Source organism: Pagrus pagrus (genome assembly GCF_965226575.1).
Source record: "Pagrus pagrus genome assembly, chromosome: 22".
NCBI classification, from domain to species: Eukaryota; Metazoa; Chordata; class Actinopteri; order Spariformes; family Sparidae; genus Pagrus; species Pagrus pagrus.
In genome coordinates, this window is record NC_140204.1 from 11931852 (window position 1) to 12197075 (window position 265224).

The 265224-nt window shown below is 42.2% G+C and overlaps 10 protein-coding genes and 1 long non-coding RNA gene across 14 annotated transcripts; 6 read left to right on the top strand and 5 right to left on the bottom strand.

Annotated features, from left to right (window-relative positions):
- The first annotated feature begins 31476 nt into the window (after positions 1-31476).
- LOC311252119 lies at positions 31477-72998 on the top strand. The gene is made up of 3 exons (XR_014621492.1): positions 31477-31674; positions 68953-69046; positions 72912-72998. It is a non-coding gene; the product is annotated as an uncharacterized lncRNA (long non-coding RNA).
- stim2b (stromal interaction molecule 2b) lies at positions 64920-110529 on the bottom strand. Of its 3 annotated transcripts, none has more exons than XM_084344972.1 (13): positions 110225-110529; positions 109410-109570; positions 88201-88331; positions 76597-76708; positions 74850-74961; positions 73170-73285; positions 72901-73078; positions 72627-72804; positions 72127-72288; positions 70882-70982; positions 68983-69221; positions 68703-68892; positions 64920-67599 (listed from the first exon to the last, which is right to left on the bottom strand). In XM_084344972.1, exons 1-13 carry the CDS (start codon positions 110299-110301, stop codon positions 66963-66965), a joined length of 2394 nt encoding a protein of 797 aa, XP_084201098.1. In that variant the 5' UTR covers positions 110302-110529; the 3' UTR covers positions 64920-66962. The 3 variants fall into 3 exon arrangements, with proteins under 3 accessions (XP_084201098.1, XP_084201097.1, XP_084201099.1); XM_084344971.1 differs by having other exon boundaries at positions 68649-68892; XM_084344973.1 differs by having other exon boundaries at positions 68649-68892; positions 109718-110529.
- A 3632-nt stretch (positions 110530-114161) lies between these two features.
- On the bottom strand, positions 114162-129973 carry tbc1d19 (TBC1 domain family, member 19). Of its 2 annotated transcripts, XM_084343935.1 has the most exons (21): positions 129758-129972; positions 129529-129601; positions 129361-129406; positions 127221-127296; positions 126978-127052; positions 126595-126658; positions 125692-125738; positions 125488-125598; positions 125241-125313; positions 124248-124286; positions 121891-122003; positions 120546-120620; positions 120018-120080; positions 118350-118434; positions 118119-118163; positions 117682-117714; positions 117431-117540; positions 117242-117333; positions 116558-116673; positions 116369-116439; positions 114162-115403 (listed from the first exon to the last, which is right to left on the bottom strand). In XM_084343935.1, the coding sequence occupies exons 1-21, from the start codon at positions 129923-129925 to the stop codon at positions 115329-115331; spliced, it is 1650 nt and encodes a 549-aa protein (XP_084200061.1). In that variant the 5' UTR covers positions 129926-129972; the 3' UTR covers positions 114162-115328. The 2 variants fall into 2 exon arrangements, with proteins under 2 accessions (XP_084200061.1, XP_084200060.1); XM_084343934.1 differs by having other exon boundaries at positions 117431-117714; positions 129758-129973.
- A 2186-nt stretch (positions 129974-132159) lies between these two features.
- cckar (cholecystokinin A receptor) lies at positions 132160-138592 on the top strand (the record flags this gene model as incomplete). The annotated part of the gene is made up of 5 exons (XM_084343936.1): positions 132160-132289; positions 132777-133028; positions 136626-136887; positions 137312-137439; positions 138012-138592. The coding sequence occupies 5 exons, from the start codon at positions 132160-132162 to the stop codon at positions 138590-138592; spliced, it is 1353 nt and encodes a 450-aa protein (XP_084200062.1).
- A 4173-nt stretch (positions 138593-142765) lies between these two features.
- Positions 142766-194475, bottom strand: rbpjb (recombination signal binding protein for immunoglobulin kappa J region b). Its single transcript, XM_084344721.1, has 11 exons — positions 194246-194475; positions 161433-161471; positions 153603-153698; positions 150940-151105; positions 150465-150639; positions 149514-149651; positions 149128-149240; positions 148537-148677; positions 148122-148277; positions 147931-148034; positions 142766-147072 (listed from the first exon to the last, which is right to left on the bottom strand). Exons 1-11 carry the CDS (start codon positions 194263-194265, stop codon positions 146748-146750), a joined length of 1473 nt encoding a protein of 490 aa, XP_084200847.1. The 5' UTR covers positions 194266-194475; the 3' UTR covers positions 142766-146747.
- A 27249-nt stretch (positions 194476-221724) lies between these two features.
- On the bottom strand, positions 221725-223294 carry smim20 (small integral membrane protein 20). Its single transcript, XM_084344969.1, has 3 exons — positions 223154-223294; positions 222364-222420; positions 221725-221857 (listed from the first exon to the last, which is right to left on the bottom strand). Exons 1-3 carry the CDS (start codon positions 223260-223262, stop codon positions 221814-221816), a joined length of 210 nt encoding a protein of 69 aa, XP_084201095.1. The 5' UTR covers positions 223263-223294; the 3' UTR covers positions 221725-221813.
- A 111-nt stretch (positions 223295-223405) lies between these two features.
- Positions 223406-229340, top strand: man2b2 (mannosidase, alpha, class 2B, member 2). Its single transcript, XM_084344966.1, has 19 exons — positions 223406-223637; positions 223781-223927; positions 224021-224126; positions 224212-224384; positions 224511-224626; positions 224773-224950; positions 225076-225274; positions 225364-225554; positions 225715-225886; positions 226498-226634; positions 226758-227035; positions 227230-227421; positions 227495-227738; positions 227827-227937; positions 228022-228214; positions 228368-228514; positions 228630-228742; positions 228870-228987; positions 229073-229340. Exons 1-19 carry the CDS (start codon positions 223479-223481, stop codon positions 229168-229170), a joined length of 3072 nt encoding a protein of 1023 aa, XP_084201092.1. The 5' UTR covers positions 223406-223478; the 3' UTR covers positions 229171-229340.
- A 1052-nt stretch (positions 229341-230392) lies between these two features.
- On the top strand, positions 230393-233667 carry LOC311252114 (uncharacterized protein). The gene is made up of 8 exons (XM_084344967.1): positions 230393-230620; positions 230932-231003; positions 231075-231146; positions 231330-231529; positions 232133-232196; positions 232280-232445; positions 232693-232890; positions 233112-233667. The coding sequence occupies exons 1-8, from the start codon at positions 230612-230614 to the stop codon at positions 233234-233236; spliced, it is 906 nt and encodes a 301-aa protein (XP_084201093.1). The 5' UTR covers positions 230393-230611; the 3' UTR covers positions 233237-233667.
- Positions 233668-233796: 129 nt separating this feature from the next.
- LOC311252115 (uncharacterized protein) lies at positions 233797-238791 on the bottom strand. Its single transcript, XM_084344968.1, has 3 exons — positions 238487-238791; positions 235941-236675; positions 233797-235462 (listed from the first exon to the last, which is right to left on the bottom strand). The coding sequence occupies exons 1-3, from the start codon at positions 238500-238502 to the stop codon at positions 235377-235379; spliced, it is 837 nt and encodes a 278-aa protein (XP_084201094.1). The 5' UTR covers positions 238503-238791; the 3' UTR covers positions 233797-235376.
- Positions 238792-253162: 14371 nt separating this feature from the next.
- Positions 253163-258850, top strand: sat2a.1 (spermidine/spermine N1-acetyltransferase family member 2a, tandem duplicate 1). The gene is made up of 6 exons (XM_084345011.1): positions 253163-253377; positions 253677-253728; positions 254110-254193; positions 256163-256264; positions 256410-256450; positions 256577-258850. Exons 1-6 carry the CDS (start codon positions 253315-253317, stop codon positions 256742-256744), a joined length of 510 nt encoding a protein of 169 aa, XP_084201137.1. The 5' UTR covers positions 253163-253314; the 3' UTR covers positions 256745-258850.
- A 1199-nt stretch (positions 258851-260049) lies between these two features.
- LOC311251267 (thialysine N-epsilon-acetyltransferase-like) lies at positions 260050-262056 on the top strand (the record flags this gene model as incomplete). Its single annotated transcript, XM_084343644.1, has 6 exons — positions 260050-260112; positions 260209-260260; positions 260680-260763; positions 261463-261564; positions 261694-261734; positions 261862-262056. 6 exons carry the CDS (start codon positions 260050-260052, stop codon positions 262054-262056), a joined length of 537 nt encoding a protein of 178 aa, XP_084199770.1.
- Between the last annotated feature and the right edge of the window lie 3168 nt (positions 262057-265224).

The window sequence follows — 265224 nt, forward strand, 5'->3', positions numbered from 1 at the left end:
AGGGGAAGCTTTTTAGGTTTGTTTGTTTCTTTTTTGTCAAGCCCGGAGTGCTTGTTCCGACTGTTAACAGTGCACCACATGACAAGTGAGATGTCGGTGGCATGTGAAAACGCTGCTGAAACGGTCGTCCGTTCAATTCGCACCAACTGTCCTCAGAGGCAACCTGACTCCTCAACAATGCACTGGCAAAAAATTGTTAAACAGCAGAAATATAGTTTGGTTTAGTCGAGAGGCAACAGCGGAAATGAATAAAAACCCATGGCGATGCATGGTTAAGAATGGCAGCATTAGACAACAATTGGAAGCAGGTATACAGCAAACAGGTTTACAGCATGTTAGGGGTCCTGTGGTGCTGTACGACAAACATGCATGTTTCAATCTTTGTGTGGATCGATACACTAAATCATAAAAGTTTCTCAGCTGAGCAGCACAGCAGCACCAAAGACGCCAATTGAACATGTTCGTCGAACATTGAAAAGACACCCACGAGGAGCCAGAATGAAAGTTTTCTGTGACAGCTATTTAAATGTCTTTTTAACATTCACTTATGGTGTTCAAGTGACATCCTTACACTGTTCAAATGGAAAGCTTTTAAAGGCGTCATTTCAGACATCTTTTCGACGCCGAACACAGACGACCAAAGGATGGTGCCTTTCAATTCGAAGTGAAAGTTTTTATGGACTCACTTCAAACGTCAAAACCTCCCTTTTGACAGTAAGAGCACGTTAAGTGTCAGTAACAGAGGGATTCTGTGTAGACGCACGACTTTGATAAGTACAGTAGGTCAAAGTTAAACCAAAAGGTTTGTCTGTAATCAGCGATGGATGTTTACAACGGACATTTGGGGTCATTTCACTGTTCACCTTCGTTTTTCTTTGCAAATAAATGTGGCAAACCTGTTTGAAACCTGTCAGATTGAATCAGCTCTCTTGCCCCATCAAATGTCTTTTCAGCAATGTCACTATGTCTCAACATTGTACTCGCAGCGCAGTTAAGTCTGTGAGTACAGTGTTGTTGAATCATGGCCAAAACTACAAAAAATACCAACAACGTGTGCTTTACCATCATTATTGGACACTGACGCTGTCGGGACACAGGTGCGTAAACTCACTCTGGAATGCAATATTGCGATTAAATAACGGCTACCAACAAAATAAAAGACATGATCAAAATGTATTCATATTGCAGTGCTTCAATTTCTGTTTCCCTGGAAATGGGGTCCGACTAATAACTGGAAAACTATAAGCCATGTCAGCAGACTCCTATATGTAATGAGACCTAGTTTACAACTCCAGCAAGTAGGCCGACCCCTTGTAACAACCTCGCAACAGAGACGATTGCTAGTCCCCGTTGAGCCAGCTAGCCTACTTAAGCTAACGTTACTGGTCTCTAGAGATTGCAGGATTTCCCAAACTGAGTAAACACCACACAGATAAACACAAAACTGCTTAGCTAGCTCAATGCTGTTGTAACTAAAATATCCGCTGTGGGTAAAAGAAACAAAACAAATTTAGCTACTTTCGTTCGCAAATTTGACGTAATTTTAAGCTAGTAGAACCATGTCATGGAAATTTTCTACCTCCCTCAACTTTGTGGAAGAACAACATCCTACTAAATCTCTTCCACAAGTTGCATTAAACCATAATTATCCTTTAACTCTTCATCCGTGCTCATAATGTAACCTGAAAAAGGCACACAAGGTGAAGCCGTAGACGAGTCTAGCACCAGCTTTTGTTTCCATGATTCAAGTAGAACCTCGCACTGTACTCCTACACGCCAGGGGCAACTCATAAAGTGCTTTAAAATAATAAAGACATTTAAAGTGGCTATTAAAGTCAATGTCGCTTCAGATTAACACATGCGCCTCCGTGTGTGTGTGTGCGCGCACATTAGAAGGAGATATGACGCTTCATTTATTAAACACACGGCTACACCGTCAGCTGAGGCGGTGATTAAAAGCGTCTGCCGGGTGGAGTTACATGCACACGCAAAAACAACAGAACAGCCTTTTAATTTAGGAGAAAATTTGCATGTTCGCTCGTCTGGATTTTGTGTTCATCCCTTCATTACTTGCTTTCGGTCTTGATAAACTGGATTAGGATGTAATTGAATGGACTTAAAGTAAAGGACAGAGATGCAGGAAGTGCGGGAATAGCGCACCAGGCAAAGACTTTCTATGCCACACACGTAACGTGATGGCAGCCCAAACAGAGAGGTGGTAAAGTTAGACACAAATGCTGCACCAAGTTCAAGTTCCCTTTTCACTTCCTCTCGTCTTTTTGTCACACACTTTTACTCATATTCCTTCTATCTCCTCCTCATGCCCTCATACTCCCTATTTCAGGCTCCTCCTGATATATGGATCTATTTTGTTTACTAGAATCTGTCAAACAAATGCGCCGCTTCCCTCCACAAATCATCGCGCTCACGTCACGGAGCGACACGCAGGGTGGAGATAAACACGGCTCCATCTTTTGACACGTATATGATGCACATACATACAAATTTACAGGCGCGAGCGTGTAGCCCCACGTGAAAATGCGGGAAGGGGGAATTGTATCGATCATGTAACTCGGCTCAGAGAGACAGACAGCGACGGTGATTGTGCATTTGTTTCTGCGCAGATGTGACAACGGCGACAATGGGAGTCCACATCTGGCTGGCAGTTACACACTCCCACAGATGCAAAGTAACAAGAGAGGGGGAGAGAATGAGGGAGGGCAATAAAAAAAAGAGTGGTACCAAAGAAAAGAGGGCAGATGGATGCGTAGTGGGTGAGTGTTGATTACTTTTCCATATGTCGGTTTTGTCTGATTTCCTTTGACAAGAAACTGCTTTAAGTGGATTTCAGGATGACAGGTCTTGTGAGTGAAGGATAAAATGAGAAAAGAAGAGACTTTGACAAAAGATTATGCACATATAAATGGTGAAAGCCGTTTGGAAGTAGCTAAAGCACTCAGAGAGAGTGAGAGGGAATAAATCCAGTGGTTTGACAAAGTGCGTTTTAGATGCTATCGGTAGCATTTTTACACATCAATGGCATGTCAGTGCCACTATTGTCAGATATGTCTACTTGAGGACAATTTACATAAATAGACAAGCTTGTTTTATTATTTATTTTTATTGGTGTCTTAGTATATCAAAGACATTATATGGAACATAAATTTACATTTGCATTAGCCAAAATGTTCCCAACAATGAAATGCGTCATTTTAATGAAGGTAACTGTTTAATTTCATCAACTGTTAATAGCTTCATATCCCCTTGTCTCCCTCTAGTTGCTGTAACTAGTGGAGAAACAGCAAAGACGTTGCGTCAGGGGGTGAGGAAGGAAGTCGGCAAACTAGCTAGCAAGTAACGTTAATAAAACTTTAATATATTACCTCGTCCTTGAACATAATTTCCGCCAGAGTAACGTCAGACTGTGGCAGGGGTGGTGGTTTAACAGCTAAGACAACAACTCCCATGGTCCCGCGCTGCTCAAACATTTGTAGTTTTTTGTTATTGTTTTTATTGAGAGACCCCTATTCCTGTAGAATTTCTGATTTTGACACCCCCGAAGGGAAACTGTATGTTTATTTATTTATTTTGAAGAGCGACAAAGTTAATTTTTCTGTTTTTCTGAGGAATCTTCGATCTATTTGTGGCCTCCGGCTGATTTGATCTGCAACTGAAAGATAGCAATAACCTGCTTTTGTTAAAGCTGCTCTACTCAGTTAATATATTTCATATCATGCTCACTTTTCAGGTCCGTACTTTTGGGTGTGTACTTGAAATAAATGCTTAAATGTTCAAAAAACACACCATCTTTCAAATACTGTCCATCGCTGCAGCACCTCTATTCACCCTCTCTGAATGCTCCATTTTAGTGCCCATCTCTTTAAGCCCAGTCTGCTCTGATTGGTCAGCTCTCACAGGCCTGAGAAGGAACTTTCCGCAACAACTCCGTCAGTGTTTGGGCAACCATTGCCGAGCCAGGGCGTAGCTAAGGGTGGTGACTGTGTAGTTGTGACATCACAACCTTTCTCAAGGAGTGGTTTCTAGCATTTTAGCGTCTTTCAGCTAGTTTTTTTGTGGTTCAATGCTCTTTTCAGCAAAAAAATAACTGTGCACCACAGCCAAACTAGCCAGATATTCCCCTAAGAGTTGGAGGAGACCAAAACAAAGCTAAAAGGAGTGCACACATGGACACAAACACATCTCCTAATGAACGTTAACAATGTTTGCTAGCATTTTTATCGCACCCAACCATAATTTCAGACACACATGGATGCATTTTGCTCTATCTTGAAAGCCTGAAAAGTTATAAATTTGAGCTTTAACCAAACAGTCTTTGCTGTAATGTGTTAACAGATTCTGTCTGTCTGGAAAATGTTAAAATATAAATACCCGAGTGCTGCAGCTGCCTACTCATGGCACTAACAGTGTGGGCACCACAGCTCTCCGCCTCACATGCCGCGTGGCTGCAGCCAGTAAATGGGCCCTCACTGTGCCTGTGCTCGTTGTGTGCCCAATTTGACAAAAAAGCCCAATCAAACCCCTGCCCCTCTCTTCCAAAGGTCACAAGCACTTTAATGGGAAGCCCCTATGCAGCCAGCGGTGGGGAGATGAGGGGAAAGTAAATTCCAGCGAGACGGCTTCCTGCCTCTCCGTCTGCTGTACAAGCTGTATTCAGAAGCTTCTCGGGAGGCTATAACGATCTAGAAATCAAGCCTGGCACATGAGTCACACCACCAGCCGAACCCCCGCCCATGCCCTCTTTTTTTTTTTTCTTTTAAGCAAACTAAAGTGTTTTACTTTTCATCTCAGCCAACATTAGGGAATAAAAAACAAAAGGAAACTGAGATGAGAGGATGTGTAAGTAAGGCACAGAGGGGGGTCTGAGGTAGATTTTGAGAAAGGTGGGAGGGTATTTTGCATTATTAGGTGTGGCACTGACAAACGAGTACCCCTCTGCCTGCTTCTCCGCAGTGCTGACGTTATAGTGTATATGTGTAGGTGGATGTCTGGGTGCTGGCTGCATATATTTGTGCTGTAAGTTTGCATGAGATCAAAACCGCACCTGCTTCTGTTGTACATGTATGGAAGCCCATTTGTGCCACAAAAAAAATATTGACGAAGTGTAATGAAAGAAATATTCCAATGGAAAGTCATACACGTGAGATTGAAAAGTCGTAGTTAAGCACTCTTATCTCAAAATTGTCTTTTTACCTCATTTTTATCGTTTTATCTAAAGATTTTGACTTTTCAATCATAATTATGAGTTTTAATCTCATAATAATGAGTTTTATATCATTATTTGGACTGTTTATCTCCATATTTTAGGAAATTAAATAAAATTATTCCATAATTGACTTTTCAATTTAATATTTTTGACTTTTTATCTCGTAATTTGGACTTTTCAATCATAATCATGACGTTTTATCTCGTTGTTTTGACTTTTTATCTCATACGTTGGCCTTTTATCTCATTATGACTTTTTAATCCCATGATTATTACTTTTGATCTCATAATATTGACTTTTATCTCACAATTATGACTTTTACTCTTTCTCATTATCTCATCTCATCTCAAAAGATTTTATAACTTTAACTGGCAGAACTGGGCCTCCATATATGATGTATTTTTAGATTATTCAACGATAGAGATGATCTGAAATGCACCAAGTTGTCTTAGATCAGATTTATCAGACAGATACTTAAGAAAACAAAAGACGGGATTAAGTAACAATCCAAGTTTTTTAAAGACTAAAACTATTAAACTGTTGAGGTTTGATCACATAAATATGGCTACGGACGCCAGCAGACTCTAACTTTTGTAGTTATCCATGCATGTCTTCCTAGTTTTCACACAACGTTCTTGCGGGAATTGCACAGATCCCACGTTGCATCATCATCGCACTGTGTACTGTACATCTTACAAGTGCACGCACTCCCTGCTGCTGCTGCTGCTGTGTGAGACTGTAGTTAGAGATCTTTTCGATGCAGCCGTCATGCTGATTGATCCGCTTCCTGCAGGCGGCGGTCCAATTCAGCTTGATGGGAAAGAATTCATCAGCAGGAACCTAATTACGGCAAGTACTTCTTTATTTACTCGTGCAGCCGATCCCCTCGTGTTCGCTTGTACTTTTTAAGGTTATTTGTCTCTAATATTTGTTAAACATATTCGTGGCTCTCTGTCATTAACTCGGGCTAATTGCAGCCCATTAGCTTCACAGGAGACTTTATTTGGGAAAATTAGGGAGGCGAAAGAAAAAGAAGAAACTTGCTCAGCATCGTCCCCCAAAATCCAACAGTAACATAACGTTATCTAGAAAAATTAGTGTCGCAAACATTTTCAGTCACTCCGGTGCTCATTAACGATCGGAGAGAAGCCTCAACCTGAGCATTGATTTGCGCGTTGAGCCGAGCGTAACAATTACTTTACAGTAGATTCGAGCCCGATCAAAGTAGCTTTCGGAGTCAGTTCTGCCTTCTCCTGTGAACACATCTGTGTGTTCATAAATCAGGAATGTGTTTTATTACAACGACCAGACAAAGTTGTGTGCGCCTCTGAGCCGAGCATGTGTTCTGTTTGTGTTGCTGTGTTGCCCGCCTGTGTCTGCACAAGTGTTAAATACACCGACTACATCAGCAGACCATTTTCTGCCTCTGTATCTCCCAGTAACCCTCCCCACCCTCCTGTCAGAAGATTGGACCGCACAAGCCTCACCCACAGCTCTCGCCTAGTGTCACTCGTTAGCTCTTCCTCCCCTCCTTCTTCCCCCCTCTCTCTGTCTTCCTCTCTTGTTTGTTGTGTCCCTGTCCCTCTCCTCTTCTTCCCCTCTCTCTTTTCCAATAAGAACAATAGGTTATGGAACGCATTTTCCTGCGGCATTACTCACAGGCACCAGCCGCCACATGCCATTAGGCTCAGCTGAGAGAGAGAGGGGCGTTAGACGGCGGCGGCGGCGGCCGCACATAGCATGTCTGCCATCTAGTGGCGAGGAGGCAGAACTGAAAGCACAGAGAGACATGGAGGGAGGATATTGGTGTTCATGAGCTCGGTTCTAGATGGCAAATATCCATCCAATTTGTTGAAGAATACATATGTGTATGTTTTTTTTTCCTTCTTTTTTGAGATGGGTGTGATTGGATCTGGCCGAGATTCGTGCTGTCGTCAAGTCAGTTCCCATTTAGAAACATGGCAGTGCAACACAGTCTGTCTTATTACCATTTATTTGGATACATTCTTTAATATGGTGAAGATCCAATAAGCCAGTCAGCAGTATCTTCTAATGCTGCTTGCCTGTTTCTCCCTAAATTAAAGGTGCACTATGCAGTTTTAGGGGAGACATTTAAATCAAAGGAGAAAGATCTTTATTGACAAACTCTATTTCATGACTGAAGTGACTGAATAAAACAAACTGACCTTAAAGGACAACACAGTCTCATACTGTTTTACTTTTTACTGTTTTACTCTTACTGTTTATATGTGGTGGACCCTGCCACTTTCCTAGCTTCACACAGTGTTCTGGGGACCTTATTTTCCTCTGAGAACAGCCTGTTTATTCAGTTATAAGTTTGTTTTATGTTCTCATCTATATTGTAACTATTACAATTCTGAATTTGAATCCATTCTCCGAAACTACATAGTAACTACTAACTGCTGCTAACTGTAGCTGCTTTTAGCTTGTTAGCTCAGGCAGCCATGCAGCTAGCAGTCCAAACCGCGAGCTCGGATTGGTATTTTGAATTCTTAGCTGCTAGTTTTAGTAGATATCGACAACACAATACATAGACATCTTTAATAAAACATAAAAACTTTTGTTTCTGTTGATAATTCCTGTGAATTTGTTTAATGAGGTTTAATTTATGTTTTAACCTAAAACTCTTACATATTGCAGCTTTAAAACAGCCAGTTGTGTAGGCAGTTCCTGTTTGTTGATTATGGTCAATAAATGTCATTAAGTGTGACTATTATGATAAATATTAAAAATAGCAAAAGAGGAGAGACAGATTTATTGTTGAATAGTGGAATTAATTATCCATCTGCTGCATATAAACAGCAGACACCTTATGATGATTATGTCAGTATTTTATTTATAAAATCTGCCCACCATCACACAGGTCAGGCTTCAAACTGGGATGATATAGTCGAAAGCCACCTGTACACCTGTGCTTGATTGACACACAGAATGAATGACATGTACTTTGTGCCCTCAGAGAGAAAATTAAACAGCTACTGAACTTAGTTCCTCTGTTTAAAAGAAACACTGCAAAAGTTTCCCTCTTGGATCGTACTATGGTAGATGGAACATAATAAAGTGCTCTGAATAGAGAAAACATGATGCAGTACCATATAGGCTGCCTTATAGGGGTCACCATAAACGCATCATGACTTTCTTCGCACTGGTGCCCCACCACATGCAGCTAGTGTCCTTTTAATGCTTTTTTCCTCCTGCTCCTGCCCTTCAGACGGCCATCACTGACTTAAACACCCTAAATGCACTGCTTACAGCCAGAGGAGGGAGAGTACTTGCCCAAAACAAGACCCCAAGAGGTGCAGCCAATATGACATAATGGCCAAACCATGGAAATGTAGCGTCACCTGTAGCACGCCGAACGTCACACCCCCTCAGAATTACTCCTTTCATCAGAATTACCGTCCATCGGGTCTTTTAACATTTGCAAAATCTCAAAGAGCCTCACAATAAAAATCTTCTTATCCATATTCAAGTTAGTGGACGGCTTGACCAGAAGTTTAGCTAGCCCAGCTGACACAAGTCGTGTCAGCTCAGGCACCGCCAAGATGGCTACCGCTGCATCGAGCTTCATTTGTAGCAGACCACGTCCGTGTTTTAAGCAGCCTGTGGTTAGGGTCCTACAGTAGATGGATCATCAGTTCCACTTCCATTGATTCCTCCCCTAACAAATCTTTACGAGTGCTCGTGTGGCTGAAATGTTTAAATTCTGTCTCATAGCAACACAGGACCACATCTTATGAGCACCGAACACCAGGGGAGGGGGTGTGGGGGGGCCTTACACTTAAAAATGTGATCTGAGGTTCAGAACGGGAGGGTTGACGCCGATCCTCTTCCGCCGCTGCTTTCAAATCACAACAATTAGTGTTTCTGCGTGTGTTAAATCAAAGACAAAGAGCTGGATGGGGAGCGAACGAGACAGGAATAAATGGGGTTAATGTCAGGAGATAATGAAATAAGCAGCACAGCACCCCTTAGAGGAGGAGGAGGGTGAGGAGGAGGGTGAGGAGGAGAGGGGTGATGGTGGTGGTTGCAGACTCCTCAACCCCGTTTTCTCGTTAATCTGATGGGGAGAGCAATCCAGGAGTGAGCAGCAGCAGGCGGCCGACAGACAGCGGGTGAGCTCTCTCTATCTCCCTCCTGTTTGGCTCCCATATCTCTTTCCCCCTCTCCTCTCTCCACTCGCTTCTTCCTCTTCCTCCCTTTTCTTTCCATCTCCCGCCGTCTCCTCTGATAAATCTCTCACCCACCGCTTTTCGCCTCCTCTGTCTCTCCCCATCTCTCTTCCCCTTTCTCCCGTCTCCATCTATCGCCGTTATCTCCCCTCCCTCCCTTTTGTTTCATCTACCCTTCCTCCCTTTCCCTTTCCCTTCCCATTTGACATCCTCGCTCACTTCCTCCCTTTCCCTCTCTTCCTCGCTCAGTCTCCGCCTGCGGGACTGCTCAGTAGATTAAGTTCAGCGGTGGCGGCAGTGTTGCTGAATCAGCCGTATTCTTTCAAATGACCCAAATCCTCGCCGTGGAGAAACCTCATACGCACACTGATTGCATTTTTCTCCCTCCGTCTGTCTCTCATTGCGCACAGACGTACACAAATACACACTTCTTATTGATCTCTGAGAGTTAGCCTCTTCTCCCCCTTTTTTTTTTGGACGACCCTCATTCTGTTTCTAAGCCTCCTGTGTGTGTGTGTGTGTGTGTGTGTGTGTGTGTGTGTGTGTGTGTGTGTGTTTGCTCGCTCTACAGTAGCTATATCAATATCGGTAGCGAACCTGCAGGCTTATTTCAAGACTATTTTTCCTCAGCCTCTACAATCTTCTTTGTTTTCTCCTGATCACAGTCGAGCCGGGCTGGCGTGCTCGTGCAGATAAGGCCGTATTTCTCCCTCTTCAGCCGCAGTGTCAAAGCGGCTTGATAGAGAACGTCTTCACAGTCGCGTCTACAAATGAGTTTTGAAGACCGCGCGTCGAGTGTCAGTCGCAAATTGACGCCCCGACTGCATACATTTGCGCTTCTCTTTGATACGCCCCATATTTTGCTTTTGTTCTGTCAGAAACATGGCACTTTTATTGGCAAGGCTTGAAAGGAGACAACAAACTAAATCAGAATTTGCATACGTTATTCCCATGACGTTCGACAGCCCGACGCAGAATGTGGGAACGAGTAAGTTTTGCAGAAAAGTTGGCGAAGAGACGGGGTGTCATCGACAAACTCTGATGATGAATGAGCTGGATTGTCTCGGCCCTGTTTAAGTTTTATCGCCGTCAAATAATCCAGTCAAAGGCTTGATGTTTCTTCCTTCGCCGGATCTGAAAAAGTTTGTTTGTACCATGTGCTTCTATGTGTGTCCCCTCGTATACCGCCATTACGTTTGAGTCAAAGAGCCAAGCATCCAATTTTCTGAAAAATAAATACCCATCGATCTTTGAAGAAATAAGAAAGGTCATTAATCAACACTTGTGAAGGAGTTTCCAGGATCCTCAGAGACTCTTCTAACCACCTGGATTCAAAAAATCATCTGTTTGCTGCACCGTTAAAAGATTTTTTTAGCTTGTCGCACAAGTTGCACCTCTGCAAACAAAGACAATATCCAAGAATGACATCTCTCCTCATCAGATCTATTGGTATTGATCTTTCTTTTCAGTCAAACTAATGTGTTAATATTTAGTGTGCCTTTTACAAAACAACAGGAGCATGTGTGATTTCTTTCTACCTGGATAATGAAATACAGCTACAACTTAACGAACTGGTTGGAAATCTTTTTTAATATCGACACGCTTACAATACTTTTATCTAGATGGAGTCTGGAAATACTTAAAGTGCAGCTGTAAGTGTGATTTAACAACCATCTGTGTCGGGCTGTCAAGATATCACACGGAAAAACTTCCAATAGTGATTTTACTCTGCAGTGGCGGACTCGGGATGTTTGAGGGTGAGGGGCGAAAAAGTTTAAAAAGGGCACCAGCTGTATGTGGTGGGCCACCAGCACACAGAAAGTCGTGATATAATGAAAGTGAAGAGGGGGCCCGAACAGCAGTTACATACTGTGCTAGTAGCGAGCTAGGTGGTTGTTTTTCGTTTTCTTTGGTGGGTGGCAACCAGCGTTAAAGGTGCATTACCACCACCGACTACGACAAAGCAAGAATGGAAAAAGAAACGGAAATTATTTAAAAGATGCTGGTTTATTTATACAATGCTGTCGACAGAATGTGAAGAAACAACAGTTTTGACGTTAGGATGTCCACTGAAGTTAGCATGCTAACCAGCTAGCCCCTTTCGCAGTCCAAAGCTCCCATGCTAGCGTTGTCAGCACCTACAGTCACACAGTGCTCCGAGATCAGAGTCCGGACCGCTAACTCCACTGCTACCTGAGCTAACTAGCTAATGGCAGCTACTGTTAGCGGCATTTAGCGGTAACTCTGGTGAAATGGGGTCCTTTATTCTGAGTATGAATTACACATTAGACCTTTAACATTATATCACAGTTAGACAATTTTGATGTATCCCAACACCACTACTCCTGAGTTTGTGGATACAAACCAGGGCTAGCCTTAAGCCGAAAAACCTGAAAATAGGATTTATGTGTCATAACAGGAAGTTCTCTGTCCACACTAGAGGACAGAGAACAACTTTAATTGTCATTTGATTTTTCTTTTTCTGTTATAAGACAACTTCTAAAGTGTAACGCTCTACCTGTTAACCAAGACAAACAGGGGGACAAGACTCTCAGTCAAATTGCTATATTATGCTCCCCAAATTAGTTTGACAAGGTAAACAGATGGCAAAAGATTTAGCCAGTTTACAGGAGACATCACCTGAAAAAAAGCACTGTTCCCACACCACACCAATTATCGTCTGGCTGAACAAAGCACTTAAGCCACACTTCCTCGAGTGGTTCCCGACTGTGACAGACCAACATCTGTGGCACTTAAGGATGTTTTCACACGTCGGCCAATTACATGTGTCTGAACTGCACGCCGCGTCCATACCGATGTCTATAAATGTGCAATCATCTGTTTGACTCTTCGCTCCACGCCGGCGTGACATTTAAGACCTCATGCTAAAAAACACTCAACAAAAGTTGTGAAAGTTGTAACCGTTGTGTGACGGTCAAGTAATTTGATGTGGGCTGTATGAAACCAGAAGAAAAACATAGATGCTACGCAAAATGATGCTTTATTTTAAACCTGCTGCTAGTCTTTATATATATGTATACAGAGTCTATTCAGCTCTATATTGTATCTTTAACCGGCCGGGGCGGGGTCCACCACTCCCCGCCACTACCAGAGTGCCTACTAAAGCATGAGAGCCTCACAGAAAAATGTTTCCCTGTTTACTCTTCCCTCTCTTTACAGCGTTTCAGAGCTGTGTCACATTAATGTCGATGCGAACCGAACATCTGCTGCTTCGTATTAAAGCCGGTCAACTGGTGAAACACAGGGTGGCGTTTATTGTGAAGCAGCCGCGAGAGACACGGCGTGTTTATCATCAAGGTGAGCGCCGACTGCAATCACTCATCAGAAAATGTGCACACGAAACAAGACGACTGTTATTTTCTGCAATTATTGTGGACTAATTCCTTTTTTTAAATTTCTTGAGGCGCATTGTAAACGCCAGCTGCTCCTCTGTTGTATTTCTGACGTAGCAGCCGCGCAAGGAGGGTTTGTACTCGACTAAACTCGCTGTCATCACATCATTGACTACAACTTTAAAGCAAGATTATGTAGAAATTGGCATTTTGAGTGCAACACCACTGTCGTAAATACAAATCCCAGGTCTGTCACAGTGTTATGTGTTGAAGTAAACATGTATGTAACGCTGTGATCCCACCCGCTCACTGAAGTTATGGTGAAGAAACAAGTGATGGGGGGCGGAGTGGCTGAGACACCATTCACCCTGTTACAAGACACTGTGACATTATTATTTTAACCCATCAAACCCATCAAAAAAACAGTTTTCTCTGGAAGTTTGTCTCTCTGAATATCCGATCTTTTGGTAATAGACTACATGAAGGCTCACCATTTCTCCTTTTGAAACTTTGCATCCAAAAATAGACAACGTCTCTGCCATCATTTTAAAAAATAGTCAAAACACAAGTTTAAAGTGGTGAAAAATACTGATACATTGCATCTGCCCTCGCACATTCAGAGTGGACACGCTTAGAAACTAGCTTATGAGAAGAAAAAAACATACTCGGTTTGGAAAAGCTTGAATGCCATGCAGGGCGCTGGTGAAAAAGAGCATGAGCGACTGGCATGTATTCACACTGTTTGAAAAAAAAAGAGAGCACACACACGTTATACTGAGATTTTAGAGTGAACCACGGCGCGGGAGTTGGAATTCAATTCAGAGGAGAACATGGACAAGGTTACACATTACAGCAGGGCGGTGGAGAGCGGCGCTGTTGCACGTCCGACCCTCCACAACAGCCACTTGTCCTTCCCTTGGACGAGACGCCAAATCACCACCTGCTCGCTCCCTCTCAGCCTCTTTGGTCTGGAGAATGTCGGCTAAACGTACGTTATTATTTAATATATATATATTATTTACACATATATTTAATATTGGACTTGTCGCTCGCTCGGCCGGCCGGCCCAGCATGGCGCTCGCTCTCGGGCCAACTTGACGCGAGGCTGCTGTTTGATCGCGGAGCCTCGTGCTCCATGGATGCTCACAGCGGGCACGTTTGCAATAAAAAACAAGCAGCGTATGCTCAAATGCACATGCCGATACGCAAGCACACGGGTGTCCCAGCTCTCGTTCGATTCAGGGTCTTTTATCGGCATTTTTTGATTGGCCGGAGGGGTTCCCTGTACATGCTTCATGGACACTTGAAAGGGTTTGTCTTAAGTTTCAGATCTTAAACTTCCCCCGCAGTCCTTTCAGCTCCATTTTTATTTTCTCCGTTGTTGTTGTCAGCTTGTAACGATTCAGATAGAGGGTTTTTTTTTTTTCTCCCCTCGCCACATAAATGTTGTTTTTTCCCTCCTGTGTGATATACTATCTTGGATATTACCAAGTGTGTAGGTGTTAAATCGGAGAGGGGGCATAAAAGAGAGCGCGACAATGAGGAGGGAAAGAAAAAGGCGAGAGTGTGAAAGTGGCGCGCAAAGGGGGGTGCGTGAAGCTGGGGGTGAAGAAAAAAAGAAAAAAAAACCCAGAAGAGGCTTCATCGGCTGTCCTCGAATTCAATCAGGCAAACACAGGAGGAGCATTCGGAGGCTTTTTGATCAATTAATCTAGCAGATGGCACGGGCGGCAATCAGGAGGGATAATGCTGAGTGAGTGAGAGGGAGAGACGCAGGTGGAAGGTGTGAAAGTTCCCCCCTTTTATGTGAACGCTTTGAAACGCAAACAGACACGCTTCTTGTTCTTATGGCACATGTATGCCGTTTGCCGGGCCTTTCATGAGAAGCGGAGCGGCAGATTGCCGAAGGAGAAGGCAGCTGAGGAGCTTAGCTGGTGGCCACAGTCAGGGCGCCAGCATCCAGCGCTAATCAAAGGGAGAACGACGGTAAATCCCATCCCTCTCCGGAGGCTACCTGCTGTGTGCGATGTAGATTTTTAGATGTTAAATATGCCGGCTTTATATTAACAACTCAGTGGACTAAAGAGGCCCTTGAAGCGGAGAATAGAGAGGCGACGCAGGCAATGAGAGATGTGCCTTCAGCGTGTAGGGAGCAGCTTTAACACGCACCCCTCTCGTTCGTCTTTCAACACACCTCAGCCGAAGCGCGGAACCGATCGGGGTCAGGCCCGACTGCGAGTTTACCTTAATTTACACCCCGTGCATAAGCAGAGACAAAAATCAAAACAAAAACAAAGGCAAAAGAGGCGCTGCCGGGATCTGGATTAACCACAGGCTGTTTTATCTCCGAAATAAATTGCCTTGTAGACAAAAAGAACTAATTCGCAGGGTTAGAAAAACAAGAGGGAAGTCGACGAGGAGCCTTCGCACTACGCGTCAGCTCTCTCTCCCGCCGACGCAGCGTCTCTAATCGATGAATATTGAGTGGCCCCCGCCACCAGCATTTTAAAGGGAGGGAGCAACCCACCATCGTTCATATCTCATATTGATATTTTCGTGCCCTATTTTCTCTCTCTACTCTTCCTTCCTTCATGCTCCTGAAGCCGCAGTCAGCGGCGTCAAAAGTTTCTCCAGCTCTTATAGCTGTCTTGTAACTTCGCAGCCGTAATGACTGCAGGTGTTTTGTTCAGTTGATTCTTCTTCTCTCTCTTTTTTTTCTTTTATTTTGTTTTTGTACCCTCGCTTTGCTTTTTTTTTTCTTCTTCTTTCTTCCCGGTAATGAAAAGGTTGCACAGGACCATGTTCCTCGCTGTTATTTGCCTTGCCTGCATTCCTCTCTCCACGTGTTTGACATTCACAGCTCGCCGGCGCAACAAGCCCGGAGCGCGGCGGCGAGGGCCTGTTTCTGAAGGGGGAGTAGAAGAGAAAAACAGTAAGGTGTGTGCTCGCTGCAATTACGGCGGCGCACGTTTGACACACATGGGCGTGTTTTAAAACACACACGCACGCACGCGCGCAACCCGCCGAGCTGAACCAGATAGAGCATGTACCATTGGTTAATAGCCCAATTTATTCAGAGAATATTACTTATTAATTTGCATAATGATTCAGATGATTCAGACATTTGTTAGAGGCGGAGTAGCGTGATTGATGGAAATTTAATTATGACACCTCTTAGTTATTAAACGGTAATCAGGCTAAGCCACTTATCTTTAATACTTACCTTTAGCACACGAGGGCTGGAGGAAATTAATGGCAGTCACCGGCCTCAAACTCAAATCGTTTTCTTCCTTGTAACCTTATCACGCCTTCGACACAATGCTTCAAATTTGGCATGAGGCTTAATCAAGGTGAGGCTGCTTCATGCATTTTTCAGCACATTGCATTTGTGTATTTTGCGAGCTGCAGCTTTTCAGACGTGTCTATCCGGTGTAAGAAAATGCTAATGGAGGCACGGAGAGAAGATCCCGAGCACCACTGTACTCTTTAACCTATTGTACTGTGTCGAGGAGTGTACTTCTGACAGAATCTGTTTAAAACGGAGACTCACTGTTGTGTTCTCTGGCTTGTTTAAGAGGAGGAGTAGACTCCCACCAAAACATAAATTGCTTTGACAATCACAGTTGAGCCGGGGAGGCATTTATCTGCCTGTGTGCAGCTAAAACATGCTGCTTGTGATACGGATACCGCATCAGGACTTCAAAATGTAAGCAACCGGAGATAAAATGGCACAGTCTCAAAAGATGCAGCGGCGGCGGCTTTGAGCACTGAACTGAAAGTAATTATGCAGTAAAACGGTTGAAAATGTCACATATCTCCCTGTTTACATTCTTTCAGGGAGTTGTTGTGAATGAGCTGTCATTCGCCGGGGCTGAAAAAAGCAGCAGTGTTGAAGCACAATGGGGTGAGGCAGACCTTTTCTGCAGCAGAATAAGTCGTGCTGAGAGCTTTCTGTTTTCCGGTGACACGAAGGTCTTACTGTGCATTAACTCCGCTGAACTCAACTTTTCCCATTGTTTTCCTAATTCTCCCCCCTTTGGCTTGTTTGCCACTTTTTCTAAGGGGTTGTGCAGAAGCCACTGAGCAGGATTTTCCCCTTTAAAGTAACATAAACACGTCCTGAATTCTCAATTTAATGGCCCCGTGTCTCACGGCGTTGCGCAGCAGCAGGGTCGATAGTCGGAGAGAGGGGCGGTGGACGATATACGCACTTAACTGAGCAGCGGTAACTTAGTTAGTAGCTTTTTAAATCTTCTGATGAGGCATCATGATCGTAAGGGAGCCTTTTCTGCTGTCGCACACACTCTAAATGTACTCAGTCAAATCAATGACCATCACAGCTGTTGGTCAGCAAAAGTCTTAAAGGAGACCCATCATCTGCCCACCCACTAAAAACCCTGCCCCTGACACGCCTCGTCAGTAGCCCCGCCTTAAGTCCCGTGACTTTGTGACATCACACTGCATCAACATGTCACGCGTTTGCATAATTTAATGCCCCGCGGCTAGTTTGACATGTAAGATTTGATTTAGCTGCTCTGTTGTTGTTAGCGTCGCTAGCTCAGGCATGTGTGAGCTGACCAATCACAGGAGGGGCCTACTTAAAGAGACAGGAGGGTCTCAGACGGCTCTGCAGCACTGGACAGTATGAGAAAACTTTTTTGGTTTTTTTCAGCATTAAAGCAAGAAAACCTATTCTAGCAGTAACCCAAATTAAAATGATGAACCTGGAAATTAGCACCATACATCTCCTTTAATATCTTTTCCTCTGGAGAATCCCAGTATTTTTTGTCACAAGGAGTTTTCAGTTTCGCTGCTTGAACACCAGTGCTTGAAGGTACTCCTGGTACTTCTTAAATTTACACTTTGGCGTACCCACCTCAAACAGGCATGTATTGCGAGACTCAACTCTTGTCTGTGCAGGAGACCAGAGGCAAAGGCCTTTTTGAATCTGCGAATGTTTGAAGTTTAGCTTCTCTCCTGGATCACTGTTTGTACTTTCAGACATCTGCTTTATTTCACTGTTTCACTGTATTCTTTTTCAGCTGCATCTGACTCATAAGTTACATTTCCTGCTTTGGCTGATTCATAATAAAAGCTTTTAAATGCCAAAATAACTGGACTTTTATTATTAAGAACGGATGAAATGAAACGTATTTTTCACTGAGCTAGTGGAGCTTTGTCGGCGGGCGATTCTACGATAATACTGCAGGGAGGAAGAGTATTTACAGCCACTCCTTTGACCACTACTCAACGCAAGCAGTCAAGGACAGATCTTCAAGGTAAGGCCTCGATGGGAGATGCCTGTCTCTGAAGTTTCACCAGCACGATGGAGGTGAATGGAGTTTAGTTTGTGGTGCAGCATTTTCAATATGACATTCAGAAAACTTTCAAGAAACAGGGCTTTTATTACAATCCACTTCCTCTCAGTGTCTGCAGTTTCCACTGGAACCACTTTCTCCTGAAGAACTAGTCCCTATGAGAACCGTCCACTGTAAATGCCACCGTAGCCTCGTTGGACACGGCTCCCCCGAATCACAAATCCTGATTTAACCCCCGCAGGTAGCCATAGTAACAGTACGTCTGCCTAATGATATGTTACCGGTTGACTTGTCACTTGAAATGGACCTAACCTTGGATTAAACTGACAGCTTTACAGCATCTTTTGTTTTGACTGTGCTAAGTGGCAACCCCGTCTCTGTCAAATTGCAGTTATATACTGCCGCAGCAATTATAAAACAAACATAATGAGGAACAGTTTATAATTAATGCATCTGCAAAGTCAAAGGCAAATTATCTCGGTGAACGTACCTGCTGAGCATTTACTGAGAAGGATTTGTTTACTGTCTTTACTTTCTACTTTCACTGACAGTGCTTTGGTAGCCTGAACCCGGCCACACACCGGAGACTAACTCTGCTTTCTGGGGTCAAGGTCCTGTGCCGCGTACACCCACCATCCACCCTGACCTCCTCACTTCGACCTTTGAGCAAGGCAAAACTTCACAGACTGGGAAAAAAAAGTCTGACAGTGAACAGAAGACATTCACTGCATTACTTAAAAATATACAAAAGTTATCACCAGAATGTGAAGAAATAACTGTTTTATGAGGTTTATGTAGTACGTTGCAGTGATAGCTACTCGAGTTAGCTTGCTAACCAGCTAGCCTCGGCCCACCCCAGGTTCAAAACTCACAGTGTAAACACCAACACTTCCCCAGCACTCTGAGTTCCCAGTTTGGCCCACTAACTGCACAGCTAATTGAGCTAACTCGCTAAGGGCAGCGGTTGGTGGTTACCCTGGTGATATTCTGCCCCTGTATTTGTTCTGAGGATGAATGTAACAGGTGGCCACTTCTTGCATATTGCACCTTTAAGTGACTCTTCATTAGGAAACAATAATTAAGATTATAAAATGTTGTTCACCCATGAGGACACCTGAGCATGCAGAAGGTAAGAGGACGCTTTCAAAGTCATGAGGCTGACTCGGAAGTTAGCATCGCCCTGGTTCCCCCAACAAAAAGCCTTTTGGATTTTTCAACTGGATTTTGGAGTATTTGCGGAAAATTAGCACTTGCGGCAAACACAAATGTATTAAACTTACACGTTTTACACGAAAATACTTAATTTCAGGCAATTAAGTGAAAAAAAACGTAATGAAGTTAAAACGAGGGAACCAGAAGAGCAAAAATGCGAACGGGTTTCCAGGTTTTAGGACTCATGCTGTGTTTTATAAGAAAACATGCGTGGTTAAGATAAAGATAAAGATGTCATGAAAAAGAGAGAGAGCTTGCAGGTGTGGAAATAGCACCTGGAGCATCTGTGTCTACTGTCTGTACAATTGCGTCAGGGCCTAAAAAAGATAAGCAGAGCACCACACACACACACACACACACACACACACACACACAACTGCGTGCTCAGAACAAATACATTCAGCCACATGCACACTGGTACAGACAGCAGACACATGGTAACCAGGCAGCAGCCCTGAACAGGCTCCCAATAGTAGGTTTCTACATTAATGCTGTCTGAGCTGAGGTAGAGGAAGAAACTGTGTAACTCCCCTGCCAGGAAGTGGAAAAAATAGATAAATTGTGAGTTTGGATTTTAAGGCTTCCACAGAATTTGCTTGCCTAATCACAGGAGGGAGCGTCGACTCCAGCGACGGAGAGCTCAGCTGGAAAACACTCTGCTCCCTGCTGATTTTTTCTCGTGTCGCTCAGCTAAGCAGCAGACATCAATCGGAGGGCACGTGAGGATACAAAGAGAACAATGAGGTCGGATAATGTTTTGGTGTAAGCCCATTTAATGAGTTCTGTGTCAACAGAACCGCTTTTAAGTCATATGTCGCTTGCATTGGGAGCTTCAGCCTCTGGTATGCAAAGGTTGGGTTTTTGCAACAGTGTAAAGAGTCGTTACATTTTTAATGTGGCGGGGAAATGAGAGCATGAGCTAACGTAAGTGTAAGAATTTTAACTGAGACGTTCAAACAGTATATCTTCGACACAAGTTGTTGTGTTTTAAAGGCCAACACATAGTATTTGTTTTTCTTTTTATTAAAGTTTTATTGGCTGAAACTTAAATGACTATTATCTTGATTATTGCTATTCTGGTCATGCTAACATACCACCTCCATGTATGAATGGGTATATTTTGTATACTTTCTACCACTTGGGTCAAGGTCCAACGGAAAGTAAACACAGAAATTAGCCCTGTGGATTAGCTTGTGTAGCTAACTCCACGGGATGTATCTTCAGGGAAAGTTGCCAGCTAACCAAACTGTTAGCAAGCTAATCCAAGGAGCAAATGAATGTTTTTCCTTTTTTAAAGAATTTTGAAATTATTTATGTAAACCTTGAAACTACATTAACAGATTTTTACGGCCACTTGGGGGCAACAGAAACATGCTAGCACAACACAAGGTACAATTAGCTTTTGGCAAATCTGTTCATTCTCACAAAAGTTGCTCCCAGAAGAAAAAGAGCGACATTAGCATTGACTTGGAGTTGTGTTTGTTTTCACCTGAAGAATGTGTCCAATACTCACCCGCCCTTTTGCTTCATTTCCTGAGGGAAATATCTTGCTCGTTAGCCGCTAAATGCGCCAATATGTTCACCAGCTAGTTGCTAACTTTGTCTGTCTGCCATTTGATGCTGGCGGGTTTATAGAGGGTTTTGTTTTTAAAAAAAACAAAGTTTTACAGAAAATAAACCAATGACTGACAAGAGTGAAGAAGTAAGGTAAGTACGTTGACAATCCAAAGAAAAAGAGCTGAAAGATGCTATAAGCTCCATTAAGCTAAGTTGAACTGCAGATGAAGTGATTATTTTCTTTGGGATCATCGTTGCAAGTATTTTCATTCACACAGTCTATGTGTCAATATAAAATATTGATTAAAGCCACTTTAAGTTTATCTGGAAAGCTTGAGGAGACTTGCTGTCCCTGACCTGATGTACTGTATGTTGTTGTGCCTGAGTCTGCGTTCCTGTCTGCCATCTGTTTTTGCCTGTTTTGCCTTCATTTTCTGATCTCCGTTGCAAATATTCTTAAAGCACAACTTTCTTTATTTTTTTATTTCCGTCATTCTCTTTGCCTCTCCCTTTGTTAGAGCCTGTTTTCTCTCCTCAGACACCCAAAAAGTGCCTCCCAGGGACTAATTTTCACTGTGCTTATTTACACCACGCCTTGTTTCCCTGCTCTCTGACAGCAGCTGTTCAGAGTAAACATCGACATGTCAGCTACCCCACTATTTCGCCCTACGTTTCTCAGCTGTAATTATATGTATCAGTTTCTGGACAGAGAAATAACTACACAGCACTCCCCACTCCTCAGAAAATTGTGACAGTGCTCCCTCCTTCCCGGAGTGAGGAGTCTACCGGGGTTGTGGAAGTAGCGCACTGCTGATTTATGTATGGGGAGGATATCTGCTGTGTAAGTGACAGGCCTCAGATGTGTCAGCAGTCCCACGAGTGGACAGGATGTGTGTGTATAGGCAAAATGTGAATACGATTGTGTTGCAATCTGTTTGTATGTGATGTGTCAGGGTCAGGATAGAAATGATCAGTTTGGATCTCCTATGTTGCATTTTTGTGACCTTGATCTCCATTTTAACCCCCATTCATTTGCGCTACTACTAATACTATGCTAGTTTGGGATCCCCACCATGGTCACCGTCTTAGTTTACTGTGTTAGCATCCTCAGGGATTCGTTTATTGGGAACAATGAATTTCTGGACCAAATTTTAATAGATGGGGACTGTCCATAGACTATATTGAAATGGCGGCCATTTTCCTTTGACGTCATGCTCAGGGTGGGAAGCTCAAATGTCGCTCCAAGTTGCAAGTCATATAAATAAATCTGACATATCATTATCATCTCACTTTTTCCCAGTGGATCAGCAACTGAAGTGACAATCCCGAAAGGACATCGGGCCATGTTATAAAGGTAAACCCATTAGCTAACGTTAGCGTTCCACCCTCTCCTAGCTAACATCGCTGTTTGTTTACATTAAGCGCTTTTACTTTCAGGCCTAAATAAATGTTGTCCAAGATGTGAGTTGATATTTAATTGTTACTTTTCCCCCCATTTCTATTCCGATCAAACGGTGGTGTTAGGTCGGGAGTAGTCGAATGCGTACGTCATCTAACAGAAGCTAATGGGATATCAAATACGTTGTCCTACTTTATGGCCAGGTGTCTCTCCGGAGTTGCACTATTCTTTGTCTTATGAGCTGCTGATCAGTCAAAACATGGTGAAATGATCATTTGTCAGATTCTTCGTCCTTCGTTTATGTGACAATGGTCAGGCGACCTTTGAAATAACAGGCGAATGGGACAAATGGGCATCCGTTCCGATGTGACACTTTTCAGATGACAGTAGTTTTGGAATAAACAGCTGTCAAAGCAAATAAGGTAATCACAAGTAATGTCCGGATATGGGGGGAAAACTTCTCTACGTACATCAGGAACAGAAAAAACTTTTTATTTTCTCCTCAGTCAGTGAGCCTAAAATAACAGCTGGTGCAATGTGCAGCCTCTGATATGAAAACAATCAATTTGGCTACAATGAAATAACAAATAAAAGGGAAGTTTGAACAAAAGCAAATTTACTGTGATAGATTATGCAGCTCAGGAAATTTAAAAGCTGCGGTAGTAGCAGCATGAAACAGCATCAAACTGTTTCTTCTGAAGGGAAGAAAACAAGCCCTGATTTCTCCAACTATGCTGACGGCATGAAGAAAAACTAAAAACCATGACAGCTTGCAAAAGCATCAATATTATCCTTGTTATCCTTTAGTGGCAGTGGGAAGTGATTGACACAACCCGACAGCAGAGCGACCTTCAGTTTGACAGACTGGAATGTGAAACCACGCTAGTTTGTCTGGTGGCGACTCTCATATGAAGCCCACTAGAATACATCACGCATTGTCATCACCTTCACCTGCCACCGCTGTGCGTCGCAAAACCCATACATGCACAGTATATACAGCGCGCGCGCTAAACCGAGCTCATTTCATGGCAGAGCAGAGGCCCATCTGTGTGGCACAGCCGGCTGCTGCTGAGGTGAACAGCGACAGGATGGATGGCAGTGTGAGGGGCCGTAACGGTCGCATTGTGCTCCATTGAAGGAGGAATTGATTATGTTCACTTGGATAGCTGCATGGCGTCTCGCTCGAGCGGCGGTAGACGTCTGATGGAGCCGTGTGATAGGGATGAGCTGGCACTGAGGAGGATTGTAAAGGGAGGGGTGCACGGGGTGCTGGAGGGACAGATGGGTGCAGATTGATAGATATGATAGATGAAATCTTTCTTGTGTTTTTCAGGTCAAGTACTTTTGGGTATTTGCATCACTTTTTTTTTCACGTCGATACCATTTTGCAAATCGTTACGGCAAATTAGTTCCTGTCCACAGATGCACGGGTATTTTTTAAAGCATAGCTTTTTCTATGTGTTTTGGCCTTTAGTACACAAGTAAATGTTTTTTTAGGTGCGATATGTAAGACGTTTAGTTTAAAACATTCACAAGTGGATTCAAATTAGAACAGTTCTGAAGTTGCGTCAAAGACTTCTACGTATAACGTTGCAGAGAAGAGTCACATGTCCTGTAAAATGAAATAACAGTAAAGGCTGTAGTATATAATCTCCTTCCTTTTTACATGGGTATGCACATTTTCAGATAGTTTCTGAAACGGGGGCAACAACTTTTGTTCTTTGACCTGACCCATAGCAAGCCATTTTGACAGCGCTAACGTTTGAGAGAATGTACAGCAGGAGGGTCCAAAGTGGAGGAAGTTACTTTTTATTTTGCCTGTTTCCACAAAGTATAAACTCCTTCAAAAGGGGAATTTGGTTTGAGACAGGACTCTATGGAACGAATATAAAAATGTGGCTATTTTCAATACACTTCATCCAGTAGCAGCAAGCATACTCGTTAGCTTGAAGCGCTTCCTTCAAAAAAAACCCACCAAACTTACAGCTGTAGAGGAGCATTTGAGACCGATATAAAGATATTACAGTCAAAGGTAACTTGTGATTCAGATACCACAGTCGGAGGATGGTGGTTGTGTGAAGTAAAATGTGCGAGCGAACAGCAAAGCTAGATCCGTGTCGAATTAAAAAAAAAACACCACGAGCTACCGGCACAGCCTCAACATTTTCTTGGCACGAGTTCTACAAGTCTCTGGTTCTGTACTGGAGGAAGTTCTGCCAAATACATTCCCCCAGTTAGTTCTTTCATGATGGATGAATCTCACACAGGTGTTCGATGAGGGGTTGAGATCTGGTGAATGTGAAGGCCGAGGCATGTGATTCATGTCTTTTCATCCCAATCAGTCATCCCCTCTGCTCCGTTTGAAAGATATGGTTGTTGTTTTTTTTGTTCTCTTATTGAGGTTTTTCTTTTTACTTCGTCTCCTGTCCTCAGTCTGCCTTTTTATTTATTGACATCTTGTAATTAGCTCTCAACATTGCGTTTCTGCGATGTTAGCGGCGGAGTCGTCCAATCCCGCACACAGTATTTATGAGCGTATCTTTATTAATGCGGTGTGAATACACTGTTGTGGTAAATGTAATGAGATTGATCACTGCTGTGGCATTTTATTAACCTTATGTAGAGAAAGAAACAATAAATGCAATGTTTTGTTCCTGCTGAGCCACTCTGGAAACATTCTTGATTAATTTTGTACATTATCTAAAAGGTTGAACTAATAGATGATGGCTTTTTGGTGTAGGTTCATGTAAAATAAAAGAAATATCTATCAAGAAAATGAATTTCAAGAATGTAAGTTTGTCTTTTTTTAAAGTCAGCTTCATATTTTCTCGAGGAACACACCCACAGTCGGTGCACATAGTTTTTTAATTCAGTCCGTCTGGTGCCACAGGTTTCAGCGGCGCAGCTCCTTGACGTGAACGTTCTATTTGTTCGATTATTTTCAATATGCACTTTCCCTTGTATAATATTCAGCGTGTTCTCCAGTCACTTTACTTTTTTGCTTCAGCGCATCGACCCATTTCTCCCGACAGGGATCATTAAAGTTTCATCTAATCTTAATAAATTGTTACTCCTAATAGAAAGATGAGGATTACGGATGGAAAAATGGAGCAACTACTCACAAAACGTCTGCAGAGAATCCTTGAACTGAAGTGAAGCACCTCCCCTGTCTACAGGCTGTGCATAGTGAATGGAGAATGGATTTCCATCTCTGACTTTATCCTTTTTACTGTCTGCTTTTGTGCCATTTGATTGAAGGTAGCATAGTTTCGGGGGCTGAAAGAAAGAGACAGCTGCCGCTGTGTCACACAGACTTCTCTACTCCCACTGCGTTCGCAGAGCGAAGGAAGAGTTTTAATAAACATACTGGGAGCAATGAAGAAGGTGCAGCTCTCATTTCTTTTTTCCTTTAACATTGGTTCTTTTATCCAATTGCAGGCGCCCCCTTTCACCTCAACATGTCTTTTACCACTAAATAAAATACAATTACTCTGACACAAAAAAACACAATATCACTTCAAACATGTGGATGTTTCGTCACTTTCTATTTTTACCAGCTTCTGCACAAACTATAAGAGAATCGAACTTAGACTTGATTGTAATTTTCAAGCGGCACCGTACCTGTCGATCGACAAGGCCGCACTTTGGTGTGAGAACACCGTTACATGTGTGGGTGTCTGACAGGAGGAGAGACATGGTGAGACAGACGTACTGTAGCCTTTTAGTGTGACCAGAGCAGCAGGGCTGAGCGCGAGGCTTAGGCGAAGACAAAGAGGGTCAGTGTGCGTGACAAAAAGCAACGGAGCAGAGCCTGTCTGCTGACAACGGAGGAGATAGCAGACAGACACCTGCGGGATCATCACCTCCCTTCATGGTACTTGTGTGTGCGTGTGTGTGTGTGGGGGATTTCAAACATGTCTCCTGCAATGCACAAAATGCTAGTCAGGTCATTGCAAATTGCCCCTAGCTGAGCATTTATCATATACAAGCCCCTGTGGTCCTGCAAAATGCTACAGAGCAGTCTCAAAGTCATGTGTTAACTTGTGCAATTTATCACATGGAAAGCAACAACTGAAGGAGGAGGAAACAATGTCAGTCGGGGAGTACCTGGCGTTTTGTCTGACTTTTTAACTTCATTTATACCTGGTAAAGAAATGTGATCTTTCTGATGAGAAATTAAGCTAACTTGACCTGTTGAAACAGAGGAGTTAAAGGTAAAGACGATGGTATATGCTGATGGAGCAGATGTACCAGATCTGCTTATTTGGATTTTGAAATACAATAAAGTTAAGTTTTACCCCCACCCTTTGTTTTTGAGTGCCCCAATGCCCCTCAGAACACAGTAATGAGGGGAAAAAGGTTGAACCCTCCCCCTTTGAGATGGGACAACCTCACACCTCATCAGTCGTAGTCGATGGCGTTTGCGTTAGCAGACAGGATGGGAAGTTTCCAATATGTCATCTTCAGCGGTGGTGTTTTAACGCCATTAAAAAAAGGACGCTCGCAATTTATTCACGACTTCACGTCATCAATCAAATCGTCAAGTAAAAGGATGAACGCTGCTTCATTACCTGGCCACTATCGGTGCTTTATAGGCTAACATTAGCAACCCATGCTTCTACCCTGCCAGTCGACACTGATATTAGAGGATTGGTACTAAGTGCAGCAACTTAGGAGAGGACTGCAACATCGAAATACATCAAATTGTGGGACATTCTTGCACAACTTCGCAATAACAATGTGCCGTAGCTAGATAGCTAGTTAGCGATTGTTTTACACTTGTTCACATAGCCCTCGGTCTGGGCTTATGTGGACTGGGTGTGTTGCCCTTTCATACTCGAAAGAAGTAGGGGCCAGCATATCACCAGGGTAACCACTAACTGCTGCCAACTTTAGCTGTTATTACCTAGTTAGCTCAGTTAGCCGTGCAGCTAGCAGTCCAAACTGGGAGTTCAAAGCAGCAGGGAACCAGTGTTGTCCTGCTAACACAGGAGCTTTGGAGCGATACAGGCTGGGGCTAGCTGGTTAGCATGCTAACTTCAGTAGATATCTCTGCAACAAAAAAAAACAAAACAGACATGACGTCAAACTGATATTCCCTGACTTTCTACTGAAATTTAATGTTATTTTTAAAAATCTTTTCAACTAAAATTCTAACGTATTGCTCCTTTAAGTAAGCATAAGCTCACACAGAGTACATCTCAGTCTTTTTAAAAAATGCCTTTTTCAGTCAATGCTAACAACAAATATACACTGCATACTGTATGTGTGAATGTACTATATGCGAAAGCATCTTCGGGATTTAAAGTCAAACAAGACGAGAAAGTAATAACTTCAGGAACATCCTGTGCAGCTGCCTCCCCCTTATTGTCACTGTAATGTAAAGAATCGGCACAATCTCAAGAAGGGAAGTTAAATAAGGCTTTTGATTTAATTTCATGACCGGTGTCTATAGCAACAGGCATCGTTAGCTACCCCGGAAAAGTACAGTAGGAACTATACACTAAACTTTATGGAGTGAAGAAATTCAGCCATTCTAGGCAAATGTATTTGTATGGATTTAGTGCTGCTTCACTAATTTGGTGCATGTTAATTGGCTGATTACAAATGCAGCGTGTGTCGTCCAATCGCATTGCTTAATATCCACACAGCACGGTACAGTGCGTGGTTACACAAACAGGATCTCTGTGTCTTTGACCACATTAATCGAAGCACATGAAGCTGAAAGCCACATGTGTAAGCACCGTTGTCTGCCGACTGTATGTCTCTCTCTCGCTCCACGCACACACAAGCCCTGTTTTCAGCCGAACCAGAGAGAGAAACTGAGCCCTCCTGAGTAAATTCTGGGTGTCAGGTGCTGGCTGGGTGCAATAAATCCAGCCAGGCCGGCATGGGTGGGAGGAGAGGGGAGCCGGCGAGGTAATTTGTGGCCAAAAAAAATGGGGCATTTTTTTCCTAGCCGCTCATAAACTAAGACGCCCAAGCCTGGCACACTAATCCATGGACGAGCGAACTCTCCCCTTCACCAGCCGAAGGGTTGACAACGCCTTCGATCATGTGTAAACCATTGCAAAGGGAAGCGCCGTCATTTATTTCCCATGATCCCGTGGGAGGCTGGTGGAAGAAGGGAGGGCAAAGATGTGAAGGCAGGATCACACAGAATATTATGACCTCCTTCTCTCACCTCTCGGTCTCTCGTCTCTCTTCTGTTTTTTGAAAGGTGGACGGGAGCGCACGCCGTTTTATGTGTGTGTGCGCACATGTGTGAGACAGAGAGGAAGAAGAAGAAGAAGAAGAGCTTTGATTACGGGCAGTGTGTGTGAGAGATAGTGGCAGGGAGAAAGATTGTGTGGGAGGGATGTCAGTTGGAACCGGCAGAGAAAGTGAGTTTTTTTCTCATGAATCTTTAACACGTTCGCACACAACAAAGTATTTAATTTTACAGCAGCACAAATGAGGACCCCCGCCACCACCACCACCTCCATCGGAACTAGAGACACCCTCATCCCCTGGCTCTTGAGTGTGTGTGCTGTAAGAAGCAAGCACACACGCGGCAGCACATATTTATGTATGCAGGTTGCACTTGTGTTTGCACCCGTGTTTAACGCTGCGAATACAAACACACACATCCTGTGCAGAGGTTCTTTGTATGTAGACGTATGCACCTCTTCGGTCAGTGTTATTACCACCTAATGGCTTGCTGGCTGTGGATTTATAGTCATGTGCTACTCTGTCTGTGCAGCCCGTCCCTTCATGGATCAATGCATTAAAGCCCGCTGCTTTGAATACCAAACAAGGCTTTGGCTTGCACCTCCAGCGCCGCTGTGCTGAGCAGATTGCACGTGGTCACTCTCCTCGCCGCACAGCAATCGCCTCCCACAGAAATGCCTTTTTTCCCCCCACCCGGAGCCGGCCGAGAACCACTGTGGTGCTATTTAATAGCAGCCCCAGCCGTCCTCTCCTGGCGCAGCACGCAGCCTGCAGAGGCTCGCTCGGTAAGCAGCGCTCCCCGCGCTCCCACATGCAAAATTTATGACTGCAGCGAAACACAAAAGAAGAGCGGGATCCAGTTCTGTCTCGCAGAGCAGATATAGGTTTTCAAATCCCTTACTCCTGTACCCCAAGACATTGTTCGGCTGTGTGACAGTGGCAGAAGGAGTGAGGGGAGAGGAAGAGAGGAAAAGATTAAAGTGTTCCTGTCGAGCACGTGTCTATTTTCATCCTGCTCTACAGAGTATAAGAGTTTCTTTCTTATTACAGTTAGAAGAGGGAGCACACTCCCGAGCACAACTGGGCCGTCTCTCGTCTTGCCGTGTACCCCAGAGAAGGCCCTCACAACGTACCTACGCTGGGTACAGGTGGAGGCGGGGCCCGTTTCTCTGGAGCCATGAAAGTGGCGTACTCTGCTAGAGTTGACTATCTGAGGAGACAGTGATTCAGACTCAAGGTTGGAGAAGAATGTTGAATAAATATTACTGGCTGCCTTATTTTGCTACTGCGTAGGCCATCATCAGGCCTTACAGCGCATATTCCGGTTGCTGATAACACAAAGGCAAGAGCAAGGACGATCACACAAAACACACAAGTCCAAATGTTGCTAAAGACTAAATCAAATCGTCTACAGGCATATTGCACCTCTAAGTGGTTTCTTTCCTTGTGTGGTTTGTATAAAGTGCGTCTTACCTCCTATCATTATTTAGCAGGCTGAGCACAACTGATGTCATCATTTACATTCAATCTATGAAAGAAGACAACAGTTTAATGATGATAACATTGTACAGAGTAAGCAGTAACCCATACAGGCTACTTCTTTGACGCCTGTGGAGTAAATCCCCAGACTCCCTTTAAAAATTGCTAAATTTTGTGAGTTGTGGAGTTAGGAGAAACTTTGTCGACTTTGTGAAACGCTGTCTACAACACATACTTAACCATATGGGCCTACTTATTAATTTGGCGAACATTATGCATGAAAATATTATTTTCCTTTGTGTAAAAAATACTGTATCCATTCGTTACACTGACGTACGTGTTTGTTTGCCTATAGAGAGTGACAAGTGGTCACTGGAGAGGCACGTTGAAGCCAGGTGTGAATGTGTACAGCCTGATAGAAACCCTTACGAGGACATGTTCTACCAACAAGGAGCTGATCAGTGAACATTTGTGTTTCGACGAAATAAAAACCAACACAGACCCGTCCATTCCGGATAAGCATCGGCAATCCCACATGTGCTTTAAAGATCCTACATTTCAATAAAGGTCAGTGCAAATTTGACTAATAAAAATGTATTGTATATTCTACACGTCAGTCATTGAATTGCAGCTATAAAAAGCACTGAACCAAACAATAACTGCTGACATTAAATCATAGGCCACAGCCTCCTGAAAAACATGGCAGATGGTAAATAAAGTCTGAAGGCTTTTCTAAAATAACAGGCTGCTTGGAGCGCCATCACACACACAGCTTTATGTTGTGTAGACCACCGAATTTAGGGTCCGTCATTACATGCTTGACCTCCGCTGCGCCTCTTCACTTCCTTCAACACTCCTCTGCTCATTAATCTGTATTCCCAAATGCCATTTGGTCTTCCCCCCGTATGGCCGCGCACATAAAGAAGTGATACGACAGACAACGTGGGTGGATGAGCTGGTAATAGCTTGCCAGAGCTTGCGGTGTCTTATGTTTGCCACTGCTGTCGCACAATTGATTGGTCTTAATGATATTTTCAAAGGCAAGACGCTGAGAGGAAACAAAGTTGAAGAAACAAACCTGTCCATAGTCCTGATGGACCCACCTGCGATTGTAGAGTATCTATCAGGAAATCTAAAGCAGATGTTTTGTCCAACAGCTGTCAAAAAGAAAGCCCTGATTCACTGTTGATTTGCCCTTTATTGACTGGTCAGATTGCAGATCACTAGCCCTTGTCAAACCTAACATTTAAAACCTGTGCAGGAATTGGGAGTCTAATTATCTTCTGTATTTTCCCTTCTTTGCATACGTAACCAAGGTTAACACAGCCTTAAACCAAAGCCATGTTAAACAGAAGAGGGTTAAAAACAGAAACTAATCATTAAACATAATGCCAGATATAATATGACCTTCATTAATGACATCAGGTAAAAAGACATGACATTAAATGTCATTTTATTGGCTTACACTGTTGATTGAGGTTATTTTAATTTGTGCACTGCTCCTTTAGTGAGTGCGGCAGTAACCAGCCAATCAGCGCCACGCACTGGTGAGCGAGGGGAAGTAGAGAGAGTAAACAGTGGAGACAGCGAGAAGTGGACACCAACTGAAGCTAAATAACAGTAAAGAAGACAGTTTGGGAGTAAATGTTTACTTTATCCGACTTTTCGGAGATTTTTGTTCTCATCTACAGCACATTTTTTCGCTGGATACTGCGTGGACGAGGATTTGGTGAGTGTAAAACTTTATTTTTCTAGGTATCAATTAGCATGCTATCTCCTAGCTGTTTTAAGCCCAATGTGCGGTCTAATTCGCCGCTAGCTAAGCTAAAGTAGCTTGAATACGTTTCATGTTGTGTCATTTGTGGTTTTCTGTCTGTGAACCGCGTTGTGAAGCTACATGCAGCATGCGGGGTCAAGTTTAGTTTGCTAATGACGTGGGGCGAACGCCGCCGCCATTTTAGCTGCGGCTCAATTAACCTGTATGTCAGTGCTAGTTCTCCCCAAGCACTTCAGTGTGTTGCCTGATATGTGATATGTTTAGTTGGGAAGATTAGCTTGGTATTTACTAGACTTGTGTATCAAACTCCTTTGTCTTTGACTACTTTTAAGGATATCGACCGAATTATGTCGGTACTACCAAGTAGGATTCACATTGAATCTATCGGTGCCACATTTCAGGAAGATGTGTAGCAGTATTTTTCTTTTTTACAGATTTATATGCAGTACAGCAAGATGCTACCAAAATGAAAATTAGAATGACTGACATATGTGCATTGTTACTGGAAATATGACTCTATGACATATATGACATATGATGATATATTGTCTTTAGAAGTGAATGATTTAACTGGTTAGAACTGAAATTACTTTCTTTGTTATTACAGAGAGATTTAAGTACCTGAAAAAGGTACTGTTGGGTCCCGGTATCTGAACCAGTATTGGTTCAAATGTGAACGGTACCCGACCCCTGTTGTTACACACTCGGTGCTGGAAATTAAAGATGGCAGGCTGACCTTAGGAGAAATCGACTGGGATAGACGTCTGCGTCACTGAGACTACCATGGATAAGGCCAGGACGCAGTAGGACTAAACCTTCAGTATTTTGCTGCAACTTGCATTAGCGCTCATTTGAACATATAAGGACTCAAGACATGTCGATAATTATCACGATATACAGTTTATTTACAATAATAATGTTTAATTGACAGAGTATTTTCTTTAGGACAGAACCCAAAACAAACCAGAAGGTTAATTATGGTTTATAAAATACAATTATATATGATCAGAATGAATAGGTGACAAACATTAAACAGAACCAACCAAACAAATGGCTTTATGTTAAACACTGGATAAACAAAATGATAAATATGTACAACAAATTGCTTGTTTCAAATGTGCCTCAAACATTTTAGAGGTAGTATACTGAACTGAACATTGATTAAAGAAAATAAAAAAGTAAAGTTGAGGATGATTATGCTGCTGTATTCTTTGAATATTGCACATTCTTGAGCTTGCAGGTAGTTGTTCAGTTCAGCTTTAATGCTTCCTGTTCTCTAAGACCTGATGTGGTTCGGACGTGCGACCAGACCACATATCAGCTGTGACTTCTCTGAGCTGCTCCTCCAACTTTACCCTACACTCTGCGTAGAGCTGATTTTTCAACCATGCTTATAGGCATCATTGATTAGCGATACAGTACGTAATTGCGCTGGTTCTGTCGTTGTGTCGCTTCGGTTTCTGCTCATATGCGGTAATGTCTGAAAGAGCAGTGGCAACTGTTGGTTGTCGAACTGAAGTTTGACTAGTAGCAGCAGTGGGGCTGGGCTGTTGACTACTTGAGGGGAGGCTGACACTAACATGATAGCGCTAACTCATGCTTTCGGAGTCCTGTTTGGGACGGTACCTTTTGAGACGATGGAAGAGGTTGGTGGTGTTTCCAGTTCTGCTGAGGACTGGTCACCGACACATTTTGCACCTAATGGTGGTCTGTCCTTTATCAGACGTCAGTGGTATGACCTTTCTTTGGTACAATTTCTTTGTCTTTCGCAGTTTCCTTGCACTTGCTTTCGCTAGCCGTACAGCTCATTGTCTTGTGTTGGCTGGACACACAGGTGGTCACCGTCATTCTGAGTTGTTGTGAGTGGGAGGGGCCGGAAACATGTATCAACCACATGCATTTGTTTCTCTGCTGTGCGTTTGGCTGTTGATGTAGTGTTTTCTAGGTAAAGGAAAACGGACTCAAAAATAACTATCGAAAATAAATGTCATAAATTTATCATCGTTATCATGGAGAATTTTATCATGAAAATGATCGAGAAAATAACCAATGTGAAGTAGAACTAAACTCCAACTCGAACTAATATAACTCAAGTCACTATATATTACATAAACAAGCCAGCAGTTCAAAACTTACCTCTGATCGTGGTCTGTTACATTAGGGTCTAGTTATAAACTGACTCTGGTCCTAGCTATCTGTAAATATCTACAGCGCTACACATACACTTGTCTTGTTTAGATCTAAAAATTGCACAATGAATACAAGCACCGTTGTCTACCTACCCAACATGCCCATAACTGAAGAGCCTAGACCTACATGTTGTGAAGTAGATGCCAGGATGTTCTTGTTTCTCCCTAAGGATTGTGAGCTGGTAGACACCCAAGTTACATGAAAGCCTCAGATACAAAGTCAGTGGTGATGTAAGCCACTGTGGGTGGTAGGCCTCCTGTGGCGTTGGCCAGCCTGGACTTCTATTCACGTTGGAGGTTCAGGTTTTATATTTGGGGTAAAAAGGTGGATGGTAAGGTTTCCAACTGTTACACAGTTAAGATAAAAAATTAATTATCATTACTCTCCGCTTTGGCTCTCCTTGCATCTCTTTGGCAGCTTTAGCTATAGCAGCTCTATACTGTAGTTTGCTCTGATGGTTGGTCAGTCAGTCCACAAATACTTCCCGACTCTTTGGCGCCCATGGTATTTGCACAAGGGGGCTAAAATTGGGCATGGAGGTCAAGTGTGTGTTTGTGTGTGTGAACGTGCAAGATTATTCAAACAAGATGGCTTCAGAGGCAAAAATGTACACAAAAATTGTATTTTTTAATAATTTCAATTTTATTTTACAAACTGAGGTAGAAACGAGCTGATGGGGGAATATTTAACCGGTAGAGGTACCAGACGCTGGTTTTCAGAAGACTTGGCTCATCCTTGTTGTTGATTATATGGATGATTAATCAGGCACAGTGATGGCTCTAAAACTGAACGTCAAACTACAGCTGATCTGACAGAAACCATTTCTGTGTCAAAATGCCCCACCGCATACAGTTGGTGCCCCTTTTTTCCCACCTCTGCTCCTCAGAGATCCTGAGCCTGCCATTGGCATAACAAGTAGCATGAATGCATTGTTCAGCAAATGTTGACACGTCTATTTATCATATAAAAAAAGCATACTGAATTTGACCTATGTATAGAGATTTAAATAAGGTGTCATACACTTTACAAGTACACAAATGTGCAGAGTCTGAAAACAAGTCTACAAGTGCAACTTTTGTTTCACCAGACTGTTTATATGACATGGATATTTGTGGTTCTGGTTATTTGTATGGACCTGTATTATTATAAAGACGTCTCAAAGGGGGATGATAAAATATTAATGCCACTGATATTTACATTCTCTTTATTGGATATTCTACTGTTTACAAGTAAGGTGTATATGAAAGCAGCACAGATATTAATCCACAGGGCTGTAATTTTATATGCTCCAAACCCCAGCTCTCCATTATTACATGCTTGAACACACACCTTAAAAAAAATAAAAAATACGAAGGCCTTGCCCTTTCTCCAAAGTTTTACCCAAAATCTATTAATTATTGCCGTCTGTGACATTCCCTTTTCTATTTTAATGTATCCAAAAAATATCTTCATAGTTTCTGGCAGGCTTCCTAAAATGCCCATTAATCTTAATTCCGGAGTTATCCGAGTCTCGCTTTCCTCTCAGAGTGATAGTTCGTATTTCCACTGGCGGGGAAAATAGCTTTTTAAGATTGCCATGATGTGGCAACAAATCACATTCTGACATCACTGAAAAGGGGTCAAAATCAATCAGCCGCCCGGTGGCCTTTGACATTCAATAAACGTCACGGGGTATTTATATGCATCCCCGAATGCTAGCTAAAATAACAGGCCACAGATGACAAAATATGATAACAATTAGACAGGCCGCAGCGTGGGGGGCCCTCACATCTGCATGGATCACTGGCTGCATCACAGCCATGGTGGAAAATAGAAAGAGCGCAGGGAGGGAGGGAGAGAACGAAGAGGGGGCAAGACAGAGAGAGGAATCATCACGTTAATATGGTCATTTACCAGAAAGCATCGCTCAGCCCACACAAACCCAAATGCCACCATCTAAATCCAGCCTTAATTAGGCCTGCGCTGAATGGAGAGGACAGGAGGCTGAGGGGACTAACAATATCAGTTGTTTACAATAACATCAACCGCCTTGTTATGGCGAATGTGTGACAGGGTGATAAGGTCACACATGGGACTCCATTATAGCAAAGTAGATGCAGCTTTATCTGGTAAAATTGATCCCACCACCCTTTCAGCCCGTCTGAATTACACATTTTCCGCAGACGGAAGCTTAAAGGTGTTCCAGCAAACCTTATGTAAAATCCAGCATCAATACTTGCATCAGTTTCACGTTTCTTATTGGAAAATGGCTTCATATAAGTGTGTAAATATGACAGGAAATCTCACAGGCTAAAGGTGGGAGAAGCATAAAAATATAATAGCCTCCACTGAGGTATGGCGCATTATTCATGATATATGCCATGTCACAGTGAGTGGAGATTAAAAGAGCTGAACAACTAGTGTGCTGTATATGTGTTGGTAGCAGATAATGGCTAGTGTCCAGTATGTTTGACTGCATTCATATTCAGCCCTTCCACAGGTGCAGAAATAACAACCCCACAGCTCTCTTAATGGGCAGTCTCAGCACACTCTCCCCCTCCCTTTGATTGATTGTTTTAATTTAAAAATAACCAGACTTATCTATTTATTTTTGGTTTATTTATTTCACTAAAAGGGCTCCTATCGGTCGCTGCCAGGTCGCGCAATTCCAATTTCCAGAGTCGCTTCCCACCAAAAATGCAGAAGGAGTCTAATAATGGCCTTTCGCTCTATCAGCCTCTCCCCTCCCTCTCCTGACAGTCTTTCTTTACCTTTGGCTCCGGCAGTCAGTCAGTCATTGTATTCTTCAGAGCGAGGAGATAGGTCAAATAGACAGACGTTTGGCATTTCATGTGAAGAAATGTGTCCAAAGATTAAGTTGGCCATTCAGCTGTCTATATTTGGGTGGAGAAACATATTCAGCCTTACAAATCCAGGGTAACAAGTCGGTGCTTATGAGACTTTCAGCCTATAATGTATACAAACTCCGAATTTTACATTAAAGCTGTTCACATCAATGTTTTCCATATTAACACCATATCAAATAACTGCTTGTGAAAAGTTTCCCGTAGTGAACTCACAGAGAACTAACTCTGCAGTTCCTCTCCTTTTATAAATTGCGTTAGCATGTTTTAGCTAATTGTTTTCTTGCAGAAAATTACCATCTGAGTCAGCCTCAACGCTCTTAAGGCATCATTATCAGACACAGCAGGTGGCTGTTTTTAGCAAATATGAAAAACTCTCTTGATAAACAGGAGTTGGGGTAGACAACAACATAGCTAAAAGGAAAGAGAGAATAGGAGTTGCAGAAACTCTAAATATTGTACTTTGTGTCTGCTAGATGAATAGATAAATTGTTAGCCACATCAAATGGCAAAAGAGTTGGCAACTAGTTTGCGAACAGAAGCTATTTAGCAGCTAGGTCCATACGGTATAGATCATATTTCATGGTCTGTTGCTGGAAACAAAACAGCTAAAATGAGAATGAATATTTGACTGACATTCATCAGGTGGCAAGAAATTTAACTCTAAATGTGGCTAATGTTGCTGTGTATCTGTTTGTTGTGCAAGTAAGTCTTTGCGCAATATCAATTTAAAAGGGAATTCTATGTCAGTTTTATGTCCTAGGTAAAAAAGATTCAGGCCATTCAAATGTACAAGACAGATACCAAAATGACCAGACAGACGCACGATATCAGAGACACTGAAATCCAAGTAAATATCCAGAAAAATCCTGGGAAAAGACTCCCAGTAGTTCCCTAGAAATTTCCCAGAAGAACAATTCCATAAAATACCAGAACAGGCCTAAAAAAAATCCTGAAGTAGTCCCAGAAAAATCGATAAAAAATTATCTGATAATTCCTACAAATATTTTGGAGAGAAAAAAAAATTATTAACCAGCCAATTAGAGTCTTGCCTATTATTTCAGCAACATGCACATGATTATTTGACTTTGTGGTTTATAACGGACAGTTAAACTCTCACACAGTCCTCTTAATCCCTGCAACACCAGCACGCCACTAGAAAGCATGCCACTAGAAATTGGGACTGTCCCAAAACCTTTTACTTAAAATCTTACCTCCAAGTGAACAATATTTTTTACTTTGAACACAGGCATACGTGTGCAATCGGATGTAGTCCTACCCATGACATTTAAATCCATTTCATAGCACATACTTCCATCCAACGTTCAGCAGTGTTACATGCTGTATACTGTGTGTGGAAAGTTGTATTTCTTCTGATTTTTTTTTCCTGCCCTGCAATTATTACCACCCAGCCAGCTAAATAGTCTTGGGGACCTTACGGAATGTAATTTCCAAGAGACGCCCCAAGAGTCTGGCTAGGTTGTGGGAATTGGTAAACACACAAAACGAACTGAGTCCCCAAGGCCCTGCAGTGCCTAAGAGAAAGGGTAAGTAAGTGTGGATAACACTGCTATCAAACAATGAGACAGCACAGCCGGCCAGCCAGAAAGGGACTTAAAGTCATTACAGCTCTGGGCCCACATTTTGGGTTATACTTGTCTACTTATCGCCGAGAAAATTTCACGTTCACTGTTAACTGAGATCTTGCAGTATATTAGGTGCATGTCTTTGAAAAGGGTAGAGCTTGTATTAGATTGTGATGTTGTTTAGTGAGGCGGCAGAGTGAAATGAAAAACAAGGTTTGGATTTAATTTCAGAACACACAGCACACTTCCAGTAACGCTGCGATTCTTTATTCAATCTACATCCATTTATCTCTTTAATAACAGATGCAGATGAAGGGGAGAAGATTAAAGGGCATTACAGAAATAAATCTTAAAAGGAGGGCTGTTTAAGCCATGAGCCAACTGCAAGAAGGGTCTTTGAGTCAATATTAGAAAGGTGATCTTATGTTGTGTATACTGTGTGTATGTTTCCGCTTGCCAAACGATTTTCAATTTCCTCCTGGTTCAAAGATCACAAAATAAGATTTGAAACCAATTTACAGTTTCCACTTGTTTAAAAAATAGGTCAGAAGCAGCACTGTGTGAGCCAAATGACAGAAATCCGAAATCATTTATTAATGCAGAAATATACAGTATAGGCTAATTGGCAACTTTACAGACTTGTGTGATGCTTGCATTAATTTAATGCTAATTAGTGATGACAAAACTTAAATCTTACAAGAATCTAAAAAATATTTTGTACCCTACACATCACAGCTGCAAATTTTAGTATTACAAGGTTGACTGATATTATATGTAACACATTATTGGATTTAAAAAAAACTAATTATTATTTTAACTTCTGATAACATAATATAATCATGTTGTACAGATATAATCAAAGTCTCAAGGGACAATTCTTGAATTGGTCAAAATTACGCTTTTGTTACTTTGGTAGAAGCTACTGAACAGAGCAGTTTGATAAATTGTCAGTGGCTGAAGTTAACCAGTGAGATACTGTCAGAGAATCAGAATGCGTCACAGCGCACTTGCTCTTTAGTTGCTCTTTAAGAAACCTCTTCTTATACGACCGATTGAGAGGATGTTTGAGGGGACAGCGGCCCTCCCGTCCTGTCAGCCACGCCCACATGTGTCGTGATTTATCATTAGACGATCTGATCTGTACTGTTTAAAGATTATCACGGCTTTAAAGCTCACAGATGATGAACAGAGAAGCGGGAGACAAAAGGGGAGGAAGAGACACGAAAGGTCACTAAATGGATTTTTTTTCTATAAGGTAATCAGTATATGAAATGTGCATTCTTCAGTCTTTTGATGATACCCTTGAAATGTCAGTCATATACAGTCCTCACTGCCATTCAGCATTGATTTGTTTGTTCGTTTAGTGATGCATTTTATTCCAGGAAACTTTTACATTTACAGAAAATCATGGCTTTAAAGTAAAATGTGTAATGATGATGGTGGGGGAAATTATTAAAGAAGAGAGAGGGAAAGCTATTTTAGATCTGACATTAATCCATTTTCAACTCATGGTTTTAACCTTAATTGTAACAGAAAAGTGTCATTTTTTAGGGAGGCAGTGAGATGTGTCACCCCCAATTATTTCATATAAATCATTTGTCCCCCTTAATTAACTCCATCAAGCACTTGTGACAGTCTCACCCCTCCCCCTATCAGAGCAGATGAGAGAGAGACTAAGAGAGGTTATGAAATTGTTTTGGACACTCGTCAATTCACGCAGGGAATATTTTTTCTCGGCAGAGTAGCTCCAATGAAAATGAGGTCTGTGGGTGATCCCCTGCATATTGTTTCTGGAAAGTGAGAGAAAGAGACTTTTTCAATCGTTTGAGCACCAGTTCCATTCAAGCAGGAGTCTCAAAATGTCATAAATTATAGTATGCATAGGTGGTGTTCAGGTATTTGTTCAGCCCTGAGTAGTGTCTGCTGGTACTCCTTTCTGGCTGCATAGGGCCCCAACAGCCTCCACCAGCAAAGTAGAGCCAGATGCAGATGTATGTAGCATGAGAGGTGAAACCACGGGAAAAGAAGTCTTGTTTATGTTGTTATACTTACACTTATTAGTACAGTGTTATAATTACCTTGTTTACTGTTTTGTATGCATGGCATTTTTAGTGGCTGCTCTCACATGTGAATTTTGGCAGCTCATCAGAGTTAGAGGACTCTGTTTACAGAGATTTTAGTGAGTAAATCAACCTGAAACTATAAAAGTGAGGAGAACAGAATTAGGATTTTGAAAAGTGACGGTGACATGGGTCCCTCGTGTGCATATGCTAATAGTACACAGACAATGAACAAATTCAGCTGCGAGTCAGGGCCCTTGGGCTTCAACCCATGCAGACAAGCCCATGCATTTATTTCATGTGCGACCATTACTTTAAAGTTACAGTTTTAACTTGAAGGAAGTGCTGGCGCTCCCTAAATTAGATCCCTGTGGCCATGTGTTTGGAATGAGCAAGGCAATGAGACGAGCGAACAGAGGGCAAGATGATAAAAAAAATAAATAACAGAAGTCAGCATTTCCCACTCATGTTTTTGTCTCAACATTTAATAAGAACTTTGTCTGGAGGCCCACCAATAGCTGAAAGGTCATATGCTTGACCCTCTCTTCCTCCCCGGAAACATGATCCTAATTACACTGTGTAGAAATCGCTGATTGAATTGTTTGGAGTCAAGCATCCCACACAATGTGTTCCAAATAAACTCTGAAGTAGGTCACCTTAGCAAGGTTTGCCCCGTATAGACACTATATACTGTTATAAAAAGTCCAATTGTTCCTCTGAGTTTTTAAAAATGATACCTAATTGGAGAAAATAAGATTTGAAAGACATCATTCAGTATCTCATCAGAAGAGCTTCAGCCACAAAGCGGTTGAAATCTTTTGTTTTTATTTTCTAGTTGTTCTGCCTTTCAAACATTTAAATGGAACGCAGTTAGGCTTGTAATCTCAGTTAGTTTAAAGCAGTTATTTCCCCCAATAAAAGTATGAAATAATGAACAGTGCAATGCTGGAAATATTAAAGGAATAGTTCAACATGTGAGTATTTATTTAGAGCTTCCAGCCGGTTAGTTTTCTTTAACATAAAGATGGTAAACATGGACAAACAACTACCCTGGCTCGGTCCAAATATCTGCACCACTAGAGTTCACTGATTAATATGTTATATCTCGTTTGGTCAGTTCAGACAAAGAAGTGTGAAGACTCTGTTCATGTTTTTGCTGGGGGTTATGTTCTGGACTAATTCTCAGTCGGGACTAGTAACTTCCTCAAGTCTTCACCGCCAAACAATTGCGAAGGACACAACGACAATGATGCTGTTGTAAAATTATCATGTTTACACTTCGTGAAATGAGCACTTGCAGCACTTGCAGAAATGACAATGTCTACATCGTCATTTCTGCAAGTGCTGGCCTAAACTGAACCCCAGTCGTTGACATGCCGTCTTGGAGTGCGGTCACTGGCTTGCCACTTCGCCTGTAACTCTACCACCATCCCTCCACCTCCAGACATGATTGTCAGACCATAAACATTTGATGTAGATGCAATATGAAACATACAACTGTGAATGTATCTGTGTTTTGCAGAAACGTCAACTGCTATTTTACCCTGGCAACTGGGCTGCCTGTACTAGATGGTAGCCTGGCATCACTAGACTAATTTGGTAATGCATATTAGTCTGGTTCCTCTCAATTTATTTTCACTTTCCAAGGGGCATTATTAACGGATGCAGACCAAAATGACTCTGGACACAGTTTGATAGACCTATAACCAATGAGAGCAATGAAACGTGTGACGTAGAGCTGAGTGACAGATGCAAGTAGGGGCAACTCCTTGCCATTTTTTTCCTTGCCTAGTTTAACAGTTTGATTGGAGTTTCAAGAGCCTGGACAGACCTGCACACCAGACAGACCTCCAACCAATCAGAGCAGCAAAACAAGTGTGAATCAGTCTAAGCTGGAGGGGCCCAGACGTTTCTGCCAGAGCAAATAAAATGTGCACTCAGCAGATTCGTCTGGTTCCCAGACTAAATAGATGGTGTTTCTGCTCAGCAGTTGGGTGTCTTTAGCTGAATCTTGTGTTGAGTGCACCTCAGTGTGTCCTTGTTCTTGTAAAGGTGCGCACCAGTGTCGCTAACAAATGCCAACAGGCTGCTACCAATGTTCTTCAAAATAAAACACGACAACAAAATATCTTGAAGGTCCTCTTAAGGGGTCTCTTTAGAGAAACACAGTATGATCACTCACTAATGTCCTCAGGTTTCCATCCAGAATTCTGCCTGATAAATGTCAACCACTCCTCGCTGGAAAGCAGCATTGTTCCAGGTTAAATGCTCCTCTATCCATCTCGCTGTGTCTCTCCTTGCACCTCAGAATGATACATGTATCTCTTGTACTTGCATTGTCATCGTCACATCCTCCCTTTCCTCACATTCTCATGGACAAACTTTGTTTTTTCACTGCTGCTGCCATCCCTCTTTGTCACCAGACCCCCCCCCCCCATGCTCTTTCTTTATCTCTGTTTCTTTCTCATTGTTCTTAATCTTTTCATTGCTCTCCATCTGCTGCTGAGTCCATCTTTTTCTCATGCTGCTTGGTTCTTCCACTTAGTTGCATTCATGTTTTACCCATTTATTTCTCTGAGTGTTTCTCCTCCAGTCTGTGTTTTCTTCTACTTCTGCTTGATATTGATGTTCATTCTGGCAACCGCAGTATTTAGAGCTATTGGATATTAGCTCAGTCAGCTCAGTTACACAGTGGCTTGTTTCTAGCTTGATTTACAAAACACACTAGTCACACTCTGGCATTTTGCTGTCACGCTGTATATCATGCATATGGTAATGTCTTATCTCGACTAATTTTGCTGTGGTGTACTGAAAACAGCCCTATGCTTTGTATTTTATGCTAACAGAGTTATAGGTGTTTTATTGAATGCACAATTTTACTTGATGCAGAATGTTAAACATGCTGACTTACTGGATCAAGTTTCTTCTGAGTTAAATCTGGGACCAAAGTCCTTCTTATACTAGTGACAATCCTTATGTGTCAGGTTTTGTTTTTCCTGTCTTTGTCTTTTCCCCGCCTTTTTTCCTGTTTACCTGTATGTCATTTGTTAACTATCCCCAGTGTATTAAAGTCTGTGTTTTCCCTCGCTCTTTGTCAGCTTGTCTGCATTGTCACATCTGTCCCCAGTCCTCTTGTGTTCCTTGTGTTTTACTTGTGTTGCTGCCAGTTTGTAGCCAAGATTCAAGTGTGATTTGTTGACATATTACTTGCGTTTCGTTTTCGTGCCTAAACCTACCCAAAAAGCAACCATTTGTCAGTGTTGATATCATTACAAACATTATAATATAATAATAGTCAGCAAACTAGTGATGCTAGTGATGCTTGCTAGTTTCAAGTCGGTATTCCTGAGATCCAGTCTAAATGTGTCCCAGTGAATCCACTTGAGAACGTTCAGAATGTTCACTTTGTATTGTCAGCATGCTAGCACACTGACATTAGCATGTAGCTCAAAAGTCAGCTTCACAGAGCCGCTAGCATGGCTGTAGATTGTTGTTGCTGTCTTTAAATCTATTTAGCATTGCTTAAAAAAGTTAACGTCTTAATTTAGAAGGCTTTTTTTCAAATTCTTTTTGTGGGAAAGTAAAGAGTCTGCTGCAACAGAATCAACCTGATTCAATCAAGTTTGTAGGTGGCCCAGTTTAGCCTCTGTCATCCATCTTTGCCATTGGTAACTGTGAGAATATGACATTGATGAGCCATAATCTAAAACAGTGGACAGTTTATACTCTCCTTTCACCTCTAAACACCGCTCGGTAACTAATCTCTGTGTTTCAGTATAGATGACAGAAGTTTTTCACGGCCATACCTCTTGGAAAGCACTTTTCAAAGAAGTATGAGGGTGCAATACATCATTTTGTGTCCTGATCTATGTAATTTGTCTCGACCTGTCTTGTACCATTAGATGGCTATTGTACCCTGCTACAACCTGGATTCTGTGTGTTGTGTCATTTTCTCGATCTTGTCCTCATAAGAGCCTTCTTTAGCAATTACTTTGTGATTACTAACATGACATTATTAACATACCTGATGTAGTGTATAAAACATCGAAACTAGATTATTTGTTGTAACAAATTCTGATTTTACAGCTGAAATGATACCTTCGAATGAAACATTAGTGCTGTGCTTGGTGGAACTCACAAAAAGTAATTGAGTGAAGAGTAGTCTGCTTTCGGCTGACCATTTCAGTCAGCATTCTCCTCATCTTCCGCTATCGCCACATCGCCTTTTTCAAAATGCTGGTCTCCACAGGTAACATTAACAATCTATGCGCTACCTATACACTGCAAATACCCTAACTCTGCATTAACGAATAAATAAATAAACAAGCTGGCAGCGCTTACCTTTTTATTTTGCAGAGATTAAAAGAGATTGCCTAGGTTTGCCAGAATAACACTTTTTTACACTGTTTTCCCACCAAGAACAGATCCAGTCATCACTTTAAACCTGTTTTGTCTCAAGTTAACATCCCCTCCATCAATTTCACCTAATTATCATTACATTATGTTGATGTTCTTGGAAAACAGCCTTTGTTGTCTCCTGTTGCCATCTGGTGCATAGACATTACTTGAGTTCTGTCTTTTCTTGACAAATGATTCTAGACAGATCTACTGTATGCTAACTTTTATTAGTCGTCCTTTATAACTGAACCTTTGTCATCCTTTGTTGATCTGTTACTGTACATCTTTGTTATCAAACCAAACAAACCTTTCAGATGGAGCAGAGAGGAGGTTTTCTGACTCTGCATAAAATCCACAACTTACTTTTGCAAAGTAGTGTTTAGTAAGTGTTGTGTTTTTTGTCATCCCAATTTTTGGTTTCAGGATCAAAATACAACATTCAAACTTGAGTTAAAAGTGTGGTAATTTCATAATCTGGCATGGATAAACAGAAAAAGATCCAGTTATGTGACGTCTTAGTATAGCAAGATGTATCCAGACAGAAAAACGTCATGTTAAAATTGCAGTAATTGATATTTTGGACCACTTTTGGGACCACCAGTGCTTTCCCCTCTTCTCCTGGGAACCTAAGGGGGTGTGATACAAACATGGTCGCCTTCAGTCAAACAGACAAAATAATGGAAGATATTTATATAAATACATACATGGGTGGTGTGTTTGTGTGGAGATACTATAGGGACCAATATGAGTCATCTCTGCTCTCTTGACCTCTTTGTTCTTGTGTCTTTCCTGTTACGTTTTCTTGTTATTAACCTGCTGTTAATATGAAGACAGTCTGACCTCAGAACCTCTTGTTCCCTGGTTTTCAACCTGTATAATTTACACTGTTTCTGCTAAAATTTTGAAACAGGCTGTTAACTCTAAAAAGGTCATTTGACATTTACAATGGCTTTCATTAATATCTGTCTTTTTTGGATCCCTCTTCATCTTTTTTCTCATCATTCATTCAAACCTTCTTCCTGTCTTCACTCTTATACCCAAAAAGTTTTTTTTTCTTTTTCTTCAAATAATACTCTTAGACACACTGCTACTCAACCATGTCACCTCTTATTTTTTGTCTCGTCTTGCACATTTCCTTTTTGTCCCTTTTTTTTGTCCTCCTCTTTCTCTGTCTCCACTGAAGGATACATAAATGGACCATGGAACAGGTGTAGTTTTGACAGGACTAATAAGGCAGATATTCTACCTCGAACTGGGTCCTTTGCTGCATTAAACCCTTTAAAAATCTACAATTGTTAGGTGGCTTTAGAGTGCCATACCCTCTCAGTCAGAACAGGGCCTCCATCAAAAAAGCCTGCCATTTTGGCAACCAGCTCTGCTTATTTCAAAGAATCTGCCAAACTGGCTGTAGAGGCGAATGTAAGTGTTGAATATTTAATAGATAACAACTTTTAACTCTGCACTTTCCACATTTAAGCCATTGTATAAACTACAATATGCTGCTGAGGGGAATTTGCAATGGAGGTAAGAGAGTGAGTAAGAGAGCATGTTGTGGTGGACAGAGAGGCTGCAGACAGCTTTGCAAAAGGGATGGCTGGTTATTGCAAAGCCATGTCCACACAGAATAGGAGGACACAAAGCAACAATGTAAGGCATGTTTAGTCAGGACATTTATTGGGAAGTGGCATTTTAGATCGGAAAACCAGTATAAATAAACAGAGTGAAGAAAGATCCAGTTGTCTGAAGTTGTGAGTTTCAAATAGTCTTTGATATCAAGTGATCCAAGTTATGAAGATGCTGTCTTCATGGCATTGCGATACTTGTCTTTTATCAAACCTTAACTTAACTAACTAAAGTAACTTAAGTTACGAACGTACCTACATTTTGTACGTAACTTCAGTTACATATTGTACATGCCGTTACTTACATAACTCACTGTTGAATTTCGCTCTCAAATTGCACACAAAACGTGACACGAAACACGAAACATCTGATGATACAACAGACGGCGAGGAAGGAGGAAGTCAGCGAACATCATTTAACGTAAATAGAGTAAAACTTTAATACATTAACTCATCCATGAACATTGAGTGCCTGAGTCAGGTCATTAGCATTGGTGGTTGTTGAATAATGAGGCATATTCTGTATCCCCTTTTTACATACCTTGCCATAAGTGTAGACATTTCATGGCATTGGTTGTAATGTCGAAGGTACCAAACACACCTATGATTGTCATCTAAAAAGGAAGAATAAATACATATATCCAGTTTAGGCAGGACACAAATGGTATGTGTTGCAGTTTACAAAGACCAAACTGCTTCCATCAAGCAGATTTTCATCTTAATACTCTTTAATCCTAATACTGGTTTCATTGGTTCTTTTGTTTTGTTTTTTCCCCCAATACAGCTAAGTGAATACTGCTGATCAAATTGGCGATGTGAAGCACAGGAAGAAGCAGGATGTAGAAATCCTCAGTGGGTCGATACACAAGCCCCTAAATTACCTCAATGGTGCTCACTTTTGAAATTGAATAGGCTTCCTGAATGATTTAAGGGCTTGCTTTATGGGAATAATGGAGAGTAAGTGCGGTAACACAGTGCAAGCAGGGTAACAAGCTCAAAACAATAAACACAGATGCAGAAAAACATAATAGCAGAACTTATAAATAGATGCCCATGCAAAGGCCATGTGAATAGACACACAAGGGCTGAATGCATCATGTGGTAAAGCACATGTACTAAATCTTATGAATGGAGGTTCATGCACATATGAATAATGTTGAGTCTTTGTATTTGCATTCATTTCAGGTTCATATTGGCATTGTAGCATGCTATCACTGCACTGCACACATGCCTCCATCTTCTGCTCTACTACAGTTGTATGTGGGACTGTAGGGTAGACATTTCCTTCTGGAGGCCTTTCGAGGTAATGTATATCATTACCTCGCAAAGTGACCCATATTAGTGTTTTTTAATCCATTGCCCTTTATTGTCAGGATGACATCAAAATTGGTAAGTTACAAAATGATCATTGTTAGCACCCCTTATTTGATCCATCCACTCCAACTTCCTTAAGAGCTTTCATACTTTGAAAATATTTGTCTTGTAAAATTAAACATAGATTGTTTTGGGGCATTGATATAATGACTAATAATGTAATTTTGCTTGTGTGGATAGTCTCTAATGATCTAAAGTTGAATGACTCTGATGCCAATCTTGAGGAAGCAATTTGGACCTATAATGAGAACTTGAGGTGGGGCCCGTTCATTCTTATGAAAACCAAAAAGATCAACGTCTGGGCATTAAATTACACAAGCCATCTGTAATCCGATTTAGCATGCTAACGGAAATGGGTATGAAATTATTTCATCATGTGGCTATTCTAAACATTCCAAGTGTTATCAGGCAGACTAATTCAAACTTTGATGGTGAAACAAGTAATTTTGTCTGGGTTGCAAGGATCAAAAAATGTGTCCACTGCTTAACAGCTACATCTTTCACAATGTGACATTATGGGGAAAGTGTTTGTGGCTTTGGGAAGCAATACAGAATAGTGCTTAAATGCTAGCAAGGCTATCAAGATGTATTCAGAGAGTAAAATGACTTTAGATAATGTTTTTGACCAGCTAAGGGCGGTGTAACAAGTTGTAAACCACAATATTGAAATCAAAGCCCCAGGAAGAGCGTCAGGCTTATTAACGTATTTAGTCAACATGGAGCAACATTAGCATTGTTTTTGAGTCGTATTTATGCTCATCTGGCAAATGGAAGTCCAATATTCACTCTTCTTTTGGCTCTGTTTAGGTCTCCACCACCTCCTTAGACAAATATATGTCTCTTTAGCTGCTTAATTCTTAATTCTGCTTAATTACATACAGGTGGTGTGTGTGTGAAGTGCTTCAGGCAATATAAGGCAGCTCTGCTCTCTTAACCTCTGTTCTTGTGTCTTTCCTTTTTCATTTTCTTACCATTAACCTGCTGTTAATATAAAGAAGGTCTGACCTTAGACCTCTTGTTCCCTGCTTTTCACTTTCTATAATTTACACAGTTTCAGGCCAAAGTTTTGAATGGGCTCTTAACTGAAAAAGGTGATTTGACATTTGCAATTTAATGTCTCTTTTTCAGAAGACTTCTTCATCTTGTTTCGCATCACTCATTCACACCTTCTTCCCGTCTTCATTGTTATACCAAAGAAGTCACAGTCAAGGTTTTTTCTTTTCTTCCTTTAATATTACCTATACTTTTCAGAAATGATGCTGCTCATCCACATCGGCCCTTAATTTTTTTTTTTCTCCTTCGGCACCGTCTCTTTTTGTCTGTCAAACCGCTGTCTTCCTTTTCTGATTTTCTGTCCTGCTCTCATTCTCCGTCTCCACTGAAGGGTACAGAATGGAGCAGCTGTATTTTCGACAGGACTAATAGGGCTGATATTCTACCTCGAACAAGGGCAGACGCTGCATTACACCTACACTGATCTACAGTTGCTGTGCAAGTCAAGACATTGACACTGAATTGTGCAAGTCTTTCATGTATAACTTCTGTTTCAGTGAAGATTAGCATTCACTACACATACCATTTGGTGGCTGCTTTTATCACCTCTTGGTGCTATGTGTGCATAAAGTTTTATCACGCTCGGCCACGGAGGGAATCAAACCACTAACCGTGCTAGTGTTACTGTCACGCTTTACCAGCTGAGCCATACAGAAAGCTTTCTTCTCGCATGGGATTATTCAAAAATATTCAGCAGCATAGGGCCCAATGCTACCACAAATTCCTCGACTGCCTTGCTAGTTCATGAGTTCATAAAAAGTAGAGCACTTTCCCCATTTTTCACACAGCCTTCAAGTGTGGTGCAGTCTTTTGGTGCAACCAGCGCCCAGTCACAGCGCAGTCAAAGGAAATGCTAAACAAGATGATTGGTCAGGAGTGGAGCGTTTTCAGCAGGACATTTTTCACTTCACAGACTACAGCAGGAAGTTCTGATTTGAACGAGCAGAGATAATTTTCAGGTGTGCACCGTGAAAAATACATGTGTGTACTTGCATGTGCACACAGACACACTCAAATACGAAGATGAGTGTAACCCTGAATAGTGAACACAGACTTTGTAAGAGCCGTAGTAAGAGTAAGGGTGAAGTCTGCGTTCATACCACGATTAAAATATGTTATCATCATTATTCAAGGTCTTTGAAAGGGGTACTCCACCAGTTTTGTACCACAGCTGGTGAAAATCACAGTATTTCTGTATCTCTGGAGGGAACTGTAACGCCACTTCCTGTAAGTCCCAAGCTTAAAGGATAAGCCAAAAATGTAAATGTTGTCATTATCTTCTCACCCCCATGCCGATAAAAAGTCAGGTGAAGTTTTTCGTAGTCGACAAAACATTTCAGGAGCTTCACATAAAAAACAGCATTGCTGCATTCTCCTAAACAAATGAAGTAGATTGGGACTTGTTTTAAATGTAACAAAACAACCAACAAATTAATAAAATGGCTCCATACAGCTCGTGCGGCATAATCCAAGATCCAGAATCATCAGAATAAGATTTACACCTTTGATGCGTGGTCAAGCTTGTGTGCCCAGTTCAGACACAGTGCATGCTAAAGCTTTTAGCTTAGTAGCTACATTGAAGATCAGCAAAGTTCAGCTCAAAAGGGTATAAATAAAGTCTTTTCAAATCAAGTTGAGATCCCAGTGCTTCTTCCAACAATATACAAGCATTATAGAACAATTTTAAAACAATTCCCCCATCTACTTCAGTTGTTTAGGAAAATGCTGCAACACTCTTTTGCTGTGAAGCTCCAGAAATGTTTTGTGGACTACGAAACTTCATTGGATTTTCCATCATTATGGGGGTGAGTAGATGATGACACAATTTTAATTTTGCGGTGAACTTATTCTTTAAGCTTGGGACTAACAGGAAGCCTTTGTTACAAGGTGGATGTGTGAAATGTATAAAATGTATTTTCTCGGCCGTTTCTTACTACGAATAATGGGATCCTGACACAACCACACTATTTTCTGTATGTGCTCCTTTTAGTTTGAAGTTGGCAGAGCTCATGTAATGTCACTTACATCTGTGCACCAATCAAGATTCAGCAAAATTTGAATACGAATCTGGTGACATTTGGCTGGATTTTCTGGGTATTGTCAATTGAAGCTGATCAGATCACCTTCACAGAGTTGAGATGAAATTAGTTTTTGAGTGTTAAACTCTTAACAAATAACTTTTTAATTTAGATTGTTGCGTATTCAGCATGGGCTAGCTAAGAAATAACATTTGAAGTTTTCAGGGGGTTTAAAAGAAGTGAGCATGCAGGAGGCAGTGGAAAATAAAATACACTATTTATTGTGTTACATTTGGGGAATTATAGGATCCAGAGTTGATTAAAACACTTGGGTTCCCCACTTCCTATACTAAATTGCTGAGGTTCTGCTTAAACTTTGCTTGATGACACAATAAATGTGCATGTGATGGTACAGTATGCTTTTGCTGCACCCAACACTGCCCTCAATTTTCTACAGCACATACATTATTCTATAAATGTTCTGTTTGTGTACTGTTTAAATGTAAATCCGTCTTAAATAATCAGTCAGAGCTTGTTTGTTTACTCCCTGTAGCACCTTGGCACTAACGGTCACCTAATCACTGGGATGATTTGATTTGTGCCAAACGTCTGTCTTCACTTGATTTGATGCTGTTGTCTTAATCAGGAAGACCAGGTTGGCAACATCATAGGTGCTGATTATGAAGACTATGTATAGCATGCAAGTGCTGCTTTATTTTGTTTTTAAGAAGCATATTTGAGAAAGTAGTTGCACCAAAAGGATGATTTTCAAAGTTTATGTCCAAATGTAGAAAACCTCACTGCTACAGAGGTGAACGCACATTCACATTTTGACTTTTTGACACTTGTCAGACTTGAGTTTTTACGAGGCAATGTGGAAGAAATGAAATTTTAACGATTCCCCCGGGGAGAAAAATTTGGGACGAGGGCAATTTTCCAAGCTGCACGCATGAATCCAACACTGTTTTCTGCTCCTCCTGACCTCAAAATAAATACAACACAAAAATGTTCACCTTTTTTCTCCGTCCATCCCTCCCGCTCTCTCTCTTTCTCTCTCATTCATATTCTCTCTCTCGGATACAGACACACACACATAAGTGGTGTGGATATGGTAGTCAGACATGCCAGCTCTGTTAATAATGTAGAGAGTGGAGCAGATTCAGTGTTATCTGAGACTGAAAGCCTGCACAGGGCAAGTCTGCCATCTACTGAGAGAGAGAGAGGAGAGTTTCAACACTGTATACACTTTATGTTGATACAGATATTCATCTTTATCTCGCTTGGTGTGATCTAAAGTCATTATCTACAGTGTTTCAAGTGAACAGTGTTTTTTTTTTGCTAGCTTACTGTCAAGTAAAGCTAGATATTTTGATCTGTAGAGTAGGTAGTTTTATGTGTCAGCATGTCTTGATGAGTAAGCATGAAAACCAAATCTGTCTTACCTTCCTCTTGACACTGAAGAAAACAACAGGGCTGTTTCTGTGTGAATATTTATGGTTCGTCAAAATCATAGTTGAATCACTCAATGTTACGTTTCCCCCTTTGCTACTGCGGTTTAAAGTAATTTCTCGAAGAAATGATGTGGTTTTGGCTCATGTTGACAATTTTTTCTGGGCATTTCCTGGTGAAATTCTGCTAACAGAAAACTAATCAGCTCTACTAGTTGATCAGCCTACAGTCATCATGGCTTATTTGAGTTTGCAAGATTATGAAAGATGATGTTTGATTGAATTGATTATTTACATACATTTTCAAGTAAATGTGAAACAGTTGTGTCTCAACATACGAGCATACAGGGGGAAAATATATTTAAATGTCTGAATGCTGTGTAGCATTAGCATAGTTTTAACTACTTTATATGTTCACTATTTATACATACTACTTGTAGGATTTTGTAGGTATATGTATCATACTTGCACCTTGTGGTATCAACATGGAGAGCTAACAATGATATTGTCTGAGAATTAATTTCTAACATTGGCCTATCGACCCGATCACTGTGACGTCATGCTAACAACGACAGCACTTTCAGATAGACAAGGTGACATTGCAGATATATTTGAAACTGGCATACTTTTATTATTTCTGTTGTCCTTTTCAGCTGTAACTGTAATCTGACGTGTCTGTGGTACTAGCCTACTCTGTTATCTGAAGTTATTGTAAACAAATATTGAGATTGTTTTTTCTGGAAATATGAGCATTGTGCTACCACCTCTGTGAGGCGATATATTGCTTTAAGCCAAATTGTATCGTCCGGCTTGCTCATTTCAACTGAGCAGGCAGGCTTCATAATACTAATATTTCCCAAGATTGCCATTTCAGTTTGCCATAGCCTACAAGCATGCTAACATTTGGTAATTAGCAATAAAACTCAAAGTGCAGCTAGCCCGATCAGTTTGTCAATTGTTAAGTCACTGGGTCACCACAATTATTACAATTAATCCTCAGAGGAACATACTGTTGGCTTAATAGTTGTTCCAGATTTCATAGTAATCCATTCAACAGTTAATTCTCTGGGGACCAGACAAGACTTCCAACTAACATGGCCGGCTGACCGACTGACAGAGCCATATGGTGTTGAGGAGTCTTAAATTTTAACTTCACAGAGACTCAATAATTAAGGACTCTATTACAATGATAAAATACCAAGACTTCAAAAATCATTAATTTGAAACTCAGTGGTTTGGGCCTTACCAGCACTTTGATCATAGAAATTCGTGTTTGATGTGTACCTTTCTTCATCTAACATGCTGTGTTTCATCTGTTATCTTCCTTATCATCCTGTCTTATCTCTATAATATCCAATAGAGCCTAATAACTTTAAAAATTATTGCAGTTTACTGTCAGTTTCTGAAGATTTTAGAAGGATGGGGATGAGACATTATTCCACTATTATGTTTTTTCTTCAACAGTAGCAGCGGTCTCACCACCTACATATACAGTAGCACAGCACTGACAAATTTGCCGGACAGAGAATGAAAAATCAGTTTGAATAATTCTGCGTGGGTGTCCTTTTTAAATTTCTGGGCCCAGAGCTGTTCATTCCACTGATTGATTACTTTAAGAAAAAGCAAATCCCATTTCAATTACTAATTTTACCCACGGCAGCTTCGATTATACTTAAATATGTATGAATGTCACATACGCAGTCACTAATCACAGCAAGCCTGCAAGTGAAACTGTGGATTAAGAAAGAATGTATATGTTGTATAACTCCCACGCAGCCTTCTTAATCCCTACATATCCAATTTTTGCACAATTGGAGGGATTTGCGCAAGTTGTACATGACAGATGAGATGAAATCGAAGATCAACTTTCGTGTTCTTTCTTTCTCACCTTCTTTATTTCTCGCACCCAGCATGTTATTCATCAAAAACTGATCAAAAGTCAATCTCCATCATGTCCGTGTATGATGCACATACCTGTGTATCTTCGCGTTGGTGCAGTTATCTTCCCTCGCAGCCAACGCTGAAGATATACAGTAGGAGCTTCATCTTTTCTGTCTCATCCTGCGCAGGGGTTCCTGCACTGTGTCACCACCGAGCTCAAAGGGGGAATCTGTGACTTGATAAGTCCGGGTAACATCAAGGAGAGGCGATGTTTTATTCATCTGCACAAAGCTCCTGAATTCACTCAAATCAAATTCGCCCGCCTTTGTTTGAGAGATCAAGCTTGAGGTTTGACACATATAGAAATGATTGGATTTCTTAGACTTATAAAAGAAGGAGGAGGGAGGGAGAAAGTTATGAGTTCGGCAGAGGACAGGATGATGGTTTTAGGGCAGTTTAATGAGAACAGATACACTTTTAAATAATGTACGAAGGAGTTCAGTAGCTGAGCATGTTTGTTTTCTGTCCTGCAAATTTGTGATTTCTTTCAAAAATGTCCATAACACAAAATCTTGGATGAAATCTTTTATTCTTCTCTGTCTCGCTTTTGGGTTTTCACTCTCTCACACAATCCGCTTCAGCGCCGTCTTTTGATAAGTCAGCCGCTCTCACATTCGGGTGACCTTGGCACCCTGCTGATTCACTTGTTTTGTTTGCGATTCTTTCATCCTGTGTATTTCTCTCTCATGCCTCTATCCTTTCAGATTCTTCCATCCCTCCTCTCTCTCCACTCTGATCTCCTGCTGTCAAAGAAATTCAAATAGTTTTCTGAGCAGCGCACGCGGAGGTCAGATGTGACTTGCAAAAATTTAGGGTTTGTTTTTATTCCCAGATTGGACAATGCAGTAATTGCCAGGAAGGTCCCGTCACACGATAAGTGCTCAATAAACCTGAGCCGAGCCCTGCAGGAATTCAAAATGATTAGGAGTGAGTTTTTATTAAACACGTTTTGGGTTTTTATCTCATCTCCTCAAATTTTCATTTTTTGTACTTTCTTTTGTTCTCGTTTTATCTTCCGTCTTGTTTCACTGTGTTTCATCAACTAAAGTAAATTAAACTGAACCCCCTTAGACTCACTTCACGTATCACAGCACCGACTTGGAGTGTCAGCCAGGCTCATAATGTGATCCAGGTCACTGCGGCAATGTCAGAGTTACAGCGTTGTCGAGGTCTGAACTCCGAGCCGTACAACCCCTGTCACAACCGGTTATTGGAATAAAGTGCCTGATACTATAGCTACAGCACAGTAAGTAAAAACATTGACTTCTTTTTGGAAGGTTATACATAATCCTTTTTTTTTTTTTTTTTAAATGAGAGCTGACACAAAAATTGGAAGATAAATTTCAACCTACCATTTTGTTTTGCAGTTGATGCAGGGAAATTATTTGGCATTAACATGTTTGAACAGCAGAATCACAAATTCTTGACTCGGCTAAAATAAAATAACCTATTTTAATACCGTTTTTAAACACAGCTGTTTGTATGATGCATAGTGATAAGGTATTGTATCTGCTTAGTAGATAGGAAGTTTAATATGACCATGGGGAAACAAAATAAACTTCATACACCTAGGTTACATGTAAACCTACAGCTAACTTTGGTTTGGTTCCTTGGTTATGATCATTTTGTTGAGCAAGCTAAAGTTTTTAACATGATAACAATAAGGCAACCGCAAGATATAGTTGTTCATTGGGAGCAAAATATCATACGTTATAAGCCAGTTGTTCTGCTGCTGTCTGGCTATCTGTTGCACTACTACTAGACTACAGAACAGCTTTCTTTCCTCAGCCTGTGAGACTGTCTAATTCGTCCTCAGCGCTCCACCATCAAGACAGTTTTAATTTTCAGTCCCAGGGACAGGCAGTGGTCACATTTGCTTGTGTAGATCATGTAGTGGCATCAGTATTAAAGGTGCACTATGTAGTTTTGGGAAAGAAATTTTAATCGGAAAAGAAAAATCTTCATTGACAAGTTTTACTTTGTTTATATGTGGAGGACCCTGCCACTTTTCTAGCTTCAGACAGTGTTCTGGGAACCTTATTTTCCTCAGAGAACAGCTTGTTTATTCAGTTATGGAAAGATATTTATCAAATGATACGAATCATATTATCTTATTAATATTGTAAGTATAACCTTTCAGAGTTTGAATGTCTTTACCAAAACTACATAATGCACCTTTTAAATCGAGACTCTTTCATGACTCTTTCACTATTTTTTGTGAGTGAATTCCTGATTTATACATTTTCTAGGACTGATAGTCAGTATTTTGAAAGAAGACAAAGGATATGGCAGACTGCTGCAAGATAATGCCATTAGTTCCCTGAAAAAAATTTGCAGTTCAATATTCTCACCCTCCAGCAGATTTTACACATAAGATTAACTTATTCTTCAAAGAACAAAGTGAACACGAATCCCACACGATGGGAAAATAAATAGATACATAGAAAAAATGAAAAAGAAAAAATAGATATCTAAATAAAACATGAAAGAAAATTAAAACGTATTAACAGATATCCAGGCAGTGAAATGTTATAAAACACAGCTTTTTTGAAGACTCACATATGAGCCCTTCGAGGGACTTCAGTCCAGATAAGTCCATGGAGGTTTCTCTGCAAAGTTTGTGCAGCCTCTACTCCAAAGTAATTTAAGAAGGGATCTTAGATTTCATACAACACTGAAGGTTTGTCTTTGAGCCAGGAGAGTCCTATTATACTTTGTAAGCAGAGTGAGAGTCTGAGAGATCCACCGAAGTTCAATACACTTTCTACAGTAGCATCAAATAAAAGAACATGGAGCTGTTTTAACGCATGTGCGGTTGGAGATTCAGTGCAGAATGTAATACAAGAATACAAGACAGAGGTTTTTACCAAACCACTGGCAGGATTAAACTTTTTTTATTTATTTTTTTGCACCCGCATTCCCTTAATTCAGCTTCTCAGTGTAGCTGTAGTCATTTTTAATGAACGCACGAAACAGTGCTGGTATGTAGTAAAATGCCTGGAAGAGGTCAACAGATTTTCTTGTCTTTAAACCCAAACACCCTGCGTATATAAAGGTGGATACTTGTGCTGTTTATACACCTACACAGCAATGTGCTGTAATTACAGATGGAGGAAGAGAGCAGAAAGAAAGGATTATTATTTAGTGCTTCTGTCTTCTGAGCAGTTCGTGATTGTACATCATTATGTAAAATACATCTCCGGGCCCCTCATTAGCTGAACATTAACTCAGTGTGCAGCCAATGTTGCTGTAAAGTTGCATGTAATGTAGGTGATCTAAAAAGTATCTAATCTTGCCCTGTTATTACACTGACTGTAAATACCCAGAGTGTAAGTGGGAATGAAGAATGAAAGTCACTTGAGGCTGCAGACTGTACTGAGTGGAGGAGTCCTTGTTAATCAAGTGAGTGCCCGAGTCAGTCAGTCAGTCAGTCAGTCAGTCAGTCAGTGTCGCGTCACATCTGTTCGACCTCAGCGTGCCTCGGCTCTAACTAACTGCCTGGACTTTATCACATCTCCTGACACAGTGTTGACGATCACAACGAGGTAATTGCCTCAGTGAAGATGCCGACACCTATTAAATTACCCAGACTCCCTCGCAAGAAGATGATTTTTGATATTTGGTTGAGGCCCACTTTGTAGCCGCGGTGTCACTCAAAGAACTCGACTGTAACTATCAAACATAATTTTAGTTGACAGGCAAAAACATGACAATTAGGACTCAGCTTTTTGTGAATCATCAGTGTAAACAGGCTGGATGTGAGCGGGAGGACAGAGGAGGAAACGGCTCAAAGGCAGGAAGCATCCTCATATTGTCTTCTTACAGACCTAAACAACATACAAAAGCACAAAGGTTGTTAAGTGTGCTTATATTTCTAATTCCAACTCGTTTTAATGCTTTGTATGCCTTATACTCAGATTTTCACAGGTACCATGTGTAGGATTTAGGAAAGAGTCATTGTGTTTTTGTTACCTTAAAATGAGTCTTATATCTAAAGAGGCAGAGCGGGTCATCTTCCACAGAAGACATGTTCCTACAGTGGCCCAGACTGGATAAACCAAACACTGGCTCTAGAGAAGGCTTTTTGCAGTTTTTCATATTTTTATCAGCCAACGTAGAGGAGACTGAGATGAGGGGTGTTGAGTTGGTTGCAATCTGCAAACACACTGCACAATGCTGCTGAATCCTACACACCGGACCTTTTAGTCAAAGCAACAACACCAAGTATTACAATCAAAAGTAAAAGTACTCCAAATGATGTAATGACTCCTTCAGAGTGGTAAATTATGGAGTCTTTAAGAAAGAGAGAAATATGGTATTTTTTCTTTTATTATATGCCCACACATTAAGAAATCAATACGAATACTTTAAGGAATTGAGGGGCTCCCACTCTAGTTTTTGCAGGGAACTTTATCCCAAAATTGTACTTGAGTGCTGGAATAAATGTGCTTTAAAACCTACCTTGCCTTTCTATGTGCAGGTCACAAGTCTATGATGGGGCTGACACATACTTTAGTAGACAGACAACCATTAAAACTCACATTCACAGAAGGAATGAGAAGATGTGTCAGTGTAACATAAAAAAATATCTTCTTACTAAATAAAAAAGCACTCATAAAAATGAGATTCTTTTTCAGCAGTACACTGTGTAGTAAAAGTGAAAACCTCAGAACCTTTGTGACTATTATAAGTACATGAAGTTTGGTTGGTATCATGCACATGTAGATACTTTTTACCTGCAGCAGTGGGAAAAATGAGCCAATGGTTGACATTGCAGAAGGAAGTAGGAAGAAGGAAGTCTCGTGCTCTTGACAGCACAGGTTGTAAACATTAATGGCAGCGTCCTCGGCTGAGCTCTGTTAGCTATTCTCTCGTCAATGAGTAGATGCCCACTTTATTCTGGGTGATGTAGTTTGGTAGAAAGAAATAAGCTCTTTCATGACACCGCTCACAACATGGCGTGAAAATTATCTAGAGAAACCAGGTCATGATTTCTGGAAAGAAAGTTTTTTAAATGTATTTTCTTTTTCTTGTAGTACCACAAGCTGATCGCCATCTAGTTCCATTATATTCAAGAGTTGGCAGACATCTCTGCAGCTGATCTGTCCAGAACTTTGCAAATCCACACAAAACAACCTAGATGGATTAATAGCACTACAGGTTAGAGGAAAAATACACATTTTTGAATTTGGGGTGAACTGTCCCTTTTAATATGTGTAACAGTATGTTGCTCAGCCCAGTATTTTAAATCAAATATGAAACTCACCAGTGTTACGTCTTAAAAGATTTGTATCCAGCTGCTGTGATATCTTTTGCCCCAATCTTCAAATATTTCATCTTATTGCAGGCACATCGGGGATTCACCACTCTATATTAATTAAACATTGGAATCCCCCAGTGGCTCCTCAGTAGATGCTTCGTTATATTTTCTAGACATGTATAGCTCGACAGGCAGAGCACGATGGGTCAGGAATTTAATTCACATTAAATATGAACGGACTCATGATCCTGAAAATGTGTTTTGGATAAAACTGTCCAACCTTTGTCCTTACAGGCACTTCAGGAACTTGAACACTGCATTAATATAGACAGTTTAGAGTTTAAACCGTGAGTCAGGCGGTAAATCGGAAATAGTGATCCTGCGTGATGCTACGTGTTTGTGTCAGCTGGAAGGTGCGTAGGACTGAAGCTCTGATTGCCGCTGTGATCACCTATCCAAATGTGATTAAGCTCTGTTTAATCACACCAAATAAATCAGAGCGCCATCATTCAAGTCAAAAGATGTTTCAGACGACTCCGGTCCTGACAAACATTTTTATGATTTGTTCATTTATATTAATGAGGTCTTTGATCTATTTCAGCTGCTTCAGGGCAGACAAATTAAACTCATAATTGCTTAATAAAAAGATGTGTGCAGTGCTTAAGTGTAGTGATTATTATTTTTAGAACCTTTGCTAAAAAATGAGAATGAATTCAGGGATGAATATTTTTTCACAAGTTCCCACTTCTGTGTGTTTGAACAAAATGTGCTTCTTATTGAAAGGTGTGTGTGTGTGTGTGTGTGTGTGTGTGTGTGCGTGCGTGCGCTGCCCCAATGAAGAATCTCATTTGATCATTTAATCACTTTTGTAGCACACCGTAAAGCCACGACTATCTTTGTGGTACTTTTGTGGAAACCGGCACTGTAAGACTGAAATACTCTCGCTCTTTTGATTTGTCTTGCTCTTTTTTTTTTCTTTCTCCCGGTGACCTTTTCAAAGACATATTTCTCTCAGCTTTAATCTCCCAAGTATAAGTAGTAATGGTGCTTGATCTTCTATGCATTATTTAGTCACAATCCTGTCCCATATAAGCAGGATTCTGGTGATTTATAGGTCATTAAAACTGGGCTAAATTTGGTAGGTTTTTTAAAGTTGGGACCAGCTACACACTGAAATGTCATCTACTGTTAATGCCGTTACGTAACAAAGACATCTAAAAATCATTCACCTTTCAACCAATTTCAGCGAAGTTTTATGATGTACAATTCACCAAAGCCGTGCCCACTGCAATGCTTTTATTGTTTCTTAAGGGCATTTTTTGACATAGGCCTACAGTGTAATCACCTAATAAAATTAATGGTTAGCATGTTAGCAAAAAATTACCTATTTAGGCCTACACATCCAGCACATTCAGAGAAACATTATATAATTAATTTGTTAGTCATGTTTTGGTCACCTGAGGACCTGACCTTTTAGCTTTGTTTTTGGTCTGCACCAGCTCGATAGGGAAATATGTGGCTCCACCAGCTACTCGCTAACTTTATCTGTCGTTTGTGCTGTAGTAGTTCAGTAGCAGTCGTGTTTTTGGTCTCTGGATGAGTCCAATAACCACGATTCTTTTAACTCTTTCACCTTCCTTTTAGCGTGACCACTTGCTGAGTGAAATGAGTGACTCTCTTGCGGCTAAATGCTACACCAGCTAGTCACTATAATATTATCTGTCATTTGGTGCTGGACAAGTAGTGTACGGTGGGTTTATCGGACCTTTTTGCAGAAAACAGCTGCATGCTGCGGCCAATAACAATGCTAACAAAACAGTGAGAATTAACAAAAACAGAAAAGATGTTGGCCATAAAACCAAAACAATTAGCAGAATGATGCTAAAATGCTGCAAAAGCCATTCATATAAGTCATGTTTTACTTTATTTTTTAAGATATTTACTAGTGTAGCTTTAAGTTACAATCCTGGTTTTATACAAAACATGAGACAGCATGTTGCTTTGGTTGAACCTCTTCAATCAAGCCTTAAAGATGTGCTCTGATGCCTCTCATTGTTCAAACCCAAACTCTCTCTCGGGTAAAGCCTGCACTCTGTAAACCTCTATTTTGGCTCGGCTCTCGCAGACGCGGGAACAGCACGCTCCCGACTGAAATGGCTTCATTATACTGTACCACAAACTGGCTGCAAGTCTATCTGGCAGAGTTTTGGAGCAGAAACACTCATTTGCACCGAGCACGTCTGGTGCCAAAGCTGACTTTGTCCGTCCCAGTCTGGGTAAACATGGCAGCTGTCAACATGGACTAGCCCAGGCTGTTTGGGAACCCAGCTCTCTGCTGCAGTTTATTGTAATGGTTGTGAATGAGAACATCTGCATCTGCATTCCAGCTGTTTTCCTCGTTATGAATCAGTTATTATTATTTTTATTTGCGTCATTCTTTTGGTATAATTATGTTTCTAAAAAGGTCTTTCCTCCTTTATTTAGCGCTGCCCTTTCATACCTCATTCCTGCACTGCTTCCCTTTTAAAAACATTCCACCTTTCCTTTTTTTTTTGCACATGAAAAAGGTAGACGGCAAGCCCCAGTAGGTCACAGTGCATTAACCACACTAATAAACCCATTACATTGCAGTGGAATGGGATCCAAACGAGAGAGGGAGAGGCTGCTGGGTGATGGGGATAAAGGAAGGAGAGAGGCTGAGTTTGGCAGAGAGGAAAGAGTGGTATACTGAAGAGGGAGAGATGAAGCTCAGTGGCAGGTTGGGTAAAAGCCTCACTGATGCACACTCACTTTACGTATATGTGCGCCTTTAAGCCCCTGTGTCTATTCATTACCTCTTCTACTGGCATTCATTAAGAGGAGGATCTGCCATCTTCTGCCAGAGCGTTGCATCACTCTCCGCTCCTACGCCGCTCCTCTTTCTGAGCATTAGCGTCATTGTGGGGCCAATTACAACACTGCAGCGCGATTCAGGGCCATAAATATCCACAACGTGTCCCCAACCTGCAGTGCTCCTGTGAGGAAAGAGAGGAAGCAGATAAGAGGAGGAGAATATGGGACAAAAGGAGCAGCTGAATGTGTTTTTTTAAATGTACTGCTCCAGAATCAGATCACAGTGAGCGTGTTTGTTGCAGAGTGGATAGTTGTGGCTGTCAAAGCAATTTATGATTTAGTATCCGTTCTGTAACACAAGTAAGGAAGGAATTCACACTGAGTCATGCACCACTTTAAATGAAAGCGCTATTGGTTACGGTCCAGGATAGTGATTAATTGATGAATTGATTAAAATGCAGATTAGCAGATACAATGTCAAGGATTATGGTCTGTTAACATTATTATCCATGTCCATATCATAGAATCATTGTCAAATGTATGTGGACACCCAATCATTATACCAATATCTGTTGCGGTTTTGTAGGTGTTTTTAATAGTATATTAGAGTTTGCAACTTCCTGGAAAAATTATTATAAATGATGATGACTCATGCTGCACTCGGGGGTGTATATTCATTTTTCACCCAATAAATGATTTGTTTATTTTATAAGGCTGCCATTGGATGTGATATTATTGATTGCTGGTCAAAACCCCAACTTTATAACTTGTACAAGAGCACAACTTTACTTTGGTTGAAACTGGGTCATGTTTTATGGAGAATATTTGCTGCTTTTCCCTCTGCTGCCCTCGGTCTGCTCTGCCTTGAGCAGCTCTGGACAGATAGCTTTACTGGTTGCCAAAGTAACTGCTAACAAACCTACTGATAACCAGCAACTTCTCAATGGATGAGAATGAGATGAGAACGATGACAGAGGACAGTTGCAGTACCATGGTGATTTACTAGGCAGATACCGGTAGCTGTGTTGCTGAAATAAGCGCTAACTGCTGCTAAATGTAGTTAGCTGCCATTAGCTTGGCGATAGTATCGGAGATGCGAACACGTAAACTATGCCGAAGCAAATAGCACTCTTAGCCGTTTCATTCATTCATTGCCATGATTTGCATTTATCATTATATAGTTTATTATACTATGTAGGTTGGCATTGTTGGTGTATGTTCATTAACTAACAATCACTTCTGGATTTGGTTCTTTCACGTTTCTCGGGCATTGTGCACCTTCGTGGTAAGGTGTTACAAAAATGCTCATAATACACTAAATTGCACTCTTTGGGTGTCGATTGGAAGATTTTCAATGGCGATTTATTTAATACTGTTCAGAATTGGAGGATTTGTTCGCAATATGCTGGATTTAGTTATCAGGAGGGCTCTGAATATACTTTACTAGATGGAAAAAACAAGTCTGCTTCTGGTCTGTCAGTCTTCACCGAACACCCACAGACACTCTGTATGTTTCTCTGTAAGGGAGTGGCTCATATGGCTGGCTACCTCTGATGCTCTGCTGACACCATGTGGCCGTCACGATAACTGCACCTCAGAGGGGGCCGATAAGGCGGGTCGGTGTGAAAGGCTGGGATTTGTTGCTGTGTACAGTAGTGCCCAAACAACACATTCATCACCAGTAGACGTCCCCGCTCCTCTCCTAGTGTGCTGAATTGATGAACCATCAACACAAGTTTCATCACATTCACTTTATATTGATAAAGCAATCATGCATGCTTCTCTTCTCTGTATCACGGTTTCCTCACTCTCAAGACAAATGGGGTGTCAGAATGATACTTTTCCCCACACTTCTGCGCTCTGCTGTGAGGAGGATGTGGATTCAAACGAAGGGTCGGGGCTGTTGTTTAGAGGGAAATAGATCAGAGTCTGAGATCCTCCTACAGTAGAGGAAACGTGAATTATTTACTGCAAATATCCCCAAATTTCAGGGTTATCTTGAGATTTCTTTGTTTAATTAATCTGTAGAAATTGATCGAGGTATAGATGACAAATGTAGTACTTAAATATTACATTTGATTAACAATTAAGAGATTATTAGCTGTTTATTGATTTCCTGTTTGTTTTAATTGAGTGTACATTTATAATTATCTCTTGGTTTGGTGTTGTACAAAAAAGGCAATTTGAAAACATTTTCTTAGTCTGTGATGGGATTCTCAGTCATGTCTTCATAGATATATAGATGAATTAATTATAAAAAATAATAGTTCCGGCTTTAAGTATGTCCTGATTTTTAAAAGGTGCCTTGTAAAAACCTTGTAAAAAAAAAAGACAACATAAAATTGTCGCTGCAGAGGCCGTTATTAAAGAACTCCTGTATAGAAAAGACATAATAAAACTGTAGGTTAGGCTGATAACTACCCCTCATGACAAATCTCAGCTTGGTGCCCCTTTTAACATGAGTAAAAAAGTCTGTCCTTAATTAATAATAATGTTTAAAACAATCTTTTTCCAAATATATTAAAAACAGTAGACTAGAATGAAACACTGCAGCAAACATGACTCTGAAACATACGAGGCCTCCATTTTTTTATTAATTCTTCTACAGTATACAAATATTCACACACAAAATGTTCTCAAAAAACCCCTAATGTCTCGTAAACATTCATTTTCTCCTCATCTTTCAGTTCTGTCTTCTATTTCCTTCATTGTGTGCTGTATTGCCACAACCTTCCAAATATATATATATATATTTCCTGTAAAAACAGAGGCCGCTGGATCCTCACGTCATCGTGTCGTCCTGTCACCTGCTCACAACTCGTTCACGGCGTCGACTCCCCTCCTGACATTTTCATCGCGTCGCCCTTGTCACGGTCGTCACATGACCCGTCAGGTTTAAATTGCAGCAGTGACAGCCAGGTCCAGGATGAAGGGAGGAAGGCAGAAAATCACAGTGTGAAGCAGGAGCTCTTGACATCAGTGCGCTCGGTGCAGGCCCAGAGGTGAGGAACAGGACCGTATTGCATGGGTCGGCTTCGAGCTTTAGTGTGGGTGGGGGTGATGGGTGGAGGGGCAGGTCTAGGTGTAGCGCACAGATCTGGATCAAATAGTTCCTATTTTACTGGACAGATAATCCTTAGTGTTTGTCTTTAAAAAGCCTGGAAACAAAGATGGTAGAGGCCACACCGTCACTTCCTGGCACTCCAACCACAAAAAGAAATATTTGTACAGACAATTTGACCAACATCTGGTATTGACACCAAATTTTACAGGGTTGAGAGGGTATTTAAGACAAAAAATGTAAATGGTATGTTGTCATGGCTACAAGACACAGTTAATCAAGTAATGAGGGACAGCAAGGTTACAGGGGAAATGACTGGTGTGGGGTAAATCTGCATATTCAATAAACTTTCTTCAGTAAAGATCAGTTCATAGGAACCCCCACCAATATAAATCTATTTAAAAACATCTATAAGAACATAATAATGTGAAAACAAAGTATATATATATTTATTTATTTATTTATATATATCGAGACATCCATAAGTAGCAGCATTGAAGATGGATCATATAATTTTGGCTCTGGCATTATGTGCTGCATCTCCACTGCCACTGCCCATGCATCGTTCTCATCTCTATAACTTTATTCAATATGTACTCCGCAAGCAGCGGCTCTTTCCCAAAATACCAGGAAAGCAGTAGTGCAACAAACTTTTAGCAGGTTTTTTTGTTTGTTTGTTTTTTTTCCAACGGGAAATTAATCAAGTACACGAGTTTAGGACTCAAAGACAAGATGCAATCCATAATTCGAAGGCGGAGAAGAAGTTCAGAAACTTTGAGGAGAAATTGTCAAAATGATGTTTTAAGAAAGCCGTGATCTTCATGTGCTGCAGCCACTACTTAAAGTGATTTAAAGGGACAGTTAACCCCAAAATCAGAAACACTTTTTTCCTCTTTCCAGAGGTGCCATTTTTCAATCAAGATCGTTTTGGTGCGAGTTGCAGAGTTTTGGAGATATCGGCTGTAGAGATGTTTCTACAGCCCGATATCTCCAAAACACTGCAACTCGCACCAAAACAATCTAGATGATTATATAGCACTACAGATGAGAGGAAGAATATGTATTTTTGATTTTAGGGTGAACTGCCCTTTTTTAAATATTTTTAGCAGGGACAGCAAACATCATTCTGCACGTTGTGTGCTTTTTAATTACATTTATGGACTGCACCTTTAGACCCTTTACACATAGTGGCTTTTTGGTTCAAACCAAAACAAATAGAAGACAGTGAACAGGTCATGAGCTCAGGCTGTCTGGATGACAACTCTCACGACCTTTGACCTTTCTTTGACTTTTCCTTGACCTTTGCAGGCTCCCCCTGTGAGGCTATGAGTGACCTAAATAAAAAGGCATTATTGAAAAATAAGGCTACCAGTCTGAGGCGTTTAAAGGCACCCAGACTGAGCTACATTCCATCTTCGACAACAAAAAGAAGAACACAAGAGAGAAAATGAAATGTTTTAGCTTACAGTGATGTCCATCTTTTTAGTATTACAGCTAAAACTTTAGATTTGATTTCTCTCTCCGTCTTTCTCACACTATCTCACTCTGCGAGTTTTATTTTTTCTTCTTAAATAAGCTTTTGATTTTAGAGGAGGAGCGCTTGATTTTCTCTCCATTGTCGCTGGAGTCCTGGGAGGAGGTGCTCTGGAGCTTGTATTCCCTTCCCACGCTCCGGCCCTCCGAGTCCAGGGAGGTAAGAGACGGGTAGCGCCCCACGTTGGGCAGCATGCTGGCGGGCAGCTGGCCGAAGCTGTAGGACTTCTCCAGGATGCCGTTGTACATGCCCTTGCCCGTCTGGGTGGTGACGCTCCCCTGTGAGAAGGTCATGCTTTGGGACTCTGGTATGATGCGGGTGAGGTCTGGCGAGCCTCTGTGTGCGAACGGGTGGTGCTCCAAGGCGGGAGAGGGCGAGGTGGAGGGTGGGCCAGAGGGGGTGGTGGCCGGAGTGGGAGGCAGGGGGGGAGGCGTGGAGTCCCTGAGACTGCTGCTGCTGCTGCTGCTGGTGTGGGTGGTGGAGGTGGCGGGGGTGGAGGCCTGAAGCTCCGCGCTCTGGCTGAACAGCAGCAGCTCCTCTCGGGAGATCTTGCGGTATGGGGTGTCCGAGCCCGGCGTGCAGGGGTTGTGCAGCGACTTGCGGCCCATGGAGGAGTTCAGAGAGTCTGTGTCGGAGCCGCACTCCTGAACCGGGTCCCTGAGAGAGGAGAGCAGAGCAGACGGTCACAACTCACGAACGCTCTGAAACTATTTGATCAGTTTTGAAAATGTTGCTAATTTTCAACTACAAAATGTCTGTCATGATGTGTATTTTGGACATGTACTTCATAAAAACTAAAGAACGGGAACCTTTAAAAAACTCTGTTCATAAATATTTAATATAAGGTTGTGTCACAATTTTAATTCTGAATCTAAAATCATTTGAAATTAGAATTTCAATTTAATTAACAAAAAATCAAAAGCAGGATCGACAATTGTCCTTTTGTTTTTTTCTCTCCATTTTGTCTACCAGGATGTATTGTTATCAGACAATTTAAATGTAGGTTTATATTTAGGTTATACTTTTTCAAGAGAATTTTCATCAAATTTAGATTTTGGATGAATCATTGTTCTTATATTGGCATTGCAGGCAAATATATGCGGCCCTGTGCAGAGGTAGGAGTTATGTAGAAATATGGTTATTGGAGTGAGTGTTAGGTTAATCTACATTTTGCCTACAGTTAAGTCCAAGTATAAACTAAACAGACTAGTATAAGGTATTGAATTTGAGACTCTCTCAGACCCTTTAATGACCCCCTGTATGCTCTTATACTTAGTGGGAGCTTGGGGGTGACATACACACTCCTCAGGGGGCAGTAGGTAGCGGGTGGGAGTTAGTGTCAATAGAGGCCCAAAAGCAAAACCATAAATCTGGCCATGTGTGAATTACTTTTTTCACCAACCAGATTCTGTGACAATTGTAATTCTTAGCTGATATTGATCGCTATTACCTATGATTTGTTTTTTTTATTGAAAATGATAACTGCTCCAAGAATAGCATGAATCCAAAGGTTTTCTTATTTCATCAGAATGTAAATTTCTACTTAAATATTCTTGCTGTTTTGTAGTTACTGGCCACCATTTGTCATGAATTTCACATGAATGTGACCTTGCTACATTGTGTCATGTTGAGCTTCACGTACGTACTAGATGGCACCGTTAAACCCCCAAGCTCAAAGCATCAGTGTGAATGTCTGAATAAAACACCTGTGAGTCCAAACTGTAAAACCATTCCGCGGCGTTCCGGCCACCGCTACATACCCCCTCCTATCCGAGCTGAACATGATATGTTCGTCGTCTGCCTCGGGGCGATAGGAGAGGGAAGAGCTGGCCATGGACAGCAGGTCGGGGTCCGGGGACATCAGCGAGGACTGTGGGGAGCTCAGCAGGCTACGGCGGGAACGACACAGACTGCTGCTGCGGGTCAGTGGGGGCCGGATCAGCGTGCCCGCTGGAGGACGACACAATATCAGAAATTATATCACAACATATTTCTTTCATGTCATTTCAGGTCACCAAGATCCTCTGGTGTTTTACTCACTTGTGAACTGTGGAATGATGGGAGGCGTGTCCTCGTCCAGGTCGTCCACTCCTCCTGCGATGGGGTAGGGAGGCACCGATACTCGCGGCATCACCACCCAGCTGTGGTCTGAGTAGAGGCTGGCCGTCAGGCTCGGCAGCCCCGAGTTATTGACCACGGGGAAGTTGCAAAGCTTCTCGATCTGCTGCCAGCGGTGCAGACGCTCCCTCAGGCACGCCGTTACCTCTGACAGGGCTTTCCTTAAAAAAAAAATCACAGGTAACATTAGATTCTGTTTCTCATTTAATTCATCAGCATTTGGACAGTTTTGGCACACAGGCTGGTTGTATTAGGATACAAGACTTCTGCCTATTGAAGTTAAGTGGAATATTTAACTTCAATGTGTTTTTTGGCTTTTAAACGCAGAAATTCATCATCTGAGTGGCAGCTCCTTGATTATACAAGCCTCACAATGTTGAAAATAAATATATATAAACGGAATAAAACGAAACCAAGGAAATGTAAAAGCATTATCTGCAAGAACTCGATATTGTAGAATCAGATAGTGTCACTGAGAGTTTCATCCCTGAACAAACAGAACTAAAGTCATTGTTAGTGTACAATGGCACCAAAACCTTCCAGCATTTAATCTTCAAGCAGATAGTGAATCAATACCCTTCAAAAGTTTGGAAAAGCTTGATTTGTTACATTCAGATGGCTGAGAGGACAACTCTATTTATTTGATTGGACTTTCGTGCTTTGTATTTGGAGAAGAAAACATTGTGCAACAGTTCAGCCGGACTGACAAGTCAAGAGCAGAAAGAGAGAAAGAAGCATCTGAGCAGCAGCTGAATAAGAGTAGAAGAAATCTAAGTCACTGGTAAAATAAATTGAAAACTTTTCAGCAGGAACAGATCCTTCTCCCATCGCTCAAAAGCTCCTATGGTAGCTGTAAACACCAACACTCCCCTAGTTGGCTAGCTGCACGGCTTAGTAAGTTAACAAGCTATGAGTAGCCACCATATACATAGACGCTTCACTGAGCGGGTACGAATATATTTGGAAAACAGATAGGTACCAAAAATAACGCAAGTAACGTTCTCTGATGATTATAAACGTTAACTACTCCTTATATCTAGTATATTTTCTAATGTTTATGAGTGTTAACAGCTACCAGTGTATGTAACGCTGTTACTGTGATGATATTGAATCTGTGTCTATAATAACCAGATCCTGACATGTAAATGTGACATCTGGGGGAATAAAAAGCACTGATGTTCATATTTAACTGATTTCGGTGAATCGTTTTTATATCCAGTGATTTTAACTACTAATAATAACAATCATTTGGACAAAAAAATTATAGGGTAGAAAATGTATACTAAACATATAAGGAGTAGTTAACGTTTATAATCATCAGAGAACGTTACATACGTTTTTTTTGGTACCTATCTGTTTCTCAAATATATTCGTACGTGTGTGACTGGGTAAATGAGAGGCATTAACTTATAGCACTTTGTAGAAGGGCGCTTTATAAAGTTCACTCCATTGACTTGTATTAGTTCACAGGGCAGATCTGCCACATGGTGGCGACATCGACGTACGATTCAGCGCTCAGTGAGGCGTCTATGGTAGCCACAGTCATGGATGTATAACCAGAATACATCAATTATATATTGCACCTTTTAAAGAAAAACAATGAAATTGATAACATGCCATCAGAACATGATCTGCTGGTCAATATTGACCAATGACCTTTCTTGCTACACTTAGTATCAATAAGCACCATGATTGGTTAACAATACAGCAAATCAATATCTATGGCTAATGAAATGCACACATCTAAGACAACAAATTCTCTTGTAGTCACATTTGCCTCTTGAGCTGCTGTAAAGTGTGCGAGTGTGCTCTTTTCCTTACTTTGCTTCTAGTATCTTGTGGTCCACCTCATCCAGCGATGAGCTGTGGGCGACATGAAGAGTTCCGAACACAGAACCTCTTTTCTTTTTTATTTTCTCCGCCTGGGATTCAAAAACAAGAGAAAACATTTCAAAGTATTATTTAGACTGGAACAATATCAAAACACCATGAAGCTGTTCAACAGGCCAGACTGAAGGACATGAAGGACTCTCTAAACTGACGGACATGTGGCTGATGTCTTATGAACTCATTCATCAAACAAGCAATCTGTGATTTGAGTCCAACCCCACTTGAAGTTTTTATCTGAATCTGCAGCCAGAGTTAATTGAGTTTTAGGCAATTAAGACTTCTGCCAGATGCAAGTCATGAAAACAAAAATGGGCAACGCAATTAAAACACAATTTGGACACATCATTGAGAAAAACACATTTGAGAAAAGGATTATATAAATCCTGCTGACTTGTGCTGGTTTATTAAAGAAATAAGTGTTGGATGCATGGGTTGGGTTAAAGATGAACGATGCAAAAACATTTTTACAGACAAACTACGTACAAACAAACAAAGGGACAGAGCTTTTGAATCCAGTTTGCGAGATCTAACATGAGTTTTAGATACTTTAAAGCATCATATTTGTAAACGGAGCAAAAAGAAGGCAGGGTCTGATTTTGGCAGCTTTTTATTTGGTTGGCTCCTGTCAGTCAATACCCAGGACAAAAAAAGAATCTAGTGTAAGTAATCTCTTACAGTTTCATGTTACATTTAACTATAATTTAAAAGGTGCCAGATGCAGCGGTTGCTCATCCAGTTATGATTCTGGTTCTGGTGCCTGTTCAGGTCCCACATTGCGTGGCACACCCCTGGACTGAAAACCTACATAGCTCCTGTACTAATGACCTAAACACCAAAACTTCCCTGAGTGTCATGGACTTGGACAGGGTCAGCTAAAAAGAACCACGAGCTGCACTGCTAACTGAGCTAACTAGCTAACAGCAGCTACAGTTAGCCTGTAACTCTCGTGATAGCTGCCCCTTATTTGTTAGGAATATGAATTTTACAGGTTGCAAATTCTTACATATTGCACCTTTTTTAAATAGTAGCTGAAACTGATTTTCATGTGATTCAACTCCAGTAAAATCAGTTCCAGGCGTCTTCACTAATTTCCACAACTTATGAAAGTGCTTAAAATTAAAGTAAACCAGTTCAACACCTTACATGGTGTGCTGTGTACAACACTGCTCTTCTTACCTCTTCTTTGGCGACGCATAGCTGAAACTCAGCACTCTGCTTCTTGATGTTGTAGTACTGAACCTCCACCTCGTGTGTGAGCTGGAGCCACTTCTGAAGAGCTTCGGGCACCGACCGCTCCGACTGCATCTCCTTCTCCGCTCGCTTCAGAGCCTTCCGCACCTACGCGGGATCAATGTGATACATCAGGTTAAATTCACCGTCAAATATTTAAAACCTTTTGCCCTGCGAGATCATTGATCAAACACAGTAAGTGAGGGTGAATACTCGTTGAATTTTAAATCCAGAGTTTGAAGTAGAGAACTCATTACTAAGAGGAACTCTTGATGTATTGGTGCTGTATTTTTAATGCGAAAGGAAATGAGAAAATCTTGTGGTTTTTAAAGCAGGTATTTTGTGGAAGAGATGAACGTTTAACTTGTTTTAGCAGCAGTAATGAATACATTTGGATTCATACAGAGTTACGATACATATACTGCACCCCTCTGGCATCACTCTACCTGTACTAGCTCCTCCTCAGCGTATTTGAGTCGGCTGAGTTCACACTCGGCGCCCTCTCGCAGCTCTCTGAGCCTGTGAGCCTCCGTTTTGGCCCCGGTGATCTCGTCCCTCATCTTCTGCTCCAGGTTCTGCTTCTCCACAGCCACCGTCCGGTTCTCCTCCTGAGCCTTTTCCAGCCTGGGAGACGACAGGGAATACAAGACAAGTGTAAAACATATTGTTGTGGCATGGTGTTGCATTTTAATAGAAATCTGATGCCTTTCCTTGTCTTACCGGCTCTGCAGGTCCAAGAGGCTTTGCTCAGCGTGCTGCAGGCTCTCCAGATCCTTCATCATTTGGGAGATGTGCACCTTGCTGGACTTGTTCTGCACGTATGCAAACCAGCAGCCCCCAACCCCAATCACTATGGAGATCATCAGGACGAAGTCTTTCATCCAGTTATGTTGTGGACCTGCAGAGGGAGAAGATGGCTGGCTTTAGCAAATACAGTTTACACTGCAAATACTGTTTGAACATCCAAGTACCATTCAGTGCATACTTACGGAGAGGAGGCCCGAACAGCACTGCGTCTAGCGCCTTCAGGTTTAGTTTTTGTTTATGCCGCTGGTCTAATATCTTTAGCTGCATCGACATAAACGACGGTTCATTTGCAGCTATTCTGAAATATTAAAAAGAAGAACAATCAGTACTCTGCACAGAGAGATTTGAAGCATTTTAGTATCCAGTGTCTTATTTTGTCTTTGTGTAGATAGTTAAGTGTTTGTCTGTGTTGTTGACTCCTTGGCCTTTAAAATTTAAGAAATGTGCATTTAGTGGAGTCAAGACAAGCATTTTCTGCTGCTTGCAATCTGTAATCACACCACTAGATGCCACTAAATCCCACATACCGGATCAGTTTAATCAGTTGACTGACAAATCAGGATTTTATGGGTAATCACTCGGCAATGTGCAATCAAATACAACTGAACTTTTGCAGTGCGAAGTTCATTTGATTTTTAAAGGTGTAGCAAACGTTTGAGACATGTTGCATACATCTCAGTGGAGGACAAAAAGTGTTCTCTGCTGCTGAATGTGGAATATAGGTTGAAGAAAAGACGCTTTTGAAACTGCCAGAGTTGTACTGTTCCAGGAAGAGGTGGGCTATAGGTGAGAAAATATCTAAAAAAATGAAAAGGAAAAACAACGATTTGAGAAAACTTCTGAGCTCCTTTTCCTGTATTCTTTCTGTATACATAAAAAATATATATCCCAGGCCCAGTGCTGTAAAAAGTACCTAAAAGTCACACTTGAGTAAAGTAAGTCTGCAGGTAACACCCCTCGCTGGTGTCTTATGCTGCTCCTGAAGTCAAAAACAGACATCAAATTCTAGAGAAACGGGACGATGGACTGAATCTCGACTGCCTTTGGCCTAAATATATCAGTGTTGGTCCTAAAAGCCACGTATCAGTCAGATCCTACTAAGAAGTACAAACATAGTATGGCTGCAGGTGGGAGGCACGAACTTGAGACGATTCTCATGTGCCCTGTTTGACCTTTGTGACACCTCCGTCTCCTCATTTTTCCTTCCTCCCACATACCACCACCATCTTAAAGGGCTCAGACAACATGGCAGCCTGTGGAAACTGAACTCCTGTCACTGTGACATCACTTCATGAGTCAGCAACCCCATCAGCCCCGTGGCGTAACATGAAACCCCTCAATAACCTCCCCCGTCTACTCATGCCATATTGCAGTTTGCAGCAACTCAAATTCCACAAGTGTCCCACAGACGTCTGGCTTTCTTCTGTAATGTTGGCCCTGGGATGACTCTGTTAAATACTTCATCTTTACTGTGCCATTCAGAGGTTTTGGGGACATTTTGAGTGTTTTAAAATGATTAACAACCGCATCACCTGAATTCAAAAAGCATTTATAGATTATGATGATGGTTGCATTTAAGATCAGTTGACAAAAGCTTTTATGGCCTTGAAGAAAACCCGAAACCTTTTCTTATCCTACAATAGGAGAAGAGGAGGTAGAAGGATCTACCTGTTTCAGTCTTACTTCCCCCTGTGTTACCTTTCATGACCAGCAGTGGGCAGCATTCAACAGAGTAATGAAATCTAAAGGTGCCTTTGGGATTGTAACAAAGACCACCATAGTGTTACTGCTCTTAAACACACTCCACTGCTCACCAACAGCAAAACAAAGCATCTGGCACTGCTCCTGTGAGCTGCACTAACCGAGGTAAGGTGTTCCCTGTGACCCGGAAGTCCCGGAAGTTCTTCTCGTACTGCGGCAGCTCCACCGACTCCTTCAGCCACTGCACCGAGTCCTCTGTGGTCCAGTTGTGGACTGGATGAAGACGGAGGGAAAGATGAAACGATTAAACGTGTAACTGATGAAAAGAAACTAAAGCTGTTAAATAAATATGGGAATGAAAGGTACAATATTTTTCTTGTGAAACACTGGAGCAGGAGGAAATGGTAGAATAAAATGGAAATAATCAAGTACCTCAAAGTTGTACTTAAAATACATTTTCACATGTGGTATTTTTCTAAAACCAGCAAGGGTATGAGCCATTAACAATGATAGAAATGTGATTAATAAAACATTTAGCGTGAAAACAAATGTGAAAAATGAACAAATCAAGTGTTTTTACAGCATCTATGGTCGTGGCCGCTAGCTGGCAGTGGCCCCGCACTGCAACACCTTCACCAAACTCTACAGTAGGATGTTTATTTCCTACAGGGTGAGTATTTATTTCAACTGCTGAGGAAGCATGAGCTCACATTAAAAACTTCTTCCCCAACCACTTAGCTCTGCACATATTTTCAGAGTCATAAACAAACACCGGCATGTATAAGCTGAGGATGACAGATTGAGGTTGTTTGTTTGAAGATGATCACAGGAGAAAAAAAAAGGACTTTGGGTCAAATTTTGTCCCGTTTGAAATTCAAATACGAGCTGCATAATAATTCAAGTAAAGGATAGTAAAAACTACTCAGAATCACAGATGAGTTCCTTGAAAATACTCCTTGAATTAGCTGTTTACTTTTACATCATCCTGCAGAGGAAATGAGAGTCTACACTTCATTCTGGGTAAATATGCCCTTGAGCGTACGTCCTTCAGCAGCTCCCAGAATCCTACTTGGGTTTCCTGAGAATTACAGTAGAAAGTCACAAGGATTCTCCAGAAGGGCGAGTTGCTAGACTGCTGGCTACACAGTGTCATGTGTCATGTGATTTGGTGTATTAATATAGCGAAGTGTGTCTTTATGGAGCCTAAGGAAGGTTTATGTGACCTGCATGTTGCTTATTTAGTTTTTATTGTATTAATGTTTATTATTCTTTATTCATTCTCTATTTTCTTTTCTTTTGTCTTGTCATTATTTTGACTATAAATCAAGTTTTTCTTTGTGTTAGTATTGCACCCATGATGACACCCAGTGCGTGTTTTCCAGTTGCACTGCGTGACCTTTTACACTTTGTAAAGAGACACCACGCTCTTGTGTATAACCGCTGAAAATTGTGAATGGCAGCTCTACAGAAGGGATTTCATACTTAGGGACCGTCACCAAACCCCACCGTGACATCACTGTGACCATAGTGGACAAGGGCCTGAAGCTAGGGAGGACATCCTGACTGAGGATACGTCGAGGTAGCGACGTACTCTGAATGGGAACATAATTAACAAAATTAACATCATGCTCTGTTGAAGACTTGAAACTAGCAATTGAGTCCATAAACTGATTAGGAGATTATTTACTGAGTTAATAAATCAGGTTAGGCTTTAATACAATTGAGCTTCTTTTTGCAACCAGTGGACTTGTCGCCTTTCTTTTGAAGTTATCTCTATTGCATCACCAGCATTGTTGTTTTATGTCGCCTCTATCTCCTTTTCTATACGATTTAAATGGTTTAATACAGGCCAGTAAATGGTGTTTGTGTTAGCGCCCGCAGGGGCAGAGACCGTAGACTTCCATTTACCTTCAGAGGTCTTCCAGCCCTTCCACAGCTCCTCCACTGTGATGTGCTGGTCTTCACGGTGCAGGTTGCTGTGTTTGTTGGTTTGCTGCTGCTTCATGTCTTCTATTATGAACTAGGAAGTAAAGAGAGACAGAAGTGAGTTTTCCAGAGGCCTTACAAAACGTTTCGTTGGGTTGACGATGTCTTAAAATGAGTGTTTTAACTAAGAAGTCAGGGGGAGATACACATGGCTGAGGCTTGTCAGTGTATGTCCATGTGTGGTTTTGACAGAGAGCGCTGTAGAGAGCTGGCTTTGCCTAAAAGTCTGGCTTTGGATCCGTCTCTCCCTCTCACACACACACTTTCTTTTCGCTCTCCTTTCTTCCTTTTAGGGACTTTCAAAAGAGACACTTCCACCTGTGTGTGTGTGTGTGTGTGTGTGTGTGATTTGGGTTTCCGGATGTCCTCCTTTGGTCGCTCAGAGCTGAACGCCCCTGCAGAGAAAACCCACACAAACCCACCAAAGAATTGCCAGCGCTCCAGCAGGCATAAACAACAACAATGAAAAGGACCGTGGCTGACAACCAAACACCTCAAAGCATTCAGCTTGTAGCACCGTGTGTGTGTGTGGCCTTGGCATCGACTAAAGACGTTACTCTTACCACCCACCTGGTTTAGATAACTAATTAGCCTCTGATATTACTGCGGTAAAGTTTCACCGCTATTCTGAAAGCATGTGCTGAAGGGTGATTGCCTCTGTTGTATTACCTGAATGTTAAATAGACATAAAAGCTAAAGATTACTGTGTGCAGTTAAGTTTAGTTAGTTAAAGAAGTTAAGTTTTAAGCTTTCCCATGCAAAATGACAATTTAGTTGAGTATACACTTCAAGCAAAGATTAAACTGTTGGCCTTTGGTTTTGCATGTAATTCAGTAACACGACTGCATTGGTGTGGTTTGCAGTCGTCATCATTATCATCAACCTTTACAACAGGTTAGGGGGTTCAAAGTTGGCCAACTAGGATGAATTTTAACGTTATTTAAGCTAGTGTAATGAATTTTAGCTTCAAAATGTGTAACCCCTGCATCACCTAACCCTTTTTTGGGAAGTATTGGCCTAAATTTAAACAAAGTGAGTCACTTTTAGCATCACATGGTGAATTTGAACATAAAAGATAAAAGATCAGCTACTTTATAAATACGTGTATTACATGTTCATATTCCTGTCACTTTTCACTGGAGTAGCAGGCCATGACCGTCCTAGCATGGGCTAAATATGGAGCTGTAGCGAGAGCCTTTTTAAAATGTATTTTGTTGTACAGATTTAAACTGGTTAGTGAGATTTCAAGGTGCTGGTAGGTGTTTTTATTAACTTTGGCGCAAGATAGACTAGCTGTTTCCTCTTACTTCCAGTCTTTATGCTAAGCTAGGCTAATGCTTCTTGGTTCCAGCTCCTTAACGCACAGGAACGACTGGTATCAATCTTCTTATCTAACTCACAACAAGGAAGCAAGTAAACACATGTCTAAAACCTCTTATCTGGATACTTCCTTGTTGGAAGCCTAAATTATTGGCCCAATAAACATCTTAAAAATGCCCGAGTACTGTGTATAAAGTAAATAAACCTTTCCCAAGCTTGTTTATCTCATGGGACTACTCATAGATAAGGTATACTGAGGTTGCATGAAATGATTTAATATAAATAAATGACGCCACCCGGGCGAAGGAAGTTCTGCAGCTAGATGCTGTTAATTGTTGCTCAGGGACACATAAAGAGAAGATTAGCTGGTCGAACCACAGAGGAGTAAAAAGTCCCTGAGTTTTCAGGATGAGGTGTGATCAGTGGGGAATAAAATGTGCTGTCTGCTGCAGACATGAACACAGTACATGCTAACAAACAAAAAAACTTACTAACTGTACTTACTGTTACTAAAACTCGGAGCCTTTGACTCTGGAGTACAAAACTGCTGTCAGAGGAAGATTTCATAAGCAACATAGAGACTACAATATAAACTGCAGCAGCAGCAGAGGCTGTTTTTACATTTCACACCATTAATAAACCACAATAGTTACAGATCAGTGAGATTCACATCTGACTTGAGACGGACCGCAACACAGCTTGAGAAACGTCACGTGCCTGCACTGAAGATGGAGGTTATCATCAATGCTCGGCTGCGCCAGTTCCCTTTGAAATAATCCTAAAAGGATTCAAAGATGCATCTTGAACGACTGTACTTATCATGGACATACATGTGGCTGTGGGCATCATTTTTCAAATGCACCAGCGCTTTCACACATCTACACCGAGTCTGAAGGAGTGCTGTGAGTTTGACATTGAATACATAATGGCAGTCTGGTGTTGAGAGGCCGCCTGCAACAAGCGCTGAACGCATTCTTCCTGTCACAGAAAGAAATCTCCCTCTGTGATCAGGAAATGGTTTGAAAACGTTGTCAGATTCACTCCTGCACTCACTCACATGTATATTCTAATGGCACATTCGAGAGGCGGGAAGGGATGATACTTAAGTTGTCAGAGTGAAGAAGAAATGGTGCACCAGATGCTTTGTGAACACAGTATCTGGCGTCTCTCATATTGAAGGAATCATTGGCATTGAAGCACAGTAATGGACATTGTGAAAAGGGTGAAAATGAATGTCTTATCTCAGTGCATGGAATATATGTATATAAAAAGGAGTGGACGACTCCCATGTTTCTAGATTTCTTCACTTCTTCACTTGGATGAATCTCTCTGCAGGCTGTGGTATGAGGGCGCGCCAACTGGTGATGCAAAGTGCTTTTTATCAGCAGGCCAGTTCAACCCTCACACGCAAGCGTGGTGTGTGACGCACATCATTAAACACACATTCAACCTGTGTGTGCCAAAGGTAGGTGACGTAGCAATTAATACAAGACCCCTACTCTGTTATTTTGTACTTGTTGTATTTATTAAACCTGAAAGTCTTGTTTCCACTGTAAGAAACTCGATGGGTTTCCACCACAGGGACATTATTCGCTCTGGGCGGGGAGTTATTTGCCAAAAGTGCACTTTAGAGGTGGAGGTTGCAGGGCTAAACACTTCTGATTGGTCGAGTACTCGCAAGCATTTTATTCCAGCCACCATTTTTAAAATCTGCAGTCGCAAGCTAGTTTGATACATCGACATGGAGTTACAGAATCAGTATGAAATTTCAAGGCAATCCACCCAATAGTTACAAATATATCTTCGTTTGGGAATGAATTGGTGGATCGGCAAACTGCGACATTCTCAAACCACAGCACTAGCACGGCTGAAAAGATAAAGAAGATTAACTATTTCTCAAGAGATTCATTAGACTTAGATTAATGTATCCAGGATACAGGAGGGCTGTAGAAACTACAGATTTATACTGAACCTACAATAATCCTATAGTAACTCTTCAGTTGTTATTGTAGCCTGTGTTCACCTACGTCAAAGAGTCCACATTTGGGTCTGAAAGGCTCTTTCAGCACATCAGTAGTGGACAAAATACTCTAAGGAGCCTGAAAACTTTGCCCAGTGTTGTTTTTTTCCCTTCTCCTTCTTCTTACACAATACAAATGCAAATGAGCTTTCTCACTGACGTAAAGCCAGGAACCAACTAGAGGAACCAACTGTCTGCTGAGTCACTGTAGGGACCACAATGTGTGCAATAGTAGTCCAAACAAATGTCTTGCAAAGCCCTTAATGCTCACTGTACTTTATGAGAAATGAAGTCCTGCTGGCAACGGATGCAAACATTCGAGGACGTTTGCCAGAGCAGATGAACAAGAATAGAAAAGGACTGATGAATGAATGGACAGATTGAGTCTCTCTTCGTGGCCACAGAACAATCTTCTTCTTTGAAGTCTATATTTGTGAATTAACTCGACTATTTTCACTTTATCCTCACAGACATTTGTAAAAGAACTTCTTTTTAATGTAATCTCAACCTTATGGAGGTAAATTTAAGGGGTGAGGTGACATTAGAGTGCAGACGTGTTGATTATCACCACCAGTGTACAATCAAAGTAAAGTACTATAAGTAAGTGTAGGTATTTTGTTCTGAAGTCTCATTTTACTAGGGATTGATCGATACATATTTTTCAAGGCCAATATAAACACTGATTTTTAGTAATTACGGATGAAGTGTAACTAAGTACATTTACTCAAATATTTACTTGAGTATTACTGTTTTCTGCTACTTTATACTTCCACTTCACTTCATTTTGGAGGCAAATATCGGACTCCACTTCATTTATTTAACTTAAGTTACTTTGCTGATTACATTTATTTTATCAGTAATACATTTAAAAAAAAAAAAAAAACCACTGATCTGATAATCAATAAAATGCTAAAAATGTAATCGGATACTTAATCGGTCGACGCATAACAAACAGTATATACATACTTGTAAATATGTATCAATTTAGTTAGTAATCGAGGAGACTGACCACAAATATTTTTAACCAACATATTATATATTTGCAGTAAGAATACAAATTCTTGTGACAAAATTTACTTCAGTATTTACATTTTCTGCTACTTATTAATGGGAAAGATGCTGAATATTGCTTTTTAAATGGCCCGGCTGATAATCGGTCGGTCCCTGCATTCGACCACTGCGTATGATCCAAGTAAACTGTCACACTTGTTGAAGAAAAAATACTGCACTCAAAAGACTACAAAGAGCTACTTAATGAGATGAACCAAGTACATTTACTCAATATTTTTAATTATGAAACCTGCTGGCAGCGCGGCGGAGCAGCTTTGCATGTGGTCAAAGGCAGCTTTGTCATGTTTTATGGAGCCGTATAAAATATGTGGTGAGCCGCACACATAAAGATAGGTCTTTGTGTGGGAGCCTTGCAGCTACTGCGGTTAGGTAGTGTGATAGTTGTGATAATTACGGCCGACTGAAATGTCAAAAGAGAAGAAATTCCGGCAAGAAAAAACAGATAAAGTGGTCTTAAATTGTGTTTACGCTTTGATGCGACAGTAAACGCTAAAAATAAAGTGCTGGAGTCTTGTACGCATGAAAATGGGGCAGAGAGCCTGGAGATTAATATTCTATACGTACACAGACAGAGGCCGAGCACAGACGGGGTATGACACATCGTCAGACACAGGCAGGAGCAAACAAAGACATATTTGTTCCTATCAGATTCCAGACTGGGTGGAAGCTGGCTCGAGTTCGAGAGCCTCTGCTCTCTCTCCGTCCACACCATCTGTCTACGACTGTTAATATGATTTACTAAAAGTTCATCACATTTACATATCTCAACATCGATCAAATCTTTCAGTGATGTGAAACTACAGGAAGAGGATTATAAGATTGATTAGCTGCTATTAATGTGTTGTAAGTTCGGGACAAAAAGTTTGCTGTACTTGGATCTGATCTGATTTATGAAGTGTGAGAACAATTGATTTATCACACATGACAGCTGGGCAGTCTCCATCGTGAAAATCTTCCTCATGCTTCTTGAGTTTTTCAGAAGGAGTTCAGTGAGGCCTGTTACTCTGCACAAGATCAAAGTGGGTGTCTCTGCGTAACAAAGCGCTCCGTTATCAGACATTTTGAATTATATGTTTGCTGGTCTTTGTTACATAAGCTTGTGTTTTATTAGATTATCCTCTGAGCAGCAGTGGCCTGTACTTGCTGACGTTAGGGGGTCTAAAGTACTTAAATCTATCCAAGTAAAAAGTTTGATTTTATTCAGCAATTCCTCACATTAAAGAAGCTGAAAAATGATCAAAAACAAGTATCAAAATAGGCGCCGATCAGTTTTCTTTGGATCGGCTGATGGATTAATAGAGAAGAACATTTTTAGGAAAATCGAGTTTAAAATAAACAAGTACCAATGTCTAATTCTGGCAAATGCTAAATTTAACAAATGCCTCACCAAACAAATCACCAAACTTAATCATATTGATGCAATATGGTTTATAGTTTATATTTAAATCATAATTACTCCAGAAAATCCCCAGGACAGAGTATTTCTTTGGTTCACTGCTTCAACGTCTGTGTGCTAAATATGGAGCTAGAACCCGGCGGTGATTAGCTTAGCATAAAAGCTGGAAATAGCAGCTAGCCTGGCTCTGTCAAGTTAAAAAAATTGCCAAAACTCACTCCTTAAGCCAGTGTATCTCGTCTGTTAAACAGAGATGTAAAGACAACAAGGTGAGGAGTTAAGTTACAACCATTTCTTGGCGACCAGCGCCCGGGTGCAGTGACTCCTGGCAAGCTCAAGACTCCAGGAAGTCACTACACCCGTCCACTGCTCACCAAGAATTAAATTCTTCAATCAAACAAGATAAAACACTTTAACGACTGTGCTTCAGAGGCATCTGGAGAAAGCCTGGCTAGCAGTATCACCCTGCATCCAATCTAGATGCTACACTCATCACCTCCTAGCGTTAGCTCCACACATAGATAACGTGGCATCAATCCTCACATCTTGGCAAACGGGCAACTGACTGCATTTCTGAAACTGTTGAGCACATTGCTTGATATCAGTAGTTTTAAGAGAAGAAAGCATGCTTTTGAACCAAGCCTCTAAAGGTCTCATGGTCATAAATAAAAAAATCTCACTTGACGGTTCCCTCTAGCAAATTCCCAGACGAGTAAACAAACACCTCTTTGAACCCTCTGAGGTTTCTACTTTCTACAGATGCACCCTAAATGCTCCATGAGCCTCCTCAAGTTCCTTCTGTTCATACCCAACAAGCCTAAACACAAGTGAGTCATACATACATGATGCTCGCACACAGCTAGAACTCACATGCTGGCCTAATTTTTCCACCAAGTTGTGATTCATGGCCTGTCAAGAACTAATGAAGTCCACACAGAAGCAGCACCATCCTCCCCTGCTGTGACGCGGGCCGGGGTTCTTGCAATTTCAAAGTGATGCAACGCGATCCAGCTGAGCGTCTTCTTGGCAGGCTGGCAGGGCAGCGCGCAGCCCAACGCCCCGGGGAGACGACGTGCACCTGCCGTCCCCGGCGACTGTGCTCAGCAACAGACCCCCAGACATCAGTCAAAACACCCCGACGACGCCCAGACTCACAGAGTCATCAGAGACGGGGTCGTGTTTCACTGGATTACAGCCGGATTTCATTCCTAATAAAATTCTTCTCCACGGTGGTCAAATTACAGACTGTAAAAAAAGTGATTACTTTTGATTTTGAGACTATTTATACACATCATCTAGAGGCCTTCAGGGGTAGAAAATCACTTTCTGGGAGATTTCTGGGAACGGATTATAAATACACACAACTTCAAACATCAGATAATCATGAGAGTGAACAGCAACGCTGGTGAGACTGCCAAAATCGACCTTTTCCCCTCATCACGCCAACTGATTCTGACAAAAATCCAGCTGTCTGCTTCACTAGAGAGCTATTTGTGTTCAGCAGCGACTCCGAACATCAACTTCAAAAGCAGCCGAAGCCTTTTCTGTTCAACATCCTGACTGATACCTGAATACAGTAGCTGCGCAGGGAACGGAGGAACTTGTTGGGCTGGCCACTTCCTTGTTTGCTCTCCTCGCCTCACTACTCCACTGTCAATACCGTATGTGTGAGCATATATGTTTTATAGGTGCAGACGTGTTCTTGTCTCGTCTGTAATGACGAATGCAACTCATGACAATGACTCAACGACCTATAAATCATCTGTGTGTGCTGATGTAACCTGTAAAACACAGTAAGGTGTTAAAATGTCTGTGAGGATCATTTCCCTGTAGCTTATCAACACTGATTGTTGTTAAGCTACAGAGGAATTTTAAAAACAGCGCAGTGCTACCAGGTAACTCACAGGTAACTGATAAGGCCGCTTCCCACTCAGTGACAGTGGTGGACAAAGTCCTCAGATTTTTTTAATGAAGTAAACGCAGAAATACCGTAGTTTAACATTATTCCATTACAAGTAAAGGTAAGAATCAAGATTCAAGTCTTTATTGCCGTAGTGCAGAATATAAGATGATAGTAATAAGAAATAGTAATAATTTAATCTTTGTTATCTTCTTCAGTATTATTTTATTCTAAGAATAAAATAGGCAGAAAGAATTTAAAATGTTAATTAAGTAAAAGTAAAAGTATCAGCAAAATGTACTAAAAGCAACTAAACCAAGCTGTTGTGTTCTGAGCAGAGAGGACTACAACGGGACGAGGAGAGGTGGACTCTGTGTGAGTTGATGACAGTGTTTCTCAGATGTCAAACTTTAGATATGAAGATGCCGACCACACTATCATCACCATCTTGTTGCTGCTGCTTACATACACCCTGACGCAGATTCAAAAGATGCACTGTGTTTCTGTATGTAAATAACTGTATATATGATCTGTAGTTTGTGTAGCTTATGAAGTAGTTTATGAACTTCCACTTCATAATACAACCCTGTGTTGCGTAATGATAATTAAATTACCTTGTACTCTGTAAGTAGGAAATACAAGGGCTGTTTTCCTCAGTTCCTCACTTGCACTCCACTTAAGTTCAGTACTTAAAACCACTATTCGGTGCAAAAGCCGGTTGTAATAGCACAACATGCAGATTTCTGGTGCATGCATTGCTTGAGATGACAAATTACCTGCAATCAAAATACCAAAAATAAGTGTGAACCTTCTCAGCTTGCAGCCAAAATTCCTGAGTAACTTGAATACATTTGCAAGGTCAACCCTAGACTCTGAAACAAAGTAGAAAGACAGCACCTCCATCTGAAGGCTGCCTGAACAAAGACAGACTGAAATGATTGTCTTTGCTGCTGCAGCTCCGTGAATACACGGACGAATTAACGCTGCCTTGAATCGAGCAACAGAGCAAGTATGAAGTCAGAGTCGTGCACATAGAAGTGCTCACGGTATCATGTGGTGAAATAAGACCTTTACGGCTGCAACTTATTCTGCTGTTTATTTCCTTGATTATTCCATCGTACTTAATATCTTTCACCAAACAATTCACGAAGGACGAGAAAAAAACAGCAAATTTGTGTTTGTTTTTCTTCATTTTTGGCTTAAAAATCCAGAAAATCATAGTGGATAAACAGAAATGCCTCCAAGGACATCAATCAAATCAAATCTGCCCTGCTCAGACATGTGCCTCAAACCCAAACAGGTAAACATCAGCCAGAAGCTGCTGACACTATCAATCACCACTCACGTCATCCTTACCAGCAGCATAAGAATCTCTGAAATGCATGTCATGAAAAACTGGATACCCTGGCCACGGCTATAACATTACAGATATGAACATCCTCGTAAATTCGTCTCAGTCATCCTCTAAAACTTTTGGATAAAAGTTTGTGCGTGTGTGCGTGTGGTGTTGGGGAGTAATAAGAGAAGGAAAAGAAGCAGGAAGTGCCAGTGAGATCTTTGTTGGCTCAGTGTAAGGTTTCAGCCAGGTGGCAAAGGGGCGACGAGGTGACGGCCCCACACTCGTCACCGTCCCTCATAACCGCGTCCCTCCGTTCAACTCATCGCTGCCAGGAAGAGACCGACATTGTACTGAAAATAGACAGTAAATCGTGTCCAAAAAGACATTTTCCCACCCACATTTCGGGATGTGGACGGGAGGAGGCGGTGATCAAACCCACGACCTTGACATAAATGGAGCTATATTTGCTTGTCACTCCTAAAAATGACAACAGTCTCTTTCCTGGTACCAAAATATTGTCTCCCTCTCAAGAGGTTAGTGTTGAATAGTAGGCATGGCCGGATTATCAGGGCCGACATTCAGCACTTGATCTGTATTGGTGATTTTTCTGTCAGATTGCCTATAAAACAATCAAATGTAAAAATGTGCTAATTTGGCTCTGATGCAACATCCTCTCTCACAATGTCCCACCCACAACACTTTCTTATTGGTAACACAATTAATAGCCTGTAAACAATAAAATAATCAAAATCTGCAAAGTAGCTAGTTACCAAATCAATCAAATAAATGTAGTGGAGAGGAAGTATAAAGTAGCTAAATTCAAAACGGCTGCAGTTTCTATGTTTTTCTTCATGCAACAGATGTGTAAATCTGTAAGTCTTCACTTTCACATAAAATCCACTTGTTTAGGTCCTGCACTCCTGTTCATGTGACAAACTCCCTCTTTCATACAACTAACTGATAGACGGTCACTAATTTGGTGAAAGGAGCATCCATCATGTTATGAAACCCTGCTCCACCCGCCACCGGAGCCCAGAGAAGAAGCTTGGAAATCCTCAGTAATGAGCTGCGGCCAAAAACAACTTTGACTTTCTGCTGGAAAGAAACAGACACGACTCGCGGCCCTTATAAAGACAAAGGGGAGAAAGAGGGCAGGGGGCAACACGTAACATGCTCTGATACAGTACGGCATCAGTCGTACATGCACGGACACACATCGCCTTCAAGTGGGCCGTGGGCCAGTTCTAACTGCAGCCCTCAAGGGTCTTAGACGGGACGCATCCAGCTCCTTCCTGAGGGGCCACTGCAGGGCTGAGGGGGTATAACGGTTTCTCACACCAGCACTTCTCAGCCAGTTAAAAATGACTCCTGCCAACACACACACACACAGAATGTGACCACGGTCCCGAGTGGTTTCTTTCTGATGGTAAGAGGTCGTTGATTACCAAGAGACGCAGAGGCCACGGCAGGTCAGAGTGCTCTCAGGTGTCAGCTCTGCCGCTCTACTCACTCACAGAAGCCTGTCCCACCTGACCACACACACACACACACACACACACACACACACACACTCACACACACACACACACACACACACACACACACACACACACACACTCACACACACACACACACACACACGCTAGCAGTGTCACCAACACCAGGCTACAACTGCATCACTTGCAAATATTTTACGACAACTTTAAGTTAAGTGTCTTGAGTTTGACTGAAAGGTCGCAACTAAAGGACGAAAAATCTATATTCTTTTGCTTCAAATGACGGTGAAATGTATGTAAAAGTGCCACTAGCGATGTGTGACACCAGTGTGTCTCCCTCCTCAACCTGTTACTCACTGTTAGCTTTGTAAACTAAACATTTATTTAATGTGGCGTTCCACTTTTGGAGCTGAGAGGGAAGTATTCTTGTGTCAACACACGAATCACGAACCAGCGTTTGGTTTAGTTAATCTAATAATCTACAAAGTAATTGCTCCTGTGTACACCTCATCTTAAAAAGGTCAAGAGCCAAATTACTGTCTTTGTGCAGGTCTTGTAAAGCAATTAGGCCTAAAGGTTTCGTTCTTTGTTCGATTGGTTCTCAACCTTCTTGCTTGTGACCCATTAAAATGAGGAAATGTCCCTTCTTCTATCACCGTTTATGACCCTAGTGTGTACATGACTTGTGAGCATTTCAACCAGAGTCAATTTACCTTCCTCCTGAAGGCTTTTTAAAGGCCTCAAACGGTAGAATCATTCAGTATTTCACAAGAAAATGGCTAAATTTAGATAAAAAACAACCTCAGATTCACTTCAGGGCCCCATCATGAGGTCCTGTCCCCAGGTTGGAAACCACGATTTAAGATCACAGGTTTCGCTTTAGCTACACGTGACCATGTGCCTCGTCATGTGTCTTAAAGCAACATGCTTCAACTTGTGTCACCTTTACACCCAGAAGTGTAAATGCACATTCTCAAAGCTCACCTCCACACTCTCGTTGACCTCTATTCCCCCGTCATTGTCGTCGTCCAGCTGTTTGTGGATGTGCCGCAGCGCCTCCAGACTGAAGCGGTCGGCCTCACCTATGCATGGTGGCATCACGACAAGACAGGGGTCTACAAGAGACAAAAAACAATCAGGTTAGAGTTCAGCACACTTCCTTGTTTTCATGTCACTTTTAGTTACAGCTGTTAATACACCTGTGTTTCAAGGTTGCACCTGCAGAGTTTGTACAAGCCAGCTTAAAAAACAGCTTTACTGGATAGCACAGGTGCTGGTTCAAAACACACCATCATATAGTGTCCTAGTAAAATGAGGCCGTTTGCAAAGTTGGTCCATATTTTGTAGCAAATATATATGTGATGACTGAAAAAAAACACTTATTTTCCTTTGGAATAAAGCAGACATGTTGGCATAAAAACAATTGTGATAATCATTTAGGTCATTATGTCACATTATTTCAACCAGCCTCGTTAACAGTTTGCTTTACCACAGGGCTCAGCTTGTAACGCTCTTTCACTGTTGATCTGATCGGTTGAAGTTAACCTGTGAAAATGGTGATCAATAGAAGGATCATCCAATCTGCTGCCAAGTCCTTTTTTTTTTTTTTTAAAGTGCCTGCCCTTTTCCAAAATGTTGGTTGGTTCGATGAAACAAACCACCTGTTGAAACAGGTTTGTTTTCAATTATATTAAAATAATTCTCTTTGGATTCTGTGCTGTTGGTCAGAGAGAAAAAAGACATTTGAGGACATTATCTTGAGCTGCAGTAAACGGATGATGAATGATGAATCACTGTGGATAATAATCCTTAGGATCAGCACTATTGGCATCCATTCAACATAAAATGGTTTTAAATGCCAGGTGTCCTCAAATGTCTGACTCACTTTAAGCTGCAGCTTTTAGAGTGATTCACTGACAGGTTACAAAACAGCAGCAGCACACAGAAACTTCTGGATTTGCATGATTGCAAAGAGGTGACACATGCTTTGGATGACACAGTCACTAAGCTGTGGATATAAAGAAGCCGGCGTTTCTTACATAACATTTGTTTTCCTTGGAGGAGAAGTGGAGCACTATGTAGTTTTGTAGAAGAAATTATAACTGACTGAAGCAGAACAAAACATTATCAAATTGAGTTTCTGTTTATTCAGTCATGAAAACGAAGAAAGTTTGTTTATTTTGTTTGTTTAGGCATACAAACATACAAACAATGAAGAGCTTTAGAGTTTCTTTCCCAAAACTACAAAGTGCACCTTTAAGGCCATTTCGTTCCAACGTGGCTCCGCCTGCCTCCAGTAGGACGCCCACACCTGCCCTGCAGGCACTTATTAAAAACGCACACCTCTTCCTTGTGTGATCTGGAATAAGTACAAGTTATGAAACGAGTTTTGGAGCACTGTGTGTTCCTGCCGGGATCTCTCGTGTGCTGTTGTCATTCACGCAGCGTCCCCAGGCATCCCCCACTTGTTTGTATTCAGTGACCCTGCGGTCCCTCTGGGGAAATGAACCCATTACTTCCAGCCTTCCAAGCGACAGACAGTTTGAGCTGGCCTGGTGCCAAACTGTCTCAGTGGAGCCATAACCACAGAAACACACATATACAGATACATACAAGCTCATTTTTTAAGAAGATATAAGTCACAATTACTCCACAAAGTGGATAGAAAATGACAGAGACAATCTGTCAAACCTATAACCACTTGTTTAATGTCAATCCAAGTAGCGCCAAGGCCCTGTCCAAACCCAACAAATGATGATGCCGCCTGTTTGGCAACATTTTCAGACCAAACGCAAAGCCACAGAGCTGCCGAGGGAGTTGTAACACCCGAACCACAAGCAGACAGCTTTCAGCTCCTGCTACTGTATCAGAGGAGCTATCTACCCTATCTATCTCATACCGTTAAAACTTGATTTTAAAAGTTTGACATTTTTGAGGAAATACACTTTTTTGTTGCGAGATAATTGAGAGAGAACGCCGCTCTCATGTCTCGACAGTAAATAATACAAAGCTGGAGCCAGCAGCTACTTAGCTTAGCATAAAGACTGGAAACAGGGGGAAACAGCTAGCCTAGCTTGTTTGTTTTTTACCCCAAACAAAAACAAAAGGCCAGCTGTTTTACCCTATTTCCAGTCTAAATGCCAAGCTAAGCTAACCAGCTGCTAGTTCTAGCTCCATACGTGAGAGGTTTGGCCAAGTAAGGTACTAGTAATATGCTAATTTCCCAAAATATAGAAGTTGCAAATAACTCACAACTAGTTTGGATGCTTGTAAAAAAAGAAATAAAATTTAAAAAAAGTGCATCCATATGCAATGTACAGTATAGCATATAGGCGACCATGTGGCATTTTCAGTGGCTTTTTGATGTAGGATCCATTTACTGAAACAAGACTTGACACGTTAGTTATAGAGTTGCCACTTGGCAATCGCCAGAAGAAGCAAAAGGAGACATTGGACTGGACATGTGCCCGCGCTAAGTTTGGATGATAGGACACTGGGGAGGATGCCCATGTAGACTGAACAGGCCGAGCCTCACGGCGATACAGTACCAGAGGTTGGCTGACACACTGTTGGTGTGTTTGTGGGTTGGCTGGAGCGAGTGAAACCAGAGTGGCTTTTAAGTCTCCACCTGTTAAATGATGATGTGGTTGCACTGAATGTTTAACTTTTGTTTTGACTAAGCTGCTGCAATTAAAAACAAAGATCACCTGCAACTTCCTGGTACAATCAAGAACCTGCCTGTTGTACAAGCACACTGTGCAGTGAAAAAGAGGAACGAAAACAACCACAATTACCCTGTAAACACTTAAATTGTTTAGCTTTTTGTTCAAAATGCGCATCAATCAACGACAGGAAAGATTATCAACACAATGAGGCTCTTTTAGCAGAGTCGGTCCGTCTCCAGTCGAAAAAGCATCTGATGCCTGAGAACAAGTTACATAATGCATTTGCTTAGCCCGCCAGTGCAGTTTACATAGCCTGCTGTTTGCATAGCATGCATATCTATTTGGCTGTTTGGTTATTTAAACAGGCACAAAACTCAAGTACTTTACTTGTGTTTTACATACGCACACACACCCACAGATGGCTGCACATCCTCTTGTGAATCCCTGGTTTACTTTCTTTGTTTCGCAGAAGACATCAAAACTGATAACGGCACACTTTTACAAAAGACTTTCTACTATTTTGATCTCATGTCTTTCTATACTCGTGGCCTGATTCTGTTCTTCACGTACGCATGAAACTTATCTTCAGAAGCTCAGAGAGAAAAGAGATAATTCTAAGATAAAACAAACAAAAAAAACGCTGTCATTTAGTGACAGTATTTAAGATGGGCCACCCGGTGTGCGATTCAGAAATATGACAGCACAAGCCTTTTCCTTCCCTGGTGTCCTATTTTTTTTTTTGAGTATGTTTGGGGACGGTTGCGGGCACTACAATGAGGAGCCATGTGACAGGAAGTGGCCGTCGGTGACCTCTAACAATCCAGGGGGACGCACACAAAATCAAAAACAGTCGGGAGAAGCAGTCCCAAAAGATGACAAAATCGGAAGAGCGCTGGGTTATTTTTATCCCATCAGGCTCCCAGTTGTCAGGATGTAAAAGCCTTATAATGGCAGAGGTCTCCCTTGCTCAAACACATGCAGATGTTAAGCACACACACGCATGTACACACACAGCGGGTAAACACAAGCCGAGAAGCAGTCATACAGTAATTCACCTTGCCATAACTCACAATTGTGTGTGAGCTGTCACAAAGGCCGGCAGGTTTGCTTCAAAAGAACCTGATAACAAAAGCGTTTAGCTGTCAGCTGCTGCCTTTAAAGTGAATCCCAAAGCTTCAAAACAGGCTTTTTTTGTACAATATATGCATGTCATTAACATGGTTCTGTCTTTATTTTCACAGGAAGCTGTTAAGCAGGTGACAGGAGAAGCAGACAGGAAGGAGCGTGTGTCTGATGTGTTTACAGCGATTTTTTAGGAGGGACTTCCTTCAACCTGATCCCTAGAGACACGCGGACATCACGTTCATACGACTTAATAGATAGAGCACACCCTCGCTTTCTAACCCCGCTGCATTCTGGGTGTTTGCGGAGACGTCGCTCTCGAAACATTTGAACAGACCAAAGTGTCACATAAATGTTTCCTCGCGCAGGTTTGATGTGATAACTTGACAGGAGTGACAGCACAGGAGTAAATTTAGTTTCCACTGCATTCAGGTTCTCATGTGTGCTCTTATTTAACTCAGATCAGCGCTGTGACAGGACTGTACAGTACTTTCCCTTTATGCAACTAGTCCATTGAAACTTCCACAGAATGATTCTTTGTTAAGAAACACGGTGTACTGTACTATATTTAATTTGAGTCGCTCCCACATTCACTGTCCTGCTTCTGTGAAATAATTTGCCAAATGTGTATTCATCCGCAGCTGTAAATAGTTCCCAATTAATGCAATATCTAATACTGCTTGAACATTTTGCTAAAAATAACAGTAACAAGCAGTCTTCAGTAAATACTACTACCAATTGTTTTTAAATAAAACTACCCACAGGCAGCGTAGGGAAACTGGAAAGTACTGAGAAATTTCTTGACAATAAAATCAAGATTTATGATGTAGCAAATAAGATCATAAGGAGTTTGTCTGGCTGAGTTTCTCTGAACTTTCACAATGCAATATAAGTGACGTAACTATCAGTCGTAGTTGAAGGATATTTGTTTTTTAAGAAATACACTAAAGACTTTGGACATACAGTATTTAAAAAAAGATGAAAGATTCGGAATTGATGCAAAAAATATTTTAAAGTCAAAGCAAATAAAGTAAAAGTAAATGTCAAGGTTTTTATTGTGAAACATTATCTGGAGCATGTTGTGGAAAACTCACTGACTTGCAATGCGACTACTGAATTACTACACATGGCTACAGCTAGCAACATGCTAGATGAGGAGTTTATTGGTATTTTTGACCACCCCTTCCTGTAGCTGCTTGACCCATAGGAGAAGCAGATATCTGGGCTCAGATCTCCAGCAGTGGATGCTCCATATCAACCCCCCGTAACCCACAGAGTGAGCTCTCCTCCTGGGAGGAGGAGGACACAAATCCCCCCATCTCATTTCAAACCTGATCCTGGATGAGGAGGCAGATTCGGTGTAAGAGTATCCGCACGGTGGGAAAGGGAGCAGGCGGGTGTGGGCAGAGGCGACGTGGAATTAAGATAGCAGGATATGATGAGCTTGACATGCGACTCTGGGGAGCCACAGGGGGTGGGGGGGCCTCTTCTTACCCGCAAACTGCTCGAGATTTCTCCTTGTCCTCAGCTACTTTCTCCTCACACTCTGTCTGCCTTTCTTTGAGTTCAGACACAGACGACGTATCAAGGACGTCATACAGCACCTATTCATACACGCTCTCGAGCGCTGAATGGTATTGCAGGTGGTGGCAGACTCAACGAGGCCAGACCAGGATGGAGTAATGCGGAAGCAGGTTAGAGAACATGTCAGCGAACACGTCGCATGGCTAAAACAGATGAGTGGAGGGCTCACAGAGGACTTTCAGCTCTTCATATTTCAGCTTCCTGACGGTGAACACATCTCAGATACTCTCAGACAAAAGCTGCTGGGTTTAATACAGTATTCGTTTCTGTGGCGGAAGCCTATTTGGTGCGGTTTAGCCTCGTAAACTAATTAAATACAGCTGAAAAGGTTGACATGATTGCAGGAAATCAACCACATCTGAGCTTTCTGCTCAGATTGAACTTTTTTCTACTTTCAGATATTTTATTAGCAGGTCTGAATTATTTTCCTGAAATTGCAAAAGATTGTGAAATTCCCAATGAAGAAAGTACTGTTCAAGGCACGCACCCTCAATGTCTCATTCATAGACACCAACATTGTGTGACCTTACATCGGTCTTCAAAAATCTTTATTACTGCTGCTCAGTAAATAGTAAACCATTGAGTGTAGGGGTCGACTGTTAGGCTTTTTGAGGGTCAATACAATATTGATTATTAGAAATCAAAAGGACAGATAACCGACGTCAGGTACCTCAAAGTCAAAATAAAATCTCAATGCTAAAACCTTTAAAGAAAGTCCAGTAAATTTTATATGAGATTTGCTGCAGTTTCCTCAAGGTGGGTAAGCTTGTTGTCAAGAAACATCAGCTAGCATTGGCTCACAGGGGAAGCTCAGGATTGGTTGATTGTGACATTTTATAGGCTAAACGATTAATCGATAATGACTTTGTACAGTCTGTACCTACAATAAATCTTTCAGTCACTGTCTGCATTTATACATGTCAATATTAGTTCAGTCAACAGGCAGTACAGGTCAGTTGGACACAGATTAGAGTGAATCTGAGCCGTAAACCTTTAACTTCCAGTCTCATTATTCACTACATGACCTCTCTGCCCTGATGTATCAGCTACAAGTTGAGGCGACCTCCTGCTTGGATGTCATTCAGCAAAGAGCACGCAGTGGTGAACCTTTCTAACCAGAGTGTTACCTCACAGTGTCAGCCGTGTCAGCAGTTCATTAGCTCCACAGGCACTGGGCCAAACTCTTATCAGCTTTCACACATTTATGATGTATGGACTTGTTATATGGATGAAGAGGGAGTTTTCTGCGTTTTCTCATTCCCTCAGGAGCCATGAGTTACATACTCAGGCGCCACTCACGTGTCTGATGCCGTCTTACAATGACTTAAAATATGTGTGTGCGTCTTGTAAAATAAATCCTAATTGCACTGTGTTCAAAACACCAATTAGATGCTCCAGATTGTGTGAAAGTGCGATGGAGGGGGAAGGATCGAGATGTCAATGTGTACCAGGCCTGTACCCGGGGCCCATATGGCAGTGTCATAAGTCAAGCTGACAGGTCAGTATTAAAAGGCAAGTAAATAAAGCTTCTGGAGAGTCTACCATTTCAGCTCATCAGCAGCCATTAATAAGACACAAATGTCATTAGCCGCCTACAAATGCCACCAAGCTAGTGCATAGACCGGGAGAGAGAAGGTGTTTGTGTGTTACTCTCTCGCGTCTTAAGTGCAAATTTAAAAACTGAACTCTTTGACTTTTTCAACTGAGTGACACGTGAAACTTCTTCACAAAAAGCCCAAGATGACTTCAATGAAGTTGGCCAGCAGGAGGGAAAGAATCTGACGTCTCCATCCAAAAATCAAAACGTGTGATTACAGAAAGAAAGCATCATTTATTTGACAGGTTTGAGTTACTGCGATGTTGACAGGTGAGCTTTCTAACTCCCCTGGGTGCCCTGGGACATGGCCGAGGAATGTGTTACTGCAAAATCAATAAACAAACACAAAAGCACAGCACACACAGACAAACAGTATAATTACGCCCTGTGTGAGTCAACACCTATAAAAAACATTTGCATCACAAACATGATTCAGATTCCTAAAGAGCCACCTACACGGACACAGAGTCCCATTTCCAGTCATCACAAAGTCTTGCAAAACAACACACATACACTAAGCTACATGCATCCAGGCTCCAGACATTCAACGTGTTTCAACTAAACCTGATCCACCATGAACTGTTTTATCTTTGTTGCAATATTCTGAATAATAAGCAAAAGGTTATGCAAACAATACAGGTGGAGCTGAATCAGCTTAGGCAAGAGGGAACCAAGACTGGATTTACAGTGTGTGAATAAAGGTTCTCATTACGTAAAAGGATACCCTGTGGAGAAAGAGCTGCAAGTGCAACGTTTTTCAGGCGGGTACCTGTTTGTTTGAAATGCAAGTACATTTACTTCAGTACTGTCCTCAAGGATATGCAACATTTCTGCATTAAGATGTCAAAATACAAAACTATACTTTTGTCGTATATTTTTTGATGTGTGTACTTAGATAATCAAAAATGTTTGAAGTCCAGAGAAAATCCAGGATTTTGTTCAAGGTTTCATTTGGAAAGAGGGAAGTTGTTGAAGGTGACTGACCGTGACCATATAAACAGTCAGTAGTAGGACATCTAGCATGGATAAATACTACAGAGGGAACACAACAGACATTCCTCTATGCAGCGTTAAGTTTCACTTTCACTTCAGTTCGGTCTTGTCCCCCAGTTTAAAACACACAGTAATGATCTGCCTCATCCTGGTTGTTTACTGTTATTTTTAATCTGTCCATGAAGACAAACAATCACTAGTAGGACCAGCATGCCAGTGGCGTAACAACATAGCAGCTTTGTCTTTTGGCAAACTGATCATGGGGTTCCCATCACGTCACACACACGAACCATGTGACTCCCACAGGGCAGCTGCAACCTGCAGCGTTTACCTTGTGTTGGACTAATATTTGAGGAGTATCTATACTTACATGACTCAAGTAATGGAGTCGTGTACTCTGTCCATCAATGGAGCACTTTTTACAAGAAAACACCAAAGGGCACCTTCAAGTTTGCACTGCTGCAAAAGTAGACTCAAAAACGGTTCAATTACCAGTAGATCAAAGCCTTTTTAACATCCCTATCTTTCAGTGAGGGAAAAGGGAGAATTTTGTCTCTGGCTGTTGAACCCAGTCATTTCCCCTCAAACAGGGTATCCTTTACCCATCTAAACCACCTCAAAGGGCACCAGTAATCCTCTGCTTAGGCCACAGCTTAAAAGGGGTGGGGAGGGCAACTAGAGCAAAACGAGTGAAGACCCACCGAGTCTGATCTAAAAACTTCCAGAAAAGGAGACGCTCCTTGCGCCCGGGCGTCCCAGGAATGTTTCAATAACAGCCCAGAACACGAGACGTGTGATATATGCAGCTGGCCAGAGGAAGGAGAGCAGGAGGAGAGGATGAAAAAAAGAAGAAGAGGCCAAGCTCTTGTTTAATTAGCTCGCTCTGTCTCCGACATGGTCCTCTGGATATAAGGTTAATGGATTACATGTCTAAAGAAAGTGAGACAGTGAGCAGAGACTGAGGAAGGGATCTCATGCTAGACTTGTTCAAGTTAACAATTAACAATGAAAAGCATCAGGAGAACAGAACATGCATTAGCCATTACGTAGAAAGCAGTGATTACCAGGAAAAATTATTTCTTCTCGCGTGTGGAAAATGCAGCCTGGACAACCGCAACTGGGATTAAGTGTTCCTTGTGTCCGTCATGGCCTCAGGAAAGGAAAACTGAGGGTTAAGACTCTCCCACTGGACTTCTGAGAAGCATCTCTTTTAGGGTAATGGTACCCCGTGTTCCCTGACCTTGTCACAAAGTGGATAAACAAATACGAGAAGGAAACATAGCTACAAAAAACGGAAACCAGATGTGTACAGAAGCAAAATACAGCTGTAATAAATTGAATCCTCCAAGCAGATGGCTACGTAATTGGGAAATTCAATCATGAATAATTTTAGCTTTATATTCTATTATGTAATTTGAAGTTCACTCTTTGAACATTTCCAGAGCGGAGTTTCATTTTAGGGCATATAAATGGGTAAACTAACGGTAGAAAACTGGAAAAAAGTGTCAGTATACACAGACAATAATCAAATTTTGACCTATAATTTCAGATTAGCTGAGTTAAACAACACTGATTAGCAATACAGCTCCTGTTATTCTATCTTTCAAACACGAAGGCTCATATTGCATGTACATTGTTGTTAAAGAAGCCTGATCTCATTCGTAGCATGACAACTTAAAACACCTGCGCCTTCAAAACAAGCAGGTGACGAGCAGTTAAAGAAACACAATACTGCACCTTACTCTTGCTAAGTTGAAGATTTATTATTACCAGCGTTTACATCTTGTTGGATCCGTTGCTGGGCTGTCACACTCCACAGCTCAGACCTCTGCATGACTTTGAAAAAGATTTAACATATTGATGTGAGGGACAGGAACAGTGAGAACAGCACGATCAAACTTTTACTGCTTCAAGATTTGTCAAAACAAGCCAATCTCTGTGTGCTCAGTGGGCACATGTTCTTAGCTTTATTTTAAAAAGTGGCACTTAAAGATAGATTTAATGGTTTTGGACATTTCCGTCACTGCGATAGCATGGGAATGTCTCAGTCTGACGATCTGTGGCTGACAGCAGACAGTAAGTTTGGCAGTCTGCCAGCTTCCTGTGTATGTCTTTTACCTTCCTGCTTGACAGGATTCTGATGTTTTTTTAAACTGGGTGCTCCTAAATATGGACGCCAGTTTGGGAGCTAAGAATAAGCGGCACACTTCACACAATAGCAAAGGAAATTTGTGGAGTGGTATCCAAATAAAGAGGCCAATTAAATCTGAACAAAGTGACGCAATACAGAGCATTAACATCACCAAGATAAAATGTCAACATGCTTCATTTCTTACGAGCAATATGCTATTCAACTGCCTGCATCTTACAACATAGCAAGCTCTTGTCTCTGATTGAAACAGAGCAGAAACGAATCAGAAGGCCTGAACTTTCATTAGACCTTTGACCTACTTGCTGCTAAAAGAAAGCAAATGAAAGTCATTCTGTTGTTATCAGGTCCTTTGATGTGTAACACAACCTGGCCCCAGTTTGGAACAGATTAAGGAAAGGCCAAGTGGCTCCTGAGGGCCCACCTGTTGGTCCGGACATGCTACTGTTAGCAGCACTATGACGGATTAGCAGCGAACTCACCACAGCCTTACGGTACCCAACCAAGACATGGGGGGGGGACAGTTCAGCTGCTTGCTTGCTTGATAGTTAGATATCAAGTTTACATCCATTAGGAGAGCTGGTGTGATCAATAAAAATCATTGTTTAAAGGTGAAATATGCAAGAATTTTGTATTGTGTTCCAAACTCCCAGTCCAGACTGAGTCAACTAATACAATTGCTAGATGCGCTGCTTACTAGCTGACAGCAGCTACAGTAAGAAGCAGCATTAGCATTCACGTGGTGTTTCTGGCAACCTGATGACCGTAAATCCAATAGTCTTCTTCTTTTTGCTCCGTTTTTGGTCTCAACCAACTCCGGAGGGCAAATTCTCTTATTCTTTCAGCTAAATGCTCACAAGCTAGTAGCTAACTTTGACTGTGTACTGTTTGGTGCTGGACAAGTAGCATTAATTTTAGAGCGCTTTAGCTGAAAAATCTGGAAACGATGCTAATGAAAGCAGTCAGAGTGAACCAAAACAGCGGGGTAGCCGAAAAACCAAAACAACAAACTGAATGATGCTAAAATGCGGTTGCAGGTTCGTCACAATGAGCAACTCCTTTCACATACCAAAAGTTATTAGTATTGGTAGTTATTGTTATATGGTTAATATGAAAATATTGATCATAGCAGCTTTAAGTTGGTTGGAGTATATTATCTCACAAGCATCAAGAGAACGCATCCTATGCTGCTCTTTTAAACTGTTTTCTTCATTTATCACACTTGCATCCAAGTCTCCCTGTTATGTTTGGTCTCGACTTGCATATTATTTTGTTATGAGAGCAAGAACGTTTGAAGAGAGGGGACAGCATACCAAAGAAATCCACACCACTCTCTGCCCCTCTTGCCCAGGCCACCACATCACGTGCCCTTTGCAAAGGGAAAGTCCCTGAAATCAGAGGGGACTGCTCCTTACGTCCCATATCTAACTTTAAATACCATTCATATATATATATATATTCATATATATATATATATATGTAGGGAGATAGAGACAGACAGAAAGAGAGAATGAAAGAGACAGAAAGAGAGAGAGCAATCCATTTGGCTGAATTAGGAAGCAGACATAACATCTCTTGGCGTGTCACTAAATTGTGAATCTGTTCAGCTCAACATCTACTCTAACTCTTCTGGAAAACAAAACCAGATTGCATTAAACCTTTTTAGGTCTCTCTTTAACCTCAGAATGAATAAAATGAAGGATTTTGCTTGCAGCAGCTGAGAAAACAAACGCTTCAGTGAATACATGTGATTAGCCAGGAAATGACATGCAAAGCGATGAAGCCGCAGCGTCAATTTTAGGCCTCTGTGAAGGGCATGGCATTGGCTTCTTCCTGTGTTAAGGTGTCGAGTATTATCACAGCAGGATGCCACTCTCATAACAGGACGAGGCTGTGACCCCTATCAGCCTTTTATTCTGAAGAAGTGTGCGGATGAAAATAGTGGATTTCTTTTTTGCTTCAGGGATTCAATAAATCATTCATTGTGTCGTCAGAAATCAATGAAAAATGTCCATGAAAGCACCCATGACATCTTAAAATGAGAAAAGTGGCAGATTCTCACATTTTAAAAGCTTAAAAAACAGAAAATGTTTAGTATTTTTACTTTAAAAATGACTTGGACAATTGTCAAAATAGTGACCGCTTAATCTACTTTCGTTTTAGAGTTATGTTTCTACCTGACAGCCAAATGCAGAGGAAGTGAGAAAGAAAAAAGGAACCTAGACTATTTTTCTTTCTGTTAGTATTTTTGTGCTTTTTTTAAGATTGCATGTTATTTTGCCAGCTTGTGTATATCCATCATGAAGGACTCACCCTACTTAGTGACAGCTTGAGGGATCAACACCTTCAAGTGTGGTCAAGCAGGACAACAATAGCCCCCCATGGACTGGGTGAGAGCAAACAGTTACTGCTACTGTAGGCCACTCGCAGCAGGAAACACTGTACAGCCGAGTACCGTGACCTACATCTCTTACTGAGGCGCTTTCTGCATGAGTGAATCAGCTTACTGGCTGCTGGTGTTGCCTGCTTATGAATGAATTATCCACAACTTGTGCATTAGAGATTCAAGAATGTAAAACAAGGATGTGTTTCAGCGTGACCTTTAAGTTATGCAACAGTGATGCAGTGTTCAAGGAAAAACGATGTGACTGTCGTTAGTTAATATGTCTGAGGAGGTATTAAAAGAAATAGTTGCATCTTGACGAGGGGAAAAAAAGAACAATAGCTCCTTAAAGCTACTTAACAATGCCTACATGTTACTGATTCAGGTCATTGATTGTCTCAGCGACTACAAATTCAATCTCTGCTCTCCGCCAGGCTGGTGACCGTGGGCACAGTGGGGTAAACCATTAAATAAAGTCCCATTATCTCCCTGGTGAGCCCAGCTGAATGTCAGGCAGGTCTCGGTAATAATAAGAAACACTCTGAACATGCTGCTTCAATGTCAGCACTGGGTCAGCAGCAGCCACAACAGGGGGCATGATGGAAAATGGAAATGGAAAACATCGCCAGTGGCTTTATAAATACACTGGAGGGGAGTGTGTTCTGATTGGTGACCGGCTTCATTAGGTCGGACCCTAAAGCCTCTGATTGAGATGGGCAACAGCTGTCCACTTTCCGAGTCAACTGAGAGGCATCAGTGCGCCGACGCGACGCCAGACTTTCTTTTGAGATTATTAATGGTCTATAACTGGACCCAGGCTCTCCTTTGAAAGACAGATTTTTCATTAAAGCAGTATCAATTGATATTTGGTCACCTGGGTGCCGCAGAAACCAGCTAACACAACACAGGCAGATGTTTAGCAGACAGTTGCAACTTTCATCCATCCAGCAGATACAAAGCATCATTATCAGTCATTTGGAGTTGTGTTTCTGACTTTGCCTTCAATTAGGGCTGTAGCTATCGATTCTTTTTGGAATCGATTAATCTAGCACTTTATCGATCGATTAATCGATTAATCGTATATATATATATTTTGCATTTTTAAACAACCAAAACAAATAATGTATGACGAAAATGATGTGGCTGTAAAATGATCAACCATTTGGCTTTTATTTCTTTAAAAAACAGAGGTATTTCTTACAACTCCAACTCCAACTCCTCCTTAAATAACAATACAGTTTCAACTTACTGTAAAACATGTATAACATGTAACACTATGAATCAATACAAACTTAAATAGTAACGGCCATTTTGCCTTAGTGTTGTCTTATACAACATTACAAAAAGGGATTGCACCTTCTAACCACCTACTAACAAATAATATATAATCTCTGGGATAGGCCTATTTGCTATGGTAACCTAGCAACCTATGTGTGTGCACGCATGCTGTGTTATATATAATTTTATGTTATACATAGCACCAAATCACAACAGAAGTCATTTAAGGTCACTTTTCCTATAGAACCGGTCCGGACCGTGTTCATTTAATTAATAATTTCTTCATCGTCGCGCATCTACAATTCTCCTCCACTCTGTTTTACGAAGGGAGGAGCTCCGGACCGACGTAAACAAACACACGTGCACACACACTTACAGACAGACAGAGAGAGAGAACATGTCACGTCGGTCTCAACTGTCTGTAAAGCAGATATCATATCTACGTTTTTTAAACGCGCACAAACTGATTCTGCTCTGGCATGTCATCTCGAGCCTTCGCAGTTCTCCGTCGTGGTGGCGGATACGCAATGCAATCCCCCCCGGGCTGCTGGAGAACCAGCGTGAGGACGTGAGTTTAGAGGACCAATCACAGCCCTTGCCGTCTCCGTTTCCCCGCGACGGAGTGCCGGACACTCCGCGCCCGGAGAGTACGGAGAGGCTCTCCGGCTCTCCGGCGACGGAGAGGGCTCTCCGTGTCCGTGTACGGCACTTTACGCAGTAGTATTAACAACGGTCCGTGTGGAACATTCAAGATCCCTGCGCGTCATAGGAATTTAACGACGCTTCGAGGCAGAGTTTTTGCCTCGACCAATTTTTGTAATCGAGTAACTCGAGTAACTCGATGAATCGTTACAGCCCTACCTTCAATATGTTGGTTCATCAACCTCATTTCAAACCACGGGGAGCAGCTGTTTTGAGCAAAACAAAAAACCTAAAAACCTCTGAAAAACCCACTGTACAGTACCTGCCCAACACCAAACAGCAGACAGGCAAAGTTAGCGACAAGCTGGTGAACCTTTAGCAGCTAAAAGGCCAGATATATCCTTTTCTTGTAGCTCTGTTTTGGTCTCCACCACCTCCTGAAGGAAATGTCTGGCTTTTTAGCAGCTAAACATTCACCAGCTAGCTGCTAACTTTGCCTGTCCACAGTTTGGTGTTAGGCAGGTAGTGTATAGTGGGTTCATCAGAGGTTTTTCTTCTTTTCTTTTTTTTTTTGTGCTAAAAACAGCTGCCCACTGTGGTTTGAAAAAAGATTTATGACACAAAAATATTAACGGTGCAGTCCATGAAAGAAAAATGACGTTAAAGATGCTAAAAGTATGGATCATCTTAGCATCATTCAGCTGAGAGAAACTTCAGAGTCAGGTGGTATTTCTCTATCTGCAATGTTGATCCATTGTTGTTATAGAAATATTTATTAGTGCCACTTTAAAAAGGTCCTATTTCTAAGAAAACTTGACTTTTGAGTCTCATTTTCCAACTCGTCAGATACTGGGATGGCGGCCGAGCCGACCCACAATCAACAAAACCAACTTTCTTACAAATTGAACCTTTAAACGGGAAACAGACAGTTTTTCAAACCCCCTGTCCAAGTGTTTGGTGGTATTGCTCCTAAAAAAAAAAACGTTTTTCCGTTGTCGTTTGGGACACACAGCATTTGTTTCCAGCATTTTTGTAGAAATGATTAAAGCCTCTAAGGCAAAAACTTGTCAGTTTAGGTCATGAAATGTGCTAATATTTTAAAAGCATGTACTGTAGCTCACTTCACATATGTTACAGGAATGGCTGCAGAGTTTTAATAAAGTTTAACGTCTAAATCACAAAGTCAATTTTTTGTTGTTGGCACATGAAGAACCCTTAAGAACGATCTGCTCTAGAGAGGAAATGACTTTGCCTGCTGATCTGTACACCACAGAACCAGGACATTATGACTCGCTCCACGTTCACTCTGACACGCTGTCACTTTTAGCCCCCTGAGCGAACCCAAAACTGGCTCTGAGGTTCCAGCACCACAGTGAGCAAGAAAGCCTGGCTTCCCTCAAGCGTGTGTGTGTTGGTTTGATAGAAGAGCAGCGACGGAAGTATCACAAAATGCAAATTCCTGTGCTCCCTGCAGCACTTAAGCAGGCACTGGTGAGATAGGTAAATGTTGAAACCTTCTTTCCAAATAAATCTCTTCATCAATGCAGTCGCTCTGATCAGAGATAGCCATTGTCACCTCTGATTTAGCTACATAAACAAAGACATATTCAGTGAAGTGAGAGTTATAGGAGTCATGAGGAATACAGTCCGTGACAAGAAGTATGTGAGAAAGATCTACTCATGTTTTCTTTACGACATTCGAGTCGGTGTAATTCAAACCACAGCAGCCAGTTTCAGCATCTGTAAGTTATGTAAAGCTTATGCTAAATGGGGGCCTTGTATCTGAGACAACTATCATCCAGCAGAGTACTGGATGTTCCTTACCGCCAGAGGGAAGGGCTTTGTTTGTTGAAACGCCAAACAAGCTAAAAACACACTGCCATTAAAACAGGGGAAGACCACGTTCACATCCCCCTGAACAAATGTCTTATCTTTTTCGCTGATTGCCTTAAATTTCTATCCCCATTTTCTTTCTCAAGGCGTATAGAGATGATTTATGATTCCTATCGTTTACATCTGCTCTGAATTTGGCCCATTTTTAAAAAAAAAAAACACTCAATCTGATGCATAGTGCAGCACATGCAAGCAGATTCAGAATAAACCAGGAACCTTCTGCAGCGTAAAAGGCCCACAATGAGGAACAAAGACCTGAAAGATGTCAAACTGACTGCAAAATGGGTGTAACACCAACACAAAAACAACTCTACACTGTGACATTCAATTCAAATCATGTGCAACTGGTTATCTGCAGCACCGACATCAATTACTACTCCAGGGCCTGATTCATCTTTGTCTTTCTTCTGAGATAAAGGAAGTTCCTGAAAGAGAAAAAAATTGTCTATTTTTACATTATAAACCTCTTCTAGACCTCGATAAAGATAATGATGACAGCTAGTTGTGGTGTTAGTTTTATCTGTCAGAAAAAAAGAACAATAATCTACACATGGATGAATCTTTAGTATTGTTTGCATTGAAATTTAACATAACAGGGAACTCTGGCATGACTAACTTCCTACCAAAGCTGGCAACTGCTCATACAACACAAATTTACACTTATATAATCATCCTCCATCACCTTCCAGCTTCCCTTAAAGTCTGGCCAGGCCTTTTGAAGATCCTAAATCACAGGGGAGCTGCCTGACCCACCAAATGTTAAACCCAACCCCCTCCAGGTTTCACCCTCTGACCACTCACAGCATGTTAAATGGCAGCTTTGAACCCTCAACTGCTTCAATAACAACAAGCTTCGTCTCTAACCTCATTTACCATGACAAGAAATCCATGACTAATGCATGTATGTGGCAGCTACAGGCACAAACTGAAGTATGTACACATGTGAGTCTGCGTGTGTGTGCAAATATACCTACGTGTCATTCACAAAGACAAACAAAGACTAAGAAATGTTACACAATTTCTGATGGTGTAAACATCTTGGAGTTAAAGTCTAAAAAAACCGAGACATTTGCTGTATATTTTGTTGAGTTGTGTGTCTTATCATATCATTATCCAAAATGTTTTCAAGAATGTTCAAGTCCAGAAAAATCTGTAATTTTTTTCCAGCTAACGGCGCCTATTGCTATAATTTCCGTGGAAACATCAGATGACACAGGAAAGAAGTCGGCGAACATGACAAAACATAACATGAATACAAATGTAATAGATTACCTCGTCCGTGAACGTTTAAGTCACCTCAGACAGATTTTCATTGGCAGTGATGGATGTTTAAAGGTGCAATATGTAAGAATTGACCCCCTGTCGAATTCAAAACAAGTTAGTTAGGAGTTCAGAAACTGGGAGGGGGTTCAGGTTTTTTGGACGGACATGGATCAGAGCTAGCAGGTTAGCATGCTAGCTTCTCTAGGTATCTTTGCAACACAGTCATAATGTCAAAACTGTTATTTCTTCAGATTCTTTGATTGTTTTTTAATTGATTCCAACTATAATTCTTACATATTGCACCTTTAACAATGAATACAACAACTCCCATGATGCCATGCTACTTCACAATGTGACCCAACTTCATCTGTTGTTTTCATTGTTTTGATTGAGACAAATTACATACCGTGCATTTGAAGCCAAACTATCCAACTTTCGATGACTAGCTGCCACTGTGGCAAATTGATAATGCTACATGCTTAACTACAGTTAGCATTTGGGTAAATTGCTAAGCTACAGAAACAGTAGCAGGAGTGGAAATTCAAACACGTTTGTTGATTAACCTCAAGTTAGCTAACGCTAGCCAATGTCAGCTAATGGTCACACCAGGCCAGCTAAGGCTGCAGCCACAAAACCCCTCGGGTGCAATGATGCTTTTTATTGGCTATGAATTCAACCTTTCAACAATGAGTTATTCGTCCTTCAAAACTGTTTTAAAGGAGCTTTGTGAAATAGACATCACATCCTAGAAACCAAAGATTGAGGGCATTTAAGTAGCAACACAAACACAATTCAAGTTTCGCTGAGGCAGCTGTTAATCTAGAAAGGAAACTCTGCATATACAGGAGCTACATGAACACACACACAACCACACACACAGACTTGTGTTTTCCTCTGCTGACGCCAAGACCAGTGAAAAGGCAGCTGACCTTTCCAGGGAGCCGGCTTGGGAAATGGGTAACGCTGCGGTCATGTTTACTGACACTGTATTAAGTCACCACTATCTGCACCACACTTCATTGTTCGCAGGGAGACGGCGCTGACATCGTCTCTTGGCCCAGTTTTACACTGTCGATGTGTTGTTGTGGAAAGTGTGCTTTCGCCTTATTAATCAATATATTGTAAATCCCTGGTTTATTTTCAGGAGCTGCTTAGCACTTGTAAATGGACCGTCATGAATGCTTAACAGCTGTCTGGGACGAGGTTTATTACTTTCTCCAGCAGCCTTAAAGACATGGCAGGCATATACAAGAATATATAAATGAGTCTATAGGCCTCCATTTACAAGGCTTTGTGTGTCTTAACTGAGTCATGTCATTATAAGCAGTACAGTAAATAACTTTTTTTGGTACTTGTGCAAACACACCTGTGCACAAAGCCAAAAAATAAACTCTTGAAATTAACATTTTTAAATTTGCTTTCGTAGGATTACACTTATGAATGGTCACATTTGCATTTGTGACCTCGTGTTTAAGTCGTCCTTGATAATCTGCCTGTCAGGGTGAAGGTTATCTGCTGCAGGTCAATGTTTCATTGACACACTTGTAAATGCACAAACGAGGATGTGGTTTGAGCCTGAAGGTTCATTCTTTGTCTTAGAAATCGTAGTGTGACACAGAAATTCTTAGAAATGGAAATTTTCTGCAGCTTTCAGCCACAGTTGGTGGCCTTCAACAGTGAATAGAGCTTATTTTCATCCATACCATCTCCATCACAAGTCAGCAAATCTCAACCTCGGATGAAGGCCGTGAGATGCAGCTGAAAGGTCCCATAAGATTTGTTGTTTTTTTTTTTTTTTAATGATTCGTCTCTTGAAATATATGTATTCAAATTCATGCCGGGAATTGATCGAGAAAATCAATACCACTCTCATATCTGTAGTGTCTGGAGCTGCAGTTAGCTGTTAGCTTAGCATAAAGACCGGAAACAGACAATCTACCATCACCTCTAAAGCTTTCTAAATATCACATTATATCTTGTTTGTTTGATGGATCCAAAAGCCTGAGTGTTAAAACACCAGTTCAACGTACTACAGGACGTTTTGTGTCGGACTATTTCTTGGCTAGGAACAGTTGCCTCCTGGACTTTCTTCTGGTTGCCTGGAAACTGGTCTTAGCCAAGAAAGCAAGTACGTGTATTGTATTTCCCAAAAAGTCAAACTATTCCTTTACATCCCAGCTTGTGTTTGGAGCTCGGCAGAGTTTTAACAAAGAGTCCAGTGCAGGAAGAGAAGCAAAAAGGCTTAATACACAAACGCAAACACATTTCTGCAGGATTGTCAGAATAGATTAGCAATAAAGTCTTTTTTTTTAAAAAACAATATTTATATGAACGTCCGCTCAAGTTACATACCAATCAGTTATCCTAAGTATTGATTGAACTTTGGCTATGATCACTTTCAATTACACCCAGGTCATCTCTGAGTTCATAAAAGCATGCGGGTTTCAAAGTAAAAGCTGAACCTCAAGGAGAATGTAAGGAAGTAATCCACAATTTTTAAAACACGCTGGCATATAAACAATTATGCTTTCATGTCACCGACGTACATGTTAGCGTATACACAAGCACGTTTATATCCTGAAGCTGCCTTATCTATTCGGTTGTTTTGTTATTTTAAACAAAATTAAAGGTGCACTACGTAGTTGTGGGGAAGAAATGTTCATGCTTAAACAAACTAAATCAACAAAGGACAACACAATTTCATACTGTTTTACTTTGTTTATATTTGGCGGACCCTGCCACCTTTCTAGCTTCAAACAGTGTTGTGCGGACCTTATTTTCCTCTGAGGAAGGCTTCTTTATTCAGTTATGGATATTATATATATTTCTGTTTGTATCATTTACCTTATCAGTGCTGTAAATGTTACCTTTCTGAGTTTCTGAATTTCTTTTCAACTACATCATGCACCTTTAAGCCAAATCTTTTTTAAATCAAAACCAGTGACACGGGCTGCAAATTACCCTCAACTAGATGCAAAACTTCTCTGTTAAATAACCAAACGTGTGAAATGTATTTTTCCCCCTCGATGCGCCTTAATTCATACCCCTGGCATGTACAACAGCCTGTTAAATGAGCAACTAATCAATACCTGCTGGTTAAAACAGATGCAAATAGATGGAAATCCTCCTCTCGTTAGGTTATGTCAATAGCACAATTTCAGAGGGGGTTCACCTGTGGCCTCCTGTCAGCACATGTAAACACAGAGCATCTAGGTGAGCTTCCTTTGTTGGCATACTATAATGCAAGGATTCATCTCATGTTTACCCTCCACAACATGAAGGGCACCATTACGGTAAATACTCGTGCCCTCTTGTGAGGACGCAGTCTGCATTCCTGTCATGTCATGCATTCCTCGCCAATGTACAGAAGAGGAGGAGGAGGAGGGAGGAGGAAAAAAGGTGAATGTCGACATAAAATGCATCACTTTCCTTGTGAGCCCCCCCTCCCTCCTCCTGCGCAGGGCTTTCCTCGGCTTTCCCCCGAGAAAGCCACAGGGAACAAGAGGAAGATGGGGAAGGCAGAGGAGAGGAGAGGAGATGAGATGAGGAGAGGAGAGGAGAGGGGGGTACATGCGTAAATAAATTGGAGACACTTGTATCCGACATGGATTGCCGCTGGCTTACCTGTGGTGGCTACGTTTGCAGCATCAGATGGCTGGCTGGGTAGATCATTCGAGTAAGTGCACTCCAAGCCCAGTACCGCATAGATGACGAGTCCACGTAGCAATACATTCAAGACCCTGTGGATGTTACTCATGGTGGTAAAACTGAGGTGAAGATCTAGTCTGTGGTATCCGTGGGATGAGGAGGAGGAGGAGGTGGAGGAGGAGAGAGAGGGGGGATCCCGACAGAAAATAATGATAGTCAAAAAAATAAATAAATAATTAAGTCTTTTTTTTTTTTTAAATGGAGTAAGAAATGCGTGGTGTCACCTGTAAAATGCACCAACTTTAAAAAATAAAAATAAATAAATTAAAAAAAAATCCCGCAGTCCGACTCAGTTTGCAAAACCTACCGGCTAACGGCTAAAACACGAGCAGACATTGCCGTCACCAAACCTCACAGGAGCGTGAAAAACACCCACGAGATGATAGTTCATGGTGGGTCACCGACGAGCCCGAAACTACTTCTGAAAGAGGACCCCGTTCAGATAAAACAACTCTAATAGCCTCTAATGGCTTTACTGGCTGCTTCAGAGGGGTGACCGCTGCGCGCCACACGCCGAACCCCCATATCAAAATGTACCAATTTAACAAAAAAAACAAGCTAACACAAGAAAACCAAGTAAGCTAGGAGCGCGAGGCACATGCGAGCCCTAAATATGAAGGAATCCCCTTTCTCCAAAAAACACAATAAAAATAACTAGCTGCTCTACTGTAAGGTATCCGTGAGCTACAAGTACAACAAGGTGCTGTGTTTAAAAAAAAAAAAATCCTCACGCAGGCCTGCGAGTGTGAAGAAAACAGTGTGTGTACTTCCACGTACAGTACACAAACACCGGGGACAGCTTCAGCATATTGAACTCGCAGCGTCTCGTGGGTCCGCCTCTTCACGCGAAAGTAGCAAATCCCATCGCATCAAAAAACACAGCGGCGTCTTCCTCCGTTTCCCCTAATCCGTCTCCGACCTATATCGACCGCACACGACATCCGCCTACTTTCCAAATGAAGTTTTTCAGTCAGCTTCTTCGGGGCTCCGCCGTGATACTGTATCCTCCTGTCATATTAGCTGCTCGCCGGCTGATGCGGACAGACTGAGGGAGGGAGGGAGGGGGGAGAGGGGAGGGGAGGGAGCCAAGCGGGGCGGAAGTCAGCATGCAAAATGGGTTTGACATCAGGAGGAGAGAGGGAGATGTGCGGGGTTTAATTGGGCCCCCGCAGACTGAAGGCGTGCACCACCACCGGCATTTGTTTTGTTTGTTTGTTACAGAAATTCAGCGGGGCTTCGTTTTCCACGCCACGCCGGGTTTCACGCCGCGGTAGCCGGCTCACACATGCGCTGGTGTCCGCCCGGTTGAGATGAGACATGCCCCCCGCCGACCGCGTCCACAGCTGAGGAAGCCCCCTCAGAAACTTTGCGGGTTTTAATTTATGTCCACGCAGATGATACCCGCTTCATTGTTCTTACACACTCACGAGCCATGCAAGTTTTTCCTCCCCGCAGAGCGCTCCCATTGGCTGGAGTGTCCCAACATGGCAGAGCCTGATTGGCTGATTTCCTGACTCTTTTCAAGACGCAGACGGCGGGAATTAAAGGGACGTTAAAGGATAATCCCGGTGTTTTTGTAGCATTTAGCCATTTCTTTTACTTTGAAGCCCCTGCCATTTATTTTATTTATTTTATAAGTGGAAGTACCCCTACCTGATCCCCTACCACTACTACTACCACCTATAATAAATTATAATGATCTATGTCCCCACAATACTAGGCTACTACTGATACTAATAATAATAAAACAGCACTTGCATCCATCCATCTATTACTCTAGTGGCTGTTATCTGAGACAGCAGCTAAATAATTAATTAAGATGAGGTTTATTATCTTTAAGTAATAGTGTGTAATTTGGGTGTGTTTTAAAGAATGATTAATAAAAAGAATGACTTGTGTAAATGTAAAGAATCTACCAACATGTTGTGTGCAGTAAAAAGGATTGGAAACAGCAGTTTGTCAAATACATTTTTTGTATGTAAGAATATAAGTTAAAACGAGGGCTACTCAACTACTCAATTCCTCGTGAAAAGGCATAAACAACTTCACATCTTTACTGGATTATTCAGACGATATTATCATGTGTGTATTGTTAACAAGATATCAATATATGTTTTCACTGTTAAAGTGACTGTAACAATATTTCCACACCCCTAGTTCAAAACATTTATTAACTTAAAATAATCCAGAAAATCAAGAAATAACAGTTTTGACATGGCTTGGCATTATATTTAACTTGCACATGTGTCAACCCACATCCCTGATAATCAACAATTTCCTATAAAATTCACTTGACTGACTAACATTCATACCATACAGGTGCCTTTACTCGATGAATAGGGCCACTAGCTGTACAGCTAACTGAGCTAACGGCAGCTACAGTTATCAGCAGTTAGCTGTCAGGTGTGACACTGCCCCCTATTTGTTTGGAGTATGAATTTGACAGTGGGGCAATTCTGCCAATTTCAAAAACTTTAAACTAATTTTTTTTCCAAGTCTTTTTTTTTTGTTTGTCACCTACTATTACCAAAGTCACAAATGGACTTCCATACTTACCCATGACCATGTTTTTCTGTAAAGCCAGGGTTTCCCATAGAGGATGCCTGGGGACTGTCAGAGCCATCCCATGCAAATTTGGTAGATGTTCATTTAAATATTATGAAATTTGCTTCCTGGTGTTAAAACAACACTTGATGTCTCCATGTCAATGCCCCGACAAATACAAAGCAGACCACTAGATTGTGAAGATTTTGTTAATGGAACGTTAATTTAGATCAGTCGAAATAAAAATAGAGTAGTGAACATCTTTTTTCGTGCCTTCAGAGACTTGTTTATACAGCAGCATTCATTAAAGCAGCACATCTGTTCCATCTGTTCCGTGAGACAGACCAGGATTAAAAAGACAGACTACGTTGCTTACAGTAAAGTGAGGACCTACAGACTCCAGTGTCAGGTGACATTACTTATGCTTTATTTCATGCTCAAGTGTCCTGGTCTGGGATCCCTCACTGACATAACCTGCCCAAGTTTCTTACTGTTTTGCTAATACACTTTTTTCTTTGCTTCTACCAACAGTTGGTATTCGGCGGTGTGAGGAAGCTTTTCTTTTTCCTCTTTGGCCTCCGTTTCATGTGGTTGCACACTGAACTTCTTCTATTTTTACTGTCACTAATCTTGTGATCTTAAATTAAATTTAGGTTTCACTGGAGATCAAGCATTTTCACAGTGTTGCATGATTTGAATTCTTAGGACTTACTCTTAATCTTTTCTTGATACCTTTAAAGCAGGCCTGTTCAAAGTGTGGTCCGTGGGCCAAATTTGGTCGACCATACGGTTTTATTTGGCCCGACAGATGTTTCTTATGAAAACGTTTTTAAATATTTATATTTTAAATGACTGTTTTTGTCATTTTTTTGTGAGGTAGAAGTGCTTAAATATTTGGGATCCCTCATTTTAAATATTTCTTTATGATCTAAGCATAGTGGATGGAGAGACCCATGTGATCTCGGGATCCGAGTGCCATTTTGCATCGATACAATAAAAATTAGTTTTTGCTTTTGGCCCACCAGTTTCAGTTTTAGCCCTCCAAGGGAAAATGCTTGGCCACCCCCACTTTAAAGGATAAGTTCACCCAAAAATAAAAATTCAGTCAATACTCATGTCCATGGAAAGTCAGGAGAAGTTTCGTAGTCCACAAAACATCTCTGGAGCTAACACTTTATGCATAGCAGCTATAGTAAAGATTTCAGCTTTAAAAAAAAAGTATAAATAACATCTTGTCAAATCAATTTGGGATCTTGGGGCTCCCTGAAGACTCGATGAGATGTGTGAAGCCATTTTGTTTTGTTGTTTTTTCACATTTTAAAACAAGTCCCCACCTGCTTCTGTATTTAAGGAGAACACTGCAATGCTGTTTTGCTGTGATGCTCCATCAGTATGGGGGTGAGTAGATAATGACCGAATCTTCATGTTTGCGGTGAATTTATCTTTCAAATGACTGTCTCTTTGTACTTTTAAATTTGATATGGTTACAAATTTCAACTCAAAATGGTTGTGTCATCAGTAACAAGAACATGTAGCAAGAACAAGCTACGTACTGCTGTCCAAACACTCGATACAGCCTCAGAGCGTTGACGGACAGAAGGCACATCTCCCCGCAACGCAGCCCACCAGCCACCAGGAGGGACCTCTGTGTGAGTGAACAACGCAGCAGGTAATAGTTGTCTCAGGAGGAACAGACTTCTGGGAGGTGGGGGCGGGCATGATAAAAGCCGTGGGAGTCCTAGTAAACAGGTGGCAGATGCAGCATGAGAGACGAAAGAGAAGAACAGCATAATTCGATACAAGCCCGCGGAGGGGGCACCAAGGAGGACGGCAGCCAACAACGAGGGAGGAATAGAGCAGATGCTACATGTAGGCGGAGGGCAGCGGAGGGTGGAGTAGGGGGGCAGCAGACAGTCAAGTCCCTCAGTGCTGCTACCTGTCATTTACTGTCTCAGTGAGCTTCCAAAATACAGCACACCCTATCTAAATATTTACCCTGACACATAAACCGAGAGAAAACATCAATTAAGGAGCAGGAAAGACGTCAACGTGCTGAGGCCCGATTAAAAAGCTGTCAAACATTTCAAGTTGTGAGTCTTTTACACAATAACCCAGAGGAAGCGATTCAACAAAAAACTTCATTTTATTTAAAAAGGAAAAGTGTTATTTGAGGGTACAATAAACATTCAGATGTGCTGGATGAAAAGCGTTGGCATCGACGGACAAAGAATACTGTTATGTTGTAAAGGAATGGTGTGCATGGGTTGAGCTGTGGCTTAAAAATAACATTTCTTTGCTTGTCTTGTTCTCTGGTGCTGTAGTCAAGCAAAAAGTTATAGGACAGCAAGGGAGGACCGGCACTTCCATCCGGATTTTAAATGTCTCTATTTCATATATCGCAGGGCTATACAGACAAATGGACGGAAACACATTTTTTCATTCTCTGTATATCCCTGTAATATATAAAATAGAGACATTTACGTATCCAGGCAGCTGTTCTCTGTGTGAGTCTTCCCTTGCTGTGCAGACAATAAAAAAAATGATTTGATTGCATTTAAATCAAAAGTGACATACATTACATTTTTTATAAAATAGGTGAATACATTCAGGGATTAAATGCATAATTCAAAAAACAATCTAAAATGTTCATAATGAAACTAAATAAATACTGGCACTGGAGGTGCTAAATGTCCCTTTGAAAGTGCAGCATTACACATTTTTTTCATAAATAACATAAATTATGTGCACACACAGCAGCTTCTACTCATATAAGTTGCGCCTTTTGACTGTTTCTGTCAACACGCTGGCTAATGCCTCCGATCTTCTCCTCCATCAGCAGCAGCATTATCTAATAGTGTTAAAACAAGCAGGAGCTCCAGCGCGGGATAAATTGCAACGGCTAATTAACACTTCATTAGCCAAGCTTGGAGACGTAGCTGTTGTTCTCTCCTATCGCAATACAATTACTGCTTCATGCAACTCGTCGACTAATGAGCTACTCAGCTGATCCCGGCGCTGCTGCGCGGATCGTCTTTCCTGCGGAGCATATGGCTTAAGGAGGTTAGTTTAACCTTACTGGTGTGTAGGCTATACTTACATACTGTTTAATATCTACTTACATGATATGGGGGATTCACTATTCATGGTGCATCCATGCTAAAAAGAGGTTTGGCTTTTTTGGTTGCAAGATGAAGTGTTTTATTAATGCTTGATATGTCACACTGTAGCCTGGCGTGTCGGCGTGGTTATGGCGTCGCAAAGTGGCATTATTGTAGTCGTCCTCCATGTTCCTCAGATGGCGGTGGCAAACAGAAAGATCTGGATGAGCGGCATGACCTTCAGGGTTGAAAGGTCGGCGAGGACGGCCTGCAGCGTGAGTGTAAAAAAAAACACAAATGAGATGTGTCTTTTAAATCCACACCCCTCCTGACCGCAGTCATCTCACCATGGCCCACGAGAAGGGCTCCAAAGCAAGCAAACCCCTCCCCCCGCCGTCTCAGGAGACATATTTCAAGATTTAAAAAAAGCACCCTACAGAACGCCGTGCATAATGATGATGCAGGATCCCAGGGAAGCGACAATCCTCGCTTGAGAGTACACCGCTCCCCGCTCTCTCCTTTTGGGATGGGTGGGAGATTAAATTTAGGGACCCTATCATGTTCAGAGACAAGGTTTTAAATTTCAACGCTGGGCCTGAGCGTCTAAATATAAGATAAGGAGCAGTATGTTATGATATCTCCTCTCTCCTCTGGGGCAGGTGGTAAATGAGCAAGCAAATAGTGCCGGCTAGCATCTTAGACGGGCGGATCAGCCTGTCGCCCCGGTGCGTCATATTGTAGTTCAACCCCCTCACCCTCAGGGGAAGGGGGGAGAACAGGGGGTGAGGCGAGTCATCGTATGATTTACTCCTGGTTTCAGGTCATATGATAGTGGGATCGCAGTATGGGAGCGGTACACAGTGCGAGCATGTGCGAGAATTACATGACTGGTTACTGTAACAATGCAACATGAGTGAGGGTGCAGACGCTAATAGAGGATGCACCCGTCTAGCTGCAGAATGAAGAACAGCAGCTCTGATGGGATATGGCGGCAGAGGAGTCGGGGAGGGTTGCCGGGGCGGGGTAAAGAGGGTGAGGGTTCTTCTTAAGTGTCCAGCCAGCCGTTTTTTTTCCAGACATGTGCATGCAGAAGACTAGGTTACTGGTACTGGCTGCTCATCAACAGCTATTTACAGCCTTCCAGGAGTATGTGAGGGCTACAGGCAGAGGACTGGCATAAGAGTTTCAGACACACACACACACACACACAAGTATAATGTGAGACAGACGTACCTCAGCTGAGGCCAGTGACGTCACTTCCATCAGGTTCTCGGCCCGGAAGGCAAACACAGCTGCCGCCAGGACTGGAGGAGGAGGGGGGTGTTAAGAGAGCGACGGACAAGAAATACAGAAGAAGTGAAGGATGGCATGTGGGGGAAAGAAGAGACTGGAATAAGAGAGAGAAAAGTGGCTGTCTCTTACCCGCGACTACCTCCAGTGAGTCATATCCCAGGATTCGGTCCCAGAGGAGAAGCAGCTGGTCGGTGGACAGATAGCCAGAAAAGGCCCGCACCATCCACTTAAAGGCGATACGCAGCCTGGGGACAAAAACATCCGTTTGTGTTCGACTCATTAAAGGAGGGCTGCCAGAGCGTGAGATCTACAATGAGGAAAAATAATACTCCGACAACTTTTAAATAACCACAGATATGTTTGGTTTTCTTGATTAGGAAACTGTAATCCAGTAATTCACCACAAGATGGCAGTAGCTCATTGCAAAAATAAGATGTGTGTCTGTGTGAAGTGTTTGCATGATTCTCACACTGTATTAATATATAGGCAGAAATACATAGACATAGAAATGATTTAGTTTTAATGATGTGAATAGAAATGGACAGAAATGCTGTATGAAAAGCAAGAATGGCTGTTTTATGGCTCTTTTATTCAAAATGAACAAATGACCTCTATGGACCTGGACAAGGTAGAGATGCTATCATAAAGACAACGTGACTCTGTGGACTAAAATCAATCTTACTGTAACTGCTTATGTCTGTTGGTGAATTACACTTAGGGCTTATGTCTGTAATTCTATAGTTTTGGTACGGCACCTTACTGATGGGCTGCACAGGACCCCAAAGACAAGAGGATGAAGCGGCGTGTACTCACGGCTGCGCCCCGATCTGTCGGAGGTGGTAGAAGAGCTGAGGCAGGTGGGTCTGGAGCAGCCGCTCGAACTGCAGGCACAAAGACACGATACCCTGCAGGAGCACGTGTGCATGAGACGTACGGACGTAAACACACAAACAGATTGATTTGCGTGTTTAAGCAGTCGTATACAAAAACCAGGGAGCTCACCGAGGGAGAGGAGGAGATGGAGTGCAATCTGAAGAAGTAGCGGATGTACATTTCCCTGAATACGCTGTACAGCTTGGACGGCTCGTTGTACAAGAAACACAAAGGTGCCACTGTGGGAAAAAAACACACACACACAAACACACACACACACACACACACACACACACTCAATGTTATACATTGATCTCGCAGGGTTCCTCCTACAAGTTTAGTATGAGAACTGAAGGTTAACAGGTGCAAAATGAACTCACCATACATTGAAAAGCCATGAAAAGGGATCACACCTGTTTAAACAAGTTGACACGCATGAACATTTATTAGACATAAGCAACAGATATTTTTGAGATAACAAAAAAAAAAACTATATAAGTAGTTTTGGAGAAGAAATTCAAACTAAGACTTTTAATATTCACAATATTAATGAGGTGATGATACAAACTCAGAAGGAAAATAAGGTCCCAGAACACTGTGTGAAGCTTGAAAGGCGGCAGGGTCCGCCACATATAAACAAAGTAAAACTGAATGAAAATGTGTTGTCCTTTAAGGTCAGTTTGTTTCTTCAGTTTATTCCGTCATGAAAACAAAGAGAATTTGTCCATTTTGTTTTCTCTTCTGATTAAAATGTCTTCCCCAAATCTACATAATGCCCCTTTAAAATATAAAATGTGATGTGAACGTGAGGGCTCACCGTTGGGAGGATAAACAACAGAACACCCCTCTTCTCCGACCTTCCCTGTTGAACACACCCAAACATCAACACATCAGTAACCAAGAATAACAGCATCTTGTGTGTGTGCGTCCTTATTACTGCTGTCATCTATGAGTGTGTGCGGACTCGTCGTGTAAGGTCGTCTGAGTGAAGAGGCACTCCCGCGATGATTGGGCGCGTGTGCCCTTGTTGAAGTGGACATCGTCTCACCTTGAATGTAGGATTTGGGTGGAGTGGCACTGTTGTATTTGAAGTGGTCCAAGACGGCCGTGTCCCGAGAGAAACACAGCAACACCTGGGAACACACACATTTGGTTTATTTGGATAAACTAGAGATAAGTGTAATTGATACTGGATTCGTTTTACAGTTTACAGATGCTCAAATGTTGTGATTTTGTAATAGTATCCAACGGAGACCGTGATTTATACACTTTTTCTTCTTTTTCCCTGATCCAGTGATGACCTTGAGCTGCAGTTCTTCCTCTTGAGGTAGAATGCTATTACCCAGCCCACCTGGAGCTATCATCCAGGATGTACTGAAGCAGGCGGTAACGGAGCCTTGAGTGGCTTCTTGTTTCACAAAATGACTGTATAAGTAGGAGCGCTTTCCATCACAGTCCCATTTCTGTGCCTTTTTCGAGGACAGATTTCATTTCCTACAGGCCACTTCAGATGAATTACATCGGGTGGAAAACTAATCTGTCAGGGCAAAAATGAGATCGGCAGCCATTTGTTCAAGACTACAAAAAGAGGATTATAGCATGTGTCTACACTGTCTTCTGTATGACCTTTAAGTGTACCTGCTGCGTATCTTTAGAAAACTTTTAGAAAGAGATGAAAGAAAGTAGATTAATTTAGTCTTTTTCCCCTTGATGTCACAGCTCAGTATGGGTTTTTATCTCTTTCGTGTAGTCTCAAAGACCAGAAAGGCATTTTACTTTGTATTAACTCTGTTATTCAGGGAACCTAATCAGTTGGGGACATATAAAAACATCTATATCGGTCAAGTATTTCACAATCAGTGACTCCTCTTCTAACATTTATGGGGAATTACTTCCTAAAAACTTCAACGCCACCTGCGTGAATCCACGCTCGCCCCACAGCGAGCGGATTCTTTCACTGCCTGGTAGTGAGTTTACCAGAAGCCAATATTGACAGTGATACTGGAGCTTTGTTCCTGCAACGCCTGTGTACTCATCGGCTGGTCACAGAGGAGCACGACATGTTAACAGCTGCTGAATAAACCGGTTGCCGAGTGTATATACAGGTTTATCGGCTGAGCGCAAAAGGCAAACAGATCAGCGACTACCAGAGAATAATAACAGCTCACATCCTCGTCTGTATAAATGTAAGTAAAGAGGAATGTTGTCCCGCAGAAACTGTTCTCTGAGTTTGAATGTTTAAGGAAGTCAAAGGATTATTCCTCTTAATTTGTATTTGTATTTGTTGGAGCACCAACTATTTTGATAATCGATTAATCGTTTCAGTCGTTTTTCAAGCAAAAATGCCAAATATCTGCTGGTTTCAGCTTCTTAAATGTAAGAATTTGCTGTTTTTTGTTGAAGTCGTCATTTTTCTCTGGAAAATTGAGGGAGCTATTTTTGTAATTACTTGACATCTTCAAAATAACTGTCAGATTAATCCATAATAAAAATAAACCTTTCCATTGCAGCCCCACTGCTTTGTGATATCACATATTTCCGAGCACCAGTAAGAAAGTTTCGGGAGGTTTGCTTATATTTTCCTGCCACTTTAAATAAACTCAAATCTAACTGCACCGAGATTGTGCTGAACATTAATAAATAATAACTGTTTTTCTCCCGAACTCTGCTTGTAACTGTGGCTCATTTAGTGGTGGATATATAGAGTTGATCCTACCTGATAGAGGAAATCCTCAAACACGAAGTAGTAGTCGTCATTACTGGCGGTGAGCTTCACATCCTGGAGGGCAGGGCAAACATCGAAGGGAAAACGTACAGTAAATGTTACGGCTATATGTTTCCAGATAACTTTAGTATCAAGGTTTATGTGAAGCGGGACAAATATTTTGGTGATGGGAGTCCTAAGTTTACCAGAAAAACCAAAGCTTTCAGTCGTTCATGGTTCACACGCCTTCTTGAAAATCAAATTCAAGGACTCGCAGACAACAAGTAAAAACAGAGAGAGGCTTGAATGTGGGAAAAAAAATATCCAAAGAACTTCAATTTCTATTCTTGTATGAAATATATAAACTCAGGCACTTGTGTCTATTTTCAAAAGCTTTCAAGGCCTTGATTTCTCCCCCCTAAAATTCACAAAGTTTCAAGGATTTCAAGGATTAGTGGGAACGCTGGTATTTGTTTTATAATTCACGGGTCCGTCTTGGCCATGCTGCTTCATAAACAGTGACAGTGTAGAGGAGTGTACCTTATAGATGAGGTTGTCCACCAGCAGGTCATGTTGGATGACTCCAGCCGTGAGCTGTTCATAATGCATCACGTCCTGAAACAGCAGAGAGCCCAACGTAAACTGCATGTGTGGTCTTGTTGATACATTAAATTGTTGACAAAATGTTTGTTTATGACTTGCTGTTAATCCTATAATGCAAGTTCCAGTGATAAATATGATAGGATAAATATCCGCCTTTACAAACGCTGCTAAATCGACTTTACGTGTTCTGACAGCGCCGACAGGGGGATTACACCAAACTTGACGGATGGCTATCATGTTTCCGACCACATGGTTAAACTCAAAGGTGTCTCCGGTTTGAGACGGCTTATCATAAATGAACCGAAGAACAGGCGAGAGGGTGGACGGAGCGATAAAAATGTCTTCTGTGACGGCTGTGAAGCGCCTTGGCAGCGATCAGCGTTGCGGAAGGATGTGAGGAGAACGGAAACAGGGATGGTCATTTTGACAGCTGAGGTAGAACATTGAAACGGTCACGGTGATGTGGACAGCATCAGTGGAGGAGACTTTAAATAGGTCTTGCTAAAAATTCATGATATATCTTGGACGTTAGGGTTGACTACTGCTGCAATTGTAAAGAAATCTACCTATAATGAGGCAAGATGGCACCCAAACTAAGGCATTCTGTGACAAAAGGATTATTTAGCAGTCAGCAGGTTACGTAATTTAGCACCAACTGGAACAAATACTGAGACGGTTCACATACTGTCCTGAGCCAACTCTGACTGTTTAATGTGTTTGCCCTTGCGCCATCCACAGCACATGCTAACACTCTGCAGGCCTCGGTCAGATCCCCGTAACTCTCCCTCAGAAATCAATCTTCCCATCACAAGCATTGTTTTATCGACTTGGCCTCAACCGGAGACTCTGGACTGCAGCGTTTACACAGCGCTTTGCCACACAGGCGGGCGGCTGCTCTGTTTGGGCTAACTGAGCTGAATCGCCAGCATTTGATTATCTTAGCATTTGTACACACGGGACAAGCCGCAGTGAGCTAAGATAAACAATCCAGGGGGCTAATACGCAGATTATATAGAGGCCGTAGGTCAGCTGGTGTCCCATATGTTGTTTTTTTACTATACAGTGTGAATCCAAACATACAAACGAACAATGCAGTCAGAATTCTCCACTGAAACAAAAACATACCCAGCCGCTAACTGTGAAAATGACTGCAGCCTCGTAGTAAACATACAGTTTGGGAATCACGGCAGCTGTGTGCGCATGCTGGCTGTGTCATAACACTGACAGCCATCGGCAGCATGTAAAGCGGCTGTGTGTTTGTGCGTGTGTGTGCATTTAGTACCTGTGGCTGGTTAGTAGAGTTAAGGATGAGGGCCCAGAGGTCCGCCCGGAGCCCAGTGGGACAGCCCTGCCTGCTGTACTGCTGCGCTGCCGCACTGTCCTGCTCCATAACCACTGGATATAAAAGAGACAAAAAGTTAGAGGGAACAATAGAAAGCAGTGCATGAGACATAAAGGCAGAAAGGAGCTGGAGCTAGGATTAGCTTATCTTAGCATAATGACTGCAAGCAGAGGGAAACGGCTAGCATGGCTCGGTGTGAAGGGTAATAAAAAAAAAATCCACCAGACAATTTCTCAGTTACTGTGTGGAGTCTCTGTTGCTTGCCTGGCAACCTCACCAGGAGACTCCAGGAAGTCATGCCAAGAAATACTCTGGCACAAACTTCACCTTGTAAAAACCACCACTTGTGCAAACAAACGAGACGTAACATTAATCAGTGAGCTTTACAGGCGCTCGTGGGTGGATTCTCTACCTTTGAACCAAGCCAGGCGAGCTGTTTCCCCTGTGATCAGTCAATATGCTAAGTGAGGCTAACCATCTCCTAATCGTAAAATCTCACTGGATTCTTCTTGCCAGTTCTTGCCATATCCAGTCTTCCATTACATTTTAAAGGTCCAGTCTGCAGGATTTATTGGCATCTGGCAGTGAGGACCAAGCACATTTTGTCCCACCCTCGTTTTCCCGCCCAGTTCCAGTGAATCTTCGAGTGATTATTAACTCATGAAATCATTAATTATGAATATTATATTCAATTTCTTCCCCTTAATCCCCCTACAAGCTACGTAGTCAACCTTTAAAGCTACACTTTGACCACAAAAAGTTTCATTCATATGCAGTAAAACATATCGTTGTTCAGTTCAATACACAGAGGGGTTTGACCAGTAGCTTACAGCGGCTAACGCAGACAAAAATGTGGTCAATTTTGTAGTTTAACTGACTTTATGACTCTATTTGTGCTGCTGCCACAGAGCATTTTAACATCCAGCATTATCCCATTACTGTCACTTGTGTAGTCTCACTTTGAAGACAAACTATAACGCTAAAAAAAAAAAAAAGACTGGAGGAAGACAGAATAAATCCTGAGCTTTGCCTTGCCAACCAAGAATGCATCTGACCAACAAGAATCAACAGAAATGGCCAGAATGACATAATGTGTACAAACGGCGGAGTCATCCAAACTGGGACCGGGCCAACTGAATCAGCTGAGAAAATGAACACCTGCACGACAACAAGCAGGCGGTACAATTCTTAAACTGGTAAGAGGTTTGTTTTTTTCCCAAGAAAACTTGGAAAGCGTGACCTCCATTAGAGCTAAACTAAAACATCCTTCAATGGGGACTACAAATATGTCTATTAAAAATCTAAGAGAGTGGGTGAGCCGCAGCATAGCATCCACGCTCAAATGTACACACAGGTTCACAATTTCATTCTGCCCCTTCAGAAAACTTATAAACAATAAAAAATCATAACGCAGACGTTCCCATAATGGTTAATTATTACATAACTTTCCTGAAAACACTCAACAATCTCTCCCACATGTCCACTCTACCCTAAATCTCTGTTGTGACAGTAGCCAAAAACACACGGCCCTTGACTTAAGGTGCTGGCCAGTCATAACATAAACAAACGCACTCCTCGGCTCTTAAATTTCCTATTCGAGCGCACTTAACACTTGGCCTGGAATACAACTCGCAGCTCGGCAGCCGACCGAGGGTGAAATAGTGGTCCACGGTCTTGTGGCTGTGTATATAAAATCGAGTTGGTGTTTTTAAGCTCCTTGTCGATTGATGTCTGATTGGTGTCCATTATAAGGTCGGTGTTTACGCCGGGTTCATAGCAGAGCAGTGAGATAAGAGTTAAAGCGCGTCTCAGGCCGATTAAGGCACCTGAGAGTGCGGAGGGAATATGCAGTCAGCAAGTGAATGTAACAACTCGATATATGATTAAATGTATCTTCAGAAAATCTTTACTCATCATAACTTTTTATAGCAGTGCCTATAATAAGTATTTGTCCCTCTCTTTCAGGTTTTTTTCTTAAAGAGAAGAGATGGATACGAATAGATTTTTTGATACTTACCTCCAGAAAGAGACTCTTTAAAGTAAAAATAAATCCAAATCTTTAATGGTCTAAATTAAGCACAATATGAAACTCAAAACTACATAACACACCGCAGATAGACAGAAGACAAGCTCATTGACTTAATATCAGGTTAAAGAGAGTCAATACTGATGAAATCCATGTTGCGTTGGGTGCTTGGGCCTTAATCTAGATCTACTCATAGAGTAAATGAGTCAATTAAAAGATTAGAAAAACAAAAAAAAGCATTTGCAGACAGTTAAACAATAAAAACACTAACCTTTTTTCCCGATTTGAACATACTCGTTTTCAAACAAGTCTGCGCAGGGATTAGAAAAAAAGAACAAAACAGACGCGTCAATGATCGTCTGGTAATGACTCAGTCTTTCAAGCTAATGTTATCAGTTTGATTTACAAACACAGAGACTGTGGATATGATTCTATTTCAAGCCTGAACACCAGACTGTAACAATGTCAATATCTGGACTTAACAGAGATACAGTTTGAGGAAACCCAGGCAGCCATGAGTCGCAGGAGAGAAACACAGGCTGATATGAGGGCCGGAGTGTTATACACACCGGTTAACCCCGCTGTTCATTCGGTAAACACATTCATTACAGAGTATTTCTGATTCATTACTGCCAAAATAAAAGGTTCGTTTTATCAGCTTTGAACGGGGCCAAGCTCACTGTTTCCAGTCCTTGTGTTCAAGGAGAATCCCGGGGGCCTGTGTTTCCATATTTTGGTGTGTAAAAGACGAGCTAGGTACAAAATGTTTTACAAACAGTCCAGAAGATCGCCTCAGCCAGCAGCCGCGACCAGGGCCTGCTGTCTTCCTCTAAAATACTCAATAACAAAAGGTCTATTTCTGTAGGAATCTTCTCTATAATGTTGTCAGGTGCTTATAATAACATCACAGCCTGTCAGTGGCAAAAACAAGCACCTTTAGTGGACGTACTTTGCCCCAAAGAATTAGACTGCAGCCATTAAAGCCCATGCCGTGGCTGCAGGCTAAGCTATCTACTGGACCAATTCCAAAACTATATGTACCTATTAGTCATTCACACCCCAAAATATGTAAACATAGGTTTAAAAATACCAGAATGCGCCTTTAAGCTAAGATAATCAGTCTCTAACTAAAGCTACACATTTATCGTACAGACATGAGAGTGGCATCAATCATCTGATCCTAACACTCGGAAAGAAAACAAACGGTCAAACAAAAGTCAAACTGTTCCTTCAGCTAAGACGGCCAAATGCTCTTTTCATATACCTGGATGGATGTGTGCGTGGTCATCAATCCCCAGCTGCCCTGTGGTCAGATTCAGCTCTGAGTAAGCCCGTCTCTGAGAGTTTAACACGAAAAAACACCACAAGATATCAACAGTTTAATATCCATCTATTGCGCATTTCCTGAAGTGGCTTAATAGGACATGCTGTTATATGCATTGAGGTCAATAATGGACAAAACACCTGCAGATAGACACGCACACACATGAGCAGTCACAATGGCTCCCTACCAGCTGTGGGATGTCCCTGACATTAAGGGGAACCTGGATGAGACCCCAGTGGCTCCTGACGCTGACGTCCTCGCTGCTGTCGTGATTCGGGTTCCTCAGGCTGATTAACACCTGTGTAGAATAACGCAGGATAACAAGGTACACTTTTCTTACTTAAATCTCCAGCTCACCCTGTAAACTCTGACGTGCAAGAACTCTGCTTACCTCCAGAAAGTCTTTGGGTGCGTAGACAGGCCTAAAGCGACTTAAATCTGCAGAGATACAAAGACTTTTATGTATCTTAGCCGATCCCAGCTGCTACATGTACACCATGTTTACATATGCAATTTCAAAACAGATTTAACAGCTGTAAAACCTAGACTACACAAATGAATCCAACCATACAGTCAATCTCATCAACTTGAACTTGAATACACTTCATCTGTGACGCAGTCGGAGCTGGCCGCTTCTGCAAAAGTCAAAAGACCAGCAAAGGCTTCAAGTGGGACTTCATCCACCGTCTTTATGACGCGGCAGTAAATTCAAGTGCCGTGTCGTCCGCCAAACGAGGGCACATTAAGGTTTTGGACGGAAGGAGGGGTGCTGCTCGTTATCGCAGCTCCGTCCAAGGAGTCTGGACAGCTTCTATACTCGCAGTCCAAAGTGTTTATAGCCGGGGGACGGCACATCCTAAATGTTAGTATACGCCACTGAGCTGTGATAGCGTTGTTAGGACACGGGATTCTTTGTCAACGTACTGCCGAATGTACTGAAATGGGGACGGTTTTCAAGGTGAAGTATGCGAAACAATAGAGAATAGATATCTTCAAAAATAAAATAGAAATATTCTGCATGCATTCCTCTTATAAAATGTCCTTTAACATATGTTTGAGTCTGGAAAACACACTAAATACTGGTCAGATGTTGCCCAGTCAAACTCAGTCTCTAAGCGAGCTTTCCCTGGATAAATACCAGTTAAGAAACAAGCTCGGAAGTGGTAGATCTGTATCAGAGATGTGTTAATACGCCAATGTCTGAAAGATGTACCAGCGTACACACACATCAACAGTAATCTTTCATAAAAGGCAGACCGCTCGGGGGCCAAACCCCTGGGTAATGTCTTCAGACCTGGTTCATCGGTGCCCATCTCGTTCCATTTGTTGGTGAGCTCCCTCTGCTCCCCTGCGGGCCTCTGCGGAGCGGGGGCGGAAAGAGAGAGGACTTCAACAAAGCGTACGGCTAAAACAGGAGCAATCTTGAAATCGTCATGTCGGAAAATATGGTTCTGTGGTCATAAATTTGCATTCTGTGTACAAATAAACAGATTCAGAACAGCAGCGCCTGTTTATCGTCAGCGTACAGCTGCAGAGTCATTGCTGAACTAGCTCTCGGCTATTGTTAAACCCAACCACGATGGTAATAAGATGCACTGTACTCAAAGAGAAGCCAGAGAATGTGAATAGCTGTTGTAATTATGCTACGTTAGCTGTGATTGACAATATTTTAGCTACCATGCGAGCCAGAGGCACTTCGAGCTCTGTGCTCATGCTGTTCAGGCTTTTGAGGACGCGCTTCTCCCAGCTGGCCTGTGTAACAGAGCACACACACATACAAATAAACACACACAGAAACATTTGGGCTTCAGATACCTTGTGTCAAATACGTCTACGTCTTTGAATTTGGCAGGCAAAAAAAAAAAACGAGTCACAGAGGTAGAAGTGAGGAGTGATGGAGATGAGAGTGGACAGACTGACCTGTGCCTTGCGCATGTAGGCCAGCGGCTCTTTGAGATGCTCTGGAGGAGCCGCGGGATGGCTCGGGGGCAGCTGGCTAGAATAAGCAAACACAAGAGCAGAGGGGCGAGGAGCGTTGTGGTACAACACAAGAAGGTTGATCAAGTAAATACAGCAAAAAAAAACAGCTGCTGTGTTTTCACAAAAAGACTGACAGCTTTGAGGGACTGAAGCCACTATGAACACAAACAACACGTCGTTCAGAGAGGACTGCGTTCAAGTGCTTGAGAGAAGTGAGCTGTCAAACAAAAGGGCTAATAAAATGTTGAGGTTTTTCTTACAAACAGGCCCTGCACATGGAGCCCAGATGAGTCAGAGCAATCGCCTCGCGTCTTTTCCCCCTCGTGCTCACACTGAATGACTCAAGGTCTCAGTGCGTTAAACAACGTTCAACCTAATCTAAACACCTATAAGAGCACATAGGGCTGACTAATGGCCGAGGAGGCATCAGTCAGTGTTATATGTCGTCCTTTAAAAGCAAAGCATTAAGTGTCCCATGTTGCGGTCTGAGCCTCGAGAGTCAACGAGGGGATGTTACCCTCAAAGGTAATAGAGGACACTTATCACGGCTGTTTATTGAAGTTCAAAGAGTTCTCAACTTATTTAGCCGATTGGTTTAAAGATTAGTAAAGAGACCATAAAGGGAACTTACATCTGGATATTATCGGCTGATACTCACCTAACACAGATTTATCAGTATCACGGTATGTGCTGCCCAGTTTGGCAGATTTTTTAGACATTTTAATGCTTTGAGTCATTTATAATCATTAAATTCCCACTTATGTTTACTGTTTCAGTACACTGATGTCATTTTAGATGATAAAAAGGTTATTGTTAAACTGTTAAATATCCTGCTTCAGTTGAATACCTTCGTCGTAAGTGTTCGATAACATTGGTATCAGCATCAGCCCGAAAATTTAAGTACATGCAGTAAGTCGGAGTTAACATTTAAAGCCAATAATACTGACAGGAGGGACAAAATCAAGGCATATACCACCTTTACAACTGCACGTTTACCTCTTCATAAGCTTTATCCTAATTCTTACACACATATCCTCAGCCTGTGTGCAAGTAATAAATCATTCTTTAATAATAAAACTTCATTTTTGTATGACAATGCTTCACCTCAATACATATAAACTGTATTTGAATGAATTAGGGAGTGTCATTCTGCATAATCAACTTTAGAAGCACTTGTCTATCACTCACAGGCTCTGAAAGCTCTTGATATGAGTGTATATAAATGTATGTGAGCTAGTTTTTCTATTCTATCATTATAATGAAGTACTGCATTGCTGCAGAGATACCCTGGCCCTCAGATCTTCAACTCTAGATGTAAGGAAACATGTTTGTCTAGTACAGAGACCCTGACAAGTATCATCCTATTGTGATTTTAACAGTTTTTGTCAGTGAAAATGAAAAGGGTGATGCAAAAATGATCATTCACACTCATCGTGCCACATGTAACTATCATAATAGGTGTCAAAATGACGGAGTATGGTGCTTTTACCATAGTATGCAGCCCTGATTTAGATGTAAGAATAATAAAAGGACCAAGAGGATAAGTATTAAGTGTTGATGAGGGGGTGGAGAGCTCTGTGCTGCCAAGTGGGTGACAGCATCTGTTACATCTGTGGGCAGTTAAGTGTCAAACAGATGAATCTTCACGCCACTCTTTTTGTATTCGTGCACAACTTTATGATTCAGGCTGAAAGCATGGGTGTGCTTTTAAATGAAAAATTAACAATATCCTGAGGTGCTTAAATGTGTCACATCATTTAAACACACCAGACAGAAGCATTAGGCTTCTGTTCAGGAGTGCTTTCCATTGACTTAATCAAGGTTCGGTTCATTTGCTTCATATCTAACAAGCTAGCCACTCCAGTAAAGGACAATTTACACATTTTATGAGCTTTATAGCTGCCTAAGCTTCTCTTTCTCTCCTACTGGGTCCTGAAATATGCACTTAAAGTTCCTGAGTGTGTTTACAGATTTGGACAATGCAAGTTAAATGAATAATGAGAATTTAAAGCATCATTTGCACACATCTTTTTGTTGTTTATTCATGCTAGTGCTTCGCATTAAATTCAATGTAACTTACACATGCAGTTCTCTGTACACTGCATTCTGCAGCTTTCTCTCCCAGCCTAAAAAACAATGAAAGAAAATCAATACATCATTTTTATTACAACCGGAAGTGAGGTGTGCCAGTGTGTGTGTGTGTGTGTGTGTGTGTGTGCGTTACAGATGCTGTAAATATTGTGCCCACCTGATGTTTTGAGAAAACTGCGCACATCCTCTTTAAGAGACTCCAATTTTATCTCAGGTTGATGTAAACACTCCTAAATAACACGTGGAGAAGAATGAAATGAAGCTGTTATAGTTTAAAGTATATAAAAGATAAAAATAAATAAATAAACTAGAAGCAGGAATTCAACTCTGAGATTGACAGCAACCTGCTCCGCATCGTTAGCCACATGCTAGCTGCCTGTACTCACTTTGGCTTGTCTCTCTATCTGAGAGTGTAAATGGCTTCCTTTCAGCCGCTGGACGATGTGAGCGATGGTCAGAGACAACTCGGTGCCCTCGTCCATCCTCCTTGTCAGTTCGGCGCTTAGTTTTGCGTGTGAGACGGCACAGTTTGATGTTTTGTACGCTAGTAGCATCCGGCGATGCGGCAGCCGCCCCCTGCAGAGGTTACTTAGCAACTGAGGACGGAGGGTCTGGGGGGAAACAAGAGCCGGAGACTTTGGTTCCGAGCTGAAAATCTGTTCCGACGGTACACCAGAGCAACAAAACACCAGTGTAACAAATGTTTGTATCATGTGTTTTTTTGATATTACAAATCAACGTTTGAATTTTACACATTAAATTACATTTAAGCCCTCTTTGTACATGATAAACACCAGTGGTGGTGGGGTTGTAGCTAAGTAGACTACATTTACTCAAGTATTGTACTTAAAGGTGCACTATGTAGTTTTGGTAAAGAAATTTTAATCAGAAGATTTTTTTTTTAATGACCCAACAAACTAAATAAACAAACTCTTTTTGTTTTCATGGCTGAATAAACTGAATAAAATAAATATCTATGAGTTTGTTTTATTACCTCATTAATATTGTGAATGTTAAAATTGTGACTTTGAATTTCTCCACTTCAACAAGGACACACGCACCCAGTCATCACATGAGCTCACAGGAGTGCCTCTTCACTCAGATGACCTTACATAACGAGCCTGCACACACTCATAGATGACAGTAGTAATAAGGACGCACACACACAAGATGCTGTTATTCTTGGTAACTGATGTGTGTGTGTGTCTAACAGAGACGGTCAGAGACGAGTGTGCTGTTGTTTACCCTCCCAACAGTGAGCCCTCACATTCACATCATATTTTATATTTTAAGGAGCATTATGTAGATTTGGGGAAGACATTTAAATCAGAAGAGAAAGATCTTCATTGACTGATTTTTTTGTAAGCCCAAACAAACTGAATAAACACGCTCTCTATTTCATGCCTGAATAAACAAGCTGACCTTAAAGGACAACACAATTTCATAATGTTTTACTATGTTTATATGTGGCGGACCCTGCCAACTTTCTAGCTTCAAACAGTGTTCTGGGGACCTAGAACACTGTTTATCTATTCTGGTAGCCAGTCCAACATAATCCAAGTCTCAAGAAGCCCCGAGGTCCCAAATTGCTTTAAAAAAAAAAAACTGTCTAACTGCTGCTATAAAATAATGTCTTTTAAGAAATCAATATGGGATTGTTAAATATAATGCATGGTTACAGATGAAACTGACCAACTAGATCTGCCCCATCCCTTTCCAAAACTACCATGCTACTTGTTCCTCAAACTCCCAGTCTGGACAGCTAGCTGCACGGCTAACTGAGCTAAGAAGCTAACGACAGCTACAATTAGCGACAATCAGCAGTTACTCTGGAGAGATGCTGCCCCCAATTTATTGTGAGTATGAATTTGACAGGAGGCCAATTCTTACATATTGCACCTTTAAGTAAAGACTCAATACAATTCAGGTTATGGACACTGTTGTGTTAAGTGATGTAAACTGAGCTGAATTGGGTTTGAGGTTTATTTTGTGATGCAACTTCCACCTAGTTTTTCACACAATGGGCCAGTCATCTCTTGCTCTGATCAATAACAGGTCACAACAAGCTCCTGCAGGGATGTTCACTGCAGCTCAACACATGACTGATTCCCAAATATTGGAGCAAGGCTCTCCACCCATCACAACAATTACAGCACGGAGTCAACGTGCCTCCACATCGCTGCTGACATGCTCCCATGAAATGCCACGGCGAGCAATATCATGCTTTGAAATGGGTCAGGGGGACTGTGGACATGGATAGCCTACAGAGCCCTGGTGGCATGTTTAAATACATTTCACTCCGCTTGTGTGCGCTGGACTTCTGGCTTTGAATATGTAGAAATATGTGAGGTGTTAATAAAGAATACAGAAGGGTACTACTTACGCAATGATTTATGATTGGGTGTTTTATTTAAAAAAGAAAAAAAAGGAGGAGGAGGAGGAAGAGGAGGAGGAGGAGGAGGTGGGGGGGAGCGCTGACTCGCGCAGACTGAAGAATGTGACCCGTCCACATGTTGTCAGAAACGCTGAGCTGAGTGGAGCAGAGCGCACCAGACTGAGCGCGCACGGGCACTTGTAGAGAATATTATTATCATCACCATCATTTCTTATTTATTTTTCTTTTCTAATTTCGACTGAGAGGGAATACACAGTTTTGATTGATCTCTTCCTTGGAGCGTCTTTGGGTTTTTTTCACCTCTTTCTTTTGCAAGAGCATGACGAATGCTCTTCCTATGACTGATTTCACTTGAGGCTACCGGGCAAAGAAGAAAAAAAAAAGAAAAGCGCAATGGAGACGTTCACCATCCACGACATGCTCCTCGTCAACTCAACTGACCTGAACAAGATTTTATGCAGTTTTGGCATCAAGAACCTTTCGGAGTGCGAGAGCGAGCAGGACCCCTCACCAGAACCTAAAGGTGATGCATCCATGCTCTGTTTGGCCCTCAGATACTGAGGAGCATCATGTCTAAGAATAGGTCATTTTATTTATAAATTTGATGTTCATTTTTTATTCCAAAAGCAGCCAGTTGTCTCCAGATTATGCCAAAGGAGCGACTGCTTTGGGCATTTTTCTTTTGCGTCAGTGCGCATTACGCATATGGCTCAGGTCCTTTATCAAGCTAACGCAGTCTGCTCTGTGTTAGTAGTGACACATGCTGTGGCTGTGCGCCAGTTCTGCCTATGTAAAGTGAATATAACTTGCTATTACGCACAGGATTGAGAATAAAACGCTTATTATATATGATCCAAAAGACCTGAACGATACTATTCCGCACATACTGACCACACTACTGTTTATAAGTCGTTAAATATGAATGTTTTATGTATAGAGTGGTTGTAAATGAATTTAAGAGTGAGGATTCATTTTCAGACTTCATGTGTCTCCTCACACTTGTGTCTCAGATATCAACCAGACGGTCCGGATCGTCCTTTACAGCCTCATCTTCCTCCTCAGCGTCCTGGGCAACGGCCTCATCATCGCCGTCCTGGTGCGGAACAGGCGCATGAGGACCGTCACCAACCTCTTCCTGCTGTCCCTGTCCGTCAGCGACCTCATGGTGTCCCTGGTCTGCATCCCCTTCACCCTCATCCCAAACCTCATGAGGGACTTCATCTTCGGCACCGTCATATGCAAGCTGGTCATGTACTTCATGGGTGAGTGGAAGGATGACAGCAGATTATCTAAATTGTTGTCCTTTTCTGGTCTTAAAGGGCCTCCATGTAAAAAAAAAAAAGTGGCATTTTACATTAATTAATCATTTTTATTGGCCATATAAGAGCAGATTGTAACCTGGTGTGAAAAATGAGACCTTCCCCGTCTGTCTCGGTCTACACCAGCCTGTTGATGATTTGTTTAAGTTGTTTAAAGCTGTTGGTCTGTGGATTTCTTTGTGAAGGACTCGGGTCGGATTTTCCGCGTAAAATCCAAAGGATGTGACGTACAGTGCGTTCTACAGTGCCGGGTCTGGTTAGTTTACAAAATAAAGTCCGCAAACATAAACAAAAACAACCAGAGATTTTCCACGGAGCCCCTTTAAAAATGTGTTTGTAGATAAATTGTACAAGTTATGAAAATACCAAAAGCCACACCCCAAATTTTACCATATTGTTAAAATCTATATAAAAAATATAATTGTGACACCTGAACTTCTCGTTATCATCTAAAGTAGACATTCTTCTGCTTACTGAGAGCAAATGACAACAGCTGCAAGTAGCAAATTCGACAAATTTTGCACCCGACCTTTGATTTAAATGTGCTAAAGTTGTGTGCTGTACCGTTTTTATTATTTAAATTTGCATGTCCATGTTGCATTGTTTCCATATTTTCATTTTATCGTGCACGTAATTGCATTAAAGAGGATAACTGAAGTTGTCAGGAAAGTGTAGATTTGCCTGAAGCCGTATACGCAGCGTCACTTCGGTTGTTCCAGCTGCTATATTTGGATTATTAGATTAGGATTAGAATAACTTTATTGTCCAGCTGAAGCGAGGAAATGATCTTGGATTTTTTAATTCAGTCTCGCCTGTTGTTTCCTTTTTCTATCAGCGGATTCACCATCAGAGTCACGTTGATGAATGATTGCAGGGTGTCGGGCGAAATGATGGTGTGAAGACTGACGTGGCCAGTAAAACTAATTGGAAACGAAGAATACAAACAGTATATCCAGAAAGTTTGAGAACACAATGACTGAGGTTAACAGAACCTCTCCGTGTACTGGAACATGGATTTTGCTTATTATTACTTTGTTCGGTCTGAGCTTCACTGCGCAGAGTTTCACCCCGAGGGCTGTTTTCTCATTCATCTACTGAAAAGGGAAAGTTTCTCAATCAGCTCACTCTGAATCTGGTGAAAGACGTGTGTGTACACGCAGAAATTAATGTTGAAGCCTTAAAGGAACGTAGACTGAGAATGGAATTTCCAGTCAAACCTGCAATAACTGATTTGTTTCGGCGACTCGGAGGCACACTGACACATCCAGCCCAGGCCAGGCTAACATACAAGGTTAGCAGCTGATGTTGTCATAGGCTACGTACCGTACTGACATCTGTACACAACATGTCAAATCATGTTCACATTACATGTTAATTACATGACTTTCATATCTGGAGGTGGAGTTACAGGCGACAAGGCTCTCAATCTGTGTTTCAGTATTTGTAAGGGTGACACCACTGGATGGTTTCCGATAGTTTTGACGGGTGACCATGGCATTTCAACATTTGTAAGCGTGACATCACTAGATACTTTAAAGGAGACCTCGAGACAATGTCCAGATGTGTTTGTTGCGACAATAAAAGGGTGTTTTTTGCGAGACCTCGGGACATTTCGAGCCGTGTTTGTGCTGACCAAAACAGGTATTTTAAGCCAAACCGTGATCTTCTCCTAACCATAATCAAGTAGGTTTTGTGCCGAAACCTAACCAGAGCATAAGTACAGCGTTGTGACAAGAGAGAAATAGAAAATTTTACCTGAAGAAACTTCAAAACTTAAAGAGAAGTTTTAACTTACCTGTGGTTTTGCAGAAACGCCAACATTCAATCGACGATTGGGTTGGACACATCATTCAGTTTTAAGTTGTTATTGCAAACTTGTAAGCAAACAGTTGCTAAGTTACATCAGCAGATATGGAGCAACATAATTGTTCATTTGGAGTCTTGTTTTTCTGGCAAAGTGGAAAATGCAATAGTCTGTTAACAAACTTTTTTGCTCTGTTTTTGGTCTCAACCAGCTCCTGAAGGAAATATCTGGGTCTTTAGCTGCTAAATGCTCAACTTTGTTCACCAGCTAGTCTCTCACTAAGTTGCACTATAAGCTACCCTTGTCAATTTTCTTTTTTTTTTTTTTGGTAAAACAAATATTGATAAAAGCTCCTTTAAGTAGGAGACATCTGGTGTATAGTAGTTAAACTTGTGGAATGAACAATACATTCACGGATTATGTTTTTTTTTTTAATGCAGAAGAAGGAATAGACGTTATTTTAACAAAAACGGTTTTCAAAATCATACCAGACACAAACTACTATTCATTTTTTATATGTCTTAAAACATGTCTGGAGGGTATGTTTGAGCTACAGTGGCTGAACATAAGCCAACTCAGAACAAGTGAACAGGACAGCTTCAGTGAGAAAGACAAAAAACACAAACTTAACCTTCAATCATTATTAGCTCAGTGGTCAGTGAAGTAACTGATAGAGTGTTAACAGTATATTAAGTATCTTTCCATGACATGGAGGAGTGGAGTCCTTTGAAACAGTTTTCTTCATGTCTTCCTCTTGCAGGGGAAATTAACATAATTGTGTTAAATATGACCAAAAAAAGGACATTATCAAACTAAAATGTCTTCACTTGTAGTCAGACTTTAAGCCAGGTGGCTTCCAGTCATGTTCTCTATCATCATACCGCTGAGTTTGTGTTCTCAGGACTCATCACGGATTAATTTTTTTAATACCCATGCCCGATTTAAATTACTTCCAAATGATTTCGGGAACGATCAATAGCAAAGGACACAGACGGCTTCAAGGGAGATGAGTCAATGGCATCATGGCTTTAATTAGCTTGTCCCCAGGTTTCTTCTTCTTCTACCTCTCAGAAAAGCTTCGCTGGGAGCTTTGTATAATAAGGTGCAGTCATTACGGACCGTGCATCTATACAAATGATTCATTTTCATCCAATTACAGGTCCGATAGGAAATCTGATTTTCATTCTTCTCCTTATACATCCTGTTGCTCCGTTCGGTGAGATCAGAGTGCTGCCATCCGGGGTTATTACCTCATTTGTCCCCATGTTTATCTGTTTACGTGTCGCTCCTCTCGGATCGTACACGGCAATAATTTGAATGTATTTATAGCTCTTTGTGTTATTGTTACTGAGTGTGTTAGCGGTGATCTGGTGCAGCATGGGCTCTGTCACCGATCAGCAGTTAAATTTAATGTGACGACACGTTAATGTGCCATAGTATCACATCCAGTACAGTAAACACAGAGGATGACCATTCTGGGTGTTACAAAGCCCACAGCCAAAGCAAAGAGAAGGGCAATGTTACCTGAATAGTACCATGACGTGGTTTTGGGTGGTTAAGCTAAGCTAACTGGCTGCTGGCGGATAGAGAGAGGTATCAATCTTCAAATCTAGGCAAATATACAAATAGTTCCTGTGATTTTTGTGTTCAGATATGTTAAAGTCTCAGCCTGCCAGTGCTCAACACTTCCAGTCATATTGTCAGTGATCTATTCCTGGACTTTCTGATCCGTGCAGGTGTCTCAGTAAGTGTGTCCACGTTCAACTTGGTGGCCATCTCCCTGGAGCGCTACAGCGCCATTTGCAACCCGCTGACCTCCAGGACGTGGCAGACTAAATCTCACGCCGCCAAGGTCATCACTGCCACCTGGGTGGTGTCCTTCATCCTGATGCTGCCCTACCCCATTTCTAGCACCCTCAAGCCCTTCACCCGCCGCAACAACAGCACCGGGCACATGTGCCGCCTGATGTGGCCCAATGACGTCATCCAGCAGTCGTGGTGAGATGAAAATAAGTGCATTAAGGAGCGTTGTAGCTTTACTGTCCCACCAGGGCGGCTTCACACTCAGACTGTGTGGCAGCTAAAGTAGCTCTTTGCTAATTTCAGACGGCCCTTTTATTGATTTTCTCAGTCGGATGCCACTGGTGAGAGACGACCACTTGGGGAAATCTTCTGGCATGACACAGATTTGATCCTTCAAAATAAAAGCACACAAAAGTCAAATTATTAAACAGCGCAGAACATATTAAAGGCATATGACACAGCACAACACGCTCAATGAAACAGTCATATTGTCATGATGATATTAGTCTTGACTGAAAGGCAGGCGTTTCTAATTATAGCGAAGCACTTGGGCTCTGGTGTTTATTTAAATCAGACACAACAAATGCTCGTTTGCATCCCCCAAATTTGTCCCTCGCAGGTACGTGTCCCTGTTGCTGCTGCTCTTCCTCATCCCTGGGATCATCATGATGACAGCCTATGGACTCATTTCCCTGGAGCTGTACCGCGGCATCAAGTTTGAGCTCTCCAGCAGGAAATCAAGCAGAGGTAGGAAAATGAAACACAGCCATGTCATCAAAAGCAGGCTGGCATCAATACGTCATGACTCCCCTTACCTGTGGCATTCAGCTCCAAGCTAACTGGTTTACACTGAAGATGTAGATCTTTGAAAAAGCGTAAGAATATAGTTGAAACGGGTGGGCACTAGATGTACGCAAACATTACTCAAACGGGCACTTCTTTGGGACTATTTTCAGTTGCGGATGGATGCACAATTGATGCTCGCATGAGTGTTTACAGCAGCAGGACGGTGTTTTTTGAGTTTATGGCACAGACAATATTTGCTAGAAGAATCAGTTCATTGTTGAGTTTGGTATTTTATAGATTTTTTTTTTGACAATGAGAAAAATATGGAATATCACCACACTTATACTTTAAATTGACAAATGACGTGACGATTGCATCCTGATCGTCTGATCTAGCTGCCCTAGCTTTCAGAAAAATCTTCCATTTGTAGGTGACAGACGTGACCCGACTTTTCATGCCATGAGGGCTTTTGCTCCCGCTGCTGACAAAATTGCACTCTGATCTTCTTCTTTTCACATCCTCTCCCCTGACAGACAGACAGTCCAGCACAGGCAGCATCAAGCCCGGAGACAGTGATGGCTGTTACATGCAGCCGTCTAAAAGGAAGAGCATCACAGGAAACTTCGCCAACTCCAGCAGCAAAGCCACGGTGGGCCGCGTGTGCAGCAGCAGCTCTACAGCCAACCTGGTGGCCAAGAAGCGCGTGATCCGCATGCTCCTGGTCATCGTCTTCCTCTTCTTCCTCTGCTGGACTCCCGTCTTTGTGGTCAACGCCTGGCAGGCTTTCGACCGGCGCTCGGCCTACCGCCTGACCGGCGCGCCCATCTCCTTCATCCACCTGCTGTCCTACACCTCGGCCTGTGTCAACCCCATCATTTACTGCTTCATGAACAAGCGCTTCCGCCAGGGGATGCTCGCCACGTTCACCTGCTGCGGCTGCTTAAGGAGGAGCGGCGGCTTGGGGAGGTCAGCTGGGACGGCTAAAGGGGAAGTGGGCAGATCTAGAGCGGGGGCAAAGACGGCTGAGCAGAACGGCCATACACCGCCAAGCGGAGGCAGCACACGCTTCACCTACACCGGCATCCGTACATCAGCGTGGAGTGAGCTGACCTAAACTGGACTGATATGTTTGTTTGTGTGTGTGTGTGTGTGTGTGTGTGTGTGTGTGTAAGAGCTGAGTGCACACACTTGAGGGGAGCAGCTACGATGCGTAAGCTTGGAGTGTGACGTGATGTGGTACAGCAGCAAAAGTGGTGTTGCTCTCACAGCAGGTCAACACAAGGTGGATGCCCGGTCATATGAAGCCTTGTAGGACCTCAACTCTAACATAGCAAGGGAGTGTTTTTTTTTTTTATGAAGCAGAATATCAATTAAAGGGGCACTATGCAGTTTTGGAGAAGAACTTCAAGATCAGAATTTTAATATAAATGAGTTGAAACAAACTCATAAATATTTGATTTTTTCCGTAACTGAGTAAACAAGCTGTTCTCAGACGAAAATAAGGTCCCAGAACACTGTTTGAAGCTGGAAAGGTGGCAGGGTCCGCCACATATAAACAAAGTATGAAGTATGAAACTGTGTTGTCCTTTAAGGTCAGTTTGTTTATTTATTTTGTTTTGACAAAGAAAAAAATAATCACTCAATGAAGATCTTTGTCTTCTGATTAAAATGTCTTAACACTACGTAGTGCACCTTTAATGTAGAATACCACTCTCCATATACTCTTTTTTTAGTTGTTCCTCTACTTCAACCAGTGGTGTCTGAATATGTAACCGTACAGGGACCAAATAGTCTTTGTGCATCAGGAGAGAAGGATCCAAAACCACAATCAATGCAAGAAGGTTTTAGACTGCAAAATAGGACCAGTTCAGACAAATTACAATAAAAAGGACACATTTTCGTACTTATCTCTAATGAAACCGTTCACATGATGGGACGGGATGAACTGAACCCACCTGATGCCTCAAAAAACATGAATATGAATCTCCCCTCAAGGGAACTGACTGTTCTGGAGCCTTTGACCGTATCTCATCTTTATCAGCGGAGTGGTCCGGTTGTAGCGGGAATGGTCTAATTGTGAAACTAACTTTGAAGCCAACATGGACAGAAAGTGCTCAAGGAAAAAAAGGGGAATTTGCACATTTACATTTGACAACTGGGCTAAACTCCATGTGCTGGTGAAGATGTGATACGATCAAAAGCTCTTCAGTCTGATATCTGGTATCTGGATAATCTGGTTTTAAATGTCTACATAGACCTTGAGGGGAGATTGTTTAGTCAACTGCTCTTCCTACGTTCCAGGCAGCCATTGGTTCTCAACACAGCTTTAAAGAAAGTGTTTGACATTTGGGGGAAATTGCCGTCTTGTCCAGAGTTAAATGAAAAGATCGTTACCGTATGGAGCTAGAGCTGAGAGGCAGTTAGCTTAGCGATTAGCAAGAAACCGCTGGCATGTCCAATGTCGCCAGTAATACTACCAACACCTTTAAAACCACAATTTAACACTTGCTTGATCCTTAATCAGACAGATTTGGGAAAACTTTACTTACGAATACATTGCATGCTAAGCTAAGCTAATCGCCTCCTGACATTACTGTAGCTCCATACCTAACGCAGAGAGGAAGAAAAAAAGCGTATTTACCAAAATGTCAGCCCATTCCTTTGGATTAAACAGTTCAAACATTTGACTTTTTTTGTATGGAAACGGTTGCAAACTACTGGCAGCCTTGAAGCCGGGAAAGTACATAAAAGAAATCAAATAAACAAAACAGTCAGCAGTAATGTAAACCCTTTAATTTCTTTTAGATGCTGGAGGGTCAAAAACATGCCTGTCACGCTGCAGTGCTGCAGCGTAAGCAGCTTCCAAACAATCCTCCAGTGCACAAACAGCCCTGCTATCGTCCTTGACCCACTGTGTGTGTGTGTGTATGTGTGTTTGTGTGCCGAAGGGGCTTGTACTGTGTGTACTGTGGGAACTGGAGAGAGGCCTTATCATGTGTGGGACTTTGAACACCTGTATCCCCTCTTCTTCAAAGAGTGAATTCCCGGCACCGCTGATTCTTACTGTTAAATATAGCAGCGTCAATGTAGCAACTTATTACCTTTTTGTTTTTCTCGTGTCGAAAATGTGGCAATGTTCATTGTGTGACCTCAATATTGTTGTGTAAATTCTGAAGATGTTTGAACTTTCATTGCATGACGATGTGCCTATTTTGTCGGAAGTCCTGCTAAACCTGTGGGCACATAACTGAATGTAATCCCAGTGATTTTACAGGTTTTTTACGTAACGTAGGGTCAAAAGTCCATCAGTCAAAATACTTTTATTTTGCATTTGTTTCGAATATACAACAATTTTTTGGGCATGGACTCCATGGGGTTGATGTCAGGTGACTGTGAAAGAAGATCCATGACAGTTAGGACTCCTTAGTCTTCTTTGGTCTTTTATAAGTTCTTGCAAAGCTTTAAGGTGTGTTTGGGGTCAAACTTGTGGTGTCTATGCCAGGAGGAGTGTCATTAAAGCAAAACAGGGACATACCAATGACTAAAATTTCCATCAGTTTCAGATTATCTTATTATTATCATCGTATTTGATGTGCCCCCCTTTTGGTTAAATAAGAGGATGCACTCAAGCTTGCATGGACTCCACAAGTTGATCACCCATGTCATCCCAACATGATTTTACAGTGTTTCATCAACGGCATTTTGATGCCAGGTGACTGGAGGGAAGTCCATGGTAGTTAGGACTCCGCACTCTTTGGTCTTCAAGTAGTTCTTACAAAGCCTTGAAGTGTGTTTGGGAGTCCATGCCAGCAGGAGTGTAATCTAAGCAAAACAGGGACATACCAAAGACTAAAATTTCCAGGAATTTCAGAATATCTTAGTGTTTGGTATGGCCCCCTTTTGCTTTAATAAGACCATGCACTCAAGCTGGCATGGACTCTACAAGTTTGACCCCAAACACACCTCAAAGCTTTGCGAAATCTACTTGAAGACCAAAAAAAGAGATCAAGGAGCTCCGACTGTCATGGACTTCCCTCCAGTCACCTGGCATCAACCCCATGATGTAAGTTTTTGGTATGTCTCTCTTTTGCTTTAATGGCGGCATGCACTCAAGCTAGCATGGACTCCACAAGTTTGACCCCAAAGACACTTCAAAGCTTTTCAAGAACTACTTGAAGACCAAAAAGAGACCAAGGAAAGCGTACAGATTTGACAACAAATTTGTGGAGTCCATGCCAGCTCCAGTACCTACTATCATTTAAGCAAGAAAGCTTTATGGAAAACTGTCAAATCATGCTGGGACAACATGAGTCATCAGATTTTGAACAAACTTGTGGAATCCATGCCACCTTGAGTGTTTTGTTGATATTCTGACATTAATTTCAACGATTCCACTCTTAAAATAAATCTGAAATAAACACAAAATAGAATTATTTTAAGTCGTCATCTCAGACTTTTTGACCCCACTGTGCATCTGAAAGCAGTTCTGGGAACGGTAATGTGTCCTACAGACACACAACCCACCTCAGAATATCCAATGTCTGGTTGACCATATAAAGACCTCGGGTGCGCAGTGTGCAACTGCATCTGCAAGAGAGTCGGGGCAGAGTAACCTGGAGCTTTTAACGGCTTTAATAAAAGTGGATCTAAAGGACAGAGGACATTAGGGCCCAGACAAGTGGTGGAAAGATACGGGGGAATCTGCTGGGACTTCTTCCCAGGGATAAGAGCTCCATCTGGGCAAAGAAGAACCGCTGTGACCCTGCAGCCACTGGGAGATGCTTACCTGTCACTGCAGGAAATGTTTATTTGGTAACACTTTATAATAACAGTCATTAATAAATGGTAGACTTATAGCTAATTATACTTTAGTTAAGTTACTTCATTGTTGGACAATGAAATGCTTTATAAACCGTCAGCTAAGCAATAGAAAAGATTTATAAACAGCAGTTAACTTTACAATGATCATCCAAATGTTAAAAGATGAACTACCCAGTATTTAATAACCATTCACAAAGTACTATAAACATTTGCAACTTTAAAATAAACAATTGCGTAATAAATGGTTTATAAAGCATTTTGTGGTTTGTTGACAGTCACGTAACTATCAACTTAGGTTTAATTAACAATGGATTTTAATGATGGTTATTATAAAGTGTTGATGTTTATTCTTTACATAAGAGGACACAGGAGGTCATTTGTACTCTTGCAGTTAAACCCTGAAGTGTAAAAACAAAAAAACGTACATGCTAACGCTTCTGATGATGATAAAAAAATGAACACAAAGTGAGATTTTATATCACTTTTTTATTTCTCATTTTTATGCCAATATTGCAAGTTTTTTTCTCGTTTTTTTTTCTTCTTTTAATGACATACAGATTTGAGCATGACCTGGAGCTGCAATATGTACAAAAACAAACTAACGTATGTTATCAAAAAACCGTCCCCTTTGTTTTGACGTTATTGCTAAATGTTACAAACGGCACAGGTTTCTACCATCAGCAACCCTTTGAGCACTGAGTATACTACCACAATGACACCTCTGCTTACCATTTACTAGAATAATACACAGATACAGTGAGAGTGAAAGATAGTGAAAGGGCATGGAGAAGAAGAAGAAGAGGAGGAGGAGGGAAATGACAACAAAAAAAGTGATCCGACTGTAGCAAAGCTAAGCATAACAGGCTGCATGTTAAAAACAAAAAGAAAGGGGGTGAAACTCCAAATGTACATACATAAACATGAGCGATAAAGAGTGAGGATGAAATGTGTGAGAGAGAAAAAAAAAAGAAAAGGTTAGCGCTCTGTAGTGCAAACAGCCAAATAGTCTTAAGGAGAAGTAAGGCTGAGTGCGACAGAGAAGGGCTCCACACTCCTTTTTTTTTTTATTTGTTTAAAGCTGCCTCTCACTCTGCCCTGTTTTGTTTAGCAGTGCATGAAAACTACATTATAAAAAGACATTTGGCATATTAGAGGATACATACATTGTTCAGAGCTCATTATAAAAAAAAACAAACAAACACAAGAAACAGCTGCTTTTGGAAGAGCAAAACAAGTATGACCAGACACACGAAGAGAAAGAAACCAGTTAAGATATTTTGTAAAAAGCATCGCTAATGAGATGTTTTTGTTTACCTCTCTGAAAGCTTTGTCGCCAGGTTATTAATACAGCGTGCGTCTTTAAAGAAGGCATGTAACATTATTTTGACCGCTTTTATCCCCTTTATGAATGAGGCATCAAGTTATTCCTCCCTATCTCTTCAAACTCCAGGCGTTTCGAAGAGAAAAATAAACTGTAAACCAGCTCGGATTGTCAAGGCGACACATTTTTTTCTTTAAAAAAAAAAAAAACATGCATCACCCCCTTTTTTATTAGTGACAAAGCTCAGACTCGCGTGAGGCGATGAAGAGGAGCCAGAGGGGCGGGTTAGCCTAAAGAGGCGACATGTAAACAAAAACCCAAAAAATATCCAAGCTTCGAGGAGGAGGAGGAGGTGGAGGAGGATGCTAATGTTAAAAACTCGCTGAATTTAGAGCTAGTAAACATAGAAAAAACACTCAGGTTAAAAATCTACAGTTAAGATTTCGTGACCTCCATCCTGCAGAGTAAAGGGTTCAGGTCGACCTGCAAGAGTTCAGCGTGAAGAAGCGCGAGAAATATTTTCAGGTTTTGGATGCTACACTACGGCTGCAGCACCAACTCCTCGACGGTTTCCAGGATAGACAGGAAGTGGCCTCTTTAAAAAAATACACTCCCAGGCCGACCTAGGCAGCACGGGCAATAATGCACTTTTCTTTTTTTTTTTATTTGACATAAGACAAGGGGAGACTTTGTACCAATAATTTAAAAAATATCAATATTACAATATAAAACATTTAACATTAATGACTGACAGGTGGCGAAATGGGGAGGGGCATAACTTAACTTTTATCTTTTTTACATTGAAGGGGGAGGGTGCAAGCGAATCCTTTTTTGATCCTATTTCAAGGGTTTGTTTGTAAGAAAAATTCAGAAATACTTCACCAAGCAGACATTCAAGATACAGTATCGTTGTTCTTTTTGTTTTCCCCGGAAGTGTACACAGTTGTACTGTAAAATCACAAGTATTGCCTTTGAATGTTTTCCCACAATTATCAGACATTTGGATCCTGGTGGAAGACAGAAAAACCTCAACGTTTTTCTTTTTTTTAAAAATCTTTTTGGAGGAGCACTCTTTGAAATGGAGCGAGTCTGACTCATTATCCATTACAGCAACTACATATATGACAGTCACACACACATACACACACACACGCGCGCGCACACACATTTATATTTGCTGGCTGGTGAACTAGTGCTCAGGCGGACAAAGACGATGAAATGACCTGTACAATATTGCTGTTATGTTTTGGAAAATGCACATCTTCAATAATACACATTTAGAAGGCCTTTAAACTCCTACAGGAGACGCGGTCGCCGTGAACACATGATGAGTGCAACTACTCAATGTACACACGCTTGTTTCTGCAAAGATAATAAACCCACAGGAGTTTTTTTTTTCTTTTTCGGTATAAAAAAAAGAAGGCTGAAAAGAGCTTACAGCGCTCGTGAGACATTGTACCAAAAAGTGAAAAGGTGCCGTGCACCGCATGAGAATAAAAAACGGGCTTATTTGTACTTGTACACGAAAGAAAAAGGAAGGCCGAGAGATCCTTCAGAAGGCTGCTCTGCACGACAGCACGGAGCGGCGAGAGCTCCCGTGATAAGAAGCGAGGCATTAGCTTGTTTTTGTGCTATGCAAAGGTTCTTCCAAGGTGAGTAAACAGCAGATAAGAAAAAATGTGAAGTTTTTTTCCTTTCTTTTTTTTTTTTTTTATGTAATTGAAGTTATCAGTAAGGCCACATCAAATTGAAAAGTGTCCGTCTTTCTTTTTTTTTTTTTTTTTGGAGATAAATGCCACCAGAACTACAGCACACACTGGAAGACACCTCGCTGGGTGTTGAGAGACAAGTTTCACTACGTTATCTGATACAGTGACCAATAGAGCAACAGATACATGATATTAGATATGTGACCGGTTTGACAGGAAGAATATACAGTACTAAGGCTATCCTTTCACTACACTTCGTTACATTAGTTTGAAAAATGACAAACTCGACTTGTTTTCGTAACATTGGAAGTCTAGTTCTTGATGAATTCTGCAAATGTTGCTATGGCTCCATGTGAGATGTACTGATGTGTAGACTTTCCGAAAGGAGACATAGCGCACATAGAGTATTGCAGGCAAGGCAGAGGCGTTGCTTAAAGCTTTTCTTTTTAAAGACTTCATAAAAACCAATGATAAAATATAGGCCCTCTGAGGTTATTCCCCAATTTAAAAAAAAAAACAAACAGAAAAAAACAACCTTCGCTTATGTAAATAAAAACAACCCAGACTTCAGAATTTTTTCCCCAACAGAAGAAGCAAAGATTATCAAAATGAAACCAAAAAAAAAAAAGTTCAGTCCCAAGACTGAAAAAGCAGGCGTTTGTAGTAAGGTCGCAATAACATACAGGTTGGGATTTTGGACCTCAAAGGGGGGAAACAAAAGCCCAAGCTCAGAGGAAGAATAGAAACTATTTGGTAACAAAAGTGTACTATATGTTTAATACAAAAAAGGTATGGAGAAAAATGTACCTTTACTAAAGCTTATACAAGATCCTTGGTCCATAAAAACTATGTTATCGTCACGTTTTATGTGTGTCCCTCTGCATCCTCGCGCTCCCTCCAACAACAATACATCCAGCCCCCCCGTCAGGAAAATGAAGGCAAAGTAACACAAGAGGAATAATTATAAAACAAGTGATGGGAGGGGGGGTTGGGAGGGTTGGAGGGGGGCGGGCACAAAAAATATTCCCTTTCAAGAGAACTTTTTTGTACGCGGTGGATGTATTGTTGTTGCGATTCCCGTAGAAAGGTGCTGGTGCTCTGAGCCTGCAGGAACTTCACTCATTCCAAACACCAGAACTGGATAGGCAGGTCCCTAAAGTAACCACAGGAGAGGGGGGCGTGGCAAGGAGCACGTTTTCGCTTTATTCCCGTTGGCTGACAACGCGATGATGTCACTCCTTCAGATTCCCCCTGCGTTCGCTCCGTTCTCCCACCGATTTTTTTTTCCAGCTTCTTTGTATCCAAAATTTAAACGCAGCACTTACGAGTGAGTCAGTTTATTATTTCCCATAGTCTTTATACACCTTGTGGTACATTTGCTCTCAAGGCATATTATAGTGAGTGGCCCCCTGTGTGCGTTAGGAGACCACAGCTGCGGCGGTGGAGGATGAGGATGTGACTCCCGCGTTGGAGGTGCTGTTGGGGCCGTAGACGCCGGGGCCGGCCTCCTGGCTGTTGCTGCTGAGCAGGCTGGAGTTCCCGGCCCGCAGGATGGCCCCGGCGGCGCTGCAGTGTGGCCGCGGCCCGGGCTCCGGCGTGTAGGTGAAGGTCAGTGTGGTGGAGTAGATGATGCCGTCGTTCCTCACCAGCGTGACGGGCACCTGGACGGGCTGCCGCACCCAGCGCCAGCCCTCACGGAAGGCTGAGATGTCGGGCACCACGCACAGCATGCTCTCCGCACACCTGCGCAGGGTTGTGAAAAGAAACAACACAAAGACGTGACGTTAGAGTCACTCAGCTTTGCTCAATACATAATTATTATCGTATACGTTTCACATATTATGACCTACTGAGTCTCAAATAACCAGACCAGAATGTCTCTTTTTGATAATCTAACTAATTAAATACCTGACGAAAGAAATTACTTTATCATGCCGATTCAAAAAATCTTATAAAAACAGGATATTGTGTCATAATATATGTGAGACCCTGTGGGGCTCTCTCCGTCTCTCTGCCTGCATTTCCTGAGTGCGTCTCTACTGTAGCCGTCACATAAAAGCAGAAATGCTCCAATAATCTTTAAAACAAAACATCTCAGAGCCCTTCAGGACTGCACTCAGGGGCTTGACGCTTGGTAGGTGGTCCTGATAAACACATAAAATCTAATCGGTCTATAAAACTCAACATGACAGAGGAGAAGCTAAAGCATCTTGTGTTTAACACTGCGGTATCATAAAACGCTCTTAAAAACGTTTCTGGCTCACTCTCATCACAGGTTTGAAGAAGAAGGATGGACGGATTATACGACCCTGACTCTTGTGAGCTAAATCGCTAAGAGCTGAGACGTGTATTTATTTCTTGCATTGGGCAGTCACAGGATCTGCAGCATTAAGCCTGACGGGGAGCATTTTGAAAGCTTTTATGAATCCAAATTTCAAAACTGACTTATTCACATCTCCTTTATATTCATTAAACTTCAAGCCTGTCATTTTCTAACTCTAGATGATCCCTAATAAATCCTAAAATTAGCTCTAATTGACATTTGTATGCTAATAGGAAAAAAGAGGTTTCCTAGACAGACAGCAGAGAGCGAAGACACACCTGTACATGGTCTCAGCCTCAACGTCTCCGAACCAGACCCGCAGATTTGGAGTGAAGTTCTGTCCTGTCAGCTCCAACATGGCGACGTCGCCTCCGCCGTTTAGCTGCAGACAAAAAGAGATGATTTAAAGAAAATGAAAACCTACACCGCAGGCAGGTTTTCCTTCTGGTAATGCCTCTTTGGTGGGTACCTGTAAGCTCTCTACCACAGGCACGGGGGTGACAGGCGAGTGGACGGGGCCCATGCCCTCGTAGAAAGTGTATTCGGCCTTGTCTGTGCTGATGATTGTCCAGGAGGCGCCGTCGTTGATCATCTCCTTGTTTGGTTCCTTTGGGCATGGAGTGGCCTGACGGAAGACAATCGATGATGATTACAGCCAATCAAGACTCTTAAAGACTGCAATCAAATGTCTAAATAAAACAAAATGCTGGAGGTAATGGGACTGCATCTTCTTCAAAGACTAAAACAGCCCCAAACAGTAGGCTGTAATAAAGACAGGGAACAATCATCCTCAATCATATAAGATGAGATCTGAGTGTGAAGCGACCTCAGCCCTGAATTGATGAGCGACAAGTGAAGAAAGTGTTGCGAGGTGAGACACTAACTTGAAACTGGATGATCCTTTCTTGGGAAAGGCACAGGTACATGCGTTCTGTGTCCTTCAGGTAGAAGGCACACTTGTGGAGCTGGGAGACGGGGTCGTCGGCGTCCAGCAGCGCCGTCTGCTTGTCCACCTTACGGATGATCTGAGAGAGACAGAGAGAGACAGAGAGAGAAGGGTTGTCAAAAACATTTCAATACTAAGTTCGATATGCAATTACCAGATGGCCTCTCCCACTCGCTCTTCTCTCAGCCTCTACATTGATACACCTTGTAATAAAAATCTAAAATTTCTACGCCCTTATTGCCCTCAATATACTGAATTGAAGGGAAATTAGCTGAGTGGGAAGATGAAACAAGAGGGAAGAAATCAAAGAAATTGAAACAAGAAAGTCACATGATGAGAACGCTCAGTCAGGAGTGATGGAAAGAAAAAAGGCAGGAGATAAGGAAGGAGGAAAAGCAGTAAAGACAGATGGATAGACAGAGGAAAGTGGAAAGAAATCACAAATAGCTGAACGACTTGAGAGGAACATGAGGGTAGCTTTGTCAGAAAGCAGCCTCTTCCTCGTCTCAAATGAAGCGTTTCTTTTTACCAGTCTGGGCAGGGCCATGCCGGTGACCGAGCACACCAGCTTGACCGTCTGGCCGTAGTGGATGTAACCGTCTCTCACAGTGAACTCTTCTCCTTCTGACTCCTCGTCGTCCACTGAAAACACACACAAGAAGGAAGAAAGAGTGAGCCACCCGCGAGCCTCAACATTTCATGTACACACAAACCCACCGCCAGGCTATCAATCACCCCCAGTGTCTGTGTAATTACTATAATACAGCGTGGGTTACATTTACAAACAGACATGAAGACAAAGTGACAAGCTGTCAAACCACATTCCTCACTTTCCTCTGTGTGACTTCTCTAAACTCATTTGTGTAATGTTTGTGTAGCGGCAGCAGAAGTTCAGAGCGAGTGAGTGAGGCTTACACAGGTGGATGTAGAAGGCGCCCCACTGCTGGGAGCTGGCGTGAAAGTTGCCGCCCTCCACATGTAGATAGCGCGTGCTGACTGTTTGGGACCGCAGCCGGTTGAAGAGCGCCACCTTGGTCCCTGATGCGATGCACACTGCGGACAGACGTGACGGGGCAGGTTACATAATGACCCAAACATGAGGTGTTGCTCACAGGCCAGCTGATGTGTACACTACAGGTGTGCTACATACTGAAACTGGGTTAGTGGACACTAAGGTGAAGCTACGCTGCCCTCTAGTGGTTGGAAATAATAAGGGAGTTGTTCATGATAATGATTAACAATTGTTACAGCGAGCTTTCTAAAGAAGAAGAAAGAAAACATAAAAATGAATCAAATCAAAGTAAAATAAATAAACATTAAAATAAATAAAGCAGTGAAATTAAATAGAATAAAATACAAAAGGATAAAACAAGAAACATTTGGGGAAATAAATTGTGAAATGAGTAAATAAGTCAGCACTTAAAACAGATTTTTAAACAAATCATTCACATCCAACACATTTTTACATCCCCGCAGAGTCAAAATCAGTGTTTAAGTGCTTTAATCACATACGTCTTGCACCTATATGCCAGTAACAGGCCCAATTATGACAAAAAAGTTGACAACTCATCCTGTTATCAGGAGCGTAAACTAAATACTAATACGATTCAATTATTTTTTATGATGCTGCCATGGATGTATATTAAGAAGGACTCTATTGGCATGTAAGGGAACATATCTTGAGAGAGAGAGAAAAGGATCTTAAAAATGAGATATAGCTCTACAATGCAATGACTGATAGTGTTAGACACATATTTTATTGAAGAAAAAATATAGGTGTAGGTCACATTTTAATTGAAAAAGCCATTTGCGAACAGGAGACTTTAGTGACAAAAGTATCTGAGGCACAAATTGCTGAAGACTCACAGTCGGCGTTTTTGAGGGACTGCTTCTTTTTGGAGGGCTTGGAGATGACTTTGATCCTCTTGCTGAGGAAGACACCGATGTCAGCGCTGTTGCCGTAGAACATCTTGACAGACAACATGAAGTGCTTTCTCTTGTCGGAGTCGGATATGTACAAGGTTTTGGCTGTGCAATAATTCTGGAGGACACGGTGGGAAGGGGAGGGCAGAGGAGAAATCACAACACATTAGGGTCAGATTTTTCTAGCGCAAATAGATTCAGTTGGTGCAACTTTTCTTGTAAAATGTAAACAAACATATACAAATCATCCGTTACATGTTTGTCAGCACTGTCAACAGAGAGATGGTTTGAATGAACAACCTTTTAAATGAAGAGTCTTCTTGTAATGCTACTGTAAAGGTTCTGGAGGTAAGGTGTGTGGCTGTGTGAAGCTAAATAACAGAGTGAAACTGTGTGTGTCTCTGTGAGAGTGATGTACCTTTCCCTCTAAGTTAAGCTGCTGCATTTCTTGGTCGCTGTTGCCGATGCCGATGAAGGCGCAGGGCTGCGACTCCTGCTCGGAGCAGCCGTCTCGCTCCATCTGCTCCTTCTTTTTCTTCCAGCCGCTGCCCATCAGGTAAACGCAGGGAGGAGGGCAGAAGAACCTGGACACAGGCGCAAATGTTGAGGATGTTTTAGGACTCAAATCTTCTAGAAATATCTGAATGATGCCTTTTTCCCCCCTCTCATTAATATTCACTTTTGTTGGCAAATTCTTAAAGTAGGTCCCACTTCAGATACCGAATATCTGCGACCCTATTTGCTCCTGTTCTAGTTAGGACCGCAGCACACAATTTTTTAATAGTTTTTAAAGTTTTAAATTATTTCTTGAGTAATTGACTAGTCGTTTGGTCTTTAAAATGTCACAAAATGATGAATAAAACAAAAAATATTCAGTTTATTTAAATATTCATATTTCCAAAGCTAGATTTAGAGGAATTTGACCTTTTTCAAGTCATCTTTGCTGCTCTGATTTCAGCCTGCTACTGTAAACAGAAGTGTTGTTTCAAGAGAAAGTAAAAAAATACAGAAAGAAATCTTATCTTTGAAAAGCACATTTCAGGGACAGGAGGAACATTTTAGTCTGGTTGTCAGCATCTAAACAAAAACAAGTGTAGCACCTGTTAAAACAGTATTAAGACGACTATGTGCATCTCCTAATTCACACCAGAAGAGGGCAGACCTGTACTAAACTAAGCTAACCCCGACTCTGAGAAACCTTTATCAACATATTGTTATGCACAACTAAACTAAACACTCTTTCCTCGAGCCGTTTAGCCTAATTTAGCAGATGTTAAAACGAGCAGTCCAACGTGAAACCGATCTGCTGAAACAAACATAAACCAGGATTTCAAGAAAAAGGCCACTTTTTTTCCATTAAAGGATTTTAATACCTCTTCGTTTTTCCTCCCTGAAAATACTTCCTACGAAACTCCATTAAGAATAACTTCAAATCAACTCGTCACTGAAGCAGAGCACTTCAAATAAATCCATGTGCGTCAGTGTGGAACTGGAAAGCGACCTATTTCGCAACAGCCCTGTCTGTCTCTGTGGGTGTTTGTCTACTTTCACCTCCTATAAAAAGCGCAGACAGAAAAGAGGCAGCTAGAAAGGGAGAGCATTTGCATTCTCCGTGCGCCCACTTCTCTTGGGCTCCCCTTGTTACGACAGAAGTAATCAGAGGTGCCAGACAGCACGAGCTGCACCGTGGGGCTTTACAGGCCAGAGGATGTTGAAACACTGACATGCACGCAGGGGAAAGGAGGCTGACTTTGTATATGTGACTGTGATACAGCAGAAATCCCCTCTGGGACTAAGCAGACTCATTCAAACACTTGTCTGTCATCCTGCTAGATGGTGTATTGGTTACAGACCTGCGTTGCCACAATCCAGCGACCTGTACAAGAATGCACGGGACAAGAGTGTTTGAATGTGACCAGCTGTCGCTTTAACTGGACAAGACAGCTACAATATCTGAGGAATTTGTCTCCGTCTCCTCTGTCTTTCTCCTCCAACTCTCTGAGGTGTCTCGGACTTGGCCCGCTGTTTTACCAAGAGATAGGCCTGATGAGATCGCAAGCAGCGCCGGCAGCCCGGGCCAAGAAAACAGGCGGAGGACGGAGCGCTGAAGAGAGTTGCATAATGAGCAAGAAGGGGGTGTGATGGCGGGTGGGGGGGGAAGAAAGCTATAAAAAGTTTGAGAGTGAGAGGTAGAAAGGTGAGAGGCAGAGTTACAGGAAGAAAAGATGAGAGTTCAAGAGAGAAAAAAGAAAAAAAAAAAAGAGCAGTGGTTGTGAAAGACAGCTTCACCTTAACTGTGGACCTCTGAGACCTTCACACCTCTCGTCCTTGAACCCTCACATCTAAATGCACCATGGTCTCACGGGTACACCCCCCAGGAGCCTTTTATCTCCCCTACCCCCATCGCTCCTTACTTCCTTTCCTTCCTCCTCTCTGTGGCCTTCACCTGAATGTGACCTCAGTTGCTCTTTTCACTGCTCCTTTCCTCCTCCGACCTCTTTCGATATGGGAGGTCAGAGAGGTCGAGTTGCCAACGCTGCACAGAGGTGGAGCTGGTTTGTCTGTGTTTTTCATTCATTTCTTAGGCGTGAGATCCCCTCGAGTGACGTACATTACAAATCTACCAGACACCCGAAGTTTAGGTGAGCATAGTGTAAAGAACTAGTGTAAAACGTTTTTTATTACAGAATGAACAAATAAGTGCATCAAGGTTGATTTGTTCCCTTCAGACAGAGCCAGACTAGCTGTTTAACTCTGTTTCCAGTCTTCACGCTGAGCTAAGTAACCGGCTGCTAGCTGTAGCTTCATATTCATCGAAGAGACACATGAGGTGTTGATCTTCTCACCCAACTTTGAGCAAGAAAAGCAAATAACCACTTTTTCAAATTGATTAACTATTCCTCTAAGTTAAAGAAGAACAAAGAAATCAGTCCTGGTAAGATTTTCCATTAATGAATGTCAGAAACCTTCTTCTCATTTTATCTTCTCAAACCCAACGACGCCCAATGATCATCAAGGCCTGAGGAAACCTTGATCACTGAGTCATACCAGAGCAGAAGCTGCAGTTTCTATTTCACTCACCTTTTCTCATTGCCATAGGATTTCTGTGCGACTTTTGCATGCAGGATCATGACAGTTTGGTCACCTCGCTCCTTAAGGTAATTCCTCATCGCTTCTCTGCAAGATCAAACAGAAAAGAGAGAGAGAGGCGTTCATTAAGAGGCCAGCAGATGAGATGAAATGATAATGGGTATGTTGAGACTGAGTCAGAGAGATCCTTGAGGGTAGCTGTGGGGACCGTACCGTTATGAATGCACAGAAACACAAATGCACACATACACTCGCAATGACCTCTGAAAAGCCTCAGAGCCGGCACGGTCTGCTAGCCAAAAAGCTATGTTCTCCCCCAGCTGGGTCCATTTGAGGTGTGGAGGGGGCTGAACCGTTAATGACCGGCTCAGAGGGACAGCGAGGAGCAAAGGAAAGGAAGAGAAGAGAGAGAGGGGGGGGAGACGAGGAAGGGTTGACGGGGGTAGAAGAAGAAAAAAAAAGAAAACACCAGAGCTGAAAAAACAAAAACAGAGCTGAGCTCACCAGCAAAGATTCCTCATCTCGTGTCAAAATGTTGCAAGGTCCGCGCTCCAATTACTTCTGTCAACTCCGCCAAACCCTCCCACACCTCCCCCGTCCCCCTTTACACAAACAAGCCCAAAATTATTTTAATATCTGGGAGAGAAGTTTGCTGGACTGAGAAGCAAGAGGTCAAAGATCTGGGGCTTAGATGCACAATTAAGACGCATCACACACATGGACATTAACGCACCCCGACCCAATCAGCGCACACGCACAGATGTCAGCGACACCTGACACGCCGGGGCGCTCAGAGGGCTTCCCACTCAGACACACACACAGCTTTCCACTCTGCCACGCAATACTGGGCCGCACGCTCGGGTTAGACAGGACCTTTGTTATGAAAAGCAAGGGGCCCCTAACAGTGTGTGTGTGAGGGAGGGGGTGACGAGGAGGAGGAGGAGGAGGAGGAGGAGGAGGAAGGCTGGAGGGATTTTGGTTTATCCATTTCATAATGGACTGGGAAATGTTTTATTTCTCACCTCACTGTGTGATGAGACAATTATTTTCCTGGATGAAAGCTGCAATTTGAGCCTCACGGCAACCCAAAATTACACTCCGTTGTTTATTCGCTATTTTCCAAAAATAATCATCGTCTGCGGCGCGTAACTGAAGATGACAGAGGTGCAATCCTAGAATTCCAAACATTTGACGCCATTTAACTGATCCAACGCAATCTGATACCATTTACACACCACATGGAGAAAATTATTTCTTTTCCTGAAATAAAGCCAGGAGAAAAGGGCACAGTACATTCACAAGCTGAGGTTTTTCTTTTTTTTTTTTTTTTTTTGCAAGGATGTGCTGAAGTATCTCACTTTTCTTATGTTTACATTCAATGACATAACCTTCCTCTGGGGCTGAAATGAGCGATACACTCACCAGCGTCAGATAGAGACACAGTAGAGAGACTCAGCTCTGATTGATTATATGGAGTCCGAACCTGCTGATGTCAGACCTGCAGGGCGGGCACATGTCACTGGACACCTCTGATGATGTGACAGGACCTGCACGACTTGCAGGAAGGGTGACATCACAGATAAAACAAAAGACTATAGATATAAGAAGATATACACACTGACGCAGTATGTGTGTATATTACCGTTACAATAATGAGTCAGTTAACAAGAAATGAATCAGCAACTATGGCGTTTTTCTCATATTTTATAGTCCAAACAATTCATTGATTAATCGAGACAATAAACAACAGATTCATCAATAACAAAAAATTGAGATTAACCGCAGATTTCCAGAATAATCCACTTTCACAATCTCTCCCATCTACTAGTGTTCTGGTAATCAAACTGCCCTTCTGCTGTGTGTTGTGAAAACACGACTTTCTGCTTATGTTCCGTTTCCAACGTCACCTCACAAAGTCCAATTATCACCTCTTAAAATCAATCCCCCCCCAAAAAGAATAAAAGTTGAATCAGCCACAATCCCCCAGCTCTATAATTAATGTCATCTTTTATTCTCTGAGTAAATATTCACAAACATTGCAGCATAGTTATTCTATGACACCAGAATCTCACAGTGGTGTTGGGTAGGCTTCGTGCGACAGCCTTGGCTTGTGGTTAACACTGTTTCACTGCTCACCAAACTGTTCCAGACCACTGTGGCGGAGTTGGGGAGAGACCGTTCCCCCCCTGTCAAGACAGAAATGCCTCACCAGAAGATTAAGCTTTCACTTGCAGCCGTTCTAAACGCGCTGTCATCGGCAATGCCCTCTTAAGCACGGCTACCCACTTCACAGCCACCTCTGAATAACCTCTGAATAGATAACAAAGATGCCCCAACATGTGGCAATGATCACATGAAACTGAATATCCTGGGATCAAATGATTAACCCAGCGGTGGGTCCGTCTTTACAAACTCGTGTCATGTAGCCAAGCATTGTTCAAACCCACAGAATTTTATATTAAATTCTAGTGGGGAACCCAGCGTTTACAAAGATACCAAATATGTCAGGCTGAATTTTGAGGGAAAGTGTATAATACTTTCTTCAAATTCCTTCCAGTGTAATGTTGCATCGCAGCCATAAAAACCATGCCGTCGATATTTATGAGGCGATGACGTAAACCGTAAAAAAACAAAAAGTTTAAGGATGGGGAAATTCAGGGCGAAATCACGACTTTAAAGGGACATTCACAAGAGGGGAAAAACAACCACCTAAAAAGGGAACAAATGACAATGACACACCCAATGTGCAAAACGCAGAGTGTCTAGAAAAATATGTAGATGTGGCTCCTTGTCATCATCTAAACAGAACTGGTCATTCACTAGTGAGCATCTTGTATGCTTGTGCCAGACGCATGACACAGCCACACCAGTATTTCATGCACCATTCATTGCCATGCTTGAGTAGTAACTGGGTACTTAAAAACCAATAAAAGCTTAAGTTCGCAGAAAAAAGAAAATTCAGTCATCTACTCACACCATGTTGGATTAAGTTTTCTAGTCATAGCAAAACATTTCTGGAGCTTCACAGCGAAAAAACAAAAACAAAAAGCAATTCACCTAAACAACTGAAGAAGATGGGGGCTGAAAAACAACAGTAAAAATGTAAAATGGCTCCATACAGCTCATCCGATGTAAACCAAGTGTCGGGAAGCCCTGAGATCACAAATTGATTTGAAAAGATGTTATTTATACCCCTTTTCAAGCCAGATTCTTCTCTGAGACTTGGATTACACCAGGCGAGCTGTATGGAGCCATTTTATGTTTATTTCAGTTGTTTTTTATGTATCTACTTCAGTTTTTTACGAGAATGCTGCAACACTGTTTTTCTGTGAAGCTCCAGAAATGTTTTGTGGACTACGAAACCTTTCTGGACTTCACTTTACGGCACGAGGGTGAGAAGATAATGACTGACATTTCATTTTTGGATAAATTTAACCTTTAAAGGACAGTGATAAAAGAGAGAATGGAAATCTGATAGTAGTCCAGCAACGTTTTTAAGAGATGAGGTACAGTAGGGAAATGATAACAGTAATGATGCTCAAGAAGCTGCCTGTAATCGATGACTTCATTATCTGCCCGTAAAGACAAAAATGTGATGCAACTGTCGTAACAACTGGCACAGGAGGGGGAAATATGTAGACGAAAACTCATGATAATTGCAGGGATCAGTGACGCTGAAGGGGATAAAAGGGACGTTAGAGTAATCACTCATCTCTTACACATACTGAAACACACACAAGAGATAGAGATTAGGTCTCTTCCTGCGAGCTGAAAGGAAGCAGAAGTGAGAGAGACAGTGACCAGTGCACAGCCTGACTTCCTATGCGAGAGTAGCGTGCAGACACACAAGATGACACAAAAGTCAGACATGTGTGTATAAATAAGACTTATGAATATGGAGGGAGAGTATTCATTAAAAACACTCCAATACAAATATATCTAGAGTTAGACACACAAAGAACCGTGCAAACTGGGAAATCAATGTCCTATTGCATCAGATTTCATCAGAGACAGGAAGTGAGTGTAATGGGCACCTCAATCTTGAACTGAAACACGCACGCACGCACACACACACACACACACACACACACACACACACACACACACACACACACACACACACACACGCACACGCACAAAGCCACATCCACGTGTAATATAAAAATTTGCACACAACAAGGGGCAGGCAATGACAATGCAAACATGCATCTACGCAAAAAAACGATTTTTTTATCGGCAAGGTTGGCAGTTAAGCCGCAAGCAGATTTGTGATGCAGATGGTGACCTGAACCAACAAGACACTTGCACAGTTAATCAGGCCGTATATGCAACGTGCAGGAAATACCAGCGAAGAAGAGCTGAAACAACACAACACAGGCGCAAACAACCACACAGAGAGAGTGTCGCACAAAGTGGCGGACAAGGAGCAAATGACACAGGTGTTTGATGGCTTTTTTTTTTTTTCTTCTTAGGTGAAGAAAATGTATGAAGGGTATTCATTAAAAAAGAAGAGGAAGATGAGGAGGTGACAGATGTATGAAGCGAGGAAGGAGAGAAACAGGTTAACATACAAGAGAAAACAAAAGAGGAAATGCTTGACAAGTGAGACAAAAATGTGTCAGACAGATTCATAAAAAGAGATACATATTCAACAGCAGGCACTACAGGGGGTCGGGCGAGCGTGCAAGTGTGTGTGTGAGAGAGGAGGGGCTAGGTTAAGCCAGGCTACAGATGCAGCCGAGCAGACAGGCATCTGTCCTGTACATCTGCCACAGCGTCTACAGCAGAGTGGGGCTGTCACAAGACCCCCTGTGAACACACACACTCAAAACACGCGCGTGTACACACACACACAGTGGAGGGGCATATTAAAACACACGTGCGCGGTGGAATAGCTCAATTAACACGATCAGACTGCAATTAGTGTGCGCCCTCGTGAATCACAAAAGGTAGATTACACACATTCGTGGTGTCAGGCTCGGGGGTTAAGACATCAACAATCAGCTGCTCCAGGCTGCCGCTCACCCTCCACTTTAATCTATTCTCCGTTTGTGAATCTACGAGTGGTGACCTGAAGAGAAGAGCCTGCACAATGTCTGATGTTTGACCTCCAGAAGGCCCTTGTGAGCCTCTCAAACGCTGATAGGAAGTTGCCTAAAACAACAGGATCGTGCTATGACTCGGACCAGATCACAGCTCTGATGTGATACTGCACAACGACAGTTTTAAAACAAAGAGCAGTGCTGAAGAGACAAAAGTGTGCCTAAAAGCATCAACAGCCATTGAGGGAAACAAATAGATGTTTATACTTTAAATTCAGTGCAAGCTGAATGGCGGATGTGAGGGCTGCGACTAAATATTATTTTCATTGCAGATTAATCTGGCAGTTATACTCTTGATTAATCGATTAGTTATTTGGTCTATCAAATGTCTGAAAATGTAATTGTTTTTCTCAAAAAGAAAAATGTCAGATTAACAGATTAGCAAAATAATAACCACTAGTAGATACATCGCAGTCTTTTCACTCAAAAAGATGGAGGGAAAAAATGCAAAAGAAAATTATTTTAATTAAAAAAAATTTCAAATGCAAGTGTGCAATTGCAGAGCAAATATTAGCCTGGACAAAATTTGTGGTTATCAGGGTCTTATTTTAGTCTGAGTATGGACATTTTCGATAACTAAAAGGCTGTTTCTATTGAGCGTTTCCATGTGAGGCGATGGATTCTGCAGAGCTGTTGTTTGGGTGAATAAGCCCTTGAAGGGGCGGCTCCCCTAACAGAGGAGGCAGCTTATCCCGCCTGTATGTTCATGTGTTGTGTCTGTTTGTGTGTGTGTCTGTCTGAATCTAAGATCTGTGTGTGTGTGTGTGTGTGTGTGTGTGTGTGTCATGTATTGCATTTCCAGTCGAGTAGCCTTCCTGACAGGGAGGCCCTGCAGGACCCAGAGAGCTTTAGCTGCCCTAAAAAGCCCCTGCAGGACGGTGCACTGTTTTAGCTGCCTGACAGAAAACCATGGGGCTGCAAGAGGAGGGACAAGTGGGTGTGAGTGAACATGCAGACACGAGGACACTGAGCCAGATACAAAGAGACAAACACACAGAACACGACACCGGGAGACACATGGGTACACAGACACTAACACACAGTAAAGTTGTTGTGTTTTAAGCCTTTAGGCTGCTGGGTAAAGACTGCTTTGTGCCCGTCATATTTCTGGCCATCGAAACCATCACACAAATGGACGGGCCTGCGCAAGCCAGCGGACTGGCAGCACATGAATGAAGAGGGGGACACATCAAAAAGGTGCTGGGGCCCCTTTTTCCAAAACCATGCTCGGCTGTTCCAGGCACGACGCAACCCCTCATTTTCCCCGCTGAGCGCCACGCGCAAACGACGAGCACATACACACACAAACACGCAGGCAAACCCATGCCCGTTCCCAGTAACAAAGAAATAAAACACCAACAAGCAAACAAGTGCACACACACGCACACACACACACACACACACACACACACACAAACATAAATCTCCAGAAGCAAACCACAACATCCATCAACGTTATGTGTTCACCCAAATGTTGCTCCAAATGACTTGGAACAAACATGAGAGGAGCAGAATAATCAAAAACTTGCAGCGCTGCTCGTCAGAGCTGAACACAGTACAGTGCATACAGAGTGCAAGTTTAGACTACAAGTCCTCAGTAAAGGTGAATTATTGCTTCTCCGTCTTGTTTCTCTGCAGACGATGGGGTTCATTTCAACACAAGCGTATTAAAGAATGTCCCCGAGGACTTGAAAGTGAAAAATTACAGAGCTCTATCTAATAAACAATCAACAGCAGAGCAGAAATGATGTAATACAGCAGGAGTCAACAGATAACAGCTGTCCAGTGGTGAAAGTATGTATGATCAGGCCAGCAGTGCACAGTAAAGCTACACATGCAATGTTGCGGCATTGCCAAATTAATGTGCTTTTGTTGTGGCAACAACATGCAGCCAATCAGCACTGTATTTATTCTCAAATGCATTTCTAACTTAATCAACAGTTTTAGAAAATCATCACTAGCTCCTCAGAGCCCGAACCATGGATTTTATGCAGTTGTTTGTTTTTAGTACTGGTGCGCCTAACTTTTTTATAATTGTGCACCAGCACATAATTTAGCGTCACCCAATAATATATTTTAATTTGATTTCTAAACACATTTTGTAAATGATTGTATGCAGGAATAAGGTGGTTGGTGTTTGTTAAAAATATTTTATACATTTTTTTAATCTGATCTCTAATCTCTAAATACAAGGAGCAGTGGTGCGACCAATGAAAATGTTTAGTCACACTTGATAGATATTTCGCCACATGTGCGACCCAAACAGTTGCACCCTGGAGCCTTCGCACAGCTGGAAAAATCCCTGTTAAATTCTTTCGGTGAAGAGGATTGACAATTACAGGCAAGAACTAATTTTTCTCGCATTTAAATGGAAGTTTACACTGAGACTCGTCTTTTTACATAAAAGTATTGCGTATATTATATCTGAGATGCAACTTGTTTTAGGCAATTTGACAAGGATGACAGTTCAAATGATGTCGCTGTAATTAAAATGTGTATGTTAAGAAAACTGGTGTTTCTGGTGCCGGCTAGTGAGGGCAGTTTGCAGATGTTCTTAGCTGATTTTGAAGATCTCTCAAAAATCTAACAATATTGAATCACTATACTAACAAGAAACCCTCTACACACAGGTAGACATACAAATACCACTTTGACAATACAACAAGGTCCTAAGGAAAGAATGTGTTGTGTGTGTGTGTGTGTGTATTCATGCACTCACCTTGTTAGGCGCTGTGGCTGAGGGCGCTCCCCGAACTTCCTGCAAAGACACAAAGTGAGAAGAAAACATGAGTGGGCTGGCTATCAACCACAAACACACACACAGAGTAAACACTGCATTACACAATGGTGCACCTACACACACACACACACACACACACACACAGGCTTGTCACTGTGGCCTTGACAGTGTGTAGCAGCACTGTGCTCAAACAAAGCCAAGTGACAGGACGTGTCGGTGGATGTTTTTGTGTTTTCATGAAAGCAGGCAGGTGAAAGCAGGTGTACAGACACTGAACTTAATTCAATGTAACTCATGTTGATGGCATGCCAAAACTGGTTGTGCATCATCAGAAAAATACACTGTTGTTTCAGATTTCATTTGCCATTTTAGCTACTATTATTATTGCAGAATAACGTGAATTCCTTGATGGCAAACTCTGACTATTTATCTAAGTCATCTAGGTTTTTACAGCTTTAACCATCTAATAGATGTGGTGGTGATACAGACCTCATTGTGTGACGCTTGTGTGAATGCTAAAAAAGCAACCTGATAACAACAGCAACAGCCCTCTGACTTCATGTGTGCTGATCTGAACTGTAAAAATGGAACAAGGGCATCTGACTTGATCATTTCCTGACACTGCTTTCAGTTCAGTGGTGCATAATCGCTGAGGGCAGATTTGACTTGGTCCGAGGCAACATGCAGCATTGTGAAAACTAGATGCCGCTGGGATTGTAACAGGGTAAATGCTGCTGTATTCTTAAAGATATGAGATGAGATCTATTAAACTCCTGATTCCAGTCTAAAAACAAGACACCAAAAACAAGCGACACCTCTTTTAAAATTACAGACAAAACAAATTATATAGATTTTGGTCTCTCTGACAGGCTTTTGCCTCTTTTTGGTACAGCCGGCGAATCGTCCCCGTCCTTCGAATAATGATTTGGATGACAAATACCATGGCAACGGTAGAAGCTTTCTAGCATTTGGGTCAGCCCTCGGACAAATACTTCAAATAAATGGAAATTTTTGTCAGCAATATTAGTAGATGGAAACTTATAGAAGTTTTTTTTTCTTCTCTTCTTCTCCGTAAAGACGTTTTCGAAACCATCGTTTAGGCTATTTAAAAAAAAAAAAAAAGTCCTGCTACCTGTCGAAGGCATGACACAACGGAAACTCAGATCAACTTTCCGCTGAGTATTTCAATCATATTTGACAGTCACAGTTAAAATGCCGCAGGTTGCATAGCAGCAATGAGGCCCCTGACACACTTCAACATTTAAAGAAAAGTGAAGGGTGATCCCTGTCATCTAAAACTGAGAGGATGACACATGAGTGACAACTTATTTAACTCTTCAAGCATTTCTACATTTCCCTGATGTCGTCCCTCCAGTGATTAATCATTCATTTTCACTATTGTGACAGCGTCATATACCTTTGCTCACTCCAAAGACACTATCCTAAAGTTCAGTGAAGTGTAACTGAGTCATACCTGAAAGTCATAGACTGCATGTAAAAGGAAACCACTGCAAACACCACAAAAACGCCGTAAGTGTAACATCACTGCCGAGGATGACTATTTTCTGGTCAGCTTCTCTGTGTTGTTGGTAAAGCAGTGACGTGTACGACCTGTACTCTGAACTTTTTCATGAGTAATAACAGATCGACACGACATGCAAACGGTATAATATTTTTTACACTGCATGTGATAATTCTCGAACGCATTCATACAGTTTTTTTCTCCTGCTCGCCCCTCAAATCATGTATCTGAATTTTAAGCCACTTCATTTCTTTGTTTAATTAATATGCAAATTAGCTTAAGTGGTAATTTTAACAGAGAAAAAAAACGATTTAAAAAGTGTAGACAATGGCCACTGACAGAAGCACAAGAGTCAAAAGTAAAAGCAGAAAAATCAACTTCCTTTTGTTTCACCTGAGGGTGTTAACACTTCACACGTTTGTCATTAACTGACAGTCAGTACAAAGCCCTGCGTTCAGCCAAACAATCACAGTCTTATTAGTCTCATAAAGTAAAATTACAGTCTGTGTCTTGGCACGTGCAGAGGCTGGATTCACTAGTGTGAGTTCCACCTGGAGAGCTTTGGCATTGTGTCAGTTATTGACACGCTGGCTACCGCCTTCAGCCAGTATCGTCCGTAGAGAGCCAGAGCTCCAAGAGCATCCCAATATCATTTACTTCTGGAAATACTGCAGCTAAAGCAAACATCCAAAAAAAGAAAAAACACACCCTAGAACATGTAGACTAACATCTGTTTAATGAGACACCACACTTAAATTATTAATATACAGGAAGTAGACTTTAAAACATGCTTCCTGGTGATATTTCCACATTTTTCTCTGTTATTTTGTTGATTGGTCAGGCGTCAAATTCATCAAGTGAGGTTCACTGTTCGCCTCATTTGTAATCTAAAAATGTGAGTAAAAAAAAAATCCATTTGGTACGCAGTGCACTGGAAATGGAGCCAGGAAAAAAGTGCCCTGTTTTCTATTTACTGAACCGAGAACAATGAGGAGAACACCCACACGCTGTCTCGCTTACTGCTAAAATATTTATTTATACAACATTTTGGTCTGTTTGGCCTTCATTAGGTCAGACCGAGAATCACTTCTGAATTAGAACATGGCACCACGAATCAGAAGCAAATCAAAGCTAGGTGTTTTTCTTAAAAAAGAAAAAAAGAGCAAGATTGATATACAGAGCAATTGCTGCAGCTCTAAATCAAATCTTGAGATTCCCACCACAATCATTTGCATCATGTAAATGTGTATTTCCGGCAGTGTTTTCTAACATATCAATATATCAAACAGGGGTGTCACTATATGATATTTCAATCATATTCACAATAATATTAAATAAACAAAATATTGATCCAGTCAAGATGTTCGACCTTGTGCAGTTTTTGTTTGTGAGTTCATTTGGTTGCCTTTTAACTAGTAATTGAGTATTTGATGCGTTAATATCATTAGCATGAATTTGTGTAGCTGCGACATTTGTGTAGTGAAAATCAGATCAGAATCACAACAGCCCTAACGTAACTGTATATTTACATTAGGGCTGTCGTGAAAAAGGAGGTTGCTGACAAGTGGCTAATTGAAACTACAGAGGATGGTGGAGACATTAAACTTGCACATTTTTGTAACTCAAGCTTTCAAACTTGCAGATTGATCAATGTATAGAAAAGTGTGTGTATAGTAGGAAGCTTAGTGGTTGTGACACTGAAGTCATGTGACCACAGCGTAGTTTGCTTATAGTGTAATGTTAGCCGTTTACTTCTGGTGATTGCATTCAAGTTTCAATCTTAAAATTGGTCCTAACTGACAAGATTGCCTTGCTGAACAAAACCTGTGAGAATCGTAAACTTTTGTTTGCACAGAGCTTATTTTTCTTATACATCCAGGACGCAGAGACACCAAGAAAAGGTGTACAACGGCACAGACTTGAGCTCTCGCCCATCAGCTTGAAGACCAACTCAGTGATGAGAAGTCCCCAGGCAGCAACTAAAAGGCAGCCTGCATTGGCACCTATTGCTCCAGCTTGTCCCACAGAACCTGCCCCACCCAGGAGCAGAGGAACTCTTTATGGGACATCCCTGCAGCCGGTAAAGACTGTCAAAGGAGGCAAGAACACAGGCAATACAGCAGGGCAGGGCCTGTCACCACTCCCTGAGCTAGAGGAGAGGGGAGGAGGATGCTCAGAGACAAGAAAAGGAGACAGAGGAAGAAAGAGGAGATAGTGAGGCGTGCTGCAAAAGATTGGAATCAGTCCACTACAGCTGAAGCCCATCCCAATGTGTACATCCCCCAGACCGACCCGCTCCTTCTGCCCAAACCCTACAGAGCCCTGCCCCCCTTAAAACCCTCCCAGCCAGGAAGCAACATGAGACTCTCCCAAAAGCCAACACTCAAACCCTTAAAGATGTAAAAAAAAAAACTATACACTTTAAGTCATGAAATTGTGGGTGTTGGTTCAAGGCCAAACAGGGCAGCACAGTGGTTCAGTGTCACCACATACAAACGTCATGTCAGGTTATTAGTGTTTCTCTGCTTGCACAGCCTGCCTACATGTACCAGGATGCATTGCATGCAACATCGTAATGCTGCACCCCCCAATTCTTCCGAAACCCGTGTAGAAAAAGGCATCTAAAATAAGTTAGCTATGTCAAGAGAACATCTTAGTTGTCATTGTCATTAGTTGTTATAATACTAGATATATATTTGTTTTAAATAAGCCAGTGTTTTATGTACATATTTTATTTAATAACCTTTAGATCCTAGTTTAGTGAGAAAAGAAATTGTAACATTTTTCACTATAAAAACAGTGGACACTTTCTACTTATTGGCTAATTGGATGGATGAACTATTAATTGTTTATTGGTGAAATGAAGTCACAGGTAGCCTGCCAATTCAGGTCATATTTCAAACAACACTAAATGCATAAATCTGGGTTCACCATCTGACCACTTGAGTGTATTATTTTGTGGTATTAATAATGATAAAAAATAATCATCAAAAGAACTGGACTCAATCAACATGCAGCTCGCTAACGGTGCTACAGCTGCGACTGTGAGGAATATTATGTGCTAAGTTCATTGCCTGTGATCCGTCTGCTGAGAAGAAGAGCCTCATGGAAATGATATTCAAAAAATCTTCACTGCATTAACAAACAAAATTGGTTAAAGCAAGTTATTTGGTGTTTTCAAAGACATTCTGTGAAGCTGAGGAGGATTACTCTGTTAGTGCTCAGAGGCTGCCGGATGCGAGGCTGTGAGCCGTCTGTAGTTCTATGGTTGCAGTTTTTAATGAGGTCTCCTCCTCTGGAGCAGGTTTGGACCTCATGGTGAAGGCCTGCTGCAGGTTTACCGCCAGGTTGGACTCATTGTCACATGTGAGCTGCAGCCCTGTGTGCTCTCGGAGACGCTGCTTGGCTCTGTGCGCACTCAATGCGCTTCTTCGTGTTGCGCCCTTGACATGCCCTCTCGAGCTACAAAATGTTTTTATTTATTTATTTATTTATTTTTTATTTCTTGGGAAAACGGGAAATACTTTGAAGTGTATTTCCAGGGATACTATTTAATGGAATTAAACCCTCATATGTATTCATGTCATCCTTTTGGTCTAAATGATTTCTTATTTCTACATTTGAATGAATGCTTCACAGGTTCTGTTTTATTCTATTTTGCCTCATTTTTAGCCATATATAAGCTCAAACATGTTGAAAAAAAAACAAAAAAACTATGACAATACTTCTGAAGAAGGTTTCTAGCACGTTTACGCAAGTCAGGGGTAACATTTTCATGCAACGGACATGCGCTGCCGTAGGCTGGTTGTCTTCGACAGTACCCAACAAAAACTGCCCACACCAAAAATTCATTGCAGCCGCATTATTTCTGCTTCTGTTGGTGTCAGACGGCGTTTGTGGGCAAATGGGCAAACAGTCACCATACATGTCAGCAGTTCTGGATAGTCGCCGCCCACCATTTCCACTTATTCAGCTGCAGCACAGTCTCTCTGCTGAAGTATTTATAGCACTAAGTATTTTGCTTGCGATAACAGTAGTGAGCAAGCAAGCACAGGATAGCCAGCTAGCTATGGGGCCATGCAGCTCTATGCTGTATAATTGTGACAGTTGTACAAAGTATGCCGACAGCCTCAATAAGAATTTACAGTTCATTAATGGCGAATAATACAATTATGTATTTTACCATATACATATTAAAGCCTATTAATAAACTGTGATGTTTAAGAGTTACTAGAGTCTTTCTGCTGTTCTCTGCTACTAGCTTAGAAAGGAAAAGTAATATATTGTTGTCATGTAATAGCCTTGTTATATTTATCTTTTAAAAAAAATGTTAAATTCTATGCCCTAAATGTTATCAACTTTTCCTGTTGGTGTGGAAAATGCTATCGAATGTAATTTTTTTGAATCCCAGTTTCATGGCTAAACTAATTTCCAGAGCTTGTGACAAACATACTGAGGTCAAAGTCCCCACAGCGTTCAATCAGCCTCTTGCTGCAGCAACAACAAACGATCAGAGCGTATGTCACTGCAGATATGTGACAAACTGTTCTTAAGCAGCACTACAATGCACATACTGTAGGTTTGTAGTAAAGTTAAAACACTGCAACTGTCTTTTCTTTAATAGCTTACTGACTATATGGAAACATTTTGAGTGCCTTCCTTTTTACAGCAATGCACCACTTTTCAGAGGTAACAAACACTGACCTATCAACATCCGTCTATTGATGCACCACAATAACATGCAGATAAAGGCACATGGCTGGCATAAAGAGGATGTAAGCAGCACGTGGATGTGACTGTATAGAGGGGTGTGTGTGTGTGTGTGTGTACATGTGTCAAGAGGAGCAGAGTGTGTGTGAGTCAGTTTTTCTCCTTATGTAGGATGTGGTAGCGTTGCAGGCCGCTGATAAGTGTGTCAATACACCTAACATGCCGTCAATAAACACAGATTGTGTGTCGCTCGTCTGGTGAGGGGTTTTGGCACGCAGGCGTGGTGCGAAATTGAAAAAAGAGGCACGCAAACACAAACAGAGGGATGAAAATAGCAATAAAAAAAAGCAAGGGAGAAGAGGCAGAGAGGGGATAAAGGGCAGGAGGAAGCGAGAGAAACTGAAAGCATGATTGGTGCAAGAGCCAGAAGGAGGGAGTGGAGGTGGAATAATTATAAAGGAGGGCAATCAATAAGGTTCCCACAGCGAAACACTGATGCCTCAACTGGCTAATGGATTCCAGACGGCTCTCTTCTCCCTCCCATCCTCCCCCCCCCTTCTTAACCTCACCCCTTCCACTGCAAAGACGGAGCGATGGAAGAGAGGATACTGCAGGGAGTGTGGGGTGAGATTAAAGGCGAGGCAAGAAGCGGATACGTTGTGGAGAGAGGGAGAATGGGATCTACGCCGAGCTGAAGTGGAAGGATTTGGTGGATATAGAGAGAAAAGGAAGGTGAAATAGGGGAGAGAGGGCGCAAGAAACATGAATCAGTCGAGGCTGCTTTCACACGCTACTTTTTGAAGATTTTGTAGCATTGATCATAAAAATAAAAGCCTTATGAAAGTACAGTATGCATGCATCAAAATTCACATCCTTAATCTCAAAAAATCTTAGTACTTCAATGGGATTCTATGAAACGACTGCGGACAGTACGGCCGGTTTTACTGTGAGGGAACGATGTGTGAAAAAGAGGCGAAGTCGGTCAGATGTGTTCAAGAGTTGGGTTTGCAAATTCTGTGAAAAACCGCCGTTTTGTATCACCTCCACGCGCTCACTTTCGACACACTCGCTCGAGAGACAAACACCAAGACAAAGGAGACCAAACACAGGAAACCGCAAAAGGTAGATTTGCAGAAAGAAAAGAAAGGCATGGTGACTGTTGCATCTGCAGTTTATGAAGGGAAGGCCTGAGTATGAAATGGCATGCATGGTGGCAAAGTTCAAGAAAGTTCAGGCACAGAATTTTTGACTTCACATAAGTGTCAAATCTGATTTATATCAATTGTAATGAGCTGCATAAAAGCCAAAAGGGTTATTACAGTCACAGAATGACTTAAAGCCCTCTTGTCCATTAAAGTAAGATAGTCACTTTTGTCTTCCCGTAACACTTTTACCATTTCAAATGTGTATTTTTTAAAAATGTTTTTCAACCTTTTATCTACTCATGTGGCCTATTTCTGTTCTATAATTTTGTTTTCCGCATTTTAATCCGATTTTGTGAGGCACAGAGGGCTCCATCTCTGCAAAAGTGTGACACATGCAGCTATTTAATAAGTGCTCACACCCAAAATTTGTCTCATCTTTTTCCTTTGCGAATAATACCCTATGACGTGAGCTGCAGCACCAAATGCAGCCAACTGTGAGGACGAAAAGAGACTATTTCTTTGCCTCTAACACACACGCAGACACTCTTAAGTGAAGCCGGAGGTCAATGGAGGAAAAGGAAGCTGTGTTAGATGAGTTTTGTCTGATTTGCTCTCCATCCGTTATCACCACTCTCCCTTCCCTCCTCCTCACCTCCTGCTTACTATCACTGATTCAGCAGGATACGAAGAGGCTGACAAACACTGCGGTCGAGCTGCAGTGGTGACAAATCAAGCAACAGGATAGGATTCACTACAGTACTAGAGCATACAGAGGGTTATACCAGCAAGAAAATAGTAACACAAACACATGATTACTGCTGATACCAGGTCCCATTTATCAATTATGTACTTATGAGGACTAGACAAAGAAGCCAAAGCAGCAAATTTAAGCCAAAATACAAAACAAATACAAACTTCTTCATTTAACATTGCCATCAACTGCACCATTTCAAATGTATTTTAGCAGTATATGATGTGAAACTGGTGTACTGGCAGCACTTCTGCCATTAAAAAATCATCAACTAAAAAAAGAATATGAGGAAGCAATCATTTCAAAAGTCAAGTATGTCTACTTTGCGGATTAATCTTCAACAACACTACTGGAGTTTGTTGGCAGTTTTGTTAAAACAGAGCTTACAAAAGTCCAAACCTGAACAAAAAGACTGAATTAAAAGTAAATATTTCTATGCCAACAACACTGCTTCCAAATCAAATAAGAGTTATTTTGATATCAACAGCACATGACAAAGATTTTTAGCTGTGTAAGGAGAATTGCTGCTTTTCAAGCCTTGTAAACCACTAAACTCATGTGCCATACACTCCTCTTCCCTTCCAGGTCTGTTTATGAAGCCTGAAATAGGCCCTTTTTACTTTGCCGATATCCCATTAGGAACATGATAGGCCCATTAAACAGCAGGTAGCTTACCCTGGCATGGTTACTCATGGGCAAGTGTGCCAAGGCCAGTGGAGTGGTATGAGATGAGACACACTGTTGTTCCATCTACAGTGGAAGAGGATGTCCTGACTCGGGGCTTTCACTGGGAAGTGAGAGTGATGTCACTGTTGGCTCACAGGGTGTTGAGCCTGTGTCTATCAAATACTTGGTTGTTCTTACACCATTTTTAGGAGGGCATCAACTTTGGTAAATATCAAAGCAGGACAAGTGTTTGCATTAAACTGCCAACGGAGCCAGAAAATAGAAGGCTGGGGCATAATCCTAACTTTTTTCTGATTTATCAGTTAAGTCAATCAAAAGAAAATGAATACCAACTATAGTGATAATCAATTTTTTAATTTCAGTCATTTTTCAAGCAAAAATGTCACAAAAATACTGGTTCCAGCTTCTTTAAAGTGAGGATTTGCTGCATTTCTATGTCACTTTTGGCAGTAAATGAAAAGACTTTGTGTTTTGGACCAAAAGAAACAAAAGAACAGCACTTTGGGCTCTAAGAAGTTGTAAAGAGCACTTTTTGCAATTTTTTGGGACATTTCATGAACTAAATTAATCGTAGTGATAATTAACTGATTAAAATAATCCTTAGTTGCAGAACTAATGCTAACACCAGACAGTCAGACTTCATTGGGACCCTATTTAGTAAACAATTCTGGTTTCAAATACAGCTGCAACAATAAGACGATTAATCAAACTATTTTGATGATTATTTCACTCATTTTTCAAGCGACAATGCACAACACAAACATATTTGCTAATTACAGCTTCTCACATGAGAGAATTTGATGCTTTTGTTTGTACTTTATGATATTTAACTGAAAATCTTTTGTTTTTAGACTATCAAACAAGACAAGTACGTGAATCCATCTCATTTAATTCTGGGAAACTAACATTCATTTTCACTATTTTCTGACATATAACAAACAAAACAATTAATAATTCAGAAAATAATGGAAAGAATGGATAGTGAACTATTGTTACTTGCAGTCCTAGTTTCAAATTTGTAGCATACAATATGACACTGCCTCTTTATAGAGAGAAAACGTGTTATTTATAAATTAAAAATACAGTGAAGGTTATCAGCAAGCTTATACTCTAAAAATCTTCTTTTATTTGTAAATTTTACCATTACTTTTGAAATGTAGAGGTAGGCCGCTTAATCAAATAACTACAGTTTACAGCAAACTTGGCTTTGGTCGTGGCTGCCACCCAAGCGGGGATGTACCCAACTGATTTATATATTCATTCATCTATTAATACTGGCCAATAAAAACTCACTTTTGGTTCCATCTCTAGTCACCAGGCAGGTTTCTTGTGCTAAAATTCATTTTGTGTTGGTCAGACAACACCGACATATTTTTTATCTTCTCATTAAACATCTAACTATACAACAACTTAATGTTTGTAACAGTTGTATGAAGACCAAATGTGATATTTTTAGTGATGGTATTTTCTATTGTCCACTCAAAACCAAAGGCTAACTGAAGGTACCACTGTAAAGAAAAGATGGATTTCAGTTCCATTTAATCTCGAGGACGATGGCTGGCAGAGGCACATTGCTTTGCTTCATCTGTTGGCTTGACTGGCTTGTGACTGACAGAATGAGGGTCCTCCTAACCGAACCACAGAGAGCACTCACTATTGGTTAAAACTTTTCAGACACAGACAAAAATCAGAGAAGTAGAACGTGGAAGTATCACACACTCACTCCCGTCATGTCACCTGCTTGTTTGCCTGAACGCACACATTAATCTGACTGAGACACGAAGGGAACATCCTTCATGGTGTAAAAGTTTACAGCCTGAGATTTCCAGTCTGATGCAACTTTGCAAAGCGAGATTGTCAGCTTCTCTTTTTACAGTGATGGATTACGTTCGCCAACCAAATTGTTCTCTGCGCTGGTTGGAGCTAAACTGTAGCCCGAGAGCCATGGGAAAATTGATAAAAGCTCCTCCGTCCTGCCAACAACAATATTCTGAGGGAAAATGAAATGCTTGTAATGTTTTTGGAAGTATGTAGGCTTTAAAATGTTAAGAATAAAACTGAATATTGTCTTTCAGGGACTCTTACTTCTGCATACCAGTCCAAAAATATTACAGTAAGCATTTAATAAACCAACACCACTGGCAATATTGAAAAAACCTACCGCAGATTAGAAATTCTACTTACTTTATTCCCAATATAAATTTTCATTTGCTTTGGCTTCTTTGTAATGCGCACACAGATGTCGACACATATGCAGAGGCTGACAATCAGACTGACACTTTAATTTCTCAGAAGCTAAACACAAGAGCAGTCGGAGGGTGACAGACCATATTTTTGTGGTAGCTTATTAAAACCCCACACCTCTAACCAGCAGCAGGCACGACTTGAAGACGCAGAGTGAAACTCCATACCAAACCTCCCCTCAGGCCTCGTTCACAGAGCACACACGCAACCACAAACTCATAGTGAGCATCTCTGGGCCGAGGAAAAAAAAATATTTGTCAAATCTGGACCAGAGGTTGGCTGACTGTGAGCGGCAGACACCAAGTCATCTCTTGAGATGGCAGTTATAGCAGTCGAACAGGCAGGCAACAAGATTTTTATCTTCAATTTATCAGGATTATATATAGATTCTGCTTTTCAAAGTCATGTATCTTTATTTGATCTGAAGATTTTGGCCAGTGGTCACAATTGATGATAGTGGCCAGCAATAAGACAACCACAATCACTGTGTAGATAAAGATTCTACTTCACAACAAAACATATGATCCTGTTTTTAGACTGAAATGTCACAACATGTCAGCTTTACAAGAAATCTCAACAATATAAAGACAAAAATAAATATTCAGCTTAGCAAAACGCAGCTTTTTCTAAAAATCAGATCAATGTTTTAAAAGTCAACTAAATCTTACTGTGGTTTGTTTTACTGTAGGGCATCCATGAGGAGCCGGCATCACCTTTGCAAAATATGTTGGCTAACGCAAGGCTCAAGACTAATTTTGTCGGTCACAGAGGTGTCCAGAAAAACAATAAACGTCCTGAAGTGAATGTAAACCTTCCCAACATCAAAGTGTTTCTTTACTTAATTATAATCTTTAGTTTTAAGTTTAAAGTATTAGTATTCAAAGTACAAGTTTTACAATCAAACTGTACTCAACTGAAGTACAACAATACATTTATTTACTGTAAACTTGTTGTCAAATTATACAGCTTCATGTTGGTCTGAACAGAAATTCTCAGTTTCAGTCCTGCACTGTTAGCTTTGTTAGCACTTAGCTCCCTCAGCTAAACACACTGCAGGAACCACTAACGCTAACGGCTAACAAGCTCTCCTGACGATTTCAACAGTGCAATACCGGAGGAAAAAGGGTTTGTCCCATGTCGACAGTGAGTTTAATGCCTACTCTCAGATTTCAATTCGTCATATTTTTCTTTGGTGTAGCGCTGAGTAGCCAGGCAGTGACAGTAACTATAGCAACAACATGAGAAGACACGCTCAGTGCTTGGTTCAGTTATTTGCTAAGCAACAGCCATGCATACATACATGCAGAAGTAAAACAGGATGCCATTAGTCTCAAGACCTGCACAGTTTCAATTTTGTTGCTTTAAATTGTTACGACTAAGAAATGACTGAAATTAAACATTTTTAGATCGATCCCATAGTCTAAAAAACAATGCTGCACACTGAAAAGGCAGAATTTAATTCATTTTTTGTGCAGAATATATGACGTTTGATTAAATATATATCTAACACACTCAAATAACAGCTGCAGACTGCCCAATTTGGCATATCTTATTTTCCACAATCCACTTTATGCATATACTGACGGTCCTGATTAAAAGCCGTTACGTTGATAATCTTATATTATCTTATGATGTCAAATGTATCAAATCTTAGAAAATTTGACATTTTATCGATGAAAGTTTAACTGTGAGAATGTGACTCCTGAAATTGGAATACCATTTATGTTTTTGTTGCCACAGGGGAAATGAAAATTAACACTAAATGTAGCTCTAACTTTCATTGATAAATCACTTTTCAGAGGTCTCTCCCACTTAAATATACAATCTGCAAAGCACAGATAGATTGAATGAATAATAATAGAATAAAATTAACCTCTGGGTGGAGCACGGAGGGAAAACCCAGGGGTTCTCTCATCGCTCTTTGACAGGTAGTTTGACATACGAGGTATTGGTGACAGTGGGATGGCAGTTGCTATGAATAGAGCATCGACCACCCACCTCCACATGCTAACACACAAACACGCGTTAACACACGTCAACACATGCACACGCAACGGGGGGTTGATTGAGAGAGTGTGAACCCAGCCTGCCGTTCATACGGGGATGTGTTTGACAGCTGTGACTGACAGTCCAAACAGTGCGGAGGAAAAAAACACACATCAACACCCGAAGGCTCAGAAGAGACCGAAATACACACCCTGACATGTCCTCAGCACTGTGTGCTAGACTTCTCAAAAGACACATGCTCTTATGCAAAAAGTGCAGAGATACACATACAGTTTTTGCTCTGTTGCTCAGGCATGTATCTGATACTTCTCTAATGAATCAAACAGGAGAAGTTCAATTTTCTGTGGTACCACAACAACATGACCAGATTAATGTTCTCAGACAACCATTAACTTTGAGGATTAAAATTTTGAAGGTCAGCTAAGTTTTATTACCAATATTTTATTATTGTTTTTCTGCTAATAGTTAGACTTTTTTTTTTATTGCCAGAAATTGTTTATTGTTTATTATTTTTTTCAGTAGGGAAAAATGCACAATACATGTATTGTATCAAAGTTGCTTTTCATCTGCAGCCCTGGGCAGATGTTACAGAGGAAAAGGATCAGTTGTGGCTTATTAAACTCTTACACTGTGTAAATTAAATACACCAAAAAAACATCACATGAAAAACTAAGAAAGTAAACAACTATCCTGAGACAAACATCTGAAAAACAATACTACATTCTCACGAGGGATCTCACCATCAGCAATCCCAACATCATTAAACACAGATTACAAAGGAAATTGTTTCCAGGGGACACTAAAAAGGGATGCACATGGCTGGGACAGCTTGTTGTTGCAGTGGTTTGTGACTCTTGAAGTTATTGAAGTTGACTATCCATCAGCGGTGTTGGAATATGAGAAAAAATGTTTTGTTTCTGGGACAAAGAGCATGCCCTGGTTGTGTGCATCACTTTTTCGCACCCCCTGGAAACAGTTGTCGTCTGCACTTCTTGCAGACTTCGTGATATGGTTGTGTTTTCTCTATTTGTATGCGCTTTCTACTTAAGTTGCAGGTTGTGGAGCTCTTATGGCCACCATAAAAAAAAACTACAAGCACCAGAAACAAAGGAAAGGATCAATTTCTTGTTGTCTTATGCCCCATAGTCCACAATGTGTTTTTTTTTGTTACATTTCTGACAAGGTGCATTCCACCTATAATCAAAATCCAACAAAGCTATACAGCTGTTGAGTGTTGTTGCAGCAACATCCTGAAAGAGGGGCATGAATCCAGCTGCCCATCTCTCTAAAAATACACTGAACAATATATAAAACCCTTTTCTTCATGGGAACTGAGAGACATTACAAAGGAAACATGGAAATCAAGACGCTGTAACAACACTAACAACTTAAGCATAGAAACTACGGGCTTTGTTTCCATTTTTAGAGGCAAAGCTGACAAAAAGCCACAAATATGAATGTAAGTAGTGAAACTGATCACAGTAGAACCCAGTTAATCTGCACCACAGATGACACTGCTGAATGCTCTTATCCAAACTGATGTGCAGTGACTGCGCTTTTCTGTGTTGCTTAAGAATGTGTGACTTCTAGTGAAAAGCATGGGTGTTAGTAACCTGTTTGCGAAATGCTCTTGTTCCTCAGCTACAACAGTAAGACACTCTCCATATAAGACTGCAAAATATATGGTAGAGCAAAGGAAATTCTGGTCAGAGCTAGATAATGATCTATGCATCACACTGAGTTGACAAGAATCAAAAACTTGACAGTTCATTGGAATCTACTCAAATATCTTTGTTTTGTAAGATAAACAAATTATTTCCTTTAAAAGATTAGATCAGTTTGAAGGAAAATATTGGCAGCATTGTGTAAACTTCATCTCTGATGTTGTGAAATTAATAATGGTTGACACATTTGGCTGAGCACTTTCATATTTTGTCTACATTTCAGATGGACAAACACACACATATCCATCTTTTGTGGACCTAGAGCTACCCTGGGGACCAAAACACAACCCACAGACGCCAGACGCCATCATTCATATGTTCAAGGTCAAGGGTTAGGGTGTGACCTCTGAGGTCAACTGGCAGGCAGTGTGTGTTCACACATGTGGATGCGGCCTGAAACAGATTATACTATTAATAAACACAGCTGTTAATAATCTGTTCTGATGATATTACTTCATCATAAATACCACCCAAAACATATTTTTAAATAGTTTGTGCTATTTGATAACATCAAGATATAAAAAGTGCTAGATTCATTGAGGGTTAGCGTCAATCTGCACCTAATTAAACCATTTTTCACACATCTGTCACCAGGGTGGGTCAACTGCACTCTGACACAGGCCCTGTGTGAATATGAGACTGTGTATATATGGATTTGCATTTACACTCACACACTATACACACAGAGCTCCAGGACAGTGCACACAAACAGCAGTGCGAGAGAGAGAGGAGGGATGGGAAGAGGGATTAGGCCTATAAAAAGGTGTCTGGTTTCCCTGCCTGAGGGCTGATAGCAGATATCACAACTCCTCGGAGTGGCTGTACACCTCATTATCAACATCATGCTCCCTCACAGCTTCTACTGGCCTCCATAGCCATGGGCTGTCTCAGTGACACCAAATATATGATCCGGCTCTAACCTTAGCTGAAAACAAGGTGCTTATACGCAGAGTTCACCAGGGGAAACTTATTTTCAAGGCAAATGCAATCAATTGGTCGATGGGGGACAAAAATAATCTACATGTCATTTCTAGATTTCCTAAATCAGCTACAGTTCAATGAGTGCACTCTGCCTGGCAGCCTAAATGGGTCTTAATGCTAATCAAAGTTATGAAACATAACCAAGCAAATTAATTTCTGCAGTTTGACTAGGGGTGTGGTGACCACAGTATTGACATTAGAGCACGACCGATACTCGAGTTTTGGGCCGATGCCAATATTGAAGAGGGAGTAGGAAATTCCGATCAAGATATATCAGCTAATATACACACATTTCTTGCAGCGATCTCTCAAAAGTGGTGATCAAAAACTTGTGACAATGACATGTAACAGAGGTGGGATATTTTTACAGTTTGACTATAAACCTTGTCGTCCAAAATGGCATCAGGGCACTAAAACGTTAGATGTCACGTTTGACAGTATTCAATAATTCTGAATAAAACAAAGCATCTTTGGCTGCATTATCAGTGTTTCACACACCTAGACTTGACTTAGGCAGGCGGCACCCAATGCCATCCGCGATCTGCCCTCTGTCTTCTCTTCCGTCTACTGTCAATCACACATACTATGCAGAGAGAGACGCTCTCTAATGTTAGATCTACATCTACAACTAGGCCTACGTATGCTGTTTTGTACAATCTTGTAAGTGTGCCTGGTTGTTGCAATGTCGTTTGGTGCGCGCTGGTTTTGATCGGCTTCCTTGACACATGGCTCACTTGCTGTTCTGACAACTGAATTGCGGGTGAAAACTTTAGAAAACACGCTGTCGACTAAAAAGCGGAAAGAAGAGAGAAACTGAAAAGCGAGGCAAGCCAGAGTGCATGCATTAAGGTGGACAATTAAAGCAACACCAAGTGGCAACACCAAGGCAAACTCTTACAGCGATTCTGAAGAAAGATGGTTGTCAAATACTATCCCCCATAAATAATTGAGGCAATGTGTGTTGTGTTGAACTCCAGATCAATTAAAAGTAGGTTTTCAAAACATCTTCAAAAATGAAGCATGAATCTGAAAGTGCATGGATTATTTCATAGAAGCAAAGATCTAGCAAGTGGTGCATTCAGGTGCGAAAGGTACTCATGCTGATGTGTGCGAAGGAGGGAGCTGACAGCCACCTTTTGTACAGCTGACATGAACTGACACCTGTCAACAAGCTTATTGATATTCACCAGACACAATAAGAAAAGCAAAACAATGGGCTGCCATTGCCAACCTAACCTGTTATCGAGCTCATAAAAGACTTCTGAGAAGTACCAACTCATGCCTGGGAGCTTTATTTCGTGAAGTCCTGCCAAAAATCAGCACTACCTGAAAGACACGAACAGGCTGGGATCAAGACACTGTGCTCCTTGTTATAGTTACCTGTGTATGGCGTGATTTCAACATTTTCAAGACCGGACAGAGAAAAAATGGGTGGAAATAACATGTCTCACCAGGCAAGTGAATGTGTTTGTGTGGAGGGGACTAAGTGAGAGAAATTTGGAAATTCGTGCCTGCTGGCTACATTTGCCCTGGCAGCCCCGATGAAAAAAATACCTGCATACTGATGTCACAACCCCAACACACGCTGTTACGCAGTTATAACAGACACCAAACGTAGACGGCAGACTTTTCCTTTAACTCATAGGCTCACTTCCTCAGCAGCACCGTGCCATGCTGTGTGTGGCCTGCAGCGAGGGTATTACACACACATCCTTCAGGCACGTATTTAATCATTGAGAAAAAACTGTCGCAGTGAAGGCGGGCCAAGTTTGGGCAGTAAACTCGTATGCTACGTCAACCCTGGACAAGGTCTTCAAAGAGGGGGTGGAGGCGAGAGGGACAGTTAGCGAGATGTAAATAAGGGGAAGACGAGTGGACAGAAAGTCTCCCGGACAACAGAGAGATGTGGAGGCTCGCTCTGTGTGCTTGGCACTGCTGCCTGGCATGTGCCACCATGCATGCCAACAATCACAGCAGCCAACTAGGAGTGGTGAGGGCAGAGTCACTACAAATATATGGAGCTATGAAGCAACCACAACTATCCACAAGGAAAGGGAGAGGATATACAAGCAAAAGAACAGAGGAAGATCAATGAAAGACCAATGTGCAGGTTGAATTTCTTACCGGATTTACAAAAACTACATGGCTATGAAAGTAAAAGCAGCGTCGTGGGCCAAATCCTGTCCACATGAAAGGGCACAGTGCATGATTGTGGCTACATGACTAATTTTTGTTATTCGTGTTTGCCTTGAATTTTAGGGGGAGTCCATTCCCCTTCTTGCAGGCAGATCTATTTACATGCTCTTTGAGTTTTACTGCACTCCACCTAAGCCAGATGAATGTAAAATCAAAGTGGAGCGCATCAAAACTAACTAAATGACGGATCTAATGGTTGTAATTAGTCCCTAGTGGACTTCTTCAGCGAGATATGGTAATAATAATGGTTCAAAATGATGTGAAACTGCATTTTTTTTTTATAAAGAATTGACTATTTCCCTATATTTTAGGGAAGGCCCCTCTAAACCCAAATTCTTGTGTCTAAGCCTTCCGCAAACCTAGGAAAATACTGGATGTGAAATCCATCTTTACTATGTCACATATGACCTTGCTTGGCCCTTCTTCCTTACATGAAATAACGTCCAAATTTTTTTGTTTTGAAGTAGGCAAACCACTGACCGAAAATGAGTCAAACACGGCTTTAAGCGTATATAAAGAATTTCTACTTTCAACATCTCCCCTAACATTAATCCACTCTGGTTGCCAATCTAAAAGAGAAGGGCAAGATGAAACAAAAGAAAATGAAGGACGATGTGATCAGAATCATAAAGGGCACTGAAAATGATCCTTTATAAGAATTTAATGTTGCATGAGCAGATAGGAGCCGAAACAGAGAGAACTTAGTTGACGGAGTTAACGGACTACTGATGAGCTGTCCGACCCGCAAGGCTGACTGACTGCAGATGGCAGAGGTCTGGTAGCTGCCCTGAGACGCCCCGCTGGAGGCAGAATCAAGGGCAGGGCTCAATGGTGTGTGTGTGTGTGTGTGTCAGTGTGTGTCTGTAGAGTTGGGTGGGTCACATCAGTCTGCACTTGCAAGTGCCTCCATACACAAACACACACACATACACACACAGGGCACCAGCTCCATCTGTCTTTGACATGGGAGAGCTTAATGACAGAGGCAGAAAAGCCAAAGAAAAGGCCTCCTCGTTCTGTCTCCCTCTGCCTCCCTCCCTCCCTTCATTTTCCTTCCCTCCGTCTCTCCCCCCTCTTGACCGCACTCTCCGACATCAATGCTCCATATGGAGCTCTCTGGACAGACTTTTAAAACTCGTCTTGGCCTGGCACACAATCAATAAGACATCTAGACGTACACTCACTTGCACATCAACGGTACACATTAACGAGTGTAATCTGGCGCGCAGGCTGGAAAATACTCCATTACTTTTGCACATACAACATGTCGTGAACACAAAATAATGAAATTTCCAGTGTGCGCTGTGGAGCCAACCTGCACTCACACACACATATAACACACTCCCTTGATGCTTGTTCTATCTTTAATGAAGTCTCCTTTGTGAATCCCGCAGCTCTGACTGTTTTCTCTATACTGTCGTGCCACCTGGCTCCATTTAGTCCTCAGATAACATGTGGTCATCGCCAAACTGATTTGCCTCAATTTAAAAAATTCAATAGAGAACACGGCATTACTGAACACAAGGTAAAATCACCTCACCTGGATCTGATAGAGCTTGAGCTCTGGGCCGTGAATGTAGAAATGACATGGGTAAATCTGGGGAGATTTGGTGGAGGTGCATTTTCAGAGTCCATGAGTGTTTTCTGCTCAGGCAGAGAGATGATAGAGGAAACACAAGAGATGTATTGCATCATCACACCTCCGACAGGTTGAGACGCACAGCAAAGGAACCTCTTCGGATACCAAAAGTGTGAATGTGGTTTATGTGAGTGAAATTAAGGTTGTTCAGATAGCAGTATCCGAATGCCTCTGATACCAGCGCAAAACGTTGAAATCAGTATTGCACTCGTCTCTGCAACAATTCAATACCATATCATTTAAGAGAAGTTTGCACATACTCAACTCGATGAGTCAGTATCAGGAAGGAAAAAATGCTACTGTTCCGTCTCTTAGTGAAATTTTACACTTACATTTGTCATTCTTTACCTGTGAGTTAGAGCCCTATCGATATCGTATTATTATTGTGACATGAGACTCAACAGGGGCAGCATATCACAAGAATAACTGCTAAGCTGCCAACTGTTTAAGTTTTATACATCCATGACTGTGGCTACTGTTAGCTTATTAGCTCATTTGCCATGCAGTTAGCCAGGCCACAAGGGGCTAGCTGGATTGCATGCAAACTTCAGTAGAAGTAGAAGTCTTATACTTGCACAATCTCTCTTTTTAGGACTATAATAATAAACATGAGTTTTTCTGTCCAATCTTGTCAGAGTGAGGTTACAACATGTCTGTACACACAGAAAAAGAAAGGCATCAGTCTGTATTGGGCTGAAAAGTGTATCTTATCAAGAGACAATCCGACCACAACAGTATTTAGTTTAAGGACAAATTAAACAAAAGTACCTTCTGGAAAAAACAAACTTTTTGAACCACTAAGTCCTGAACAGCTGGCTGATGCAAGTCCTCTCACATTAGAAGTGTAAAAAGATTGGAAGAACAAGACAAAAGTCACATGGGCTGTTTTAAGTAAACACAGCCGCAGGAGACACAGAACAGAACATTTTCATGCCAAGCGCAAAGACGCACAGAAAAGTGATCTCACATAATTAGACATTCATAACAAAAAAACTGCACTAAAGTGACAAGTGTGACTATAGCCAAAGAGCCACACAGAAACGCTGGGGTTTAGGGTTGAGACGGGTCATGTGCTCTGGGGAAACTGTCAGGAGAGAGAAGCGAGGGATGAGGCGAGGGAGCCTTGAACCCTGTATGAACCACCCTTTCCCGCTCCCCTTTCCCCGCTTCTCACTCTCTGCTGAGCTGATGACTCACTGCTGGAACGAGAGAGGGAACCCAGGGGGAAAGGATTGTGAGTTGTCGAGATCGACCGCAGCAGCACTACTGTAGCTTGTGCTCTTGTGCACAACAGCCGACAATGAGGGAGCAGGTAGTGTTTCTGGTAGAGGATATGATAACCGCACTGGCTGCTGTGAGGATCAAACTCAAGGCCTACACTCTTGTTTGCACACATTTGTTTGCAAAACACGGGGCTGACCACAAGTCAACAAGTGTCAACCATTGATTCCCTTTTATAAAGCATGTGTTGGTGCACCTTTGCCTTGCGAAAGCTCAGCGACTTTTTCTTGCATTGCTGGAGGGAACAAAGGAACTGCTCTGCACTCAAACTTCTCAGTTTGCAGAACAATCCATCCAATCCTTGTCAAACTCTTGGATTTCAAGCTAACAACTGGCACAAAGACAGAAAATTAATCAGCAGCAATAATGAAAACAAATTCATCACCGCTTCCAGATAGCGTGAGGATGTTGCTGTTTTTTTTTTTCTCTTGTGATGATTAATTGAATTTCTATGGATTCTGATCTTTTGGTTGGAGAAAGCGAGCAGCTGAAGCCCTGGGACACTGTTTTGTCCATGTAAATGTCAGAAAGTAGTGAAAAATGTCCATCAAAATCAGTTAAACTAGAATGGCATTCAGTAGAGCAGATACATCTCCTTAGAAGTCCACTTTTGTACTCACTCAATGATAATAGACACCCAAATACACCTAATATTTTTCATTAAGATCGATGCATTATTCTCTGAGAAATTAATAAAAATGTTGAAAGACGTACTTTCCTGCAATGTTAAAGAAAGATAGAAAAAAAGATCCTGGATCTGTCCCTTTATCCAGATGCACACCAAAAGTGAATGGGGTTTATTCTCGACTGAGACGTCCTTCATACAAGTTTCATGGATATCTGTTCAGTATTTTCCTGTAGTCCAACCACCCACCAAACGGACACAGGTGAAAGCATAACCTCCTTGTACACGGTCCACGTACACTACAGTCAGCTAATATGGCCTATGGCTAGCTGAGCTAACCTGCTAATGGCATGTAGTCGCCACAGCAAAGAGTATAGAGAGCTGCAGTACATCTTAAAAAAGCTGACGTATGTTGCCTTCTTGATTTAAATTATCCTATTACACTTCTAAACACGACAAGAAAATCATCTTAAGCTTTATTCCACAAAGCTCAGAGCAGTTAGCTTCACTGGGATTTGTGGGGTTTGAGTGCATTAGCAGGGCAGATGCTTGTCATCACAACTCTCCTTGTTGAAAGGTGGCCTTCCTACTAACTATGCAACCCTGTTGCCTCCTTACTGAATTTCACTCTCATTTATTTTCACCCGGCATTGATCACACTGCACAGAACAGTTCTTGTATTTGTGCCTTGATTAACCCACACTAAAGCAACTCCTGAAAGTCAACATTCCTCACTGAAGCCGCCGACAACCTGAGCACCCAGGTGCTTCATATCATGCAGCCATTTGAATAGTGAATAAGTTTGTTGGGAACTTTTCTTCATCATATAACTAGTGGGTTGGCCTTGTGACTACAATGCTGCAACTTAACAAATACTTTTTTTTTTTACTGATGAATCAAGCAATTATTTTCTCAATTTTGTCCTACATAATGTTGCATAATGCCGAGAAATGTCTGTCATGATTTCCCAGAGGACAAAATGTCATCAAACTATTCAAAACCCACAACACATTCAATTCATTGAGTAAGAAGACCAGCAAATATTCACACTTGCAAAGTGAGACCATGTGAATTTTTGCCAATTTTGATTAAAATAAAAAGACTGCAAGTTAATTGAGTACCTAAGTAGTTGCTAATTAATTTTATGTCAATCACCTAAGTGATCATTCAACTAATTGTTTTAGCTTAATTCAATGCGTTCTTTTCTTGATTAGTTGTTTTGTCGTGAAATATTTACATTTTACAGATTTTGTGGTCTAGGACTATCGACATATCATCGAAATCACAATGTGTCCAAGCCCAACACCTCCCAAATCACAAAAGCTGCAATTTTTTGATTACGTTAAAATGTATGACAGACAGCATTATAATGAGGTACTGTGGTGCTGCAGAGATGCCCTTGCCTACAAATCTTGTTGTCCAAATGTAAGAAAACAACACACATGTTTATCTGGCTCAGACACAAATAAACGTCTAGTTCTTAGTGCGACAATGAAAATTGTAATGAAAAACTGATCATGGCTCACAATATCTGTCAAAACTAATTGCAAATTAGATTTTTTTTAACAGATCTTGCAGCCCTAGCTTTGGTTTTAAATGTCTTGTTTTGTCCAACCAACTTTCCAAAACCAAAAGATAATTGGATACAATGATATACGACAGAGAAAAGCAGCCAATCTTCACAATTGGAGGAGCTAAAACCAGAAAAACAATTGAAATGAATAGTAGGTTATCAAAATACTTGCCAGTTAATCGATTGAATAGCTACTCATTTCAGCTCTACAACTATATGATTGTATCTTTCCAGCGTACAAGCTTTAATTATAAAAAATGGGACTGTCGAAAACGAGCCACAGTCTCTCTGGACATCTATCAGCTCAGGCAAACTAACCACTGTCTTGCCCTGCCCTTGCCTCAAAACCACCCAAAGGACCGGCTGCGCTGCAACAAGAGAAAAAAATAGAATTCCTGGCAGAAACAGAGAGCGAGACAGATACACACACACACACACACACACACACACACACACACACACACACACACACACAGACACACACACACACAGAAAGAGAGAGAGACATGACCTTTAGCCCACATGCTGTGAGATGATCCTCAGCAAACCAAACCAAATGTAGAGACCGCGACACACTTGTGTGTGTATGTATGTGTATGTGCAGTTCAGCAATGACTTTGTTAGCTCAGGACTGCTGTCTGGTTTCACTGTTATTGTCATGGTAGGGAAGGGGCCTGTTGTTCCTGCTACATGTTCCTCTTCAAAACCTGCCGTCTTTCTAAAATAGTCTGCTCTGTCATTAACAAGATGTGAGACAAAAGATGGTTTCCTAAATCCTAACCACACACACACACACACACACACACACACACACACACTAATTTGTCTTGAACCTAGAATGCTTTCAAAAAAGTAAACTCTGTTCGACTCTCATGCTGGGAGGTGAATAAAAAAAACACCAGTTGGTAAATTATGGCGAATCGGGGGCTCATTTGTCTACAGACACTTAGGCGAGCAGGGGTTGAGGTTAGAATATTTGAGGTCCAATTCTAATAAACCCAGCAGGGTGATAAATAGAGAGACTTTGCTGGTGACTTATTAGGATAAACCAACAAGTTAGTTTCCTTCCATGAGCTCATGTGAAACCTCACGTACATTCTTGTGCAGTGCTTCCAACATGATGGCAACGGTAGAGAACATCGAGCTGTAGCCACAAGTGCAAGATGATCAACCACAACATGAACAACCCGGCTCTTCAGGAAAAAAAAAAGCATTGTTTCCTCAACCACAATCAATAGACTGTTCCACAAAATGACACACATGTCTATTACTTCATTGTGATTCTAAAGCAAAGGCCAAAGCCTCCTGACGTCAACAGCCACAGGAATGCCACCAGGCGGATTCTTCAGTAAAACTCTCCGGCAGCCTTAGTTAAACAACCAGACAATGCAAAGAAACATTTGGAGATAACAGTGTGCCTTTCCTGGAATCCCAACCCCTCTCTCTCTCGCTTTGTTCTTTTCTGGAATATTTTCCTGACACTTGATAACTCCTTTTTGTGCCCTTCTTGCTCTTTCTCAAGGCCTCTCACTTTCAGAGGGTTGATGCAGGCTGCTAGTCTCCCCATGGATGCCATCACTTGCCTTAGAAAACACCAGCAGTGGAGGATGGCTTGCAGAAATCATGGGCTGGAACATGGGCTGCAACTAACCATTATACTATTGGTACTTATATAAACACTTATATCATAATATTAGAGCCCAACTGATACTTGATTTTTGTCAGGTATCAGTTTTTTTGGAATCATTTCTCCCTCTCTCTCAAAAAAAGAGCTTCATATTGGCACATATCGAACATATACGCCAATACAGATATATCTGAGATATATCGGCCAACTTATCGGCCTCCACAAGATACAACATATCCAAAAATCTAAGACAATATAAAGTGTCATATCATCATAACGATGTATCGATATACATATTTCCCAGACAACAAATTGCTTCTTTTGTGAAACAAACATATGGCATTAGATTTATGTCTCGCGAGTGCAATAAAACAAGCCTGCCAGCAAATTATATTATTTCGCATGCTTAGATAACAATGCAGGGCATGCACGCTGCAGAATTAAACTTTATTCTCGCTACTGTGTTCTGCTTGTGTGAATTAACCTGACTTTTGAGAGTTTGGGGGGTGGAAACTAAGGGAGGAACTGGCCCTCTCATAACTGATCACTTTCAGTGCCATCACAGCCACACGATTTCCTTGAACCTTGATTGACAGACAGACAAACCGCTTGGCCAAAGGCCTTGCTACTACTAAACGCAAACCGGACCAAAATGTAACATACAAACAGTCCGAAAAGCAAAGAATCTTCATTTAGTATCATAAATGACACAGAAAGGCAGCAAATGTGTGTCACTTTAGCTTAAAAAATAACTTAATGGTTCATCAAAATGTCGAATTAGTTGGCAATTAATGTTCTATCGACCAATGAATCGTCTCATCGTTTGCAGCTACTACTACTACTACTGAAATATTCCATTTTATTCCAAGACATGCACGGATACATGCTGAATGTATCTGTGCATCCAAGGTTTGAAGTTTAAAAAGAAGCCAGATTACTTGCATTTAAAGATAAATATTGCACAGAATCTGATGTAAAATCTATTTGACAAGGTATCGCTAAAAAGTCTGATTAAAATACTTGCACTGATGTCTTTAGTTCTAGCAAAGTCAATAGGGTAACTATAACGATGTCAATTCAAAGGCTCGCAAGGATCAATTAGCAGCAGAAGATGAAGTCATGTCTTCATCAATTACAAACCATTCACCTACAGAGGATGAGATACTGCTCTGTGGCGTCAGCAGACTTTATATGATGCCACTTTCAGTCCCAAGGCTACAACAACATTTCTTTCAGAGAGGTTTACTACAGGCTGGCCCGTTGCTTGCCACTCCCTCCTTATCGAATACAGTAATAGTGGCAGTTGCAGCCATGGGAGGTGGCTTCGTTAGGGGCTTTCCCAACACGGGAGATCCTGTGTATATTTGCAACCTTCCTCTGTGGGGATGAAGAAGCGGCTCTGTGTGGTCGTCAGAGAACAGACAGAACGTTCTGACAGCAGCGAGACCATTGAACAATGCTTCTGAGCCCTCAGTACCACAGATGAGAACAACAAAGCAACTATTTGGGCCAACAGGATAAGAAAATAAAGCTTTTCTCTTTAAGCCTGGCTCTCTGGTGAATTCTCCTGGAAGCTTGGAGCAGCATATTCTCATCTTATACAATATATCAGAGGCCTGGCATCAGTAATAGACAGCTTCAAAATACAGGCCTCCTTCTGTCATCCCGAAGGAGAAAAGAATTTACATGAAGAAAAACAAAGAGACAGAGGAACAAACACACAAGTGTCAATAGTGTTCACGTTGTCTTCCTCTGAATTTCAGCTGCTCCACCATAGGAAGTAGGTAAGAGTTTTCTCACTGAAGCTGAATGAAAGCAAACAGGAGTCAGACAGGGGGAACTGGTTCATGTTTTCTGAATGAAACATCCTGAATGTGGAGGGACAGCGGGGGCAAAAGCTGCTGACACAGTAGAAACCACCATTCCCTTGGCGAAGCTGTAATCGCTACAAACAGCAAAGGAACAGGGGCAGGGAAAGGCGAACGCTGGGGCTGAGGAAACTCTCTTGGAGAAGAGTGCGCGCGAGAAAAGACGCCGAACCACTCCAAAACAAGAGTCAGCGGATAGGTACGTACTTCCACCGCCTGTCACATTTGCCTCGTGTTAGCTTTCCGTCTCCCTTGTCTTAGCTAAGCAGGAAGCAGATGCCAACAACAACACCGAGAGGACTTGGGCCTCCATCAAACATGACGCCAGGGCTGTTTTCAAAACCACACTGGCTTTAGATTTACATCAGAATGTTCCGTCCCATCCTCGCCGAAGCAAACAGCAGCAAGATTTTTTGGAAGACCCAGAGAAAAAAGCATGAGCTCAGACTAATGCATTCCAAGTCTTGCACAAGTAAATAAATGCCCCATTGTCGTGGCTTTTGTACGAGAAATCCAACCCCTTTATTAGGCCCAAGGCTTGGAGACATTAGGCAAAACAAGAACTTCAAAAGATCACTTATACCATTTTTCCTTCCTGAACTGAATTCCAATACCTGCACTTTATGTATCGGCCAGTAACAGCTATACACTACTCAACCTGTATGGATGGTTTGTAATGGATGTGCCTGAAGTTACACAATTTTGCTCGCCGTTCATGGATACTGGCTAGTTGTGCAGGAAAAAAATCTGTGAAGTCGCATATGAGACGCTGCTGGGAATTAAAGCTGCAACAAATAATCGATTAATCTTTTTGCCGATCGAAAGACAATTAATTGTCAACCATTTTGATCATCGCCTAAGCAATTTGAAGATGTCACAGATTGCAGGATGTTAGGAAGTATCACAGGCATCTCCGATACTTGTATTGAAACAAACCTTAAATTTGGAGATCCACGATTATTGGCCTGGCCGATTATCGGGTCCAAGCTTTCTTTTCGATTATCGGAATTGAGTTTTTCTACAAAGTAAAAGGTAGTGGAGTAAAAGCACAATATTTGCCTTCAGAATGTATGAAGGCCGGGTCAACGACTCACAAGTAGCCCTAACAAATCTGTAAGGTCACACCCACAGAGGGTTTAAAGCCTGCAACTCCCCATCCAGCTAAAAAAAAAAAAAAGAGAGATTGTAAATATTTTGACAGATATTGTGATTGCGATACAATTCACGTTTAGTGGGAATGATTATTTTTCCATCACAACTTTTAATTTTAAAAGTTAAAACTATTCAAATGTGGTGTGACATTTGCTGGTCATCTGGACAACAAGACCTGTAGGCCAGGGCATCCCTACAGAACTTGTATTGCTGCTTTGTCACAGATTTTCTCTTTTTTTGCAGCTTCTTACAGTTTGCATATTGCTTTTGGCCGTATTGAAATTTTGACTGTATTCAGGTGAATTGTGCCCCCCTAGCTAAGAATAAGCAGGAAAGAGGCAGATGTGCTATGATGGTATATCTGGTTTGTGCACACTTGAGCACGTGGCTGAGGACCAAGAACGGGGAGTGCCAAGCTGGCTGCGATCCAAGCCAAATTACGCAAAAATGTGCATTTCTATCCCCTTGGGTGTCTCCTGTGGTCGTTCCCCTGAGACAGACAGACGCACACAAACAGGCTGAATGGGGAAACAAGAGAATGAAGACACTGAGTCAACCAGGGCGTGTGGTGCTGTAAGAGGCCCCATCAGCACTCGACCAAACAAGTCGAATCTGAACCCTGAATGAAACTGTAGGCTTCGGGGGATATTTCAATCATGTGAAGTAATGGATATGCATGAACTTCCAAAACAATAGGCTACTGTAAGCATGAGAATAAATCCCCCTAAAGATGTCTGGCGGTGGCGCATTTGCTTTGGTGCTTTGCCTGCGACTTCTGTACAGCTTCCCCCGGCCTGTACACCCCCTACCCCACCCTCCCACGTACACACCACACACTTTGAAGATTTTCACAGCTCTGGGTGGATATAGGAAAGCTTTGGAGGCTGCAGGATACGGAGGTGACACACAGATCAGGTGGCTTGTATCATCTCTGTCGTTAACCTATCCATCAGTCTTGCAGCATAGGTAGCAGAGTGTGTGTGTGTGTGTGTGTATGTGTGTGTGTGGACATGGGGCTGCTGCTTTGAGGGGCGGGGGGCGGGGTGCCTTTTAACTCTAGCCCGAGCCTTTGCCACCATAAAGGTCAGCGCTTCGACATCTGCTGCTCTCTCTGAACCTCTCCTTTCATAAAGGGAAGCAGGGAAGAGGAGAGGACCCTGGGGAGTGGACGCACGTGCACACACACACACGCACACATAAACACACGCAGATCAACTTTTATGTCGAGGTACACTCACACACACACACACACACTCTTTCACCTTCAACGCAGCCACGGAGCTCACGCCACACACTCATTCGCTACTGCTAACAAATGCAAGAACACAAGGTTTGTGCCTCAAAGACAGGCTCAGTGGTATCATTACACCAGCACGGAGACGCTTGGCTTTTGGCCTGAAAGACTCTATCGTTTTTTTTTTTTTGGCAGAGGGATGGAAGGGGGGGTGAGCTAAATGGAATCCCGTCCCCCAGGGGCACAGCAAAGGCAGAGCAGTGTTGAAATAAGTGATTCATGCTTTTATCATCCCAGGTGAACAGTGCTGCTCTTTCAGCTATCGGTTCATCAGTTTCTCTGGCAGAGAGGAGGAGAAATTACGAAAGCAACACTGTCCTTTTTTTTCCCACTTTTGTTTTTGTGCCTCTCACCTACATGAAGGGAGGTAATCGGGAGGTCTTCTGCCAATTGTGTCATCGTGGCAACATATAGTATTCTGAGTAAGACAAAGCTATACCAGGGGAGGAACCCCCTGGGTTTCATTTGCACATGTGCACAACACACTAGAGTATTACAACAGTTGTCAACTAGAGCTGAAAGGATTAGTCAACTGAGAGAAAATTGTACTCTGATAATTGATGAATCGTTTGAGACAAGTTTCAAGCAAACATGCCAAAGATTTGCTAGTGCCAGACTCTCAAATTTAATATATTCTGCTTCTCTCTGTGTTTTATCTTTGGAAACGAAATGTCAGATTATTGATTGTGACAATAGACTAGTTGTTAGGTGCAGTCCTAATGTCATAAATTTCACTTGGCCTGTTTTCTGTTTCAAACAATTACATCCAGTGCAAAGCCGAAGTGGGGATCCAAAACATATAAATGTGAAAAGAAGACTTTATAGCATGGTGTTCAACTCACTCTCCATAGCTTTTATAACACTATAGTAAAGCTGCAACGACTGGGTGATTAATTAGTAGTTGACGTCTTATCGGTTCACCTATTTTGAAAATTCGGTTGAGTATTTCTTGCGAGAAGAAATCAAAATTCTCTCATTCCTGCTTATTAAATGTGATTATTTCCTGGTTTCTTTCCTTCTCTATGACAGTAAACTCAATGTATGGGCTGTGGACAAAACAAGACATTTGAGGACATCATCGTGGACTTTGAGAAAAGAACATCGATGGACATCTCTCACCTTTTTCTAACATTTTATGGAAATTAGTAGAAAATAAAATTCATTAGTTGCAGAACTCAACTGGAGTGTATGTTTGGCTTGAAATGATATTCCTCGTTGGATCCATGGTACATGACACATTGCACGGAAACCTAAGCAAAGACCACTTTAATATAGGCCATGCAAACCAACTGTAACTGACATGAATTCAAGCCAATGGCTGCTGCTGTTTCTTGCAAATAACAAGCTACAAACCCTTCACAGCCACCTTTAAAGCCTTCATGGAGTGTTTGATACCTGAAATATACAGTGGATTTTGTCCATGCTACACGGCTCTTTGGCAACTACAGGAGTAGTATATTGAATGGACTGGTAGGCGAACTAAACTACAGCGCATAATAAAGTTCAGATTAATTAGTAACTGCCACTGACAGTTGTGCACATCAAGTATCAATGGCCAATGGTGTTCAGACACAAAACACACACTTGATAGTTGATAAATAGATGTCCAGACAGCAAACTAAAACTAGGAAGAAATAATAAAATGTTAAACAAACAAACGTCCTTATATATATGCAACACAGAATAAAAACATGACCTAGGACAAAAGTTTTGTTATGAGCTACAACTTTTAAATCAGACAGAAACAGAGAACCACAGCCTCTCTGTAATACTATTACAAGAGAGTTATAATACCATTAACAAGCCCATGGTTGTGAGCCCCTCCCTGTGCAAAGCCAGAACCATTCAAACAGGGGCATGGGGCTGTGGTCGGGCTCTGTGATGCCTCCGACCGTTACTGTGAACATGTCCTGCCATCGGCTAAAAAGACCCCTTATGGCACTTTAATTTTCTGTTAAACCTCTCTCGCCCGAGCACACAAACCCACCCCATCTTCCTCTCGCACACTGACCCCCACTCCCTCTCCCTCTCCCCCCAGTCACAGAAAAACACACAGCCAAACACACACGAATCTGGAGATATCATCTGGACAGGTGGCCAGCCACCCAGACCTGACCCGCCTGCCCTCTAGCTCGCTCCCTCCCTCCCTCTGCCGACTCCCCCTACAACCCCCCTCCTCAACTGAAATCAGTTCAGGTCTGCTGGAAAGCCCCAAATGAACATGCACAGCAAACCAGCCCCCCCTACCCCACCTCCCCTTTTCCTACTAACATACACACACCTCCAACAAGCCCAGCAAATGTCTGTCACCCACTGCGCTGTCTGTGGGGATTATAGCCTCAACAGTGCAAAAAAAATAGGTTTGTGTCTAGCTAATGTGCAGGGAAATCATTTTAATCAGGGGTTTACTCCACAGACTGACAAACAGAGTGAAGGAAATCGGCTCACTGGGGCACAAACACCAGGTCTGGGCTTATTCGTGTTCAACAATATGATCATATTACTGATGATGCAACGACGTACAAAACACGGCAGCTCTGCTTTACATGAAATATATCCTTGACGTTCTCTATCATTTTAATGGGCAGTTTGAAAATGTTAATAAAGGCAATTTTCCCATTAAAAAGCCCAGGCTGACATTCTTATCACAGATGTATTATCTAGTAGCAATTACTGAACATGGACTAAGCCTAATGAACTCTTTTAATTTTGGGGAAATGTATCCATCTCAGAGATAAAAAAGAAGTTTAAATCTAACTCAGAAGAAGCAGCTGGTTATCCAATATTTAGAGCTCATCAGGGGGGACTTTATTTCAAGTTCTCCAGGGCAGAAAATGTCACTTTTAACACCATAAATGAGACACTAAATCAGATTTGAATTGTTTTTCAGTGCCGATAGGGTTAAGCACACATCACTGTAGGTGTTTATCGGTGCATTTTGTCCAAAGATGCACTCCTCATCTACGGGTAACCAGCGTTGGGATGAGGTTTTCATTAGATATGTGCTAACGAGAGTTTCCACGCAGATCGCTGTGTGAGTAGTAAATACTATTTTTCCAGCAGTGTCGTCTCAAGTCATAAAAGTACGTGCGTTTCGCTGCGTGTGGCAGCTCCGGGCTTAAATATCCACAGCAGAGCAAAAACTATCCTCGAAATCACTCAACATTTTAAAAACACTGCCAAAAGGGATGCCTTGCTCACAAAGCCGCAACGTGTTTCAGTCACATATCGCTAGCTGACGTCCATTATCGGACAGCTAGCTGTGTGAAGTCGTGAATCCAACTCGTACAAACGTGCTGGCCGGCTAAACGGTGGGCACGTTTCGGGAACAAATTCAGCACCATGAATTATACATTTGCTTTCAGTCGTGGGGGAAAGGGAGGCGGTGTGTGAGTTTTTCAAAACCATGCCTCACTGGTTGTGTTTAGCTTCGCTGGCTAGCCCGCTAGCTAACAGCTCGCCGTTGTCTGGGAAGAAAAAAAAAAAAAAGACCACCGAGGGTGAAGTATCGCTTAGCTGGGGCTAGCTCACAAAAACACTGCAGCAACAGTCAGCTCGGGCAAGTAACGTTAACTGGTCAAAGAAAAGCCACTCGCACGCAAACACATTGAGACAAAGAAATGACTTTAAGCCGCTGGACCAGTAGCCAAAACACTGCAGTGTGCCCCGGCTACAGCACATGTATTAAAATAAGCTGTTTCATGGCAATAACTTGTATTCTTCTTCAACTCCGCTCCCCACCACCAGCCCCGAATTTCAGACTCACCCTGTCACAACAGGCGCCATCTTCCACAAACTCTCACCAAAACTCCAATACTCGCGATATCCTTTCTCTCCCACAGCCCAACAATCCGCCGAGACAACAGAAGCAGACTGGAGGTGTAGGGACGAGGGAGACGGAGAGAAAGGGGGTGGGTGAGGAAGACAGAGAAAAAAGGGGAGGCGGCGGGTAGCAGCAACAGAGAGAGAGAGAGTGAGCGAAAAGGGCAGACGCCACAACAACAGGCGTGGGAAACTTCCAAGATCGCGCGAGGGTTGGAAAACTCTCACAATAGGCGAGCACAGAGGGAGCGTCCCCTATCGCGAGATGTGCGTGGAGTGGAGTAGTTGTTTATCTTGTGGCGCTGAAATACTATTCCCACGTGTTTACCGGGTAATAAATTACAGCACCGATTGGTTTGGGGGGGAAAAACGGTAGTGGTTAGGAAATCCTCGGTTTTCCCAGGCTCACACACACTTTGCATTATGCTTTCTGTCTCCTCATGGGCGTCTCTGCAGTGTTCAGCATTAACAGCTGCATGTAATTACAGCCAAAAGCTGATTTTTTATTTTACTTCCCAGTAGTGTATAGACAACAAGCAAGGAGAGGTGATGAGACTCGCAAGGACACGCTGACTTTAAATAAGAGCAGGAATTAATGGAGGGTTTCTGCACAGCACATTTACAATTCCCTTGGGTAACATTGCAGTTCCTGTTTAGAATGTGGAAACAATGGTGTGAACACATGTGAATGGGCCATACAGGGCAGATTAGTGCCTTGCCATCACATTGGGGAGCCCCATGACCACCCTCCTCACAGCCCAAACCTCAGCCTCAGTACAAGGGAGGCTATTATTTAGAATGATCATGCTTGGAAATGTGGCATGGGCTTTATTAGCCTCTCCGTTTGTGACTGCCTCGGTTTTTCTCCTCCAGCCAGATTGCATTTTCAAAAAAAAAATGTGTGAGCGTTATATCACCCCCGCCACAAACGGGTCAGGTCGTTCTTGTTTATCCGGGGAGGGGTCAGAAAGCCGTAAACCTTCATGTAGGTCTCTGGGTTGTTGTCTCGACAGCCTTCATTTAAATATGTTTGGCAATCTTTGTTCACCTTACAAGTGACTTCTAGTGGGAGTTTTTCCAACTTAAAAGATAAAAGTGAAGGCTTCTGAGACCACACCGACGGCAAGTCAATGCTCTCATTTGTTAGATGTTGTGTGTGTGTGTGTGTGTGTATTGTGCCTGCGGCTGTTTTTTTTTTTTTATGGAAAAAGTAGCAGTTGGATGAATTAAACTGACTTAAAAAGACAAACACAAAACAAAGAGTTGGCAGAGTTGGCACGATGTTTAAATGGGTTGAATATTTTAAACTGCAGACTTAGTTGTTTTTTTCTTGAAATACGTGGGTGCAGCTATTTAAAACACAAATTTTTGTTGCATATTAAACTCGGCTTACAATTATGCACAGGGTGGCCTGTAATGCAGTGTGTAAACAAGTCGGCAGCAGTTGTAGCATGGCTAATGTTAGGCGCGTTAGCCTCACCCACTCCAGTTTCTTCAGTGGTTTCCGAGGTGGGGGCTATGTCGGTCTCTTGCTCGATAAGTTCTGAAACAATACATTGTAGCTCACGAGAATGACTGTACACTTAGCATGATAATACAGATAACTGGCACATATGTTTCAGTAATAAATATTTATGGATAGGTACTGCACAGTGATTTAGCGAACGGTCAGGTTAGCTTGCTCACATGACTGCATGAGGAATCATGGGTAGACTCATCTGTGTTGTGTACATTTTTTTTGTTATAACTGTATCTTTGCTCATGTTATGTTGGATTAATGTTAATGTGTATTTTCAGTCACATAAAAATTTTTTGACGAAATAAAAACTTTCAAGACTTGGCGCCCCCTCCTGTAGTAACGCTGAGGACACCGTCGGGGTTGCGGACCCCTTGTTGCAGACCCAGGAGATAGAAAACAGCTGATATATTATGAGCATATTCCATGAAATGTGAAAGTAAATATTTTATAGTGAGCTTCAGAGGTGCTGGGAGGTGGATTTTGTTACTTGCGGACAGAGCAATGCTAGCTTAACTTGTGCTAAGCTACGCTAATTGTCTCCAACTTCATATTTAACGTACACACATAAAAGTAGTGTCAATCTTCTCGTCTGACTCTCAGCGTGCTAAAATATCAAACTGTTTCTTTAAATTTCTCGATATGAATGAAGAACAAATCAATAAATTAAAAGGCTCAAACTAATATGTCCGTACTTTTCCACACACTTTCTCCGTATAAAGTAGCAGATGCAGATCTCCCCCAGTGTACAACTGTAGAAATCTACACATTTCAGATTTTTCAGATGCATAATTCATTTTTATGGAGCTTCACTGTTCTGCCAGAAAGAAAGAAAAAAAAATGAGGGAGAGAAGAGAGTTTGCAGGGATGAGGTTTTGCATGAGAGTGTGCCTGGCCCGCCGCCCACACTATGAAGACACAGAGACGAGGACCTCATCCTGCCCTCAACCATTTTTCCTTTCCCTCTATTTTTTATAGTCGGCGGAGAACCTCCAGTTACACTCGGAGTTGAATGGGGAAGCATAAAGTTTCCTCAAATGTTTTACAGCTGAACACAGTAAAAGAAAAAAAAAAAAAAAAAGGAAGAAAAAAAAAGGAGAGACTACACAAGTGCAAGAGCTTTTCAGAGAAAAGGGAGTGAAATAGGAAAGGAGAAGAGGCCCTTATTTTGAGGATATGTTAACTTTATATTTAGACGTGTTCAGGGTTTGAACATTGACCTTGGTTGGCATGCTTGAAAGAACAAGTACATAGTTCTTGCCTCAAACGCACAATATTTCTCCCTTTTTTTAATCATTTGTTCATTGACTGCACAAAAAGTACATTTCCACAGCTTTTATTAAAATCAGCAAGCTCCTACAAATGTCTCAATCCCCCCCCACCCCATGTCCCATTCTCTCATTAGGAGTAAAAACCATTTATTTTAATTGAGACAGAGCCAATTCAAGCAATCGTGACTAAGCCATAAGCCTCAGGTCTATAAATCCACTCACTTGACTGCTTAAGCTCGTGGCTCTGAAGGAACGAGTGATTGAGATAGAAAGATTCTTGTCCCCATGTGGAAACTCCACGGCAGGAGATCATCCCATCTGTGTTATCTATATATATACATATATATATATGTGACCTACATACATGTATTTGTCATCCAACACCTGTATTTGTTCATAACGAGGTTAAAGGGTCACCAGGTTGAAGCAACTCTGTGATAGGTGTTGCGCAGATTGACAGTTAAGTCTCATAATTCCTTGCTGAGCTGAAATTGCGAAAATTAACAGGTTTTGCTCTGCGGTTGGGGCAATTTTCACATCCAGCTTATCCCGCTAAGCTCAAGCACTACTAGCACTTCTTATTAAAATAAAAGAGGGGGGAATGATTTTTATCTGCAGATTTTTAAGGAGTGAAAATAGAGCGAGCCAATTAAGGAAGTGGCATTTGGGTTTCCTGATTAGCAGCCCTTTGACTCAAAGTCATTTGATACAACCGGAGGGTGGTGAAACTTCCTGAAATGAGCAATGAAGCACAGTCAGAGCGAGAATCAGTGGCAGGCGAAGAAAGGCGGGTCGAGAGACACCGGGTCAAATGTTAGACAAAGCCAGACGGGCCGTGGACACGAAGGATCGCCTGGGTGCCAGACAGATGAGACGAGAAATCACAATTTGGCGGCTAACACAACGCCTACATATGTTTACTGCAGAGCGACTTCATTATATTCCCTCAGCGAGCATCACAAGATTATAAATCACAGATTAATCAAAACTGGCTCGTGTGAGTCTGAGTTCACAGCAGAGGGAAGGGCGTCCATGTCTGTCCATCCGTCCGTTAGGTCCATCTGTCTTGCTCTCCGGCCGCACGGGAAAACCCAAAGGTGGACGAGGGCAGGCAGGTTTGACAAATGTTCAAAGACTCCCGCTCCTATCACATGACTGTCATCACAATTAGATACCAGAGACATCACAGGGCCTAACAGCAGAGGGAAAAAAATTGACAGGGTGATAAGTTTGCAGACTGTCGAGGGAACTAAAGCCTGTTTTGCAAGCTTACTCTCTTTTGAAAGCGAGGGGAATCAGAGGCATGAGGAAAGAGACATTTCCCCTTTCCTGGACCTGTACGGGTCACGGCGAGTTCAAGCCGAATGTATACGGGCTGGGAGCTGCGCAGGCACGCTATGTGGCAGCTCTGACATAGCCCAAATGTGACATTGGAAAATAAGCACTATGGTATGATTGACTCGTACCAAAGTGGCTTTGTAGAGTCTACCTTTAGAGACAGTTTCAGAGAGTTTATTGCTCAAGTAAAAGCCTTTATGATCTGATAGCTACCCCAATTTATAATCAAGCGCAATCAATCCACACTGTACATTTTACAGCCTTTCATTGAGCCAGATTATGGGCTTTCACACGTATGACACAATCACAAGGACCCATAAATCCATTAGTTCGATGGTTATCAGCAGCTAGATACAAAAGCCAAAAACCTGGCATGTTTCCTCCGTTACCCGAGGAGAGATGTCAACACTGCAGCCATAGCACTTCTCAGATCGTCCTGCTGAGGATTGCTCACGGAAGATTTCATTCTCGTTTTCACCAGGGGGAAGTCTTTTCATAAAAAGTTATACGAGCGCCGGTCTGGGCCGACTTGGCTCCGTTTCTTGTCGCCATCTTTTTAAATCAATGTCCGCCTCGGGGTATTGTGCTTTGATTAAAAAAGCAGAGTTGATCACGAGCTCTGAAAATATGTTGAATGAATTATGTTGTGGAAAGTAAAAAAGCAGCTTGTTGCCTTTATTTATGCTCCCAAACTGTCTCTTGACAAACATGTGACATTGTGAAAGGGGGATTTTTATGGAATTGAAGTATGTCAGTGAGTTTAAATGAAGTGAAATCCCACATTTGTGGGCACCCAACCATATATTTTTGACTTTCTTTATATGAAACACATTGTATAACATTTTACTGGAGGAGAATAATGTTCAGAGTTCTACGGAAGCCCTGAAAGTACATATTAAAGATTTTTCTCAGACACTTTGGTATGGTTACTTACATATCCTACGTTTTAAGCAAAGACATTACCTTGAATCAGTACATTTTGTACATATGATTTTTATTCTTCCCTGGTAGTGAGAAGATTGAACTCATGTCTGAGCGTTAAAGAATAGTTTGACATTTTGAGAAATAAACTGAAACAAATGTTCTAACTTTCTTGTGGAGAGTTAGGTGAGAAGATTGATACCACACTTGTGTCTGTTCGGTAAATATGAAGCTACAGCTAGCAGCTGGTTAGCTTAGCTTGGCACAAAGAAAATGGCGGGAAACAGCTAGCCTGGCTCCGCCAAGCAGTCTGGTTCATTACACATTTTTACGTTTCAATGGTCAAAAGCTGTGGATGGTACCGAAAGAACTGCTGTCCTGTCCTAAGCTTTCGTTACCCTTCTGGTTAGCTTAGCTTAGCAAACTGATCCAGCTAGACACACCATGGCCTGTTGAGTGGTCGACAGAATCATCACTCCTGCGCGACAGTAGGGATAAAGGACAAGCACCATCACAAACCCGCAATTTTTAACCCATCAATGACTTTGCTCGAGTCTTTGATGGAGGCTGTTTTGTTGTAGCTATAGCGCTAACTCTTTGCTCTGCTTGCAAGTTTAGTATTCTTACGTATAGCTACTTCAAAATCTACAAAATGATATATAAAGCTCACAGGAAAGCTCACAACTTAAAACCAAGCCTATTGTCCACTCCTGCTTGTTTGCTAGCCAGTTAGCTAGCAACCCATTTTTAGCTAGCTGTTCATGTTTTATTTTCTATATTTATCTTGTATAGCATAGTTGGTGTAACAGGCGATCAGTGTCCCCGTTTCCAGTATTTATAGTATGCTAATCTTGGCTAACCACCCAGCTACTGGTTAGGTTAGGGTTAGGTAAAAAAATCAATTAAAAAAAAGCCTACTAACCACTTTAAAGCTGTAAAAATATCATATTGTGTCTCATTTGTAGTCCATACACAAACAGAAACCTATAAACAATCATTTGTGGTTTTAATTGCTGTTGGGGAAATTGGAGAACGCATCTCATAGTTATTTTCGTCAGTGAGGTTGCCAGGCTTGGTACCACTGTGCCTGTATGGCAACCTATACCATGAACCTAGCTTAACGACTGTATTTGGCAACCTGTGCTCTGGCTAGAGAAGCTACACAGAAGAAGACATGAGCTAGTCTCAGCATGTAACTTCCCTTTAAACCACAAATTGTCATTTTCAAATCACTGTTTGTGTACAGCATCAACCAAGAGATTAAAATGAGCTTTATATGGTTTTGAGATAGCTGCTTCCTCCTGTTTCAAGTCTGTATGCTAAGCTAGGCTAACTCCAGGTCTGGGATCAACACACAGACATGATATTGGTATTGATTTTCTTGTCTTACTCTCCTGACAAAAGCAAATAAGCACGCTATTCCTTCAAACAGAGCCTAAAAAAACATTGTTAGGAGTTAGGAGCATTAGGGATCTGCAAAAACAGCCAAACAGTCATCTTGAGGGTTGCTGGTTCCAACTCTCAGTCCAGATGGGAGATTGTTAGTGAGGTAATGCTCTCCAATCCTTCGGCAACCACCACTGAGACTCCCTTAAGCAGTGCATAGAGAATAAATCCTCGTTTCTCAAGTGTAGCTGTTAAGTAAAGCGAGGACAGGCACAGGAACTCGGAAACATGACTCTTCTGTTTTCCTGAGATGATGTGGTAACGCACGTACACTCATCGAACCCCCCCGGATGAATCAGCACATTAACAAATAAAGCTCAAATGAACTAAATTCTTCATTTCATATGTCAGAGAGCCGTTGCTGTAATTTGCACAATCATCTCACAAACGTTGATAGCATCAGACACGGACACAAAAGAGGCGAAACATGCAAGGAGGAAATGTGAGTCGATTTGTCTTTGTATTTCTCTTGCCATCAGTGGCTTTCTTTTATGACTCAGCTCTGGTGCATCCAGTCACTCTCACTTCTGGAGTGCTTCACTGGAAGCGTGTTACTGTGAGTGACATCCACGTTCCACCTCGGAAAATCTGAGTCGATGCATGCAGCCCCAAACAAAGCCTCATCTCGACCCCCTCTTGTGTTCGGACGAATCCAGAGCCTGATTTATGGAAGCTATAAGGACCTGCAAGAATCCTCGAAAACCTCAACACAAGTTATTTTGTTTGTTGTCAGGATGTGGTTGAAACATCATCTCCCGAGCCTAAAGATCCAGTATCGCGGTCAGCTGGGATGAGTGCCAGTGTTCTAGGAGAGGACCAAAACTCCTCCAAAATTCAAACCCTTAAGAGACTAATCAGGAACAGGGTCAAAATGTCATAACAATGGACCCTTCCAACAAAAGTAAAGCTCTCCACTTTGCGAAAACCCTCCTGGGATATTCACATCCAGTAAACTAAGAGCATAACTCGTTTAGCTTGGCCTGCCGCCCCTGTCAGTTAAGACTTCTAAAGCCAGAGCTCGTCGAAGGCTCGAAGCAGAAGCAGCCTGATAATGTTACAATGCCGAATGTTAATGTTTTTTTAACAAGAGCGAGTGACAGGCCATATTATATCACGACAAAAAGATTGATGGACAGTTATTAGTGGGTACAAAGTAGTTTGGTCAGCTCAACCCAGACCCAAAGAAAGAAATACATTTTCGTTTCTTGAGGATGAATTGTTTCAGTGGAATGAAGAAGAATAATTGCTCCTGCGATTATTAAACTAATATTCCTGCGAGTTTGCTCTCATTTTTCCTGCCCCTCGTGCACTCGTGAACTTGTAAAACATGATATATTGTATATTTATACGACTTTTTTGAACATTTCTGGGCTGCTGTTGCAATTGTTTGGGAGATAGTGTTTAGATAGACAGCTTCACTTTGTTAACCGCAGCATATTTGGCTGTTGGGGGGGTTTGGAGGGAACAAACCTCAGCCAAGTGAACCTCTAAAACCTTGACCTTTGCCTCTTCAACGCCCACACACTCGCTCTCTCTCCTCGCGCACGCACACACTAACAAACATTTTGCTGCCTCGTCCGCAAAAAATAAGAAAAATCTCCCGACACACACAAAGGCTGAGGAGGTGATACAGTACAAGAAACACACACTCACAAACGCCCACACGTTGAGCGCGCAAACACACACGCATACACTCTCCGGCCAAGTGACTGCACCGCCGAGGCCGTGACCCTCTGCACCCTCCTCCCCTCCTCCTCCATCTCCCAGGCTGTCTGTCTGGAGGCCGATAGAGGCGAAGGAGGCGGGGGTCGGCGGGGGGCATATAGCGAGCAGGAAGAGGACTGGTGATTAGGATGGTGGGGGGGGGGGGGAGCTGAACATACCCCTGACCCTCTGTCCCAGTCTTGGCAGCCACCAGGCTCCAGGAGGGAAAGAGGCAGAGAGAGAGGGAGGCCCTGCAAATATTTGTGATGGATCCACACCCACAGATTAGATAGTGGACATCCACAGTCATGGCGCTGTGGATGGCAATGCCGGTCAGTCTGTCCAGACTGCAATATCTCAACAATTACTTGATGGATTGACATAAGATGTGGAACAGACGTTCATGTTCCCCTCAGGATGAATTGTAAATGCTTGGATGATCCCCTGATGTATGATCTGATGCACAACCAAAACCTGCAAAACTAATGACATTTCCAGTAACCTGGCAGCTACTATTACCATATTAGCAAAGGTTGTCGTGCGAACATGCTAAACTATGATGCTAAACAGGGTAAACATTACAGCTGCTAATGGTCACCATGTTAGCATGGTGATTGTGAACATGTTAGCATTCTGACATAAGCATTTAGCTCAAGTACAGCCTCACACACCTGTTAGCATGACCCTTGTAGACTGTTAGCATGACCCTTGTAGACTCTTGTAGACTGTTGGAATGACTTTTGTAGACAACCATTTTGTTTATTGACTAGGTCCTCTTTGGCATCCACATTTGTCGCCTTTATCTTGTCACTAAAGGGACTTGTTAGTTTATGTTAGTGGACTCCATTCCTAAGCTAACATTAGCTACACTTGCTCACTTGCTTAAAACTATAAAATGTTACCACATGGCCATAGTTTCATACTTCATCCTCTGAAGAAGGCCACAAGTTGTTAGTGAAAGCTTCAGAAAAATCTAATTACAAGTGGAACTTGGTTTTACAAGTCAAAAACTGGTAATTTGTGCCAAAAAAAAATGCTGGTGTTCTTTGGGTTCAACTTTCAATTTTATGTTGTGACAGCACTGTGCTTATGTTCTGGTTAGGTTTAGGCACAAAAAACACTTGGTTTGGATCAGGAATTTTAGCTTAAAATTCCTGCTTTGGTTGCGACAAAAACGTCTGGATATCCCAAGGTCTTGTTGTAAGTCTAGATGTCCTACAGCTCGTCAAAAATATCTGATTTTCGTCACCACAAACATGGCTGGACATTCTCCTCCATCAAATGTATCCAGTGGTTACTCGCTTACGAACATTGAAACACAGTCTTGGACAGTGGTCACTGGCTTGGCAGCCATCTCGCCTGTATCACCACCACCAACCTCTTGATGTGAAAGTCAGGTCATGAAGATGTAATGTGAATGCGATATTACGTGTAATGTAGAAATGTCAAATGACATGTATGACGGATACAAATGTGAATGTGCGAGTGGTTTCCAGAAATGTTAACTGCCAACATTTTATTCTAGCGACATGGCTGTTTGTGCTCATTTATTAAAGTTTGCAGTCCGCACTGACTTCGCAAATCCCATTTTTGGCCACATGTGGGCCCCTCGAGCCTGCACCTGCACTTTTGCACCATTTCCGCCAAGTGGCTTTTCATCGATTTTGGGGGAATGTTTTTCACCCGAGAGTCACGACTCTCAAAAGTGCATCTCATGACATCATAACTGAGCACTTGACAAAAGCTCCCCATCCACACTGCAGTGTGAGACTAGGATCTGGGTGCGTTTGTGAAAAGCTTTCTGTGTTCTGAAGACCAAAACTGATGAAAAAAAGACGTGTTTTTGAGATTTCTATGCATTTATGCGGCGTGACTGAGTGACGTGGAGCGATTGGGCCGAGCCGGCGACTCCTTACGTCAGCGAGTGAGCGGGGCCGGATACGAGAACAAGTGAGCGGGTGAACAGCGGTAGTAGTGTGAACAGACGGGTGAGGAAATGGGGTGGCAGGCATTCAGCGGGGGAGCTTTAGAAACGCAGGTGCCTTAATTGTCCTCCAATAAAGCCTCGGCGAGTGGGCAAACCTGTGAATGAGTGTCTGTTAAAAAGAGGGATGAATGAGGCGCACGTGAATACATGAATGAGTGAATGAATGAGCAAACGAGTGCCTGGAAGAGTAAGCACTCGGTGGGGAGGCTGGAGGAGATTGGGGATGTATTGGGGGGAAGAAGAGACAAGTGATGTGATGTATGGGAGGTAAAGAAGAGGAGGGAGGGTGGGTACGAGAAGGAGCGTTAGAAGAAAGGTGGAGGAGAGAGAGAGAGAGGGTGGGGGGAGGGAGGGGAGTGCAAAAATCAGGATTGGGGGGGTGAGGTGTGGGGAGTTTTTCAGCAAGCCCGTCTCAGACAATGTGACATGGCACACGCTATTAATTCTGGCTCAGCGGAGAGACCCTGCCTCGCCATCTGCTCAGGGTCAGGGGCGTTCGAAGGGGTCGGCGTCATATCCACCCCCCCTTCCCTCCACCCTCCCCAACCCACCATCCTACACACACACACACACACACACACACAATCCCTCCCTCCTGTCAGTCCTCGCCTGGCAGACACCCGGCCAGGCCCGCGTGCATTTCCATAAAACAATTGCAAGCCAACCTGCTCCCGTGTCGGGTGGGTGGGGTTAAGAGGGGAGTAGAACGCCGCCTAGCCTCCCTTTAACAATGGCCTGTCAGATGAAAAGGCCCTTGCTGAACTTGATATACATTACAAAAGAGCCACACCACGGTAGGCCCTGGGCCCAGCCTCGGCGACCTGCGGTTGAATTTGAGCTTGGCGTTCATTCGTTTGTTTGCAGTTTGCAGCACCCCCCCACCCCCCTTCACCCCTGCCTCCCCTCCTCCAAACCCCTCCTCCTTCCTCTTAACCCCACCACAATTACATACACACACACACATGCGCGCGTGGCAGGCTGGTGTCAGGTGGTGGAGGTGATGACGTAAAAAGGAGGAGAAGAAGTCTCGCCAGCCTCCGTGTCTTTGGTGTTGGACACCGAACCGTTCACCCCAAGCGTTGGTATTTGACGATCTGGGAATGAGTCTCAATCAACTGTCTTCGTCCAGAATTACATCAAAAGTTACATAGTGTTGCTTTAAGTGAAAATGACTATGTTACTAGAAGACTTACTGCATTCAAAGTGTAACATAAAAGGACATATGTATTTAAAAAATGTGTTTTAAGTGTCAAGAAGTGCTCTAGACGCAGAGACGCTCCTGTTCTCTAAGAAAGCCGTTGCGTGCGAGACCTGGCAAAGCTTCAGGATTTGGGGTCCCTAATTCTGTTGGTGCTTAAAGTTGGGATTAGCACTAAAACAAGAGAAGATCAGACGACTTGAAGAGGTATCACAGTGTCAACACACGGCTTCCTGTCTTCTCTTCCCCTCCACCGTCAACAGCACCACTTTGTCAACACTGTCCCTCCATCCGCCTATCTCTCACTGCAGTTGCTTTCATTTTAAACAAAAGGAAACTTCTTGATTCCTCTGACCTGCTCAGTGTGTTTGTGTTCACCAACCGGGGATGTAAATGGGAGAGGAGTTTAAGTCTGTGCCCCCCCACCCCCCTCAAGCTAAATCCCTTAATCTGCTCTCGGACACGTCTGGAGGGCAAAACAAACAAATAGGATCCCCCTCATCTTCCTCCTCCCTGCTAGCACCATGTCCACACACACACACATACAGACACCCCCCCACTGAGCCCCATCACCGAACATGACATCACCGGGAGGAGAGGGTGACATTACCCCTCTCAAGGTTAATGAAGCTGAGGTTGTGACCGCAGGGCTGGAGATTCAAATCAGGGCGGCGGACGTCTTGGAGCCATTAAGCCTTCCCGACAAGGCGAGACAGTGTGATTTAATGCAATTCTACTTTTTACTTTGTACCTGCTGTGGCAAAAGTTAAGAGCATAGCATTGGGTAAGAATGAACATCAGGAGAGCTTCACCGTCATCGTAACAGTAATATACATGTGGTTAAAGTGAGGGATCGATCGTGACCTTGCTTTAAAGTGTCCATGGCTGAAACTGGATCATACTTTATGGAGAAAGTATTTCCTCTCTGGGAATCAGGGAGTTTCCTGATGGACAGCTTGACTTGTTGCTAAAGTAACGTTTAACTGCTGCTAACTGTATCTGCCGTTAGCTAGTTAGCTCGTTTAGCCATGCAGCTAGCACCACTAGTTGACCCAGCCCGGGGCGGCATGTAAGGTGGGGGGCATATAAAGCACGCTCAGCGCTAGTGGTCACTGTAAACGCCAATCAAGTTCCTCGACAGTCCCCGCCATAGCTTCCTGTTTTTACAGGAAACACGTATATATGCTCGCCGTTTCATGGGAACTTCAAAAAGCAATACTGACTGTCAATTTTGAAACAGGAAACAAAGTGTCATGATTTGTTGACTCATCCATCCTGACCGTCTTCCTACGAGGACTTTTTTGCTCTATGATAATGTCACCTGACTTCCTCCTTTGCCTCCGTCATAATTAATGTGGCCACTAGAGGGCTTTATGACTCAAACATAAACAGATGTTGTTTTGGGGCACTGATGGTGTATCGTTTGATTTAAAGGCAATATCCAAACAATTTCCTATATTCAATGCTGGTTTGACGTCCCTTCTTAGCCGTCTCACCAGCCTGTCCTTATCTTTAAAATGCATTTTTGTACGTTTGCAAAAGAAACAGAAGCTCGTTAGACGTCTTTACTTGTGAGCACGTGCTCTGATGTCCTCGTAAATGTGTGTCAGGAGGTCTGAAAGGTCAAAGTTGAACGGTCAAGAGATCAACGCGAGGCGGTGTCAGGAAGTGCAGCTGGTACATCAGCTGATGACCCCGAGGGTAAGGAGAGGAGGCAGGCAGACAGAAAGTTGTGCATGAAGGTTAAGACAAAAACGGGCCCAAACCACTACAAGAAGTTAAATGTCGGTCGACGGAGCCAAAACACAGCGCAGGCCAACAGAAAAATGTGATTCTATTTATATACGTGTATATGTGTCTGCGTTGTCTGTGCTCAATCCGGCCTCACCCTCGCCTTCCCCTTATTCTGCCTATAAAACAACCTTATTACCTTTAAATAAAAACCATCTTCCAGTCTTTTCCCCCTTTCTCCCTTTCTTTCCGTTCATTTTTAGCCCTTTCCTGCCTTCACTGCGGGTTACCTCTGACTCCTGACTGGGTGGGATCAGCGATGGGCCAAAACAGTGATGTCACTGCTGTTATTTTCAATAGGGGTGAGCTCATTGGCTGAAACCACAGAGGAGCTGGCATCCAAGTGTCAGGGAACAAGCGGCCGGGGCTGCTGTTGGCCTGACGCTGGCCCTCGTTTGCAATTACATCTGGGGAAAGGATCTGGGACGAATTGTGGTAGCTCTCGATATTTCTATCTATCTTTCTATCTATTACTCTAATGAGCGGGGGAGCCATTAAGAGAAAAATAAAGTCATTAAATGATGTGGACAACTAGGGAAAAAAGAACGATACCAAGCGACACCAAGACCGCAACAGACGGCTTAAATAAATAACAGCTTTTCACATTTTAGAGTCGGCCTCAAGGAGCAGATATGAGAGTGTGGAGGCCAGCAGCCACACGCTAGTTGACCATGACATGGAAAGAGTGACACAGCTGTGCAAGATGTGCCAGAGGACTGATAAAACACCGACGGCTCCTCCTGCGACTCCAGTTTAAAGTCCCTGCCGTACCAGTTCCTGTTGACACGGACGACTCCCCTCCCCAGTTATCAGTATCAGAGAACAGCTTTCACTTAAGTCCTTTAAATTCAACTTAACTTAACCTTTTGCCTCCTGCAGTCAGTGTTCACTTACGTAGAAATACTTCTTAAAAAGGCAGAAAGAGATTTATCTTTCACCATCAACGTACAATAAGTCATTATAGCCGCAACTTTTTCGGAAAACTTTGTGAAACTGGGAAAGTGTAAACTTGAAATTTGCTTTCACACCTCTACCTACACCTGCATTTCCTGTGTGGCATTGTGTGGGAGTTGTGAGTTAATTGAAACCAGAATCAGAAATACTTTGGTTATGTTGCAGTTGCTCCTTCTAGAGAACGAATGTCACAGAAATCATATAAATTAACAAATAAATAAATAAATGGACCTCGTGGTGAAACCATGAGGCTGTTTTCCACTCTTGTTTCCATGCTGGTATATAATACTACGTGAGCAGCACATGTGGATGTTATTAATTTAGGGTGGAATTTTCCTTTACTGTAAAAGAGAGCATTTTTTCGTGTATACAGTTTAATCTAATGCAAACATCCTAAATTGAACGATATACACATCAATTTGTAGAACGGGAGAGGGTGGAAGTCAGGCCCATTGTGTGCGACATGCATACACACACTGGCTGCCAAGGAAACTCTCAACTACACACACACACACACACACACACACACACAGTGGAAATACTCATACAAACACATCTAAATGCATGTGTATATACGGCTCACAGAGGCCAACCAAAAGAGATAGAAGAGGTGATTTTCTGCTCTCTGGATATTCATAAGACTTATCTGTGTGTGTTACTGTGTGTATTAATGCCTCACATCTGTGTGCCAGTCAGGCTATCTGTGGGTGTGTTTGCGTGCCTGTATCTTTGTGTGCATGTGCGTGTGTGTGTGTTGTGAGGGTCAGTCTGGGCATCAGTCCAGACTGCTAAGAAGAAAAGGAGTGAGTTTCACCACAGGAGGTGGGTCCGGGCACTGCGCCAAACAGCCTAGCACACACACACACACACACACACACACACACACACACACACACACACACAGCCCGAGGCAGTGGCCCTGTGCTGTTGATGCCTGCAGGCAGGCCTGACCACTCGCTGCCCTCACAGACACACCGAGGACACGGAGAGAGAGGAGAAGAGGGTGAGACGGAGGGAAGAACTGTGGGGGAGAGCAGAGAGAGGACAAGCTGATAAGGTGGAGACACGGAAACAGAGGCCGATAATGATAGATGGAGGAAAACAGAGGGAGAATGAGGTGTCGGGAGAAATAGATGGCAGCAACAAATGGAAAGAAGGGGAGAAAGATGACTGGGGTGTGTTTTAAGTAGGTGTGTTTGTTGTGGGAGGTGCAGCGAGGGGTCCAGAGATGTGGAAAGAGGAGGGGGAGACAGAGTGGAGGGCTGGGAGAGGGAGAAAAGATAGAGAAAATAGTGGAAAAGCGGTGGAAAGTCGAAGGATATGGGGGTGACAGGGACAGACAAGGGCTATAGGGATAGTGGAAAAGGGATGAGATAAAAGGGTGCAGGCAGGGGAAAAAAGATAGATGACAGGGTTGGGTAGTACTGATGTGTGTAATTGGATTACATAATCAGATTATAAAAGATAACTATCACCTGCCCTGAAGTTAGTTACATTTTGGATTATGTCTTTAAAATATGCCATTTTTAAAAAATCTGATTTTAAAATCCTCATTCCTTATTCATCTCAAGGGCCAAGAGCAATTTAAAAGAGACATGTTATGCTCATTTTCAGGTTCATAATTATATATATATAAAAAAATAATCAAATAATCTCTTTAAGGCCCCGATGTCCTCTGATTGGTCAGCTCACACATGCCTGAGCCAGCATCGCTAACAGAGCAACTGTGCTAAATCAATTCTTACGTGCCAAACTAGCCTCTACGCATTAATTACGCAAACGTGTGACATGGTGACATAATGTGATGTCACAAAGTCGCAGAGTTAAAGGCGGGACTACTGACGAGGCGTTCCAGGAGCAGTGTTTTCTGTGGGAGGAGCTTCTGTCTGTGTGGACTTTTTAACTTTCAGGATCTTTCACATGCACAAGAAGTCATATGGTCATATTTTGCTTGTGCATTGAGTGTTTTGTAACTCTTTTCAAATTCCAAAAATCAGCAACACAAAAGGGAAAAAACAGTGAGAACAGAAAGCATGCGGAGGCTCTTGGTATGAAGAGGTTTGAACTCCCGACAAGGTCATCGCTGTTTCCTTAACGGCACCGAGTGTCAAGGGTGGCTTTTGTCCGCTTGTTGCTCTGACCGCTGTTGCTTTCACTCCTCTTTTCTCCAGAACAGGCAGGCGGAGAGGAGAGAGACAGACAGATAGACGGACAGACAGACAGACAGACAGGAGTTGCTGAGAGAGAGAGAGAGACAGACAGAAAGAGTGAGACAGAGGAAGAGAAAGAAAGAACGTCTGTGTCGGTGCCAGAGTGAGGTATAGGGTTTCCTGAGACTTGTTTTCCTGACTTAGCCGTTCTGTAAGCCCTCCATCCACTTCCCCTGTTACACACACACACACACACACACACACACACACACACACACACACACACTCTCCTCAAATCGCACTACATATCGCAGGAGATAGAGGCTTTTGGAAAACTGAGCCCAGTTCCCTTGGGCTATTCCCAAACCCGCGCTCCGGTTACACCACCACGTTCCAGAGCGCAATTCCTTAGTGTTGGGCCGAGTTTACTTAGGCAGACGCCTCGCTCCTCAAAAAACGCTGCACAATCACCCCCAGAGCACTTTATCTGTATTATTGGACGTCTGCTCCTATCAGTCCCCTTCCATCTAAATATTATTGGAGGCAGAGACAATAAAAGATGCAATAAATATGTGAAATAGCACTGGGAGTGCAGAGTAAGTGCATCTCCTCAGTACCTTACATTTGAGTGAATGTGGTAATATGTGAAGTGTGCATATGTAACTAATGGCCTCATAAATCTTTGCCTAAGGGTAAAGCTTTTTTGTTCAGAGATCAGCGTGAGTTAAAAATTGATGAAAAGTGCACGTTCGGACGTGTTTCATCTCGAGGCCGCTAAGGATCCGCGGAGCTGTCCGTTGTGTTAAATTGTCTGCGGCCCATTTATGGTTGATCTGATTGCGCTGCACTAAAACATGGCTGAGAGTCAAATGATGCGTCATGTTTCTGCAGAAGTCACGTGAGCATCCGCCGCCAAATGAACTTGTAACTGCATGATAAACACAGACAGGCGGATGATCTGTGGGGGGGAGGAAGATAAAGTGTATAAAAATTCCTAAAAGTTAAACATTGTAAATAAAAGAAAGTAGCAGTGTTACAAACTATAACTCCCTTTAGCAATATAGTGTATAATATAGTGGTTCTTAGTGGAGCTTATAGTGTTTTTTTTAACAATTTAGGCAAAGACTAGAAGTTTGTAAACACCTTCATGTACAGTTATTTATACAGAAATACACGTGTGTGATACACGTAGTGCACCTTTTAAATAATGTGGTCGGCAGCCTCATATCTAACATTCGTCTTCTGGGAAACACTGTGTCACATTTGACTGTGTGTGAGCACCAAGCGTCGATGTTGTAAACGCAGAGTCCGCCTCTCCTCTGAAGTCTGAAGTTGCCAGATTGCGAATCGAGTCTTCAATTCAAGTTCACGTCATGTGACTCGGGGTCGAACCTCTTACTGTTAAGACGACTGCAAGTCACATAACACGATGCATGTTAATATGATGTGACATGGTCTTAAAAGCTTTCTGTCCATGTTTAACATTGGTCCACCGTCATTACCGTTGGATCAAGTGGCACCAAAAGGACCCAATTTGCTCTGTTTTTAACAATTTGGGTCTAATTTTTGGCCATTATCTCTTTCTTGACCATGCAGATGATCGGACAGGTCAGCCAGGTGCTCTAAAACACTTTATTTTCAGGTAAAACACCTGAAATATTGATAATAATTCCTCAGTGCTCTTCATTATTGTTTGTTTCATGTCTGTCTTACGTCTTTTTAGCAATGTGGCCACATTCTGAGGTATTAGCAAACCAACTTCCTGAATACATTGTTACCACGATGGATAGAAATAGTGGCCAAAATTGCAAAAAAAATAAGACCCAGCTTGTTAAAAAACGAAATGATCCTTTACGTCAAACAAAATAGACAAAGCTCAGCAGTATACTTGAACAGAAATGCTTTGGATAATTACTTTCAGTCCTCGCTGTCTGTGGTGTATGTGATATGTTCCACACTACATACTGTAGGTAGCGGGAGGGAGACAGACATCACTGTGCAGTAGTGTGCACGAGGAATCCAGAAGCCACAAGTACAAGTTGGTTTTCCTTCTCTCTTGTCTCCCCCCTCCTCACCCCCAAGCCAAACCGCTCTCTCTGATACCTCAGCCTCTGTCCAAATGATTCATTCAACCATCCACCCACTAAAGAAACACTGAAACAAAGAGCAAGCGCAACATAAAACAGCCTATACTTTTCCAACCACATGCCTAGCAAACCCACGTACTGAAAGTTTTGTGCACCCGCGTGCGCAGAAGACAAAAAAATAAAAAAACACACACATATTTACACACATACCAAATTACACACACTCTTCTTCCACATCATTCCATCTCCATCCGCCTTTTCCTGCACCGAAGCCCAAAGGCAACACCATTCCTGCCGCCACAGGTCCAGGCCCACTTCCAGCGCCGACCTGAGATGACATCATTCCTCTATCACCCCTCGCTCCCCGTCTTTCTCCCTCTGCACCCATCCTGTTCGAACAAAAGGGCCGCGATCCAACACAAATCATCCAACCCTGTCCTTAATGACAGGGTAGAGCTAAGTGATGCCAGGGGGGCAGGAGAGCTGGAGGTACTTTGGTCTGGGATGCTGCCCGTTAAGGATTCCTCCCTGAAACATGTGGTTTGTTCTCTCCCTCTGAATGGAGCAGCGGCGGAGGGATGGATGGATGAGGAGAGCAGGGAGCAGGGAAAAGGGAGACCACAAAGTAAGCTCGTAGCCCAAAGGGAGAGATCATTTGGAGCTCAGGTGGGATACGATTCTGCTTTCATGTCGGGTGGCTTTCATGTGCGGATGGCATTAAATAGCAGAAGTATACCCTTTGGACAGAATATGAGGATGAGGTTTATTCATGCAATTCAATCGTTTTTGCAAATTTCCTACTGACATCAGTGCATATGGGTGCTATTTAATCCTGCGGTTAGGTTAAGGGTTATGCACATGACATGACCAAGGTTTATTTTTGACCCTCCATTGCACGTACAGCCGAGGCGAACAAATGGAGGAAATAATGAAGTTCTTGAGCAGTTGTGGAAAGAAAATCCTTTCCAGGGCTTCAAAGCTTTTCATAATAATGCAATTTCCACTATTTTTCACTCAGAATTTATGACGCTGTCCTTAACAGCCCAGGGCACTGGGAAGTCAAGCTCAGGTTGCACGTGTTGAACACCAAGTCTTGAGTCACGCAAAAGCAATTTTCAAGGTAAGTCTCAAGTCCTTAGAGACAATGTCAAAGCACAAGTCAGTTAAGACAATCAAGCTAAGTCTCAAGTTGTGGTGGCGAGAGACGAGTCCAAATCAAGTCACAATACATTGGAGATTAGTCCAATTTCTGTCTCAAGTCTTGGATTACCAAGTGTCAAATGTTGAAGTCTGAATTCATGCAGGACAAGTCCAAGTCTAAATGAATTCAAAGTCCAAGTCCTTAAGTACAAAGTCAGAGTCAAGTCTCACATCTTATAATAGCTGCCGGTCTGAAGTCAAGTCCATCGAGACTAGTCCATGTCAAGTCTCAAGTCTTGCAGTAGTGTGTCTCGGGTCAAATCGGATTCAAGTGACACAATATTTGAGAGAAGACCAAGTCAAACTATTCAGAACAAACACAAGCACGTCTGAGGTCAAGTCTCAAGTCCTTAAGGACAAGTCCAAGTCAAGTGGAAAATCTTTAGAGTGAAAGATCAAGTTATGTCACAGAAAATGTGAGACCAAGCCCCGAGTCATGTGAGACAAGTTCAAGTCAAGTGTCAAGGCTTGTAATAGCGACTCCCAAGTTTCCTCGAGTCTTCATAGGCAACTTGTAAGTCAGCTGCAAGTCAAATGCTGGGTGTCTTAATGACACTGCATTGACACAAGCTGTTTTGAGATTTTGTTTCACCTTGTGCACCCTTATTTACTTTTTACAGTCGCCGGATTTTACAGGGTAAAAACCTTAGTTTGTTTCTTTTTTGCTGTCAGGTCTCGGATGACGCCGAGTCTCAAAGCAGTCAGCTCCAAGAAAGAAATAATGTGAATCATATCATTAAGTTCTGTCAGGAGAAAATCTCAAGTAGGTCTTGAAATCTTTGCATGTTGCTCATCAGCAAAAAATGTAAAAAGGAAGTTGTTCCAAAATACAAGAGACCAAGTGATTTCTCACAGATTTCCTTCCTAAGAGCCTTGAGATTTTTTTTTTTTGGAGTTAGGTAAATGCGTCAAACAGATACCGTAGATTCCCTCCTTAGGCATAAATACAGATTACCAGACTTACTAATCATCTGGACACTCTGGATGTGTCAAATCTGCTCTAGCGCTCAGGGCGATCCTGCTCTGTTTGATTTCAGCCACATGTGAGCCTGCCTGCCTGCCTGCCTGCCTGCCTGCCTGTCGCTGCACTGTAAACCTGTCATTGTTCTGGGTCAGCTCCCTCAGGATGTCCCGAAGGCCCACCACCACCACACACACACACACACACACACGAACACAGACACACACTGCAGCAGGATTCCTCCTCCTCCTCCTCCTCCTCCTCGGTGGGGATCGGGCCAAGAGCAGACAGCCTGTGTTCCGTCAAGGCGTCCAAAATTCCATGACTTTCCCAGAATTCCCGTCCCGAGCCAAGTCATATATTCTGTTGTCATCCGCAAGGCCCTAATGAAAACCCACGAGGAACACAGAGGCACACCATGTCTGCTCAGCCACACGCCATTTACACTAAAAATGAAAGTACACACCGAATATGACTCATCACGCACCGCCGTGGATGCTCAACATCCATTAAAGCTATTTTATTCTATACAGCTGCTGCTCGCCATAGGATATAGGTTTGACTTATTGAATTAATCTGCTCCGTTTGAAGCCACTAATAACAGGATACAGTTCATCTAGCTGCATGAAAATAGCAGGGTATTGTGAGTATTTTCAACACTGTGAATCACTCAGCCCACTGGTGCGCCGGGTCCAACTAAAACAAGCCTCAGTTTGTCATATTAGATCATAATATTACACATTTTTATCAAGCTTTATTGCGTTACCTGCTGTTAAACAGCTCTGTGAAATTGCATACCTTCTGTATTGTTCACTACAATATAATTTTTTAATACCGTCTTGGGGTTAAGCTGTTTATTTTGATATAGTCTCTCAGACTGAAGGGGCCGTGCCAGGAAATATGAATGAAAACTGGGCCTGAGAGTATAAAAAAGCTGTTTAAAAGAGCTTTCCATGGTTTTTTAATGTAAGCGATGGCTTTGATAGGCCACAGACTTATTTTCACGAATGAACGTGTCAAGTATTAAGGTGCCTTATAAATCACTCTCCCTCACTTTCTTCTCCCCTCTTTTCTTAGCCTTTCCGAGAGGTTTGGAAGAGCAGCATGATTGCTTACAGCTCTGGCCCTCATCGTCAGTAAGCCTGCCTAAATCAACAGTCGGCCTGCTATTTAAGTGCATAAGAAATTTTTAAGATTATAATGGGACTGTAAAACGGAAACCTGCTATATAACGTGATTGACGGCCGGGGCTCGCACAAGCTCAGACAGCGGTGCTGTAATGGCATGTGTTTAAACGGGTGATGATAATACTTCAGTCAGTGTGTGTGCATGCGTGTGTGTGGTTTTGTAGGTTAATCAAACAGCTCTGAGTTAAATGTAATTGTGGTTTTGGTTCCATAGAATCAGTGGAACATAGGACAACACGTTAAAAAGGGGAAAAGATGGTCTGCATGATGAGGTTTGTCCATAACAAAGATTTTCCTCCCCATTGAAATAAAAAAGACATGGAGGAAATAATAGCTTTTTTCCAACCTTAAGCCCCAACTAATTGCTTAAACATTTCCTCTACAGATCCATATGTGGATGTGAGCCAAGCGACAGGCTTTTTGGCACTCTTCAAGGCACATTGAGAATTTCCTACTCACCTCATTCAGAGGTGTTGTTTAATCACATTCACTGGCTGCCCGAGGAGCCGTGAAGAAGCAAGGCACCACTGAGTTTAGCCGTGAGCACACAGAGACCATTTGGTGTTCCTTTAACATGTTTTGTATGTTTCTATAGGATCTTTTTCATAATTGTTCACTTAGATAATTGTATCTTTTCCTACCGGAAGAAAAACAGGCTGAAAATCCCTTTGCCATCATTGGGTGATTGTTTTGTTCAGGTCATAAGTGCAACAGACATAATGTGTGAAGACTTTGACCTGCTGGTAGTGTTAGTGGGAAAAGTCTCACAAAAGTCAGTAGGGTTCATCCTCTGTGGAGCATGAATGTCACTTGAATCACCAACTTAGGGGGTGGCCATAGCCGTTGTAAATTCTTTGGGCAATCAATCCAATAATTGTTGAGATACGTCACTAATAACCACAAAAAACACTTATGGTTGTGTGAGAGAAAAAGGCCAGGCGATCACCACAATCACTGGGATTCATCATCTGGGAACCATGACTGTCTGTAGAGGATTTTGAGCCACATACCTGGTAGATATTGAGATATTTTGAATGATATGGGTAAACTTTGAACTGTTGGTAATATTAGTGGAAAGGTCTCACCAAGTTCAATAGGATTCATCCTCCGGGGAGCATGAATGCCACTTGAATCACCAACTAAAGGACAGCCATAGCTCTATTAAACTTTGTGGGCACTCCAAACAATTATTGTTGAAATATGTCGCTAAAAATGGATATGTTAAGGTCATGGTTGCACAAGGATCACCAAAGTCATTAGGGATACATCATCTGTGGACCATGACTGTCTGTAGAGGATTTTGGGCCACATACCTGGTCGATGTTGAGATATTTTGTATAACGTGAAAACGTAGCTGGAAATGTTCAGGGGAAAGTCTCAACAATGGCAATAGGATTCATCCTCTTGGGAGCATGAATGTCACCCAAATCATTTACTTTTAGGGGGCAGTCCTGGCCCTTGTAAATTTTGTGGGCAATCCATTCTACGGTTTTTGAGATATTTCAGTCTGGACCGAAGGGATGGGCCGACCAACACCACCACCGTTTAGAGCCGTGCCTTGCAGTGTTTCAAGCACGGCTAAAAACACGTTACCATGCTAACCTAGCAGCAAGGGAGCTCAAACACAAGAATTCTGCTAATTACAATCTAAATATTGTGAAAATTACAATGTTAAGAATGCTAACTCTTAATTACTAGATGAGTGCTTATAATGAGCTCAGCTAAAAACAGACTTAAGAAGGGAAAAGCCTCACAACATGTTTTCACACGTGCATCTCTGGGTGGCCAAACAGCTATACAGACCGTTTGCAACTAAAAGTTCCGGTAAGAGTCTAAAAAAACACCAACAAACAAGAAGGAGGGAACCGACAAACCGTCATTGCATCATCTGCCCTTTAACATTAGGACTGACACACCGCAGCTATGAACTGCAATGCCTTCACGACTGGGCAACAGAGATGCAACCTAAAACAAACCATAATTATCTATTTGTGGTCTTGCTTTGGGCAAATATGAACATAATACAAAAGCACACACACGATGTTTGGAGTTCCAGTAAGTTCCACAACCACAGTTTAGTCTCCTGGGGATGCTGGATTCCTCTCAGCTGAACCTCTTCGCTTTCTTTCCTGAATGACACATGCGCACACACGCACACACGCACTCATGCAAAATGTAACTCTAGTTCGCTCCAGACCACACCGTCACTGGGGCAGTTTGCCTCGCCTGCCTGCTGCGAGCCTGGCCGGTGCCTTTTTTCCTAGACATTGCTTCAGAATTATACTATCTGTTTCCACAGCCGTGCGCCTGCTGACCCAAGAATGTGGACAGCACTCCGGTACATTGTTTTACAAGGCTAAGCAGTGTATTTGAGATGTGAAATGTAGACTCTTGCTTGTTTTGTGGGATAAAACCCTGCGTGTGTGTGTTTGCAACAGCGTGCTTGTCCGCAGATTTGCTTTTTGGTCATAATCTGTGATATTCTTTGTTTTTTCATCGCTGGAAACATCTTTGGTGAAACAAAGCCATTGCCTCAGTGTTGCACGTAATCTACTGTAAATATACAGAATATGGACACTGGCGTTATATATATCCTGTTAAGCTACATATGTATTCCAAAGAAATTGGGTCAGAGTCTGTTGGGGACGGTGAGGAGTACAACTACATACGATAAAAAAGTTGAAGAAAGGATTTTGAGGCTCAGGGGGAGCTGCGCAAAATCTGATCAATTGCCTCAAGTGATGTCACCTGAGTCGGCATCAGTTAGGGCTGAAGACGACAAGATGGGACATTAGGAAGAAGAATCTGCAGGTGTGCTATTAGCAAGAAGTTAGCTCAACAGGCCCCTGTAGCCCGCTCCTGATCTAGCTTGATGCTAGCGGCTTCAAGCTACATCCGTGAGTGTAAACATAGACCTGGATACGACAATTTTGCCCAGTGGCCACACAAGGTATTGCAGCGAAAAATTCCTCTGAGGCCAGGAAAGCATTTCCCCCATAGACTGCTATTTTAAAAGAAAAGTCTGTAAACCTGCTGACAGGACACCTTAAACTGCAAGCAAGGTCACTGATGAGGCTTTTTATTATGAATTTGCATCCACTAGTTCTGTATAGATCTATGGTGCAGACCAGAGAATCGAGTCGAGTTGCAGTGTGGGTAACGTAGGCACCTGGAAGAAGAATTGTGTTAAAAAAAAAGACAACATCTCTGATTTGTTTGTCTTGTTGTAATGTTTCGAGCATATATTTATTTAAATTAAACCTTTGCTCTTCCTTTGCACATCTGTTTTCTTTTGCAGACGTATTGCATGATCTGATTGCCAACATCTGCATGTATTTTATTTTGTATGGTTTGCTGGTTCTTATAATATGAACACACTGATGTTGGAGTCATCTTTTAGGTACGGATGACCTCTCTATGAACTGCATTTTAAGTTTATGTTGACTTTCATTGCTTTGAGTAATCCGTGCCATACACTCGGCCACCTTGAAGAGGTCGATCTGTCCATAAACTAAAAAATAAAACTGCATTAGAAGGATTAAAGTGGGAATATCAAGCCTTAAGCATGCTCCTTATTTGTTATACAAGCGCAAATAAGCATAAAAAAGAACAAGAAATTCCCTTAAAGTGTAACACTTCTTCAAACAGGAACGAGTGCCAGGTCTCTGTCTTCAATTACAGAGTGTCATCAAGAGCCCTCCAAAGTCCTTGCCTTTGTTCACTTGTTATTTTCTGTTTCTGTTTACCGCACTTGACATAGTACGAGCATGAGAGGCGTTCGCTCTGCTCGTATTTCACATCCCACCCCTTCCCGACACTCTCTGCTGTTTCTCCAACCCCGTGACCTGTCTGTCAACCCTTGTTCCCATGGCAATTAGTTAGAAACCTTGGCCAATTATCTGCTACTCTCCGACACACACACGCCTCACAAACAAACAGCTCAGATCAACGACGTGCCACCGCTCTCCCGAAACAGCCTCAATAGCTGGGAGAGATTTGTGTGATGGGTTAATGGCGGGATAGTAAAACTGTAGCCGGGGTGACAATGTTGAGTTCATGTTAGGCTGTGACCCTGTTGAATGTTTTATAGTTATGGGTGTCTATCTATATAATCAGCTGAATGGGACAAGAGGACTTGACAACGCAGAAGTATAAAAAGCCTGGTGCGGACTTTTGAAAAGGCAGACTTGAGGAAGAGGTTGTGTTTGAAATGAATTGTCAGTGTCACAGTGATTCAAACACGGTGATTCATGGCGAGGCACGACTAAAAAGCCGAAGGCCGTGCTGCACAACCTGTTACATACTCTGCCAGGCAAAGTAACAGAGATTGAGTGTCTTTCTATTCTGTGTGTAGGTGACGCGTCCCCTCAAGAATGTGGTTCTCTTCCTCTCGCCGTTCTCTTCAATTTCCCCTCTGGTTGCTTACTTCACTCGCACGGCCGAGAAGCTGTCGCTTGAGGAATCTGGAAAACACCAGCGGGGAATGAGAGGAATTTCTGCTTTTCGTTTTTCCTCAACCACCCCCTCACCCCTTGCTCTCTTTACTTTGGATGCCTCTGCGCAGCCGGGCTCTTGAGTTTTCTCTTGTTTCTGAATGCAGCCCAACAATAACAACCTCTCATAAACAATGGGGCTTGTTGATTGGGGGGTTGAGAAGGAGAGTGGCCGCTGCTGGCCCGAGCAGTCGGTTTTGCTGGCAGCAGGCCTCGCGGACGGTCCTAAAAGTCCGAAAGTACAGGCTACATGGAGGACTGTGAAAGATTTAAGGGCAGCTTTAAAAATGCACCATCTCTGAAGGACCATAAACACATGCTTTAGTTCTTTCTTAATCTATCTTTCCTCCAAGAGGACTTTGATGGACCAAACTCTGAAAGGGGATGCTGGTCAATGTCAGGAAACCACAAAAGTACAGGGAAAAAACTGTAGTTTTGGAACCCCCTGCTTTTACGGCACCCACGGCCTCGTAAAGGGAGTCTGGATCACATCGAGTAGGATTTTGAACAAGACGGCCATGGAGCTCTGCCCCGTCCTTTCAGCCGATGGGCAAAACACAGCTCCAGTCACATGCCATTTAAACAGCCGAACAACAATTCAACCCAGTGTCTCTGACAGGGAAATGATAATACGGAGTGATGTGTCCTGGAATAACTCTGTCTCCACTATTTCCATTTTGGAAGATGATACCACACATTACTGGACATTGTCCCTCATCTGCTGAACCGTTTTTATAACTGCCATACCGACTAAATCAAAATAAAATGTCAAAAGAGATTCTTATGAATAGGATGGCTAAACAAACCACTGTATTTTATTATAATTTCCTACAGGCCACATACCAGAGCAAGGCTTTTGGAAATACAAAAGTTTTTCCAAAATATCTCACAAACAAAACATTGCAGGCCAGTGCCTTTTGTGTCCACAGACGGGTATGCGGCGCCCCCTTGTGGACAAAAGAGGACAAAGAGCAGATCATCTGAAATATGGACTGTGGTAGAAAGTCCATCACACTTTGTATCAGGGTTATTATTATTTTATAAAACTGGAACTAAAACATAAGCAGTGTCAGTTAAAGTAAATAAAGACGAGACTGTTGAATGTTATCAACAAATCACTTACAGAATCAGGTTTAAGTTATAAGAGCTTTAAATTTTATTTATATCATTTAACAACCAAAAAAAACACACATTCTGGAAAGCATTCACTCACACACACAGCAAGCACTCACACAAAGGCATTCTCTGTTTAAAGTCTTGAACAGCATCAGTGTCGGGAAGTGGTGAAGGGTTGGCCGTCACTGGTCGTCATTTGCCTGAAGGCTTGAACGGATCGGACCATACCTTCACACCTATAGACAAAAAAAATGATGTATGTTGAACCACTATTAAGGCAGTGAATTACACTTCAGTGGCTTTTGCCGCTGAGTGTGGCTCATTATACAGTACATTATTTTTTGGGATTTGGAGGGAATTAGAGCCAGACTGATCCAAGCATTATAATCTCTGGAGATATTGGCGTACAGCATATATGCTGATAAAATACATCTGTGATGAGCCAATATAAGCCAATAGTACCTGCTGACCAATGTTTTGGTTGGGATCTAGAGAGAATGACTCTCAATATTGCCCTGATATTGTAAACCACATACATCTGGTGCAACCTGAGTACAACAAACAATATATGTGAGAAGTCTTTGAAAATGACATTAATATCCCAGTAAAGAAAGTTCAACAAATTTTGACTACTTGCAAAAATGTCATAGTAATTATTCAATCTACCCAGCCTTCACCAGGCATAATATACCTGCTCTGTGGACTGAAACACTACATACATCTACTAGGAGTGTGCTCTTACCCACGGGTTGAATATCTGCCTGCTTGATTCCTGTCCGGTTCATCTTTTGGACTTCTCCTAGCAAAGAGAGCAGAGTGCAGTATATATTTAGAAAAAAGTAATAAAAATCAATGTCACATTGCAAGCTTATCTGTTCTTGGAGGATTGTTTTGCACAATCAACTAACATCATGTGTCCTGGCTTCAACCTTCCATGTGTGCCGGCCACAACTGGCTCCAGACTTTACAACATATACAGTCATACCACAACTATTTAAATGAATTTTCCTGGCATTAGTCGGTCTTAGCTGCATTGATTACATGTTTATAGTTTGGGGAAATATGGAAAAGTAAAGGCTCTGGGTGTTCAGTTAGCAGCTCCTGCTGATTTCTTCTAGTCTAGGTGCACAATTTGACCACTTTTAGCTAGTTGGCTCACGTCAAACAGGTAAATATCTGCTACATTCAGGCATATATGAGCATAATAAAAACACACATACATTACATTATGAAGAGCTTTTGTGAACATAAAGCCACAAGTTCACTAAGTTAAATTATCGAGAAAAGACTTCAAATAGATGTAAAATAGTTGTAATGCTCATTAAATCCTATTAGCCAGCTAACAGCTAGCTAGCTAAAACGACTACTAGCTTAACTTTAGCTTACGTTTAGACAAATACAGCAACATTTAGACTGAATACGACTGGAAAGAATTAGCACAATGCTAAAGGCAACAGAGCAACATATTAAACGACATTAAGGCAGCCGCTGTAAACTAATTGTGTAACTGACTTTGTAAAGCTGACACTTACTGTACTCGTTTCTATGTGTGAGCGGGTAGACAAATATGGGGTACAACGCAGCGGCAACAGCCGTCACAAAACCTCCAAATATTAACGCTATTCTCGCATTTTTGGACATGTTTCTGTCTCATGGGATCCAACACTCTCACCTCCAAACGTACACAGTGTTTACAATAAGCACTTCCGGTGTAAGGGTCAGCAGAAGCCACGCGTTAACAAACGCGGCGTCGAGCGAGTTTGTTTCTCCTGGGCTTCCGTACTGACTGGAGTCGTCAGAGTCACGTGCTGCAGCACAACAATAACAAGGAAGTCTGGGGTGGAGATGTGAGAAGTTATGAGCGCTTCTCTTCCATCTCAGGCTCAAAAGATGACGTTTTTAGCCGTTTCTGTGCTTTTTATGTGCTCATATGGAGTGACAGCAGCAAACAAGCCCATCCAGACATTTGTAATCCCTCACAGTCACATGGATGTTGGCTGGGTGTACACTATCCAGGTAGGTTTCTGTCCCCATATTCTGGATTAGGTGTTAAACCTGGTAAGCGTATCTTGCACTGTATGCTATTTAGCAGTTTGTGTGGACGAATGTGTGTGTTTTTCATGTAACATGACGTAAATGAGTGTGTACTTCCCCATCAGGAGAGCATGCACGCCTATGCGGCCAATGTGTACACCAGTGTGACCGAGGAGCTGTCAAAGGCTGAAGACCGCCGGTTCATCGCTGTGGAGCAGGAGTTCTTTCGACTGTGGTGGGATACCGTGGCCACAGACTCTCAGAAGAGACAGGTAAAGACATGTGATGCAAGACAGGCTCGATAAACTGATCCACATGTGTAAAACTGTTGCCGTGACGCTTTAAATACACTAAATGCTCTCCAGGTACGACAGCTGGTAAAAGAAGGTCGGCTTGAGTTCATCATCGGGGGCCAAGTGATGCACGACGAGGCTGTGACCGATCTAGACGATGAGATATTACAGATGACAGGTAGTACAACACATTTCCTTCCCAGCAGATGACAGAGGAAGAAACAGTAAGTAGGACTTGTCTGTGTGTCTCTGTGCTGTTTCAGAGGGACACGGTTTCCTCTACGAGACATTTGGGGTGCGTCCCCAGTTTTCCTGGCACGTGGATCCATTTGGAGCCTCGGCCACCACGCCTGTCCTCTTCGCCCTGGCCGGGTTCAACGCCCACCTCATCTCCCGCATCGACTACGACCTCAAAGACGCCATGCAGAAAAACAAGGTAGGGAGAAAAAAATCAAAACATTGTACAAAAGAAGGAGGTCAAGGACAGTCACACTGACAGCTGACACTGAATACCCGACCTTAAAATGGCACCAGAAGTCACTGCATGTTGTTTGTCTTACAGAAACTACAGTTTGTGTGGAGAGGTTCTCCCTCTCTAAAAGAGAAGCAGCAGATCTTCACTCACGTTATGGACCAGTTTAGTTATTGCACCCCATCATACCTGCCATTCTCCAACAGGTGGGTCCATATTTATACTCTCCTACTCCTACAGTGGATCGGCGTCTACTGAAAATGACTCATAATGTATTAAGAAAGCTGGTAACAGATATAAGTACCTTAGTAGTATCTTCATCATTAAAATCAAACATGTTCTTACGTCTCAGCTCTGGTTTCTATTGGAATGGAGTTGCCTTGTTCCCCGATCCCCCTAAAGACGGAGTTTACCCCAACATGAGCGTCCCTGTCACCAAGGAGACGGTACACGCCTACGCCAAGACTATGGTGGAGAACATCAAGCAGAGGGCTGCGTGGTTTAGGACGAATCACGTGCTGTGGCCGTGGGTGAGTAAATAGAGACTTGTGATCTTTTATTCAATGTCAAAGCCAAGTAAAGTGTTGCTTTACGGCTGAAAAGAACTACTAGGTGAACATTTAACGTACATCGGTGCGCCATCTTTGTGTTTCAGGGATGTGACAAGCAGTTCTACAACTCATCTGTCCAGTTCAACAACATGGATCCTCTAATGAAGTACATCAACCAGAACAGCAAAGATTTCGGGGTGATGGTCCAGTATGCCACTCTTGGTGAATACTTCCAAGCCGTCCACCAATCAGATCTTGTCTGGGAGCGGCGTGGAAGTGAAGATTTTCTACCCTATTCCACCGGTGAGAATCTGCATCCTAAAACAATCACCGGCTGCTTCACAGTAAAGGAAACAAATGAGGCAAATGTTCTTGTTGATGTAAATTCCTAGAGCCACACCAGGCGTGGACGGGGTTTTACGCCTCCAGAAATGTTCTGAAAGGAGTGGCACGACGGGCCAGTGCCCAGCTGCATGCAGCGGAGACCCTCTTCACCCGTTACCGAATCAGCTTCCCTGACGGACCTGTAGCTAAAGACTGGGCCCTGGATAAACTGAGGGCGCTTCGCTGGGCTGTCTCAGAGGTAATATGTCAAAATATTTAGCCCCTTTAGCAGGAAGAAGTGCAAATAATCAAAGTTCTTGGTCAAATATGTGATAAAAATTATGAAAATGTGTTTTTCATTCATTACTCTTAAGCCAATTTAATTTATATTAAAATATGTTATATGCTGGGTTTTTTAGGTGCAGCATCATGATGGCATCACTGGCACAGAGTCTCCCAAAGTGGCAGACATGTACCTGCAGCATCTCCTGCAGGCCATGATGGGAGTGGAGGAGCTTCTGGCTGCACTCTTCCTGCTGCCCCACAACCTCGACGTACCCAGCATCCTCGGCACCCGCTACCACAGGAAAGGTGTGAACATTTTGCAAGAGGACGGCAGCTTGCTTTAGCATGCTAACAGTGATGCAAGACGCTACGTAAAATCACAAATTGTGTTTTGTTTTTTGCTTTTTACATTTCTGGTTGTGCATTGGTTAAACAAACATGGTCCTGAGGGGCCAGGTTAGCTTGTAACCTTGGCTTAGGCAAAGCTAGGCTAATCACCTCCTGGCTCTTGCTCCATACCCTTCTCATACAACTCCCCGAAAGGACTTAACGGAAAAGCTGATCAGTTAAAACATTTATTAATGCATAAAGAGCTAAAAATATCTTTCAGAACAGTTTGTGCTTCGAGCTAAATGCTAACACTAGCTTCAAGATAAGATCAACAAGAGGTTTTCCTAAACATTTGGGCTATTATTTAAATTAATTATGTGCAATATGTAAGAATTTAGTTGAAAGCAACCAAGCTCTGCGCTTCCAGTCCGGGCCGCTAGCTGCAGCGCTAACTAAGTATACTAGCTCAAGGATGCTACAGTTAGCAGCAGTTAGCAGCTACTCCAGCGATGTGCTGCCCTCTATTTGTTTAGAATTCGACATGTGGCAAATTCTTACATATTGCTCCTTTAATCTCCTTGTCCCAGGTGTTCATCAGGCTCTGGAGCAACATGTCATCGTTTACAACCCGTTAGCATGGAACACAACAACTGTCATCAACTTCACTGTGACGTTCCCCGCCGCAGCTGTCTACGATGATGACGGACAGCCGGTGCCTGCACAGGTAGTGTGTTTCTGTTATTTATCTTTAAAGGAGCAGTATGTAAGAATTTTAGTTAAAAAATGAACTAAACAGAGTTTTCGACTGAAGTTGCTAACCAGCTAGGCCTCTTCCTTTGTGTTACAGATCCAGAGGTCGGCACAGTCCAATGCCACCTATGATCTGTTCATCGTGGTGGACCTCGGAGGCCTTCAGCACAGGAAATACCTGATTAAGTTCTCCGAGCAGCAGTGCTCCGGGACGTCCAAGTGTGGCTGGACTTATGAAGCGAAAGGGGTTCTGTTCGAGAGACTCAACGTCCGCGAGTGGTTGAAAACAGGGAGGAGGCTCCTGCCTGTTCTGAACGAATGTTACAAGCTGATGTTTGACCAGGATACAAATCTACTGCACAGCATCACTTATCTGTAAGACTTTAAGCCTCTTGTTGCCCCACATGTAAATAAACTTAAGCACACACAGGGAGGAGTTTGTGTTTGCACATTATCACACTCATCCGCCCTGTTAAGATAACACTGTAATGCTTTAACACGGTGTTAACAGTGACATATTGTAGGTTGCATCCATCACTTCCTGCTGTCCTCTTTGTCATCCTTGGCAGTCCAGAGAAAAGGCGAGTAAGGATGACTCAGGATTTCTGGGAGTACCATGCAAACGGAGACGTAAAAGCAGGCCCCATCTCTGATAACTACATCTTCAGCGCCAACGGGTCAGCTGTGCGCGCCTACAAGGCTGTGGAGATGGAGATTATCCCCGGGAAGATTGTGACGGAGATCAGGCAGCTCTTCTTCAGGTGGGTATAATATGAGTTTTACTTTATTTTTATTAAAACAAACAATATTTGAGTCATTCGTTCCACCTTCTAGAGAGGAAGTTGATCAAGACTACGCCTTCTCCATCACCACCCGTGTCCCAGAATGCTTCGGGGGCAGAGTGCCGTGTCACAGGCTGGAGCAGACGTATTCGCTGGGTCCGCTCCGTCTCAACACGGAGGTGGTCCTCAGAACCAGCTCCTCCTTGAAGAACAACCGGACCCTGTACACAGATGATAACGGCTATCAGATGATGAAGAGGACACACAGGAAGTTCACGAATAACACTTTAGCAAGAGTAAGTCCTCGGGTGATCTGGACTCTGGACATTTAGGATACAACACTGGAATACGTAAAATAATCTACGTATCATATGCACTTTTCAGAACTACTTCCCCATGGTTCGGACAGCCTACATTGAGGACGACCTCAGCAGACTGGTGCTGGTCGGCGACAGAGCTCACGGTGTGTCCAGCCAAGCTGACGGACAACTAGAGGTACAAAAAACAAAAAGCTATAAAAAGAAAAACCCCCGACGAACAGAAACGCACGTTAACATCCTGCATGTTCGCCTCCTCCAGGTCATGCTCCATCGGCGTCTTTGGAACAACTTGGCCTGGAACCTCGGCTACAACCTGACCCTCAACGACAGCTCGGTGGTGAGGCCCACCCTGTGGATGATGCTGGGCTCCATCAGTGCCACCTCCAGGCTTTACCAGAGGGAGGCGATAGAGCTGCAGCACAGACCTGTCATCATGCCCATCGACCAACCTCGTGAGTGTTGGCTTTGAAAAAACATTACAAAGTCTCTTTGAATGGGGCTAAGCCTGAATAGTGTAATACCTTGTACTCCTGCACTACTCGATGACCTCATTACTATATATTTTGTGTTGGCTGACCAAACTCCCCAATCTCTTTTACCTCTAGAGAGGCCCTGGCAGGAGAAGGAACCCAGAGAACGTTCTCCTCTGCGTTCAGTCGTTCTCCCACCGAATCTCCACCTGCTCAGCCTCTGCATCCCCGGGTGGAACTACAGCTCTGATCACAGTGTTCACCTCAGCCACGTTCACTCAGGTCAGCTGTTAGACACACTGAGCACATCGTGTGCTTTCTAAGGTCATTTCAGGGGATTGATAGACCTCTGTTTGTCTTCTGGAAAGTGAAATGTAACCATACGATGTACATCTAGGTAATGATTTGCACTCAGAGCCAGACTACGATCGGGTCCTGTTGAGGATCATGCATCTCTTCGAGGAGGGAGAAGACCCCGAGCTTTCCAAACCAGTCACCATAAACCTGAAGGTGTTAATGAAACTGTGACTTATTTTACACGTTAATGTCCCAGTTTAATAAGGAAACCGAAAACCTTTGATTTTCTCAACTTAAAAATAGAACATGCATAACTCATTTTGTCATTTCTTGCGAACAGGATGTGCTGCAGGGCATAGGGGAAGTAAAAGTGCTGGAGGAGCGATCTCTCACAGGAACCTGGGACATCACCAGTCTGCAGAGGTGGAAGTGGAAAACAGCAGATGACTTAGAAACAAGTGAGAATGACTTGGCGTTTAAATAGAGTGACAACGATATTACACATTTTATAAAATACTAACAAACTAATTTTCTTTCTCTCAGACAACAGCAGCTGTCAGAGTTGTGGAGGTTTCACCGTGACCATCTCACCCAAAGAGATCAGGACCTTCTTTGTCCACTTCGCCTTCAGGAACGTTTAGGCTGAACCGTCTTTTGTCTTCTGTGAAGATGAACGATCCTTAGACGCAATATGAGAACGCTTTTAAACATTTGATTCCTGGTGTCGCTGATCATTATGTTGCTTTGTGGAGAGGCACTGATGTGTTGATGAGGTGTTTTGAATCTCTCGCTGAATAAACTGATTATTTTTGTCAAACGTCTGACTTCATTGAGACAAACCAGCCAGCCAGCACCGCAATAAAGTTGGTCTGATATTGGGGATTTGTGTGGTGTTATGAATGAGTGAGTGGCTCATTCATTTCAGGGAAAGCTGCTTAAAAGTTTCTCCTACCGTGGATGCCTTTACATCATGTTTGTTGTAACCTTCACCGGCTGCAGGTCGGAACAGATTTTAAGATCAAGTCACTGCAGCAAAGGTGTTAAAGGTGCTATATGTAATAATTTTGGTGGGAAACATGCAAAACTAAACTTATACACAGAACATGAAGGTATAACAGTTTGGACATCACATATTGTGTTGTAAAGCATGTTTAGCATGCTAACCACATAGCCCTGGTCAGCCACAGCCCAAAGCTCTTGTGCTAACAGTATAAACACTTCCCCAGTGCTCCGAGCCCCCAATTTAAAAAGCTAGCTGCACTGAGCTAACTGGCTAGTGGCAGCTCTGGTGCTGCTCCCTATTATTTCTAAGCACCTAAAAGCTAAGCTACAGGCATGCTAAGCTGAGTGACATCCACAAACAAAAGTCACAAATGTGCCAAAGAGAAATGAAAGCATTTTAAACAGTCTCCAAATCCCCGAACAAGAGAAATTATTACATTTTTAGTGCGCTACGTTACAAAAAAGCTTCTAGTAAGATCAGAAAATGTGTTTGTCAAAGTTTAGGGACAGATTTCTAGGGTATTTTACTTTCAAAAGAATAGTTGTACATTTTGAAAACATGTTTCACTTTATTAATAAGTTGAGAAATTAAGTTTTCTGTCCTGTCGAGTTTATAGGCTAAGCTTAGCACTTCTAGCTTAGCTTAATCTTAAGGGGCCGAGTGAAGCAGTGAAAACAGGTAGCCTGGTGTTATCCAAATAAAAAAAAAAATGAAGTGAATAAAGTTTACACAGTGTATAAAATAGTTGTTTTAAATTCTCACGGGGACATTTTCACTAATATCAATATGTTTTTCAAAGTTATATTGTCGGTGACATTTTGCTGCTTCGCCTCAACAGAGCTCATTCCCAACATGGCCGCTAGGGGCTTCCACACACACACACACACACACTGCCATCAGCAGACCGACTTCATGCAGCAGCCACAGACGAGGCAACACCCGAGCAGAACAAGCCCTGTGTCTGTCTGCTTCCCCACAGCAGCTCACCATTGTTAGACAGACACAATGTAAGGTGTTCGGCGTCAGCGTGTCATGATCGCCCGGGAAGAAGAGGGCGATTTTCTGCGATTTGGTTCAAGATGAGCAGCGTGAGTTGTTTCCTTCATGACGTGAGCCTCTTTCAGGATGATGATTTATAATCGGGATGCAGCAGAGATGGTGTTTGCTGCACGTTTTTACACCATCTGTGCGTTAGTTTCTGTTTTTCTATGTAATTATTGCGGATGGAGATGCAGGATGCTGCCATCAGGCGCTGCATGTGTTGCTAGGATACTGCAGGGAGGGGGCTGATGGGGATCCCTGAGGTGCTGGAGGGGTTTTAGGTCATTATTGACAGTATCAAGTTTTAGTGCTAATTTATATCTTGCATTTCTCACAAATATCATCCCTCTTTGTGTAGAAAAGAGAGAGGGATCAGAAGAGGAAGCTGCAGCACTTTCTGAATGACCTGGCTCTTCTTGGATCGTTGCAGGTCAGTGAATACACATGCAGAAAACATGGCTCACAACTGTTTCTTGAAATTAATCTTGTTTTCTGTGGCAGGGCTTTAAATACTTCCAGCCGTGGCTAAGAGGGAAAGAGGAGTTGCTGCTGACAGTCGTTAACGAGGATCTGGTAAGTTTCTGCACAGACACAGACACACAAAGCGTGTGCATTTTAATAAATACTGCACATTTTCTGCAAAACAACTGGCAGAAAATACATCTCCTCGTGTATTTTTAATCTTACCGTCATCAGCAGCCAGTACAGGAAAAGAGAAACCCTGTTTTCCCCTCCCCCTGTGTCCCTGTTCTGCAGGGGTGGCGTTCCCCAGGTTTCTTGGTCTCCAGGGCCTCCTCGTACTCCTCCAGCAGCAGCTGTAACAGCAGCGATGTCTCCCCCAGCAGCAGCGCCCCCAGCGTGGACAGCCGTGGCAGCTCACCCCTGCCCGGGGAGCGTCCTCCGTGTCCACGAGACCACCAGCCACACACACACAAGCCACAGCCACAGACCGCCAGGTGACTGAGACATGTGTTTGTGTTTTTACGTGATAACAGCTCGTCAGATGTGAGGATTTGCAAATTTTCTCAGTTTTATATGATTGATGTTTGCTTTGGGACGTCCAATCTTTACATTTAATTCTATGGGACATTGTTAAAGATCCCATATTGTGCTTATTTTCATGTTTGGGTGTCTACTAGAAAATGTTTACATGCTTTAATGTTCAAAAAACACATTATTTATCTTTGTCCATAGCTGCAGCACCTCTATTCACCCTCCGTTTGAACGCTCCGTTTTAGTGCCTGTCCCTTTAAGTCCCCCCTTAAGGTCTGCTCTGATTGGTCAGCTATGGCAGGCCTGCGAAAGCACCGCCCACTGTGCATTGGCTCTGTCGGTGTTTTTGCAGCTACGGCCGTGCTGAGGGTGGTGACCTCGTTTGAAGGCGAAACCCTGTATACAGGCTTTGTGCATTTCTCCGTGGACTGAGTGTTTTTTTATATACTTTAACAGTGTTTATACAGCACCTGGACCTGCTTCATAATCAAAAAGACATGGAAATATGTGTTTGTACGTGCAGACTAAAGACACAAACCCATTGATTGACTCCTCTGTGTCCTCAGGGAGCCCAGCAGTGAGGAGCATCTCCTCCCAGCCTCCCCCAGTGAGAGAGAGATAGCAGTGCCTGTAAGTGCCTCATTCAGACTCTTTGACCTTCAGCATTAACTCGCTCGCTCAGTCCAACAGCCTCGACTTTGTCCCCCAAACAGGAGGTGAACTGCACTCTGTTCCTACTGGCCGGCTACGTCAAGTACGGGCGGCCCCACGCCTGGATCCGCTCCAATCACGAGCGGCTGGTCAACATCGGAGGCACCGATTCGATGGTCAAGGACACGCCCATGAAGCTCAAGTCCATCTCGGACTGGCAGACGCGAGGTATGGAAACAATGTGAGGAATCCAAACAGGAGAGAGTTATTGTTTCACTGCACAGATTCAATAATTACACCATTTTCCATGAGCTAAATCAGACACAGATGCTTGGGTTTAACCGTCTTAGAGACTACTGTGTGGTGGGGATTAGAGTTGTGGAAAAAGCTGGAGGTGCTTTAGTTATATGGACTTATACAAATGTTTATTACAATTTAGCATTTTTTCCGCTCTGGTGTTGTTGATTTCTTCCAGGTATTCGCGTGTGGGACGTCGTCAGTGAGCTGGTGTGCCTGTGCACCGTCCCCTCTCCCTCCAACCCCTTCGCCCTGGACACGCGTTACATCAAAAGCCTTCCCCTCCCTGACCGCTTCCTCGTCACGGGCGCCCTCCTCAACTTCCTGGAGATGTACGTGGTCTACGGGAACCGGGACGAGCTGCACTATGACAAAGGTAGGAAATGTTGGAGTGCAGCAGGGGTCTGTCTGGTTTTTACTTGCATGTTGTCACAGACTGTTGCTGATTATCTGCTGTTTTTGTTGAGGCCAGCAGGTGGTGCCGTTTAGCCACATTACAAAAGGGCCCAGACGTGCCTTCCTCCCGCTCCACACTTGGCTGCGCTTGAATTTTAAGGCATCTGCGAATGTTTTTGATTGCTTCCCTTCTCTTTCCAGTGGTAGAGGAGGTGAAGCCTCTGAGGCGTCTTCACGTACAGTCCCTGCTGGAGTTGCAGCGACGCCGAGAGTCCTCCGGGCTGGCCAGCAGTCCAACAGGGCCAAACTCTCCTGGAGAGGAGTGACTGCGATTGCTGGTATATGATATACATGATCTACTTGAAGAGGAGAGACTTTTGCTGACTTTTTGGAGGAAAAAAAGGGAAAGCAAATACATTCAAATGTGTGAAACCTCATTAGAAGGACTGTATTTAGGTGATTCCTGTTTTATTTTTATTATTTCTTTGTGTTGTGGTGCGTTTAATGTCCTGTATAACCGCAAGTGCAATGACATCTGTGTGTGTTTATCTAACCTGTACGAACAAAACGTCTATAGAGAGCTCTTGCTGCAGCACCGTACGGCCCTATGTGTTTCAACGCCGTTCAGATGGAGCTGCATCTTCACTACAGCTCGAAGGTAGTCACATGTACGAGAGTGTTTGAAAAATGTGAAAACGCTGGAGAAAGGACCCTGGGAAGCGAGTCACATGACTGAGATTAAACATCCCAGGACCTCTCTGAACGTCTTGCCCTGCCACCCCCGAAACGTTCAATCCTGCCCTCCCACACACAAACAAACAAAAAGTTAAAGCTGGTTAAATAGTTTTCTTCTTGCAAGAGGGAGAACATGTTCAAACAAACAAAATCTTGTATAAAAAGTTTTAATATTCCATAAAATACATATTAATTAAATATGTACAGTGACATAAAAACAGTACATTGATAAAATATGCCTTAAAGCAGGCGCTTTAACCCCTTTTTCTGAGATCAGGGCTGCGCCGTTTGTAATTGAAAAGATACACCACGAGTACAAAATGTTAAAATTAAACGATAAAAACCTAGTGGCACATCAGTCTGAGAAAAAAAAAAAAAAAAAGGCAACATTTCTAGCTTCGTTTTGGTCTGAGAGCACAAAATGACACATTAATGGTGGCCTCAGGGTGTACCACTAATCCTCATCTGTAAACCTTCAGACAGAAATCACCACCATGAGAGCCTGTTATGCAATACTGCGCATGAAAATGCCTGTAATGGTCAGTCTAACTTTAGCACTTGGGCACCTTTTATGGCTTCGATAATGTGAACGAGTCACGGGCTCAGAGTTAAACGCACACTAAAGCATCGGCTGACGAGGCTGCTCGACGTGCAAAGTCACGGCTGGACGCGGAGGAGACGGTTCGCCCCCGATCGGAATGCAGGTGCACGGCCGCGCATTCCACACCGAGGCTCCACGTGGGAACACAGCGTTCCCAGTGTTCGGACACAGACGGGCCCTGCAAGTCATGGCCGAGAGTGTGCATGTTTGTTTTTCCACGTAAATGCAAATAATTCATAGCAGTGGACAGTTCGGATCAGGGGTTTTTTTTGGTGCTTGAAGGGAGGATTTTGTTGACTCTGCAGATTCTGCTAGGGTCTATTTTTTCCCCACATTCATCATGCAGGTGCTGGATGCTGCCGACCTATTCAAATGTAGTAAGAAATGAAGGAACATCTGATGTGTTCAGGGGTCTAATTTTACAATTGGAACTATGGAAAGTGTACAGAAGACTTCCATGACCCTTTTTCTTTCCTCTGTATCTTTACATCTACAACATCTTGGCCCAAACTGTCAAAACAGAGATTAAAAGCGTGGTTTTGTCCACCTGCTTCAAAATAAAGATGAGAAACATGCTAGTGCCACAGGGTTTTAAAAAGAAATTAAATAAAATCATCATGACCTGTCATAAATGTCAGTTAAATAAAATTCCGCCTTCAAAATAAAAGCCTTTGTTTGTCTTTCCAGTTTTTAGTCGTCATCCATTCATCACTGTCAGTTCAGTCGTCTCTTTCCGACAAACTCTTTCGGTGGCTTCAGAGACCGAGCCGACCAAGAAGAGGAGCCCAGGAAATGAAACGTCCGCAAGTGGCCCGCAGCCAGTCGCAAGTCCTCGCACAGCCGTTGACAGGCGAACAAAGGAAGCTGTCAGCGGCCTTTTGTGCTACACTGGGCGCCGCTCTCGCAAAAAGTCAACTTTGCTGCGTCAAAAACCCTCAAGTCCATGCGCTCACTGATTACATCCTCTCACAAGCAGAGTCCTCACATGTCCAAATATGGACTCGCACACTTCAATCCCTTTTGTCCGTCCTTCTGTCTTGTAATCCCTCCCTCGTCCCGTCAGTGCTGTCATCCTTGAGGTTGTCGTCTGGTGAATGTGTCCCCGTGTTGGAAGGGTTAATGCCGGGGGTTCAGTTCCAGTTGTCAGAGGCAGATCCTCTCCTGCTGATGGCCCTGAGGGGGCTGCGAGACACTGAGCCCCTCTTCTTCCAGCGAACTGAAAAGGAAAAAAGACAGTGAGTCAGTTATGTTAGCCTGGCAGCTGCAAAACGGCATCCGGCTAACCCCACTAGTTTGCCCGAGTGAGGCTATCGGTTACTTCTACCTACATCAGCACTTGGTTTTCATTGCTTTCACTGAATGTGCTTGTTTCAGCATTACCTCTGGAAATGTTATCTTTCTAAACAGCTTGGAGAGCAAGAGAGGGGAATGTGATAAGGGCTATGGATCAGGGCAGTGGTTTTATTAGTCATGCACCATTAAAGGGCCGTTTGCTGTAAACAACTGTTCTCTTCCAATTGAGCCAAGCTGACGTTTAAGTAATTTAGTTTATTATATACATAAATAAGGCAGCAAATATAATCATAATGAAGGGGGATGTCTCACGTATTGCACCTTTAAGGTTTTATAAATTATCATCTGTAACATTGTTTGGCTAAGAGCCTTCAAACGTTTCTGCAGCATTGTCGTCTCACCTTTTCCCAGGCTGGCAGGCAGCGTGGAGCTCTTCGAGTTGGCGGGAGAGTTGGACGACTCCTCTGCTCGTTTGGCCTTCGCCTCTCCCGGCGGCAGCGTGGCCGAGCCGTCCTGCTGCCAGTCGCTCAGCGCCCTCTGGAACGAGTGTGCCAGACAAGCCGTCATGTCTTTCGCCCTCTCCGCCCGGCTGCACCAGAACACTCGACACTGCAGCTGCTGCCCGTGATGTTTGCAGATGTACAGGAAGACATTTGGCCGGTTGACGTCCGCGGCGCAGTACGCGATGTCCTGCAGGTACGTCTTGGTGAGCTGCCGACCCGTGCTCAGCTCCTTGACCTCGACGTATCTCGGGCGCACCACCAATGCGTGATCTTTGCTCAGCTTCTTCCCGTTAGCAATACCTTCCAGCAAGTGGCTGATAGCGTCCTGGGCCTGCTCTCGATCTAGAGAGAAGATTTTCTCCGTTCCCAGGTAGTGGACCTTGAAGAGAGGGTCACCGTGGGATAGAGACTCCGTGCGGTCGCGCCGAAAGCGGCGACGTAGCGCCGCAGGAGAGTTCTTGAGGGTCTGCATGAGGTGGAAAGTGCTGAGGGACATGGTGCGCTTCAGGCTGGGCTTGGAGGGAATTTTAGCTGAGGTGTATCTGCCGGTGGTCAGCTGGTCCTCTTCAGAGCCTCTGCCACTCTTCCACCTTTCTTCTATGAATGGAGCGTCGTTGCATCCACTGCTTTTATCTGAAACGAGACAGATAAAAGACATTGACGTTAGCAGATCCATTTTAAGGAGGCCTGAACAATCGAGCGAGACAGATGCTTGATCTTTGCCCAGAGTTGAATAACGAGAAGGTTTTGACACCGAAGACTTTCTCAGGTATGAAGCAACTCTTCGTATCATTACAGCTTTTGTGCAATCTCATGCTTTTCGCCTCCTTGATGAGGAAAAAACTCAGTCAGCACAAGTTGTACCGCAGCTTGGAAAAACAAAAGGCCACCAAACAGGATCAGTTACAAATGTGACGCATTCAGTGAGGAATATTCGCTCACCACAGATGCCAGCCCATTAAATATTTACATTCAGGTTTGACTTGGGCTTTGTCCTCACTGCGGTGAAGCATTACGAGACGTACAAACACTATTAAGAGCTGGACACGTGCCAAAATAAATGAAGGGTTACTGTAACACACGAAAAGATCACTCATATCAGCGTATTAGTTACTGGAGGACTTGGAGGACTTCTGTGACCTCGCTACCTCAAGTCTTATGCAACCTCTACATTTGCTCACCCATTGTCTCCCAACCTACAAACCCACAGAACCGCCGGCTCGCCATTGTGTTAAACTTTGTTTTTTCCCCCTTTCTCTTTTCTTGGCCATTCTTTCAACATCCTAGCTCCGTCCTCAGAAGTGAGCTGCGGAGAGAACCACCGACTGTTCCAAGGTGGTGGGCCATTGTTAGTCCACCCTGCTGCGCAGGAAACAGCTTTGCATTCCCCCCTAAATATTTCTCCCGCAAACAATGGCATGCTTGTGTGAGTGTGTCACATCGCAGGAGGGATGCAAGATGACCTAGAGGCTGGGCAGACCCAGGACATGCACACATACAGCTACACGTGTGGGTCACAAACATGCACACGCAGATAGCCATCTATTTTGCATCAACTCGCTGGTTTTCTCTGTCAGAGCGCACAAAAGAAATCGCAATAATCAAAACAAACAAATCCAAATTTGCATCCATATAAGATCTCACATGCTGTTGTCTTAGTTTGATCTGAACAAACATGTGTCCTTCTGTTTTCTGACACGTGCAAGGAGCTGTCACATCCAAACGGTGCACATTTGCTTATAATTTGACCTGAACACTTTTAATGTGTCGGGGAAAACACAAATACAGAAGGATGTCAACTAAGAGGCTACGTTATGGACCCAGGATGCACTTCAAAAGGCAGAACTTGTAGGAACCATACCTGTGTTTACCTGATTTAAAAGGCACTCAGAGGATGGCAATGGCAAACTGAGTCAAGCCGAATTAACCAACAGAGCCTGGGGGATTATTTGAACAGCTCACAAAAGATACTGAGCGATGTTTAGCCTCGGGAATAAGCAGGATAACTTTAAAATGGAAGATTTCTGAGTGAGGTTCCAGGATGCACTTCACAAGGCAGAACTTTCGTCTAACAGTCATGTCATGAAGTTCACCTGATCTAAAAATCAATCAATGGATGGCAATGGCAAACTGAGTCATGTACTCCTTCTTTTGAAGCCGAATTGACAAAAAGAGCCTGGTGACTATTTGAACAGCTCGCAAAAATATATTGAGCGATGTAAAGTGTCAGGAATAAGCGGGATAACTTTCAAATGGAAGATTTTTGAGTGAGGTTCTGCGAGCCCCTGAGGCGTCCCGAAAAACTCCACACTTGAGGGCATGAGCAACTGCCACACTGTCAAAAACCGTAAGATTTCTCATTAGGTTTCACGAATACGACATTAAACATTGATTTAAGCATCATGCAGGTGTTCTATTCAAATAAGTTCCTAAATTAGTCTTACCTGGCCACAGTTTCATGCAAACGACGTCGCCGTGCGCCTCAGGTGAACCGCAGAGTCCCGTGATCTCTCCAAACACACGGGGCAGGTGGAGGTCCTGCACGTCCGCATACAAAACAAGCCGGACTGTCAGTTTATATGAGAAAATAACCGATTAACCGACCGGTGTCGACAAACTCTCTGTCTAAAACTTCAGGTCTCGGCGTTCCTCGTGCGTAAAATACGCGACAGCGAGACGTGTGCGGCGGTGTGAGAGGGTTGATGTAGGACAGGACTGAATCACGCTCCTCTGTCTGCGCTCTGTGTGTGAGGTGAGTGAATCAGACCGCCCGTGGGAAGAGCGTTTTAAGCAGCGTAGGCGCGAGCTCGTCACACGCGTGGACGCGCACTCGCGTCTGAGGCTCCGAGGCTCTGAGCGGTGAGGAGGCTGGTTAGTGTGTGAGCAGAGGGAGGCGATGATTTACTTGAGAGAAATGGCTTTTCACTAGCTGGCAGGATGGGTAACAATTAACTAACATGCAGCCTTTTACTGGAACTGTGGTTGTCAGGAGATTTACGGCTTTATGTCATATTTAAAGGTGCACTATGTAAGTGTTGGGGAAGACATTTCAGGAGAGTGATTTTTTTTAATGCCTAAACAAAGTGAATAACCACTGACTTTAAATGACTAACAGTTACACATTGTTTTACTTTGTTTATATGTGGCGGACCCTGCCACCTTTCCAGCTTCAAACAGTGTTCTGGGACCTTATTTTCCTCTGAGATCAGCTTGTTTACTCAGTAATGGAAACAAAATATATTACTGAGTTTGTATTATTACCTCAAACATTCTGAGCATAGTGCCCCTTTAACCCCTTATCATAGTTTTTCCACTTTATGTCTCTTTCAGTAGCTTTAAAGGTGCACTGTGTAACCTTCTTTAATGAGAGTTTTGGTTATGTTTTATGACCTTTTTGTCCTCACCCCACCATATCTCCAAGTTTCTTCTGCTTTGTTTACCAACAAACAAGGTACACAATAATCTTTAAAGTAGATCTAAAACTCACGTTAGCTCTTGCAAACTGCTGCTCCGTGTATCAAGGGCTCTGTCTGTTTATAGGCCTGTAAAAAAAAAAGGTGCATAGTGTTCCTTTAAGATTGTAAAAAATCATTTCACAATGTGGGACACTGCTATAAACCGTAAATATGATGTTTACACACATTTTAATATCGTGACGTATCCATCCCGGATGAGTCAGGATAGAAATAGCCGATCGTCTGCTGATGGTCTCGTTTGCTAATGTAGGTCACACAGTTCCTTGCAGTACATTTAGATAACTTAATTAACACATTATCAAAATTGACATTTCATTTCCTCATATTTTTACACTTTTACAGGACCAATGAAAACCAAAATGTAGGCGATATCTAAAAATATATTAGTCGTCGTTAATTCAAACGTGCATGACATACGCTGTACCAGCTGAGAGTTTCAGTAAGTACAATACAAGACTGAGGAAACATCTGAAACCCACTACCTTTCATTACCGTCGCATTGCGTCACAGCCCGTCCCTAATGGGGATCACTGGCCTCACCGCCTCAGATCTGCTCCGAGTGTTTTTTCTGGGGGCATTTTGAACAGTGGCAGAGGGGAAAACCTTAAACGGTTCCATGTGTGTATGCGTCTGTGCATCTGTACGTGTGTGTGTGTGTGTGTGTGTGGCTGGGTGTGCCTGACGTGGGGAAACAGTAGGGCCCCTGTTTCTTCTGGGTTTGGCCCAATAACAGTTAAGTTCTGAACGTCACACTCGCCTCAGTGCCTCGCAGGACACACTGCAACTATTCTTGGGGCACCGGTGACATAATGGAGCATCTCAGGCGGGCGCGCCACCCTCCCTACGTATCTCGCAACGGTCAGCAAGAACACAGTCAGCATCCAAACTGTGGTGCAGCTGCAGTTCTTGTTGAGGCATGTCGCAGTGGAGATATAGTCTATTCGAGAGAGCCATTCAGTGAGTGCCAGCATAGAACGAGGTTTTAGATTGCCCACTTGATTGGTAGAGATTATAGTGGTCAACAGTAAAGAGATGTTGCACGCTTTACATGTTTAATCCCCTTTGAAACATTCCCTGCTGGTTATTTGTCCGTACGTATCTTACAACAGGCAGTAAGGTCGAAGTTAGCATTCAAAACGTTGCATAGGCTGGAGTCCACCTGCAGTAGAGAATCAATCAACAATGTACCCTGTAGGCTATTTCTAGCCCTATTTGGTTGTTCAGCATGCTAAATAATGCTAAATGAGGCTAATAATGGTGGCTGACAACTACTGAATGGATTGCCATGCATTTTTGTACAGACGTCAGTTAGGTTTATGACAAAAGCCTTATGTTGCATTGAGTGCTAATTAGCAAAATGTTAGCATGCTAACACACTCAACAATGACGTTGAACATGCCGAACATGATGGCCTAGCTGCAAAAAACATCAGCATGTATGCTAACACACCAAACAAAGACAGTGAATTTTATGCTACATAAAGCAATAACATGTTAGCATTGTCAATGTGAGCGTGTAAGCCACTGATGTTGCCTACGTAGCTACAGCCTCACAGAGCTGCTAGCATAGCATTAAACTCTTGTAGCATTAGAGTTTTCAGTTATATAAATCATGACTATTAAATGTCTAGCCATTAGACACAATTAGCCACAACACATTACTATCAGTGGGTGTGCCGCGATTACAGGCACACCCGATTGTTCAGAAACTAAGCTAATTGGCAGCCATTAATTCTTCTTGACTGCTACTTGTGACTGAAACCACCACGTTTACAACCCTCTCAGGAAGCTATTACATGTCACTGAGGGGAAACAAAGACAATATCTGACTTCAGCAGAAGGCAGGGTCCAAGAAAGTTTCCGGTTCAAGAGAGCACATCATGACAAAACCACTCCTTGAATGGTCGACACAGTTCACACTTAAGCTGGGAGGAAAGTTGGGGATTTCTGAGGAACAAAATACCTTTAACGCGAAGGAAAAAAGGAAACTTTTGTTGATGAGTTGAGCTTTTGATACATGCTAAAGATAAGGAGTAACTGACCCAGGCTGTGTTATTACAGCTCTTGTGAATCGGAGCGTCAAGTGGCTCTGTTCCAAGAAACTGGTTGACTGAGTTATTATCTGGTTCCCTTTGCTTCTGAGAACAACTGCCTGCTTTTTCACAGGGTGTACCTCTTTTGTCATACAGTGTCTTGAGAAGCTGAACAGGGATGCAGTGCTGTTACTGTTGAAGGCAGGGCAAATGCGGAAAATTTAGGAAGTAAAATGACACAATATGAGCTGCAATCTATTCACGGCACACATGTTTTATGCTCAGTTCCCTTTTTGGAAACTGCTGCAAATCAAATGTCCCTGGCATTTACTGATATATATCTGCAGTAGCCAGGCTTGTCAACAATGAAGGCAGCGTTCCAGTTTGATATCGCTGACTTCTATTGAAGCAAAAAGCACATTACAACCTGTCCCCAGGACCATTATAACCTGTGCTATAAAAGGCATGTATGAACTTTTACCTTCATATGATAATTACAGGAACTGTCAATCCCTTTTTAGGCATGTGAACGGCTCTGCCGGTCTATTTGCAGGTCGGTCCAACAACTGGTCCAGACTAAAATATATCTACACCTATTGAATGGATTGTAATTTAGGGATGAAGCTTCCTGACTTTGATGTTCCCCAGATTTTTTCCTCTAGTGCCTCCATAAGGTTGATTTTTGTGAGTTTCTGTTAAATTTCTCAATGTCTATTGGATTACGCAATGAATTTGGTAAAGACAATCATGTTCCCCATAGGATGAATCATAATGATTTTTTCCTTCTGTTATCCCTCATCTTCTTATGTAGTGTCATCATTAGGCCATTATAACCGCATACCTGAAAGAAATTCCCATTGATTTTACTTTGTGTTTAGTGCTTTGTAGCAAAAGTTAACATGCTAGCACGCTAACTTAAGATGTGACCATTATACACATATATAAAATTAAAGGTGTAATATGTAAAATCTTAGTTTAAAACAATCAAAAAATTACAAAAATGATCATCAAAATGTGAAGAAATAACAGTTTCAACATTATGACATCGATGTTTTGTGCTGCAGAGAAAACTACTGAAGTTAGCGTGCTAACCAGCTAGCCTAGGCCTGTCCTGGTCAAAGACTCCTGTGCTAGCGTCAAAACCAGTTCTCTTAGCTCTCAGTACAGACCGCTAGCTGCACGGCTAACCAAGCTAAGTTTAGTGATATGTTGCCCTTTATATGTTTTGAGTTCCAATGGCCCATTCTTACATGTTGCACCTTTAAGATTATAGCTGCGAAACATAGTATGTTAGAACTGTGAGTGTGATAGCATGCTAACATTAGCATGTACAGTAGATGTGTCCAATAATTTGGTTTATGACCACACACCTGACATTACTGTCAGTTTTGCTTTGTGTTAAGTGCTACAATGCAAAATTTAGCATGCTAACATGCTAAATTACGTTAGTGAGCATTTTATTTTCATATATACCATCAAGATTATAGCTCAAAACATCACTCTGTTACCATTGTGAGCATGTTAGCATTTAGCTGAACTGCTAGCATGGCTGTAGTCTCTTAGCCTTGTTAAAATATGTAGGCCTACTGAACAAATAATGGTAGATTCAGAATATGTTTCCCCAGTCATATGTACAGCAAATAAAAAAAATGTCAATGAATACATTATTGAAATACTTCACAGCATAGTAGTACCATTGCTATTTTTGTAATATATGATACAACATACTATGGAGCTATCATTTAAAAAAAATGTTTTTAGCCTCATTAAGTTATTGGTCTTATTTATTTTTAGCTCTTGGGCAGTCTCAGGGTGCCAGGTTGTTTCTAGGATAAAATCTTTTGTATGATTTGTTGTTATGCAACATTTTATATCTCCATTCCCGTTTGATTCTGATCTTGTGGCATATCTCGTGTTATCTGTCTCACATTGTCTGTCTGTAACTCATTGTTACTGATGTATGTCTACCAGAACATTCTCAAGATTAGATTTTGTCATGTTTTTTTGTTGTTGCATGTTCTACAAGTATTTATTATTGTGTTTGTTTCACAGTGTAGCTACTGTTAGCTCAGTTAGCCATGCAGCTAGCCAGCCTACCACGGCACAGGAGCCTTGGGCTGTTGAGAGAGAGAGGTTTTCAGGCCTGGGGTTTTTTAATTTAGGTTTCCTTGTTGTAAAATGATGGTTAAATAAGATTTGTTTTTAATTAAGTCTTGTCTGACACTTGAACAAATATCGAAGAAAATCCTCATTCATGTCCAAAACCCTGAAACTTCCTCTACAATCTGCCACACTTAAGCCAAAAGCCAACATCATGATCGATCATCACAGTGTCGTTTTTCCAACCTCATCATTTCATGTCACGCTAGCTGTGTTGTTATTTACTCGAACACCACACACACCCATACTGTGTGTTCCAGCAGAGTGCTCACCTGTATAGGGAAGTTGGATGAGGCGTGGAGATACGAAAACAGGAATGGCAACTGTAGATTTATGATCGCTCTGCTCTGTTCTCAAATATTTACCACAATAGAGAACACGATAGGAGGGGTTCAGACTTGTTGTTGTTGGTATGACAAGTATGTCAAGTGTGTTAAAGTGTCATCCAATGTATGTTTCATAATCCACGCAGAGGTGTGTTGCACAATAAAATCTAGAGCTGCTATGTGTTTGGATTGTGAGCATGACTCTGCTTTTCCATGGCAAACTAATGACTTGTTCAACGTTAATGTTAAAAATAACTCTGGCGTTCCACTGAGTTGGTGTTCAACAGTAACATGTCATACCTGGTGTTATGAAGAAATGCATGATGTTGACAGAGGGATGTGTGAACACTTAACCCCGCATGCTTGCATGCTTTCATGTGCTCGATCCACTGTAACAGACAACAGCTGCTCTTCTAGTGAAAGTGACCGGATTTAATTATGTAAATCCACATCTTTCCCCACTCCCTGGTGACACCTTCCTGAACGAGTACAATGGGCGGCCGCTGGTTTCACCGAAGGAAATGGCTCAGTTACTCAAAAGAGGAGTCCTAGGTGGGGGTTCATTGTGCCTGTTGGCCTCAAAGTCAGGTTTTCCTGTTATTCGCCCAAATTCAAAGGAATCAAATCAGGGAAATAACACTAAAGAAGAAGAAGACTGGAAATTCTAATCTACTTCTTGGGAATTTTCTTTAGGTGGGATTTATTACCACTTAAAAACCTACACTATCTCACACATACATCCCATTTTTTTGGCTGCAGCCCAGGCTTTGATGCCTTGTTACAGTAAAGCTGTAAGGGAGAGGCGGTTTCCTCAGGATGTTGCTACAGATGCTTCTGTGCTCATGTGTGTTTGGAGTTTAGATGCATTTCACAAGCTGCTGGTTTTGTGGAAATACAGGAATTTGTAGGGTTGATGTACACTCCTTTGTTTGTTTTCTGTTACTGTTAGCAATCTCTGAACAGAGGAGGGTGTTGGTTAGGTAAACACCGCAGAGAGGAGGTGATTAAAAAATGCCTTTGTTGTATTTTAAGGACATGTGCATTAATAACCAAAGTCATCACATAACATTTCCAATCAAACAGAATTCATAATCACTGAACATAAAGCCTGGAGCTCAGAGCACTGCTAGCTGGTTAGCATGCTATATATCTCTGCAACGCAATACAGGACGTCTTTGACACAAGGTCAAAACTGTTACTCCGTCACATTTGTTTTTTGATAACTTCTTTTATTGTATTTTTCAGAAAAGTCAACATTTGCATAGTAGTTGCACTTCGGGCAACCAAAAACAGGCAATAAAGCAAAATATAGAGAGAATAGAAAGCAAACAACAAACAAACACAGAAAAGAAAAGAAAAGAAAAGAAAAGAAAAGAAAAGAAAAGAATAACAGATATTTCTTCACATTTTGATGATCATTTTTCAGCTACATTTATTACATATTGCACCTTTAACAGCACAACAGGTGCTTTTTTTTGGCCAGATTACATTTTGGCCCTCTATGGGAAAAAGTTTGTCCACCCCTGCTTCAGACTCTCAGTCTTGTTCCCATACAAACTTGCTCAACGACAATGGAACGGGGACGCATTTAGAAAGTTTACGTGTCTAAGTTTAACATAGTCCACATCGGGACGTGCTAATCTGTGTGCTTACCTGTGTGCAAATACACAAGGCAGCTTCACATTTGCACTGTGGCCCCTAAGGCTTGTAGGAGTATTATTACACTTTCAAACAATTCAGAAGTCTTGCAATGTTTGCAGTAGCAACAGGTTTACACGTAAATCGGTGTTGTCTGTAAGCTGGGTTGACCTCAGCTTGGACCTGCCCCGAAGGCTCAGGCCTGGCATCAAAAAAGGGAAGCGCGGGTGTTATCAGTGGGATAGAAATATGAGGTCTGTAAATAATACTTGTAAAAGGAGCGAAAGGGGGTAATTCATCCCAGATTAAATGACACAGATGGGATGCTTGCCAGTATCTTCCAGAAAGTGAACCTGCTCCAGAAAAAGAAACTTCTGCCTTTCCTTCCCGGAGAGCCAGTCATTTATCTATCGTTCCCGAAAGCGTACCTGCAGTGTTTTTGTTTAATCTTCCACTGCACGTCCCGCTCGGGCCCCGGTCCCGTGGTGAGCAAGTGGCCGAGTGACCTGACCTTCACGGGAATCACGTGACTCAGACTGTCTGAGGGAAGTCATGAGAGGCGGGCTGACCAATAAAACAACAGAAAACAAAAAGTAACATCTGCCTGCCCGACTGCTTCTACACACAGATGTCCTAATATGGCATGTTAATGGGCCCGTGTGGAGCAGAGGGAATGACACGCTGTCTGCTTTTCTCTCCTATCTTTACATGAGGGTTGCGTCAGCCTGCTGATGAGCTAATTTCCTTTTTTTTCCCTTCTTTGTCAGACTAAGATAGCTGTGGGTTTAGGTATCGCACCAGACAGCCAGACAGGAGGATGGGTTTGTCAGGGGGAATTCCTTTAATCACGAGGATCAGTTTCAAGTTTTAACATCTTGAAGAGGGCCATTATTTCAGCGATTTGCAGCAGGAAACATAACGCCAAAGAGAGACCGACCCGTTATGTAACATCCTAGAAAAAGTCAAAAATGGGAGTTTCATGTTTTTCTCTTGCGGCCGCTGTATTCCCAGAGCGAGCTATTCATGATAAGCAGAATAGAAGGCATCAAGCCACTCGAATAGCTCTTATCATACCGCTGTGTGTTCATGTACAGACGCACACTAATGTGGTGAAGTAGCTAATTATGGTGGGAACTCAAAAAAATGTCCAAAAATGGAGTTTATGGAAGTTGAAGGAAGTCGTTCCTGTTTTGTTTTGACTGTATTTTCACTCCCTTCCACTTGCTTTCTTTTCAGCCACGTTTAGCTCTTCTTCAAAAATTGATAAATGACGGTGTTGACTGCCTTGTTGTGGAAATGCTCTCGAGCCCAGGGACCAATCAGAATCTAGACTAAACAGGAAGAGGAGGTGGCTTCCTGTCCGGGCCAGAAGGAGCAGACACGATCCAGTACGTGACTCCACAGTGTGCTGGAACAACATCCAGAGAAACAATAGCTCGACCAAATCAAATAGCCGGGTCAAAATGTTGAACTAAATACTGAAGCTACAGTCCAAACGTCTGAAGGTTTATTTGGATGTGAAAGCCTCAAACAAGCAGCTTTTTCTCTGAGCGTCACCAGGCTGCAGGCTTGTTTTTCTAGATTTTAGGGTGTCTAAGAGTTATTATATCAGACCAACGCAACATGTTAAATAATCTTTTAAAGTTAATGTTTACTTTTCTGTCGTAACGCCAGGATAATTAACTCAACAGCATATTGGATCGTTTCAATGACGCTAACAGAGCCGGCTGTAAAATAAGTTGGCTGCCATCTTTTTTTATGTGTTCGGAGGTGTGAATAAAGTCAGCGTTATGTAATAACGCGGTCTAGTCATTAGTGCTGAATAGAAGTGACACAACCTTGGCGTCACTCTTTCAGTGCTGCTTCACAGACTTAACACTGTGGGTGACAACAATGTAAAGTCTAGAAGTGACAAATGACAAGTGGCAGTGTTGTGGCTGTCCTGTGGAAATCTCTCACGAGCTTAAAGAAACAAAAAAGCAGGCCTGTTTTAGATAATCTCTGCTTTTTAAATGGTTTATTTATCCCAAGAAGTACGAGAATGTTGCCGATCCATAGGTAAAAAGGATAAATGTTTGTTTTATTAGGCATGATGCTCTGTTTGGTTTAATAAAGACACAACACTGTTCAAAACAAACTGCGGTTTAAAAGAAGGGCTACAGCTCGTGGCCACTGAGCTTAGCTTAGCTTAGCATAAAGACTGGAAACAGGGGGAAACGGCTAGCCTGCCGTCTGAAGGTTACAAAATCTTCCAACCAACACCTGTTTAAAGGGGCACTATGCAATGTTTTTGACAGGCCTATAAACAGACAGGAATAGGAGTCTACAAGCGCTAACATTAGTTTTAGATGTAGTTTTGTGTTGATAAACTTTGGGGCAAAACAAGCTTGTATTTTGAGTTATTGAGGGGTCAGAACTGAAAGATCAGTTCAACAATTTAGGACTATTTAACCCAAACTGTCACTCAAAAAAGTTACATGGAGCACCTTTAATCTGTGAGCTTCAGGGGTGCTTGGTGGACCAGTCTCGCATCGCCAGACCTATTCTCATACTGGTAAGTCAGACTACCTTTAGTCAGAGCCAGGCTAGCTGTGTCCCCATTTCCAGACTTTATGCTATGCTAAGCTAACCAGAGTATCGCTCTTCTCATCTCACTCTCCTGAAACTGAATAAGCGTCCTGTATTTCCCCAAACTTTTCTTGTCAGGAAAGGGGTTTAAGACAAAGATATGAGAAACAGTTTGAGTATGAGTGACATGTAACTCACTTTGGTACATCATCAGTGATGTAACCTGGGGTCAGCAGACATTTCCAGTCTTACAACATAAAGACACCCTCGCTCATGGGATCCATGAAATGCGTCCCAGCAACACTGGCCAAGTGGATATGACATCAGCAACTCATACCATCATTTTCTCTGGGCTTTTGTAGCATTTTTCAGACGTTCATCACAGCCCACTGAGAGCCCTGAATCCTTCTCACTCACAATCCACTGAGTAATACCGTCTACAATGTTTCTGCCTCTAGCTGCCTGTGAGTGCTTTAAGTACGTCTGTAAAAACTGTCAGGGTCGTCTTACGCACGTCATCAGCAGAGCCGGAGAGGCCGCTGATGAAAACGGTGGCAATGCTCTGGTTTTTCTGCTTGCGTCTTCTGAAAGGAGCCGTTAGTCAGCCCCTTAAAGAGCCACACCGTCTTTCGCTGGAGCTATTAATAGCCACACAGGCTGTGCTATTTTGTCAGGAGAAAGCTGGCTGAAATCCCCCTTTCTCCCTGCTCATTTCCTCCCCACCCTCCAGTCTGCAGAATGCCATGTACTGTGACAAATCTCTCATAAATGTATTTTTAGCCCCCGAGCGACCACGTTCGTCTAATTATACTGAGTGTAGAACCAACACATACGAGGCAGAGACGGTGAGGTATTTAAAAGCATGTTATTAGTATAAAGACCTGATGTTTGACTGGTGAATCTTTCATCAATTATTACTTCGAATCAGCCGTCACACACGGCCAAACCAGCTTTTTTGCGTCGTCTGGTTTCACTGAGAATCATTAAACCAAACCTTCACACAAACATTAACTTACGCTTGAGCTCTTTGGCTTCGTGAGGCGGCACAACGGTGAAAATACATCAAGAAGTAGTTAAAAACACTGTTGCACTGTAGCAAATATATACAGTTCTGCTTGCTTTGTATTCTAGAAAGCGTTTGTGATTGAAAAAAGACAAATCCTGAAGGTTTTTGTTTTCGTGTAAGCACGGACGTCACCGCCTCAGCGTCACAATAAGGGTCTGAAAAACATTGCTTGGGGTTAAAAGACTGATGTTTTTCCATGAAGTCACCAGGTTACATTAGGTTAGTAATGGATTACATGTAAATGGGATTACGCTATCCTTACAAGATGGCATGGTGAGAGTGGCAGCTGTACAGCATTCTGTGTTTTTAGTTATTTATAAACAAACCCAGATTACATTTGGAAAACATCTGTAATTACATTGCGAAGGATTACTTTATTGAATTAATGTTCATTTTTTTGAAACAGCATCCCATACATGGTAGAATACACACAGTACTCCTGTAGTTTGTGCCAGTACTCTTTTTTTTAGGGTAATCTGATTAACAAAATCTAAGTGTTGAATATGAAAAATACATTTTATTTGCGTTGGAAATGTTTTTAGATGTTTAAAGAGAAATATCTGTGGAGCTTGAACGTTTGTAGCTGCATTCATTTTTAGTATAAGGTGCAATATTTTTGAAGTTTGATTTTGAAGTAATCCAAAAGATTACATTACATTTACTTGTGTTACTTACCAACAATGTTAGGTGTAGCATTACTGTGAAAAGTAACACATTAGAGTATTTAACAATAGAAAGTTACTTTGTGATCATTTCTGCATGTTGCTGCTTATTTTGTCCAGAGGAGGCAGATCTTCCCTTAAATGTACAGTAAGGGGTTACTTATTTAAAAAGGTAACAAAGTAATGGAGTATGGTATGTAACCTAAAACTACTCCTCCAACGCTGCTTACCAGTTACAGAAATTGCAGCGTAATTTGTATTCAGTAACTGACTACATTTCAAAGTAATCCGACCCAACCGTTGTAATCTAAACATACCCACTTCAATACCAGCTGGAAACCTTTAATGTATATCATGACGGCATCGGTTTTGGTTTGCAGTTTATTTGATTAATGTTTTATTTTGTAGTATTCACCCTCATGTGTTATATTGTGGCTTTCCACTTCCTGTTTTTGTCTTTTTCCCGCTCTTTTTCCATGTACACCTGTATTTCAGTTGTTCTTCAGCCCTTTTGTAGCTATCTGTCTTTTTCCTTTATCTTCATCAGTTCGTCTGTTTTAAGCGTCCATAGCTGGTGAAGCTGCCAACCAACTTCCTTGTGATCCATTTTCCAGTCACACTTACAAACTTGATTGGTCAATTTCTTTCTTCCTTGATTTTTGTGTTTTATTTCATTTGATTTATTTCAAATCACATTTTATCTGACCTTAATCGACTTGAATTGACTTGACTGTCATAAGACCGACGCTGCATGAACATCATTCTATCATTATGTCATCACATGGCGATCGCACTCGTGTTTTTAACTTCTCCATCAGTCTCGGAGAGAAAACAAACAACACAGATTCATAGTGATTGTGGGTAACACGATCCTCAGTGGAGCTTGCGTGGGCATTACCTTCACCCTGGGTGGTTGCTGCTCATTATTAAGCTGCTGTTGGAGAATGAGGAATTTTTGATTGCAACACCTCATGACAAGATGTCATTCTTCAATCACTGAATCCGGGGAATTCATCTGACAGGCATCCACGGAGCAAGACATGTCACCCCAACCCTCACAAGATGAATAATGTTGTCATTACTTCATTAATTTCTGCGGTGCTTCTCTCTCAGTTCCTCAAACTTAGCGCTGTGGTTGTGGGGACTTTATCTAAACATGAGCTCATTCTTTTTTTTTCTGCTGAAGTTCACAGCTTGATGACATGTTCACACTGTGCGTCATATCAGGCAGCGCGAACTAAATGTAACCTCTGCGGTACTGACGCCTTCTGTGAACTTCAGCTGCTTTTAGCTTCAATGAGAAAAAAACCCCTAACAGAATAAAGCTTATGGGATGAAACAGCACCAACTCATAACCCAGAAAGAGACACACACACTATCAGCTTCATTATGAATAGAAAAGAAAACATACCAAGAGCAAGAGTCTAAAACTTGCTAGCGACCCCTAGAGGCCACAATGTTTATTACAGCACACAAGATTGAAGAGTTAGACGAAGCAGATGGAGCAAATAAATAATGAACAAATAATTTTGCTCCTTTGATTTTAGGCAAAACTGCTGAGATCATCCAGAGTGAAAGAAAAGCTCTGGAGGAAAGCTCATGTTTTTTATGCTGTTTGTTGTGTACAAATAAGAAAATGTTTATTGCAAAACGGTGGTCAACAAGTCAAAGGGAAACTTTGACCGGACAGTAACGCAAAGGTCAAAAACATCCTCCCCAGAATATGAATTAAAGTCAATCTAAACAGTGTTTTTAAATACTTTATTGCAATAATTCCTTCATGATCTTCCATACATGTATCTGCTTACGTGTCCATTGCACATTTTTAAATAGTTTTTATACAATCAAATAAATAAATAAATAAAGATAACCACAACTCAGAAAAACAAACAAAAAAGAAACCAAAGTGTTGAACAGACTGACTGACAGCGCCATCCTTTGGCCCCAGAGTATTAATTAGTTTGTTCGGAAAATAGTTCAAAACCCCCTTAAAAGAGTCGTGTTCAGACACATTTATAATTTGTGGATTTGTAAGTTTAGCTTTTCAAGAACTAATGAATGTTTGGTGTGTCTCCACAGTGAGCTTTAATTACAATTAACAGCAACTTAGACGAAAGCCGCAAACCTAAAAATATACTTATCATAAGGCATCCTTTGTGAGGGATTCATTAGTTCAAAACAACATTATGTAACTTTTTTCCTGGAATCATGTTGATGGTTCAGTGTCATGTAACAGGGTGAATGGTGTCTCTGTCTCAGCCACTCCGCCCCCCCATCACTTGTTTCTGCACTGTAACTTCAGCGAGAGGGTCGAATCACAGCGTTACACACATGTTCACTTCTACATTACATCTGACAAACTGTTACAGACCTGGGATTTGTGTTTACGACAGTGGTGTTGCCAAGTCGTACAAAATGCCAATTTCTGCACAATGTTGCTTTAAAAGCTGGAGTGCGGGACTTTTGCATGCAAATGAACGTGTCTTGCATTCAAGCTCTTGCCAAACGAGTTGACACATTGCTGTAACATCTATAGAGTATGAAGTAGGAAAGAGTCCTAAAACCGGGAGGTATGTTTGTACTTTTTAACTTCCGGTTCTCTCGTCTGGAAGTCGATGTGTTTTCTGTGAAATTCCTGAAACAGGATATTCACGTTTTGCTCTACGGCCTAAAATACTGCTACAACTACTCTCTCTCTCATCCCATTTCCTGTCATCTCTCAAGCTGTCCTATCAATAAAGTCATGAAAAGGCCCAAAAACAATTAGATCGTTAAATCTTTCATTTTGAATGTCGGTCGCTTAAAGAACGTCACATGTGAACGTTGAAAAGACGTCAAAAGATGTTCAGTCTGGCTCTCCATTGGACGTCTTTTCATCCATCCATCCACTATCTGAAATCTGAAACACTGGGGCGACGGCGGGGTACAACCTCGACACGTCACCAGTTCACCATAGGGACAAACGACCACCACGAGAGTGACTGATGAACCAAACTTTGTGTGTTTTCAACGCCTGCAAAAGACACGAGGGGGCCCAAAGCTCATTTTTCTGGCCCCGGGGCCACCTGGAGGATCATTCCGGCCCTGCAGAAAGAACCTCGTCTAACCAGTACTTGGTTACAAACTACACAGATATGGGTTGTTTATCCTTTCAATGCACCTTTCAGTCCACACGGGGAGCTCTTTCCCCGGGCTGCTCTCAGCCTGCACGGTGAGGTTGAGTAAAGCAACACAGCTGCACTAGCTTCCAGTCATTTCTCCACGTCTCATCCGTCCGGATCCCACCGGCAGAACCGCCGCACTGTGAGCATCACCATCACCATCAGCCCCGTCACATCCCAACCATGGACTACTCCATCCGCGCAGCCAACGTGGAGGACTGCAAGGACATCGCGCGGATGATCGTGGTGAGCGGACACGTGCAGCTGTGTGTGTGTGTGTGTGTGTGTGTGTGACTCGGAAGACATTCAGCAGCCCATGAATCAAAGGCTGACGTCAGCGCTGCATGCAGAGGACGTTGCTTTTATTAGATTATTGGAGATGTTATTGGGTTTACATGAAGCTGTGTCGGAGCGCGCGGGCACCACATGCGTACACAGCGGCCACACGAGCCACTTCCTGTCAGGGTCACAGCAGGCTGATACACTGATACTGACTGACGTGTTAAAGGTTCACACGAGCTCGTGTTGTGTTTACGTGTTCACAGGAGCTGGCTGAGTATGAGAAGATCGCAGACCAGGTGAAGATCACACAGAGAGGTACTGTTTTAAACATCTGTGACGTTTACATGTGAATGAAACACCCTGATACACATGTCGTGACCTTCATGAAAAAGTAGTTAATAAAACAGTCCAGTCATAAACCCATGTAGTAGCTGTTCAAGAGCTTCTGATCACGACTTAAAGGGGCACTATGTAGTTTTGGGAAATAAATTCAAACTCAGTATTTTGATATTTATAATGTCAACGACGTACTAATACAAACTCAGACATATTTATTGTTTCCATAACTGAATAAACAAGCTGTTCTCAGAGGAAGATAAGGTCCCCAGAACACTGTCTGAAGCTAGAAAGGTGGCAGGGTCCGCCACATATAAACAAAGCAAAACAGTATTAACAGTGTCTCTATTTGACGTGCAGACTTGGAGCAGGACGGCTTCTCCAAGAACCCGTTCTTCCACGGGATCGTCGCTGAGGTGCCAGAACAGCACAAAACCAAAGAAGGTGAGAGGGAAGCTATCGATAACACTCAGTGCTGCCTTTTCTCTGATCAGTTATGTAACAGCAGGTAGTTTTACTACCTCTTTAAAAGAAAACAGACGTTACATCACTGTTAGGCCAGAAGTACGACATGCTTCAACATGTCAGCCCTGAAGCTCCAGCGCAGTGCCATTTTTTGTCTTCACAATGCATTTCAGATGTAACCCGGGCTCCAGAAGGCATCCTTAGTTTGTAAAAGGGCAAGGACTTAAAAATACAAGGCAGCTGATTGAACGACTGAACATCGGGCTGACATCAACCAATCGGATCAACAGCACTAACACATCTTTTCCATCAAGGAAACATACTCTCCAGTTGTGATATAACTGATGCTAAAGCAGCTATGCTAAGGTCTTGAGGAGCCTCCACTGTTGTTTTTTCAAATAAACAGTAGGACCTAACAGAGCTCAGGTCTACAGCTGGACGGGGACAGGTGGACTCTGTGTTTATAACATCGATGCTTGGTGCTCACACACAGTCAAAGTTGATGTCAAGCCTTCGATATGAAGATGTTGACCACATTCAGGTCACCGTCTTGCTGCTGCTGCTGCTTACATACACCCTGAACTATCATTTCATTGTGCAACCCTGTGTTGTATAATGACAATAAATTACCTCAGTACCTTGTACCTTGACTTCAAGCCCAACTTGTGGAGTCCAAGCCATGCCATGTCCAAGTGCATGCTGTCATTTTACATATATATCTGCTTTTATCAATTTTTCCATACAACAGCTGTTTATAAATGGGTAATTGTGCGACACATGCCTCAGAGCAGCTGCATTTTTCACTTGTTGTCAGACAGTCCCCCGGTTCATCAGCCCATATTTATTAGCTCTGTTACCTAATGAAACACGGCCTCTCCCCTGACACGCCACTTACATAACGAGTCTAACGCGCTGCTTTTCCTCAGAATACAAGACTGAGAACATTAACATACGCTCTGCTGCCCAGCTGGGCCTTTTTCTCCCATGACACAGCCCTTTTTCCATACAGTCACCACCTCTGTCCACTCTTCCTCTGGCCTCAGATATCTGACTCCATACTGAGGAGTGGTTGCTTATATCCCATCACATATTCACAGTTAAACAGCTTCTCCAGCAGTGTACGTTAGCCTGATAGCATACAGAGATCTCCTGGCACCGAGAATCAGCATCACAAAAATCCTCAGGTGCAGTGCGCCTCAAAATACATGCCAAATGTCAACAGAGCAGGACGTTTCTGGTTGGTCAATATCTTTATATTAATAATGGGTCAAATGACAACATGTAGTGTAAAAGTGGAAGCTCCTAGATGGGTTATGATCCACTTTGGATCCAGCTCTAAATTGGTCAAATAACCTGGATTCTTGAAGCTCCGCAGCCAACAAATCCCTTATCTAATCCTCATTCACAGTCTCTCTTTCGCCTCTTTCTGACAGAAAGGAAAAAAACTGGTGACGCTAACTCAGCAACACAACAAGACCAACTGGCTGAGCAAGAACACTTCAATTAACTAAACTGTCCCAAAGGCGATGCCAAATGCAGAGCCAATAACAAAAGCGTAACCAACAAGCTCCACACCCTTTTAGCATAGTAGTTTAGGTATGAACCACTAAATGCTGCTGCTAACTGTAAGCTAGTTAGCTCAGTTAGCAGTGTATCTAGCAGTCAAGACTGGGAGTTCGGCTTACCAGGGACGTGTTGGTGTTTACACTGCGCTAACGCTAACGCTAACGCTTCAGGAGATATCGCTGCAACACAATACATAGACATCATAATGTCAATACTGTTAATTCTTCACATTCTGTTGATCATTGTAATTCATTTTCTGATGTTTTCAACTAAAATTCTGACATATTTAGTAGAAAATGACCAACAGAATGAATAAACCAGTTTTATGCAGCTTTTTTAACCTCTTCATGCTGCCTTCATTTGACATTTTTGTCTGTTTCAGGCCATACGAAGATAGGCTATGCACTATACTTCTATTCCTATAGCTCATGGAGTGGCAGAGCCGTTTTTATGGAGGACTTGTATGTGATGCCTGAGTTCAGAGGTACAGTACGCCGTCTTAAAACTTGACACTTCCTTGTTGCTTTAGAGTTAAAAATTAATTTGTGAAAATAGCCCGGAGCAAATCAGCCACAACATCCAAAAAGCATGTCTGTATCTGCAGTAATGGGTGTCTGTCTGTTTTTCAGGGAAGGGCATTGGTAAAGCACTAATGAGCAAGGTAGCACAGGTGAGTAAAACATCTAGCCATTATTTTAAACTGTACATGTTTTGCCTTGGACCCTCCCTCTGTTTATTTCCAGTTTCCATCCCTTATCTCATATCCGTCTTCCTGCTTTACTTTGCCGTCCCGTAGCTCGGCCTGGCTGCCGGCTGCCACCAGCTCAACTTCACCGTCCTGGACTGGAACAAATCATCTCTGGACTTTTACCACAGCCAAGGCTGCTTCGATGTCACGGCTAACATGGGCTACCACTACATGCGCTGCGACGGAGAGGCACTGCAGCACCTGGCCCAACCCTAACCCAACACTGGGCTGATGACGGCATGACCTTTACAACCACAAGGTCAACCTACACAGTGCAGGGATAGACACCACTCAGTGGCCCCGTTCCAAAACTTGACAATGACAATCATGAAGCCGATATCTTAAAATCTTGTTAAGCCCCGGTCCCCTTGGTTACTGTCTCTAAGCTAAGTTTTACATGCTAGCACAGCACAATGCAGTTTTATAAAGGTAACAGTGGCAGATTCACTGCCTGGGTCTTCCATCTCAAATAGAGGTAACCAACCAGGCTTCTAAGTTTCTAGATGTTTTTATCAGCTGGAATGACTACAGCTGGCACATTTTAGTAGCTGGAGTTAGCTAGCGTTAGCCAATTAGCGGATGCTAACTCACTGGGAGTGCTGACAACTTGAGCTACAACTTTTTGATGTTTACAGCTGATTTGCTTTCAAACATGAACCTTGTATAATATACACATTATAGCTTCATGCAGTACGTGATCAGCATCCTACCACTTGAACATTGAACTTGCAGTGTAGAACTAGTTAGCCCAGTGTTTCTTAAAATGCTAATTGTTCTTATAAAAACATGTTTACATTTTTAAAAAGTGTGTTTTACTTTTACATGCGAAATAGCTTTGAGGACGAGGACTACACTGGGATGTTTAACAAATGTAAAGCTATCTCGGATCACGACAAATCCAAGACGGAGCTGCTAACGTTAGCTTACACTCTGTTATAGCAGCATTTTGGCCAGCCCAATTTCACTTGTAATCCCACAAGGCTAATGCTCATTAGGCTACCACTGGCAGTAAACTGGTTAGCCATGCATGCTAACGTTTGCAGCTTTCATTACATCAAACATGCTGTTAATGCATTCCCTACAACTTTGCTGTGCTGTTTTTAGTTTTGGTTAAGCTAAAAAAGGACGTAACCCTCCCTCACACCGCTTCAACATTAACCTGCTGTGCCTTGTTATGGTTAACATACATTGGGTATAGCAAACAGTCAATTGGCTTATGATTTATAGTCAAGGATGCAGTTTCAAGTGTTGGAATGGGGCCGATGCAATACATTTAAATAGTACGTAAATGAGGCACTGAAATCTGTGTTTTGTGTTTTCCTCTTGTGATGTGTTATGACTTAGAGCACCTTCTGTGTTAAATGGATGAGATAACCTAACCTCTCTGCTTAGAGTGTGAACATTTTTAAATATATGGGCAAAAGAAATGTCTAAAAGGAGTGTGCGTGTGTGTGCGTGGTGGTGGTGGTGGTGGTGGTTGGGTGTGGGATTTTCAGGAGATAGAAAGGGAAGGTAACATACAGTTTAACATGTCATCATCTAGAAATAAAATCATTATTTTGCACAAAAATACATAAAAAGTTTATGTATTAGAAAGCCAAGATGTACATTTCATTGTATGACTGTTGGAAAAGAGTGAGTTTTTGGTATCTTATCCCTTTAAATCTGTTTTAAACTATGACAACAGCAACCAAAGAGTCAGTCACCTCTCCCCTCGTCTTCCAGATGAGGAGTACTGTACAGCTGTTGTGAAGCACAATCTTGGTATTTGCACTGTTCTCTTCCTTTTAAGCTATGTATGTATAAAGTGATGAAACTGTAAAGAAAAGGACTGTTTCTGAAGCTGCTTATGCAGCCAGACGACAGTCTCCTGCGGCTGGTTTCAAAGAAATGGAGTCTAGAATCAGACAACATCTGGCAGAATAAAAAAAAATTAAAAAAATCTTTGACTGGGATCAGTTTGCGTCTTGTCCCGCTAAAAACAAAGGGGAATAATTCTGGCCTGCACTTCTGTTTCTTATTTAACTTTATTTGTATAAAACACACAGTAACAAAGTCCTCCACATATAGGATACAGTGCACAAGTCAAAACCCAGAGGACAAAAGTACAAATAACTTCACCTGCTGATTGTGAAATGTGTTCTGTATTATCAATCTGTACAAGCCATGTATATATTTATGCAAATCAGTGGGTAATCATGCAGACAGATGCACATCAGCACGGGCGAATTCCCTGATTTAAAGTTGAAATCTGTTCAAACTGCTGTGCTTATATCCTACTAAGTGTACTTTGTCATTTCATTAAAGTCCATTAAAAAGTCAGTAATGAGCCCTGAATCATTTCTGCTCAAGACACCTCCTTTTTGTCTTGCTGCCGCCTGTTAGTCATTATTCATGTGCGGTCTAAAAATACTTTATTATTTATACTGCTGAGCTTTGTGACACCACCCACACACAAATGTAATATTACATCAATGAAACTCCCATATATGAAATATATTTTGAAATATGTTCAAACTATGTAGGAAACCTATTAGAAATTGGATCATATTCATATATCACCATATATGTACAGCCCGTACAAATATGTATGTGTATGTATGTGAAATTACCCCAATGGAATAATGGATGATAACGAATATCCAGCTGATGTTTCTTTGCTTGTAATGTGACAGACAATATTCATTTAGAGACAACATTGTTTTTCAGAGCAAAAATATCAAACATAATACATTAAGACAGCCTAAGATTTCCAGCAGGTTGAAATAATTTATATAAATGTGTATTTTACAAACTATAGATAAGTAGATATATATGAAAAATCATCATGTTGTAGCAGGTTTGAGCTGCTAATATCGCTTAGTGTAGTTTAAAATAAAACTTGAAAGTTAGTTACTGTATATTATATAATCATCAATGTTGACGCTCATAACGTGAGACGTACAGTGTCGTAGCACTTGTAAAGGTGCTTTGTGGTGACCTCATGGCCTTTCTCCTTGCACCACCCTCAGGCCAACAAGTACAAACACCATCCTCCTGTAGATTATTCAAGCTTTATATATTATTTTGCAAGATGCTGAGAGATTACACCTGAGTTGCATGGTTTCATGTTATTATCCATCTTGCTTTACCTGCTTACAAAATCTGCGTCAAACAAGCAGGCCATGCCAACCACACCCAGCTGTGTCAGTCTGACCACAAAACTCCCAAACATGTGAATGCCAGAAGCTTGTTAAATGACAAATGAAGGCAAGGAGTGGAGGAGTAGCCTGTCGTACATTTAGTAGTAACATTTAATCACTGGTTGCTGGCATCTATCAGCTATTAAACACCCACAGATTGAACTGGTAAGTCTGGTCCCAGATAACTCAAGCGCATCATTGCTCTGCCAAGGTCAGAACTGGTTGATTGAAATCTTACCCGACCTTGTTCGACTGTGAAACGACACAGCTGCTTTCCTCCCGGTCATTTCTCCCATTACATCCACCCTCACTGTGAGCATCACACCATCAGGTCCAACGATGGAGTACTCTATCCGAGCAGCCAGCGTGGAGGACTGCAAGGACATCTCGCGGATGATCGTGGTGAGTGAAGCAGGGTCGGACAGTTGAGGGATTGAAACATCTCTGTATGAACACTGCGAACTCTCACGAACTTGTGCTATTTTTATGCGTTCACAGGAAATGGCTGAATATTTGAAAACTGAAGACGAACTCACAATCACACAGAGAGGTACAGTGTAAAATAAGTACACCGTACATCAGTTAACTGTGCATTTCTGCGCCCTGACCTTACATTAAAGTGTGCTTGACCTTCATGATAAGCAGATATCCCATGATCTTCCTCAGCAGATGCACATTATCAGCAGTTGAAAATACATTTACTCAAGTGCTCTATTTTACTCGAGTATAGGGCTGAACAATATCCCAAATAATAAATAAATCATAGTGTTTATTTTTGACAGATGTTGCGAATGCGATAAGTTCAATTTGAGTCATGATTTTGGCAGGAATGGTCATTTTCACATTTAATTTCGACCCCCCAAAAAAAAAAAAAAAAAAATGATGATGACTTTTGCTGGGCTCGGTAACAAACAGGAGCTCCTCTCTCACACATAAGTAAACAGCGTCTCCTCTGTATTTGACGTGCAGACTTGGAGCGGGACGGCTTCTCCGAGAACCCGTTCTTCCACGGGATCGTCGCCGAGGTGCCAGAACAGCACAAAACCAAAGAAGGTGAGAGGAAAGCTATCAATACAGCTGAGAAACTCACGAGCACAGTGTTTCATTTGAATACTTCACTTGCACATACATGTATAGATACACATAGTAGAAATGTTGGCCCCATATGAGCTTGTTAACAGCATAATGACCTTACTGAGGTAATCAGTAACTTCTTCTTAATCATTTCTTAACACTCACTTTTATAGACATGCTGTTATGTCAAGTCAACCTTTTGGACTGACTTTTGATCTTTCAATCTTTTTATTCCTTGAACTGCTCTTTTCTTACCATCCTTTACTGCTTTTATTTGTTTATATTTAATCTATTTATTGTCCTTTATGCTCTTAATCTTTTTATCTTCTTATCGTCCTTCATTGATTTGTGTTGTTACATTTTCTGTTCTGCCTTCTTGTTTTTAACTCGCCGTAGACGAGGCTTCCTCGTCTTTGGCTTGACTGTTGAGCGTTTATTCTGTAATATTCTCCTCATGAGTTTCCTGCTTTTGCTTGTTCGTCTGAGCACTTTGAAAACTGTTTTTAAAGATGCAATAGGCAGACAACAGAGAATGTTTAGGGAATGATATTGGGAGTGATTAGAAATGTGAAATGACAAATATTAGATCGAAGATGATGAGTGAATAAACAAGCCAGTTTGATGTTGCTTTAAATGTTTATTACTGTAACCTGTTTCTGCTGCTCTGTTTGCTCTCAGGCCACACAAAGATAGGCTTTGCTCTTTACCACTATAACTACCACTCATGGAGAGGCAGAGCCATTTTTTTGAGCCACTTGTATGTGATGCCTGAGTTCAGAGGTACAGTACGCCGTCTCAGAACTTGACACACGTCTTTGCTGATCTAGAGTAAACGTAATTTGTAGAAGTGGCCACAACATAAATAAAGCACGTCCGTATCTGCGATCATGTGTGGTGTCTGTCTTTCAGGGAACCACATTGGCAGAGTACTTATAAGCAAGGTAGCACAGGTGAGTAAAACAGCTACAATAGTTTTTTAAATATGACAGTTAATGACGTAAACGTACCGTTTCTCTCTTTATGCTGTATATCATTTGCACTCATATCTGACCCCTGCTTAAATTTGCTGTCACACAGCTCGGCCTTGGTGCTGGCTGCCACCAGCTCAACTTCACCGTCCAGGACTGGAACAAATCAGCTCAGGACTTTTATCTCCGACAGGGCTGCGTCGATATCACAGCGGGCATGGGCAGAGTCTTTATGCATTGCGAGGGAGAAGCACTCGAGCACCTGGCCCAACCCTTACCCAACGCTGGGCCGCTGACGCCGTGACCTGTTACACTTTGTTAGATGAGAGAAGAGGACCCAAACGCAGACAACGCACAGGAGGCAGGAAATAGGGGAACCAAAAGTGAGCTTTATTTAAATAAAAAAAAGTACAAAACACAAAAAATCTAGACAAACCAATAAGGGATCACAAGGACCAAACAAAGTGCAACAGAAAAGCAAAGTTCAAATGAAATGAAAAAACAGGGAACCAAAATCCAAACATACCAAATGGGGAGACACAGGAGGAGACACTGGAAGGCAACACAGGGGAAGACGGACCAAAACAAAGAAACATCTAACAACACGGACCTCACGGAGTAACAGGAGACAACAGGGAACATCACAGACACCACATTATGTTGTTGTTAGAGCCACAATGTGACAATATAAGTAAACGCATGTTAAATTCACACTGCGTAATTTCTAGTTACTATATAAGACAGATAATTAGTCAAATGTACAAAAGAAATGCATGTACTTTGAATGCTTATTATTGTTGTTTTTTTTTTTAAATAATTTAACAGAAATCCAGAAAGAAAAATGCTATGCAAAAAGAAAATGCTTGGAAAAGAGTTTTTGGTATCTTGTCCCTTTAAATCTATTAAATAAAACTATGACAACAGCCACCAAAGAGTCGGTCACCTCTCCCTTGTGTTCCAGATGACCAGTATTGTAGAGCTGCTGTGAAGCCCAATGTGTGTATTTGTACAGTTTTTCTTCTTTATAAGTTGGACTCAACCTGAACTTACTTCCATGCAGCCAAACAACAAACTCCCGGGGCTGGTTTCATCTAAATGACTGAGAATCAGACAAAATCGATCCATCTGGTGGAATTTAGTAAGTAAAAGTCTTGGACCGGGCTCAGTTTGTGTCTCTGAACCTGTCCCGCTTAAACAAAAGGGACATACTCGGTCTGCACTTCTGTTTCATATCCAGTCTACTTTTAAAAAAAGAGAGCGTTTTGTATCAGTTCCAGCAATCTAATGAAAACAGTCTGAGTTGTGGGTTATATTTAGTTTGTTTTCTCTCACTCTAAACAAGTTAGAACCACTGACCCCTCCGTTGTGGCTTTTGCAATTTGCATTTCTTTTCGTTCTTTGTTTGCAAAGTAATTGAGTAAAGAATGTGCAACATTTTGTTTTTTCATCTGCGGGACATTGGGTTGTGAAATATAGATAAATATTTTCTCTAAATATAAATATTGCTTGCTTCAATTTGCGAAATCTACAAAGAAAAGCATGTGCTGTCATCGTGCTATCAAAGCACATGAGCTTTAAAATCAATATTGAGCCCAAGAGAACATGAAGAGATATTTATAACCACCCTCGTCTGCAACTTCTCATCAGAATGCCAAACCCAGAGCTATAAATTATACGACTTGTCAGGCTACTTTGGTCCCAGCATGCACTCCTCAAACGGTTTCAAAATCAAAGCTCAAATATTTGCAATAAATCAGACTCTGAAGAGCAACTTTGCATTCAAAAGACAAGAAAATGTTTGAAATGTTTATTCAGATTTTAGTGTGCAGGATGTTTATGTAATTACGCCACAGCGCAGCAGACAGTATAAGTAGACAAGACAGCCATGTTGATGCATTGGGCTCATTTCAACAGTGCGGTTTAGTTGTCATGAAGGGCCAAGTGTACTGCACTGTAAATTTTAAAAGTTGACTTTACTTTAAAAAAATTAAATAAAATTTAATTTGCACGAGCTAAAAAGTTTGGACAACTTAGAATTATTAGTGTATTTTTCTTGGTAATTTTGAGGTGATCGGAGTCCTCAGTATATTTTTAGGTAATGTCACTGTCAGATTTTACAGTGTGGTCACAGGGTGAGTTATTGACAGAGTTTCAGTACTGGTGTAAGTGTGTTTTTTGTAGGAGTGTACACGCACATCCACGCCAAAAAGGGCAGGCGCTAAGTCAAAAGTGCACTGTAAAATCTGACACGTCTATTGCAAAACTAAGTAAAACAAACATATGTGCTACTTAAACAAAAGGGGAAAGAAATGACAAATGACAGTGCAAAGCTTATATATATGTATATGTAAGGTGCATGTCACTGGTTACTATGTTAATAACTGTCACATTGAGAAATTCAGGATTGATGAGTCACATCTTCTCATGAATTAAAGGTACCCTGTGGAGTTTTTGACCACTAGTAGCGCCGTGGAGCAGTGTTTTTAAAAGTGGGTCTCCATTTTTTTCACGGTCTCGTGCACATGCCATTCAAGTAAACGTTGATACGAACAACAAAGGTTTCAAGTTCTTCTGAAAAATTGGTTTCGTAAATGTTTTTGAAGCTTCAAGGATACACAGTGTATTTTTCTGGGAAACAGCGGATGTAAACAGATCTTTGTTTTTCCCAAAAAAATCCACAGGGTACCTTTAATTTCCTGCCCTGAATTAGAAAAGAAGAGTAAAGGTTCATATATGCTCCTGTCTTCCCACCAATAACTTAACTGGCTCTCAGTAGAGCGCATACCTCCACCAAGTGGCACCATTTTGACATCACAGTTGGTTATGATTGTTCCACTGTGACAAATCGTACATACCAGCCACCTAAGTATGGCTGATTTTTTTCATCAAGATCCATGTATTACTCCCTGAGAAATTAACAAAAATGTTTTTTAAAAATGCCCTCTCCCGAAAAAATCCCTGGATCCGTCCCTTTATCCGGATCTGTACCCAAAGTTAATTGGGTCTATTCTGGGCCAAAACCCATCCTCCATCCAAGTTTTGTGGAAATCCGTTCAGTAGTTTTTGTGTAATTCTGATTACAAACCAACCAACAAACGGACTTGGGTGAAAACATAACTTCCTTGGCGGTGGTAATAATGTATTTCATTTCTTTTGAGTGGGGTGGGAAGGTGGGGACCAAATAAGCACAAGGGGCCCACTGAACATATGTCACGCCTCTGCTGCTTTTTAACGAGTAGTACACACTTTCTTTGCAAGGAGAGGAAACTAAGAACAAAAATTAAGTTTGACTAAATTAACTAAATTCACTAAATATAAACACTGTGAACTCTTACCTGATCAGCCCTATTAAAGGTTTTTAAATGAGAGAATTTGAGAAGGGAAATGGCATTGGCATTATTTTGAACTAATGCATTAATGAGAGTCCTCCACTTGTCTACACAGTTCATTAAAGGGGCACTACTTAGTTTTA

Coding starts and splice junctions, on each gene's coding strand:
- sat2a.1 (XM_084345011.1), top strand. CDS start 253,315: ATGGACTACTCCATCCGCGCAGCCAACGTGGAGGACTGCAAGGACATC. Junction 253,729..254,109: donor GGTGAAGATCACACAGAGAG/GTACTGTTTTAA, acceptor TTTGACGTGCAG/ACTTGGAGCAGGACGGCTTC. Junction 254,194..256,162: donor ACAGCACAAAACCAAAGAAG/GTGAGAGGGAAG, acceptor TGTCTGTTTCAG/GCCATACGAAGATAGGCTAT.
- man2b2 (XM_084344966.1), top strand. CDS start 223,479: ATGAGCGCTTCTCTTCCATCTCAGGCTCAAAAGATGACGTTTTTAGCC. Junction 225,887..226,497: donor CACCCGCTACCACAGGAAAG/GTGTGAACATTT, acceptor TCCTTGTCCCAG/GTGTTCATCAGGCTCTGGAG. Junction 228,515..228,629: donor CCTCAGCCACGTTCACTCAG/GTCAGCTGTTAG, acceptor ATGTACATCTAG/GTAATGATTTGCACTCAGAG.
- rbpjb (XM_084344721.1), bottom strand. CDS start 194,265: ATGGCGCCTGTTGTGACAGG. Junction 148,678..149,127: donor GCATGGCCCTGCCCAGACTG/GTAAAAAGAAAC, acceptor TGTCTCTCTCAG/ATCATCCGTAAGGTGGACAA. Junction 147,073..147,930: donor GAGGCTGAGACCATGTACAG/GTGTGTCTTCGC, acceptor AACCCTGCGCAG/GTGTGCGGAGAGCATGCTGT.
- smim20 (XM_084344969.1), bottom strand. CDS start 223,262: ATGTCCAAAAATGCGAGAATAGCGTTAATATTTGGAGGTTTTGTGACG. Junction 222,421..223,153: donor CACACATAGAAACGAGTACA/GTAAGTGTCAGC, acceptor TCTCTTTGCTAG/GAGAAGTCCAAAAGATGAAC. Junction 221,858..222,363: donor GGCAGATATTCAACCCGTGG/GTAAGAGCACAC, acceptor TTTTGTCTATAG/GTGTGAAGGTATGGTCCGAT.
- tbc1d19 (XM_084343934.1), bottom strand. CDS start 129,925: ATGCTACTAGCGTACAAAACATCAAACTGTGCCGTCTCACACGCAAAA. Junction 127,053..127,220: donor CCTACATGCGCAAGGCACAG/GTCAGTCTGTCC, acceptor TCTGTTACACAG/GCCAGCTGGGAGAAGCGCGT. Junction 122,004..124,247: donor TGTTCAAATCGGGAAAAAAG/GTTAGTGTTTTT, acceptor TTTTATATCCAG/TGGTTATGGAGCAGGACAGT.
- LOC311252114 (XM_084344967.1), top strand. Junction 231,147..231,329: donor CAGTCGTTAACGAGGATCTG/GTAAGTTTCTGC, acceptor CCTGTTCTGCAG/GGGTGGCGTTCCCCAGGTTT. Junction 232,197..232,279: donor AGAGAGAGATAGCAGTGCCT/GTAAGTGCCTCA, acceptor TCCCCCAAACAG/GAGGTGAACTGCACTCTGTT.
- stim2b (XM_084344971.1), bottom strand. CDS start 110,301: ATGCTGAAGCTGTCCCCGGTGTTTGTGTACTGTACGTGGAAGTACACA. Junction 88,332..109,409: donor TGCAAACGTAGCCACCACAG/GTAAGCCAGCGG, acceptor TGTCTCTTGTAG/ACCCCTGTCTTGTCGTGATG. Junction 73,286..74,849: donor ACAGGGAACACCTTACCTCG/GTTAGTGCAGCT, acceptor TTAATATTTCAG/AATAGCTGCAAATGAACCGT.
- LOC311252115 (XM_084344968.1), bottom strand. Junction 235,463..235,940: donor GCCTGCCAGCCTGGGAAAAG/GTGAGACGACAA, acceptor TTTCCTTTTCAG/TTCGCTGGAAGAAGAGGGGC.